Source organism: Neovison vison, chromosome 11 (assembly GCF_020171115.1).
Source record: "Neovison vison isolate M4711 chromosome 11, ASM_NN_V1, whole genome shotgun sequence".
Lineage (NCBI taxonomy): Eukaryota > Metazoa > Chordata > Mammalia > Carnivora > Mustelidae > Neogale > Neogale vison.
The window spans coordinates 149,790,336-150,078,693 of record NC_058101.1 but is presented as its reverse complement, the minus strand read 5'-3'; the positions used below and the strand labels follow the sequence as shown (position 1 = coordinate 150,078,693).

Here is a 288,358-nt window from a genome sequence, read left to right as displayed (position 1 = left end):
AAAGAAAAGAAAAGAAAAAGAAATTATTCTAACTGGAATTTTAATGTCTGTGGGTGATTTGGAAATCACACCAACTTCTCTGTATACATCTATATTTCTTATATTGTAGAGGTTAGCTCATCTGTGACTAAAGCACTAGTAATGCATGTAATTCTGGAAAGTGATGATGATGTTGAAAACAGATTACTTTGCAATAGGATTTCTGTGCAAGGAAGATCTGTCCACTAATGGGACAACTTCCTTCTTTAATTGGACAAAGGATATGACAATCACAACTAATGGGAAGATGGTGTGTTTTTTTTCTCCCTACTATTTTCTGGCATGTTCCTACAGATCTTTTTTATTCAATATTCAAAAGAAGACTAATGTGGTAATGATGCAGTAGCTGGGTGTAACAAAAAGTACCCAATTTTCTCTGGCATTACTAAACTAGCATGGTTCATTATCTTTATTTTAGAGCTACTCATATTTTTATGGAGTACCACTTATCACATAAAAATTATATGATGAACAAAGATTTCCTAACAAGACCCTCAGTATTGATAAATTCAAAGCACTTTCTAATTTTGAAAACCCTTTGATCTTGTAGAAAGATAATTGTACTTAGAATTGAAATGCATAAGCATTATATAATGAAGGAAAATTTTGTGAGCTTTCCTGGCTGATGGAACAAGTTTCAATCTGTCCAAGTCAGCTTGAATTGCATTGTTTGAATTCAAAATAATGGTAGATATCACATCTCTTAGTACCCACAGAATTAAAATTGTTTATTAGGGACACTTCTATTGTAAGCACACTCCAAGCATATAGCATTGAAAGATAGTGTTAAACAGAAAGCTAAAGGACAAACCCAAATACAAAGATGAACTGCTTATGCCTCTGAGGAGGGTCTAGTCAAGGAGGAATCTGTGGGACTCAGAGTCTTTGAGTCCCAGAATAATCAGAAGCAGCTCAGAATTCCTCTTAAAATGCCCAGATCAAAAAAGCACTTCACAAGAGGCAGGGATGCAAAAACAGCCCCTCATTGAAACCAGGGCTTCAAGTGGCTCCTGCACTCAAGAAATGTGGTTACAATGGTGGCAGCCTACCTCTTCTGGTGCCTAGAATGTAGTGGGGCAGCATGTCCCAGGAGACAGGAGGACACAGGCAGAGCTCCAGATCAGGACAGGCTGTGACTGGTGACAAGATCTACAGCTCCTATCATACTGCTGTGGGGAGGGGTTCCAGACCACTACCCAATTTAAGATCTGGTATTTTGGATGGGGTTCCTGTGGGGTTGGATGGAGGTAAACACATGGAGAGAGAAAGAAAAAAAGAGACATAGTGAGGGAGAGATATAGAATTTTATTCAAAATGAGCTTTGCAAACTAAAAGTAATAAATACAAAAATAAGAAAAATTACCAATAAAATTTAAAATGCAGAATATTAAATCATTTCAGATAAATATAAATGATATAACTGAAGAATGGCTTGAAATAAATCCATTTAATTTCTAAAAACAAAAACATAAGAGTAACATTCATGAGAAAGAATAAGACAATATAAAAAAGAGGCAGAATGAAATAGAAATCAATGGATATGAAACAGAACCAATTACAAATCTTGAAATTAAAACATTGTCATTAAATTTTAAAAATCAGTGAGTGGGGTAAACCTTATGTTGGGTAAAATCAAAGATAGAATACAAAAATTGGAACATATTATTGAAAAATTCACCCAGAAAGCAGAACAGAGAAGCAGAAATTTAAAAAGTGACATAATAGATAAAAGATTTGGAAGACAAATTTTGAGATTCCAACATATGTCTGATGGATGAATCAGAAGAGAAAAATTGGAGAAAAGCAGCATGAAAGTAATTATATGAAGAGATAAGAACTAATGATTTTGCTAAATTGAAAGAATAGTGTCAAAGCAAAGGAGTATTATAAATATTAAGAAGGATTCTTAAAAATTGATTCATACCAGACAATGGGTAGTGAAATTGAAGAGTATCAAGGATAAGGAGAAAATTCTAGAAATTACCAGAGAGAAAAGGCTGATTTTGCAAGAGATGAAAATAAGCCTGATTGTAAGTTCAGCAATAATAAATGCCTGAATAGAATGGACTACTATAGAAAAATAGTCTTAAACGTATTGAGGAAAAATACATGTCAACCTGGAAATAATCATTTTAACAAATTTTATCATTTGGGTGTCATTAAAACTAAAGATATTTGTACAGGCACAGGTACATGACATGTGAATAGAAAACTGAGGAAAAGAATTATACATTTATAAGCATTTTGTGTACCTGAGAGATAGAATTATAAATCAGTGAGGAAAAAATGAATTTTACTCAATACTCTGTGCTTGGACTTTGTTATCCCATGTGGAAAAGAATGGGACTAAACCTCACCTTATATCATGCCCACAAATGGACTCCAAGTAGCTTAAATACCTAAAATTCTAAAGCAAAACCTTAAAACTCTTAGAAGAAAACCTCTATTTTCTTTTTTTTTTAAGATTTTATTTTTTTATTTGAGAGAGAATGAGATAGAGCAGGAGAAGGGGGAGGGTTAGAGAGAGAGAGAAGCAAATTCCCCACTGAGCACAGAGCCCAATGCGGAGCTTGATCCCAGGATTCTGGGATCATGACCTGAGCCAAAGGCAGTCACTTAACCAACTGAGCCATCCAGGGCCCTGAAAACTTCTACTTTTTTTGTGATCTCAAAGTATGAAAGGATTTCTTAATCAAGGCATTAAAAGCAAATTATAGGAGAAAAGATTAATAGAGTTGATTACATTAAAATTAAAACCTGCTATACAAAAACACTATGAACACAATGAATAAGATTTTGTTTGCTTCCAATTTTTTCTCCATTACACTGCTATAATGAACATCCTTATACATATTTTTATGCAAATATTTTATCAAGTAAATTTTTTGAAGTGGAATTGCTGAATTGAAAAATAGGTACAACTTAATAGCTCTTGCTTTTCTAAATAGTTTATCAATTTATTTTTTCATTAACACTAATTGAGAAAATTTTTCTGACACCCTTTTCAACATTATGACTTTAATTTTATATTTATAATATTAATTTCGTTTCTGGTCTTTTATTATCTCCAGTAATGCAGCAATAAACATCCTTGTACATGAGGGGGTTTGCATTTGTAAATGTTCTATGCAAAATATAGAACTGTGTAAGGTTCTATATAAAATAGTTCTAGAAATGAATTTGCTGAATCAAAAATGTGTATGTTTTAATTGCTGTCAGAAGAGATAATAACCATGCCGCCACGAAGAGTTCATGTGAATGGGCATTCCCCATATTCTGGGCAGTATTACACTTCTCAAACTTTTCAGAGTTCTTCATTTTTACCAATGACAAGTGAAGAAAGGTATACCAATTTTAAAGTCTGCTTTCTTTGGTTATGAGTTTGATTGAACCACTTTTCATTTTCTAAAGCCATTTGGGTTTCCTTTAAAAAATTGCATGTTCATGTCCATTGCCTATATTTGGATTGTGTTTATCAGTTCACTCCACGGTCTTTAATGAGCACCTACTATGAGGTGTTCTGCTCTGAGCTCTGAGGCAACAGTAATGAAAATGGCAAATAAGGTCTTCTGGATTCTGGAACTTTCCATGTAGTTGGGGGAGTCAGGTAATAAATAAGCACATCAAGTGTACCTTCAGTATCATGAAGAAGATAAAACATGACATTGGGACACATAGGAACTGGTGGAGGGCAATGCTTTAAAATAGGCAAGCAGAGGAGGTGCCCTGTTGAATCTGCTCCTTCCAATTCCTCTTCACAGTATCTGAACATATGATCTGTTTCCGTGTTGTCAAGGTAGACAACATTCATGATCCTCCCTGCTGATTGTAATTACCACAGAAGTTTCTCTTTGATTACATGCCGAATGTATTAGATTCCATAACCATCCTTTCTTCCCATAGTCTTCACATATCTGGATTTGTAATTCTGACTCATTCATTGGTTTGTTTAGATTTTCTCTTAAAAGAATTGATGCATGCTCTATTCCTTAAATTCTGCATGCCTGAATAAGTCCAGTCTGTTGAGGGACAACTTAGCTCAGTATAAAATTCTTGAGCCATAGTTTCTCCCCTTCCTAATGTTTTAGTTTTTTAAAGATTTTAAAGTTTTTTAAAGGGCAGAGGGAGAGGGAGAGAGAGTACCAAGCAGACACCATACTGAGCACAGAACTCAATACAGGGCTGGATTCTAGGACCTGAATGGAAAGGCAGGAGTCAGTCCCTCAGCCAACTGAGCTACTCAGGAGCCTCCTAATGTTTTAGTTTCTGAAGTGTCTTCTTTGACTTTGTCTGAAGCCAATTTGATATTTCCAATTATTCAACATGACTTGTCCTTTACACTGGATTTTTAGCAGATTCTTCTTTCACCCTTGAGGTCCAGAAACAAGACTTGGATATAGGTCAGATCTGTCTTGCTCTGCTTGCATTTTTCCTAGGACATCATGCTTCCCTTCAGTATTGAGATTTAGGTAAATTTTAGTTTAGACGATCTAATCTATTCAATCTTACTGTTGTTTGAACTTCACATTCTTATTCTAATATCACTTCTTAAAATGTGGTTTTAATTTACACGAGTTATTTTGATTTTCTTCCTGAACTCTGCCAGCTCACTTTTTTATTGCCTTTTGTAGGTTTGTCATCTCGCTCGCTCTCTCCTTCTCTTATTTCAAAGAAGCTATGTTTCTTTAATTCTTCTCAAGTCATGGATGCTTTAAAAAAAATGTTCTCCTATTTTGAGGTCAAATTTGTCTTGTACTTTGTGTTACTTATTTTCTTCTGATTCTCCTTCATGTTTTCTTTTTAAATAATAGTTTATATGCATAGAACCTGCCGTAGACTGTATGTTTGTGTTCCCCCTAAATTTTGTTAAAACCTAATGCTTAAGGTGATGGTATTAGGAAGTGGAGTCTTTGGGAGATGATAAGGTCCTGCAGGCAGAGGCTTCACAAATGGGATTAGCGCCATCAGAAAAGAAGCCCCTGAGGACTTCCTTGCCCTTCTGCCATACAAGGACACGGTGAAAAAACAGCTGTCTGTGAACGAGGGTGCGGGGTCACCATGTATGGAATATGCCAGTGCTTTGATCTTGGACTTCTCAGACCTCAGAACTGTTAAAAATAAGTTTCTGCTGTTGATTAGCCACCTAGTGTGGTGTTTTTAAAATTACAACAGGGTGAACAGATGAAGACAAAACTCATCACCATTTCTCCTTTTCCCTCATAACTTCTCATTTTAATTCACTTTCATTTCAATATGTTAACTTAGAACCCATTCTCATGAATTGCTTATCCTTAGGGAAACAAGTTTTCTTTCCCCATTTTTAGTGAATTTTTAATTGAACTATATTTGATATCTAACACTGTATAAACTTAAGGCGTACAACACAACATAATTTGATACATTTATTTTTTTTTAAGATTTTATTTATTTATTTGACAGGCAGAGATCACAAGTAGGCAGAGAGATAGGCACAGAGAAATGGGGAAGCAGGCTCCCCGCTGAGAAGAGAGCACGATGTGGTCATCGATCCCAGGACCTTGGGATCATGTCCTGAGCCGAAGGCAGAGGCTTTAACCCACTGAGCCACCCAGGTGCCCAATTTGATACATTTATATAATTGTAATATGATTGCCATGGTAATGGTAATGATAATTAGCACCTCTATCACATCATATGATATTATTTCTTTCTAGTGGCTTGAGTGGTCTTGATCTAGTCTCTTAGCAAGTTTGATGATTGTAATTGAGGTGAACAGAGAGCCCTGTGCCTCACAGAGAAGGACATGTGTTTTCTATGTGGTTAATTAGACCAGTATTTCACAGGTAGTGATGTGCAGACAAGGACCTGACATGTCCTACAGAAATACACTCTTGGATTCATTGAGTTTTGTTGAGACTGGAGATTGCATTTCTAACATGCTCCAGGTGTGGGGTTTTTTTTTAATTTTTTTTAATTTTTAATTTTTAAAAATTTTTTATAAACATATAATGTATTTTTATCCCCAGGGGTACAGGTCTGTGAATCGCCAGGTTTACACACTTCACAGCACTCACCACAGCACATACCCTCCCTGATGTCCATAACCCTACTCCCCTCTCCCAAACCCCTCCCCCCAGCAACCCTCAGTTTCTTTTGTGAGATTAAGAATCACTTATGGTTTGTCTCCCTCCCAATCCCATCTTGTTTCATTTATTCTTCTCCTACCCCCTTAGCCCCCCCATGGTGCATCTCCACTTCCTCATATCAGGGAGATCATATGATAGTTGTCTTTCTCCAATTGATTTATTTCGCTAAGCATGATACCCTCTAGTTCCATCCACATCATTGTAAATGGCAAGATTTCATTTCTTTTGATGGCTGCATAGTATTCCATTGTGGATATATACCACATCTTCTTGATCCATTCATCTGTTGATGGACATCTAGGTTTTTTCCATAGTTTGGTTATTGTAGACATTGCTGCTATAAACATTCGGGTGCACGTGCCCCTGTGGATCACTACGTTTGTATCTTTAGGGTAAATACCCAGTAGTGCAATTGCTGGGTCATAGGGCAGTTCTATTTTCACATTTTGAGGAACCTCCATGCTGTTTTCCAGAGTGGTTGCACCAGCTTGCATTCCCACCAACAGTGTAGGAGGGTTCCCCTTTCTCCGCATCCTTGCCAGCATCTGTCATTTCCTGACTTGTTAATTTTAACCATTCTGACTGGTGTGAGGTGATATCTCATTGTGGTTTTGATTTGTATTTCCCTGGTGCCAAGTGATGTGGAGCCCTTTTTCATATGTCTGTTGGCCATCTGGATGTCTTCTTTGCAGAAATGACTGTTCATGTCCTCTGCCCATTTCTTGATTGGATTATTTGTTCTTTGGGTGTTGAGTTTGCTAAGTTATTTATAGATTTTGGATACTAACCCTTTATCTGATATGTCATTTGCAAATATCTTCTCCCATTCTGTCAGTTGTCTTTGATTCTGTTAACTGCTTCCTTTGCTGTGCAAAAGCTTTTGATTTTGATAAAATCCCAATAGTTCATTTTTGCCCTTGCTTCCCTTGCCTTTGGCGATGTTCCTAGGAAGATGCTGCTGCGGCGGAGGTCGAAGAGGTTGCTGCCTATGTTCTCCTCAAGGATTTTGATGGATTCCTTTCTCACATTGAGGTCCTTTATCCATTTTTAGTCTATTTTTGTGTGTGGTGTAAGGAAATGGTCCAATTTCATTTTTCTGCATGTGGCTGTCCAATTTTCCCAACACCATTTATTGAAGAGGCTGTCCTTTTTCCATTGGACATTCTTTCCTGCTTTGTCAAAGATTAGTTGACCATAGAGTTGAGGGTCTATTTCTGGGCTATCTATTCTGTTCCATTGACCTATGTGTCTGTTTTTGTGCCAGTACCATGCTGTCTTGATGATGACAGCTTTGTAATAGAGCTTGAAGTCTGGAATTGTGATGCCTCCAGGTGTGTTTAATTCTGCTAGACCATGAAGGCACTTTGAATTGCAAGGATTTAGGGTTTACTTCTGTTTTTCAGCTGACTTTGAGCAGATGGTCCCAAACAGATTGACCCACATTCCCCAGCCTGCCCGGCAGCTCTTCCTGCCTCTTCTGCTCTCCTGTCCAGGTGGGCTGCTGCTCAGGAGGACAGCTTTTGTGGTTTCTAGGTGTTTGTATTACTTAAGTTAACACTGGATTTTTTTTTTAAGATTTTATTTATATACTTGACACAGAGAGCAAGGGAGAGAGAGAGACAGAGAGCAAGCACAAGAAGGAAGAATGGCAAGGAGGGGAGAAGCAGGGTCCCCACTGAGCAAGGAGTCCGATGTGGGGTTCAATCCCAGGACTCTGGGATCATGACCTGAGCCGAAGGCAGCTGCTTAGCTGAATGAGCCACCCAGGCACGCCCTAACATTTGATTTTTAAGGTCTAATTTCTATTGCATTGTTTTAAGAAGTTGTTGATTATACAATTTCTATTTTGGAAAATTTATTAAAATATTTTGTTACATCTGAAGCAAATAATACATTATATATTAATAAAAAATGAAAAAATATCCCTAAAACAAATAATACATTATATGTTAATAAAAAATATTTTTTGTGGCCTAAATTACAATATGTTTTGTATATATTACAGTAATACTGGAAAAGAGGTGCATTTTCTGCTTATAGAGGCCAAAGTCTCTATCTCTCTTTCTCTTTCTCTCTCTCTCTCTCTCACACACACACACACACACACACAGATATTTGACCTTATGCATTATATATATTTTTTATTCCTTTTTTCTTAAGATTTTATATATTTATTTGAGATAGAGAGCATGCGCAAGAGAGAGCACAAACAGTTGAAAGGGCGAAGCAGGCTGCCCAGGGAGCAGGGAGCCTGAGAGGTGGCCCTATCCCAGGACCCTGAAATCATAACCTGAGCTGAGGCACACAGTTAACCAATAGAGCGACACAGACACCCCTTTTTATTCCTTTTAGTATTAGCTTTTCCTCCCTTGTCTACTTGATTATATTTTTAATAAGATACTTCAATTTCTTTAATTATTTTTTAACAGTTACATTTTAACTTGTATCCGTCATTGTGTTCCATGAGTTTTAAAATATCTTCTCTTACTGTTTTCATTTTTATAAAATGAAATATGATGTCTTATTTTTGACTTCTTCAACATTTTGAAAATTATATCCTATTTTTATGTCCTTTGGTGATTAACTCTTTTTCAAAAGCATTCTCCCACCTATTTTTATCTAATTACCAGAGTAAAAAATATGTGCTTTGAATCCTGTAATTTGTGACAAGTAATTTCATACACTTTTAACACTGTATCTCAGAAACCCCTCCACAGTGATATTTCTTATTTATGCAGACTAGGGTATGTGCTCTATGATATTCCAGGCTCTCAGACTGCCTCAGCTAAATGGCAGACCAAAAGACCTGCCCTCATGGAGTTCACATTGTAACAGCAAAGACAGACAACAAGAAAAATCAGTATTACATACCACAAAATATGATTTCCAGAAATTATAGGCCTACATCATTTTTCTTATCTAATCATACTTTACTTTCGTAGTTTTCCCCTTGAAAATATTTTTGGCATTTGTATTGAGCTATCTAACCAGACTGATAGTAATATTTAGATTTATTCCTATTTTGACTGGTTTTAATGCTCATTATTCCACCTGATATAATACAGTTTTCCCATTGAGAGGTCTCAGTTTTACCTAATTGCTGGAAATACAGATAAAAATCTAAGAGTTTAAGCACTTGATTTAAAAAATCCAAGAGTTTGTTTAATGGCTCTGTTTTCTAAGCTCTTACATTGCTGAATATTATTTGTGAATTTCATTTTTAATTATTTTTTATTATTTGTGAATTTCATTTACGAAGAACTATAAAATTATTATATACTCTTTATTGAGGCACATTTGATTACTGATTCAATCTCCTTACTAGTAATAGACCTGTTTCAATTTTTCATTTTTTCATGATTCCTTCTTGGTAGGTTGTGTGTTTCTAGGTATTTATCTCTTTTTCTGGCAGGTTTCTTCACCTGCTAGGTTGTCCAGTTCATTGGCATATAATTGTTTGTAGTAGTCTTTTATGATCCTTTGTATTTCTGTTTTGTCAGTTGTAATGTCTGCTCTTTCATTTCTAATTTTATTTGAGTCCTCTCTCTTTTTTTCTTGGTAAGTCAAGCTAAAGGTTTGTTTATTTTGTTTGTCTTTTCAAAAAGCCAGCTCTTAATTTCATTCATCTTTTCTATTATCTTTTTGTCTCTATTTCATTCATTTTCACTCAGATCTGTTATTTCTTTCCTTTTTCTAACTTTGGGCTTAGTTTCTTTTTTTCTAGTTCTTTGCAATGTAAACTTTAGTTGTTATTTTGAGAGTTTCCATTTTTTCTTTTTAATGCGGGTGTTTATTGCTATAACGTTCCCTGTTAGAACTGCTTTTGCTGCATCCTATAAGTTTTGGTATATTGTATTTCCACTTTCCTTTATCTCAAGATATCTTTTTATCACTTTTTTGACCCTTTTGTTGTTCAGTAGCATGGTGTCTTATCTCCGTGTATTTGTAAATTTTCCAGTTTTCTTCTTGTAATTGATTTTTAGTTTCATATGATCTTGACTGGAAATGAAGCTTGATTTGACTTTAGTCTTCTTAAGCTTATGAAGATTTTTTTGTGGCCTAACATATGATCTATGCTGGAGAATGTTCATGTAAGCTTGAAAAGAATGTGTATTCTGCTGCCATTGGATGGAATGTTTTTAAAGTGTCAGTTACGTCTGTCCGGTCTAAGGTGTAGTTCAAGTCCAGTGTTTCCTTACTGATTTCAAAATGTAGTTTTAGAAGTAGCTACCATGAGGTGTCACTTCACTCCTACTCTGATAACTGGAGACCAAAAGGTGGATAATGACAAGTGTTGGCAAAGTTGTGGAGATTTTGGAACCCTCCTGCATTGCTGGTAGGATCATAAAATGGTGCAGCTACTATGGAAACAGTTCTACAGTTCCTCTGAAAGCTAAACATGGAGTTTCTATATGACTAAGCTTTCTATTCCTACAAAGAGAATTGTAAACAGATGTCCACAGAAAACCACATACACACATGTTCATAGCTTTCTTATTCACAACATCCAGAAGATAGAAGGTATTCACAACATCCACTGAATGTCCGTCAGTAGGTGAATGAATAAATAAAATGAAAAATTACTCAGTCAAAAAAAGAAATGAAGTATTGATACATGCTATAACATGGATCGGCCATGAAGACATTATGTGAAGTGAAAGAAAGCAGACAGAAGTGGTCTTGTAGTGTATGACTCCATTTTGAAATGTTCAGAATAAGCAAATCCACAGAGACAGAAGGTAGATTAGTGTTTTCCAAAGCTGAGGGAAGGGAACACTGCGGAGCGACTGAGACCCAGCACAGGCTTTCTTTTGGGGGTGAGGAAAATGTACAGGAATTAGTAATGATGGTTTCACGACTTCATGAATACACTAACAGCCACTGAATTGTACACTTGAAAGGAGGGAATTTTGTGGTATGTGAATTATGTATCAACAAAAAGTAAGTAACTTTAAAAATAGAGGATGGATTCAGGATGGAGAATGTGTAATCAGATGTTTTAAATCAGCACTTTCAACAAATTATGACACCTTCAGGGGATCCTCTCACAATCTAATGGTAAGAGATATGGATGATTTCAGCTCCTCTGGAGTGTAAAGCACAAACTACCATAAAAAGAACCATTCAAAGTCTTTCCCATTTTGTTTTGTTAATTAGTGCCACCTTCCCATACAGCCTGAGTAATTTCATATTTGCAAGTTTTAAATGTGATTGATGATAAACATTAATACACAAAAAGATTCCAAATACTGCTGAATTAAGTGGTATTGAACACCTGGAAGATATTTTAGGTCAATCACAATCTGCTGAACTACAAAATCAGCATGCTGTTCATGATTTCTCAAATACCAAAGTATAATTTAAAAATTTCTTTTGAAAACAGTAAAAGTACATATTATATGTAAATAGCTTACCTAAAAAGGGGGACAAATTTCGGCAGTCAAGAGGTCTTATATTCAAAGAACAATAAAGGAACTGCAAGCAACTTGATGTGTAACACTATTGACTTTTAAAATTATAGTAGTCTTATTTTTAAAAACTCCACAAATACAGAAAGCTCTTCCAAAACAAATATGTTGCCCAGAGTTTTTATTAGGCCTTTTTGTAGCTCCCACCCAGGTGAAGACATGTGGCCTGATTCAATTACAATCCACTCTTCCCCAAAACAACCACTACACTGACTTTTGTAGAGATGACATAAATGTCCATTCTTAGAAATTATAGGTTTTTAAAAAATTTATTTCTTTAGAGTGTAACAGAATTCATTGTTTATGCACCACATCCAGTGCTCCATGCCATATGTGTCCTCCTTAATATCCACCACCTGGCTCCCCCAACCTCCCACCCCCTCCACCCCACCCCTGCTTCAAAACCCTCAGATTGTTTTTCAGAGTCCATAGTCTCTCATGGTTCATCTCCCCTTCCAATTTCCCTCAACTCCCTTCTCCTATCTCCCCATGTCCTCTATGTTATTTGTTATGCTCCACAAATAAGTGAAACCATATGATAATTGACTCTCTCTGCTTGACTGATTTCACTCAGCATAATCTCTTCCAGTCCCGCCCATGTTGATACAAAAGTTGGGTATTCATCCTTTCTGATGGAGGCATAATACTCCATAGCGTATATGGACCACATCTTCCTTATCCATTCATCCGTTGAAGAGCATCTTGGTTCTTTCCACAGTTTGGTGACCGTGGCCATTGCTGCTATAAATATTGCGGTACAGATGGCCCTTCTTTTCACTACATCTGTATCTTTCGGATAAATACCCAGTAGTAAAATTGCAGAGTCATAAAGAAGCTCTATTTTTAATTTCTTAACTGACTGAGTGACCCAGGTGCCTCCTCTATTTTTAATTTCTTAAGGAATCTCCACACTGTTCTCCAAAGTGGCTGCACCAACTTGTATTCCCACCAACAGTGAAAGAGGGTTCCCCTTTCTCCACATCCTCTCCAACACACATTGTTTCCTGTCTTGCTAATTTTGGCCATTCTAACTGGTGTAAGTGGTATCTCAATGTGGTTTTAATTTGACTCTCCCTGATGGCTAGTGATGATAAACATTTTTTCATGTGTCTGATAGCCATTTGTATGTCTTCATTGGAGAAGTGTCTGTTCATGTCTTCTGCCCATTTTTTGACATGATTTTCTGTTTTGAGTGTGTTGAGTTTGAGAAGTTCTTTATGGATCCTGGATATCAACCTTTTGTCTGTACTGTCATTTGCAAATGACAGCAAAGATATTTGCAAATATCTTCTCCCATTCCGTGGGTTGCCTCTTTGTTTTGTTGACTGTTTCCTTTGCTGTGCAGAAGCTTTTGATCTTGATGAAGTCCCAAAAGTTCATTTTCACTTTTGTTTCCTTTGCCTTTGGAGACATATCTTGAAAGAATTTGCTGTGGCTGATATCGAAGAGGATACTGTCTATGTTCTTCTTTAGGATTCTGATGGATTCCTGTTTCACGTTGAGATCTTTTATCCATTTTGAGTTTATCTTTGTGTATGGTGTAAGAGAATGGTTGAGTTTCATTCTTCTACATATAGCTGTCCAACTTTCCCAACACCATTTATTGAAGAGACTGTCTTTTCTCCACTGTATCTTTTTTTCTGCTTTGTTGAAGATTATTTGTCCATAGAGTTGAGGGTCCATATCTGGGCTCTCTACTCTGTTCCACTAATCTACTTTTTTTTTTTTTAAGATTTTAATTATTTATTTGACAGACGAAGATCACAGGTAGGCAGAGAGGCAGGCAGAGAGAGAGAGAGGAGGAAGCCGGCTGCCTGTGGAGGAGAGAGCCCAATGCAGGGCCCAATCCCAGGACCCTGGGATCATGACCTGAGCCGAAGGCAGAGGCTTTAACCCACTGAGCCACCCAGGCGCCCCTAGAAATTATAGTTTAATCTTTTTAAAAAGTGTTAGTATGTTATGTCAATTTCACCCCATAGATTTGCCCTCCATCTCTTCTTTTTTCTCATAACTTATCTATTTAGGAATCCAGGGCCTTTGCCTGACAGAATATTCCACACTCTGAATTCTATTTATTGTGGACTCATAGTGCAGTTCCTCTGTCTTCTTGAAAATTGGCAGCTGAACCCCAGACTCAATGAGACTCTGGCATAACTCCTTTGGTAAAACTACATGGTATGGTATACTCCTACCAGGAGAGCCTGTCTGCTTGTCTTTGTGGTCTCAGCAGCTGTTGATACTCGGTGCCTAGATTCCTCTACTCATTAGTGGTTGCAAAATGGTGATCTTTCAATTCCATCATTTTTTCTTTCATTTATTAGATAAAATGCTTTTACAAAGAGATGCTTTCCCTCTTCTGCTATTTGGTTATCCAGTTATGCAATTTGTTCTAGAAAAGCCATGTTAAATGCTTGATTCTTCCCTCTAAATATTTGTTTGGCTTTTGCATTGTGGGGGTAAAGAGAAATTATGTACTATTTTTTTAAGGTTTTCAAAAATATTCAAGAATATTCAAGAATAAAAATTCAAGAATAAAATTCTTGAATATTCAAGAATAAAAACATGATCCCACACTTTTATAAAAACAAAAAGGCACAGAGATTTAATAGTTTCATTTATTTTTAACTTTTTATTGAAATAAAATACATTTCATAAGGTTGTAGATCAATGATTTTTCACAAACTGACCACACTATGTAATCAGCAACTAAATAAAAAACCAGAACATACCAGTATCTTAGAACAGCCCCTTCCAGTCACAGTCATCTCTAAGGAAAACTGCCCCACCCGACACCCAAAAACTGTTTCTGTTTTGATACTTAGGTGAGTGGGATCGCACAGTATATACTCTTTTGTGTCGAGGTTCTTGTGTTCATGTTTAGGTCTGCAGTAGCCATTTGATTGCTTGTCCATTATTCTGCTGATAGGTTTCAGGTTGTTTCCAGCTGGCAGCTGTATTGTTATGGACTTTTCAGTGCATGCCTGTTGGGGAACACAGATGTGCATTTCCTAGGGTATGTATTGCCTTCATTTTTTTTTTTTAAAGATTTTATTTATTTATTTTGACAGACAGAGATCACAAGCAGGCAGAGAGGCAGGCGGAGAGAGAGGAAGGGAAGCAGGCTCCTCGTTGAGCAGAGAGCCCGATGCGGGGCTCCATCCCAGAACCCTGGGATCATGACCTGAGCCGAAGGCAGAGGCTTTAACCCACTGAGCCACCCAGGTGCCCCTATTGCCTTCATTTTTAAACATGGTATTAGAATCTGATAGTTCCTTGGGAGAACTACTGAAATATGTAAATTTCTTTTATAGAAAAAAATGAGTTCTTTTTAATAAATAGCACCATACCGCATTTAGTTTCAAAATTGTTAGCTGCTGCTGCCGCCAACATCAGGCACAGGTCCATAAGAAATCTCAGAGAAAGTGGCCCCTGCACATGGTCACTGTCACTGACTTGCCTATGCTTGTCACAAAGAAGAGAAATTGACAGCTCAGCACTGGAGCAGAATTTTATCTTGTTGTTTTCAGTGTCTTCTCAAAGCCTGTCTATGCCTTCAGAGCAGTTCCAGTTTACAACAGGAGTTACTTGAGAAGCTCTGCTTAGAAACCTGAATTATGCAGCACCTGGGTGGTGCAGTTGGTTGGGTGTTGGCTTTCAGCGCAAGTCATGGTCCTGGGGTCCTGGGATAGAGTCCCCGCCTGCTTCTCCCTCTGCTGCTTCTCCCACTGCTTGTGCTCTCTCTCTCTTTCTCTCTGACAAATAAATAAATAAAACCTTAGAAAGAAAAAAACAAAGAAAAAAGAAAAACTAAATTACTTGGAAACTCTTTTTTTTCATTTACTTTTATAGGTTTTTGTCACCTGTGATAGCTTGAATTATCACCCTCCACCCCAGATTCATATACTGAAGTCCTAACCCCTAGTACCTCCAAATGTTACTTTACTTGGAAAGGAGTTCATTGCCAAGTGTAATTAGTTAAGATGAGGTCATCAGGGTGGGCCCTAATCCAGTATGACTGGTGTCCATAAAAAAAGGGAAAATCTGGACCCAGACATGCCTAAAAGGAGAACGCCCTGTGAAGAGGAAGGCAGAGATGAAGGGGATGTGTCTATAAGCTCAGGAATGCCAAAGATTGGCCACAAGTCACCAGAAGGTAGGACAGAGACAGGGAATGGATCAACCTGTCACATCTCACAGAAGAAATCAACCACGAGAACACCTTGATTTCAGACTTCTAGCCTCATGAATGTGAGACAATGCATTTCTCTTGTGTAAGCCTCCCAATGTATGGTATGTTGTGACTGCAAACTAACATATCACCCTTAATAACGTGGTACCCTGGGTCATTGTCTAATTTGGCTTTTAACTTGGACCTGAGGTCTGACAGACAGCTGTGTAATCTTGGGTAAAGGATTCAGCTTCTGCAAGCATTCATGTCCTCTTATGTGTAATTAGGATACTAGTCATACCCGCATCACAAGATTATTATGAGAATTCAATAAAACCTGCACTTAAAGAAATTCTTATAGTATCTCTAAATAGTAAATTTTTGTAAATATTAACTTCTATTATATACTAAGTCACAGCCACAATAAACTCCAAAAAGCAGAGCTCATATAAGCAACATTTCTCTGTAACACAGGAACATGCCCCAAATATATAATGAAAAATAAATTATCCTTAATAAGAAGCCCCAAAGGTAAATAAAAATTGTACTTATAGACTAGTTGAGGATAAGGCAATAGGAACATCAAATCTTATGGATATCACCACAAAATTAAATGAAAATGGATACAAAGGTGTAGCTCTAAATGCTTTTCATCAAGAGAAATTTTTAAAGATAAAATAAAACAAGTAGCACAGGGAACTAGAAAAAGTGACAGTATTTCTAAGAAAGCAGGATGAAAAAAGCAGAAAAAAAATATTGACACAACCAAGATGTTGTTCTGGGAACCAACATTTGTAAAGCATTTCATACATGCCCAGCTCTGTGTTAAGGGCTTTTCTCATGCTGTCACTGAATTGTTGGTACAATCTTCCGAGGGAGGTAGTATGATGATTCTCATTTTACAGGTAAGGACACTGAGGTTATGAGAGGTGAGGTAATCTGCCCAAGGCAGGATTGTGTCCCAGGAAGTATGACTACAGATCCCAAGTTCTTAACCACTATACACTCCATACACTCCATGGTTTTCTTCAGCCAGGGTACAACTGGTCAGATTCTAGAAAACACCTACCTACTTACTGCTTCTCATATACTGTTTCTATGGCATATCCTGTGCAGTTGAATTTAATAGTTTCTCTTTTTTCCTTTCTTTTTAAGATTCTATATATTTGAGAGAGAGAGTAAGATAGACCATGAGTCGGGGTGGGGGGAACGGCAGGCAGAAGGAGAAGCAGACTCCCCACTGAGCAGGGAGCCTGATGTGGCACTTGATCCGAGGACCCTGAGACCATGACCTGAGTAGAAGACAGAAAGCTGAACTGACTGAGGCACCCAGACACCCCCACGCACAAATGATCGAAAGTCAAATTGAGAACAGATTTTTTTCCTTCACTTAAAATCCACAAATAAGAACACTTCAACAGACAGGAAAAAAAAAATTAAGATTTGTAGATCTCTAGTTCCTTTCAGTTCAATAGGTAGTAATTATTAAAAAAAAAAATTAAATCTCCACTTTCATATCAGGCTCTCAAAAAAACAAATGAAATGCACCTAACTGAGATATACCTTTATTCAGCTATTGTATTTTTTCAGATGTGACAAAGGAAACCTTTTTTTAAGAAGGCTCTTTATGTAACATGAGGAATCAGCTGGTGTATCCTAGGACAAACCCCACAAGTAGAACAAAGGTAAATTGCAATTCGTTGTTCTATAAGCATTATTTTTGGAAAGCCCAGTGTTTATTCCAGCTTTGCACGTACTGTATAATGATATAGTCTATCTGAAACTGTACACGTTTAGAGCCCATAATTATAGCCATGCTGCACTTCACTCCCTCGTTTGCTAAGCTGAGTTGAAACTGATGTGAAGCAGAGTCAGTCTACCAGCTTACTCCACAAATGTACCCCAGTTAGAAAATAAATAACAATTACAATAACATAATGCTTTTTCAAAGAAATGAAATTGCTGTAGTCTTCATACCTTTAGAATTCATTGCCCATTAAGGTAAGAAAGCAGAGAAATGGGGCTTTTCATTGGATTTGTATTGCCATTCAAGGAAGCCACTTGGGTTAAGTCTTTGGATTTCTAATAATGTTACTCTGTTACAATCAGGGATGGATGGGCCTCAGTTTGGCTGCCTCTTTGCATTTCATAACCTCCATAAAATGTTTTGGCCTCAGAGAAATTCAGAATGTACTTTGTCCTAAACACTCTTTCTTTTCATTTTTAAGTGACCGTAAACATTTATCTCAGCTTCAGATTCATTGGCACTTAGCTCATCAAAACTTTTCACAGCATAACTCTGCATGTACTAAAATAAAACCAAACACCCTTACTTATAAAAGACACTGGGTTCCAGAATCACTCTACAGAGTCTACCAGGCACTTTCATCTTAGGAGCACAAAGTCATGTTTTGCCAAATATAATTGGATTAAAATATCCACTAAGTTTTCATTCCTTCAGAGCTTCCCTGTCCCATCTGAGCCCTGGGGAGCTGCTGGGCCCTTGCCTTCCCAGCCTGCATGGCTCTTGGTCCCACTGATGAAGTTCTAGAACATAGGTGAGGTTCGGTGGGGTGAGGTCTGGAGGTGATGACCAAGAAGGAATTCTTGAAACATCTTTGGTGCAAAATGGTGGTTTATTAAAGCATGGGGACAGGACCTGTGGGCAGGAATAGCTGCTCCCCCGGGAATGTGAGGAGTGGTCTATTATATACTTGTAAGTTGGGTAGGGGATTAGGGATGATGTAAGGCTCTAAGGAATTTTGGAAGCAAGGTTTCTAGGACCATGAGGGGCTAGCTATTATCTGGGGAAAAGGTTATTCATTACCAGTAATAAAACCTTCTTGTGAAACCCTTTAGATATCTGTGGGCCAAATGTTTGGGAATGATTGTCCACACTATCTCAGAGGTTTAGACATAAAGTTTCCTAAAGGAATTGTTAAAGTAGACTTACCGGATCCTGGTTGGGGGAAGGGGTGGTCAGGCTAGGATGGTTCTTTGCCCTTAGCAAAGCCTTAAGGTGGGGGTAGTTGAGTCCCTAGAGAACAGTCACTCTGCCTGTTTTAAGACCTTGTCAGTAGGTAAGTAAATTTAATAATTATTCTTCTGCCTCTGTTTCCCACATCACCATGATTCCATGGTTAAAGCCCAGTGGATTCAAAACTCATTATCTCTCCTCCCAAATCTGTTTTCCCTTCTGAGCTCATTCTCAGGAAACAGCACCACCTTCTCCCCCTGCCCCACCCAGAACCCCAAACCAAGAGAAGTCATCCTTTACCTCCCACTATCCTGCCAAACCCTGTTCATTCATCTCCTGGCCTGCTTTCCCTTTCACTGCCCAGGTCCACACATTATTTCTGGTCCATATTTGTGCAGTTGATGTAGTTTTGGAAATGTTAAGTGAAGTCTGGAGCCGATGACCAGGAAAGAATTCTTAAGAGTCTTTGGTGCAAAAAGTGCTTTTATTAAAGCAAGGGGACAGAAACCTTGGGCAGAAAGAGCTGCAATGGAGTCCTGGGGTGGGGATTATATGTCTTTAGATTGGGGGGTGGGGAGGTGTTGGGGATAGCATAAGCCTTCCAGGTATTTTGGAAACAAAGTTTCCAGGACTCTGAGGGGGCTAGCTATTGTTGGGAAAGTCATTTACTATTGTGTAGTAAACCCTCAGTCAGAATTCCCTTCAGATGTATGTCAATGGGCCATATGGTTGGAGGATGATTATTAAAGTGTGACTATGGGGGAGGCAGGACACTGGGGAGAAAAAGGGAGCTTCCAAAGGAATGTCTGTATGTTTATAAGAGACTCACAGGATCCTGGAGGGTTGGGGCTAAGATTGCCTTTTGCCTTTAGCAAAGTATTAACATTGAGGCAGCTGAGCTGTGGGAGGAAAATCACTCTGCCAGTTTCAAGGACTTGTCAATGAGCTATAAGTAGTAAGGAAATTTAATAGTTTTTCTTCTGCCTTTGTTTTCCACATCACAGTGACTTCCTAAAGCTCCTTGGTCTGCCTCTAGACTCATTCCCCAGTCCCTTGCTCACTCAAAATCAGAGTGATTATTTCCAAAGGGAAAAATGTGATCACCTGAATTCCCCTCTCAAAACCTTTCCATGGTCTTGATGAGGGAGCAGGAGGCTGGCTGAGGAGGGAGCAGGGGCTGGTGCCTTGCACCCCCTCTCCACCCACTCCCCTTAGTAATATGTATGACATTCCTCAGGCACCCCTGACTGCCCTAAAAGAAGAACAAATTGTTATGAAAAGGGTTTTCTCCCTCCCTTTCCCCCTCCTTCCCCCTTCTCTTTGCTTAGCCAACACCCCCTTCTCCCACTCCCTTAAACAATCCTCCCATGTTGTAAAAAGTGATAAGATACTACAAGGAATGTTGAAAGGTCAGTCTACATGCTAATAAGGGATTGTAGTCTGGCCAATGCCGATGGTCAGTCTACATGCTAATAAGGGATTGTAGTCTGGCCAATGCTGATGGTCAGTCTACATGCTAATGAAGGATTGAAATCTAGCCAATACTGTCTGTTTCCCTTTTGTTAACGACCAATGAAAGTAACTTCCCACTATGTAAATGAAGGATGCTGAGCGAACCAATCAGGGGTATTCCCGCGCACCAAGTATGCCTTTACATTCAAACCAGCCAATGAAAACTTTGTAACCATGCTTCTGCTTCTGTACGTATGCTTTCGCTTCCCCAAACCCCATAAAAAGGCCCTGAACAAAGGGCTGGCACGCGAGTCCTCCTAAGACTTGACCGCCCGCAGGTACCTGTGTCTACTCAATAAACCTCGTGCTGTTTGCATCTGACCAGTGGACTCGGCTCGGTTTTTGGGTCCGGGGGTCTCCTCCTGAGAAGGGGTCCATTCCGGGGTGCTTGGAGCCCCGGGGGGATCTTTCATTTGGGGGCTCGTCCGGAATTCGAGACCCCCACCCAGGGACCACCGACCCACTGTCAGGAGGTAAGCTGGCCAGCGCTATATTCGTTGTGTTTGTCGTTTGTGGTTGTAGTCGGTTACTTGTAATTTTGCGTGGTGTCTAAGGTTGTGTCTGGATCTGTTATTTGTGATTTGGCGCACGCGTTTGGTTTGGGGTTCGATCGGATCCATTTGTATTTGGCAGGGGCCAGAAGGAGCTGACGGGCTCGGACTTCTCCCTCGCAGCCCTGGAAGACGTTCCAGAGGCATTTGTAGTCCCACCAGGTGGGACATTTGAGTCCTTCGGGACATCTATGCCCCGGGGCAGCGGGGCATTTGGAGCTCAGCCTGTATCAGAGAGATACGTGGCCTTGGTTGGAGAGGGGGAATCCGGACCCCCGGGATCTCCTCTTGAGTTTTTGCTTTCGGTTTTGTACCGAAATCGCGCAGCGTCCTTCTTGTTAACTGTTTTGTGTGTCTTACTTATTGTCCTTGGTGTTTTCTTTGACTCTAAAATGGGGCAAACACTTACCACCCCCTTAAGTCTCACTTTAGGTCACTGGAGAGATTCTGAGTTTCTCCATAGATGTGGGGGTTTCTCCCTCACTCACTTCCCATGTTAATGGCTATAACTGGAACCAACTGGGGTTGGTCTAACTCGAGACAGAGACCATAAGGAATATTCCCAAGCAGCTGCCGAAACTCTCTTTGTTTCGGGGAAGTTTCCCTGTGTTCTCTGGCCCGACTTGGACTGCTTAACCCCTCCCCCCTTGCTGGTGGGAAAGCATGGCATCTGCTCCTCTGTTGGGGCTTATGAGCTCCAAAACCGGGAATCCTTTCTCTGCCTCCTGGCAGCACTTTGTTTTCCTCTGTTTCCCCCTTATCGTGTTTCTGCACCAACGTGCGTGCAGCCTGCATGACTAGCCTCTAGATCATGCACCATGGCTCCTCTCTCCACTGTCAAGGAGCAAGAAGAGCACCCCCTGGACTTAACAACCCCCACTCCAGATCTTCCCACGCATGTCTCAGGTAAACATTCAAAGTGGAGTGGGCCCAGGTGGAACGTAAATCACTATTGGAACTAAGTTAAGTTTGTTGGTTTAATTAAGATAAGACCTGTCTTTTAAGTTAACAGTAGTAAATGTGAAACTTGGAAGTTTACTGAAGGTCAAATAAGCTTGTGTTACTTGTTAAAATTTGTTAGCAAAGAAATGACTACTGATGGTCAATTGTCTGTCTCAAAGTTCTAATGGGTAATTGCTGAAGTAGCTTTCAAAGTCTTTGGTAACCTGAAAGTTTTAAAGTTTTGCTTGGATGACAAATGGAATTGAATTGTGGACATCTATATCTTAACCAAACAGGATAAAATGCTAAGTCGTTAATTACTGGATGTAGGATTGGGTTTTTGACCTCTTAACTGCAAAGAAACTAAGAGTATTTAAATCTGCTGGTAAACTTGTTTTCCACTTAACTGATTCATAAATTTGCCACCTGAAGAATTCTGTTGTAACAGTTCACAAATGGCTAATAACTAAAGGTGTTTCTAACAATACAAAGTTCTGCTTAGTGTAACTAAGACTGATAGAAATAAGGGAAACTCTGTATGTAGGAAAGTAGGAGATATGTAAGAAAGATTTAAGGAATGGGAATACATTTTGTTGAAGGTAAGGGAAGGTAATTTTGTCCTAAATGAGATGGTTGTTTGGAAGGAAATGGCTTGGGACAAAACCTGAATGCAAAGGAAAGTTGTAGAAGGTTTGTCAAGGGAAATCTTCAGAAAAGGAATTTTAGCTATGGTCAAGAATGGACTAAGATTGGGACGCCTGGGTGGCGCAGTTGGTTGGACGACTGCCTTCGGCTCAGGGCGTGATCCTGGAGTCCCGGGATCGAGTCCCACATCGGGCTCCCAGCTCCATGGGGAGTCTGCTTCGCTCTCTGACCTTCTCCTCGCTCATGCTCTCTCTCACTGTCTCTCTCTCTCAAATAAATAAATAAAATCTTAAAAAAAAAAATAGTCACTAAAAAAAAAAAAAAAAGAATGGACTAAGATTGAAGTGAATGGGTTTAAAAGTTACATTGGTACAAGACTGAAATTGTCTCTGTTCAAAAGGATAGTGTTTTCTTAGATTAATTGATCTGCTGTTACAAGAATGTAAATGGTTTTCTCTTTTCCTGCCCAGAAAATTCAGTTCCTATATTTTGTTTTATCAGGTGTTTAACATCCCTAATTATACTTAGGCATGTGTTTTTTTTTTGTTTTTTTGTTTTTTGTTTTTTTTTTTTTTCCCAATTTATTTATTTTCAGAAAAACAGTATTCATTATTTTTTCACCACACCCAGTGCTCCATGCAAGCTGTGCCCTCTATAATACCCACCACCTGGTACCCCAACCTCCCACCCCCCCGCCACTTCAAACCCCTCAGACTGTTTTTCAGAGTCCATAGTCTCTCATGGTTCACCTCCCCTTCCAATTTACCCAAATTCCCTACTCCTCTCTAACGCCCCTTGTCCTCCATGCTATTGGTTATGCTCCACAAATGAGTGAAACCATATGATAATTGACTCTCTCTGCTTGACTGATTTCACTCAGCATAATCTCTTCCAGTCCCGTCCATGTTGCTACAAAAGTTGGATATTCGTCCTTTCTGATGGAGGCATAATACTCCATAGTGTATATGGACCACATCTTCCTTATCCATTCATCCGTTGAAGGGCATCTTGGTTCTTTCCATAGTTTGGCGACTGTGGCCATTGCTGCTATAAACATTGGGGTACAGATGGCCCTTCTTTTCACGACATCTGTATCTTTGGGGTAAATACCCAGGAGTGCAATTGCAGGGTCGTAGGGAAGTTCTCTTTTTAATTTCTTGAGGAATCTCCACACTGTTCTCCAAAGAGGCTGCACCAACTTGCATTCCCACCAACAGTGTAAGAGGGTTCCCCTTTCTCCACATCCTCTCCAACACATGTTGTTTCCTGTTTTGTTAATTTTGGCCATTCTAACTGGTGTAAGGTGATATCTCAATGTGGTTTTAATTTGAATCTCCCTGAGGGCTAATGATGATGAGCATTTTTTCATGTGTCTGATAGCCATTTGTATTTCTTGATTGGAGAAGTGTCTGTTCATATCTTCTGCCCATTTTTTGATGTGTTTGTCTGTTTCGTGTGTGTTGAGTTTGATATCCAGGATCTATAATGAACTCCTCAAACTTAGGCATGTGTTTTAAAACTTTATAATATTTTAGCAAATGTTGACAAGATTTAAATTGTAGATCTCTTTAACTCGGGCTTTTCCTTGGTATGTGAAGTTGCTCATGAAGTACTACTGAACCAATGATAAACCTTGGGTTACATTTGGGAAAATACTATAACTATTCTAGAGATTCTACGCACTTCCTAAAGTCTTAACGTTTTGAGAGATCACTGCTTGATACTGTAATTATGGAAATGTTATGTGTCACAGAAGTAACCTGATTTCCTTGCAGCTAAATTGTAAACTCCCGTCTCTTCAGCTCTAACCATATGCATTCCGAGTTTTTGTCATTTATAATTGTTTTAATTATCTTATTTTTAATGAGTTTTATCTTCAAGGAGATTCATATAAAGGACTTCCAGGACAAATACAGGTATTTGATATACTTGAAAATCCTAAAACTGAAATGGGTAAGAATTCCCAAAACTAACTAAAGGTGCATTCACCAGAATTAGTAACATGGAACTAAATGAACTAAAAGATTATAGTGTTGTGTCTCTTAATGTTTTGTCTTACTTTAAACATTGCTGGTTCTCTCTAATGTTTGCTCTTCCAGACTAGGGATACTTCCTCCTAGTTATCAGTAACTCATAGAGATGTAAAAGTGCTCCTTTGTAAACGAGTCAAAGCATTCAACTTTTCTCTCTATCTGAACCCTCTGAAACCAAAAGGTCTCAGTTAAGTATTCTTTCTTCCATGGCAATCAGTCATTTGCATAAGTTCAATAAGAATCTGTTCTCCTTGTAACAGGACACTATTGGAAACTGGTTATTTTACCAAGGCTTTGACTGGGATGTCATATTTGAAAAGACTCAGATATAACCAGACAGTTTAAAGGAACTAAGGTTGACTTTATGAAACCTGGAGCCATAAAGCCGCTTGGGACTGTTGGCCTGATACCTTGCTTACAGAGTTCCCAGCAGCCTCACCAGGTGAGTAAAGAATGTCACTCCTTGGTAGGTGCAGTCTCAGAAGAGGAATTCGCCCAAATCGACAGGTATTGCAGGCACACCTGATGGCAAGTACAGGGCTTGGCTTCTGGCCCGGAGAGGCTACTAAAAGTTCAACCTAGAGATTCCTTATAAGAAGTTCCAGCAAAGCAGATTCTAAAAGATCTATTGATCATACTCACTGTTCTTGCTGAGCTTATGTAAATAATTAGGCCAAGTCTGTTAAAACTGGACTTGTTTCACAAGTGAATTAGGCCTGATTTGGCTATCTCTGTAAATGAGGGTTATTTTAGAGAGAAAAATTATGTTTTAGTAAAACACCTTTATGGATGTTAAATTCTAGATTTGATTGTCTTTAAATGTTTGTTTACCTAAGCTAAACAATTTGAGGTAAGCTTGAGAAAAGTTGCACAATAGCTTCTTTAGTCCATCTTATTATTTTGTGGGGATATTAGCAGAACCCCGTGGCACATGATTAAACAACTGGAAAATGGGATTGATTCCCCTACAATTGTATAACTTAACTAACACCTTGTGTGTGGCTAGAATAATGAAATTGCCTAAAAGCCAGCCTATCGCACTCCATAGGATTAACTATGGACTTGTGGAGGCAATGGATGACCCTACTTTTTTTATGAGTGGATTGAATGATGCATGGGGGCCTCCCCTTATCTCTTGACAAGTTTTCTCACTTGCCAGTGATCCTCTGTAATCAGGATATTGTTAAGGCTGGACCACTCAAAGGTCTTCTTATTGGTTTCATCCCTTAGTCATATTTATCCTAGAGGCCACCTCTGTTGAGGTGCAATTGCAAACAGATGCTTTAGCGAAACCTAAAACAGCCTTCCTATAAAAAGAGCCTCAGAGCTCACTATGGAACAGCCCCTAACTAATGAGTTCACATCAGGTCCAGATTTTTCTTAGAATTCAAAGGCCACCAAAGAATGATGAAGGCCGACTAATTAAATACTGGGCTATACTTACAGATATGCCGGATGAATGACAGTTTACTGATGACAATAGTTTTCATAGAAAAAAAAAAATAAGAAAAGCTAGGTATACTGTAGTGTTCACTAGCACTTTGCAATTGCCAAAGCCTAAGAATAAACATTAACATTGACTCCAAATATGCCTTCCTGGTACTACATGCCCATGGAGCAATTTGGAAGGAAAGGGGATTGCTATCAAGCCATAACTCCCCAATCAAATATGAGCCTAAGTTACAAACCCTCCTTATCGCTATACTAAAGACGGCATATATCAGATCTGTGATGCATATCTGTGGCTTACACCCACGATTGGACGGCTCAGTCAGAAGGCAGTACTTTAGGATTTGCCTGGATTCATGGGCACATTAGTAAAACTATCACCACTCCAGCTAATCTCCCCAACTTGAAACAAAGATGGACACGATCTGTTTTTAAATGGTATGATCACTTAGCATCCATTTTTGTTCCATCTTTGGGACTAGAGGATGTCATGTGGCATATGTGCAATTATCAAGACAGAATGTTGTGTGTACATCCCAGACTATCACAAAAATGTCACAGGATTAATAAAGGATATAAATGCCCAGATTAAGGCTCTACAAGATCCTTCTCTCTCTCTCAGTAATTGGTTAGCTTACTGATTTGGAGGGGGACTGCGGCCAAATCTCCTTTTTGGGCTTCTCATTCTTATTGCCTTATTAGCCTTAATATGTTGCTTTGTTCACTGTTTCTCTACTTGGTGCCGAGACTCCATCGCTGCAATGACTTCACCACGACAGATGATCCTTACCACGCGCAAAGATACTTCTTCACTGTCAGCACTGGATTCAGCTGCCTCCACCTTTCGTAACTCCCCTATACATTCCTCCACTGATCAATGTTGACCTGAGTAGGTAGGGACAGCTCTACGCCCCTATTCAGCAGGAAGAAGTTACAGAAGATAAGACCTTCCACCTTCAACCACCTTAAAGATTTAAGGGTCAAAATTGTTCAGGAGGCTGGCTGAAGAGGGAGCAGGGGCTGGCGCCTTGCACCCCCTCTCCACCCACTCCCCTTGGTAATATGTATGACATTTCACAGGTACCCCTGACTGCCCTAAAAGAAGAACAAATGTTTATATTGCAGAGATCACAGTCTTGTAAGGCAGGAGTCTCCCTTTGTTTGCAAATGTCCTTGAGATTTACAACAAAGAAGTTACCTTATCAATAGCCCAATTTCCAAGGACACATAACTCAGTTCCTCAAGCCCATCTGCAAGCCCTGCAGCTAGTACAACAAGAGGTCTAAAAACCCCTGGCACCTGGTGGCCTGACCTACACCCTAACATCTGCAAGCTAGCAATGGGAACTCCAGATAGGCACCCCGCCTCTTCATGTTAAAAAAAACACTCTGTAATTCGACCCATAAAATATGGGCTAGCTCCTATTATTTGATCCCACCCAATGGAACCTATTGGGCATGTAACACAGGCTTAACCCCTTGTGTATCTGCTGCTGCCTTAAACCAGACTACTAACTATTGTGTGTTAGTTCAACTATGGCCTCGAATAACCTACCACTCAGATGAATTGGTTCTTAGCTACCATGAATGGAGTGATCTCAGCCGAGTAAGGCGTGAACCTGTCACTCTAGTCACCCTAGCTATGTTATTGGGGGCAGGAGGCATTGCCGCCGGAATCGGTACCGGGGCAACTGCCCTGGTCCGAACAGACCAATACCTACTTCTACATCATGCTATGAATGAAGACCTTAGGGCCTTAGAACAGTCAGTTTGGGCCCTCAAGGAATCCCTAACCTCCCTGTCAGAAGTGGTGCTACAAAACAGAAGAGGCTTAGACCTACTGTTCCTAAAAGAGGGTGGCCTTTGTGCTGCTCTCAGAGAAGAATGCTGTTTTTTTGCCTACCAGACTGGAGTAGTAACAGAAACTCTAGACAAATTGAAGGAAAGGCTAGATAAGCGTAAAAGAGACTTTGAATCTCAACAGTCTTGGTATGAAGGAGTTTGGAATCGTTCACCCTGGTTTACTTCCCTAATAACCTCCTTAATAGGACCTTTAATGCTCTTAATGTTAATTCTAACATTTGCGCCATGCATCATTAACAGGTTAACCCAATTTATAAAAGATAGATTGTCGCTTGTCCAAACCATGGTATTAACCCAACAATATCATGCAATAGGGCAGCGGGAGATTAGCCCCTAGTAAAGTAAAAGATTTTACTCGGGCCAAAAAGAAAATGGGGGAATGAAAAGGGTTTTCTCCCTCCCTTTCCCCCTCCTTCCCCCTTCTCTTTGCTTAGCCAACACCCCCTTCTCCCACTCCCTTAAACAATCCTCCCATGTTGTAAAAAGTGATAAGATACTACAAGGAATGTTGAAAGGTCAGTCTACATGCTAATAAGGGATTGTAGTCTGGCCAATGCCGATGGTCAGTCTACATGCTAATAAGGGATTGTAGTCTGGCCAATGCTGATGGTCAGTCTACATGCTAATGAAGGATCGAAATCTAGCCAATACTGTCTGTTTCCCTTTTGTTAACGACCAATGAAAGTAACTTCCCACTATGTAAATGAAGGATGCTGAGCGAACCAATCAGGGGTATTCCCGCGCGCCAAGTATGCCTTTACATTCAAACCAGCCAATGAAAACTTTGTAACCATGCTTCTGCTTCTGTACGTATGCTTTCGCTTCCCCAAACCCCATAAAAAGGCCCTGAACAAAGGGTTGGCGCGCGAGTCCTCCTAAGACTTGACCGCCCGCAGGTACCTGTGTCTACTCAATAAACCTCGTGCTGTTTGCATCTGACCAGTGGACTCGGCTCGGTTTTTGGGTCCGGGGGTCTCCTCCTGAGAAGGGGTCCATTCCGGGGTGCTTGGAGCCCCGGGGGGATCTTTCAGTTATATTGCAGAGATCACAGTCCTGTAAGGCAGGAGTCTCCCTTGGTTTGCAAATGTCCTTGAGATTTACAAACAAAGAAGTTACCTTATCAATAGCCCAATTTCCAAGGACACATAACTCAGTTCCTCAAGCCCTAATGCCACCCTCCCCTCCATAAGAAACCAAGGAGGCGGAGGTAAAAAGAAAAGTAAATAAAGTTAAATTTCTTCTAAACCTAAATCTCACTAACAAGGACGCTTGATAGCAGGAATGTAACATTCCACCAGGAAACTCCCAATTGTCTTTATGTTAATGCCTCATTAGAGGGGAAATGCCTTGACTTGATAGTAACCAGGCCTTCAATATCCTGATAGTATTCTTTGCCCCAATAGCTCTTCTGAACACCCCTTTGTCCTCACCTACCCAACTCCTGTGTATATAACCAGACACTCCTCACAGGCCCTGGGCAGCCGCATCTCTGCTTGCCCACGGGTCCTGTCCCCGTGCTCTAATAAACCACCATTTTGCACCAGAGACGTCTTAAGAATTCTTTCTTTAGCCATCGGCTCCGAACCTCACCCCACCGAACCCGACCTATGTTCTGGGACTTCATCAGTCTCCCATCACTTACGGAAATTTCTGAGTAGATTTTACCAGGCCCTTCTTAACCTGCTATCTTCCCCTTCACTCATTTGCTCCTCCCTGGCTGGCTCTCAAAAAGGCAAGGCAATTGCCCTCAGTTCCTCAGGCCTGAGCTGGTATTTCTTTCCTCCAGGCCTTCTAGTTGTTTAGCATGATAATAGCTATGATCTAAGGACTATTTTATCCGGAACCCGACACTGTTCTAAATACAGTCAGTTCTGCTGTAACATGATACAAATTGCAAAAAATCATCACACTGTGCAAAGTCATGCAATGGAAATCCTTATGGAAATAATGGAGTTGGGGGTGTACCATTCTAAAAAAAAAATCAGTGGCACATTAAAAAAGGCTAGAGAATGAATAAAAATGGTAGCACACTTTGACATATATAAAATGGCTAAGAAAAACATAAATACGAATATATATCTATTTTTGGTCTTCCTCACTGATTCCTAGCAGTAAGGTTTTAGAGCTCCTAAAACCCTTGGAATTTCCTGAGAGATAGGGATGAGAGGAGTGTCTTTTGTTATTCATAAGCCCTTGTCAGGGATTTATGCTAATGAGGTCAGTCTTGAGGATAGAGGCTGGTTATCAGAGGACACAACTACGTGATTAGAGGAGTAGAATTTTTAGCTCCCTGCTCCCGACCTTTGACTGGACCTTTGAGGAGGATTAGGGCTGCAGACTGGGTCAATAATCAAAGGCCAATGGTTTTGCTCTCAAGTGATTTGAATGTGCAGCTAGGGTGGGGGATCCCCTTGGAGCTGCTGTGGGAGACAGCCAACATTTGGATGGGCTGGCCTTGGGCTCTCTGGACCTCAGTGAACCGGTGATCAATAAGACCACACAGAGGAGAGAGCAATTTGAAGCCCACATCATTAGACTAGATTTGAAGTAGTTTTATAATCTCCTCAAACCAGATTTTATATTCTGAGTTGACTTAGGTACTGCGACCCAAATATATTTTTGTGAATTCCAAAATATTATTGTCTCAGAACAAGAAAATCGGCCTTAGACAAACTTTAAGGTAGGTGAAGAAGTGTCAGATGCATGGAAAGATTTTAAAAGAACTGTGACAGGTGTACCATTGGGAGATGAGTGTAAAATAGAGAAATCAGTCGGAACAGCATTACTTGCCATGATGGTTTAAAAGTTTAAGAATCCAGGTAAGCTTATGACTCCAGGTTAATGGGGCACCAGCCATAGATGGATCATAAATTACAACATTTTCTATTCAGCAAGAGAACAGTGTTTTCCAATGTATATTTCATGAAATACTCATTTCTTCAAATTTTATAGGAAGTGTTAGGTGACATAAACTGAGACAGGTTTCTGGAATTGCTTTCAGTCTCTATTACAAAGATGTATATGGTGAGTCTGTAAGAAGGAGATGACATAAACTAAGTTTTCAAAATTTCTCTTTTGTTCTTTTTCTCTCTTTCTCTCTCTATAGATTTGTACTTCAAAGCATCTTTTAGAAATCCTAGCAGGGAGGACCTGGGGGAAATGAGAACCAGTCAATTCCTGAAGCTACTTCTACCTATTTCAAACACCTGAGTATACTCCATACCTTCGGTCATTTTCCCTGCTGCTGAGTTGTGGACTTCACTGAGGGCATCTACAAGGCCAAGTTGGCAGCACCAAAGTGTGCAAGCCAAAAAAAGACAGAGGGAGCAGGAGAAAGTGAGTGCCCTAAGCCCACAGATGCTCATTTCAGACCCAAGTCTGAAACACAAAGGTATCTCTGGGGAAGGACTTGGGTAATAAGGGGAAGAAGGAGCCTTGGCCAGCCTTTGAGACTCCATCCCATCTGTGCCTCCCCCTCAGCAGCCACCTGGAGGGGAGGATGAGGATGACCAGAATCCTAGGGACTCAGCCGCTCCTTCCCCCTACCAAAACTGAGACTTAGGATGCAAATGAAAGGGTGTTTTTTTTGTTTTTTTGTTTTTTCTTCTTGCCTTTTACTTCTTTATTGATTCATGCATTGGTTCATCTCAAAGTTTCTTTAGGAAAGAAGAGAGCTTGTTGGCGAACAGGATGGGTAGAGTACCTGCAAAGGTCACTGCCCACACATAAAACCACGGGGATGGGCTCCTGGGCTTGCCAGGTCTCCCAACCAGTGCTGCCCTTGGAGGGATGGGATTTGTGGAGGACTGTCCAAGTGGTGCCTGAACCTCCTTTAAGGAGCAAGGAGGCTGGCTTCTGAGGCCAAATGGCTGGTTGAGCAGGAACTTGCCCTTTGCAGGGGACAATTCATGAATCAATAAAGAAGTAAAAGGCAAGAACTGAAAAAACAAAAAACAAAAAAACACCCTTTGATTTGCATCTCAAATTAACACACTACTATATATGCTGACATGAATGAATAAGCTATTTATCCATGTGCAAAAGAATAATCTCTCTGCCTACTGATGAAAATAACCCAAGATCCAATTCTACAATAACCATGGGCATCTGGTCCTTGGACTTGGCTGTATCTGGGCTCATGATGGCTCTCTGATGGGTGATTTTTAGGGTTGTCATTGTTTTTGTGATTTATGGTCCTTCCCATCTCGAATATATAGCCCCTGTGCTTCCTCTCACCTTTTGAATAGGTGCTATGCAATTTAAAAATCACCCTGAATAGTGAAATGGACAAATGATGTGAGAATGAAAGACAAATTGGTAAATGGACTAGCCTAGTCTAGGAGCCAGAAAAATTCAATGAATTTTCTAGCTTCAAATACAACTAATGCTATTTCACAGTGAGTTATTCTTCTTGGTTCCATTTCAGTACTATGAATCCTGAATTTAAAATTAGCATGAAAAAGCACTTTCTTGTAGATAGATTCCTACTTCAGGCTGCTTTAAAGCTGCAAAAGCTGTGGTTCAGTGAGTGCCAACCACATAAAAGTACCACCCTTGGGGGCAAAGAATGTTCCTTTCTTCGTGACAATCTTTGGACGCTGGGTCCCCCCAAGACTGTCAGGGAAAAGAAATCTTTTCTCTTCTTTCCAGGGAAAAGGAAATTCTATTCTATTCTATTATATATAATATAATAAGAACAAAATAAATATTATATAATATGTAAATATTATATAATATTATATATTAAAAATTAAATTATATTAAATATAATATATTATATATAAATATATATTTATATATAAATTATATATAAAATAATAATATATATTTAAATATATATAATATATCATATATATAATATATATATATATACAGCAATGAATGAAGAAGGAACCAGTCAAGATGATGGATAAGTCACAGGGCTCATTCTTTTAGAAGACCAACATGCAAACTATGAATCATGGAACACTACATCAAAAACTAATGAAGTACTTTGGAAAACAGTAAGGAAATTCCTTAAGAAATTAAAAATAGAGGGGCGCCTGGGTGGCTCAGTGGGTTGAGCCACTGCCTTCAGCTCAGGTCATGATCTCAGGGTCCTGGGATCGAGTCCCACATCGGGCTCTCTGCTCAGTGGGGAGCCTGCTTCCTCCTCTCTCTCTGCCTGCCCCTCTGCCTACTTGTGATCTCTCTCTGTCAAATAAATAAATAAAATCTTAAAAAAAAAAAAAAAGAAAGAAATTAAAAATAGAGCTACCCTATGGCCCTGCAATTAATTGCATTACTGGGTATTTACCCCAAAGATACAGATGTAGTGAAAAGAGGGTCATCTGTACCCCAACGTTCATAGCAGCAATAGATATGGTCTCCAAACTGTGGAAAGAACCAAGATGCCCTTCAGTGGATGAATGGATAAAGAAGACATGGTCCATATATACAATGGAGTATTATGTCTCCATCAGAAAGGATGAATACTCAACCTTTGTATCAACATGGACAGGACTGGAGGAGATTATGCTGAGTAAAATAAGTCAAGTAGAGAAAGTCAATTATCATACGGTTTCACTTACTTGTGGAGCATAAGGAATAGCACAGAGGACATTGGGAGATAGAGAGGAGAAGTGAGTTGGGGGAAATCAGAGGGGGAGACAAACCATGAGAAACTGTGGACTCTGAGAAACAAACTAAGGGTTTCGGAGGGGAGGGGTGGGGGGGTTAGGTGAGCCTGGTGGTAGGTATTAAGGAGGGCACGTATTGCATGGAGCACTGGGTGTGGTGCATAAACAATGAATCTTGGGACACTGAAAAAAAATTAAATTAAAAAATAAACAACTAATGGGGCGCCTGGGTGGCTCAGTGGGTTAAAGCCTCTGCCTTCAGCTCAGGTCATGATCCCAGGGTCCTGGGATCAAGCCCCACGTCGGGCTCTCTGCTCACCAGAAAGACTGCTTCCCTTCCTCTCTCTCTGCCTCTCTCTGCCTGCCTCTCTGCCTGCTTGTGATCTCTGTCTGTTGAATAAATAAATAAATAATATTAAAAAATAAATAAATAAACAACTAATGAAGTACTGTATATATGGTGACTAATACAATTTAAAAAAAGAAGACCAAAAAAACACAAATGCCATAAATATTCACAATCCTGATCAAATATTGCCTCCTCAGAAAAGCCTTCTTTGACTTCCTTAGAGTTATTCCTGATTCCACCTGTCTTCATCACTATCTTACTCCTTTGCCTTCCTGTTTTCTTCTGAGCACTCAGATTCCACTGTGTATCTACACATTTCCTTTGTTTTGCCCACCCCTCCTCTTCTGAAGTCAGTTCTCCATGCTGGAGAGGCCTTTCTCAGTTTTGCTCCCAAAGATACCCTCAGTACCTATTAATTACAGTGTATGGAATCTAGTAGGAGCTCAATGATTGTTGTTCACTAGAGGGATAATAAAGAAGGAAATGAAAACATTATATGCTCATAAAAAATATGAGAAAAAATGCATGTAATCTTGATATACACATATATATTTATATATATATACTCTATCTACAGCTACATTGAGATATGGAATATATAGAGAGAATTTATATATACACAATCTTGGGAAAATTAGCTAAAATTATATAAAAAAATAAATGTTTGTATATATTAGTTAGTTATACTTTACATTAGTAAGTTATACTTTATATCATGCTAGCTACATGTTAGTTACACTTTACAGCAGTCCCAGAAAAATTAAAGATGACAATGTTAGATAACATACAAGAATGAAATATATAACCATATAAACTTGGGTCCTGAGTGGGGAAACATCTTTATAAACATGATCCCATGCATGCATAATGGAAAAGCTGGTAGTTGTGAATTTCTTCAAACTACAATAACAAAAAAAAAAACCCAGTATTTAGAAACAAATGAACTAGAGGGGCACCTGCATGGCTCAGTGAGTTAAGTGACTGACTCTTGATTTCACCTCAGGTCATGATCTCAAGGTTGTGAAATCAAGCCCCACATGGGACCCTGCACTCAGCAAGGAGTCTACTTGAGATTCTCTCTCTCCCTCTCTTTCTGCCCCTTCCCTGCTATGTGTGGCACTCTCTCTCCCTAAAAAAAAAAAAAAAAAAAAAAAAAAAGAGAGAGAGAGAGAGAGAAAGAAGAAACAAATTAACTGGGAAAGTATTTGCAACATACACTCTAAACGAAGGATTCACACCTTAGTATAAAAGAGTCTTTAAAATTCAAGCAAAAGATGAGTGATAGTCTCTAGAATTATTGTGGGGATCATTTTGTAAAGTTTAAAAATATTGAGTCACTATGATATATACCTGAAACTAAGATATTGAATGTCAATTACACTTCAATTTAAAGAAAAAGGTACACCTTTTCAAAATAGGCACAAGGCAAGCAATTTATCCCCACCCTCCAAAAAAGTGTAGATGGCCAATAAACATACTCCAGTTAGCATAGAAATGCAAACTCCATGTAGCCTCATTCTCACCTGTTATAATGACCCAAAGGATAGCTAATAAAGTCTAATAATCTTGGAGAAGATGCCAAATACCAATGATGGCTTGGAAAACTGAGCCTTTCTGGAAGTCTCACAATGAGAAAGAGAGAGAGAGAGAGACCACCGTGTGTGCAAGAATGCATGAGCCGGGGGAGAGGCAGAGAGAGAGAGAGAGAGAGTCCTCAAGAAGACTCCCCATTGAGCCCGGAGTCCATTGGGGACCTTGATCCCAGGGCTCTGAGATATGTAAGAGAAATCAAGAGTTGGCTACTCAATCAACCGAGCCACCCAGGTGCCCCCCACAATTATATATATACATATGATATAAATCTTTAAAATGAGAGTAACAGTTACAACTGGTTCTGTCTCTCAGAATTTATTGTAAGAAAAATGTCAAGAAAATATGCCAAGAATTAGTCACAGAGACGATAATAACAATGCTGTTTATAGTCACCCTAAATTAGAAACAAACTAAATATCTATCAACTTCGAATTCATTAACGAAATCATGGTTTAGCCACATGATTTATACAATCCTTAAAAACAATTATGGACTAGGCATTAGTTGACATTGAAGGACTATTCTTAATATTATTAAGGGTGATATGGACTGTGGTTATGTTTTCTTTGAAAGTTCTCATCTGTTAGAGATACATTCTGAAATAGGTGAAATGATATCATGTCATCACTTGGATTGGTTTTAAAATACCCCACCCTTTCCCATTTAAAAAAGTAGGTAGGTGGGAGAGGAAAAAACTGAGAGACTCAGTACTGTGTGACTGGGCGAGTAACTTAACCTCTCTGTGTTTAACCTTCATGTGACATGGGCCAATAATAAAACTTCAATTGTTGTGGAAGTTGAATAAAACAATGCAGGTATCATGTTTCCCACAGTGACTGGCCCAGGGTCAGGTGCTTTTCCAGGATATGGAACATACCAGTTCATAGCAGGTGCTCAGAAGTGCTTGGAGAACTATAGAGGCCCTTAGTTCTGAAAGGTTAGCTTCTTTCTTCCAATTGTTGAATTTTTATGGTGCAGGGCTAGGGATGCTTGGGTAATGCCAGTGTGGAGAACCCCATGCTGCTGGGAGAGAACCAGATGCCAGCAAAGAAAACTACTTAATGTAGAAGAGTATATTTTCTAGAAGAGAAGAAAAAAATGCTTCTTCCAAAATTTTTCTGGAAATCTCCTCTGGTGCCTGTAATAACTCAAAAGGCAGAATTGAATGAGGAGGCCAGTCCAGAGACTGACTTCAGAACCTGTCCTCTGAGTCACTGGCTCCTTCCCTGGAAGCCCCCTTATTCATTCTTGATTTTCCTTCCTGAGCTCCATGTTCATTCACACAAGAACTTCCTGCCAAATGCAAAAGACTCAATAGTGTGGGGACTAACCAACATGGGCTCTTCAGGTTGGATGTACCCAGAAGGCAGTCTCAGTGCCTAGGTCTGTTCCAAGGCAGGAAAAGTTATCCTGCAGGGAAATTTATCCTGCAGTTATTTTCCAGCTGAGGCCAACATCTGGAGTCTCTGATCCCTCTCCCAGTCAGATCCTTAAGGGGGCCGTGGCTTAATCAATGAACAGAGTTATAGAGTGGGATAGGAAGGTCGATAAAGGGTAGAGAAGAGAATGTTCTTGGTCTGCTTCAAATTACACTTAATAAATCACAAAGTGCAGTAGATGAGCTGAGAATAGAAGGGGTCCAAATTAGTCTTTATTTATTTCTAAAATATACAAACTAATCTTTGAATCGCTGAGTAACCAGACAGACGGGTGGCTTCTAACGCAGGCTTTAAAATAAGACATGATGGAGGGAAAGATTTGATTCTTTTAGTTCTGTGTGGACATACTATATATGCTCAGCATAAAATCACTATTCCTTTCAAGAATGAATATTGCCATCTCAACCTAGTTGCCTGTCATAGAAGCAACACTCCACAGCTTTTCGCTTTTTAGTCATTCCCTTCTTTAGGCACAATTCTTTAAAGCAAAAGGAAAGTTTCCCTTTTACAAATACTCTGGGAATGTGATGTTCATGATTGTTATTCTATTTCCAGTTTTCCATCCATATCCCCCATTACTGCAGCCACATCCTTAATGTGTGGAGGATGAGTAGTAAGGACCCTGGGAATATCCAGTTGTAAGGAAATTGATGCAAAAAATTGTGATTATCCAGAAATACTGATGGTACTTTGACAATATAATCAAGGGTAGTGTGCTGGTTTGCTTCCGGTGCCATAACAAAGTACCACAAACTAGGTGGCTTAAACAAACAGAAGTTAATTTTCTCACAGCTCTTAGAGGCTAGAAGTCCAAGATCAAGGTGTCAGTAAGGGTGCTCCCTCCTAAGGCCTCTCTCCTTGGCTTATACATGGCTGTCTTCTTCTTCCAATACCTACACCAGCTTGGTCTTCCCACTGTGCATGTCTGTCTCCTAATCTTCTCTCCCTACAAAGACACCAGTCATGTTAGATTAAGGGCTCACCCATACAGCCTTATTTTACCTCCATTACTTCTTTAAAGGACTCGTCTCCAAATACAATCTGATTATGGGATATGTGGAGGTAGGGGTTAGCAATAACATAACAAAATTCAACCTAAGAATTACGGGAGGGCACAATTCAACCCATAATACTCAACCTTCTTGCCCACAAAATTCATGGCTTTTTCATATGCAAAATACATTCACCCCATTACAACAGCCCCCTAAATGACCCTATTCCAGAATAAGCTTAAAGTTCAAAATCTTAACAACATATCATCCAAATCAGATATGGGAGAGACTCAAGGTATGATCCATCCTGAGTCAAAATTCCCTCCAGGCTGTGAACCTATGAAATGGGAAGGCAAGTTATGTGCTTCCAAAATACAATGGTAGGACAAACATAAGATAGATATTCCCATTCTACAAGGGAGAAATAGAAAAGAAGGAAGAAGTCATGGATCCAAGTGAGTCTGAAAGATAGTAAGGAAAATTCCATTAGATCTTAAGCCTCAAACATAGTATTTGGCTCAGCAGCACCCTGTCCTCTAGGCCCACCATGGTGGTATCCCTACTTTTCTGGTCCACAAGGGCAGTAACTCTGATTGGACAGGGTATGTGGTTGGGGAGAGGAGCACTAGACTAAGGAGACACTAGATGTGGCTCTATTCAATAACCGGTTCTGTGACCTTGAACATGATATTCAATGTCTCAGCATCATGGTTTCCTCATTTGTAAAGTGAGATGGCTACCATTACCAGCGCTCTTTCTTATCTCTGAAATCATTTAGTTTGATAGGGAAGCTTAGCCTTCTTTTTTGACAATTTCTGTCCCCAAAAGAGGATAGATGGTCAACGGTTCCAAAATACAAATGTGCAATAAAATTTAAAGCATATTTATCCTGTCTATAGAGATCACTAACATGATTTTTACAAAATAGTAAAGAAGTGGCCATTTTCCAGGATTCCTAATTAAGCAGTAAATCAATAAAAGTTGAAACTAAATTTGAAGACATGCTTAATACAATAAAATGCAGACTTTTAGGTTTTGATCCAAGAAAATGAAGTTCAGGTGCCTATTTACAGACCTGGCAAGTATGACAGCCTAAATCACCACTGTTCAGAAGCACTCTGTGTAACCGAATCCCTTCCTGCAAATCTGGGGAAAATTATATTTCCAATGACACTTGGCACATCCTTCAACTACTAATTGCCTACTCATTCAGTATTTCTCCAATTCTCCAGTTAAAATCCCCAATCTGTTGTCTTGAAGATGCAGGCAGGAAGTGTTGCAGCAGGGAAATTAGAAAAAATGCGAAGGAGTTAGAATGAGAGCTGATTCATGCCATTAGAAAAATGCGAGCCAGTAGGAGGTAAAACTAAATCGTAAGAACCCTGAGGTTAGCAAGTCTCACAAGCTTGATGCGTCAGAGTGCAATCATCTCATTAGGTAGCAAATCATGCCAATGAATTAATTAACATTGTCAGCACTTACTAATATGAAAAGAGCCTCAAGAAAGCCCTTTCATCATCTGCAACAATCCAAATCTCTAAAAGTTTAGATATATCTTCATTCCCAGCATTCCTTCAAGTAGAATCCAAACCATAAGCTAATATTGGTCATTCATAATACTGAGCCATGGGACAGGGGTCATATGTATTCTCTTTTTGAGTGATGACTGTGCATGTTGTAGGAGACCTATAAGTGAGTGGGATTATTGAATATTAGAGGCAAGAAGAAATTTAGAAGCTGTCCAACTGAATATTGTCACTTATCAGATAGATCTCAAGTTCAGGAACATGAAATACCTTGCCTAGGCCAACTGTAACTGTGTTCAACATTCTCCCAACTGAACTGACTCTATGCCACAGAATACAAAGGATTTTGTTCTGTGGGATTTATTTGGTATTTCTTTTTAATTATGGAGAAGATATATCTGATAGTTCTTTATGTCTAAAGACCAGAAAGAGAGGTCAAGGTTTTTAGCCAAAGTATAGTTGAAGGAAAAAATTATATATAAAATTATATATATTTATACATTATATATATAAAATACATATATAATACATATTTATATATGCTCAGGCATATGTCATATATATATATATATTTATATATCCATATATTTGGACATCCAATATAAAAGGATCAGCCAGTTTTCAGGCCTGGGAAAAAAATAGCTTTCCTTTGCTGAAAAAAATTTTCAATATAAAAGGCAAGTAGGGAAGGGAGAAAGAGCTTGAATTTGCTTGTGTCCCGTTTTCAACACTGTGCTCTAGAACAGTATTAGAGTTGTTTTAGGGATTAAATGGCTGACATTCAAAGTGCCTACATAAGTGCCTGGCAACCTGGTAGGCAATTAACAATTCTCCACAAAACAAGTATTTATTGTGCTTCTGGGGAAGATTGTGGAGTCAGCACTGTCCTCCCTCCAAGTCCTCTTTGCCAGCAGTGTTGGACAAATGGTATGGAACGATTAGGAGGAATTGCCTGAGGGCTGGATCCTAGAGAAGGGGGTTACCTCCTCATCACAAGGTTGAAGAACTGGTTTTAGATTTCATGTCTATGGAGTTGATCAACTGCTTAGCAAATCTTCACACTGAGAGAATGGCTAGAAGTAGCAGAATGAAAGTGGATGCCAGCAGAACCCCTCTAATAGTTGCTAACATGAAGGAATAAGAAGTGGAGGCAAGGATTGACGGTTGTTACTGAGATGGCAACATAAGCCGTTCCTGAAGATGCTCCCAAGAAGAAGAAAAAGTAACAACTGTTGAAAAATGAGATGTCACTGAGAAACCCTAGAACACAGTGGTGAAACCAGAGCACGCCCTGTACCACACAGAGACCAAGACAGATTGCATTAGAAGGGTAAGAGAAGCCTCTCAATGTTGACCAGCACAGCACCACTCAGAGAGGTCTTCCTTGAGCCTACAGTTTTTCCAGCTGGAAAAAAAATGGGGGAAATCCAGCTTCTCTCAGCATTAGAGTCAATTTGCAGAAGCCCCTGCTCTGATCCTACACCATGGAGATAGCAGGGGAATCTGGGAGCTCAACTACTGGGAAGGAATCTCACTGTGACAGAGAAAGGGAAAGGGGCTTGCAATAACCAGCACAGGGACCTTGGGAGACCAAAGTTATACGTGCAGTGTTCAAGTAGTCATACCAAACAGCAGCTTTGCTCATCTATGGAACTGTGTTGGGATACAGTCTGACCAGGGAATCAGATGTGATGGAGATCTGCCCATTTGAATACTGACCAGAGAATCCAGGGAAACATAGGGCCTGCACTGCAGTCTCTCTTGGGTAAGGAACCAAGCCAGGAGTCCTACCCAATAGTTCTCAGCCACTGGTACACACTCCCATTCCTGCTCTCGGTCCTTGACCAGTTGCCTTGCCCCAAAATAGACTATAATAGCAGGCCCCACCTGCTCAAAGACATTACCAGCAAACACATCCAGAAACCCAATCTGAGTTGACTAGTGATGAATTGTCCCTGCAAAGAAAATGTATAAATACTAGAAGAGGAATCTTATTACTCAAGTGCACATATACCAATGTAAGGAATCAAAGATCACAAAAAAATCAGGCAAATATGACACCACTCAAGAAAACTAATAAAGCTCTAGTAACTTGTCTTAAAGAAATGGAGATCTATGATCTGTCAGACAAAGATTTTAGGATAATCCTCTTAAGGAAGTTTAGTGAACTATAGGAAAACAGAGGTAGCTAAACAACATTAGGAAAACAGAGATAGCTAAACAACATTAGAAAAACAGTACATGAACAAAAAGAAGTTTGACAAGGAAATAGCAACCATCAAAAACAAACAGAAAACCTTAGAGTTGAATATCCATAACTGAACTGAAGAATTAAATAGAGAGTTTCAAAAGTAGACTTGATCACACAAAAGAATCATTGACCCAGAGCATAGGATATTGGAAATTACCTAGTCAGTGGAGCAAAAAAGAAAAAAAAATTATAAAAAAGGATGAAGAAGCCCATAGGAATTATGGGACATGATGAAAAAAATCAGCATTTTCATTTTAGGAATTCAAAAGGTTAAGAGAAAAGGACAGAAAATATATTTAAAGCAAAAGTGGCTGAAAATTTCTCAAATCTGGTGAGAGAAATAGACCTCCAGATACATGGGGTCCAAAAGACCCCAAATAGGTTGAACCTGAATAGGGCTACCCTAGGACACATTATAATTAAGCTGTCAAAAATTAAACACAAAGAAAGAATTTTAAGAGCAGCAAGAGAAAAGAGAGAAGTTACAGGAAAGAGGATCCCTATAAGGTTGTTGATAGACTTCTCAACAAAAATATTTTAAGCCAGGAGAGAATGGGATGACATACTCAAAATATTGGAAGAAAATAACAGTCAACCAAGGATCTCATACTGGATGAAGCTATGCTTTAGAAACAGAGAGATAAAGACTTTCCCAAACAAACAAAAGCTGAGAGAGTTCATTACCACCAGACCTGCCTTAATTCTAAAGGTGGTTCTTTGAGTATAAGTAAAACAACACTAATTAGCATCATGAAAATATAAAAAGGCCATGTAAATCTCACTTGTAATGGTAAATATACAGTCATTGTTAGATTCTGCAATATGATAATAGTAGTGCATAATTCACTTACAATCCTATTTTTAAAGTTAAAAAAGAGAATGTAGCAAAAATAACCATAACTACAATAATCTGTTATTAGTTACACAATAAAAAAAAAATTTAAATGTTTTTTTAAAAGCAATAACCTAAAACATGAGCAGGAGGAGAAACAAAAGTATAAAGTTTATGAATCCTATTGAAGCTATTGAAGCTAAGTTGTTTTAAGTTTAAAATTTAAGATATTTTATGAAAGCTTCATGGTAACCACAAGGGAAAATTCTATAGTAATTACATGAAAGAACAGGATAAAGAAGTTAAAGCGTACTGATACTAAATGACATACACGAAATCAAAGACAGCAGGATAAGAAACAAGGCGCAACAGATCTATGAAACAACCAAAAAAATTAACAAAATGTCAATAATATTTTTGCCTGTCAATAATTACTTTAAACATGAAAAATAAATTCTCCAATTTAAAGATATTAAATGGCTAATTGAATAAAATAGAAAAGATCCAACAATATGCTGCTAACAAGAGACTAACTTTAGCCTTAAAGACACATATAGGCTGAGAGTGAAAGGATGGAAAGAGACATTTCAAAAAAATGGTAACCGAAAATAGCAGGGTCTAGCTATAAATATCAGACAAAATACACTTTAAACTAAAAATGGTAAAAAGAGACAAAGAAGATCATTATATAACGATAAAGGGGACATTACACAAAAAGACTGAGTGGTTTAAAATATTTATGTGTCCAACATGGAAGCATCTAAATATTTAAAGTCCGAATTAACAAAGCTAAAAGAGGAAATAAACAGTAATGCAATAATATTTGGGAATTTTAGTACCTCACCCTCAACAACAGATAGATCATCCGGACAGAGAATCAATAAGGAAATAATGTATCTGAATAACACTATGGTCCAAATGGTACTAACAAACATATCCAGAACATTCTATCCAACAATAGCAAAATACACATTCTTCTCAAGCATACCTGGCACAGTTTCTCGGGTAGACCATATATTAAGCCACAAAACAAGTCTTAACAAATTCAAGAAGATTGAAATTATATCAAGTATTTTCTCTGACCATGGTGATATGAAACTAAAAATCAATAGCAAGAGGAAAACTGGAAAAATCACAAACACATTGAAATTTAACAACATTCTCCTTAATAACCATGGACAAAGAAGATACTACAGGGGAAATAACAAAGTTTGCATTTGTAAATTTTCTTGAGACAAACAAAAATTGAAATACAACATATCAGAACTTACTGGATATGACAAAGATACCCCTTGAGGAAGGTTCATAGCAATAAACTCCTTCATTAAGGAGCAAGAAAGATCCCAAACAACCTAACTCTGCCTTGAGGAATTAGAAAAAGAACAAATTGAGCCCAAAGTTAGCAGAAAAAAAAGGAAGTAATAAGTATTAGAGCAAAAATAAATAAAATAAAGAACAGAAAAATAGAAAAGAGTAACCAAACTAAGAGTTGATTCTTTGAATATAAAAACAAAATTAACAAAATTTCAGTTAGACTAACCAAGACAAAAAGAGAAAGGACACATACCAACCAAAGAATACATGGAAGACATTATAACAGATACCACAAATATTCAAGGGATCATAAGATGTTACTATGAAGAGCTATATGCAAAGAACTAGACAACATGGAAAAAATGGAAAAAATTCTTAGAAACATACAACTTACCAAGACTGAATGAAGAAGAATAGAAAATCTGATATGGAGATTGAATCAGCAATCAAAAATCTCTCAATGAAGAAAAGCCCAGGACTGGATGGCTTCAATGGTGAATTTTAACAAACATTTATTTATTTATTTTACTATTTTATTTATTTATTTGATAAAGAGAGATCACAAGTAGGCAGAGAGGCAGGCAGTGAGAAAGGAGAGTAAGCAGGCTCCCTGCAGAGCAGAGAGCTCAATGCAGGGCTTGATTTCAGGCCCCTGAGATTATGACCTGAGCCGAAGGCAGAGACTTAACTCACTGAGCCACCCAGGTGCCCCTTAACAAACATTTAAATAGAATTAACAGCAATCCTCTTAAGCTCTTTCAAAAAACTGAAGAGCAAAGAACAGTCCCAAACTCATTTTACAAGACCAACATCAATTATCAACATCAACTTCAAGACCAACTAGAAAATAAAACTACAGACCAATATTCCTGATGAATATAAATGCAAAAATTCTCAATAAAATGTGAGCAAACTAAACGCAGCACTACATTAAAAAGATCACTTGCCACGATTAAGTGGGGTTTATCCTAGGAGGTAAGGATGATTCAGTATACACAAATCAATCAATGTGGTACATAATATTAATAGAATGAAAGAAAAGAATCTTTTAGTCATCTCACTATACAGAAAAAGCATTCAACAAAATTTAACATATATTCATGATAAAAACTTTAAAACAAATTAGACATATAAGGAACATATCTCAACATAATACAGGCTGTCTATGACAAGCTACCAGCTAACATCAGACTTAATAGTGTAAGTTTTTCTCTATAATCAGGAATAAGACAAGGGTGCCCACTCTTCTACTCCTGTTTAACATTGTACTAGGTATCTTAGAGCAGTCAGGCTAGAAAAAGAAATAAAAGTTATCAGAATTGGAAAGAAAAAAGTAAAATTTTCTTTATTTGTAGATGCATGATTTTATACATAGAAAATACTAAAGAGTGGATCAAAAAACAGAGCTAATCAATGAATTTAGTTAAACTTGCAGAATATAAAATTAATATACAAATATCAGTAATGTTTCTATACACTAACAATGAATTTTCTGAAAAAGAAATAATCCCATTTATAACAGTATCAAAACCAAGAAAATACTTAGGAATAATTTTTTTAAAGTTTTATTTATTTACTTATTTTGAGAGAAAGAGAGAGAAAGCAAAGGAATGGGGAGTGGGGCAGAGGCAGAGGAAGAGAGAGAATCTCAAGCAGACTCCATGTGAGTGTAGAGCCTGACAGGGGCTCAATCTCACCACCCTGATAACATGATCTGAGCCAAAATCAAGAGTCAGACACTGAACCAACTGAGCTATCCAGGTACCCCAGGAATAATTTTAACTAAAGAGATGAAAGGTCTCCACTCTGAAAACTACAACTGATGAAAGAAAGCTAAGACACAAATAAATGGAAAGATATTTCATGTTCACAGATTGGAAGAATTAATATTGCTAAAATGTCAATACTACCAAAAGTCAGCCATAAACATTCAATCCCTATCAAGATTCCAATGGCTTTTTTGAAAAGTGGGGGGAGGGAAGCCCTAAAATCTACATGGAACTACCAATGATCATAAATAGCCAAAGCAAATTTTGAAAAAGAGGAACAAAGCAGGAGGTATCAAACTTCCTGATTTTAAGTTATACTATAAAGTTATGTTTACCAAAACAGGAAGATACTGGCATAAAAACAGACAAATAGATGAATGGAACAGAATCAAGAGTCCAGAAATAAACCCAAGCATCAACAAGGAGTGCAAATAATCTCATACATGACTAGGGCCTTTAGCATAAAATTGTTAGCACCTTAAAATTGCCTACAAAGAGGAAAATAAATACCAAATTCCAACAAAGCTTGAGCTCTAACTGCTACTCCAAGCAACAAACCTTCCTCTTCCTGTTCACTCTCCAAGAAAGAAAAGACCCAACACTAAGTATTAAAATATCCATGTCAGCCTGAGACTTGGATATTCACAGCACCAGCTGCATGAATTGGTTTGAAAGTGAGATGAGGTGACAGCTTCAGAGAAGCTTTGTGTCAGGGGGAGAAGGAGATAAAGAAGCCCCTCACCCCCAGTAGGTGGGATAATGAAGGGAAAGAAAGAAGGAAGGAGGAATTTAAAGATACTGCAGAAATGAAAAGCATGACAACATTGCCCTTTCCCTTCCCAATATTATGTGTTAAAGGAAGTACATTTTACTATTCTGAATATAGGATGCCCAGAAATAGGAAATATCAGACCAACTTTACACAGTACTGAAAGAAGAAAAGAGAAAATGGAAATTATCCCCCCAAATCAGTGAAAAACAGAAGCAGAATTAACACAATATTCCAAACTGAGCTAAATGCCTTCAAACAGGTATCTAGAAATATTTTTAAGACAATCATGCAAATATTAATGTACAAAACACAGAAAGAAATGGAACAAGAGCTAATCAAAATCAGGAAAGAAATTAAAGAAAATGCAAAAAAATTAACTCAGAAATAAAGAGTATGTGCTGACTATAGTAATAATACTGTATACTTGTATACTTGAAACCTATATACCTGAAATAGAGTAGACTTAGGTGTTCACACCACAAACAATGTGGTGCATTGTACCATCATTGTATAATTGTACATCTTAAATATATAACTCTTATTTGACAATTCTGAGTAAATCTGGGGGGGATAAAAAATAAATTCCAAAGCCCTAGTGGACTAAAGTCAAATAAAAATTTAATAATGGATAATCAAGAAAGTCATGAATATAAGACTAAAAATGAGATAAAGGGGTAAAAAAAAGTGAAGAGAGGGCACCTGGGTGGCTCAGTGGGTTAAGCCGCTGCCTTCGGCTCAGGTCATGATCTCAGGGTCCTGGGATCGAGTCCCACATCGGGCTCTCTGCTCAGCAGGGAGCCTGCTTCCTCCTGTCTCTCTGCCTGCCTCTCTGCCTACTTGTGATCTCTCTCTGTCAAATAAATAAATAAAATCTTTAAAAAAAAATAAAAAAAAAGTGAAGAGAAAGTGGTTGAAAATAAGACTGAAAAAAAAGATTCAACATGTGTAAGTGGAGACCCTGAAAAAAAAAAAAAACCAGAACAAGAAAACAGAACTAATATTTAAAACCATAATTCAAGAAAACGTTTCAAACACCAAAGAAATCAAACATACGCACTTGAAAGGGCATGCCATATACCTAAGAAAATTGGTTCTGAACAATTGAATTTGAGACATATTCTAGAAAGACAATTAGATCTCAAAGGCAATGAAAAAGTCTTCCGGGCATCTAGACAAAAAGCTCAAACAACTTATAAGAAACTTAGGTTGGCGTGACACTTCTCAAGAAAAACATATAAAGCACAGAAATGGCGAAACAGCATTTTCAAGAAACTCAAAAAAATACAGTGAGAAGCCAAGGATTTTATATCCAGCTAAATGATTGTTGAAGTATCAGTGCTATGGGTAACTGTTTTTGTTTTTGTCTTTGTTTTTTTGGAGAGTGAGTGGATAGGGGCAGAGGGAGAGAGAGAATCTTAAGCAGATTCCACATCCAGTATGGAGCCTAACTTGGAGTTTAATCTCACAATCCTGAGAACATGACCTGAGCTGAAATCAAGAGTTGGATCTAAATTGATTGAGCTTCCCAGACTCCTCCTATGGATAACTGATTTAACCCTTAAGTCCTTAGAAAATGCTGTACTCATAAGCTCTTCTGGAAAAATCTACTGCGGGGGCAGGGGGAACTTCATCCTACCAAGAAATGACTGGGGAATCTTGGAGAAAAAAAATATATATGATGAGCATTTAATATATTTATTTGAATATCTAAAACTAAAAGAGGGGGTGAAGACATGGATAGAAGAATAATTTACAAATATTATATGTTCTGATAAAATGGAAATTGTATGACTAAAATAAAAGTGAGGAAAAGGAATTTAAAAAGTAAAATAAGAGCATTAATTGATGTTCAGGGAATCCATGAGGGTTAAAATGTACCCTTTAACACTTACCTCATGGGCAGAATAATGACCCCCCTACACACACACAAAGATACCCATGCCTGAATTCTAAGGTCTGTGACAATCTCAAGTTAAATGACAGAAGGAATATCACAGATGAAGTTAAGATTAAGGAAATTATCCTTGATGAATCTGGATGGCCCACTGTAATAGCATGGGCTCTTAAAAATGGGAGGGGAGGTCAGGAGAATCACACAGTCAGAGAAACATGTGGGAAGAAGAGACAGGAGAGATTCAGGATGGAGGAAGGAGGCTAGGAGCCAAGGAGTGTGGGTGGTGTCTGGAAGACAGAAATGGCTCTCAGTTGACAGCCAGCAAGGAAGAGGCTTCAGTTCCACCACCACAAGGAACTGAATTCTGCCCACAGTCTAAGTGAGCTGGGAAACAGATTCTTCCCTGGAGCCTCCAGACAGGACTGCTGCCTTGATGACACCTTAATCACAAAAAATAATAATAATACATTTTCTTTGTGATTAAACCACTGTTTGTGGTGCTCTATTATGGCAGCAAGGGAAAACCAATACAACTGAAAAACTAGAAAGTAAAGAATTAAGGAAAAACTGTAAAAAATACCAACATAAAAGTAGCCATTTGAATATAAATACAAATCATCATAAATAACAAAAGTAAAATCTAAAACAGAACAGAGAACACATCACATAAACAAACATAGTAAATACAGCACAATACATACAGGGATTATAATCGAAACCTAAAACATGTAACCTAAAAGCTGTAATCTAAAATAACACAGCTGAACCCAGGCACATCAATCAATAATGTCAATAGATGAGGTTAAAGAAAATATTTTCAAATGGCTCATAAACTAAAACCTAACTCCATCACCTACACAAAAGACATACCTACAGCTGAATAGTTTAAAAAGCCTAAATATAAAGGGTTGGAAAAAGCAGATAGAGACATTAAAAAAGCAAGGGTTGCAATCCTATTTCAAAGGTAATAAAGCTCCAAAGCATTTTTATTTACTGTTTGTCAATTTGACGTATCATGATTGAGTTCTGACTTCTTTTGTTATAAGTGTCTTATAGTACATTATTTTTACCTATTTCTCCTTTCTTGTCCTCTCATTTCTTCTTTATATAGTGGTTCTGTGTCATATGGTACATAGATACTCTGAAGTGTTATATCTTCATCACGGTAAAACTTTATACAGCATTGTAAAGTCTCCTCCTTTGTCTAGTTTTACATTTATTTCTAGGATCCATTTTGAATTACTTTTTGTATTTTTGTATGCAGGGTAAAATATGGATCACAGTTTATTATTTTACACATGGGAATCCAATGGTTCCAGTGCCTTTTACTGAGAAGACGATATTTTATACATGGAATTGCCTATGTGCCTTTGTAAAAAATAAGTTGTCTGTAAAGTTGTGGGTCTATTTCTGGACACTTTATTCAGCTTATTGATCTTTTTGTTTGCCTTTTTAACAATACCAAATGGTCCTGATTATTATAGTTTTAATATGTCTTAAAATAAGATAGCATTAGTCCTCCAGCCACAACTTAAGTTTTAAAAACTGCTTGAGCAATTCAAGACCTACTGTATCTCCATATGAATTTTAGAATTATCTTGTAAATTTCTTCAAAAACTGGTTTTTTTTTTTAATTGGGATTGGGTTGAATCAGCAGATCCTTCTGAGAAGGATTAAAATTATAACAACTTCAAGTCACAAATACACACAAATAAAGCAACAAAATACTAAACAGTTATACATGTCTCTAATTTCTCTCAGTAATGTTCTATAATTTTCTATGTACTGGTATTAAACATTTTTATAATATTTTCTCTAAATATTTCATATTTTTTCCAGTTTTTATTTTTTTAATTTTTAAAAATTTTTTATAAACATATATTTTTCCCCCAGGGATAAAGGTCTGTGAATCGCCAGGTTTACACATTTCACAGCACTCACCACAGCACATACCCTCCCCAATTTCCATAACACCACCCCCCTTCTCCCAACCCCCATCCTCCCAGTAATCCTCAGTTTCTTTTGTGAGATTAAGAGTCACTTATGGTTTGTCTCCCTCCCAATCCCATCTTGTTTCATTTATTCTTCTCCTACCCCCTTAGCCCCCCCATGGTGCATCTCCACTTCCTCATATCAGGGATATCATATGATAGTTGTCACTCTCCGATTGACTTATTTCGCTAAACATGATACCCTCTGGTTCCATCCACATCGTCACAAAAGGCATGATTTAATTTCTCTTGATGGCTGCATAGTATTCCATTGTGTATATATACCACCTCTTCTTGATCCATTCATCTGTTGATGGACATCTAGGTTCTTTCCATAGTTTGGCTATTGTAGACATTGCTGCTATAAACATTCGGGTGCACGTGCCCCTTCGGATCACTACGTTTGTATCTTTAGGGTAAATACCCAGTAGTGCAATTACTGGGTCTAAGGGCAGTTCTATTTTCAACATTTTGAGGAACCTCCATGCTGTTTTCCAGAGTGGTTTCACCAGCTTGCATTCCCACCAACAGTGTAGGAGGGTTCCCCTTTCTCCGCATCCTCGCCAGCATCTGTCATTTCCTGACTTGTTAATTTTAGCCATTCTGACTGGTGTGAGGTGATATCTCATTGCGGTTTTGATTTGCATTTCCCTGATGCCGAGTGATATGGAGCCCTTTTTCATGTGTCTGTTGGCCATCTGGATGTCTTCTTTGCAGAAATGTCTGTTCATGTCCTCTGCCCATTTCTTGATTGGATTATTTGTTCTTTGGGTGTTGAGTTTGCTAAGTTCTTTATAGATTTTGGACACTAACCCTTTATCTGATATGTCGTTTGCAAATATCTTCTCCCATTCTGTCAGGTGTCTTTTGGTTTTGTTAACTGTTTCCTTTGCTGTGCAAAAGCTTTTGATCTTGATAAAATCCCAATAGTTCATTTTTGCCCTTGTTTCCCTTGCCTTTGGCGATGTTCCTAGAAAGATGTTGCTGGGGCTGAGGTCGAAGAGGTTGCTGCCTCTGTTCTCCTCAAGGATTTTGATGGATTCCTTTCTCACATTGAGGTCCTTTATCCATTTTTAATCTATTTTTGTGTGTGGTGTAAGGAAATGGTACAATGTCATGTTTCTGCATGTGGCTGTCGAATTTTCCCAACACCATTTATTGAAGAGGCTGTCCTTTTTCCATTGGACATTCTTTCCTGCTTTGTCAAAGATTAGTTGACCATAGAGTTGAGGGTCTATTTCTGGGCTATCTATTCTGTTCCATTGACCTATGTGTCTGTTTTTGTGCCAATACCATGCTGTCTTGATGATGACAGCTTTGTAATAGAGCTTGACATCCGGAACTGTGATGCCACCAACTTTGGCTTCTTTTTTTTCAATATTTCTTTGGCTATTCAAGTTCTTTTCTGGTTCCATATAAATTTTAGGATTATTTGTTCCATTTCTTTGAAGAAAATGTATAGTACTTTGATAAGAATTGCATTAGATGTATAGATTGCTTTAGGTAGCATAGACATTTTCACAATATTTATTCTTCCAATCCAAGAGCATGGAACATTTTTCCATTTCTTTGTGTCTTCCTCAATTTCTTTCATGAGTACTTTATAGTTTTCTGAGTATAGATTCTTTGCCTCTTTGGCTAGGTTTATTCCTAGGTATCTTATGGTTTTGGATGCAATTGTAAATGGGATTGACTCCTTAATTTATCTTTCTTCTGTCTTGTTGGTGTAGAGAAATGCAACTGATTTCTGTGCATTGATTTTAAATCCTGACACTTTACTGAATTCCTGTACAAGTTCTAGCAGTTTTGGAGTGGAGTCTTTGGGTTTTCCACATATAGTATCATATCATCTGCGAAGAGTGATAGTTTGACTTCTTCTTTGCCGATTTGGATGCCTTTAATTTCCTTTTGTTGTCTGATTGCTGAGGCTAGGACTTCTAGTACTATGTTGAATAGCAGTGGTGATAATGGACATCCCTGCCGTGTTCCTGACCTTAGCGGAAAAGCTTTCAGTTTTTCTCCATTGAGAATGATATTTTCTGTGGGTTTTTCTTAGATGGCTTTGATGTTTTTGAGGTATGTGCCCTCTATCCCTGCACTTTGAAGAGTTTTGATTAGGAAGGGATGCTGTACTTTGTCAAATGCTTTTTCAGCATCTATTGAGAGTATCATATGGTTCTTGTACTTTCTTTTATTAATGTGTTGTATCACATTGATTGATTTGTGGGTGTTGAACCAACCTTGTAGCCCTGGAATAAATCCCACTTGGTCGTGGTGAATGATCCTTTTAATGTACGGTTGAATTCTATTGGCTAGTATTTTGGTGAGAATTTTTGCATCTGTGTTCATCAAGGATATTGGTCTGTAGTTCTCTTTTTTGATGGGATCCTTGTCTGGTTTTGGGATCAAGGTGTTGCTGACCTCATAAAATGAGTCTGGAAGTTTTCCTTCCATTTCTATTTTTTGGAGCAGTTTCAGGAGAATAGGAATTAGTTCTTCTTTAAATGTTTGGTAGAATTCCCTCTGGAAGACATCTGGCCCTGGGCTTTTGTATGTTTGGAGATTTGATGACTATTTCAATCTCCTTACTGGTTATGGGTCTGTTCAGGCCTTCTATTTCTTCCTGGTTCACTTGTGGTAGTTTACATGTCTCTAGGAATGCATCCATTTCTTCCAGATTGTCAAATTTGTTGGCATAGAGTTGCTCATAGTATGTTCTTATAATTGTCTGTATTTCTTTGGTGTTGTGATCTCTCCTCTTTCATTCATGATTTTATTTATTTGGGTCTGTGATGTCCATCTGGTCCAGTGTGTCATTTAAGACCTTTATTTCCTTGTTGATCTTTTGCTTGGATGATCTGTTCATTTCAGTGAGGGGAGTGTTAAAGTCCCCTACTATTATTGTATTATTGTTGATGTGTTTCTTTAATTTTGTTATTAATTGGCTTATATAGTTGGCTGCTCCCACATTTAAAATTGTTAGATCTTCTTGTTGGACAGATCCTTTGAGTATGATATAGTGTCCTTCCTCATCTCTTATTATAGTCTTTGGCTTAAAATCTAATTGATCTGATATAAGGATTGCCACTTCTGCTTTCTTCTGATGTCCATTAGCATGGTAAATTCTTTTCCACCCCCTCACTTTAAATCTGGAGGTGTCTTCGGGCTTAAAATGAATTTCTTGGAGGCAACATATAGATGGGTTTTGTTTTTTTATCCATTCTGATACCCTGTGTCTTTTGATTGGGGCATTTAGCCCATTAACATTCAGGGTAACTATTGAGAGATATGAATTTAGTGCCATTTTATTGCCTGTAAGGTAACTATTACTGGGGACGCCTGGGTGGCTCAGTTGGTTATGCAGCTGCCTTCGGCTCAGGTCATGATCCCAGCGTCCTGGGATTGAGTCCCACATCAGGCTCCTTGCTCCGCAGGGAATCTGCTTCTCCTTCTGACTTTGCCTGCCACTCTGTCTGCCTGTGCTTGTTCTCTCTCTCTCTCTGACAAATAAATAAATAAAATCTTTAAAAAGAATAGAAGGTGACTGTTCCTTTCTGATCTATTACTTTTAGGCTCTCTCTTTGCTTAGAGGACCCCTTTCAATATTTCCTGTAGAGCTGGTTTGGTGTTTGCAAATTCTTTCCATTTTGTTTGTCCTGGAAGCTTTTAATCTCTCCTTCTATTTTCAATGATAGCCTAGCTGGATATAGTATTCTTGGCTGCATGTTTTTCTCATTTAGTGCTCTGAATATATCATGCCAGCTCTTTCTGGCCTGCCAGGTCTCTGTGGATAAGTCTACTACCAATCTAATATTTTTACCATTGTATGTTACAGACTTCTTTTCCCGGGCTGCTTTTAGGATTTTCTCTTTGTCATTAAGACTTGTAAATTTTATTATTAGGTGACAGGGTGTGGACCTATTCTTATTGATTTTGAGGGGTTCTCTGCACCTCCTGGATTTTGATGCTTGTTCCCTTTGCCATATTGGGGAAATTCTCTCCAATATACCTTCTGCTCCCCTATTTCTTCTTCTTCTGGAATCCCAATTATTCTAATATTGTTTCATCTCATGGTGTCACTTATCTCTCGAATTCTCCCCTCATGGTTCAGTAGCTGTTTGTCCCTCTTTTGCTCAGCTTCTTTGTTCTCTGGCATTTGGTCTTCTATATTGCTAATTCTTTCTTCTGCCTCATTTATCCTAGCAGTGAGAGCCTCCATTTTTTATTGCACCTCATTTATAGCTTTTTTGATTTCAACTTGGTTAGATTTTAGTTCTTTTATTTCTCCAGAAAGGGCTTTTATATCTCCCGAGAGGGTTTCTCTAATATCTTCCATGCCTTTTTCGAGTCCGGCTAGAACCTTGAGAATTGTCATTCTGAACTCTAGATCTGACATATTACCAATGTCTGTATTGATTAGTTCTCTAGTCTTCAGTACTGCCTCTTGTTCTTTTTTTTTGTGGTGAATTTTCCCGCCTTATCATTTTGTCCAGATAAGAGTATATGAAAGAGCAAGTAAAATACTAAAAGGGTGGCAACAACCCCAGGAAAATATGCTTTAACCAAATCAGAAGAGATCCCAAATTGTGAGCAGGAAAAAAGGGGATAAAAAGACGTTCAGAAAGAAAAAAACAAAAACAAAAACAATTAAAAAAAGAAAACGAATAAAGAAAAAATACAAAAAAGAAGAATATATATATATATATATATATATAGTAAAATAGTTTAAAAAAACGTTAAAAAAGAAAAGGGTAAAAGTTAAAAAAAATTAGCAGAAGAAGAGATAAAGAAAAAAATTGAAAAAGAAAAAAAATTAAATTAACTGCAAGACTAAAGAATCATGGGGAGAAAGGCATGAGTTCCGTGCTTTGCTTTCTCCTCCTCTGGAATTCCGCTGCTCTCCTTGGTATTGAAACTGCACTCCTTGGTAGGTGAACTTGGTCCTGGCTGGATTTCTTGTTGATCTTCTAGGGGAGGGGCCTGTTGTAGTGATTCTCAAGTGTCTTTGCCCCAGGCAGAATTGCACTGCCCTTACCAGGGGCCGGGCTGAGTAATCTGCTTGGGTTCACTATCGGGAGCTTTTGTTCCCTGAGTGCTTTCCGTAGAGTTCCAGAGGAGAGGAATGAAAATGGCGGACTCCTGGTCTCCGGCCCAAAGGAGCTGAGAGCCCCACTCCTCAGTGTACCCTCAGAGAACAGCGCCCATTTACTCCGGTCTCTCTGGCCTCCAGCCGCACTCTGAACTCACCGAGCCTGCGACCAGTTCAAAGTAACCCCGAGCTGTGAGCTCACTCCTCGGCTCTGTCTCTGTAGCTGGCTTCCCTGTTCTAATACCTGCAAGCTCTGCGACACTCAGACACCCCTGATCCTTTTGTGACCCTGCGGGACCTTAGGCCATGCTGACCCCGTGTGGGCTTCACCCTGGTTTAGCCTCTGGAGCAATGTCCCTCAGCGGAACAGACTTTTAAAAGTCCTGATTTTGTGCTCTGTTGCTCCGCCGCTTGCCGGAAGAAGGCCCCTCCCCCCGCGGTCTATCTTCCTGTTGCTTTGGATTCACTTCTCTGCCAGTCCTACTTTTCAGAAAGTGGTTGATTTTCTGTTTCTAGAATTGCTGTTCTCTTCAATCTCCCGTTGTATTTGTAGGTGTTTGTAATCTTTAAATAAGCTATCTAACTGATCTCCTGCTACTTGAAGTAGTCTCAGCCTGCTACTTCTCCGCCATCTTGACTCCTCTAAATACTTCATATTTTTGATGCTACAATAAATATTATTGCTCTTTGCTTCAATTTCCGATCACTTACAGCTAATATAGAGAAATTAACCTGATACTTACGGCTGTTCTTAAAGTTTGCAACTTGGTTAAAGACATTATTTCTAGTACATTTTGTTGTGGATTCCTTATGATTTCCTACATACAGAATTCTGTCATCTGGGATAAAGACAGGTTTCTTGTTTCCAATCCACTAGTGATTGGAAAATGTTGTATGGAAAGGTTGACAGTGAATATCCTTATCTTCGTTCTGATTATGAAAGGAAGTCTTCTTTCTTTTACCTTTAAATATGAGGCTGTAAGTTTGTGTTGATGTTATTTGTCAAGTTAAGGATGTTGCCATCTATTTACCTGGCAATTTTTGTCAGAATGAATTTTTGACTGTATCAGATACATTTGTTGCATCTATTAATAGATGGGGGGTGTGGGGAGGTGGTGGTGGTAAATCACATTGACTTGTGAGTATTAAATGAGTCTTTCATTCCTGAGATAAACTCTATTTGGTCATAATATATTACCCTTTCTATATGATGTTAGATATAATTTGCCATGGATTTAGAATTTTGCATCTGGTTTCATGAGAGATACTGGCCTGTAGTTTTCTTTTATTATATCTTTGGTTTTAACATCAAGGTGAAATGCCTCACAGAATGAATTGGGAACTAGTCCCTTATCTTCGGTTTCCTGGATGAATTTTGGTAGATTCGGAGTTATTTCCTTTTGCTTGGGTGATATCACCAATGAAGGTGTTTTTTTGTTGTTGTTGTTGTTTTGTTTTGTTGTTGGTTTTTTTTGTGTGTGGATAGATATCTAAGTACAGAGTCAATTTCTTTAATAACTGTATCATTGTTTGCTTTATACACACATATACAAACACACACATAACCCTGTATATAACTGCTTCCTAAAAAGTGTAATTTACATACCATATAATTCATCCTTATAAAGTGTACAGCTCTATGGTTTTAAGTATATTCATAAAGTTGGGCAACTATCATCACAACTAATTTTAGAACATTTTTACAATTACATATGCCAATTACCACTTAGTATCCAATTTTCTCCACCTTCTCAACCCTAGGCAACCACTAATGTACTTTATTTATGCCATGGACGAAAATATTGTACTAAGTGAAAAAAAATCCATTCACAAAGACCATGTAATGCATGAATCCATTCACATGAAATTTTCTGAATAGGCAAATCTATATAGAGACTATATAGATTTTTTTGTGAATGGATTTCTTTTCACTTAGTACAATATTTTCATCCATGGCATAATAGGTATTAGTAATTCATTCTTTTTATTGCTGAAAAATGCTCCATTTTGTGGGTATATCACATTTATTTATCTTTTTATCAGTTGATAAACGTTTGGATTGTTTCCATATTCTTTATTGGCTATTAGAAGTAACACTGGTATGAACATCTATGTACAATTTTTTTGTGTAGAAATGTTTTCATTTCTTTTGAGTGTATATTTAGGAGTAAAATTACTGGATCATAATGATATCTCTATGTTTAACCATTTGACACTCCTACCAGCACTGTGAAAAGATTCTGATTTCTTCACATGCTTACCAATACTTGTTATTATCTGTTTTTTTAATTAGAGTCATACCTGTGGGTGTGGAGTAATATCTCATTGTGGTTTTGATTTGCCTTTTCTTGATGACTAATAATGTTGAGGATCTTTTCATGTGCTTATTGGCTACTTGCCTATCTTCTTTGGAGAAATATAAGTTCAGATCTTTGAACCATTTTTACATTGGTTTTATTTGTTTTTTATTGTTGAGTTTTAGGACAACTTTGTATGTTCTAGATATAAGGCACTTATTAAATGTATGATTTGTAAATGTTTTCTTTCAATCTGTGGATTGGCTTTTCACTTTCTTGATAGTTTCCTTTGGTGCACAAGAGGTTTTAATTTAGATGAAGTCTACTTGATTTATTTTTTCTCTTGTTACTTGTGCTTTTGGAGCCATACCTGAGTCCATTGCTTAATCTGAGGTTATGAAGATGTACCTCTATATTTTCTTCTAAGAGTTTTATAGCTGTAGCTCTTACATTTAGGTCTTTGACCCATTTTTAAATTAATTTTTGTATATGGTTTGAGGAAAGATTCCAACTTAATTCTTTTGCATTTGGTTATTTATCCAGTTGTCCCAATACCATTAATGAAAGAACTATTATTTCCACCATTGAATGGTCTTGGCATACCTGTCAAAAATCAGTGGATCACAGACACATGGTTTGGGTTTGGTTTGCTACAGTTTTTTGGAAGGTTTTTGCATCCCTATTTATAAGAGATATTGGTCTGCATTTTTATTTACTTTTAATGTTTTTATAAAACCAAAAACATTGGTTTTATAATATGAATGGGAAAGTGTTTCCTCCTTTCCATTTTTTGGAAGAATTTATGAAGTATTGGATTTGATTGATTATCCTTTAAATGCTTAGTAGAATGCAACAAATGAAGCAATATGGGTCTGAGTTTTTCTTTATGAGTAGTTTTAAAATTATTATTAATTTAATTTCTTCACTTGTTATTATTCTAGTTAAATTATCTATTTCTCCTTGAGTTTCTGTAGTTTATATCATTTTAGGAATTTGCCCATTTTATCAAATATTGCAACTTTTGGCATTCAACTGTTCATATTATTCCTTTATAATACTTTTTATTTCTGTAGGGTCCATAGTAGTGTCCCTTGTTTCATTTTTGATGCCCTTAATGTGAATCTTTTCTCTTTTTTTCCCTTGGTCAATCTAGCCAATGATTTTTCAATTTTTTTGGTCTTTCCACAGAATGAGCTTTTTGTTCCCTTTATTTTTTCTATTTTTTTCTATTTTGTATTTCACTAATTTCCACTCTAATCTTAATTACTTCCTTTATTCCACTTTCTTTAGGTTAAGTTTGCTGTTTTTCCCCCAATGTCTTCAAGTATAAGATCAGATTATTAATTTGAGTTCTTTCTTTTTTATTTAATATGGACATTTACTACTATAAATTGGCCTCTAAGTACTGATTTAACTGTATCCTCTAAGTTTTGGTATATTCTCTCTCATTCACTTGTCTCAAACTTTTTCATTTGCCATTTTTTTCAGAATTCTCTTTTGACCCATTGGTTATTTAAAAGTGTGTTGTTTCCCAAATTTCTTTTCATTATTAATTTCTAATTTATTCCATTGTGGTTAGAAAAGATACTTTGTATTACTTCTATCATTTTATATTTATTGAGGCTTATTTGATATCTTAGCATATCAGAGCATGCTCCTTGTGCACTTGAATGTGTATCCTGCTCTTATTGGAAGTGGAGTGTTCTATAGATATCTATTAAGTATGATTGGCTTATCATGGTGTTCTGGTGTTCTATTTCCTTGTTGATCCTCTGCCTAATTGTTCTCTCCATTATTGAAAATGAAGTAATAAAGTCTGCAACTATTATTGAAGAACTGTCTATTTATCTCTTCAGTTCTCTCAGATATTGAGGGCTCTGTTGTTAGATGCTATCTGTAATGATTTTTTCATTTTTTTTGTTAGCTATTCCTTTGGTGGTTGTTCTAGGGCCTATCATATACATATTAACTTGAAAAAAGCTACTTAAAGTTTATACTAATGTGGTTCCATTGGAATATAGAAATGTTACTCCTATGTAGGTCTATCCCTCCCCCCTTATCTGTGTGATTATTGTCATATATTGCAAATATATATGTTAGCAACATGTTACAAACATATGTAACATATGTTACAATACCTTGTTACAATTATTACTTTATATAGTTTTGTATCATTTAAATGTATTATGACTTTATATAGTTTTATGTCACTTAAAAAGAAGAAAGGAAAGCAGTGTATATTTAAAAAGTTTGTTATTTTAACTATTTTCTTTACATTTTTGAAATTCTACTTTTGCTTTGGTAGATTCAAGTTACTATCTGTTGTCATTTTCTTATTATAATACACTTTGCTCCCACACACCTCCTTTGGACTATTATTGTATAGTATATTTCTATATGTTATTCTATATTTATTCTATATATGTATTCTATATGTATAATTATATACATGTGGTTTCACACAATTGCTTCTGCTTTTTAAACCAGTTAAAAGAAGAAAACTTTAAAATATACATTTATTTTGTCTTTTATAGATACACATTACCTCCATTTAAATTTTCTTCATTCTGTGTTTCCTCTGTTCTTCAGATTGTATAATGTATATCAATCTGTCTTCAGGTTTGCTGATTCTTTCTTCTACCAGCTAGATCAAATCTACTGTTAAGCTCCTCTGGTGAAATTTATATTTCAGTTATTTAATCTTTAAATAAAATTCATTTGGTTCATTTTTGTATTTTCTCATTTTTATTAATATTCTCTATTTGATGAAATGTTGTCATTCACTTTACTTATTTAAATGGCTTCCTTTAGTTTTTTGAACATATATATAATGCTGCTTTGAGGTTTTTTTTTTTTTTTATATCTGAATGTTCTCACAAGCCGTTTTTCTTGCCTTCATTTTGCTTAGAATGGGTCACACTTTCTTGCCTTTTTTTTTTTTGCATGTCTCATAATTTTTGACTAAAAATTGTACATTTTCTATTGTATATTGCAGCAATTCTGGATGCTGAATTCCATCCCAATCTCCCCATTTCTCCAGGACTTATGGTTGTGTATTTGTTAATTACTTGACTAGACTCTTTTAGTTAAGTATATTTTCCCCACAGTGTGAAGCTTCTGATGTCCTTGCTCAGGGTGCAGTCTTGGGCAAGCACATAGTCATCCTGGAAGACAGTAATCTTAAAGGGTTGTCTTTGGCTGTTTATTTCCTTTTATTTCTTAAGTTTTCTGTCTCTGTTGGTATCACATTCAGCTGTTAGGTTCCACTAATTTCCAGTTGATTATTCTTTTTACAGGGCCATGAGACATAAATGCTCCAGTCTGATCCAATTAAATTTAGGCCCCTTTCCAGGAGTATTTTTTAAGTCCTTAAAAAAAGGCCTTTTAAGGTCTTTGAGAATTGTTCTGATTGCAGGAAGTCTCTTCTTGGCTCTCTTTTTTGGGGGTCTGTCTGGTAAACTAGAACTATAGTTAAACTTGTTACTCTCCTCTTGAGCTACCAGTTTCCTTTTAATTGTCTATTATCAAAATCTTTATTACTTCCAAAAGAATACTTAAACTTTAAATTCCATACACTCTGTTCCAAATTAAATCAATTCCCTTGGGGAGAGCTTTGGTGCACTCTGTTTTTATAGCTTGCCTAATCCACTGGACAAAATCTCTGAGCCACTGTTCTGGACTGGGAACAAGGATAGTGGCCCACTTCTTTTTGAGTGACATCATAGTTTATGAGTGAGGCACTGAGTGGGAGCAGTGGTTCTGGTCATGTCCGTTTGCCTATATCAATGTGGAAACTCTGTACCATGAGAAAGCTATGGTGAAGATGATTGGCCTCCCAGTAGTCTCAGCCTTCCATACCTGGGGTAAAGCCTCTATCTTATGACTGAAAAATGGGAGCCTTCAAACTCTTGGCTGCACACATCTGGAATCTTGCTTCTGTAACATGGAATGGGAGAAATGAAAAATGTTGCCAACCTGCTTCTTTAAGGGATACATCATAGCTCTTTACTTGGGGAAAATGGAGTTCCATCATATTGACCCCAACTGCATAGAATGAAACTAACATACTGAGGTGCAATGGACATGAGAAGGGAGATATGTCTCAAGCACCACCGACTCTTGCTGTTCTTACCAAGAGTTAGTAGATTTTCTTGAATAAATATTTCTTCACTTGCCATATGCCCTTAGGACAATCTCCAGAGGCTTAAAATCATTGAATGTCTGTTATAATTTTCTCTGGTTATGCTTGTTTTGCTGGTGAGTGGGTCCATGGAGCTCCTCATGACATAATTTCAAAAGTTGTCCTCTGTTTTTTTTTTAGAATGAGCTTTGGTGGTTGTGTCTTTCAATTAATAATCCAATTGATCTAAATTGATGAAGTTACTGACAAAAGATTGTTCATAATACTCCTTTATTATTCTTGAATATATGTAGATTTTGTAATGTTATCACCTTATTTGTAATATTGGTAATTTGTACATTCTTTTTTTTCCTAGTCTTTTTAAAGGATTATCAATTTTACTACATTTTTTTAAATACTTTTTGGTTTCAGTGATTTTACATAATATTACCTTATTACAATATTACAATATTACATTATTGATTTTTTTCCTCTGATCTTTATTATTACCTTTTTTCTTTTCACTTAGGGCTTTACTTTCTCTCCTTTTTCTAGTTTTTTTGAGTTTGGAGCAGAGATCACTGACTTGAGAACTTTGTTTTTTTCACAATATAGTTGGCTTATCCTATAGATTACACCTCAAATACTACTTCAGTGACATTCTACATATTTTGATATGCTATGTTTTCATTTTACTCAATTAAAAATACTTTGTAATTTTTCTTTTGATTTCTTTTCAATTATTGAATTATTTAGAAGTGTTATTTGTTTTCCCAATAATTCAATATTGTTAAAAGTATCTTCCTATTATTGATCTCAAATTTACTTCACCTGAATTGAAGGAATGTGTTTTTACTACTTTAATCCTTTTATTTTTTTATTAGAAACTCACAAATTCATGGAATTTTTTTTAAGATATTTATTTTAATTTCAGTATAGTTAACATACTGTGTTATATTAGTTTCAGGTATGCAATGCAGTGATGCAATAATTTTATACATCATTACTCAGTGCTCATCATGATAAGTGCACTTTTAATTACCTTCCTCTATTTCATCCATCCCCCCACGCTTTTCCCCTTTGATATGCTTTTTTTTAAACGAGTACCCTCATTAAAGTTACTATTTTTTTATCAAGAAGAACAATTTTTACCTGAAGCATACACAGTTCTAAAAGAAATATATAAGACATACCATCCAATAAAAATAGAATACACATTTTTTTCAAGCACACATAGAATAATTTCCTGGTTAAATTACATAAAAAGAGACATAACAAATAATACAGATTTAAGTAGTCTGAAATCATACCAAATATATTTTCCAACCACAATGGTACAAAACTAAAAATCCATAATGAAACAAAGCTGGAAATTCTAAATGTAAATATTAAATATTTAATATGTAAATATTAACACAGTAGCACAAGCAATGGGCCAAATAAGAAATCAAATGGCAAATCAACCTATGTCTCAAAAATGAAAGAAAACCACAATATTCCAACACCTATGGGATGCCACAAAAGCAGATGTTAGAGTGAAATTTATGCTATAAATTCTTGTGTAAAGAAAAAAATTTCAAATAAACTTAACATTATACCACAAGGAACTAGGAAAAGAAGACACTTACTTGAAATTTAATAGTAGAAGGAAATAACAAAGGAAAATCAGAAATAAACAAAATAGAGATAAGAATAAAGAATATCATAACATTGAAAGTAATGACCAGTTTTTTCAAAAAAAATAAATAAACAAAATTGGCAATGCTTTAATTATAGTAACTAAGAAAAAGGAGAGAGAAGACTCAAAAACCAAAATGATAAATGGAAGAGAAAACAATACAACAGATAACCACAGAAATACATAGTATGATAACAGATTACTATAAGCAATAATATACTAACAAATCTTATAACTTAGGAAAAACCAGATAATTCTTAAAAACACAAAAATTACCATGATTAAATCATGAATCTTGATTGATTGTCATTGTTTCTGGAAATTTTCTCTCATCCTTTCATGTCTGTCATTTTTGGTCTCTCTTTTGCACTCAGAGCCCCCTTTATTATTTCCTGCAAAGCTGGTCATGAACTCCTATAGTTTTTGTTTGTCTGGTAGACTCTTTATCTCTCCTCCTTACTGTACTAATGAAGGGATTTCCTAGAAAGGAGGTGGCATAATGCAAACTTTTAGAAAGCAATGGGATTCTTTACTTCATGCCATTTCTTTTTTTTCTTTCTTTTTTTTTTTAAAGATTTTATTTATTTGCCAGAGAGAGAGAGAGGGAGTGAGAGCGAGCACAGACAGACAGAATGGCAGGCAGAGACAGAGGGAGAAGCAGGCTCCCTGCCGAGCAAGGAGCCCGATGTGGGATTCGATCCCAGGACGCTGGGATCATGACCTGAGCCGAAGGCAGCTGCTTAACCAACTGAGCCACCCAGGCGTCCCACTTCATGCCATTTCACTTATAAAAGTTTTTATTAGGAACACTACCTTTGGAGAGTACAGAATTATATCTGTTCCCCTTCATTGCTTTGCATAGGTTTTTGTCAGGCTTTTAATGTGGTATAATTTTTTCCTGTACCTGAAAGGAATCATTTCTGGTAGTGTGGGTCTGCTGCTGATGAATTTTTTTTAATCTCTCTTATATCTGAAAAGTCTTTATTTTGCCTTCATTTCTTAAAGTTCTTTTTTTCCCCCAAGGGTAAAGAATTCTAGATTGATAGATTTTTTTTTCTCACTATTTTCAAGATGTTGCTTCATTGTCTTGCTTAAATTATTTCTAAGAAATCTTCCATCATCTTTGTTCCTGTGTACATAATGTACAGTTTTCTCTGCCTGCTTTTAAATACTCTTTATCATTGGTTTTGAGCAATTTGATTGTGACAGGCTTTCATGCAAATTTTCTTCATGGCCTTGTTTATATTCTTGGAGCTAAGGATTTATAACTTTGATCCTATTTGGAAAATATTCAGTCCCAATTTCTTTAACTTTTTCTGTTCTTCATCTCTCTTCACCTTCAAAAATTAATTACATATAACAGCTGTTTAATGATGCTACACACCTTATTAATGCTCTTTTCACTTCATTTTTCTTTGTGTGTTTAATTTTGGTAGTTTCTATTGCTTGTCTTCAAATTTAATAATCTTTTCTTCTGTAATATCTAATCTGCCATTAATCACACCCAACTCTTTTTCATTCCACATATTTTAGTTTTCATCTCTAGAGGCTTTATTTAGATTTTGAAACTCATTTCCATGTCTCTGTTTAAACATTTTGAACATACAGAATTCAATTATTATTGTTTCAGTGTCCTTTTCTGCTAATTCTGTGCACCTGTCTCAGTTTTGTTTGGCTTCAACTATCTTTCCTTTAACTATGGGTCACATTTCATTGCTTTTTTTTTGGTATATGTGCTAATGCCAGATATTGTGAATTTTGCTTTATTGTATACTGGATATTTTTGTATTCCTATGAAGATTTTTGAGCTTTGCTCTAGGATGCAATTAAGTATTTGGGAAATAATTTGAGCCTTTTGATTATGCTAATAAGAATTTCTAGACAGGATCAGAGCAGCATTTAATTTACTTATAATTATTTCCAACTCCTGAGTTAAGAAACTTCTCAATATTCTATCCAACTCTCCATTAACTATAAAGTTTCTTAGTCTAGCTGTTGGAAAGAGGCACTTTTTAAAAATTTTTTTATTTTTTATAAACATATAATATATTTTTATCTCCAGGGGTACAGGTGTGTGAATCGCCAGGTTTACACACTTCACAGCACTCACCACAGCACATACCTTCCCCAATGTCCATAACTCCACCCTCCCTCCCAAACCCCCTCCCCCCAGCAACCCTCAGTTTGTTTTGTGAGATTAAGAGTCACTTATGGTTTTCTCCCTCCCAATTCCATCTTGTTTCATTTATTCTTCTCCTACCCCCTTAACCCCCCATGTTACATCTCCATTTCCTCATATCAGGGAGATCATATGATAGTTGTCTTTCTCCACTTGACTTATTTCGCTAAGCATGATACGCTCTAGTTCCATCCACATCATCACAAATGGCAAGATTTCATTTCTTTTGATGGCTGCATAGTATTCCATTGTGGATATATACCACCTCTTCTTGCTCCATTCATCTGTTGATGTACATCTAGGCTCTTTCCATAGTTTGGCTATTGTAGACATTGCTGCTATAATTATTCGGGTGCACGTGCCCCTTCGGATCACTATGTTTGTATCTTTAGGGTAAATACCCAGTAGTACAATTGCTGGATTATAGGGTAGTTCTATTTTCAACATTTTGAGGAACCTCCATGCTGTTTTCCAGAGTGGTTGCACTAGCTTGCATTCCCACCAACGGTACTTATGTGCAGTTTCCCAGAAAGAGGCACTTTTAAAAGCCCACTATGAGCACCAGGTACTATTTCCTTTAATTCTTCTGAATTTTCTTCCCCCAAGGTCAAATATTTCTCTTTTCTTGTGGTGCTGTATACTCTGCTGACCACTCAAGGGGACCTGTGAAGATCTCCAACATTCTCTCTCAGTGCAGTTTTCTCTTCTCCAGTACTCAAGACCTACAAACTTCAGTTGTCTTTATTCTACTTGGACTTTCAGCTCTGTGTCTCAATTCAAGAAGCCTACCATGCTCAATCTGGTTTTTCCTTCTTGTTCTGAGGGTTAAATATTATCTCAAGGCAGTAAGGTTGGGCATTTATAGTGTTCATTTGATTTGTTTTCCATCTTTTTGAGATCACTGTCTCTCATTGTTGATGTCTAGTGTCTTAAAAACTATTGTCTCATATATAGTCTCTCTTGGCCTTTTGGTTGTTTCAAGCCAGAGAATAAATCTAGTCCCATTTACTTCATTTTGGTTAGAAATGGAAGTCTTAAAACTTACAGGAAATGGGATGAGATTTTAAATATCATCTGGTATCTTTCACAAAAAAGCTAAATAAAACAAAACTGTATGTAAAAATAGAGAAAGATGAGACTGAGATGATAAGAGAGCTGACAGTGTTTTAAAAAATGCAGAAAAAAATGCCATGGTAACTTTATAAAAATAAACACTGTTTTTAAGAACAATATTGGATTACAGAAAATTTGCAATTATAGTACAAGGAATTCCCATATACCCCACACTTAGTTTTTTTCCTATTATTAACACTCACCATTATATGGTATATTTGTCTTAAGTAATTATAACAGTATTGATATAGCATTTTCAACTAAAGCCCAGAGCATATTTGGATATTGTTAGGTTTAACAACTTGTCCAATTTATGTTCCAGGATCCCACTCAGGACACCATAATAGTTTTAGCTGTCATGTCTCCTTAGGGTCCTCTTGTCTGTGACAGATTCCACGATTTTTTGGGTTCTGATGACTTTGGCAGTTTTGAGGACTACTGTATGGTCAGGAATTTTATAAAATGTACCTCAGTTGGAATTTAGCTGATTTTTTTCCCCTCATGATTAGACCAAGGTTATATGTTTTGGAGACCAAGGCCACAGTGATAAAGTGCCGTTTTCAACCCATCACATCAAGAAAACCTACTAACATGATTTATGACTGCTGAACTGACTTCGTTCACTTGCCTGAGGTTGTGCTTATAGACTTCTCCACTGTAAAGTTCATCTTTCACCATTCATAGTTTTTTTACTGCCATCCTTCCTCTTTGGAAGAAAGTCACAATGTACAGTCCACACTCAAGAAGTAGGGATTTGTGTTCCACCTCCTTGAATGCAGAGTTTCTACATAAATTATTTGGAATTTTTCTGCATTAGTAATTTGTATGGTCTTCACATTTATTTACTTATTCAGTCATTTGTTTAAATCAGTATGGTGTCATAGATATTTCCTTTATACTTGGGTTTTAATCCATTATTACTTCACTTATTTTTTATTTTATTGCTCAAATGGTCTTCCTTTGGCCATTGGAACCTCTTTAAGTTGGCTCCTATGTCCCTTTGGCATACTCCCATCATTGCAGACTCTAGTATCTCCTTACTTTCTGGCACTACAAGTTGTTCCAGATTCATCTTATATGTTTCTCTTCCCAGCTCAAGAACTAAGTATTTCTTCTTGGAGCCCTGGTTTCCTTTATTGGATAAATATATTAGATACCGAGATCTGGGCACTAGGAATGTTTATTGACACTGGGATGTCATTTCTTCTAGAACCTCTTAGCTGTCAGTGCAAGAAAACAGGTTTGTGTACTGATCCAAATATATAGACATACCTATAAATATTTACACATGTACCTCTCTGTATCTGTATTAAGCTAAACATGAGTTTATATTGATGCCCCTAAATCTTAATCCATTACCACATAGATCATTCTAGCATCTTTTTTTCTAACAATAACGTCCATCAGTGACAAATTTGGCTTCCACCATGTACCATCGATTTACTTAATTGTTCAATACCAGTATACATGTATAGTGGTATCAGAAGTATTAACCCACACCCAGAGGGAAACAACTTTATCAGTTAGAATACAGTACTTACGTGCAGTTACTTTTAGTCTTACAGACTCTGATTATTTCCAGTGTGTAGGATGTACTTAGGTTATTGACTTTCCTCCCATCACCTTCACTGAGATTTTATATATTTGTGGTATGATTTGATTTAGTCACATTCTTCATTCCATCTTGGATCCCCTGATTTCCTGAATTATGACGTTTTAAATGAATTTAGATATAGAGAATAACAGAATCAACATTGCATCCAATAGAATAAATTATAAAAGCTTAGTATTCAGAGGAAAATGCCAAAACATGAAAATGATCAAAAAAGGAAAGCATTATCCAAAATAATTAAGCTCAAGTAAATCCACATAACCAAAATTTTTGGAAATAAAGTAATAGTAGAAAGTTTTTCCACAATACACTAAAACATATTTTTAAGGTTATAATAATTATAATAGTGTGGTAAAGATATACCATGAGACAAAAAGCCCAAGGGAATAAAAATGAGTCCAGAAACCTACCTAAAAATATATTGAAATTTAACATAGATATGAAGAGAGCATTTGAAATAAACCTCATCTGAGGTTTATTCTTTCAGAGTCTAATGTCCCATGCCAATCTTTAATGCACAATTGTATTGTTCAAATGCAATCATTGCTACATAACGACATAATGAGCACTGTTCTTCAGGGGCTTGGTCGTAGGATATGCTAGGCTTGGCTGTAGAAAATCTTAACTCCTCAGTGGAAGTAATCCTCAAAAGTTGTGACCAACCATCCAAAGAGGCTCAACAAACCTGTTTCAGGTTAGATCAACAGTAATAAGGAAGAGAAGTTGGTGAAAATGGCAGTTCAAACAATAGAAATTCACAAGCTTCCAGTGAGGAGAAGAATTTGAGGCAAACTTCAGCTAGAAAACCTGGCATGGGATAAGGATGAGATTGTCCCTTGTGAAAGACATCTAGTCTTGGTAAGCAGTGGCAAGGCTCTAGCACAACTTGCTGAAGTTCAGCTTACTGAACTTACTGAAGACTTATGAGGAGTTGGACCGCAGATGAAGAAACCAAGGCAGGCACCCAAGCATATAACTAAATCAACCCAGGCACTGAAAAGTGGGAGTAAGGAGGCAAAACTACTTTTGGTCTTTCAGATAGGTACAGAGTCAGGGGCTGACTGAGCTTTTCAGGACATTAAATTGCCATTGTTATCAAGGTTGGAGATTGCAGTTATTACACGTCACTACCTATGAAATGGGTTGAATAAAGAAAGGTTGATAAATGAAGGAAGGAGATATATGAAGAGAGAAAAAGCTGCCAAAGAGAGTGTATCTTCTAATTTCCTCAAGAAGTGTGTCCTTAACATATTTTTACAAGAATGGTAATAGATCTCACTCTAACCTGGGTATGGGTGAGATATTTTGATCAGTTGTAGTCTCCTGAGGAAAGTGAACATGTTTAGAAACTTTCTCTTAAGTCAGTGTTTCTCAAAGTAGGAACTCTGGACTCCAGGTTGATGTGTTCTGCGTCATTCCCTCATATCCTTGAAGCTAGTAATGATGTCCATGCCCAAGCTTTTCTTTTTTTGGTGACTATCTCTCCATTCTTTTCTTCCACCCCATTCTGGTAGTCAGAAAGATGCTGAAAGGAGGTTGCTTGCCAAAGTCAAACTTGAAAGATCCATAATTTAGCCTTTGGCCAGGACTGCTGTTTTCATGGGAGAGACAAGAATAAACCTAAATCAGACAAATGCTACTTTTTGAGCCAAGAAGTTTTAGAATCAGGACCAGACTATTGTTATAGAAAATATAAATTTTCTTCTGCTGTCATGTTTCTGTTGATGGTTCATGTTTCATATTCACATAGTGTGTGTGTGTGTGTATGTGTGCATGCGTGCATGTGTGTGTAGGTTTGTGCACATGTGAATGTGCAAGAATAGTACTATATGTAAGATTGAGACTAAATACCCAAACCTGTGTCCTACAGTTGTTGCCTCCTTGATTCTTTGACATGAGTTCCCAGACCAAGCCTTCTAGTTATGACTCCTTCTACACAGCCATCCCCCTCTAGCTCTTCACTTTCAAAGAAGGACCCCAAGGCTTACTTGTGATGTAATTAACTTTTAATCTTTAAAAGGACTAACATTTACAGAGCATCAACAGTGCATTATTCCATTTAACTCTAAAAATCAACAAGATAGATAATGTTAATTTTACAAATGAAGAAACTCGTAAGAAAATTAATTTTTTTATGATCTTACAACTATTAAATGACAGAAACAATATATGAAAATAAGGGAGTGTGTTCTCAATACCCCTGTTTTTCCTACAACTTCTTACATTAGTGATAAAATGCAGAATTATTTTTTAATTATGGAGGGGCGGATAAATTGTGCCTTACACATAATCCAGAAAATGCAGGGGTCAGTAAAACACAACCAATCCAATTTCAGGACAAATAACTTTCTCCAACACCACTTTGCTTATACATGGTAAGAAGAAAACAGAAAATTAATTAACTAATTAATTAATTAATTTAGGAATGCATTCAATCAGAAGTACCTTTAACAATGATGGCTCAGTCAGTTAAGCTTCTGGCTCTTGATTTTGTCTCAGGTCATGATCTTAGGGTTGTTAAATCAAGCCCCACTTTAGACTCTATGCTCAATGCAGAGTCTGCTTGAGATCTTCTTCCTCTACCTCTCACCCCACGTGCATGCTCTTTCTGTCTCTTTTTCTTTCTCTCAAGTAAATAGATAAAATAAATCTTAAAAAAATGTATTCATGTAAAATCAAATTCACCCTTATCCATTTTTAGAACTTGGTGAAGCCTGGAAGGAAAGGGGAGCTAATGTTTCAGGAATATGGAGTGCTCAGATAGTGGAAAACTAATTAAAATGTTGAGTTGTTATACCTATATTTTAGCAACCACAATTTCAAAAGCACATCAATAGAGAAATGTGATACTCGAGACATTAACTATCTTAGAAATAAAATCAAAGAATCAGAATTTTAAAGTTTATATATACCTTTAGAAATGATCAGAGCTAATAATTTTCAAACCTATGGAATCCTTAGGATTCTATGGAAATCGAAAACCTTGGGAGGGATGAGAGGGAAAAAGTAATATCAGAGGAAATCAGTAAAAATGAGTGGACTCCCCAAGGAGATTTCAAAAACAGTTTAGCTATAAAAGTCTTTTCTCATTAGTAACAGAATTCTAATCTTATTTGAGATGGCTAGGTACCCCGCTCAAAAGACTACATTTCCCAGTCTCCCTCACAAAGATGAGGATTTAGCCAATGAAATGCTAGCAGATGTATTACATGAGATTTCCAGAAGAGTCCTTGAAAGGTAAGGTCACCCTTTGTTCCCCTGTCCTCTGCTCTGGCCTGGAAAGTTCAGGTGATGGTTGGAATTCCAGCCCTCAGTTTGAACTCTGGGGAGATCTCAAAGATAGAAGCCATGCGTTGAGGATGAAGGAACTGAGAGCAAGGAGCTTCAGCGGGGAAGGATAGTATGAAGCCAACCATACAGTATCAGTCCCAGACTGCTTGTCTCCAGACCTATTTTAAGAGTGAAAAAAAAAAAAAAAATCCTGTTCTGCTCAAGCCAGTATTCATTTCTGTCATTTACAAACAAATGCAGTTCCCAGTGATAAACCACATGTAATATGTAAAGAATCAGATGTCCTAAAAATTGCCACTGAGGAGTGAGTTCTGAAGAAGTTAAACATTTATTCACTGTTCTTTTTGAAATCCCAATTTGAGTAACTTCCTAGCCATCTGGGCGTTCTTAATGAAGAAGCTGTGTATAAAACACGTGCTCATAATTCCAAGAGAACTTTAGAGCAAGAACAGGAAATTTTTATAAGCATTTTTGTGGAATTAAGTCAAGCAATATAAACTTATTCTCAGAAACAAGCAAAATAAGTGCACGATGAAAATAAAAAGCACACAAATTGAATAATTTAGAGATGGTAGTAAAAAATACTGTTACATTAAATCAATGTATTTTTATTTTTGGACAAAGCTCTACAAAATCTTTAAAAGAAGGAACAGGTATAAACTGCCTATTAAAATTAGCTATAAAGTTAAAAGGCAGTGGGAAAATATACAATGTTGTTAAAGTTAAAAAAGGGAGTACTCAAACAATATATTACTATCCATATGTCTTTCTACTAAGGATATTTAAAGAAGTTTTGAATTTGGTCTTGAAGTGGAGATGATGAAAAAGAGTCCATTAAGTATATCTGACTACATATCATGGTGAAACCTGTTATCTGGACTCCACAACCTATGTCTATAAATTCCCCTTTATTTGTGAAATATATGAGAATTGTATGTAAAATAGATGAGAAATAAAATCAAAGTTCCCCTTCTGTATATCCCCCCCGCAAAATAACCAAGCCTCAAGCCTTTCTGCTTTGTTTTGTTTTTGCTCGAAGAGATTGTTTGAAGGAATATTTATATCTCTACATCGAAATTTCTCAACCTCAGCACTGTTGACATTTAGACCAGATGATTTCTTATTGTGGATGCTATCCTGTGCTTTGCAGAATGTTTAGCAGCATCCTTGGCCTCTACCCACTGATGCCACTAGCAACATTCCCCCCACGATCATGATAATCAAAAGTGTTTCCAGACATTGTCAATGTCTCATGGGGGTGGAGTAATGGGGAGCCACTCTACTGAGGACAACTACTTAGGCTGTGTTCTACTTCCATAGAAGGTTACAGAATGCCTGCTGCTAAGCAAGATGGAAGCCAGAAAAGAATGAGAAAAGATTCCAAGCACTCCTCCAACGAATTTTGTAAAACCTCTTTTAGAGGACAGGAACAGCAGAGATGACAGAGAGGACCTCCAGCTAGACGTTCTTCGCATGCAAAAATGTGTTTCTATGCTCAGGTTCTGACAGTTTAGCACTACTGACTGAGGACCAAGCTGTCCTGGGCAAGGTTAGAGCAAGGGAAACCTTCTTTCTGCTGGTAACTGGTCTCTTTTTCCTTTTCCTTTGGCCTTGAGGGCACTTTCTTGCAGGGAAAGAAATAAGGCGTAGACATCCATTAGTGGAAACACTGCAGTCTTTCTATTGGCCAAGTTGGCTCTGGCTTTAATGAAATTACTTGGAATTAGAGCAAAAGGACCTCAACCTTCTCAAAGAGTCCATTGACTATGTTGGACAGTCAGTAGCTTCCCTTTCCAGTGCTGCTGCAGAATGAACATTTGCTAAAATTACACAGACTCTGATTCAAGATGGAAATTATGTACACTTACCTCTTCCTCTTGATTCCCAATTAAGAATGCAGTGTAAGCATAACTATATTGGAATTGTGAACTAGAGAAGTATGGCATCCAAGTGCCAGAAATGTTAACAGATATCTGCAAGAAACAAGAAGCTGGATTGAAGGAAGGGCCAATTCATGTTCAAGTCACCATATGAAGAGGAAAAAGCCCACCTGGAGAGTACATGGAAAGGGTCTTCTAGGTCTCCATGGGCAGTAGGTGGAGAAATTTTAAAATTTCTCGGTAATGCATCAGTCAATCAAGGATTACAGAGTGGAGATTTTGCTAAGAGGCTAGCTCTCACTTACATTTGACATCGAAGACTGTTAAGAGAAGTGGACACTGTTATTACCCATCAACCAATTCTCTCTCTCTTTCCCTATCTCCCTGCCCCCATCTTTTCCTTCCTTCTCTCCTTGCTACCTCACATCGTTTCATTTTTCCTTCCCTCCCTTCTTCCCCCCTCCTTTTTTTTTTTTTTAATATCAGCAGATAGTCATTGAAAGCTTCTTGTTTCCAGGCATTGTTATGAGCATTGGAGATTAACAGCACACAAGATAGCCTATTGTCTCACTTCCAAAAGCTTATAACCAGTTTTCCTAAATAGAGAACAGAACTATCATCTGAATGAATTTTAGTTGTAGAGAAGGGATAGGATAGAAAACAGAATGGCTGCAAGTCTTCTTCATTTGGGTTGCATCAGATCATAGTGAAACCAGGAGGAGTATTGGAGAAGCAGGGCAGAGAGAAAGGTTTCCTCTTCAATGCCCACACCACTCAGACTAGGAAAGATGCTTCAATGTCAGGGAAAAGAGTAAGGGAGAAGCACAAGAGGGAGAGATCCTTGAGTTCCAGAGCAAGGGGTCCTTCATTCCTGTGAGATCCCAAGAAAAAGCCAGACGTAGAGAGGTAGAGTCTGTGGAGTGTATCATAGACAGATGGGGCATCCCTGGCAAGAGATTATAAGAGCATAGAGGATAGCGGGGTCAACTCACCTAAAATTTAGATACTGCCTTGAGGAAAGGAAAAATGTTCTGAATTAACTGAGCTTAAATTTCTACCAGTCTGGGGCGCCTGGGTGGCTCGCCGCTGCCTTCGGCTCAGGACATGATCTCAGGGTCCTGGGATCGAGGCCCGCATCGGGCTCTCTGCTCAGCAGGAAGCCTGCTTCTCTCTCTCTCTGCCTGCCTCTCCATCTACTTGTGATTTCTCTCTGTCAAATAAATAAATAAAATCTTAAAAAAAAAAAAAATTTAAAAAAAAAAATTTCTACCAGTCTGGTGACGTAAGACATTATGTCTTATGTTCAGTTTAAGAAAAATTCAGAAGTTATACATCCTTCACACTAAATTTGTAAACTCAGACTCATACCACTATATTCATAAGTCTCTCCTATCTAAAGTAAATTAATAAGCCACAAAAAAACCCTTCCTTTAATCCTCTGTCTCTCTACTCTCATTCATTCACTTTTCCTGTTTACAGAAAAACTTGTTAAACATGTTCTGTACTGTTTCAATTTCGTTCCTCCCTACTCACTCACCCCTTAACCAACTCCAGTGTGGTTTCTATTATCATTATTCTACCAACAAAGCATTTACTAAAGTTCTTAGTGACTTTTAGGCTCCTAAATGCACTGGGTATTTTCCAGCTTATTTCATTTCATTTTATTTGATCTTTAAACAGCACTTGGCACTGTTTTTGGCTCTCCTTTTTAAAACACTTGCTTTCTTTGCTTCCATGACATCACTCTCTGGGCTTTCCTATTGGCTCAATCTTCTGAGTTACATCCCCTCCTTGACCATTAAATATACAAACACACACACACACACATATGCACATAAATATGTATTTGTATATTATATATACAATCTCAATGACTCTTAATTTATGTCTCTTGATCAGTCCTATCCTCTACACATTGGATCCTTATACCCAACCGTTAATTTGGACTTCTCTAGACTATCTCAAACTTAACACGTCGAAGATCAAATTCTTGATCTTCCATCCTGTCCAAACCTACTCATCTCCTATGGTCTCTTTATCATTGAATGGCGCCTATTTCTCCACCTCATCTGATCAACATTCTTACTCCTTGGCTTTGGGTCTTCTGGCCTCTTTGTCTTAAAATGGACCAGTACTCAACTCCAAAAGGGTATGCTGTTCTCTCTGTCTGGAATTTTGATGCCTTCCCCTCAATGTGGGCTCATCTATCTATCTTTCTTTTCCTTCCTTCCTTCGTTTTTTCCTTCCTTCCTTCCCTCTTCCTTTCTTTTTAAGGGTTTTTATTTATTTGACAGAGAGATACAGAGAGAGCACAAGCAGAGAGAGCAGCAGGCAGTGCGAGAGGGAGAAGCAGATTCCCTGCCAAGCAGGGACCCCGACGTAGGGCTTAATCCCAGGACCCTGGGATCATGACCTGAGCTGAAGGCAGACACTGAACCAACTGAGCCCCCAGGCCTCCTGGACTCATCTTTCTGAATTCCACTAAAATGTTCCTCTGCAGGAAGTCATTCCTGTCGCTTCATTTGATGTCAGGCCTTTTTAGGCACATCCGCAACCTACTCTCATAGAACCCTGCCCCTTTTGTTTCTTGTGGTTGCACATTCATCAGTCAGGATCTGCCTCCTTCTCTGGGTTATAAACTTCATGAAGGCGGGGTTCTCAAATCTCCATGTGACCCTGGTGCCAATATTTTTGGAATGAATAAATGAATTATCAATAAAAAGAGAGAATTGCTTTCCCAAACTGAGTTGTTTGCCTTTCCTTTTTATTTGTAGTGTTTTCATATGCAGACTTTTTAAACTTTATTTTTATGCAATCTAATGTATCCATCTTTCCTACTTTAAGGCCATTTTTAGAATGGCCTTTGCCACCCCAAGATGACATAAATATTCACCAAAATTTTCTTCCAGTACTTTTATGGTTTCATTTGCAAGATTTAATTCTTAAATCCATCTGGAATTTATTTCTGAAAGAAATGAAACAGTGCCAGCTATTTTGTTTCAGAGCCAGTTCCTCCTAAATTGAAAACTTCAGCTATATCCAGTAGTGTGATGTCATTAAAGATAATAGGATTTGGAATCAGAAGGCCTGGATTTAAGTTCAGTTCCACCACTTGCTCACTGTGCAAATTTCAGCGAGCCCTTTAATCTCTCTGTGACTTATCAGAAACGTTTATAGCAAGAAGACTCAGTGAAGAGACAGTGCAGGAATCCTCATGAGCAAAATGGCCATCGAAGAGGCAAGAGAGAGTGGAAGAGTAGCATATTGGTTAAGAGTGTGGGCTTGAGTCAGACTATCTGAGTGTCAACCATTTTATCATCTACAAAATGGCATAAAAGCTATAACTGTCTTTATGGCTTATGGTGGAGCTTAAATAAATTTGTGAATGTAAAGCACGTACACTCGTGTCTGGATTGTGGACAATAAGCAATAAGCAGTGGTTCTTGTAGAAAAGGATGTCAATGATTCAGTAAGAATAATGGAGACGGGGTGCTCTCTTGAAGGGATGAGGAAAGCATGTCGTTAAGGCATACCCAACAATGAACTAGATAGGAACATAAAGAAAAGGAAGTAGACACATAGGTTTCCTGGCAATATGACCAAAGTGATTCTCTCCCACCTCTGATTTCCTTTGCTTCTGACAGATCTGTTGTCTAGGGCCCTGTCTTAGCATGTGCAGAGTATCCCTCATGTTTTGCCGTTTTAAGGAAGTAAGCTTATTAAATTCAGTAAATTACTCCTTCAAAGTTTGTTTAAAAAACCATTCCTTCAATATTGACAGGCTTTAATAATATAACTGGATATTAATATCTCTCAAAAAGAAGTAATAAATGTGTCATATAGTATAAAAAAGCAAGTAGTGTGGAGAAGAGATACCTCGAATGCCCATTGATAATGAATCTCTTCATTATCATTTTGATCCCCACCAAATGCAGAAGAACTGGGGAGGTAGTATGTTTGGACTACAGAATATCACAGAATAACGAACACTGAGTCTTCATCATCACCTGCCTTTTCTTGTCCGAGTATTTCTCTGGGTTGCACACCTTGACATGGCCTAGTCTCATATCATGACAGGCAGGGCCAGCCCAAGATCCACGGTGTCCACAGACTGATTGAAATGATTAATGGAAGTGTATATTTCCTTCACTGAGTTCAACCTAAGGGATTTATTACTTGCACTGAATTTAACACTATAACTTATTTGGAATTGTTTATCATTTTATGGTTTGTCACATAACTAGATAGCGTCAGTCAGTCAACCATGGATAAAATAAATCCATTTTATTGGTTTCGTTTGAGGTTTTTGTTTTGTTTGTTTTTGCTTTCATGCTGGAAAAAATGTGTTTTTTAAAATTTTATGACAGGTTCACTTTTATAACAGAAAACATCTTCAACTGACAAATTCCCACAGAGGATTCAGATGCCTTTTTGACATCGATGATCATAGATACAGTTTGGTAATTTTAAGTTTATTAACTACAAGACAAGTTTATGAACAGAATTTCCATTAGCAATTCTCTATTATGTCTTGAATCTGGGAAGCAGCACTTGTTGGAAACTTGAAAATAAAATGACTTTTCCCCCACATCTTCCTCTCCCTCTCCTCCATCACTGGTTCAGTTAGTGAAATCAGAGGTGGGAGGGGGAGGCACGCATGAGCTGGGTATATTCCCTACCACCCTGTTAAAAACAAAACAAAACAAAAACCCAGGTTCCATCTTCTCTAGCTCCTCTCATGTTCATACCCACAGATCTCCTGGGATATGCAGACCTGGTTCCCCCCTCACAGACTGCCCTAGCCAGCCAGGTGTCTCATCCTTCTGTTCCAGCCTCTAGACAGATAATTCAACTCAGCACTCTGCTTTTTGGTGGGGACCAATTACGTTAAATTCAGAAGCAGGAGTAAAATGGCACATTTGCTCTCAAGTTCAAGCTATATCTTTCAGTCTAGAATTGGCAATAGCAAAACTGATGCTTTGATATCCCCCCCCAACCCCTACAAACACCAAACCATTTACCATGCTGTGTTACTTCTGTTCATATCACCAGCCATACAAAGAAAGTCATCATTACCTGGGACTCATGCTCTCATGACCAGAATACGATCAGAATTTTCTCCATCCCAGGCACCAGGCAGAATCCTTGCTGTTAATGTCAGGGGCAGTCAAATGACAGTTCACTATATGAGCTGCCATTTTGCTGAAAAACAAACAAACAAACAAACAAACCAAAAACTAATGCAATCAATTTCAGTTATTGTATCTTGACGTTAATTATCTGAAACAGCAGAAAATAAAATATTATTCTAATTTCTACTCAAAATTGAAACAGGAATCAGATCCCACGCATGGAAGGTTTACCCAAAATAGGAGTAACAAGAGCATAATCACGGATTTACTTCCATGGGGTGGGGGGCGGGGACGACAACAACAAAACATTGCTTTTTCTTTAGCAATTGTTCTCTCTTGAGTCTTCTTTCTCAGTTTTCTGAAAAAAAAAAAGTTCTTAGATAGGATATTAGTGCTTTTTAATTTTAGATAAGAAAATGAGTCATTCCTTTTTGAAAAACAGCTCTAGACCATGGGCTATTCCATTTCAGAATTTTGGATGGCTCTGCTGCTATCTTCAGGGGACTCTCGACCCGCTGGTTAAGGATTAGTGCCTGGCCCTATGTCATGCCCTGTACGTTGCCATGTGCGTGTTGCAAGCACACTCAACACTGGCAAGATTTATTATTTACTTGAGGGCACTGTTCATTTCATTGGGAGCAGGAACTATTTACATTTTGTCTGTTCCATTAGTTTCCAAGGGCTGCCATAACAAATCACCGCAAATGTGGTGACTTAAAACAACCAAAATTTATTCTTTCACAGTTTGTGAGGCCAGACATCCAAAATCAGGGTGCCTGGAGGGCCATGCTCTGAAGGCTCTAGGGAAGAATCCTTCCCTGCATCATGCTGTTCCAGGGGTTCCAGGCATTCCTTGGTTTATGGCCCCCAAAGTCCAGTAACTCTGTCTTCACATGGTCTTCTCCTCTTGAGTGTTCTTTGTTTCCTTCCTTCCTTCCTTCTTCCCTCCTTTCTTTCTCCCTCCCTTCCTTCCTCTTTCTTCCTTCCTTTCTTCTTTTCTCTCTCTCTCTCTTTCTTCTTTCTTTCTCTCTTTCTTCTTTCTCTTGTTTTATAAAGTCATTTGTCATTGGATTTATGGTCCACTGTTAGCCATGTTGATGTCATCTTGAGATCCTTAATTACATCTGCAAATGCCCTCTTTCAAAACAACTTCCCATTTACAGTTTCCAGTGGGACATACCTTGGTAGGCCACCATTCAATACACCAGTGTCAGCTATATAAAGAGAGGATGTGGAAACATGAGTTAGTTGGTCCTCTCTTTCTGATGTATTTAATGATACAGAGCCCCTGAGAGACCACGCTGATCTTCTGAAGCTTCCCAGTTGGACCATTCCAAATGTGGCTCTTAACTAGGCGAATCTTGCACTGATCTAAGAAAGAGACACTTGAAGAAGAGGTCCTGCTAGTATTCTATACATTTCACCTCCAAACCCCACTGGCAAGTGTTCATTAAATGTCTCATGAAACTAAATTGACCAATATAACAACATCATCCTCCCCGTGCAAAACCACCCTGCTATTTAAACTCAACAGCTACCTTCCCATGCCCATTATACTGACTGACCTTGTACTGAATTCATGACTGCCAACAGTAAACTGACATAGAACACTGATCATCAATCTTACCTCATTTTCTTAGCAAGCATGCTTTCCACCCTCTAAGATGAGTATCACATACCATCTCCTCTGCCTGCAGAAATCCTTCTCCCAACACTCTTAATGGATGATCTTGCTTCTAACTTTATCAATAAAATTTGAACAGTCTTTTCATTCTCAAATTTATAATGAGCTGGCACGTTTGTCCATAATGTCTGTCTTCCCTCTTGTTACAAGTGTACACCTTTGGGACACCTGGGTGGCTCAGTCCAATAAGTGTCTGCCTTTGGCTCAGGTCATGATCCCAGGGTCCTGGGATTGAGCCCTGCATTGGGTTCCCTGCATCGGGAAGCCTACTTCTCCCTCTCCCTCTGCCTACTGCTCCCCCTGCTTGTGCACACACACTCTCTCTCTCTCTCTCTGATAAATAAATAAATAAATAAAATCTTAAAAAAAAAATGTACCACCTCTTATCTTACCAGATGCTACTCCTTTTAGATAGCTTCTATAACATCTTCTGAAGGACCCCACTCTGACAATTAGATCTTCTTTCAATCAGCTCTCCCTCCGTGGATACTTCCAACCTCCAGGAATCAATCCTACTAGTATCCAAGTATATTCTAGTTGCTGTAGTACCTTATGAATAAACTATCTCTTGGCCCCCAAACTCCCCACTATTTGCTCTTTTTCTCGCCTCCCTTCTTCAGAAAATCTTATTTATGAGCAATTTCCCTGTCTTTTGCAGGTTTCTGCACATTCATTAAAGGTTTCATTTTCTTTATGGTATCAGTAACTTGCCCTTCTTTGCTACATTTAGTTTATGCAGAGATAAAATCCTACAACCAGTGTGATCTACCTCAGTTTTCCACTTGGGGGACATGATGAAAGAAACTTCGTGGACTGCTAAATTATGCATATATTCATCTCACCAACAGCATGGAAATATTCCTCTGTAGTATAAAATCTACATATCATGCAGAACGATCACTGGCTTCTAAAACCTGTCAGGTGATGAATGATGATCTTAAAAGTTGGCAGGACCTTTGTTTCCTGCAGAAGTGATTGAAGCATGACCTTTTGTACAAATTAGATTGTTAAATTATTTCTTTGGAGTAAAGAGGGTCTAAATATATCTCTAATGGTGCACATTTATGTGGCCCTTTATGGTTTTCAAGGAAATTTCATATCCATTACTTTATTTGATCCTTACAATAGCCCTGTAAGATACTGGTATTTATCTAATTTTCACATACAGGAAAAATAAAGTTCCCAGGGTCTGTATGACTCACCCTCCACTAGTGCTCAACTTAAACCCATGGCCATTACCTCAGTGGCTCAACCTTGAGTGTACAGTAGAATCACCTGGGAGCTTTTGAAAATCTCAGCACCCAGGCTGCACTCAACACTAATCAAATCCAAATCTCTGGGGGTGAGGTCAAGGCATTATTATCTTTGAAGAAAACTCTGCAGGTAATTTTAGTGTGCAACTAAGTTTGAGGACCAGGACTTGAGCCCCTCATTTCTGCAGCACTACTCTCTCTCCAATTCATCTCCTTCTTACTGTCACCTTTAAGAAGGATTTTTTTTTTTTTAACTGCAGTTTGAAAGGGAGGTTGACTTTCTTGGGATCAGGTTTCTTGTAACACAGATATCAACATTTTATAAGGGGGAAAAAAATAAAGGAACAGCATCAGTCACTCAAGATATATAATTCTCTCCCGAGTCTCGGACGGAAGTGTCTACATCCAGATTGACTGGAAGATAAAAGATGTCAAAAAGGAGTATAGTGTGATTTGTGGGAAGAAACAGAACATTTGAACCTATCTGATAGGTCTGCACACATGATATGGATATTCAAGTTCAAATTTAAGGATATCATCATCTTCATACCATTTTTTTAAAGATTTTATTTATTTATTTATTTAGAGAGAGAGCACGCACATGAACGAGGGGGAGGGGCAGAGGGAGAAGCAGACTCCCTGCTGAGCAGGGAGCCTGACATGGGGCTCCATCCCAGGACCCCGAGATCATGACCTGAGCCAAAAGCAGATGCTTAACTAACAGAGCCACCCAGGTGCCCCTCTTCTTACCATTCCTAAAGGAATTATAAATGTGGCTCTGCTAATATGGCTTCTCTGTTTCCCTTTAATAGCTGGGGATAATCTGGGAATGAGCTTAAGCATCTTAACACTTGTCCTAGAAATGTACCCACCGTATGTAAGGTCTGAGAACTGTTGATTATAAAATTATTTTTACATCTCTCCCCTCTGAATTGGAAAGTGGCAATTATTATGCTGTGACAATGAAATGGCTCTGTTCCTAATCATGCACTGGGGAGAAACAATGTTGGTCAAATGGTAAGCAGCCACACACTGCAGTTTTCAATTATTCCAAAAGCATTTTCCTTGCAAAGTTAGGCTCTGCATAAAAGGGAAATAAAAGAGACAAATCCCCCAACTACAAGCCTATTTCTAGACTGATCACAATATTATTGAAAGGAGAATATGAAAACATAATTAAAAATGATGATTCCTACAACAGTTCTTAAGACTATCAGGTTACATGGTTACATGATATTCTGAAACCATCGCCTCAGTTTGCCATATGTAAAACTGGGAATACACTTCTGAAATTCATGTAAAGCCTGGAGAACTTGCTTCTTAATATTTTCGGCACACCAAGAGCAGAATGAAATCAATTTTTTGTTATTATTGAATAGTTTTTATTACTATACTTTAAGTGAAATACATTTAGTTATGATTGTTTAGGTGACTGGTTATAAGGAAGCCATTGGAGACTCATGTTTTGACCAGTTGTTTGTCTCTCAGTATTACACTAACCAAATGGACAACTTTTTCTGGAATGCCATTTTCACCAGATAAATGCCCAGCTTCTGCAAAATGTGGCTTCCTTTTGTTATTGCGTGAAGTCTAAATTCTTCAGTCGTGTTTCTAAGGTGCCATATCCCTGCAATTTGTGTCTTCCGGTTTTCCAGCATGGATTCTGTTCCCATCAGGCTGCTTTCTCTGTGTCACACCACCCACTTCCTCAGGCTAATCCCAGACCTGTGTCTTTGTTCATGCTGCTTTCTGAACTAGATAGCCTTCTCTCCTCACCACTTGAGGAAAAGCAGCCTTTTTCAAGACACTGCTCAATCTGTGTCACTTCTGTGAACTTGTCCAGCTGCTCTGGACCTCACCAGTTTTCTCAGCCTTCATTATCTACTCAAAGGACAACAGTGGCAGCATATTCTCCTTGCCCTTGTGAGTTAAGAATTTTCTAGTACAGGGGCTAGAAAATTTAGGGATATCATCTTCTTACCATTTCTTTCTTTTCTTTTTCTTTTTTTTTTTTGAGATGGGTGACTCAGTGGGTTAAAGCCTCTGCCCTTGGATCAGGTATGATCTCAGGGTCCTGGGATCCAGCCCTGCATCGGGCTCTCTGCTCAGCAGGGAGCCTGCTTCCCCCTCTTTCTCTGCCTGCCTCTCTGCCTACTTGTGATCTCTGTCTGTCAAATAAATAATAAAATCTAAAAAAAAAAAAAAAAAAAGAATTTTCTAGTACATATAGAAGAATGCATCCATATGTTCCACACTGAGAGGTCAAAGTCTGTAGAGCATACAACTGACACTGTGTTTTCTGTGGAGGGACAGGCTCCAGGGAAACAAGGGACCATATAGCTTGTGTCCAGGAAATGTTAGTTACCCTCTCAAAATGGACGGAGGGTTTTGATTTTTTTTTTTTCGTTTGTTTTTTGTTTTGTTTTGTTTAGAGATTTCCTTATTGTTTTTGGAAGGAGAGAGACCACAAGCTGGAGGAGCAGAAGGAGAGAGAGAGAGAATCCCAGACCGACTCAGCACTGACCATAGAGCCTGACTCGTAGCTCCATCTCATGACCCTGAGATCATGACCTGGGTTGAAACCAAGAGTCGGAGGCCCACCTAACTGCACCAGCCGGGTGCCCCTCAAAATAGAAGGAATCCTTTAAGCAGATTTTTAAATGTCGGTATTGTCAGCTGACCTTTTGGTGCCCTGTCTGGTCATTGGAGAATACGTTAGGTTTAACACTCCTTGAGGAATAATCATCCATCGTTAAAATTCTGTGACTGATTATCTTTTTACTCAACAGATGGACTTTTGTCCATTGATTTAGAGCCATGTTAACATTATTAAATTCAATTAAACAAACAGTTTGGTCCACAGTTCCCTTTTCGTCTCACTGTGCACTTCCCCATATATAAATGGCATGTCGATATCTCAACTGAGATGTGAATTATGGCCTATCGTGGACTAGTAGCAAACAGTCAGGCTATTCCTATCTTAATCCATACCCTTTATGTGATTCAGTAATTCACCAGTGAAGAACCATGGCTGCTTGGCCCTGATTTCTCCCCAGATCTGAGGGGACACTGAACAGATTGAACCTTGTCCTCCTGCCCATAATGGCAAGGTGTCAAAGCTACCCCGTTTCTGCAAGGGAGGAAGGATCACAGGCTCCACCTCCACTGGGAAATCCAATCAAGGAGAATCCGTGCCTAAATAGACCTGGTTTCTCAAGGGTACAGTTCTTAGATTCTTAAGCACTAAGTTTGTCCCTGTTTCCAGCCCACCCTGCCCTAAATCTCTGTCCTCCAGGAATGGGTTACAATAGATAGATTAAAGGTTCTCGATTCTAGTTCAATATTAGAATCACCTTGGAAGATTTTGGTTGTTTGGTTGTGTGTTTTGTAGCAGCTTTATTGAAATGTCATTTATATAGTATACAGTTCATTCATTTAAAGATTAGAATTCAGTGACCTTTAGTATATTCACAGAGCCACATAATCATCACCACAATTTTAGAAGGTTTTCATCATTTCAAAAGGAAACTCCATACCCTCAAGGCATCACCCCTCTGATCCCTGTGTCCCCATCCTCCTCAGCCCTAAACAGCCACGAATCCACTCATGTCTCTATATATTTGCCTCTTTTGGATATTTTATATAAATGGAAACCTGTATTACGTAGTCCTTTGTGACAGACTTCCTTCCATCAGGATGTTCTCAAGCTTCATCCATGTTACATGTTTTAGTACTTCGTTCCTCTTCATAACCAAATAACATTCCATTGCGTGGCTGCACCACATCATGTCTATCCATCCATTGGCTGATGGGCCTTTGGGTTGTTTCCACCTTCTAGCTATAACAGGTCATGCCACTATGAGCATTCATGTACAAGCTTTTAAGTGAAAATAAGTTTGTTAACTCTCTTGCCTATATATCTCAGAGTAGAATTTCTGGGCCAAATGGTCTATGTTTAACCTTTTGAGGAATTCCCAGCCTGTCTTCAGAGAGACTGAATAATCTTACATCTCTTCTAGCAATATATAAGAGCTCTGATTTCCCCACAACCTCACCAACATCTGTTGTCTGACTTTTTGAATCTAGCTGTCCTATTGGGTGTGAAGTTTCCCATTTTGATTTTGATTTGACGCTTGATGGCTAATGATGTTGAGCATCTTTTCATGTACTTGTTGACTGTTTGCTTATCTTCTTTGGATAAATGCCTATTCAGGTCCTTTGCCCAGTTTCAGCTGTGTTTGTTTGTTTGTTTTTAATTATATATATATATGATTTGCAAGTATTTTCTTCCATTCCATGAGTTGCAGAGTTTTTAAATAATATTAAAGCCTGGGCTTACTCCTGTACATGCAGACTTCTTTGATCTGCTGCCTACACTCACTCATATTTTTCAGTGTGCCAGGTGAAAAACTACTGACCGCATTAAGATCTCTGCCACCTTGGAGTACCAGAACCAATCACTTCCTCTTCCAGAGCAAAGACTAGCCCACTGGTTACCACTATTTCCAGGCACAAAGTAATCTTACTTTGGGCTTTTTTGCCCTTGGCTGCCCCAGAATGCTAATCATCAGAGTCACCAAAGTTTTCCCAGATGGATTTATCTAACTTTGAGCCTAACCAGAAGTTAGGAGAATCTCATTCCTTTTCCTCCCTCCTGGCACCTCGTGCAAAATCTTTGGTGACATCCCACTGCCACCCAGACTTCTGCATCTCAAGCAGTTTGAGGAAGGAGAGAATTTACCAAATCAGAGAGAAAGGCAAAAGCAGGGGATTTTTTTTATATATATAAAGATTTTATTTATTTATTTGAAGGGGTATCACAAGTAGGCAGAGAGGCAGGCGGGGGTGGGGAGCAGGTTCCCCACTGAGCAGAGCCAGATGTGGGGCTCGATCCCAGGACCCTGAGATCCTGACCCTAGCTAAAGGCAGAGGCTTAACCCACTGAGCCCCACAAACCCACCCAGGTGCCCCCAAAGCAGAGGATCTTATAACACCCTTCTTCAGATGGTAAAACATCTTTGCTTTGTATTTTGTAAACCTATGGAAGACAAATCTGTTGCTATTTACCATACTAACAACAGAATATGCCCCAGATGTACTGCCATCATTCCCCATAGATATATGGGTATTTGCAAAAATTTAATTAGTAGTGTCTGTGACTTAAAGGATTGATAGATGATAGATAGATAGATAGATAGATAGATGATAGACAAAGATCTATACTCTTTTACACAGGCTATGGTTTCCAGCACCACATCTCTGTTTTTCAAGAGAGTATTAATTGATACTTAGATAGTCAGTTCCTCATCTTTTACTTTCTAGTTGGGTCTAGCATCCTTCTTTCCTTACCCTTCATTTTAAACAACAATACCTCCCCTCCCCAGTCATTTTGGCAACTTAAAATGTTCCCATGCTGTTCCAAAGTATGTTTTTAAAACGGTGATTCCCAAATCCTCAAATACTATTTTTTTCACTGAGGACGAATGAATCCCCTAAAGCCCTGAACTAAATTTCTAACCACCTGTGCCACCAAACCAGTCCACAAATAAATCCCACAGGTAACTAGAACTCATCACGTACCCTCTTCCCCTCTGGTTTCCTTGTCCAAGACACGCTTCACTGTGCCTTCCACCACCTTAGGCCTTTAATCTCTCCTCCTGTTCTCCTCCAAATTAATCACCATATTCTGTTAACTCCACCTCCTAAAAAATTTCTTCACTTCATTCTTTCAAATCCCTAGTCAACTAACCTTTCTTTACCTGAGGGACTGTTCCAATAGCTCCCAATTGTTTTCCTGCTTCAGTGACTTCATTATCCAATCCAGAGTGAGTTTTCTAAAAGGAAAGTCTGATTAAGTGTATTTCTTGCTTAAATCTCTTCAGTGGCTTTTTTATCACTCTAGTGGCTCTGCCCAGCTGGTGGTTAGAGAGCACTTAGGGATTTAACGGAGAGGTTCCAAAAGGGTCATGTCACTCACAACAATGACACCCATTCCTCTCGAGTTTTATCAATCAGTTAATAGAATAGGAAAAATTTTTCAAAACTAATAAATAAATAAATTAAATGATTTTAAATAATTTTCCCTTTAAAAGGGAAACTTACCACTTTATTTTTAGAAATATTTTATTTATTTGACAGAGAAAGAGAGCACAAGCAGGGAGAGGAGCAGACAGAGGGAGAGGGAGAAGTAGGCTCCCCACTGAGTAAGGAGCCCAGTGTGGGGCTCAATTCCAGGACCCTGGGATAATAACCTGACTGAGCCACCCAGGCTCCCCAGCTTCTCACTTTAAACAGGTGGGCTGTGGCCAATGAACTTCAAAGTGAACAAATTCATGTCTCACCCACTTTGTCACTCGGCTGAATCCCACTAGCCATGATGGTTTGAATTGCTTTTAATTGTAGTCTTAGAGTTTTCCCTTTATATCCATAATGGACCATTTGTTGGAGAAAACACAAAAATATAACATCAATTTTCAAATTGTAAGAATAAAAATGATAATTATTCTGCAGTTTTATCTCAAATTGATCTTCAGATCTGTGCCTTGTATAAATTATAATTTGCAACAAATCAATATATATGAACTCCTTTTTTCTAAAAAGCAAAAAGAAGAAATACAGTAATGAACATATTTAAATTGACCATTTATCAGATAAGAATAATACACTATGTTATTTAAGAAAATAAGTCAGACACAGCAACCTAAAATCTTCTCTGGTCTCATCATGTAGAAACAAAAAATAAAACAGTTGTTTCTTTAATCCATGATCAAGAAGACAGTTTCTGTTGATTTCTAATGCAGTAATTACATTTTAATACATATGTTGATGTACAGCCCATTCCCAAACCAAACAACTTAGTCCTTTCTAATTTTTTCAACAGATTATACTTTCCTTACTCAATTAATATAAAGTAAATAAAATAGGGTTACCCAGGTGGCTCAGATGGTTAAGTGTCTGCCTTTGGCTCAGGTCACTATCTTGGGGTACTGAGTTTGAGTCCCACATAGGGCTCCCTGTTCAGTGGGGAGTTGCTTCTCCCTCTGTGTTTGTCTCCACCCTGCCCCACCCTCCTATCCACTTACATGCACTCTCTCTCTCAAATTAATAAAATCTTTTAAAACATATGTAAAGTAAATAAAATCATACAAACCACTGGTAATGGGAAGACAGATTTTTGTCTTCGACCTGGAACCCTGTCCCCCATACCTGCTTGGCTAGCTCACATTCTCCACATACCGGCACAAAGCTCTGTCCTCACCATCTTATAACAAATAACAGCCCTCCTACCTTCCACCTGGCTAGCACATCTGCTGCCTTACCCTGCTTTATTCTTCTCCATAACACCTATGACCATCTGAGATACCATATGTTTGTCTGTTGTCCTTTTATCAATGAATGTCTCCGAGGATACAAGCTTCATCAGAGCAGGGCCATCTCCAACACTTAAAAACAACAAACAAAACAGCTAAAAAAAAATGTAGACTGACTGAATAAAATGCTGAATATGAGGTATTCTGGAGGAAGACTGGGGGGATTTCATCTGATAGTCATATAGTGACAGAAAGTCTTTCTGGACATAGTGATATCCAAGGACAAAGGAATAATGGCTGTTGAGGGGAGGAAGCATACGTGATGATAAGCCAGTGACCCAACTTGACAGGCTGGAACAGGTCTGATGTTAGTATAAACCATAAAACCCTGGAGGGTCAAGCTTGTAATTTTCCCATCCAAGTCCCTCAGATGAGATCATTAAGACACAAAATGTTATATAACTTGCTAAATTCACATAACAACTAGGGAAAACAGGATTTTCTGAGTGCTGGTCCAAATCTCTCCACATGTACCCGTATCCCAAGCCTACCCATTAGGAACCCAATTGTGTTCCCCCCAAAATGCATATGTTGAAGCCCTCACCCCCAATGTGGTTGTATCTGGAGATAGGGCCTATAAGGAGGTAACTAAGGTTAAGTGAGGTCCTAAGTTGGGGGAAGGGCTGTTCTGATAGGATTTGTGCCCTTATAAGAAGAGACATCAGAGATCTTACTGTCATGCTCTCTTCCCATGCATACACCAAGGAAAGGCCCTGTGAGGATGGGCAAATCAACTGTCAGTAGCCAGGAAGAGAGTCTTCACCTAGCATTGAACTCTGTTAATTCCTTGATCTTGAATTTTCCAGCCTCCAGAATGGGGAAATTCATTTTTGTTCTTTAAGACACTCAGTCTAGAATATTTTGTCATGGCAGCTGAGTGGATGAAACCACTGCCCTCCCTCCTCTGCCCCTGACTCTTGGTAAAGCAGGAGTCAAACCACTCATCTATATGATCAAGTGATGGTGTCAGTCACTAAGGAGGGTAAGGAATGAAACTGAGAAGTGGGCTACAGAAGATATCCTTCCCATGCCCAGCCATCTTTAATCAACTCACCCTCTCAGACACAGCCTTCACAGGTGACTCACTCAACTAATTCAGTGGCTTGGTTTTGACGTTTATAACAGGTAGCAGAACTATATCCACTGAACATTTCAAGAGAGATTTAAACAGTGTTGTCCTGTTGTCTTGATCTCTGCATACAAGCTGAATATGAAGGTAGGAGCAGGAGCAGTCAGGAAAAAAAACAAGCTGCTGTTTTCATTTTCAGTCTATCGGCTTCCCTGGGTAATTCACCCAGTTCAAAAGCAACGAAGTAGAGAGGAGTAGGGAATTTGGGTAAATTGGAAGGGGAGGTGAACCATGAGAGACTATGGACTCTGAAAAACAATCTGAGGGGTTTGAAGTGGCGGGGGGGGGGGGGGAGGTTGGGGTACCAGGTGGTGGGTATTATAGAGGGCACGGCTTGCATGGAGCACTGGGTGTGGTGAAAAAATAATGAATACTGTTTTTCTGAAAATAAATTAAAAAAAAAAAGAATCAAAAAAAAAAAAAAGCAACGAAGCATGGATTTCACTTGCAATGACAGAGACCCAGGCATATTAATGCAATTATTTTATTAAATAACTTATTTATTTAGTAACTAACTAAAAGAAAATTTCTTTTATCTGGTGCTGTAATGTCACTTTTTAAATTCTGGACACCAAAAAAGAACACTAGAGGCTCCATTCTTATTTTTGGAAGAATCCTTGGCAGCAGAAATATTGATATTTAAAGCCTGGGTTTGGAGGTAGGGAAGTGGGGGAGATTGCATTAGAATTCAATCCAATTCATCCAGTGTTTATGAAATATAAATGATATGCAAAACACTGGTTACTCTGTGGAAAATGAAAGAAAACCTAAGCCTGGCTCTTTGCCTTCGAGTTAGAGATATGTATAAGGCAAGATGTTGTATACAAACATACTTTGTTCCTTCTCCTTTCCTACTGAAGGGTATAAATATTATGAGTAGATATCAGTGCCTCAGTTCAAGGAAAGATTATATATATGCCAGAAACAATGGAAGAAATCATGTAGATATAGCAAGATGGGACTGGGTGAAAAGAAACAACACATCTACTGCTGTGTTGTATGTCCAGAAAATGAGAGGAAGGAATAACAAAACTACATTAAAATCCTAGAAAGCAAAGGAAGGAAGATTGGTACTGATGTGCTGTGCGGGGAGACAGAGGTATATTACCTCCAACATTTGGTGTTAAGTGTAATATCGAGGAGCTTCGTGGAACTCTTCCACTCCTCCAGCATCCGTGGGACGTCCTCCAGGGCTGCAGCCGCACAGAAGGCATGGAACAGGGACAAGCTCCTGGGGATCCGGCATGGAAAGGCTCCATGCTGAGATGCCTTCCAGCCCTAGCTGAGGCTTCCAGGTGCTCCACAGTGACTGGCACTGAGCAGGGCTGAGAGTGTGACAGTAAGAAATTGCAGTGAAAAACAAACAAACAAACAAAAAACCCCAAATAGAGAAAAGCTCAGCTGTCCTGTCTCCTTTCCATTAAATCTGAAAGATTGAGAGTGAAAGAACTAGAACTCTTCATTCTGAAACAAAACCAAGAAATCCTAACTCTATAAGCCAATCTTGGGCAAACCCCAACCTCCCTCTTAAAGGGAGAATAAACAGAAGCCCTTGACACCATCATCGTTTATAACAAGAGGGATGAATGCCATCTTCTGAAATCCACAGTTATTATTAGAGACAGAGGTGTTTTAAAGAAATCATGTGATCTTTGTTCTCCATTTTAAAAGGCACTGTAAAAAGGAAGGAAATTATTTGAGATCAGGAAAGAGAAAGGTGATGAAAATTACAATTTCTGAATTCAGAGATTCAATGTAATACTGAGTAGCTGAGTAGCTACTCCAGAAGTCCAAATCAGTGAGGTAGAAGACAAGCTTGAGAAATTCTCTAACAACACAGAAAAAAAATGAGAGAAAATGAGTATCATGTAAAATACAAGACCTGAAAAACAAGGTTATAAAAAATATACTTAATAGTAGTCCAAAAGAAAAGAACAGAGTAGAAAGATAATAATTTAAAACAAAACAAAACAAAAACTACAAAGAAAATTTTCCTAACCAAAGTAGACCTGAGTCTTCAGGTGAAAAGAGCCTATGTCTATAAGGTCAAGATCAAGGACCTTCTAACAATTAAAAAAATAATAATAATAAAGTCAAATATTATCTCCAGGGGCACCTGGGTGGCTCAGTGGGTTAAAGTCTCTGCCTTCGGCTAGGTCATGATCCCAGGGTTCTGGGATCAAGCCCCATATCAGGCTCTCTGCCCGGCAGGGAGCCTGCTTCCTCCTCTCTCTCTGCCTGCCTCTTTGCCTACTTGTGATCTCTATCTGTCAAATAAATAAATAAAATCTTGGAAAAAAAATTTTGAGAAGTATAATGAAGAATACCAGAGGTAGTAATGACAAAAATAAAATATGAAGGTGTCTCATCTCATAGTGTATGGGAGTCAACTAATACTATTTCAAGTTTTCTTTGATTTTAGGGAAAATAGATTTAAATACGATTATTTTCAAAAATGTAAAGGTAAAAAAAAAATTTTAAAAAAAGTAAAGGTAACCAATGGTAGAGTAAGATATTATACATATATATAAATTCTTAATCATTACAGAAAAAATTAAAAAAATAACTCATATAAATAAACATGATATGATAGGTAAAAGACAAAAAGAATGTCTATAAAATATCATAAAAAATGAAAAATACTCAAAACCTTTGATACTGGTAAGTGTAAACTAAGACGGCAATCATAAGCCCAAACATATGAGAAATGATAACAAGTGTAAATAGGTACATTTTTCTACCAAGTGACAAAAACATAAAATTATGTCATAAAATAAAGGCCAATTATATACTGCTTATTAGAGAAAAATACAAAAGAGATACAAAAAGTCAAAAAATTTAAAATGGCAAATACATATCAAACAAATACAAACAATGGAAATTTCAATATAGAATGGAAGGAAACCATAATTGTAAGACTATATAGGAAAAAATTATCTTACAATGACAAAATATTTAATCCATAATTTAAATAAAGCTATCACAAACTTTTCTTTGCCACATAATATTGTACCAAAATACATAAGGCAAAAACTATAAGAACTAACAAATGAACTGGTGATGGGGTAACTTCAAACATACATCCTCAGTCAGTGACTGATCAATATGCAAAACAGAGAGAATTTGAGTAACATCCTTAATAAGACTGATTAAGTAGATATTATAATACTTTATGACTTAAACATAAAAATACTTTCTTTTTCAAGCATGCAAAAAAGTCTTTTATAGGATCATAACAAAAACCAAAATAAAAATAGAGGACAAGAAATTGTACAGACTGTAATCTGTGACTATAATGCAATAAAATTAAATTTAATAACAACAAAAAAAATCACACAAATGGAAATATTCTCAAACTCCTGGACATCAAAAGGCAATTTTTTAAATAACTCTGAAGTCAATAAAAGAGTTTAGTACCACCATTAGAGAATATTTAGATTGTAATGGTAATGAAAATACTTCATATATCAACATTTATAAATGTTGCTTATACTCCAATGTGTTCTTCCAAAATTTCAAAGAAATTTTGTGATATAAACAGTTTAGAACACAACAAGGGATGGAAAGCTTCCCAATTTGTTATATGCAACTAACATACTCTGATTTTCAATTCTGAACATAATAGCACTGGAAAGAAAACTATAGTAAATGTAAGCAAATAAAATTTAGCAATTATTCCAAAGAGTAAACAGACCATACTCAAGGAAGACTTGACTAAAGAAAGCAAGGCTAACTTAATGTTAGGAAATCTGTTGATATAAATCATACCAAGAAAGCAAAAAAAAAAAAAAATTCAGGAGTATCTAGGTGGCTCAGTCAGTTAAGCATCTGACTCTTGGTTTTGGCTCAGGTCATGATGTCGGGGTTAAGGAAGAGAGCCCCACCTGAGGCTCCATGCTCAGCAGAGTCTGCTTGAGATCCACTCACTTCCTCTCTATCTGCCCCCTCACCAACTCCCTCTTGTTCTCACTCTCTCTCTCAAATTAAAAAAAAATAAAGAAAAAGAAAAAGAAAGAAAATCCATATGGTGGTCTTGTTAGAGGCCAAAAAAAAACCAAAAAAAACCAATATGCTGAAAAAAATCTAATATGCCACATTTATCCTTAATACAAACTTTAAATAAAGAAGCATAGAAATATTTTATATTAACATAACAAAAATATGTAACTCAAGCTAACAGCCAGTATCATACTGACATAAATTTATCGGAAATCGCCTAGATTTTTTAAAAAAGAAAGAAAATAACATAAATAGTGCAGTTTATAGTACCATAAAGATACAGATGTAGTGAAAAGAAGGGCCATCTGTACCCCAGTATTTATAGCAGCAATCGCCATGGTCGCCAAACTGTGGAAAGAACCAAGATGCCCTTCAACGGACTAATGGATAAGGAAGATGTGGTCCATATACACTATGGAGTATTATGCCTCCATCAGAAAGGACAAATACCCAATGTCCATAACCTGGCGATTCACAGACCTGTACCCCTGGGGATAAAAATATATGTTTATAAAAAATAAAAAATTATAAAAAAAAAAAAAAGTAATTCAACAACAACAGCAACCAAAAAAAAAAAAAGAAAGGACAAATACCCAACTTTTGTAGCAACATGAACGGGACTGGAAGAGATTATGCTGAGTGAAATCAGTCAAGCAGAGAGAGTCAATTATCATATGGTTTCACTTATTTGTGGAGCATAACAAATAGCATGGAGGACATGGGGAGATAGAAAGGAGAAGAGAGTTGGGGGAAATTGGAAGGGGAGGTGAACCATGAGAGACTATGGATTCTGAAAAACAATCTGAGGGTTTTGAGGTGTCGAGGGGGTGGGAGGTCAGGGTACCAGGTGGTGGGTATTATAGAGGGCACGGATTGCATGGGGCACTGGGTGTGGTGCAAAAATAATGAATACTGTTATGCTGAAAATAAAAAATAAATTTAAAAAATTACATTTATGTATTTTTACACATTATGTATCAATGCACACACTATGTGTTACTATATGTTTGATTTAAAAGTCACATACTATGCAAACATTTTATGGGTACTTCAAGAAATTCTCAAGGCTTAATTTTGCTTAGTTTTCATTTGTGTCTTTTATGTCCAACTTTAGCACCTAATGCCCCACCCCCATCCTGGCTGATTCCTCTTGAATTTGTGCTTCGTTCTGTAATCCATGTGTTCATCTTTCACTGATTTCCCAGGAACCTTTCCATAGTGGCTCAGCTCTTGGTAGAAGTAGTAACTGTATTCACATCAAAACAATAGAAACCACTAACTGAAACATTTCATCAAAGAACCTCCTGGCCTTCTCTCATTCTATCTCAAAGATGTAGAAGACAGAGGACTCCCTTTCAACAACGATTATGAATAGAATCGATCCCGTTCTTGACAGCTTACTGTTTGCATTCTGAAAAGCAGTTAAATACTCTTGTTAGCAATGAACTTAACACACTGAAATGGATGATGATAATGTATGTGAGACTCTGCACTAATCTGCTGAAGATCCATACTCTCCCTTTTGGTTAGCATCATGTCTGAAATCAAACGACAGAACAGAGTACTGAACTACCAAACCAAGTTGGAGACTCAAATTCACTGGAATCCCCAAGTCAGCAGACCACCTTCAGAACCATTTTTTAGTAAGCCAGTAATCCCTTAGACAGTCAGCAAGTGGTGACTGATAAAAGTAATTGTATATCCATTCCCTGGGTGGAACCAGCTGAGAGATGTGGCAGGTGGGCACCCAGTCCATCTGCAGAACATGAAAGATGAGAATTGGCCAGGAGCTACTCCAGGAAGAAAAAAGAATTTGGTGGGGTCAGTAGGCAACAAGGGTGTGATTGGTAATAAACAATGGACACATAAGTCTATGTGCTATATGATTTCAACTTTAATGTTTTGGAAAGGGCAAACCTATGGAGACAGTAAAAGGATCAGTGGTTGTAAGGGGTTTTAGTGGAGGGAGGAATAGATGGGAAACAGGAGATTCTTAAGGCAGTGAAACTATTGGTGGACACCTGTCATTATACACTTGTCAAAATCCATAGAATGCACAACACCGAGGGTGAACACTAATGTAAACTGTGGACTATGGACATTAGTTAATAATAACATGCCTACCTCAATGTTCATAGCAATGTCCACAATAGCCAAACTGTGGAAAGAGCCAAGATACCCTTCAACAGACAAATGGATAAAGAAGATGTGGTCCATAGGTACAATGGAATACTATGCAGCCATCAAAAAGTATGAATATCCAACTTTTGCATCAACATGGACGGGACTGGAGATTACACTGAGTGAAGTAAGTCAAGCAGAGAACGTCAATTATCATATGGTTTCAAATACTTGTGGAACATAAGGAATAGCATGGAGGACATTAGAAGAAGAAGAGGGGGAGAAATTGGAGGAGGAGATGAACCACGAGAGACTGTGGTCTCCCACAAACAAACTTAGGGTTTTAGAGGGAAGGAGTGTGGAGGGATGGGTTGGCCCAGTGATGAGTATTAAGGAGGACACATATTACATGGAATACCTGGTGTTATACACAAACAATGAATCATGGAACACTACATCAAAAACAACTGATGTACTGTATGGTAACTAACATAACGGAATAAAAAAAATAAATAAAAGGAAAAAACACATATAAATATAAACAATAATAATAATAATGTGCCCATGTTGGTTCTTCAGTCATAACAAATGCACTAATGCAAGATCTTAATAATAGAGGGAACTGGGGAGTGGGTACTGAGGGGGTATATGGGAACACTGTGCTCAATTTTTTTGTAAACCTAAAACTGTTCTAAAAAGTGAAATCTCTCTTCTTAAAAAAAAAAAAAAAATGGATGCGTATAGGGAAGTTTCCATAAGGATAGTGGGAGAAACTGAAATAAGAATGGAGCAGGCTAGTGGGTGAGGTGAGCTCGGACACAGGTGGTAGGTTTAGGAATGTCGAGCAGCGAATGAAGAATGAAAGAGGTGGGAGTTGAAGAGCCTGATCTTCCCAGAAAGGCAAATTGAGCCTCCCCCAGAGCACAAAGAGGCTCCTTGTACCAGCAGCATCCTTCTACTTAAGCTTCTTCATTATACAGAAGCTGAAATAGCCAGCCAGCCATGTAATCGGTTTAGATGCTTGTGTAATTCACTTAAATATATTTGAAAAGTTAACTTTATTTAGTTGCAGTATAAATGTAAAACCTGTGTGTCACCCTAGTTTTTTAAAAAACACGAAGGATTTTGCTCCTCTGACAGAGCCATATAAAGATCCTCACTGACAAATAGTGACCCCAGTTTTGATTTCACTGGCCAAGGAACTGATACAAGTGTAGTTTTTAAAGTTTTAAAATCTTGGGTGCCTGGGTGGCTCATTAATTCAGAGTCTGCCTTCAGCTCAAGTCACGATCCCAGAATCCTGGGATCAAGGCCCACGTCAGGCTCCATGCTCAGCAGGAAGCCTGCTTCTGCCTCTCCCACTCCCCCTGCTTGTGTTCCCTCTCTCTCTGTCAAATAAATAAAATCTCAAAAAAAAAAAAAAAAAGGTCTAAAATCTTAGAAGTTGAAAAAAAAAAAGGAGGGGGTTTTCTATTCAAACCTGGGAAAAACTGGAATTTAATGAAATACACTGAAAATGGTAAGAATTAGTAAAACATTTTTCATACCTATGCGTGTGTGTTACTGAATGTGTGCTGTCTTGTTTGGATTACATTTTAAAATAGTGTTTATTAGCCCATTGTTCTTTTTAAGGACTTTTACTCTACCTTTGGAAAACTATGGGAAAAGTTACCTAAGAGTTTATAATGGGCTCTGTGCCCGTAACAGCCTTCTCCCAGCCCACGGGTGAAGCCATGAGTGATACCGCATGATGGTTTGGCATATACATTTTGGAACTGGCAAGCTTGGGATTCAAGTCCCAGATTCTTTTATTTATAATGTGACTTTGAGCAAGTTTCTCAACTTTTTGATTTGTGGTTCTTGTATTGATTGGAGTTCTCCAGAGGGAAAAAAAAAACCCGATATTATATAAAATAAAGAATTGGCTTACACAGTTGTGAAGGCTGAGAAGTCCCATGATCTTCTGTCTGCTGGCTGAAGACCAAAGAAAGCCAGTGGTGTAATTCTAGTCTGAGTCTGAAGACCTGAGAACCAGGGATGGTGTAAATCCTAGTTCCGGGGCAAGAGAAGACCAGTGTCCCAGCTCAGGTAGGGAAGCAAGAAATGGACCAATCCCCCTTTTCTCTTTTTGCTCTTTCCAGTCCCTCAATGGATTGGGTGATGTGCACCCATGCTGGAGAGGGCAATTTGCTTTCCTCAGTCCACTGATTCAAATGCCAATCTTATCCAGATACCCCGATAGACACACCTAGAAGTAATGTTTAACCTGAGCACACCATGCCAACTTAATCCACTCAAGGTGACACATAATATTAACTATCACAGTTTCTTATCTCTATAAAGTAGATGAGGACCTCTGTGGGGATAAATGAGTAATTCATGCATGGTTCCTAGTCCAAAGTCTGCTAGGGACTGAATGTTTGTGTCTCCCTAAATCCATATCTTAAAGCCTTTATCTCCAATGTGATGGTATTTGGAGTGAAGCCTTTCAGACATCGGTCAGGTTATATGAGGTCATGAGGGTGGGACTGTTATGACGAAATTCATGCTCTTATAAAAAGAGGAAGAGACACAAGACCTCGCTCTCTGCCATGTGAGGAAACCGCAAGACTGCCATCTGCAAATCAGGAAAAGGACCTCACCAGGCTCCAAATCTGCCAACACTTCCATCTTGGAATTCCCAGCCTCCAGAACTGTAAGAAATAAATGCCCAGTGTGTGCTATTTGTTACAGCAGCCTCAACTGACTAAGACACCTAACACACAGTAAGCACTAAGTAAATGCTAGCAGCTCTTCTGGTGTAATCCCCTGCCTCTATAGTCAGCAGCTTTCCAGAGAATGTTTCCAGAGTGCATTGCCTCTCTCCCGTGCCGGCTTGGTTTGTCCCACCAACTCCATGGTAGCTCTATTGCCACGGGTCTAGACTGACCACTTCTCAATGTTTTTATGGAATGAAGTTTGACTGGGCAGCCCATCTAATTCTCGAATCTTCTAGCTTCTGGCAGCAGCCTGCTCACTCCATGGCAGGAGGCTGTAAGACTAGCGCTATCCTCCTCTCACTTTGATCCCCAGCTCCTGAAATCTCATCCTTCTGCAGATCCTGCCTTCCAGGAAGTAGTTCAGGCAAAAGATTTTGTACAAACTATTTGTTATCACATGCATCTAATAACAAACAAGACATTCAAAAAATATCGATGTCCATCAATGTGGGGAATGCATAAACAGATCATGGAGCATCAGTATGGTCAAATATTATGCAGCCTATGCAAATATGTTTAAAGAGTTTTAAATAAAATGGAAAAAAATGTTTTTCTACAGTCAGGGTATGTTAAGAGTAGATTTGGTGGGGGGCAGTGGTTCTAAAGACCTAGGTGTGATTCTACCTCCACCACTCATTGTGTGAACTGTGTGATGTTCAGCAGGCTGCCAAACCTCTCTGAGTCTCTATCTAGTCTCATCTGCTGAATGGGAATGGTAGTGACTATGTCCTAGGGTCACTCTGATGATTAAATTAGCTGACATATGACAAAGCTTTAGCAGTTAGGATATTCTAGTAAAAAACAACCCCAAACTCCCATTGGCTTAAAATAGCAAAGGCCTATTTCTTTCTCACATTTTGAGTTCAACAAGGGTTGCATGATCTCATCCCTGGTTGGGCAGTCAGGCTGATAGAACTGTCCGGATCATCCCTGCCACATGGGATGGCAGAGGGTAGGAACTTAGCAAGACATGAATCTGATTGAAGTTTTTGTCTAAAATGGCTCATGTCTAGACCTGACTTAAAGGGACAGAGAACTGCAATTCTACCCCGTGTGAAAGGAGAAAACCCAGAAATGTAGGCAAATGGTGCAAAGGGAGAGAAACATTACAAGTACCTATTACAGTGCCAGCACCTAGAAGTTTTCAATAATAAAGGTATGTATAGAACACTATACACTTTTCTGTGCATATATTTGAAATGCACAAAAATGAGAACAAATATTACCATTGTAACAGGAACAACTTCTGATGATCAGATTATCTATGGTTCTTTTCTGCTTCTGTACTTGTTCAATAATAATCATTTTTACAAGATGTGTTTATAGTACTTTTTTAATGAGGATAGATGGACAAGACTCATGTTTATGGCCATTTACACTTAGCTATTTGCATCAAATTTTTAAAAATACAATTGAATTTAAATATCATTAATCACAACTCTGGGAGGTCAGCTGTTTGGAGGACAAAATTATAACCCAAATACCACTAGTAAAAAAAAAAAAAAAAGAACAAGGAAAGGCAAATTGTTGTTAGAAAGTCCAAAGAACAAAAAAGAATGTAAGCAGACTATATATAGCGAGCATTAAAGATTCAAATGTTCAATTGATAGCTAATGCTAACTATGGGACTTACAAACTGTTCTGCAAGTAAATACCACTAATGCAATTCTTGTATAATGAGCAGCCTTGTTCCAAATTTTTTGATCAAGTGCAAAGTCCCCCCCAAATCAGCTGTGTTCAGTAAAATTAAAAACCTTATAGTTTTTGGTTAAAATATTCTTAAGAAATATTTTTAAAATTATAGCTTCTGTAATGGAAAAAGGTAGTTGAATGTTTTTAAGAATTCCCCTAGGACTGAAGAAACTCTAGGCTTGAATCTAATAAAATAGAAAGTCTCATATATATTGCAGATTTAATGTCCTCCATTAAATTTATCCCCATTCAGCAAGGAAAACATTTTCTTTCTGTCTCCTTTTGCAGTTATCAGCCACTGACCTTACACCCCAGTCTGACTCCCTGAAGAATTGTGACCCAGAGTCTGGGGACAAGAGCTGGTTGATTTGAGTCACAGCTGTCTGAGCCAAAGATGTCAGTTTTGTTCTGTTTTGTTTCTTACTGAGAGCAGGGTTATTGGAGAGAGGACTTAGAGTTAAATGGTGCTTATAAACCCAAACCAAGACAGCAAAACATTGCACCACTATTAACAAAGAGGATGCAGGCTAATAGCTTATTTGCCATCAAAATTTTTATTTTCTTTGACAAGATAATGTCATGAAAAAAGCCGGTGGAGATTGGTTTGTATTTAAAAAAAAAAGAATTTTAAAGCATAACAACCCAATGAAAGGTGTGGACCTTAATTGGTTCAAGTAAACCAAAGGAATAAAATATCTTGGGAACAAAAAGGGAAATTTTATTGGACACTGGTTTGTAGGCAATGTCAAAGAATTGTTATTGATTTTATTGATTTTTATTAAAATTGTTATTTATTTTAGGGGCACCTGTGTGGCTCAGTGGGCTAAAGTCTCTGCCTTCGGCTCAGGTCATGATCTCAGGGTCCTGGGATTGAACCCTGCATTGGGCGCTCTGCTTAGTGGGGAGCCTACTTCCCCCTCTCTTTCTCCACCCGATTCTCTGCCTATTTGTGAACCCTGTCTTTCAAATAAATAAATAAATAAAATCTTTAAAAAATAAAATTGTTATTGATTTTATTAGTTGTGATGATGGTTTAGTTATATTAGTTTACTAGTTATGGCAATATCTCTATTATTTAGAGATGAATAGCAAGGCATCCATAATTTAAACATTTTTTTAAAGATTTTATTTATTTATTTAACAGAGAGAGAGATCACAAGTAGGCAGAGAAGCAAACAGAGAGAGGTGGGGAAGTAGGCTCCCAGCTGAGCAGAGAGCCTGATGCAGGGCTCGATCCCAGAACCCTGAGATCATGATCTGAGCGGAAGGCAGAGGCTTAACCTGCTGAGCCACCCAGGTGCCCCAAGACATCCATTATTTTTTTAAAAATTAAGCACAAATAAAGAAAACAAATGCAGCAAAATGTTAATAGTTATTGAATGTTGGTGAAGAGTATTTAGAGAAATATTATAACTTTTTTTCTACATTTCACTCTGCTTAAAATGTCTTTCATTATAAAAATTTAAGATTTCCTGGAGGAAGAAACAATATAAGGCATGCGAACACATTGATGATATAAGAAAACTTTAGAGCTGGGAAAAAGTATTAGAGAACATTTATTCCAACACCCTCAATTCAAAGATGTGGACATTGGTGCCTTGAGTGATTGACAAGTTCCCCAAAGCTACATAATTGGTGGGTGGTAGACCAGAGAAGAAACCAGGTCTTTTCACTCCTGAGCATCATTCTGCAAGTACATTCTGATTCCTGGAGTCTGTCCTGCCCATACATGGCTCATAACTAAGCCAACATGGCTGCCATTCCAGAGCCACTGACTCCATTTCTTTCAGGCCATCTGCTTTGGCCTTGGGCACAATCACTATAGCTGTCCCTGATGCTGCTATAGGATTGTAGATGCTTCAGTAATTAACACCATCCCTGTGCCCAACCCCACCTCAGATGCTGCCCGCCACCAACAATTCAACAATGACAATCTCTTCTTTCCAACACTCAAAGGTTCTGCTCTACCACTCACTGCTTAGGTTTTTCCAGAGTGAAGAGAACACTCATGTCCTTGTCAGTAGAGCAGATTTTCTCTAAAAATTGCTTTACTCTCAGGTGATGCACTAACTAAGCTATATTTGCATTTCTGTAATATAATGATTCTGTTTTGTTTTTTTTTTTTAAGATACTAATCTTTGAAATATGTTAGCAATGAATAGAAGTTACGTGAACTAAATGTGTTGTTTCCTTAGCAGGAAGGCCCTGCAAGCATTTAGGTCAGTTATAAAATTATAAAATGCTTAAAATTATAACTGGAAAGTTGATTACAAAGTTCATATCCATAGAGTTTAAAATTATAAATTTAATTCTAATTTCTCATTCCAGATTTGCAATATTTTCTTCTTTCCTTTTTTAATGCATTTATTTTTATAGCGAGAGTTACATAAGGCAAAATAGTTGAAAAATTACCCAAAATGTAGTCCTTAGAAAGAATAATACTAAAATGCTACTTCTATTATGATTTTTCTTTACCACAAAACTTAATCAGCCTATTGATATTGTTTGGCAAGAAATTTTAGCTTCCTTTTCTCAATTAGGGATGATTTTCAGCTGTGCGATTTTTTTCTACTTTCTAGTTTCATTTAGTGCCTGTCTCCAGACCTATGACACCCTACAGAAAGCATATAATATAAAGAGTAAATCACCCTTAGGTTCAAAGTTCATCAGTAATCCTCAGGAGTTCTGTTCTAGATGGCTTTCTGAGATGATGGATCTGAGCCCCATTTTCCTGCTTTTGCTGGCCTCTTGTGACTTCCTTTCTCAAATGTCAGAACTTTCACCAGCTTCCAAACTCCATTCCATCTTCAGAAATTTTTCTGAACTGAAAACCTCCTGAACAGCTCTATTCCAATGCTCTTTAGAGTCAAACACAGCAAAAACCCTTCATGGTTGACAAGAGATTTTCAAAATCTGTTACAAAATTCTAGAACTGAAACATATACTCAAACTTAAGAATTTAATTAATCTGGAATTTATATACTGCTCTACTATTATTTTAATGGTTACCTTAGAAATTCACTAATTTAAATAGATATATAATTCAGATTACACACAATTGAAGAGTAAATAGCATATAGGTCAGAACACTCTATCAACCGAAAGGATAGAGTGGCCAAAGGATGAAATCAAAGAGTGCATATGGGAAATTCAGTAACAAGATCTAAGATAGAGTTGATTGAAGTCCCAGAAGGAGAGAAAGAAAACAATGGAGGCACAATTAAAAAGATGATGACTGAGAATTTTTCAAAACCAATGAAACAAATCAATCTATGGATTTAAGAAGTCCAGAAGCTCCGAGTAGGATAAATAAAAAGAAACCCAAATGAAGGTGTATTACAGTAAAATTGAGAAAACCAAAGATAAAGAGAAAATCTTAAAAGCAGTTAGAGATAAAAGACGAGCTACCCTCAAAGGAAAGATGGAATATAGTCCACCTCTTGGTAGCAGTGTCAGAAACCAGAACACTTTCAAAATACTGAAGGAAAATAATTGCCAACCTAGAATTCTATGTTGACTGGAAATTTCTTCAAGGATAAAGTTGCTCAGAAGAAGTCAAACTATCACTCTTCGCAGATGATATGATACTATATGTGGAAAATCCAAAAGACTCCACTCCAAAACTGCTAGAACTTGTACAGGAATTCAGTAAAGTGTCAGGATATAAAATCAATGCACAGTAATCAGTTGCATTTCTCTATACCAACAAGACAGAAGAAAGAGAAATTAAGGAGTCAATCCCATTTACAATTGCATCCAAAACCATAAGATGCCTAGGAATAAACCTAACCAAAGAGGCAAAGAATCTACTCAGAAAACTATAAAGTACTCATGAAAGAAATTGAGGAAGACACAAAGAAATGGAAAAATGTTCCATGCTCCTGGATTGGAAGAATAAGCATTGTGAAAATATCTATGCTACCTAAAGCAATCTACACATTTAATGCAATTTCTATCAAAGTACCATCCATCTTTTTCAAAGAAATGGAACAAATAATCCTAAAATTTATATGGAACCAGAAAAGACCTTGAATAGCCAAAGGAATATTGAAAAAGAAAGCCAAAGTTGGTGGCATCACAATTCCGGACTTCAAGCTCCATGACAAAGCTGTCATCATCAAGACAGTATGGTACTGGCACAAAAACAGGCACATAGATCAATGGAACAGAATAGAGAGCCCAGAAATAGACCCTCAACTCTATGGTCAACTAATCTTTGACAAAGCAGTAAAGAATGTCCAATGGAAAAAAGACAGCCTCTTCAATAAATGGTGTTGGGAAAATTGGACAGCCACATGCAGAAAAATGAAATTGGACCATTTCCTTACGCCACACATGAAAATAGACTCAAAATGGATGAAGGATCTCAATGTGAGAAAGGAATCCATCAAAATCCTTGAGAAGAACACAGGCAGCAACCTCTTCGACCTCAGCCGCAGCAGCATCTTCCTAGGAACATCGCCAAAGGCAAGGGAAGCAAGGGCAAAAATGAACTATTGGGATTTTATCAAGATCAAAAGCTTTTGCACAGCAAAGGAAACAGTTAACAAAACCAAAAGACAACTGACAGAATGGGAGAAGATATTTGCAAATGACATATCAGATAAAGGACTAGTGTCCAAAATCTATAAAGAGCTTAGCAAACTCAACACCCAAAGAACAAATAATCCAATCAAGAAATGGGCAGAGGACATGAACAGACATTTCTGCAAAGAAGACATCCAGATGGCCAACAGACACATGAAAAAGTGCTCCATATCACTCCGCATCAGGGAAACACAAATCAAAACCACGATGAGATATCACCTCACACCAGTCAGAATGGCTAAAATTAACAAGTCAGGAAATGACAGATGCTGGCGAGGATGCGGAGAAAGGGGAACCCTCCTACACTGTTGGTGGGAATGCAAGCTGGTGCAACCACTCTGGAAAACAGCATGGAGGTTCCTCAAAATGTTGAAAATAGAACTGCCCTATGACCCAGCAATTGCACTACTGGGTATTTACCCTAAAGATACAAACATAGTGATCGGAAGGGGCACGTGCACCCGAATGTTTATAGCAGCAATGTTCACAATAGCCAAGCTATGGAAAGAACCTAGATGTCCATCAATAGATGAATGGATAAAGAAGGGGTGGTATATATCCACAATGGAATACTATGCAGCCATCAAAAGAAATGAAATCTTGCCATTTGCGATGACATGGATGGAACTAGAGTGTATCATGCTTAGCGAAATAAGTCAAGCGGAGAAAGACAACTATCATATGATCTCCCTGATATGAGGAAGTGGTGATGCAACATGGGGGGTTAAGGGGGTAGGAGAAGAATAAATGAAACAAGATGGGTTTGGGAGGGAGACAAACCATAAGTGACTCTTAATCTCACAAAACAAACTGAGGGTTTCTGGGGGGAGGGGGGTTAGGAGAAGTGGGGTGGGGTTATGGAAATTGGGGAGGGTATGTGCTATGGTGAGTGCTGTGAAGTGTGTAAACCTGGAGATTCACAGACCTGTACCCTGGGGGATAAAAATATATCATATGATTATAAAAAATAAAAAATTTTAAAAAAAAGGATAAAGTTGCTCTACAGACATTTTCAGATACACAAAAAATTGAGAGTATTTGCCCCCAGGAAATTACACTAAAAGAAGTCCTAAAGGATATTCTCCAGGCAGATATAAAGCAATCTCAAACAGAAGGTTGGAGATGCAGAAAGAAAAAAAGAACAACAAAAGCAATAAACATAAGGGTAAGCTTAAATGAGCATTGATGGGACAAAACAACAATAAAGTCTTATTTGGATATCATATATATGTATATTTGAAATAAATGGGAACAATAACATAAAACTCAAGAGAGGATTAAAAGAAAGCAAAGTGTTCTTTTTATTGTTTTAGAGGTGGGTAGATGATTAATTAATATTAGACTTTGATAGGTCAAGTATAGATGCCAAATTTCTAGGATAACCACTAGGTAATTCTAAGGTAACCATTAGCAAAACAGGACAAATTCCAAACTAACAGAGTAAATAAAAGAAATAGTAAAATAAATCCAAAAGAAAATTTTTAAAAATGTGGGAGCAGTATCATAAACTAAAGCATACACTGAGATCTTTTGAAGGATTACCAACCCAAAATGCTCTTCTAAGCTCTGGAATTTCAATGTTAGAAAACTTATTAATGCCTGATTTTGAGTTGCCATTCCCTGAAAGGACTTGTAGGAGGGAAAGAACCAAAACCATCCAGACTTTTCAGGATTTGAACTGAGGCAATCCTTTGTGTTAGACCCAGGTGGCCTCAACCAGATCCCAGTGACAGGGAAAGATAGCAAAAAATACAATGTGAGGTAACTGGGTGGCTCAGTTGGTTAAGCAACTGCCTTCGGTTCAGGTCATGATCCCAGAGTCCTGGGATCAAGCCCTGCATCAGATTCCCTGCTTAGTGAGGAGCCTGCTTCTCCCTCTCCCTCTGCTGCTACCCCTGCTTATGCTCTCTCACTCTCTCTCTGTCAAATAAATTTTAAAAATCTTAAAATATATATATATAGTGTGACTGAGAAAAGTGGGAGTCCAAGCTGAAGAGGAGAATTCGAGATAAGGACCTAAGTTTCCATAAAAAAGATTGATTTTTTCCGTGAGGCAGATGCGGGGAGCACCTCTAAACCAAAGCCAAAACCAAAGCTAAACCAAAGACACAGATGTCGTGAAAAGAAGGGCCATCTGTACCCCAATGTTTATAGCAGCAATGGCCACGGTCGTCAAACTGTGGAAAGAACCAAGATGCCCTTCAGCGGACGAATAGATAAGGAAGATGCAGTCCATATACACTATGGAGTATTATGCCTCCATCAGAAAGGATGAATCCCCAACTTTTGTAGCAACATGGACGGAACTGGAAGAGATTATGCTGAGTGAAATCAGTCAAGCAGAGAGAGTCAATTATCATATGGTTTTACTTATTTGTGGAGCATAACAAATAGCATGGAGGACATGGGGAGTTAGAGAGGAGAAGGGAGTTGGGGGAAATTGGAAGGGGAGGTGAACCATGAGAGACTATGGACTCTGAAAAACAATTTGAGGGTTTTGAAGGGGCGGGGGGTGGGAGGTTGGGGGAACCAGGTGGTGGGTATTAGAGAGGGCACGGATTGCATGGAGCACTGGGTGTGGTGCAAAAATAATGAATACTGTTATGCTGAAAATAAATAAAAAATAAATTTTAAAAAAACTTGTTATGAACTGAATGTGTGTTCCCCAAAATTCATATGTTGAAGCCTTGATTTCCAATGAGATGGTATTAGAAAGCGGGGCTTTGGGGAGTAATTAGATTTAGACAAGATCAGGAAGGAGGAGTCCCCATGATAGGACTAGTAAGTATCCTTATAAAAAGAGTAAGTGACCAGCTATCTCACTCCACCATGTGAGGACCCAGCAAGTTAGAGGCTGTCTGCAAGCCAAGAAGGGCATTCTTACCAGACACCAGATCTCCCAGCACCTTGATCTTGGATTTGCCAGCCTCTAGACCTGTGAGATCGAAATGTCCGTGGTATTTTGTTATAATACCCCAGGAAGACAAATACACGTATATTAACTCATTTAAGCTTCACAATGATCCCATGAATATGTGTTATTATTATCTGTATTTCACCATTGAGGAAAACAAGCACAGAGAGGTTAAATAACTTGTCCAAGGTCATATAGCTGGCGAATGGCAAAGTAGGCTCTAAACCCCGGAAGTCTGGTCATAGATGCCATGCTTTCATCCACTGAATGGACATCAGTATGAACAGACTGAATGGGGGCCAATGTCCTTCCTTGAGGCTGTGTAATGCCTTGTGGTTCTAGGAAATTTGGAGCGGGAAAGGAGACAAAGTTAACTGGTTTTCTTCTAATATAGCAGGTGGGGACTTAAGTAAGAGTTAACCAGGAAAATAGAGATATAACTGCATCTGTGCTAGTAAAGAGCTTTGAAGTTATTTGCTCATGTTCACAGGCTGACTTTAGGGATATCTGTGTTCTTTGGGCTGACTTCAGATTCCTCTGCTACCGGGTAACTGTGGTAAACCTCGGCAAGCAAAATGGCCAAAAATCCCAGGAAAGGCATTCATGGTTCTGGCAAAGGATGAGCCTGAAGAAAGTCTTCAGAAGAGAGACCACTTTCCTCAGTGGCTTTGGTGGCCAGCTCTTCCCTTTCCCATACTCCTTCTGAAAGTATGGAATAGAGATGCCTTGCCTTACATTCACAGCCTGCAAGAAAAATCGGTTGGAACAAACTGAGCTGAGTCAGCTATAATCTGAAAGCAAAGGAAATTTTTCACCTAGCACCACTGAACTTCTCCCTCTTCAAAGAACATTCTGTTCCAGGTGCCCCACACCTGAGGTCATGACTGTCTGTTGGCAACGACCACTGTATCTCCCCACGCCATTTTTGCGGCATAGTTTGCTGACAAACAGGGATTAGAAACTTTTTGCTCTTCTTCCTACAATATCAAAATTCCAGAATATCTTAGGTTCGTTTTGCCTTTGCCTTTGAAAGAGAGTCCACTTGCTTTTCCAGCTTCCTTAGTTTGATGTCCCTTGCAGAGAAGGAGATTATCGGTGCATGTTGCATCCAGGATATACCCCCAGGAAACAATTGATATGGCCAAGGAAGAGTCTTCCACTGAATGCTTCACATAAGCTTACGTTTTCATAGGCCCAAGAGCAGAATGACTCTTTCCGTTTGAACTTGGCCTGGCATCAGCACTTTCTGCTTCTCTGATTTTGATACCCCGGCTCCCCCTGCCAGTTTCTCACAATTCATCAGGAAGCCTGGGACAACTCAGAGTGCCCTGGGAGCCAAAGAAAACTCCAGAGTGTGACCGAGTGAGCACCCATCGGCAATATCCAGGGGCTTGAGGCCAGTTCAGATGGAAGTAGATGCTCCCTCTGGAACCTCTGAGTAGAGCGGGAAATAAATTGCAGTGAGTAGATTTGTTTCTGGTGTCAATGACTATTTTACTCCAGTGTAAAATAGAAGCAGTGACATCTGAAAGTGAGTAGGCAAATCTGGCAAGTGAAAAAGCAGAGCCCGTCTGTGATAACAGCAGATAAAGGTTACATTTGCATGTGATTCAGAACACTAAGGACAGAGCCACCCCAAGGAGCTGTCACGTAACAGATGCATCCGTGTGCCCGTGCCCCAGCCACTTTCCCCTGCCAGACACTCCCATCTCTCAAACGTTACTTTGGTTGCTACATGTGGATTATTAGAATCCTTCTTAGAACTTTCTCAGGCTGACACAGCACACATTTGATTGTGGCCAGTGCCTGAGCTGCCCTTAAGCAATGGTGGGATTCCTGCCTCAACACTTAATTGGAGGCTTAAGTGGAGAAATTTCTTAGGTGGGAGTGAAAAGTCCTGCCTGTTATAGACTATGTTCCTAGTAAATACTGATAGAATTTTCTGGACCTGCACTGGCCAGCCATTGAGAAAGGGCTATCTCTAAAATGCATTTTAGCAATAAAAGTCTATAGATGTTGCCAAGATCCAGGAATACTCTATGCCAAAAACATATTTATGTTTTTCCATTAAATTTCTCTTTAATACCTAGTGTAGTGTGTTAGTGCAATTATTTACATGACTACTTCCTTCACCAGTCCGTGAATTCTGGAGGGCAAGTGTAGTGTGCTGTTGATCTCTGCATTCCTAGCTTTTGATACAGTGTCTTTCACATAGTAAATATTCAGTATAAGTACGTGATGGAAAAGCCATCTTTAGCAACTGCATCTTTCGATTATGAGTCCCATATAAATCTTTTAAATGATGGATAAGTAAATATTTTAAATAGAAGGAAATCCACTCAAGTCCTTGATCCCCTGTGCATTCCCTCACACAACCGCTCTGAATGAGAATATGAGAAAGGGAAAGCCAGCCTGTTTTTATAGTCATTACTGAAAAGTACTCCATAAGCGACCATACTGATACAGGTTCTAAGCCCGACATTCCAGAACATTACTGGGGAAGTCTAAAGTGCAGAATGTTTCCAAAATTGCTCCCCTCCATACAGCACAAGGCACTTGGTAGAGGCAGAAGCCTGGTGGATGTCAAGCCTGAATGAATTATCCTTTTCCACTGGAGTTCGGTTCACTAGCCCAGAAACCATATAGGTCAGTTACTAGGAACTTTCTGGAAGTTGTGGGCTAGAGGTACCTTGAAATTGCGAAGATGACCCGCCTGCAAATTCATCAGCTTGTGGGAGCATTCTGCCAGCAAAGCAGTTGCCTCCAGGTGTGCCTAGTATCAGCAATGCCATAAAACAGAGATCAGCAAAATTTGTCTCTAAAGGACAAAATTATAGGTATTTTAGGCTTTGCAGATCACATACATACCAGTTTTATATTCTTCATTGTGCTTTTTATTTTTTTTTTATTTTTTATAAACTTTAAGAACACAAGCAGCATTCTTAGCTGGAGGACATGGACAAAAATTTAGACAAGGATGACAGATATGACCTACGGAGTATGGTTTACCAACCCCTGCAAAAGGTCAGTTTGATGTAGAGACATGTGCACTGTTCTTTTTCTTTGACGATACCACCAACTCAACAGTAAGTTCATTTTATTTTGGACCTTTCCCCTTTATTGAAAAGAGTGAAGGATTTAAATTTAGAAACCTAGGTTCCTACCTCTAAGTCACTGTGAGATCAGGTCAGCTGGTTGCACTTCTTCAAGCTGCCTCATCTAAACATCTGGGTAAAAGGAGTGCCTGGTTGGTTCAGTCAGTTAAAGCATCTGCTTTGGGCTCAGGTCATGATCCCAGGGTCCTAGAATTGAATCCTGTATCAGGGCTCCTTGCTCAGAAGGGAGCCTGCTTCTCCCTCTGTCTGCATTACACCCTGCTAGTGCTCTCATGCTCTCTCTCTCTCTGACAAATAAATAAATAAAATCTTTTAAAAATAAATAAAAATATGGGTAATGAATGAGTTCAAAGACTCCGATGAGATAACACGTGTGAAAGTTCTTTGTAAATTATAAATACTAAGTGTTAGCTATTACCACTCTTAATGTTATTGAACTCATAGGAAAAAGAAATACTCTGATGACATTATGTTTTAGTTTGTATACATACAGTGGTAATAATAGAATGTGGGAAAATCCCAAAGAAATATTTGGCTCGAACCATAAATTATTAGAAAGCTTCGAACTTTTCTTAGAAGCTATTATTTTGCTTATGTAGGAAATTACTTGTATGGGGGAAGAGAAAACCCTTGTGGTTTCTTAATCCTCTGCATTTGAAAAAGAAAACCACAAAAGAAAAAAAAATATTTCTTAAATATTTGTGGAAATCCATTTTCAAATACCAAAGTTTCTGTCCTTCTGAAGTTAAAATGAGTAAAGACTCGTTTCTTTAGAAAAAAGGGATATTGAGATTTTGCTGGAAGTTAATATAACATACTTTGGTAAGGAGAAAAGGCACATTCAATTAAATGCTGTCGGCTGGTTGGGAGCCCAATGCTACCATGTCAAATACATCTAGGAATTGAACTGCAATTAAATGTCACCAAACTTTGGCAACAAACAAGACAAAAAGCGAAATCATATTCTTTCCATAAGACTTTTAAGGTATTTCTCCTCCCAAAATTTATCTAAAGGCATCAACAAATTGTGGTAAGTGGTGATAAACAAGTAGTGTGTGGCTTTACAAAATGTGTACAACAAATTATTTCTAATTTCCTCTTTTTTTTATTTTTTATTTTTATTTTTTTTCCAATTTATTTATTTTCAGAAAAACAGTATTCATTATTTTTTTCACCACACCCAGTGCTCCATGCAAGCTGTGTGACAGAGTCATGTTTTATCTTGTAAACTGTTCATATGTTAATGTAGATTACAGAGATTATTTTTTTTCCAATTTATTTATTTTCAGAAAAACATTATTCAGTGCTCCATGCAAGCCGTGCCCTCTATAATACCCACCACCTGGTACCCCAACCTCCCACCCCCCCCCCCCGCCACTTCAAACCGCTCAGACTGTTTTTCAGAGTCCATAGTCTCTCATGGTTCACCTCCCCTTCCAATTTACCCAAATTCCCTACTCCTCTCTAACGCCTCTTGTCCTCCATGCTATTTGTTATGCTCCACAAATAAGTGAAACCATATGATAATTGACTCTCTCTGCTTGACTTATTTCACTCAGCATAATCTCTTCCAGTCCCGTCCATGTTGCTACAAAAGTTGGGTATTCATTAATTTCCTCTTTTTAATCCTCAGTATTAGGGACATCTGGATGGCTCTGTCAGTTAAGTATCTGCTTTTGTCTCAGGTCATGATCTCAGGGTCCTGGGATGGAGCCCCACCCACACTGGGCTCCCAGCTCAGAGGGGAGCCTGCTTCTTCCTCTCCCTCCACCTGCTGCTTGTACTCTTCTCTCTCAATCTCTCTCCCTATCCAATAAATAAGATCTCAAAAAAAAATAATAATAATCCTTAACATTTGATATCAGACCACACTTTTTTTTCTTCATAGCCTGACATTTTTGACATTTAACCCTCCAGTCCTTTATCCTCTGGATCCTCTTCTTTATCCTGCTCTCAAAACATGAGAATTTCCAAATATTTTTAAAAATATTTTATTTATTTATTTGACAGAGAGAGATCACAAGAAGGCAGAGAGGCAGGCAGAAAGAGGAGAGGAGGAAGCAGGCTCCCGGCTGATCAGAAAGCCCAACGTGGGGCTCAATCGCAGGACCCTGAGATCAAGACCTGAGCCGAAGGCAGAGGCTTTAACCCACTGAACCACCCAGGCACCCCCCAAATATTTTTTGATTGACCCCCACTCTCTCCTCAGTTTCATCCTTCAGGCAACAAATCATACTTATAAGCAAGCAGTTGTCTTATGCAACCAATCCCATTATATTTTAAGCTCCATTAGAAGAGGGGCTTTACTTTGTTCCCTGCTAAATCCTTATGTAAGAAATATGGAACCTGGCTTCAGTTTCCCAGTGATGCCAGTGCTGCTTTAATTCCCCTACTTGTAATTCCCTGTGCTTTAATCAATGCTCTATATCCAACATTCTCTGTAAAATTCTGGATTCCACTACCTCAAACTCAACATAGCCAAGCCACACTTAACACTCTTATTAAACACTCCACAGATCCCCTGCTCCTGCCTACCTTCCATGAAAGAAAGAACCAAGATGCCCTTCAACGGATGAATGGATAAGGAAGATGTGGTCCATATACACTATGGAGTATTATGCCTCCATCAGAAAGGACGAATATCCAACTTTTGTAGCAACATGGACGGGATTGGAAGAGATTATGCTGAGTGAAATCAGTCAAGCAGAGAGAGTCAATTATCATATGGTTTCACTCATTTGTGGAGCATAACCAATAGCATGGAGGACAAGGGGCGTTAGAGAGGAGTAGGGAATTTGGGTAAATTGGAAGGGGAGGTGAACCATGAGAGACTATGGACTCTGAAAAACAGTCTGAGGGGTTTGAAGTGGCGGGGGGGTGGGAGGTTGGGGTACCAGGTGGTGGGTATTATAGAGGGCACAGCTTGCATGGAGCACTGGGTGTGGTGAAAAAATAATGAATACTGTTTTTCTGAAAATAAATAAATTGGGAGAAAAAAAAAAAGTTACAAACTATTTTCGCAATCATTTGGAAGTATCTCCCCTCATCAACCATCAATTCAATTGCTTGGTGGTGGTGGTGGTTGTTATTATTATTATTATTATTATTTTGAGCTTCAAATATGGGTAGGATGGCCAAATAAGATCACATATAAACCAGGACAGTGTTGAAAGTAGGAGGGCTAACTAGCTTGATCATCAGGACAGTAACCTAAACCTGGGCTAGAAATTATACATAGTGCAAAGTTATATATAATGTATAGTTCCTGTCTCACAGGATTTAAGCCTTATTACAAAAGAGAAAATAAACACAAATAACTATGAAATTAAGTAAAAAAATTATATTATAAACAAATAATATAGATAAAATTTGGAAATTTAAGAGAGAGATTCATTTTGGGTGAATATATTTGAGAAAATATCCTGAAAAATGTAACATTTGAATGAGTTTTGAAAAAACAGTTATGATTTGCACACGAAGACATGGAAGAAAATCAGGCTGAATGAATAGTGAGAACAAAGCTTTGTGAATAGCAAATAATTCAATAGAGCTGGCTTAAAAAGGAATGATAGTGAGAAACAGGTTTGGGAAAATATTTGGGGAATTTCTTGTCAGACTGGCACTGTATTTCAGCTTTTGTCTTACCTTGCTCTCTCCCACTCTTATAAATTATAACATATACAAAGCATTCAACCATTTTAAAAGTCTAAAAATATGAAGACATACTCTAGAATAAGATAAATATCTCTATGGATCTAAACAACAGGTACAGTCAAAGGAGTGGGTAAGCTTGAAACAGGTTTCTGGGCTTGGATTATAGAGATAGAAAAAGGCAAATCTTTTGCGACTCTGAAGAATGAGAAATAAAATTCACCAAAGCCAAGTTCACCACTTGATTTTTTTTTCAGAAATTAACCAGGGATTCTATAATATATATGTAGGAGTGAAGGAGCCAAAGATAGCTAACAAAATATTGAAGAACAAGATTGTAGGACTTTCACTAATGAATATTAAAGTTATCGGAAAGATAGCAGAATTAAATAGTTCGGTATTGGTGCAGTGACAGATAAGTAGATCAGCAGAACAGAATAAGGCCAGAAACCAACCCCATATACTCAATTTATTTAAGACCAAAATGACACTGCACAGTAGTGAGGGGAAAGATGATCTTTTAAATAAATAATTCTGGGTCCTTGAATAAAAAATAGTAATTTGGATCACATGAAAAATAATTCACATTGATCCCTACCTCACATGGCACACAAAACCCATTCTAACTAGGATTGAAGAACAATAACATAGGGTATTATCTTCATGGCCTTAGGGTATAAAACACATTAAGCATGCAGGAAGAGATGAATACATCTGTTACATGAAAACAGAAATTTCTGTACATCAAAGAACACCATTAAAAGAGTGAAAAGACAAGCCATGGTGATTAGGAGAAGAGAGCTGCAATACTTTTAATTGCCAAAGCACAAGTATTCAGAATATGTGAAGAACTCCTACAAATCAATAAGAAAAGAAATGAAGAACTCCTACAAATCTATTGGAAAAATGGATAAAATACTTCAAAAAGTAGAACATTGCAAACAACTAACAAACATTTTAAAAGATGTCCAATCTCATTTTCCACTGGTTAAATGCAAATTAAAATTGCTGTGAGATAAAACACCCATCTACTAGAATGGCTAAAATGAAAACGATGTTTGAAAAGATGGTGGAGCTGTAATTACAAATATATGGACATATAAAAATAAATTGGTATAATCTTTTTTTGAAAACCATTTGGCATTTATCTGTTAATGATTAATATACATGTATGCTAGGATTCAGCAATCCCATTCCTAGGTGTACATTCAACAAAATGTATACATACATATGCTAAGAGCCTTGCACATGGATGTTGATGACAGCTTTATTCATTAAACTAATTGTAACATCCATCTACAATAAATCTGATAGATAGTTTATGGCATATTCATACATGGATTATTCTAGAGGTGTGATGTCTAACACAGTAACCACTAGCCACATGTGGCTATTTAAATTTAAATCATTTGAGATTAAGTAAAAGAAAAATTTCTGTTACTCAGCCACACTAACCACATTTCAAGTTCTCAGTGGTCATATGTGGCTAGTGTCTACCATATCAGATAGTGCAGAATATAAAAAACTTCTATCATTACAGAGATAATGGAATGTGCTACTCTAGATTTATTGGAAAGTGCTACTCTAGATGTCAGGGTCCTGGGATTGAGCACTGCATTGGCTTCCCTGCTCAGCGGGAGGCCTGCTTCTCCCTCTCCCACTCCTCCTGCTTGTGTTCCCTCTCTCTTTCTGTCAAATAAATAAATAAAAACTCTAAAAAAATAAAATAAAATAAAAATTTTAAAAAGCAGTTAACCAAGGAAATGTTGAAAAAGAAAAACAAAACCAGGGGCATCATGTTGCCTGACTTTGAGCTATACTACAAAGCTGTGATCACCAAGATAGCATGGAACTGGCACAAAAACAGTCACATATAAAGACAATTTCTTCAATAAATGGTGCTGGGGAAATTGGACAGCTATATACAGAAGAAGGAAACTCAACCACTCTCTTACACCATACACAAAGATAAACTCTAAGGGATGAAAGACCTGAATGTGAGATAGGAATCCATCAAATCCTAAAAAACATAGGGAGTAACTCTTCAACACTGGCCACAGCAACTTCTTTCAAGACACATCTCCAAAGGCAAAGGAAACAAAGGCAAAAATGAACTTTGGGGACTTCATCAAGATTAAAAGCTTCTGCACAGCAAAGATAACAGTCAACAAAACAAAGAGGAAACCCACAGAATGGGAGAAGACGTTTGTAAATGACACTAAAGACAAAGGACTGATACCCAAGGTCTATAAAGAACTTTTCAAACTCTATACCCCCCCAAAAAAACAAATAATCACAGCAAAAAATTGGCAGTAGACATGAACAGACACTTCTCCAAAGAAGACATACAAATGGCTAACAGATACATGAAAAAAATATTCATCATCATTATGGGAGATTCAAATCAAAACATTGAGATACCACCTTACACTAGTTAGAATGGCCCAAACTGACAAGGCAAGAAACAACAAATGTTGGAGAGGTTGTGGAGAAAGGACAACCTTCTCCCATTAGTGGTGGGAATGCATGCAGGTATAACCACTTTTGAAAACAGTGTTGAGGTTCCTCAAAAAGTTGAAAATAGAGTTACCCTATGACCTAGCAATCACACTACTGGGTATTTACCCTAAAGATATAAATGTAGTGATGTGAAGGGGCACATGCACCTGAATGTTTATAGCGGCAGTGTCCACAATAGCCAAACTATGGAAACAACCTACATGTACATCAACAGATGAATGGATAAAGAAGATATGGTGTGTATATATACAGTGGAATAATATGCAGCCATCAAAGCCCCAAAATCTTGGCATTTGCAGTGACATGGATGGAACTAGAGAGTATTATGTTGAGCGAAATATGTCAATCAGAGAAAGACAATTATCATATGATCTCTCTGATATGAGGAATTTGAGAGGCAGGGCAGGGGATCATGGGTGGAAGGGAGGATAAAAATGAAACAAGATGGGACCCTGAGGGAGACAAATCATAAGAGTCTCTTAATCTCAGGAAACAAACTGAGTATTGTTGGGGGGTCAGGGGAGGGATAGGGTGGTTCGGTATGGACATTGGGGAGGGTATGTGCTATGGTGAGTGCTGTGAAGTGTGTAACGCTGATGTTTCATAGACATGTGCTCCTGAAGTAAATAATACATTCTATGTTAATTTTAAAAAATTGAGTTTTAGGTTTAAAAAAAGAGAGAAAGAAAGAAAAAGTCAATTACCACATGGATTCACTTATTTTTGGAACAGAAGGAATAGCATGGAGGATATAAGGAGAAGGAAGGGAAAAATGAAGCGGGAGGGGAATTGGAGGGGGAGAAAAACCATGAGAGACTATGGTCTTCAGGAAACAAACTGAGGGTTTTGGGGTGGGGGATATGCTAGCCCAGTGATGGGTATTAAGGAGGGCATGTGTTGCATGGAGAACTGGGTGTTATACACAAACAATGAATCATGAAATGCTACATCAGAAACTAATGATATACTGCATGGTGACCAACATAACATAACAAAAAATAAATAAATAAAATTTAAAAATAAAATGGGATATTTACTCTTTTTTAAAAAATTTATTTTTATTTTCAGCATAACTGTATTCATTATTTTTTCACCACACCCAGTGCTCCATGCAATCCGTGTCCTCTATAACACCCACCACCTGGTACCCCAACCTCCCACCCTCCCCTGCCAATTCAAACCCCTCAGATTGTTTTTTCAGAGTCCATAGTCTCTCATGATTCACCTCCCCTTCCAATTTACCCCAACTCCCTTCTCCTCTCTAACTCCCCATGTCCTCCATGCTATTTGTTATGCTCCACAAATAAGTGAAACCATATGATAATTGACTCTCTCTGCTTGACTGATTTCACTCAGCATAATCTCTTCCAGTCCTGCCCATGTTGCTACAAAAGTTGGGTATTCATCCTTTCTGATGGAGGCATAATACTCCATAGTGTATATGGACCACATTTTCCTTATCCATTCATCCATTGAAGGGCATCTTGGTTCTTTCCACAATTTGGCGACTGTGGCCATTGCTGCTATAAACATTGGGGTACAGATGGCCCTTCTTTTCACGACATCTGTATCTTTGGGGTAAATACCCAGGAGTGCAATTGCAGGGTCATAGGGAAGTTCTATTTTTAATTTCTTGAGGAATCTCCACACTATTCTCCAAAGAGGCTGCACCCACTTGCATTCCCACCAACAGTGGAAGAGGGTTCCCCTTTCTCCACATTCCCTCCAACACATGTTGTTTCCTGTCTTGCTAATTTTGGCCATTCTAACTGGTGTAAGGTGATATCTCAATGTGGTTTTAATTTGAATCTCCCTGAGGGCTAATGATGATGAACATTTTTTCATGTGTCTGATAGCTATTTGTATGTCTTGATTGGAGAAGTGTCTGTTCATATCTTCTGCCCATTTTTTGATATGATTGCCTGTTTTGTGTGTGTTGAGTTTGAGGAGTTCATTATAGATCCTGGATAGCAACCTTTTGTCTGTACTGTCATTTGCAAATATCTTCTCCCATTCCGTGGGTTGCCTCTTTGTTTTCTTGATTGTTTCCTTTGCTGTACAGAAGCTTTTGATTTTGATGAAGTCCCAAACGTTTATTTTTGCTTTCATTTCCTTTGCCTTTGGACATATCTTGAAAGGAGTTGCTGTGGCTGATATTGAAGAGATTACTGCCTATCTTCTCCTCTAGGATTCTGATGGATTCCTGTCTCATGTTGAGGTTTTTTATCATTTTGAGTTTATCTTTGTGTACGGTGTAAGAGAGTGGTCGAGTTTCATTCTCTTACATTGAAAAAAAAAGCAGTTAACCTATGGTCTTAGAAGTCATATAGTCATTATTTTTGAGGAGAAAGAAGATATTAATAATTGGAAGTGGGCATAAAAGTTCCTATAGGATTCTAGTAGGATTGTATTTCTTAATGGGGGAGTTTACTTTGTGAAAATCTAACTAGCTGTACATATACAATTCTACTGTTGGTGTTGTCATTGTTGTTGTTTTACACAGGTTACCCCTTCACAAAAAATTTATTTAAAAATAAAACTAAATAAGGAGGGGTACCTGGGTGGCTCAGTGGGTTAAGCCTCTGCCTTCAGCTCAGATCATGATCTCAGGGTCCTGTGATCTAGCCCCACATCAGGCTCTCTGCTCGGCGGGGAGCCTGCTTCCCCCACCCCCCTCTCTGCCTGCCTCTCTGCCTACCTGTGATCTCTGTCTGTCAAATAAATAAATAAAGTCTTTAAAAAAATAAAACTAAATAAGGAAAGAAATAGATATCTCAGTAGAAATTTCAGAAAGAAACCTGAGTGAAGGCTTCACACAAAAGACAGTTAAAAGACCAATAAACATATAAAAGCTGGCTCAACATCAATTACTAATCAGAAAATGCAAACTAAAATACAATAAACTAATTCTACACGCACATACACCAAGATAGCTAAAATTTAAAAAACTGACAATGGATACTCTTGTACCTTTGATGGAGTGTAATTAGTATGTGTCAATATTTACTGAAGTAGAGCATTTAGAATTTACAACTTGCCTTATGAACCAAGAAGTTTATTTCTGGGAAATATAACGAATTGAAATTCTGCATATGTACACTAGGAGCCCTTTACACAATGGATAGAGACATTATCTATAATAGCTAAACACTGGACAAAGAAGAGATAAATGAATATTAGCTTATTCAACCCTGAAATACTATAAAGCAATACCAATAAATGACCTACATAATTTGTATGGAACAGGATGATTGAATCTCACAAATATAATCTTGAACTCAAGAAGCCAGATATGATGGAATATTTATCATAGGGCTTATCTAAATTTCAAAAATAGACATAAGTAAATAATTATATATCAATTAGATAATATCAAAACCTAGGCAGTTGTGATAATCCAACAAACTATACATTTACAACTGGTACATTTTTCTGCATATGTGTTTTATTTAATTTTAAGAGTTTAAACAAAGAATAATAGATGAGAATTGTTAAGAAATAAAAACTTGCATGAATCTTCACTTGAAAGGACATAATCCCCAACAGAATGAAAACAAATTCACATTTAATGAAACTGCAGAACAAAAAGATAAAAATAAAAGCTACTGAGGAGATAAAAGATTACTTACAAATAAATGTCAATTAGAATGATAGCAACACTATCATCAGTAAAAATAAATACAATAGAAAATAGGAGTAATCTAAATAGGAAAGAGAAAGTAAATGTTAACTTGTTTTTTTTTTTAATAAAAACATTTTCATTAAGAAGGAATATTCCCAATAGAACAAAGATTATGTCAAGCTCCAACATGAACTATCTCATTATCTGGATAGGGACCCCTTTTATGACTCAAGAGTGAGAAACCATAAAGAAAATAATGTTAACTTTTATATACCAACGTTAATTGTATCACTGACAGAACTATCTTATAAGAGTAAAAATGAAATAAAGTGTTTTCAGATATACACAGATTTTAAAAGTTTTATATGACATACAAAATGTATATAAAAGAATTATTAAAGATTATGTTTTAACAAGAATTTAAAAATTCATAAAAGAAGAGCTTTTTGTCTCCTTTGCTCATCAACGTATTTCAACTCCTAAAACTGTGCCTAGCACAAGAGGAAGTTCTTAATAATTTATTGAATGAAGAAGGAAAGTGAAATCAGAGGGAAAGAATAGGTAGATACAAGTAAAATGAGGAAAAATTAGAAAATACTCCAGTTGGTTTAATTATAACTATTAATTGTAAAATTTTTGTTTTTAATCAGTGGATAATTAGCAGTAAGGAGAAAATTGGAAGTGTGTTTCAATGGGTAATTAGAGTCTGTTAAAATGATTAGTTTTAGGAGAGGAAAGAGAAACAGAAGGTTAAGTCATGTTTTTGTTTGAGAAACATATTTAAGTACAAATAACAAAAATTTTTTAGTTACTTCTTGCAGAATAGGAAGTAATTAATATACACCAATTTCCAAACAAAAATTAGGTGAAGAGAAGAATACAAAATAACTTGGTTGATACAGTAGAAAGGAGGGAAGTAAGAGGAGAAGCAGAGAAAAATGATGATTAAAAGAAAGCCATATATGATTAAAATAAATCCACTTTTGAAAACATACAAATAAACCCTAACAATGTGTAATCATAATGCATGAGGACAGATAAAACTGACCTATTAAAATACAGAACCATCAGATTATACTTAGAAAAAAGAAAGATGAAGTTTTGTAGTATCTATGCAGAACAGTCCTATTACAAAATGACCATAAAAGTTGAAAATAAAGGGCTAGAAAGTCATAAACCAAAATAAGCTGCCTAAAACAAAGCTGGTGTTGCAATATTAGTATTAGACTGAATATAATTTCAGGTAAAGAACCTTAATAGAAAAAATGAAGGGACATTACATTATGATGTGGCAGGGACCTTTTCTTGGTCTACTCCTCAACACTATGAATACTGTCTAATAAATAATCATACATTGGAATGAACTGGCTATAATATTAACAGATGTAGTACAATAACTGTCAGAATTATAAGGAGAAAATGTTATATCCATAGTGGCAGTATAAGACATTTAGTCACTTATATCAGAAACTAGTAGAGCAAACATCAGGCCTAATATTAGTAAGGAGAGGTAAAATTTTCATAATAAAATTGTATTTGATGTAATGAGTGTATAGGGACCCCTATGCCTATAAATAAAAAAATATGCATTTTCGTTTTGTTTTGTTTTTTAAGATTTTATTTATTTATTTGACAGAGACACAGCAAGAGAGGGAACACAAGCAGGGAGAGTGGGAGAGGGAGAAGCAGACTCCCCGCTGAGCAGGGAGCCCAATGCAGGACTCATCCCAGGGATCATGATCTGAGTCGAAGACAGATGCTTAATCACGGAGCTACCCAGGCACCTCAAGAATATGCATCTTTTCAAGTAGATATGAAACATTTAAAAAAAATGACCATATACTAAATTATAAAGTCTGAAGAATTCCAAAGAGTCAGTATTGTATAGATGATTTTCCTAGACTTCCAAGTAATCAAATTCATTTCAATATTAAAACAATACTTTAAAATTTTGATTCTAAAAAACTCACACTCCTAATTAATTAATGGATAAGGAAGAAAAACATTGGAATGTGCAAAATATTTGGATCTGCATGACTATGAAAGCACTACATAACAAATCAAAATTTTGGGGTATGTTTAGTGGAATTTGGAGGTAAATTATTACCATAATTGCCTTTGTTTTGAAAATAAATGAAAAAGATGTTCCATGTGTGTGTTTCTAACATGCCAGAGTAATAACATCAGGCTAAAACTGAATAAAGTAGAAAAAAAGGGAAAACTAAAGGAAAGATCAAAAGTTAATGGAAGAGAAAGCATAATAAAATGTGTCATGATCCCAAAACAATTTAACTTGAAATCAACAATAAAAACATGGATTTCGAAAAACAATCTGAGGGGTTTGAAGTGGCGGGGGGGTGGGAGGTTGGGGTACCAGGTGATAGGTATTATAGAGGGCACGGATTGCATGGGGCACTGGGTGTGGTGAAAAAATAATGAATACTGTTTTTCTGAAAATAAATAAATTGAAAAAAAACAAAAAAAAACATGAATTTCTTTAAAAAGACAAAACCAATATTAATAGAAACTAAAAAGCAGATATTGAAAAACTAATGAGTTGAAACTATGAAACTTAAGAGGAAAATAACTCTGAGGTAAGCAGAGTTCTTACACTTGATGCCGAAAGCACAATCCGTAATGGGAAAAATTGATAAATAGGATTTGACCAATGAGAAGAATTTTGCTCTTAATAAAGGCCCAAAAACAAAAGCTAAAAACTGGGAGAAATTAGAAAAGGATCAAAGACTTAAACATAAGACCTGAAACCATAAAACTCCTAGAAGAAACGTAGAGAATAGAATCTCCCTGACATTTGTCTTGGCAATGAGTTTTGGGGTATGAAACCAAAAGAGGCAACCACAACAAAATCAGTTAAGTGAGATTCCATCAAGCTGAATAGCTTTTGCACTGCAAAAGAGACAATGAACAGAGTGAAAAAGCAACCTATGGAGTAGGAGAAAATACTTGCAAACCAAAGAATTCATGCAACTCGATAACAAGAAAACCAAGCTGTCTGATTAAACAATGGGCAGATGAACTAAGTGAACATTTTTCCAAAAAACACAACCAAATAGCCAACAGTTACATTCAAAGGTGCTCAACAATACTACTCATCAAGGAAACGCAAATTAAAACCACAGATACCACTTTACGCCTCTGAGAATAGTTAACATGAAGAAGACAATAAGAGACAACAGGTGTTGGTAGGAGGATGTGGAGCCAAGGGTCCCTTGTGCCCTGCTCATGGGATTGTAAATGGGTTCAGCCACTATTGAAGAACAGTATGGAAATTCCTCAAAAAATTGTTATGAACTACCAGAGAATCTAGCAATCTCATTTCTGTGTATATATATACAATGGAAATAAAAACAGGTGATCAAAAATGTATCGGCACTCCCATGTTTATGGCAGCAGTATTCACAATAGCGAAGATATGAAGACAACCTAAGTATTTATCAGTGGATGAGGGTGTAAAGAAGATTTGGTATATATCTGAAATACTATCCAGCCATGAGAAAGAAGGAAATCCTGCCATTTGCAGCAACACAGATGACCTTGAGGACATTATGTTAAGTAAAATAAGATAGAGAAAGGCAAGTACTGTATGATATTGCTTATATGTGGAATCTAGGAAAAAAGAATTAGAAAATACAGAGTGGAATGTTTGGGGGGATGGGGAAATGGGAGAAATTTTTAAGATTCCAAACTTGAAACTGGTAGATAAATAAGTTCTGGAAGTCTAATACACAGTGCAGTGATTATAGGCCACAAAAGTGTATTATGAATATTAAACATGCTAAGAGGCTAGATCTTAGTTGTTCCCACAACTAGAAGAAATGATAATTATGTGATGTGACAGAGACATTAACTAATGCTACTAGGGTATCCATTTGCATTATAAATGTACCAAGTTTTTAAAAAAATGGGAAAAATCATTTACAAACCACACATCCAACAGAGAAATAGTATCTATATCTATCTACCTATCATCTATCTATCTTCATATCTCAAAACTCAATAGTAAGAAACAAAACAAAACAAAAAAAACCACAATCCAATCCAAATAGAAAATGGGCAAAAGAGAAGAAGAGATATTCAGTAAAATCATTAAAGAAGGTTTGCAGATGGCACATGAGCACACAAAAAGATGTTTAACAGCACTAACCTTAAGGAAATGCAAAATAAAACTATGATGAGGTATCACTACACAGGGCATCTGAAATAAAAAAAGAAGTGACAATATCAGAAGTGCTGGTTGAATATGGTGAAATATAGAGAAAATGGATCATTCATGTGTTAGCTGATGGTAATGTAAAATGGCACTGCCACTCTGGAAAATAGTTTGACAATTTTTTAAAATAAACTACAATATATACTAAAGGAGAACACATGCAGCAATCTCTTTGACCTTGGCCACAGCAAATGCTTGCTAGATACATCTCCAAAGGAAGGGATACAAAGGCAAAATGAACTATTGGGACTTCATCAAGATCAAAATTTCTGCACAGCAAAGGAAACAGTCCACAAAACCAAAAGACAACTGACAGAATGGGGAAGATATTTGCAAATGAAAAATCAAATAAATGGCTTGTATCCAAAATCTATAAAGAACTTATCAAACTCAACACCCAAAGAACAAATAATCCAATCAAGAAATGGGCATAAGACACAAACACACTTATCTCCAAAGAAGACATACAAATGGCCAACAGACACACACAAAAAGTATTCAACATCACCTGTCATCAGGGAAATATAAATCAAAAGCACAATGAGATACCACCTCACACCAGTCAGAATGGCTAAAATTAACAAGTCAGGAAATGACAGATGTTGACGAGGATGCAAAGAAAAGGAAACCCTCCTACACTGTTGGTGGGAATGCAAGCTGGTACAGCCACTCTGGAAAACAGCATGGATGTTCCTCAAAAAGTTGAAAACAGAGCTACCTGGGAACCTGGGTGGCTCAGTGGGTTGGGGCCTCTGCCTTTGGCTCAGGTCATGATCCTAGGGTCCTGGGATTGAGCCCCACATCAGGCTCTCTGCTCAGTGGGGAGCCTGCTTCCTTCTCACTCTATCTGCCTGCCTCTCTGCTTACTTGTGATCTCTGTCAAATAAATAAATAAAATCCTAAAAAAAAAAAAAGAAAGAAAAGAAAATAGAGCTACCTTACAAACCAGCAATTGCACTACTGGGTATTTACCCCAAAGATACAAATATAGTGACCCAAGGGATCATCTGTACCCCAATGTTTATAGCAGCAATGTCCACAACAGCCAAAGTATGGAAAGAGCCCAGATGTCCATCAACAGATGAATGGATAAAGAAGATGTGGTATGTATATACAATGGAATATTACTCAGCCATCACAAAAATGAAATCTTGCCATTGGCAACAATGTGGATGGAACTAGAGAGTATTATGTTAAGTGAAATAAGTCAGTTAGAGACTGACAATTATAAGATTTCGTTTATGTATGGAATTCAAGAAACAAAACAGAGGAGCATAGGGGAAGAGAAGGAAAAATAAAACAAGACAAAATCAGAGAGGGAGTCAAACCATAAGAGACTCTTAATCATAGGAAGCAAACTGAGTGTTGCTGGAGGGGAAGGGGGCAGGGAGGATAGGATAACTGGGTGATGGGCATTAAGGATGTAATGTGGTAGGTGTTACATAGGACTGATGAATCACTGAACTCTATTTCTCATACTAATAATACATTACATCTTAATTAATTGAATTTAAATAAATGAAAAAGAGAAAAACCTAAAAGTCTACTTACCATACAAATCAGCAATTGCACTCTTCAGCATTTATCTCAGAAATGGGCAAACCCACATTCACATAAAAACCTATAACAAATGGTTATAGCATCTTTATTTGTAATGGTCCCACACAAAAAACAACCTATATGTCCTTCAAAAGGTAAATGGTTAAACTAATTGCAGGACATCCATACCATGGAACACCTTTCAGCAATAAAGAGGACTGAATTCTTGTTACATGCAACCACTTCAATAAATACCTAAGGTATTATGTTGAGTCACAAAGTCAACCTAGAAAGGTCCATACTATATAAATCCTTTAATAATATTTTGAAGTAACAAATTTTTAGAAATGGAGAAGAGTGAGTTGTCAGGAGAATGTTGGGCTGGATAAGAGAATGTGAGTGGCTATAAGAGCATCATGAGGGATCCTTAGGAACATGTAACTTTCGGTATCTTGATTCTGTCAATATCAACATCCTAGCTGTAATATTGTACCGTGGTTTTGCAAAACATTATCAGTGTCTAAATTGGGTAAAGGATACATGGGATCTCTCCATACTATTTCTTACAACTGTATGTGATCTACAACTATTGAAACATAAAAAGGTTAATTAGAAAAACTAATTAAAGAAAAATCCTTATAAAATTAAAGTGTATCTACAACTGAATAAAAGACAGATATCAAACTTCTATAATATACCTAAAAGTGACACTTAGAAACCTATTTTAAAATATAAAGATTGAAATTATTCAACACCAGAAAGCTAAAATATTACTGGCAGGGTAAACACAAAGGTGGTAGAAAGAAAAAGGTAATAGCAGAAATTAATATAGTAGATACAAATAAGCAACAAACAAACAACCACAAAGAGGTAACAAACAAAATCACAACCAGTGATTTGGGGGGAATCAAATGTATCCCTCTTACAGGACTAATTAAGAAATAGGAGAGAAAGGGCATTTAAGTGATAGTAGGAATAAAATAAGACATGTAAATAGAGTATATATTTTAGAAGTCGTAAGACAGTATCAAGAAGGTGTATATGCCAATAACTATCAAAAGTTATATTAAAATACAATGAAAAATTAAAGCCAGAATAAACTATAACTATTAAAGAAATAGAACTGACAGACACACTTTCCCCTGTAAAGACATTTTATACTTTTACAACTTCTAAGTAAAAGAGGTTGCTATTTATTTATTTATCTATTTATTTTTAAGTTCCAATTTATTTAAACTGTTGTAGAGAACACAAAAACAGGTAGAACTAGATTTTTTTTCCATCTAGCTCAATTATAATTTCAAAGTAGAACAAAAGCAATATAAGAAAAGGAAACCACATTCCAATATTACTAGTAAAATCACTAGAAAAAATTCTAACTACAAGAAAAAGTGAAACAAAAAGTAAAAGAAAATATTATATTAAGACCGAGTCATATTTATATCAAGAGTATAGAGATTATTTAATATATGAAAATCGAACCATGTAATTCACCATATTAATGAATTAATGGTAAAATAAATGATACAATTATCTTAAGAGCTACAGGAATAAAGAAGACTTTCAGTAAAGTAGAAATAGATGGGAACCCATTTAAATGATAAAATTATTATCAAAATATATACAAACATCATGCCAAATATTAGAAGTCTAGAAGAATTTCCAGGGAAGTAAGGATTAAGGCAAGAATGCCTATAATTATCTCTAAAATTCAACAACATACTGGGGCTAATAAAATACAAAAAAGAACAAGAAATAAGAGGTGTAAGCATTTGAAAGAAAGATATAAAATTGTTGTTAAATGTAGATAAGTGTCTTTGTAAGAAATCAATGATAATTCAAAATTTAAAATCAATATATTAATTTTTTTAATATATTAATTTTTAAAGAAAATAATAGAAGCAATTCAGCAGATAAGATTAGTATACAAAATTAATACCATTCCTATATGTCAACAAAGGAAATTTTTAAAATTTAAGAAGGAAAAGACACTGATTATAATAGTAAAAAGAAATATAAGTATCTAAAATAACCAAACTCATGCAAGATGCTTATGGAAAATTATTTAAATATTATTGAAGAATATATTATAAGTTAAAGGAAAAATATATCATTGTAGGTGATAGGACTATCATAAAATGTTAATTCTCCACAGATTAATTCTTGTTTCAATTAAATATTGATTGGAATCCTACAAAGTCATTAAAATTTGAATGACATTTCTAGCTTCTGGAAATGGTAGAGCATATTTGTCATAGTAATCTTTCTGCATATAACAATTATAAATCCCTGATTACATGTGTGTGTGGATGTATGTATGTGTGATACAGACACCCATAGTTTTTTCTCAATTGTGGCAGTTATATTCTACAAAGTCACCACAAACACTGAATTACTGAGTACTGAACCATTGTTCCTATGGACAATACAGGGTTAGGTTCTCTGGTCACAGCATTTCCATCAACTGATTGATACATAATTTTGTTATATGTGTATTTCTGTTTATAGATGGCTTATTTTATTTATATATATATAAATATGTATAATAGATATTATATAATGTGTGTGTGTATGTGTGTGTGTATAATACTTGAGCAAAGCTAATCTAACATATGCTTCTGTCCATAAGGCACATCACAGCTTTATCATACTCAGGAACACTAGAGCATGTTGGCACTACATTTTAAACAATGTAATCACCACCAAAAGGCACAAAAATGTGGAAATGTGGCCCTAAGTGGAACCACAAAAGGAACACTTATTTATAGTATGGAGCTGAAACAAGATGGTAGGGCATCACCCAGTTTGAACTCAACTGGTGACTCAGATTTTTTTGCTGTTCTGTACAAGTCTGTGAATGACTGCAAAAACATAATGGTTACTAGTAAATTTAAGGGTTACTAATACATTTAATAAGTAATTGAATTTGTAAATGTGAAATTTGCAAGTAATGAAGATTGACTGTATGTCTACAGATTATATGAAGATACTCTATAGAAAGTGACCCCTTTAGGGCAGAAAATGGAGGAAAAATCCATGTTTTAAAGTAATTGCTCAGGAAAGATTGTTTATCTTTGCTGTTGTCTTTTTTTTTTTTTCTTTGCTGTTGTCTTAAGGCACTTGGTGAGGACAGTGATGGAAGTCTCCAGTTTTCCTTGCTTGATGTGTTAGAATACAGAATTCAAAGCTGGTGGAGCAGTTGAAAAATTAACAGAAGAAATCCCCAAAAGGAGGATGGTATGAAGGACATGAGCCACAAAATCTACATATAAAATCCCCTTAAATCTTTGCCTGAATGCTGACCTATTGCTGTATAGGGAAGACTCCATGGAACTCTATGAAAACTAAGATGAATCTAAAATAAATGAGATAGAATTTTAGCTGCTGCCTTCCACAAGGAAGACAGAGTTTAGAGTTGTAATCCTGGCAAATTAATTGCCTAATGAAACAAAAATCAACACTTTTTGGAATAACATAGCTAAATCCAGTCCCTAAAAGGTATTTACACAATGTCCAGTATAGACATTTGAAGAAATATGAAAATTTGATCTGTGTTCAGGGGAGGGAGACAGGAAATAAAAACTAATTTCATAATGACTCAAATGTTGAAATTAGCAAAAAAAGATTTATAAAAACTATTGTAAATATATTAAAGTGCTTAAAGGAAAATATAATTACAGTGAATGAACATGTGAAAAAAATATATATATATTTTTTAAGTAAGTTCCATACTGGAAGGGGCTCCAACCCGGGGTTCCAACCTGGGGCTTGGACTTACCATCCTGAGATCATGACTTGAGCTGAAATCAACAGTTAGTCACTTAATCGACTGAGCCACCCAGGTGCCCTAACCTATGAGGAATCTTAACAAAGAAATTAAGACTATAAAAAATATACAAATGGGAATTCTAAAAATGAAAAAAGTATACTAACAAATTTTAAATTGCTGGATGGCCTAACAGTATATTGGAGATGGCAGAAAAGAAGAGTCGGTTAACTTGAATATAGATCAATAGAAAATTTCCAATCTGAAAAACAGGGAGAAAAACATTGAGGAAAATAAACATAACCTTGGGGACTAGTGAGACAACACCATGGTCTGACCTACATGTGATGGAAATCCTAGAAAAGAAGAAAGAGAAAATGAGGCAGAAAAATATCTTTGAAGAAGTTTTCTGAAGGGTAGGGAAAAACCTAAATTTATAGATCCAAAGAAAGAGAATCTCAAGAAGACTCCACACTGAGGAAAGAGCTTGAGCTGGGGCTTGATCTCACAACCCCGAGATCATGCATTACCTGAGCCAAAACCAAATCAGACGCTCAACAAACTGTATCACACAGGTCCCCTCATTTTACTTTTTCTGACATAGACTATTGGTCATTACATGATTTCTATTTATGGGAACTGAGAAATTCCAATCTAGTTGGAAGGAATGGCTGGGGTTTTGCCTTGAAGTTGAGTTTATATAGCAAGTGCATTTTTTAATTTAGATTTTTTTTTTCAGGGAGCCATGAAGAGAAGGCTAAGGAACACCAAATTCTCTACACCATTCTAAATTGATATTTAGTTTGCTTCATTTAAAAATTTACTTTCTCATATTTGGAAACTCACTTGTCACTGGAAACATCAAATAGATGCTCAGGATCCTTGGCTTGCTAGGTACTTTTTTTCCCCCCTAAATTTCCCCCAATCTTAACCAGAGTTCGGGTTGTCCAGTTGCCCCTCCTCAGGGCTCTACTCTGGAATCTGTTGGGAACTTAGCTCTTCTTTCCAAGAATTTCCCATTTATAGCTGGCATTTCTGATAACATTAAATTGGCCTGACTTCTGACTTTTTTTTCCTTGTGGCTTGTTTTAGCTTTCTTAACTGGGTTCATTTGATTACTATAAGGAAGTAAACAGAAATGATGATAGTGGTTTCAGAAAGTGAAGAAAAGAACAGTAAAACTTGTTTTGTTTTGCTTTTTCTGATGCTGAACAGAGGAATATGACCATGTTGTCAATTTATGTGGCATGACTTTTAGAAGGCAAAAACAAAACAAAAAACAAAAACAAATCTTCATTAAAGCAGTTTAATTTAAAAGACTAGATAAAAAGCCTCTAATTACTTATCCATAACTTAATCTTATCCTTCCATAAGAGAGAAGAGACACTCCTTTTCAGATGAGAATTATCATGTATTTTCTGTTCAAGTTCAGCCAAAGGAAATTAAGGACACTCTCCTCCTCAATGCCTATCACATACAAAATTTTCATTTTAGAATAATTTTTAAAATTAATGCAAACTCACATATGCTTCATATGGGTTATATTCAGTCTTATCAGAAGTCCTAAGTATGGAAGGAAAATTCCTTGAGTCGATAGGAATAAGGAAGCTCCTTTATGTCCTTTCATGAGGTCAACCACTCTGACCATGAAGAAAAATCATTGATCATTAAACTCCCATAAAATATGTACAAAATACTGGGCAGATTACATTCATAGGTTGCCAACATATAAATATGTCACTTTCTGTTGATTATGAGAAAACTTACATGGACAGCCTCTCTCTTTATAGAAATTTATAAAGTCTTTTACCTTAAATATATGTGACAGGAAGAAATGACAACAAATATCCCAAGGACTGAAATCTTTAATGTGTATTTTAGGTCCTTCAAAAAACAGAGGCCAGGGGCACCTGGTTGGCTCAGTGGCTTAAAGACTCTGCCTTTGGCTCAGGTCATGATCTCAGGGTCCTGGGATCGAGTCCCTCATCGGGCTCTCTGCTTGGCGGGGAGCCTGCTTCCTCCTCTCTCTGACTGCCTCTCTGCCTACTTGTAATCTCTGTCTGTCAAATAAATAAACAAAATTTTTAAAAACAAACAAAACAAAACAAAACAGAGGCCACTATTAATTATACAAAAGATTTATTGGAGGAAAGTCCTGTGAAGGAAAAAGGAGGAGTTGAAGAAGGATATCCTTCAGAATACAATCCAGTCGGAATCCTGTAAAGCAGAGGGGAGGAGAGGAGGATGGGGAAAGAAAAGTGTTAGACTGTTGCCCAGTTATAAGGAAGTTGTGGCTGACTGATGGAAAGTCCCTGAGACAGCCTCCCATTTGACAAATCGCGTGTCTAGTGATAATGGGCCTGTGTTAGAACCCTTGCCATGCCAAATCATTGGTTGGGAGCAGCTGGTAGAGAAGCATGGCATGAGCACAGGGGTGGATCCAGAAGGACAAAATCTGAGAATGTCATTCAGTTATGCCCAGTTATGCAGCAGGAGATCTGAGGATATATTATTACAGTCACCATGATATATAGAGTTTTTACAAACCTGTAAGATAAAAGGGGAAAATACCAATACAATAATGGGCAATGGACCTTATACTGAATTGTCCACTCAGACCCGTTTCTCCATTCTGTGCTCTTCTCTGAATTTCAGTGGCTGGAAGCATCTCTGTCAGGAGGATTCTGGTTACAATCCACCAAAGAGAGGAATGCCTACCAGGTTTTCAAAGTAAAAGTGAAGCAGAAGCCACTGTTTGTCCCGTGACAGTGTTGTCTGGGAAGGAAGGTTTCAGCCAACAGCTTCTGGGAGGTTTTGCCAGGAGCTTCTGGGTATCCGGCACGTTCTTGATGCTTCAGGCAGCTGAGCTCATCATTGTGGTTTCCTGATACTCCTGTCCTTCCAGATTTCCTGAAAGCAAATATCAGTTTTCCCTGGTGTGCTTCTTAATCTTTTCCAACTGTCTTATAAGCCTCTAATTCCTTGTGTTAAATCACTGCCTGCATGAAATATCTGCATCCGTTTCTGACTAACTCCTGACCGATAGAAACATGGACAAGCAGATCACAAAATAAATGGAAATGTCAAATAAATGTATGAACATATGCTCACAATTAAAGAATAAGAACTTTTAATATTTTTTTAAGATTTTATTTATCTATTTGACAGGAGGAGATCACAAGTAGGCAGAGAGGCAGGTAGAGAGAGAGAAGGAAGCAGGCTCCCCTCCGAGCAGAGAGCCTGTTGTGGGGCTCAATCCCAGGACCCCGGGACTATGACCTGAGCCAAAGGCAGAGTCTTTAAGCCACTGAACCACCCAGGCACCCCAAGAATAAGAACTTTTATTTATTTATTTATTTTTTAAAGATTTTATTTATTTATTTATTTGAGAGAGAGAGACAGTGAGAGAGAGCATGAGAGGGGAGAAGGTCAGAGAGCGAAGCAGACTCCCCATGGAGCTGGGAGCCTGATGTGGGACTCGATCCCGGGACTCCAAGATCATGCCCTGAGCCGAAGGCAGTCGTCCAACCAACTGAGCCACCCAGGCGTCCCAAGAATAAGAACTTTTAAATGAGATATTTCTTACTTGTCCAATTGGCTAAGGCTTATTTCATTTATATATTTATGTACTTGTCTATTTTATTATAAATACTCAAGATTGGAGAGAAGTAAAAAGAAAAAAACAAAAAACAGAAAACACTTTCTGTCACACACTACTGCAATGAGTTTACATTTTGTATTTACATCTGTAAAACTTTCTGGAAGGTGATAGATTATAATCTCTTAAATGTTCATAAATTTTGATCTTCTAATTTCACTTTTGAGAGTTAATCTGAAGAAAAATTAGAGTAAAACATGATATAGGAGTACTTATCAGAGAACAAGTTTAAATCAGACATCTTTGGGAAACCTAAATATCCAAATAGTTAACTTTAACATGACATATATACTAATGGAATTGCTATGCAGTTACTATAAATCATATTCTTGCAAAAATTTAATAATATGAGTTTGTGTTTATAAAATAACATTAAATGAAAAAGCAGATATATAATGGTAGATACAACATGATCACAGTTTTGTATATAATGCAAATATATACACATTATATATAATCATAATTATATGTATATAATCAATTTTGTATATGTATTATATTATACACACACATGGAAAAATGGGAAAATATAAAATATTGAACATATGATAATTGACTCTCTCTGCTTGACTGATTTCACTCAGCATAATCTCTTCCAGTCCCGTCCATGTTGCTACAAAAGTTGGATATTCGTCCTTTCTGATGGAGGCATAATACTCCATAGTGTATATGGACCACATCTTCCTTATCCATTCATCTGTTGAAGGGCATCTTGGTTCTTTCCATAGTTTGGCGACTGTGGCCATTGCTGCTATAAACATTGGGGTACAGATGGCCCTTCTTTTCACGACATCTGTATCTTTGGGGTAAATACCCAGGAGTGCAATTGCAGGGTCGTAGGGAAGTTCTCTTTTTAATTTCTTGAGGAATCTCCACACTGTTCTCCAAAGAGGCTGCACCAACTTGCATTCCCACCAACAGTGTAAGAGGGTTCCCCTTTCTCCACATCCTCTCCAACACATGTTGTTTCCTGTTTTGTTAATTTTGGCCATTCTAACTGGTGTAAGGTGATATCTCAATGTGGTTTTAATTTGAATCTCCCTGAGGGCTAATGATGATGAGCATTTTTTCATGTGTCTGATAGCCATTTGTATGTCTTGATTGGAGAAGTGTCTGTTCATATCTTCTGCCCATTTTTTGATGTGTTTGTCTGTTTCGTGTGGGTTGAGTTTGAGGAGTTCATTATAGATCCTGGATAGCAACCTTTTGTCTGTACTGTCATTTGCAAATATCTTCTCCCATTCCGTGGGTTGCCTCTTTGTTTTTTTGACTGTTTCCTTTGCTGTGCAGAAGCTTTTGATTTTGATGAAGTCCCAGAAGTTTATTTTCGCTTTTGTTTCCTTTGCCTTTGGAGACGTATCTTTAAAGAAGTTGCTGTGGCTGATATCAAAGAGATTACTGCCTATGTTCTCCTCTAAGATTCTGATAGATTCCTGTCTCACGTTGAGGTCTTTTATCCATTTTGAGTTGATCTTTGTGTACGGTGTAAGAGAATGGTCGAGTTTCATTCTTCTACATATAGCTGTCCAGTTTTCCCAGCACCATTTATTGAAGAGACTGTCTTTTTTCCACTGTATATTTTTTCCTGTTTTGTCAAAGATTAATTGACCATAGAGTTGAGGGTCCATATCAGGGCTCTCTACTCTGTTCCACTGGTCTATGTGTCTGTTTTTATGCCAGTACCATGCTGTCTTGGTGATCACAGCTTTGTAATAAAGCTTGAAATCAGGTAAGGTGATGCCGCCAGCTTTATTTTTGTTTTTCAACATTTCCTTAGCGATTCGGGGTCTCTTCTGATTCCATACAAATTTTAGGATTATTTGCTCCAGCTCTTTGAAGAATGCCGGTGGAATTTTGATCGGAATGGCATTAAAAGTATAGATTGCTCTAGGCAGTATAGACATTTTAACAATGTTTATTCTTCCGATCCAAGAGCATGGAATGGTCTTCCATCTTTTTGTGTCTTCTTCAATTTCTTTCATGAGTGTTCTATAGTTCCTCAAGTATAGATCCTTTACCTCTTTAGTTAGGTTTATTCCCAGGTATCTTATGGTTCTTGTTGCTATAGTAAGTGGAATCGATTCTCTAATTTCCCTTTCTGTATTTTCATTGTTAGTGTATAAGAAAGCCACTGATTTCTGCACATTGACTTTGTATCCTGCCACGCTGCTGAATTGCTGTATGAGTTCTAGTAGTTTGGGGGTGGAGTCTTTTGGGTTTTCCATAGAACTACAGATAAGTCTTATTTTAATCATTTACAAAATGTGTTCTTATCAGATGTATTTTATAATGAAATACAGGTCAGTAAGCATGTTAATGTGCCTACAGAAGTTCACCAGAGGGTAGAGAAATGAGATGAAGCATTTCCACATTTGGTACATATATTGATTTTGGTGTTTCACCTCCCTTTTAGAGGATATTTGACAAATTTGATTGATGACTCACATTTCGCTCTGCAAGAGCAAAGATTTATCATTTTAAAGAAATAATTTACCCAGACCAGCTACAGACTGACTTGACCTCCTCTTCCCCTGTAATCTACCATTAAGGATGGGATCCACGACTCGTATGAGACTTGGAACAAGTCTTTTCCCAGGGACAACAGTGAGCAGGATGATGACAAGGGCAGAATTATGATCCCATCCAAGGCTTCCCCCTGTAGTGTCTGTGCCCTGTGTAGTTTTCTCAGTTCAATAAAGGATTAGAACACAGTGCTTGTTTAGAGAATTGTGACTTGATACTTCATCAATATCATTCTGAGCAATGTTTTTCATTTTCCTCCCACTCTAACTTTTTAAGCCTTAAGAGAATTAGTTGAAAAGCCAGGTCTTTTAGGTAGATATTAACATTAATCCCTCTACTTTGTCACTTGGAATCATAAGCCTGGAAAGCCAGTTCATAATTCCATGGTGCCTTGTCTTCTAAGATAATGATTGACAGATTTTTTTTCTTCTTCTTAAAGTCTGCTATACTTGCTGAATTTCTCACGAGTCACTAACAGAGTTCTGCCAACCAAAGGTATGGGGTGTATATTGATTGCAAGCTCTTCTTCTCCAGTTAGACGCCAGTGTCTCTGCATGCACACACACAAGCACACACATGCACAAGTGAGCACACCTACACACACACACATGCACACGCAGTCTGTTGTACAGCTGTTGTTGACTTGCCTTCCTCAGTGCCTACCAATCTGACTCCTGCTTATCTTGCAAGCCCTACATCAAGCCGTATCCTCCCATGAGCCTTCCCGAATCTCCCCTGCAATGAATTTCTCAGCTTCCACTATACCCGAAGTCTAGAGAGTAGCACCCTTAGGTTAAGGCAAGAGGACCCCTAACTTGAGTTTGGGGCTTTAGAGATCCCAGAATCCATAAGACTACAGGACGAAGGTTAATATCTCTGAATGGAGCCCACACACTTCTTTCTAGATTATGCTCTGGGACCCAGAATCTTCTGCTCCAAATAGCCATAAAACCACTTTCAGGGCCTTAGGCCTTTTCTCCTGGACCCATTTTCTCAAAGGCAGGTCATGGGACAGACCATGGCCAAAGGTCAAGGGACAGCTGTAGTATTTGCACACATTTTCATGGCCCTTCAAGATGTGGGACAAGGTGGAGTGGGAAGAAAGGGGGAGAAGCCCTGGAGGCCCCTTGTTGGGCCACTTTGCTTATAGCAGTTGGCTTGAGCATAATTCTCAGGTCATGGCTCAAGTTTCTCCAGCTGAGTGAATCATGCTCACGTTAAATGTGAGATTGGGACCACTCTGGTTTAGAAGTATGTTTCAGTGTAGAGTAGCACACAAAATGAACAGAAAAGGTAAGGGTTAATGAGATTACTAACAAGAGGGTGGATAAACTCCGTGAGATATAATTTCACGGAGTTTCAGTCGGTCCTCATAACAACCTTGGGGGGTCTGATTGTGCCCCGTTAAAAATTAATAAGTCTAGGTTCCGAAAAGCTGGGTTTTGCCCCTGGTCTTATAGGAGTGCAGGGAAGCCTCTTTATGACTCTAGAGCCTACTCTATCTTCACCCTACATCCCCATGTGTCTAACTCAACACCTTCTGGGACATGCACCTCAACTAGTTTTTAAAGAGTAACCCACAGGGGCACCTGGGTGGCTCAATTGGTTAAGCCACTGCCTTTAGCTCAGGTCCTGAGCCCAGCTCCGCAGGGAGTCTGGTTCTCCCTAAGACCTTCTCCCCTCTCATTCTCTCTCTCTCTCTCTCAAATAAGTAAATAAATAAAATCTTAAAAAAAAAATAACCCATAGATGGATAGTTCCCTTCTTGTGGGTCTATGGTTAGCCAGGATGAATTGGTTCCAGAGAGTTAGTGTCACAAACACTGATGTCACTGGCTGACAGGCAGATTTGAAAGACTTACCAGGCAATGTGTAAGGACCAAGCTACCCAGAAAAGAAAGAAAGAAAGAAAGAAAGAAAGAAAGAAAGAAAGAAAGAAAGGCAGCTTTCCTTAGCCTTGGCTCCAGCTGGTGGGGGAAAGGAGGGTTTGCATGCTTGTTTATAGGGGGCTGGAGGACTGGGAGTTCCAAAGACTTTGTTACATTCTAACCTTGCAGAGTTGAGCGATTTGGGGTTGCTTTTCTTGCTGATAACACTACTTCCCTTATCTACCGTGGAACAGATCTTAATAGAAAGTTCCCCCTCAATGGTATAAGGTTAATGAATATGAAATCAAACAATAACAATCTCTCTCTGGTGGATGGGATTCCTAAGGAACATACATTATATACATCTTTGAGGATGAGATACAAGGGTTACAGGGAATTATAGTCCAGTGCTCCCTACCTGAGGGGACTGAGTCCCAAAGAGACTTAGTTACTTAATTAGAGTGAAGCCAGATTTCCTGTATCCTTATCCACTATTCTTCTACAACCTTAAATTCAGTTTATGGATGAGCAAGCCATTTTTGTATATGTTTTTAAAATAATATTAGAGTCCAATCAAATGATATTAAAGTCTAATCAAATGTGATAGGTATACATACTAGCCCTAGAGATGGTTTAGATATACATACTTCCCCTAGAGATGGGGAAGGTGGGTGTCATTTTGTGTAAGAGAAAAGGAAGTCTAAATATTGGCTTTTTAATGAGGTAGTGCTCCCTGATCTTTCCATGGGCATTCCTCCAAGGCTTTAGAGGTATTTTGCTATAAAAGAGCCTCCCAAACACCCCCTTGGAAAAAACAATATCAATTAACTTTTGTTCAAGGGAGAGAATTCCAATGCATACCACGGGTCAAAGTTCTCTGTTACTAGTTTTAGGGGTACCTGTAAATATTCTAAGAACAGTGTATTTTGTCTAAATCAATAAAGATGAAAGCAGATGATGTAGGAGGTGGGAATCAGAGTACAGAAAATTTTAGTATTTTCCCAATATTCCAAAAACACATATGGCTTTATCCAGTTGCAAGGTAAGCAGAACATGGAATTTACCAGAAAAAAAGGCAAATAAAATTGGTGATGTCAGCTTGTCATATGCCAACTATTTAATGAATCAACAAGAATTAAAAGAGAAGTAACAGAATTAACATTCCTTTAAAAAATACATTTTCTTCTAAGAACTGCAAAAGAATTTGTGGCACTTTACCAACACCAAACCATGTTTGGAAACTACACCCGTACTACAATGCTTTTTAAATTCATTTGTTTAAAGAAATAAGAGATGGATCATATTTAATAAAGTTTAGATATGTTCACCTTATCTTCTCGGAATCACAATTTTATTACAATCAGATTTATTAAGTGTTATCTGATTTTACTCTCATCTTAAAACATCTGCAAATAATATAATTTACCTGCGTATTTGGCATAACAACATGCTTTTCTTGATTTTAACTGAAACTAGTCCAAGTGTTAATTGAATAAAGCTGTTCAAATGTAACTTTTGGGTCATTCCTTTGAACACACCATACATGCAATAACATCTGTGCGGCAAGTGTCAATTTTTTTTTTATTTAAAAAATCCCATCATTTAAAGAAGTTACTTACTATAAATGAAAGTCACACCCACACTCACACCACCACAGCCACCCACCCACACAAACCTTTTTAAAGTAAAGCGAAAACTTAATACACTCAGGACAGGCGGGAGGGGAAAAAAATACGGCTGTGCGCATTCTGCCTGTTGCCGCAGAGTAATACGGTAAACAGCCGATTACGGTACTCGCCGGGGCTACTGCCTGTGTGACGTCAGCAAGATCTAGCTGCAAAGTTGCTTGCCATTCTTTGCTGATGTCGGGGAGCTGAATATTTAAAGGGTAAATGTGGAGTTATTGCTTGGCTATTTTTTTTCTATTTTCACTCTTTATTTTAAATTCTGCAGGTAAAGCGATAGTGAGCTGGGAGCTTAAAGACCTCTGTGGTGGAGGGGTGAGTCAGCGGGTGCAGAAGAACTAAGAATTGGTTCCTTGGTGAGACGGTCGCCTCTTCCCCCAGAGAGGCAGGGCTGCTCGTGGGACCGAACCCCCGGTCCACACCCCGTTCCAGGTGAGTGCGCGGCGGAGCAGGACGCGGGCGTCCAGGAGGGCGGGGTGGGTGAGGGCCCAGCAGCCTAGTTTCCCGGTGAGCCCGAACCCGCACTTTACCTAAGCGCCCCCATCCCCCTTTTTTCACCCGCTGTGACACCACCATTCCCACCCCACCCTGATTCCCTTATATATTTTAGAAAGTTACCTCCTAGTTAACAAGTGTGTTTTTCATCCCGTATTATCGCCCCGAGGTAGAGGCAAGAGGCTTTCTGCAGTTGCTTGCTTTTAGTACCACCTGTGAGCTCCTGAACTTGTGATTTTTTCCTCAATAGCCTTTGCCCCTGGGGTCCCGCCTCAGGGCCTGCCCCCAGCCAGAGTCCTTCGAAGGCAAGATGGGTCCCCCCCACCCCGACCCCTCGCATTTCTGCCTGAGTCCCTGGGGTCGGCTCGCAGTCGTGGAAACCTAAGTTTCTCACACAGACCGTGGCCCCAGCCCAGAAAACCGCGAAGCGCCCACTTTTCCTCCTGATTTTGAAGCCTACCCAGTCCGCAGTGACCGCCACTTGCAAAGCCCCTTCTGCAGAGGGGCGCCTGCCCGCCCCACCACTTCGCCTGCACCCGCGCGGCCGGTCCGGGTGTGGCTCGAGTCCTCCCGCCCGGCCGATCCTGCGGCTTGAAAAGGGCTCCTGGACCGACCCGGGTCGCGTTCAGCCCTCGGGCCCAACAGGCTGTGCTCGGGACCCGGCTCTCGAGCCGGCGGGGCTGCTCCACAGACCCGCGCGCACAGCACACCCAAGTGCGAATAACTCGGGCGTGAACGTGCGCGCGGCTCTGGCTGGCCTGCGGTGCCCGGGCCGCTGCGGTTCCCTCTCCCAGGCCGCCCCCTCCAGGTGGCTGCGAAGCAACCTTTTTAAACGGCAACCGCCAGTTTTCACCGACTCGGCTCCACGCTACACACAGTCGCGTACACACACACACACTCCAGCCGCAGTCCCGCCTCGCGAGCTTCGCGGGGTTTTAATTTCGCAGTGCGACCGCTCATCATTGGCCGCGGAGGCTTGGGGTTGGTTTGCTTCGGATCTCGGAGGCCTCGGGCCGCGCGCCAGGGCAGGTTCCCAGCGGCGGGGGCACAGCGCGCGGTCCTCTTGCGCGCCGCCTGTGCTGCGGCAGGGCACGCCGCTCCCGGACCGCAGAGCCGGCGGGGCTCCCAGCCGCCGCCCACGGTCCGTCGAGCCCGGGTTTGGCCTCGCTTCCCGGGGCGCCTGGTACACACGCCGCCCTTCTCTTTGCGCTCTTTCAGGAGAACGAGAGCAAACAACGCCCGCAGTCGCCTCGCTCTTGGCCAGCATCTCAAATCCACTTTCCCCGGCCTGCGCGCGGAGAAGCTGCATCTGTAGCCCGAGTTCACCGCGGTCCAGTCACCCTGTGGGTAACTGCGGGCCGGCAGAAGCGCCCAGATGCTGGCGATCCCCGCCTTTGAGAGTCGACGGCAAACCCGTTCTTGATTGTGGTTTGCGGGGAGACTGGCGCTGGACTATTGAATTCTAAATAACGTGCAAAATGCTGAATCTTCTAACCAGGACGGATCAGACAACACGCAAAAGCGGGCCCCTGTAATTCGGCGACTGCACTTTGCAACGTGCCTCCTCGAGCTTCGCGCCAAGCCTCGGGTAGGAAGGGAGCTGGGGCCGGAGGCCAGCGCTCCGGGAGGACAGGGTCTGCGGGTAGCCCCGCGCGCCCCCGGCCATGTCGCCTTTAACGTCCTGCCCCTTTGCGTGGCCTTCTGAGGGTTTGCGCGGCAGGCCGGGGTTGCTTCTCACCCGCGCGCTCTCTCTCACCCCCAGCTAACCCCAGCGGGTAGGGCTCCCCTGAGCCGAGACCTTTTGACTCTGCTCCCCCGCTTCCGCCTCCGCCCTCGCCCGGGGGTGGCTCTTGAGAGCCGGACCTCGCCGGCTCCGGCTGGGACCATGGTGTTTCTCTCTGGAAATGCCTCCGACAGTTCCAACTGCACCCACCCGTCGGCACCGGTGAACATATCCAAGGCCATTCTGCTCGGAGTGATCTTGGGGGGCCTCATCATTTTCGGTGTGCTGGGCAACATCCTCGTGATCCTCTCCGTGGCCTGCCACCGGCATCTGCACTCGGTCACTCACTACTACATCGTCAACCTGGCGGTGGCCGACCTCCTGCTCACCTCCACCGTGCTGCCCTTCTCAGCTATCTTCGAGATCCTGGGCTACTGGGCCTTTGGCAGGGTTTTCTGCAATATCTGGGCTGCGGTGGACGTCCTGTGCTGCACCGCGTCCATCATGGGACTCTGCATCATCTCCATCGACCGCTACATAGGTGTGAGCTACCCGCTGCGCTACCCCACCATCGTCACCCAGAAGAGGGGTCTAATGGCTCTGCTCTGTGTCTGGGCGCTCTCCCTCGTCATCTCCATCGGGCCGCTCTTCGGCTGGAGGCAGCCTGCCCCGGAGGACGAGACCATCTGCCAGATCACCGAGGAGCCCGGCTACGTGCTCTTCTCGGCGCTGGGCTCTTTCTACGTGCCTCTGACCATCATCCTGGTCATGTATTGTCGGGTGTACGTGGTGGCCAAGAGGGAAAGCAGGGGCCTCAAGTCTGGCCTCAAGACCGACAAGTCGGACTCAGAGCAGGTGACGCTCCGCATCCATCGGAAAAATGTCCCAGTAGGAGGCACCGGGGTGTCCAGCGCCAAGAGCAAGACGCACTTCTCAGTGAGGCTCCTCAAGTTTTCCCGGGAGAAGAAAGCGGCCAAAACACTGGGCATCGTGGTGGGCTGCTTCGTCCTCTGCTGGCTGCCTTTTTTCCTGGTGATGCCCATTGGTAAGTCTTTAAACACCCTGTTAAATTGCTCCCCTCTGTTTCCCCAGACTCACAGTCAAGGGCGGGGGTGGGGGAGCCAGGGGAAAGAAAAAGAATCTGCATTTCAAACAGCAAAGCCCGAGGTGGGGGTGGGGGGCAGTTTGGAAAATGCTCCCCTGCAGAAAAGTGAATTTTAGTTCCCTTTCTTCTCGCAGTCTCATTTATATGATCATGTCCTAGAGCACTTTTTCAACTAGTGTAAAGTGGCTTCCAGCAGATTAATTGGTCTCCTTAACAAGAACGTCAACTTTTCTTAATGCCTTTAAGCATTGGTTTAATTTAAATAGATCCCTCTTCTTTGGAGTCTCAGTCTCGGGCACACACTTAGGCAGGGGCTGTGGAATGCCACTTTCACCTCTGCTGCTTGGACTGCAAATTCTCTTGGCCTAAAAATAAGCACCATACTTATTCTGAACAAATGTGTAATTTTATTATTAGATTAGATTGCTCCTAAGGGTTAGTCATAATGGTCTGCTTATGTTCTATATCTGTGTTAATTTTATTTTCTGGACTCAGTATGGAAGAAAGTGTGGCCAGCCACTGGCAAGGGGAAAAAAAAGATGATTTTGTGTCCACACGAATTTAAGCTTTAAAGAATTCAACATAATGTTTCCAATAAGTGAATACTTACCCCTTTATTTTCGTAGTATTAAAACGAACAGTAGTCTTGTCCAAGATCATTCTGAAAGTTGCAGATGACACTGTTTGAAAATAATACAGTAATGTTACAAATCCAATTTTTGCAAATGCCATATTAGCTATTGTCAAAACTAATTAGCACATTGTAAGTATCAGCAAGCTGATCCACTTGGACTAGTCATCTATATCTGAGAGACCTTCATGAGATCCCAAAATGGTTGTTTGCTATTTTTAGTTTGTGAGCTCAAATATAGACCCACGCATTGCTTGTCCACTAACTCTAGCAAAAAAAAAAAGAAAGAAAAAAAGATAAAAATTAGTAAAAGTTCATTTCTGGCACTCTAGAGGCAAATTTAAGTGGCATGCATTCAAAGTACTTTAACTTGCAACTCTGTGTTGTAATAGCAGCTATTTGTTTCTGAGGCCAACTCAAAACTTCATTTGTCCAGGATCTTTATTTCATTCTCCTTCTCCGATTATTATTCTGAAATCCCAAGTGGGGGGAAGCGATTCTTCAAGTTCTAGAGCTTTGCTAATACCATAGCCACCAGCTGCATGTGGCTGTTTAATACGAATTAAAATTAGAGATAATTAATATTCAGTCCCTCATTCTCACTAGCCAAAGTTCAAGTGCTCAATAGCCACACATGGCCAGTGGCTCCTGTTGGGGACAGCAGAGATATTGAACATTTTGATGGTTGCAGAAATTTCTCTCTAGAGGGGCTGCTTAAGAGGCCCTCCTGAGTCCACTCGCTGGCTCTCCATGGTGCCTGCCTATCACGATTGCTGACTCTGTTCCTGGAAGTACATCACAGCTTTGAGTTTATTTAAATAACACCCTGCCTGAGCCACGGTTTCCCTCCTTTCTGCCTCCCACCTCTTCTCCCTAAAGTTTATTTGTGTATCTGTGTACTCATATGGCATTTGTTACATTGAGCACTGGTTCTCGATGGTAGTTTGAACAAGGCGACAAATTCCTTGGCAGTAAAATGTTTGCATTCTCTTAAGGGAGGTAGACAAACAAACGAATGCACCTTAAGAAGTCAAGGATTACTAAGCAGTATAAAAAAAAAAAAAGCAGGATAAGAGCATAAAGATTTGTAGGGCAATGGGGTGGGTCATCAGAGGAGTCCTCTCGGAAGAACGATATGGAGGAGCAAACCTTGCCAAGTCCAGAAGGCCCTGTTGGGCAGAGGGACGTCAGGTCCAGAGATGGGAAGTAGCCTGACCTATTCGAGGGAGATCAGAGAGGCCAGAGTGGCTGAACGACAGAGAACATGTGGGCAGACAAGTTCAAAAACGCGTTGTGGAGACGAGGTCAGAGCGCCGTGGATCTTTTAGGCCCCAGTGGAATTTGCCTATTATTCCAATTGCGTTGGGATGCCATCCCCTCAGACAGGTTTTAGCAGGGGGGTGGCTGGTTTTATATTTTCAAAGGATCATTCGGGTTGTTGGGTCGAGAGTGGGCTGTTTGGGGGCCAACTGTGGAAGCAGGGAGACTAGGTGGGAGGCTGTTAGAGCGACCAAGGGTGGAGAAGTCGTGATGCCTAGCGCTTGGGGGAGAACAGGTGAGGTGTGAGATGTGATCACGTTCAGGACTTATTTCACAGGTGGAGCTGACAAGTTTGGAAATAGGGTATAAGAAAAAAGAGAGGAATTAAAGATAACTTCTGGTTCTGGGGCTTAAGCACCAGGGTAAACAATAGTGCATCTGGCTGAAAACTAGAGAATGGTGGAGTTGTTAGGGGCTGGCAGGAATGGGAAACACAAGTGTTTATTCTGCTGAGAAGTGTCTGTTCACCATCTAAGTAGAGATGCCAAGTGGCAGGCAGTTGGATGCATGAGCTCCAAGCTGAGAGGGGCAGCTGGGGCACCCTGTAAACTGGGGACACAGCAACATACTTAAAGCCACAGAAGTGGACGGGTCTACAAGGGAGGACATATGGAGAGAAAGAAGAGATAAGAACAGAACCCATGGCATTCTGGTATTTGAGAACCTGGAAGAGGAAGAGAACCAACTAGCAGAAGAAGTTGAGAAAGAGTGGGCAGGGAGGTAGGAGGAAAACCAGGAGACTGCATTGTTCCCAAAGCCAAATGGAAATGTTTCAAGAAGGCAAAAGTATTGAGCTGTGTCACAGGCAGCTGCTCGGCCAAGTCAGAGGAGGGCTGGGAATCAGCATTGGACTTGGCCATGTGGAGGAGGTCCTTGGAGATATGAGGACATCCTTTGAGGATAACAGTCTCAGTAGAGTGAGGGAGATAAAAGCCTGACTTTGTGCTTCCCGGAGAGAATGAAAGATGAAGTGAGAGCAGTGAAAAGAGACAACTCTTGGGAAAGTCTTTTCTAGACAGTGGAGCAGGGAAATAGAGGAGAGCCGGAAGGATCTAGAGAGAATTTCAAAAGGTGGGGGATAGGATACCATGTGTATATTCTGACAGAACAATGGAATAGAGTTGCTGATGGTGTAGTTGAGGGAGGAGGTGGGATTCAGTGCCCAAGTGGAGTGTTGAGAAGCGAGGGAGAAGCCGGGGTCTGTAAGCACAGAGAGGAGCAGAGCAGACGCGTAGGAGAAGCGTAATCAGCTCTTCAGAGTGTATTCATGCCCTTGACCTAAACAAAAGCAAGATCATCAGCTACAGGTGAAGAAGGCATAGAACGTGACGTTGGTTTAAGGAGCAAGAAGATGTGAAATATTAATCTTTGAGGCGAGGGCGCAAATAGATGATGGAAATTTTGTAGCATCCCCAGAAAGTCCTATGGACGTATTTGAGATTTATAGTCATAAATTGAAAGAAAGACTAGTCAAGAAGGCTGGTGTCCCTCCCCAATAGCTAAGAGGCAGAGGGTCAGGAACCACAGTAAGGGCATGAACTGGAACAGATTAGGAGTCACACAGATTCAGAGAGTGAACCAGAGAGAACTCTAGTCTAACCATGGCCTCCCTCTTGGATCTGCTCTCCTGGGGAATTAGGGACTTTGAGGTGAGGGGTTACAGGGACAGGAAGCCATGGTAAGACAGCAGCACCCAGAATCACTGGGCCTCCTTTAAATCCCAGTAATGCAGCGTGGCAGGAAGGAAATTGAAAACGTATGGTTGGCAGTCTGACCAGGCTGTTCAGTTGGAAGGAGGTCCCTGAACCTACCAGGATCTGTGGCCCAGAGTTTCTCCATGCCACTGTCTGAGCGAGAGACTATTTCTTCCAGGATGGATTGACTGTATAGTAAGTACCAGGCACTGAGTTAGAGCAAAAAGATGAATAAAGCACATTCCCAACCCTCAAGGGAGGCACAGTCTAGTTAAGGAAACAAATTAGGAACAATTACCACAAGCCTATGAAGTGGTATTCGAAGTGCAAAAGAATATCACCGTGAACTGTGTCTGGAGGTCACTGTGGAGACTTCTAGAAGTGCCACTGTCAACTGAGCAGGGACTTGAAGCCTACACTACTTCTGCTGGACCATCAGTGAGATGTTATTTGTTTTTAGTAACTGTTTTAAGGACATTTTTCATGCAAAATGTGAACCGAAGAATAAATATGCCATGAGATTTTCAGACACAATGGACACAGTTCTTAAGTATGACAAGTGCTCCTTGGGAAGCAGAGATTATCAGTCCGAGCTAGGCTGTCAGAGGACAGTGGGGTCCGAAACGAAGGCAGGCAGGGACACACGTGGTGTACGAAGCCAAGGAGCAAAGCGCCCACAGGTGCGGGAAGCGGCCCAGGATCGTGAGTGAGCACTCTTCCGTGGCCGAAGGCCTCTCCTCTACCCTGTGAGAGGGCTCCCCAGCACCTCCACACTTCCCTTCTCCCCAGCTCCAACCATCAAGGACGGGCTAGTTGTTGGACTGGACTGAGTAGCGTGATTGCCGGTAGAGATTGACTTGCCCACCCTCAAGTCTTGTTTTCTTTTTGCCGCCTCAGTGTTTGGTGAAAATGTTGAGTCAGAACCCCTTGTAAGGAGGGACGTCACCTCTGAGGCGGTTATCAGTGACTGTGTGGAAAAGCCAGGTTTTGGTCATGGAGCTGAATAGGAGAAGAGGAAGGCGAAAGAAGGAAGGGTGAAAAATACATCTTCTGGGGAGCTCCAGCTTTCCTAGAGCGGGTATCGTCTTTGCTTGTTTCATCTCTTGGTCTAGAGCCTGCCAGTTCCAGAGTCATTGGGCCGGGTGGGAAAAGTCGAAAAGAAAGGGAAGATGGGGACATTTACTGAACATATTGGTGTGTCGGGACTCTGGTTCTCTGATTTCAGGACAAAGTGGGCATTATTGCTGGACCTATTCATTGCTGTGACCTCTGAGTCAAAGGAGGCAGTGTTGCGCTAAGCTGTGGCTCCTGTGGACGTAGACTATTTGATATTTATGTTAAAATTTAAAAAGTTAGTGGACCATGTGACAGTAAGGAGGAAGAATGTGTTTTAAAATGGGGTGTTTGAGGGGAGGCAGAGCTGGCAAGGGGCTTACTGGGTGGAAGCAGTGAGGCAAAGAAGGATTCATTTGTTCAGCAAAATTTCATGGAGCATCCACTATGGGTCAGGCAGCTAGAGAATCGCTGCAGAAAAAGACAAGAACAAAATCCCTACTCTAGTGAAGCTGAACATCTGCACAATGAAATGCATCACTAAGTTCCAGATGGTGATGTGTGAGAAGGGCAAGGAAGAAGGGCGAGTGTAGATAATGACAGATAAATGACATATAACGACTCTTGTGGATGCCCCAAATAACCAGACATCGGGTTGCTTTGCTATAGACGGGAAGAGGTCAGGCCCTGATTCTTCATGGGGAAGGTTGACTCTTAGAGATAATGGTGTGAAGATAATCTAAGAGTTGCTACGATTTTGAGATAGGAGGCCAGTTTCTCAGCTACTCTGGCTCTACCACAAACCATCCCAAAACATAGTAGCCTAAAGCAACAAATGTTTTATAGCTCACAATTCTGTGGGACAGGGATGAGTCAAAGCCCAATACATCTATCTGACCATTGGACCTGCCTCTCAGAATTGGCAGCCCTCTCTTCCTCCAGTGGTTATACACCCAAGTTTCTTCCTCCCTCCCTTCTTTCCTTCCTTCCTTTCCCATCCTTCCTTCCCTTGTCTTCCCTTCCCTTCCCTTTTTCTTTCCCCTTTTCCTTTCTTCCTTTCAAGACTTAGTATTTATTTTAGAGGGAGAGAGAGAAAGCGAGAGCATGAAGATGAGTGAGAGGAGTAGAGGGAGACAGAAAGGGAGAGAGAATCTCCAACACACTCCCTGCAGAGCACAGAGCCTGACACAGCGCTTGATCCCACGACCCTGAGATCAGGACCTGAGCCAAAACCAAGAGTGAGACACTTAAGTGACTGAGCCACCAAGGCACACTTTGACCATCTTTCTTCCTTTCTTTTCCTTCCTTCCTTCCTTCCTTCCTTCCTTCCTTCCTTCCTTCCTTCCTTCCTTCCTTCCTTTCTTTCTTTCTTCATTAACATATAATGTATTATTTTCTTCAGGGGTACAGGTCTGTGAATCATCAGGCTTACACAGTTCACAGCACTCACCATAGCACGTACTCTCCATGATGTCCTTAACCCAGCCACCCCATCTCTCCTCTCTAGCAATCCTCATTTTTTCCCCTGAGATTAAGAGTCTCTTATGGCTTGTCTCCCTCCCCGGTCCCATCTTGTTTCATTTTTCCCTCCCTTCTGCCCACGACCCCTTGCCCTGCCTTTCAGTTTCCTCATATCAGGGAGATCATATGATCATTGTCTTTCTCTGATTGACTTCTTTTGATCAGCATAATACCCTCTGGTTCTATCCACATCATTGCAAATGGCAAGATTTCATTTCTTTTGATGGCTACATAGTATTCCTGTGTGTGTGTCTGTGTGTGTGTGTGTGTACACCACACCTTCTTTATTCATCTGTCAATGGACATCTAGGTTCTTTCCACAGTTTGGCTATTGTGGACATTGCTGCTATAAACATTCGGGTGCACATGCCCCTTCAGATCACTACATTTGTATCTTTAGGGTAAATACCCAGTAGTGCAATTGCTGGGTCGTAGGGTAGCTCTATTTTCAACTTTTGAGGATCCGCCATGCTGTTTTCCAGAGTGGCTGCACCAGCTTGCACTCCATACAGTGTAGGCATCCTTTCCTACACCTGTCGTTTCCTGACTTGTTGATTTTAGCCATTCTGACTGGTGTGAGGTAGTATCTTATTGTGGTTTCGATTTGTATTTCCCTGATTCCGAGTGATTCCAAGTGATGTAGAGCACGTTTTCATGTGTCTGTTGGCCATTTGGATTAGACCAGCTTTCTTATAGCCTGGTAATTCTTTCCAAGAGAGCCAGGACAGACACTGCCAGGCATTTGAAGAGCCAGAACTGGCCCAGTGTCACTGCTGTCTCATTCTGCAGTGAAAGCAAGTTATAAGGCCCACACAGTTACAAGGGGGAAGGACATAGCTTGATGTCCTGATGAGCGACTGGCCAATGCACAGAGGGAGGGAGGGTTATTTTGACCACCTTGCAGCACATCTCTCTCACAAGCATACCAAATAACATTTCTCTTTTACCTGCTAGTTTTTTATTGAGAATTTCCGATATGCTGGGCTTTATGCCATGCGCCAGGTAAGAAGAGTCTGGGTCCTCGCCTTCCCGCAGGCTTCTAATCTCTTTGGATCAGATAATGTCTGATTAAAAAACCCAAACTGTGTTCAGTGAAGAGAATGTAGGTGGTACCATGAAAACATATACTGTGGATAAGAATGACCCTGAGCAGGGAGGGCAGAAAAGACTTGCTGCAAAGAAGGGCTTGACCTTTGAGCCAAGATGTGCAGCATGGGGAGATGCTCGGTGGCTGCAAGGGTGATGGGGTGGATTGGGGGGGTACAGAATGGGTCAGGATTCCAACAAGGTTAGCTGTCTGGAAAATCCTCATGGACATTCCCCTATCTGCTGTGTGTTAATTCTTTCTGCCCATGGTTTCGTGATGCCTTTTCTAGAAAACTTATCATTTTTGTTGTGTGTTGAGCATGGGGGCCACGTAGATCTTATTCTTCAAGACACAGAATGGAAAGGTTCTCAATAGACTGGTGAGATCTGTAGCATGGGTTTACTTTCCACTGATGGTTTCTTTCCCCTAATTTCAGAACAAATTGTTAAGAATATTTGAGACTCCTCTCTTCTTCCCAAACTTGATGCTGAAAAATCTCAAACACACAGAAAAATTGCAAGAAAGTACGATGGCCACTTGTCTGTCCTTCACTAGATTCACCACTTCACATTTGCTCACACTTGCATTTTCTCTCTCAGTCAGCCTCTGCTCTATCTTGTGGGTGTATGACCCACAAATGTTCTCCCGAGCTCTGAGGCTGTGGGGGAAAGGGGTTGCATTCAGTGAACAAGTCCAAAATCCTTTATCCCTCCTTTGCCACTGGATAGACACAGCCTGTCCCCTTCATGTACTGAAAAAACAAACAAACACACAAAAGATAAGACTGTTGGCTGGTGTGGCCAGAACAAAGGTGTGTGAGATAGCTGGTAACGAATGAAGCTGGAGAGAAAGAAACTAGACCAGATACACTCTTCGAGCCATTTTATGAGGTTTTGACCAGGAACAAGGGTGACATGACCAAGCCTATATTTCAGACTGTCAAAGGCTTCGTGGAAAGAGGACTGTGGAAAGGCCAGTGTGAGACCTTTACACGGGACAGGTGAGCCATGTCCTACCAGGCACCATCCTTCCCACCTGTGGCGACAAATAGTTATTTTCGTGAGCTGCTACAGAGTTCTGGAATTCCTCTTTGTCATTGCCTCTGGCACAGATTTATGAGAAAGCCTTTCTCTGATCACAAATAGTATAAGCATACTTGGCTTTAAATTAATTCTGGCTCTTTCCACGAGACGAAACTGTCAATGAAGATTTACCGTCATATTCAGAAGAATGTGCTGCAGGCTCAGAAAACATCTAGAATGAGTTCCAACAATGTTTTGAACAATAGCCGACTCTTTCATATTAGGCTACAGACAGGCAAGTCATTACTTTGAAGGAGACAGCATTTAAGGATGAAGGCTTTGCTGTGTTTTCTTGCCTCGTGGTTTCAGGTTCGGATGGGAGGACCCACCTTCCTTGTCCAGCAGGTTCCCTGTATTTTAGTGCCCTTTGGTTTTCTAGGTGGAGGCTTGCATCACGGCTTCTCATTTTTAAGTTGTATATTTCTTTGCTATTTGAAAAATTTCCCCCCTGTATTCTTATAGTCATTTTTATTTTGACTTTTGTAATGCAAAATTGCTTCTCTGCGTTTTTGCTGCTTTTTATAAAGCCATTTATTTTTATTTCTTTTCTATTTGTAAGCTCATTTTATACATTGAAGATATTAATCACTTATTTATAGTATATACTGGGTTGCCAGTTTTTTTTTTCATGCTATAACCAAATATTGCTGAGAAAATGTATCTTCTTTATTTTCCACGAAGTGATGTGATCTTTTTCATGAACTCCATGGAAATACACACACACACACACACACACACACACACGCTTTTAGTCAAATCCAATAAGCTCAGCCTGATCCCTTCATTTAAGCAGCATCTTTATATCCTTAGTCTCTTTGAAGTAACACAAGCCATACAGATTTGCCCACTAAGTTGTTGACCAGGTCGAGGGGCTTGCACGATCTCCTGGGTATGTGGAGAAGAAATTAGGACACAAGGCTGACACTTAAGTGTGATTTTTTGTGTCCTGCTTTGGGGAGGATGGTGTAGTATAGTGACTAAGCACTAGTTGTCCTCTGATGAGTCTGAGGCTGTTCGTTATGGTCCATTGTCCCACTTGATGACCCAGGGAATCACTTTGTCCCTAGAGCCCCCCGTGATCATCTCTTGCTCCTGAGCTAAAGTCCTCCACAATGTTTCACCCCTGATCCCTTGAGAGACATGGAGATCCCCGTGAGTTCCTTCCACACCACACACACTACATGACACCACACCACACACACAACACCCCACACGCCATACACACCACAGCACACCACACTACACACACCACATGTACCACACCACACACGTCACACACACCATACCACACCATACCACACTGTACCACACAACACCACACACCATACCACATCACACCACACACACTATACCATACCATACAACACCACACAAACCACACCCCACACCACACACATACCACATACACCACACCGTACCGTACCACACCATACCGCATGTACCATACCCACCATAGATACCACACATAACATACCATGCCACACATAGCACACACACTGCACCACACCACACTAGCATGTTGACCAGGTTTGCTCTCTGCCCAGCTGTGCCGGCTATAACTTTCACGGTGCAGTAGCTGTCATGTGGCATCTCTCCCAGATACCCAGAATGGAGGGTGGGAAAAAATCACCTTGACTCCCACCTTTGTCTTAAGGTCAAAGACCTCGAGGTCCTGGTTGAGAGGGGAGCTCAGAACACCCAGCTGCCTCTTTTCATTACCTTCTTCCCTTTTTCCCCCCACAGTCCACCTGTAGAAGGTAGATGGGGAAGACATTCCCTTCCTTTTTCTGGTTAAATAGGACATTCCTCTGAACCATGTCTTCTGCCTTCCCAGGGTGGCATCTACCTTCTGTGGAATGGCAAATAGATTTCAGACAGAGAGACAGAGAGGTTTACTAAAAAGGGAATAAAGATGAGGAGTACTTAATAATATAATTCTTGCACATATTTAGCAACTATGCTTTCCATTGGGTTTTTTTTCCCACATTTTATTGTTTTTGTGGTTTTTGCAAATATATGGACATTTAACATTTTTTATGTGGTCACATATTTTAATCTAATTCTTTATGAATTGTGCCTTCCTGAGGATGCTTGGAGAGATGTTCCCCAGTGCCAGTTAGATAACCTCTGTTTTCCCCCGTTCTTTTAGGGCATCATTTGTCATCCAACTGGAATTTATTTTTGTACTTTGGTCAGTGATGTCTAACTGTATTGATTTTGATGGTTAGCAAGATATTCTTTTATTTTTTAAGCCTGATGTTCTTTTTTTTGTTTTTGTGCTTTCTTTTTTAAAGATTTTATTTATTTATTTGACAGAGAGATAGAGAGAGAACACAAGTAAGCAGAGCGGCAGGCAGAGGGAGAGAGAGAAGCAGGCTTTCTGCTGAGCAAGGATCCCGATGCGGGGCTCGATCCCAAGACCCTTGGAACATGACCTGAGCTGAAGGCAGACGCTTAACCAGCTGAGCCACCCAGGTGCCCCTAAGCCAGATGTTCTTAAAAGATTTAGTGAATAATCTATCCTTTTCTGTCTTACTTGGAAAACCACCTTTGTTATATTAAAAAGAATCTTGGGACTCCCACTTCTGTTCCATAATTTACATTTCTCTGCTCTAGTATTGGAGCCACACTATTTTTTTTTCATTTAAAAATTTTTACTCTTTTTTTATTGTATATGGTTCACATATAACATATAATATTTGTATTTATGACATAAATATACTTATCATATAGTATATCTATATTTTATGTATAATATAGAACATAATTTAATATATTTTAGATTATAGTAAATATTATGTATATTTCAGATGTACATCACAGTAATTTGACAGTTCTATACACTATTTTAGTTATTATGGTTTCATAATACATTTTAACATTTTTTGGTTTAAGGCCCCGGATGAAAATTCTTTTTCAAAATTATCTTGTCCATCCTTGCGCATTCCTTTTTCCAGAAAAACCCCTTCCCCCACCAGCCCACACCACACACAAATCCTGTCACATGTTAATCATAAATTTTTAGGACTTATAGATTAATTTGAAAAGTGACATTTTTATCATGTTGAGTCCTCCTGTTAAGACTTATGACATGTCACCCCATTCATTTCCCTGGCTACTTTTTGAACTATTGTTTACACTTTACTTTTCATCACACTTACTAACATGTCCTAGAAAACTACGATAGTAGATTTGGGAAATACTGCTTTGGTGGTTCAACATTAGATTTGGCACTCGTTGTTGGTTTTAGATCAACACACGTCATCATATCAAGGCAGTATCTTTCTAAAGTTTATAGAAACATCTTACCAAAACTAAATTTTAATTTTATCAAATGCTTCTTTTTTGCTACCCATCACTACCCCCTTTTTTCTTTGACACTGTTCTGATAAATTTTATTTCATAATATTAACCTATCTGTGTATTCTTGGATTAAATTCTATCTTGATCCGTGGCATTTTCCTTTTTTATTCTGCTGTATTATACTAAATGTCTTATTTCTGGATTGCATCTGTATTTCTATGTGAAGCGAATGTATTGTTTTATTTTATTGTGGTGTGTTTGTCACATTTCGGTATCAAGTTTATGTTAACATCATAAAGTCAACTGTGACACTTCCCATTTTTTTGTACAATCCATAACAGTTTAAATAGCATAAGAATTATGTGTTCTTTGAAGGTTTGAAAGAACTTGCCCATAAAACATTTGGGCACAGCTCCTTTTATGGATGCAATTCTTGGAGACTTGTTTCTATTTCTTCCATGGATAGTGGTCTATTCTGATTGTCAGATTTGATAATCTTTGTTTTCTTATTTTCCGTTTTCCTTCTTATTGAGGCTTAACATTTTCACATAGAATTCTACAGGAAATTCTTTAATTTTTCATTTCTATCTTTCTCATTTCCCACATCATGTGCTTATGTTTTCTTCTTTCTGTCTTCATTAAGATATCTCAGAAGATTGTCTGTCTTACTAGTTTTTTTCAAGAAACCCATGTCCTGGACATATTGAACCTTTTAATCTGTGTTCAAGTGCAATAATTTAATCTTTAGACATTTCTTTTACTTTTTCTGGTTATATTTGGCCCTTTTTTAATTCCCTTGCACAGATTGTCTGCTTCATGTATTTTCATTCTTTTTCGTCTAAGATTCAAAACAATCAAAGCTGTACGTTTTCCTTCATGCAGGCTTGAGCTCTTTGCCCTCTGTGTTGCCAAGCAATGCTCTCATTTAGTGGCTCCAATTTCCCCTTTCAGTGTTCCCTTTGTCCTATGTAGACGTAAGAGGATTCGTTGCAGTGTTCTTGCTGTTAGTTACTTTGAAAATAATTGGTGTTTTAAAATGCCCCACTTCTAAAATTCAGTTTCAGATTTACTATATTGTGGTCAGAAAACGTGAACTAAATAATTTCTAGCTTATGGAATTCATTGAGGTTTTCTTTGTGCCTTAACATATGATCAATAATCAGCATATTTAATAGATTCCTGTTTAATAGGTACTTGTTAACTAAACTTTAATAGTGACATTTTTAAGATCTTCCTAATTTACTGTTCTTTATCTTTATCCATCATCTGTTTTCTTTGTCAAATATTGAGGGAGGTATGGTTAAATCTTCCCACAGCTCCTGGGAATAACTCTCCAATTATTCTCATATTTTTAACAGGTTTGCTTTATATATGTTGATGCAGTTGCTTGATACTTAAAAGACTGAGTCACTAATATCTTCATTAAAGACAAAATTTTAACCTATTTATTTTTCCTTGATGTGCACATTTAAAAAAATTAATACTGTAATCTTTAATTTGGTTTTGTTTGCATTTGCCCGCATAGCGTTGCCTGTCTTTTTCTGTACCAGCTTGTGTATTTTGCATCACATAGATTTTTTTATAGTGTACACATTTGATCTGGGTATTTGTCTCTCAGTAAGGATTTAACTAATTTCCAGCAATTTCAGCAGATATATTTGGTTTAATGTTTGTCTTCTTGCTTTATGCTTTCTGGCTTTATATTTGTTTCCTTTTCTTTGTTTTCTGTCTCTTGCAAATTGTACTATTTATTTTCTTTGTTTTTTAATTCTGCAGTGTTTTGGAAAGGTTGTCTCCCAGTTTTATTTCTACAACAAGTTATCCTAGAGCTTTTCTTTTTTTTCAAAACCATTTTTTAAACCTTCAGTTATTTCTTACTGCAACTTCTATCAGTCACCTTTGCCCATGTAAGGGAAGCCAAGTTTAGCATGCCTGGATTTTCTTTTCTTCCTGAAACACATCTTTGGGTTAATGAAATTTTACATTTACATTGGGATTATTGCTATTAAATGATTGTATTATCTACCCTGATTTTGTGTCTTCCTATAATTTAATTAAGTAATACCAATTGCCCTCCTCTTATATACTGTGATTTACTTACTCATGAGCTCAGGATTTTGCTCTGTCTGCCATGTGGAACTCTGACCCGTTTTGTAAATAAAGTTTTATTGGAACACATCCATGCCCATTGGCTTACAAATTGTTCACACCTGCTTCTAGGCTACAGTGGTGACAAACTTGAGGAGTTGCTACAGAGCCTACATGGTTCACAAGGTTTAAAATATTTACTATTATCCTAAAGCAGAGTATAACACCAAATAAAATTTTACCAATGAAGACATATGCAAAACACATTTTCTAAGCCCTTACATGCCAGAGCCTGAACACACGAACAGCAACTTCCCTGAGTAGAGAACTTGAATTATATACATATATTTCTTAATTTCAAAATACTGTAAGTACTCCTTTGTTTCTTGGTATTTAACACTTTATAAATGACGTGAGGTCAACTTGAGTTGTGAATAGAATTTTTTTCTCAGTCAAATTTTAAAAAATGTCTCCTGGAAATTTCTGGTTTGGGGGTAATATTCATTACCTGGAACCCACTGCACATTTTTTTGTTCTGAATTTAAAGATCGCTTCTTCAGTGCTCATTTCCTCTGCTTCGCTTTTCCCCTTGGAATTCATTGTGGCTCCTGTGTCATCCTCCTTTTCCTTTTGCTTTCCCCTCTCATGTTAGTCACCTTTTCAGCTGTCTTTCTCTGGCTTCCATTCAAGTTTCTCACGTTTGTGTTCCATTTTACTGAATTAGTCTCAGGAATGTCCAGTCTCCTCCACATTCTCTCTGCTCCACTTGACTTGTTTGGCACATTGTTGTCTTGTCATTCTTGCCTACACTGACTTTATAATCCAAAAAGCTCCTTATGTCCCATTGCAGTACAACTGAGAGATTTTCTTCCATATCACTCTCTGAAAGGTGGGCTTTTGCTCGGACTTCTCAGAGGCACCTCATACGCTGAACAGCTGAATCTATCATGTGAGCAGTAATCCTTCTCTTTTTGTTAAACTTCATTAAGGATGACCTGAAAATAAAATAAGAAGTGGGCTCTGGGGGCGCCTGGGTGGCTCAGTGGGTTAAGCCACTGCCTTCAGCTCGGGTCATGATCTCAGGGTCCTGGGATCAAGCCCCACGTCGGGCTCTCTGCTCAGCGGGGAGCCTGCTTCCTCCTCTCTCTCTCTCTGCCTGCCTCTCTGCCTACTTGTGATCTCTCTCTGTCAAGTGAATAAATAAAGAAAATCTTAAAAAAAAAAAAAGAAGTGGGCTCTGGTTGGAACTGGATGGGTCCCTGTGCCCAACTCTCAGACCCAGATTAAGAGGAGAAGGAAAAGTATGGTCTTTGTTGTAGTTTAAGTTTACCAGGGTACAGACCTCTCTATCCACAGGGAGCCAAGAAGGAGATAGAAGGAAAAGGTTTCAGTTTTATTTAGTAGTTTGTTCGTCCTGTTTCCTTGGCCCAGAGAGTTTGGTGGTGTCTTCTCCTTGTGGCATGACAAAGAAATCTGGGATCTTTTTGGGATCCACATCCCTGAAAGCCTCCCTTTACTTGTCTGTGGAGCTTGCTTCAGAGAAGCAAGGGGCTTCCCACCCTGTGGGAACCTCAGCATTGTATTCTTCTCAGAAGCTTGAGTACAGTTGAGATTTGTCTTTGAAAAGCTACCCCTGAGTCTGCCTGTGTCTCCAGAGTCATTATTCAAAGCCCCTGGGGGTGTCACTAGGCAACGACTGGGAAACATCTTACCTTTACCCTCTTTTCTTGAGATAAACTGAGGACTTAACAGTCCTTCATTCAGGCTGCCTTGTGACCAATCTGTAGTTCCAGAAATTTCTCAGAGGTTCTGGCTTAGATGTTGCCTTTCCCTCATGTCTTTCAGCAGTGGTGTAAAATGTCATCTATGCTCTATTCTTTTAGCTTTACCCAGAACTTAGAGGGTGAGGAAGTTCAGCTTGACCTTGACTGACGTCACCTCCTTGGCTCAGGTACCTCTCACGTTGATATCAGAATGGAAAGCAGAAATGAGAATAACCCAATGTGTGACCATTTCCTTTGGTGCCGTGGAAACTTGTGGTTCCAGGCAAGGCAGGAGGAGGAAGATACCCATGGGGCTGGACAGTGGCAAAGCCCCTAGATAATCCCTTAAGCTGAACCTTCTCTTGTGGCTCCGACCATATGAGGTTTAGATGGACTCAAGTGAAGAGTTAACAATCCTCTTCCTAGAGAAAGAGATGAAGTAGTTTCTGTAGCTGACGTGGTAGGTAGTTCCCTTAGTCACTCCAGGCTGCTGTAACAGGATACCCCAGACTGGGTGTCTTAAAAAACAGACAGATATTCTTTACAGTTTTTGAAGCTGGGAAGTTCAAGATCATGGTGTAGCATGGTCAGGGGCTTGGCCTCCTCCTGGTTCACTGATGGCCAGTGTCTCACTGTGTCCTCACGTGACAGACCAAGGTCAAGCTCTGGTCCCTTCGGCCCCTAACAAGGGCACCAATCTCCTCATGGGGACCCCACCTTCACGGTCTCATCTAACCCAAATCATCTCCCAAAGGTCCCACCTCTAGAGACTTTCACACTGGGGTTAGGACTTTAACATATGAGTTCACAGCAGTGGTGCTGACATGCCATTGATTACCTCAGTTTAATTCCCAGAACAAGCCCATATGGTAGAAGTTGTGTGCTCATGTAGGGATGCAGAAAGTCAGGCACAGAAGACATTTACTGATGTCTTGCAGGAGATCCTTGGCTGCCTTCCCCAGAAGTGGGGAAAGTGATCTGGCCATGAGTTAAAAGTCTGGGTTTCAGTTCCTCATCGGCAGGAAAGGGGACTCGTGTAGGGCCAGTGGCGTTCAGACTTCTCAGCTTCAGAACTCTTCGTTCACGTGAAATCAGATGAAACTCCAGCTTCATAAAGTGGTACTGGCGGGTGGAATGAAGCAGCGAGGGGACTGGGGTCTTGGACCTCCTGCCTCGCCTCCCTGAGAGTGGCCATTGTGTGGGGGGGGAATCTAGACCGCAGGTTGCTCTTTGTGCTAACAGTGTCTGATTCCAGACTCAGTAGAGGGTGTCCGAGGAGGTTCTGGAAGGAGTTAGGTCTGCATTTTCAAAGGAGAAAGAGGGAAAGTTGACAAAGGGCACATCAGCTGTCATTATTCTGGAATGCTGGCAGAGCCGTAGTCTTTGCCCAAAAAGGGTTTGAAAAGGGAACGTTGCACACTAACTTTCTTTCTTTCTTTTTTTTTTTATGTGCTGTCCACATTTAGCTTATTGCCAGGCCATGTAGTTGCCAGTGAGAAACCTGCTGTTTACAAATTGATCACGTAGTTGATCCCTTATAACGAGAGAGGTTTCTGGAAGCTTCCTTACAATCGACAACCGTGTTGTTTTATTATTATTATTTTTTTAATGATTTCACCGTCATTAAGAGATAACTTTAAGGACAGGCTCAGAAGTGGATTCTTTTAAAGGAGACTCTGGGAGAAAGTAAAATCCCAGAAGAACAAACTGTCCCGCAGAAGTTAGTTCTCAGCCCGGGGTAACTTTGCTCCCTAGGGACATGTGGCACCGTATGGAGGCGTTTTCGGTTGTCACAGTATCCCAGTCAGGCTGGGGAGCGCTGTTGGCATCTAGTGGGCTGCTAAACCTGTCACAGCACCCAGGACAGCCCCACCACATGGCAGTACCCAGCCCAAAATGACAACAGTGACAGGCCTGAGGAACTCTGCTTTTTATTCCAGGAATTCCTAGAATCTGTCCACATCTTTAGAAAAGCACAGCACCAATTTCAGTTATCACTCAGAGTCTTTTCAGTGTGTTTCCTACATTCTGGCTAGTCATTCCAAAAAAACCGCTAAGGTTTCCATATAGCTAAGGTTTCTCAGGAGCTAATAATTGTCTAACCACTGTTTCTGAGGTAAAATTCACCATTTTAATCATTTTACAGCATATGATTCAGTAACATTTAGTACATTGACAATAATGTGCAACTGTCCCACTATCTGCTTCCAAAACATTTTCACCCTAAAACAAAACTCTGTACCTATTAGCAGTCACTTCTCATCTCCCCCCATCACAAGCCTCTGGCAACTGCCCATCTGCTTTCCCCTGTCTGGATTTGCCAAATCTCAGTAGTGCAAATAAATGGAAACACGTACTATATGGCCTTTTTGCCCGGCTTCTTTTACCTCGCATGTTTTCAGGCTTCCTCCATGTTGTAGCACAGACCAGTTTTTCTCTCCTTTTCATGACTGAATAATATTTCATCATGTGGATGCCATATTCTATTTATCCCTTCCTCAGTCAAGGGACATTTGAGTCGTTTCTGCCTTTTGGCTCTTGTGAATAGTGCTGCTCTGAATATTCATGCCAACGTTTTTGTTTGAACACCTTTCAGTTCTTCCCAGTATATATGTAAGAGTAGGATCTCTGGGTCATATGGTACTTCTATATTTAACTTATTGAAGAATAAAAAAAACCTGTTTTCCACAGCTTCTGCCCCATTTTTTGTACCTCTCAGCAATGAATGAGGGCTCCAGTTTCCTCACATGCTGACCAATACTTTTTTTCCTTTCTTGCCTTTTAATTATAACCATCCCAGTGGATGTAAAGTCTTATCTCCTTGTGGTTTTATTTTGCATTTCCTTCACAATTATTGAGGTTAAACATCTTTTCATGTACCTATTGGCCATTTGCTTATATTCTTAACCCACTGAGCCACCCAGGCGTCCCTAGCCATTTTGCATATATTCTTTAAAGCAATTTCTGTTTTGTTCAAGTCCTTTGCCCATTTCTAAATTAAGTTGTCTTTTTATTGTTGAGTTGTAGGAGTTATTTATATATTCGAGATACTAGACCCTTATCACATTAATATGATTTGTATATATTTTCTTACATTCTCTCTGTGGGTTGCCCTTTCACTTTCTTGAGAGTGTCCTTTGATGCACAGATGTCTTTCATTTTTATGAAGTGCAGTCTATCTGCTTTTTCTATTGTTGTTTATATTTTTGGTGTCATAGCTGAGAAAACATTTCCTAACTCCAGGTCACAGAGACTTATCACTCTGCTTTCTTCTAAGAACACCATAACCTACGAGTTTCTGCTTTCTTCTAAGAGCACCTAACATAAGAATTTCAGCTCTTACGTTAGGATTTGGACCCATTTTGAGTTAATTTTTATATTTAGTGTGAGTTAAGGTTCCAGTCATTCTCATGTATGTGGAAATCCAGCTGCCCAAGAATCACTTGTTGAAGAGACTTGTCTTTTTCCCCTTGCACCCTTGTCAACATTCAATTAATAATTGATACTTGACTCCTTTCTGGGCACTTAATTCTCTTCCATACTCTCTACATGTCTGTTATCCTAATACCAGTACCACACTGTGTCAATTGCTGTAGCTTTGTACTAAGTTTTGAAGTGGCTATCTACTATTTTTTACATTTCCTGAAGTTTAATGAACTCTTTCAAAAAGACTACCTCTTTTTAAAAGAACTACACAGATTAGTAGAGGTACACAATTCCTTTGGAATACCAAAGTTCAAAAACTCTGAAGATGCAAACGTTCTACATAACCAAATTTGGGGCCCCAAACCTAACTTGATCAGAACTCATCTGGCAGAGAATGCAATCTGCACTCAGTGTGAATCTATAGATTTTATGAGACCTATGAAAATCTAGATTTCAGAATATAGAACATAGTATACAGATTTTTTATAGATTTTTATATTCACACATTAAGTTGTAGAAAGATTATGTGTTTGATGTGGACAATCTTATCCACAAAGTAGATATCCAAAAAGTGGATTCTTTTTGATACGGACCCACACCCTTCTGGTGGTAGTGTCTGGCACACAATAACAGACCATAGACTCTTTATAAAATCTGAAAAATCCTGAATTCCAAAACTCACGTACTCCAAAGGTTTTGGAAAAGACCTTTCTCCTTCTGAACATCTCATGATGCTCAGAACTCTGATGACATTCTGTCTTTGTTTAGAAAAACAGGAGGAGAAACAAAGAAGCACGTGTTTTATGTGAATAATATTCATGGCACAACCGATCTGTATTAGTCAGTGTGTTAGGCATTTTATCTACTCTGTCTCATTTACAGTTTTGCAAAACATAGGTCCTGTGGGGAAAAATAACAAAGCGACCCTTGGCCGTGAAAAGTAGGGAGTGGTTTTTCTGAGCCTCTGTCTATTAACAGGAGGAAGTGAAAAGAGAGGCTTTGTCCGGAATTCAAGGTCCTGCTTAGCTCCTGTTGGTGGGAAACCAAAGAGTGGTTTCCTCCTGTGGTTGGGTGGCCTCTGTCTGCTCTGGCCTCTGTATGAGGACGGCTTTTTTCCCTTTTACAGTTTCATTCTGCCTCATCATTCCAGAGAGAAAGCAGACTTGCCCTGATTCCTTCTCACCTCTGTGTGGCTCTGTGCAGCCATCATGGGCTGTTTGTGACTTCCAGATGATTGTTTTCCTTCAGATTAGTTAACACAGTCTGGAATTTTGCCCTTTTAGGAGTTCTTCTGGTTTAAATATTGACCTTCAAGATCATTCTCTAAAATGAAATGGTTAGGTCATCCATGACATACATGCATTCTGTGTCTGGTACATCAAACCCTACATCCTTAGCCCATTGTTCAAGTGGTATTTTATTTAACTTTGTAGTTCCCTTGTAAAGTTACAATGCGGTGTTTTTATCCTTATTTTACTTTCCCAGGAAATGAGGCTTACAAAGGTTAAATCATCTATCCAGTGACACCAATCTAGTAAGTAACAGAGATCTGTCATGATTTTACCTCTGTATTCTATAGCATAACTTCCCCAATAGAAGCACATTAATTGGGGCACCTGGGTGGCTTAGTCGGTTAAGTGTCTGCCTTCAGCTCAGGTCATGGTCCCAGGGTCCTGGGATCGAGCCCACATCAGGCTCCTTGTTCAGTGGGGAGTCTATTTCTCCCTCTCCCTCTTTGTTCTATCTCACTTTCTCTCTCTGTGTGTGTCTCGCTCTTTCTCAAGTAAATAAATAGAATCTTTAAAAAAAATCATGTTGATTATGTGGCATAAGAAACATTAACTGTGGCCACCATCTACAGGAGACAACAGAGAATCTTACACTCTGTACCCTGACCTGTCATGATTAGCTCATATGATAAGAAGGGAAGAAGTAGGCAAATGAGAGAATTGAAGCTGGAAAAGGTGACGACAAATGGAGGAGAGGAGGAGGAAGGGGAGCACAAAGTAAATTATTAACAAAATGGGTTTAATGTTCACTGAGTTCTTGGGTAGTTTCATGTCCAGTTCTTACCCTGAATTTGCTGATGAGTCCAGAAGTGTTTATGAAGTGCAAAGCATCTACCGCATGCTCGGTCATGAGCTAAGTCTGATGGAGGTTACTGAAAAAGACGACTCACTACCTTGAGGTCTAATTGGGGAGAAAAGGATAGAACCCCGAAACAATAGTTATCAGGACAAGATAACATTCTTATAAATGCCCTACCAGGTCAGGGACAAAGTGTGTGAGGCAGGGCTTGGGAATCTCTGGCCTTCCAGAGAAATGGAAAGTAGAGGAAGGAAGTCTTCAGCTGGATCATGAAAGGTAGGATTTGAAAAGCCAAGCATCAAGACAGGAGTAAGCATGCCATGTTCATGCGCTAGGGAACTGGCCCACCTGGAAAGGGTGGTTGAGTGTGTGGGTGTGTGTGCACGTGTGCATGCTTGCTCACGTGCATACAGAGAGAACCATGGATGACAGCATGACCAGGCTTGATGGCACTGTGTTCTCCTGGGTGGTTTTCAGACAAGGATTTGGGTCTTGGAGCAAGAGAATGTGAGGAGGTCCTGTGGGTCTGGTAAGACAGGGAAGCGACATGGTAGAGTAGTGTTAGTGATGGCAAGATGTGTTGAGGTGAGAGACCCAGCTAACTGTGTAGGTTGGAATGAGAGCTGAACGGGGCATGGCCATGAGACACAGGGGTGATCCAGGGGTTGTGCAGAGAGCAGGGATACTTCTAGGTAGAGTCAGTGGGAACCAAAGGCTGCTTTTGAGGAATTGGGACCAACAAAATGTAGCATATGAGTTTTTTGGTTTTTTTTAACGATTTATTTATTTATTTTAGAGAGATTGTGCCCCCAGGCTGGAAGGGGCTAGGGAGCAGAGGTAGAGAGAGAGAGAGAATCCCAAGGAGACTCCTCACTCAGCACGGAGCCTGATGCAGGGCTTGGTCTCAGGACCCTAAGTCGAAACCAAGAGTCAGATGTTTAGCGGACTGAGCCACCCAGCATGCGTGGAGCATTTGGGTGTGGACAGAGATGCTAGGAGGAAGAACATGTCCTGGAAAGCCTTCGGTTGTGACCAGATTCTGCCTGAAATCATGATGCTTAAGTGAAAGCTTCTAGAACTGTGATATTCACTATGGTAGATGCAAGCCACATGTGGTGAATTAAATGTGAGTTAAATTCATGGAACTAACACAGAATTATAAATCCAGTTTCTCATTCAGACTAACAACATTTTAGATGCTCATTAGCTACGTATGATGCATGGCCACCCTTCTGGACAGGGTGCGCATGGAACTATTTCCATCATCTCAGAATGTCCAGTTGTACAGGGCCGATGCAGAGGTCAGTGGTGAATATCTGTCTTTGGGTGCGTGGGCTGCTCCAGAGACGGGAGCAGGGAACAGGTGACACTAAGTCAGGAGGTCATCTGGCAAGGAGGAGGGCCTGGGGCTGGATTCTAGGACATGTATGAAGTCGGGAGAAAGAGACAGAAGGAGAACAAACAAACATTGCCTGGGGTTTCAGAAAAGCAGAAGACTCAGCATAGCATAAAATCCTGGCAACCGAAAGGGAGAAAATGTCAGTGAGGAGGGAGTGGTGCCAATGTCAGTTGCTGCAGAAAAGTCAAGGAGAAAGAGAACCAGGGGGAAAAGAATTGCGTTTGGTAATCTGAGGTCATCGGTGACCTATGAAACTTGAGGGACAGTGAGGCAGAGATGTCCTCAAATAGGAATGCCACCGGCTTCCTATAAGACTGCAGCTGGCATCTGGGGCCTGGAAACGGTCTTGGTCTCGTTGTCGGTGGAGGGGTAGGGACAAGAGCTTGTTAAGGGAGGAGTACGGCGAAGAACATAGAGTGGGGAGCAGAAGGGAGAGGAGTGAAGGAGACCGAGGGGTCATCACCAAGGGCTTCATGGTCAATCATTGCTTTTTTCTCCAAGAAAAGGAAGATGGTGACAAAAGAAGAGGGAATCGTCCAGAACTGGTCAAGAGGATTAGAACAGGGTATCCTTGAGAACCAGATGCCCTTAGGATGGCATAAGAAAGGGGTTATAAAGAGAGGGGTTCAGTTTGGGGGGGGGGGCTCGGGGATGGTCATCAGGGGAGCTATGGGCAGGCTTGTGGCCACTTTGCCCTGAGATGGAACAGTCGCTAGAAGCCAGAGAATGCATCAACTTGGCCTATTCCCTTTTCCTCTCCCGTCTTCCTCACCACCCTTCTACTGGATTCTTCCTTTTGGTTGACTTGATTTTGTTTTTTTCGTTTTTTTTTCCTAATGCATCAGACCTTCATATTTATGTATAGTGTTACTACCTAGCTTTCTAGATTTCTCTAAGACTGTTGCAGCTATACATAGCGTGTATTTTTTGCCCATGACTGCGTCATCTCTTTAGGATTATATGGACAAGGGCAGGCTCTTTTTTCCTTGTGCTGTACAAGGCTCATGATATTACTGTGAACATATGGGTAGCGAATTCAGTACTGCTTCATTATAAAGACCAGTAATTATATTTATATTTGAAGAGCTGCTTTTAAACATAGATGTATACAGTTGAATGTACAGTTTCTGTGAGTGCCTGTGTGCACGGGCCGCACCACTGACCCAAGATAATCCGTCCTCCTGGGTTTAATTTTTAGTTCACAGTGTGCTGATACAAAATGCTTTGCGTGCATCATCTTATTTAATCCCTGCAAACCAGAGAGGTGGGTGTTCTGATTGTTATTTCTGAGATGAGGCAATCATGGCAGAGGCTGGTTAAGTCAGTCACCCGGGGTCATGTGGCAAGTGTGAGTGGAAAAGTAGAAATGGCAACCTGGCTCTCTCCGGCACCCAATCTCTTGTCCTTAATGTCCTCCATTTTCGGACCAGTACTCTAAAGTGACTGCCTGTTCCTGCTGCAGTGACCGGCTTGGCCACAACTGTGAGCATGCCCACATAAGGGCGTGTTTGCACTCTGGAGCCGTAATTCTCCTCTTGTTCTGGAGAGGTGGAAAACGATCATGGGGAAGTAACAAATAACACCTCTTGGTGTCAGCCCAGCCTTCACGGGGGACAAGATGCTTTAGCAACTCTTTCAAAGTATCCAAGACAAAACTTGACCTTTAAGCAGTTTCTCCATTTAGAGTTAAATTTATCTTCAACAAATATGGTTTGAATAAATCAAGACCTCCTGTTTTAGCTATTTAACTGGGAAGGTAAAATTTCCAATCTGATTTAAAATTTTTTCTTTTGCCAAATTCCACAGGGGGGAAAAAAGGAATGCTAAAGTTCAGGATAAAAAGAAACTTCCCAGGAAGCACACTGGTATAAACCATAGCTGTGGTCATCATAAATATCACTTTTACTTTCCAAACTAAAGTCTGGGTTTCCATGGTAACTGTTTTTAACAAACCCAGCTGGTTTGCACTGTGGGGTGTGTGTGTGTGTGTGTGTGTGTGTGTGTGTGTGTGTGGAGAAGCCAGTGGAGCAGGACCTGGCTATGTTCCAGAGTTCAGGTATCAATATCAGATGGATCTCCTGGGACCATTTAGAAACCAGATAGAAAAAACTCCATGCAACATCTCTCCCACCCAACCGCTACCTTCCAAACCTTTGCACTTCGTTACTGTCCTGATCACATGCCCAGAGCTTCCCAAAGCCTGCCATTCTCGCAGAGGCAAACCATAGGCTGCATCCAACTGTGACTTTGATGTCTAACTGTGTGCACTGGAAGGGAATTAGAACTGCAGGCTTTTGATTTACTAATGTTGTATCCATCAGAATGTTCTTGGGTAATAGTGTTTCATAAGGGTCAGAATGCAGACTTGACAGTCCCGGCCAAATGCAAACTGGAGAAATTGCATCTTGCCTTCCGGTGACTCACCCAGGCTTCCAGATGGAAGTGATTTCCCAAGGTCACGGCAAAGCTCAGTGCAACGGTGTCTCTCGTGTGGCGAACATATGGTGTGACGGTGTAGGTCAGGACTTCTTTTCCTGTTCTCACCCTTGACTTTGGCAGGGTCAGCCTGCCCCTGAGAACTTCTCTCCAATCATGGGAGACTCTCAGGAGCAGTGTGTGCCTCTACTCTCCCCCATGTCCTTCTCACTATACCCCCCCCACCCCCCGCCAAAGACTTGCTCCTGTGTTCTAGGCATAGTGAAGGGAACTAAGGAAGAAATGCGGCTCCTTCCACTAACTCATTTCCATTTCTTAAAATAAATCCCAGCTTTCCTCTTTTGGGAAGCCACCCCAGAGTGGACTGGGATCTCAAAATATCGTTTATTTACTTTATGCAAGAAACTTATTGAAGCCTCCTGGGTGGCATACACAGTGGACCCTGATTTCGAGGTGGAGACCAACAGATCACGGAGCCCAATACAGGGTCACGATAAATACACAGGCACAGTGGGAAGATGTTGGTTTTCCATTCTGGGGGGCAGGATGTCAAAAGGCTTCCTGAAAGGAGCAACTTGAAAACATGAACTATAGGCTGCTCACACTATTAACACATACATTCCATAATGCTAGCATGGGCTTTATTGAATGTGTGTGTGTGTGCAAGTCTGTCTTGATACCTCCCTAGATTATCAAAATCTCGAGTGCAAACACCTGATCTTTATTAGACAAGGTTCTGTGTCTGACTTACATAGAATAGAGCTGAGAACATAGGAAGGGGCATCGTGGCCTTGACTCTGCCTTCAGAAACAAAGAACAGATTGGAGGTGGCTTATGTGAGTGGGTGGCCTTGTGCAGACAGCTGGGTGCTGCATTCAGGTGGAGCAATGGATTGACAGTGACATCCAAAAGTGATGCGATCTTGTTTGATCTCAGAAGCTAAGCAGGGTCAGGCCTGGTTAGTACTTGGATGGGAGACCAAAAGTGGCACAATAACGAATTGACACACAAGACTTGTATCTTCAGCCATCTGTCTTATTTTCCACCATTTCTTTTTTTTTTTAATTTTTTTATGTTATGTTAGACACCATACAGTACAGCATTAGTTTTTGATGCAGTGTTCCATGATTCATTGTTTGTGTGTAGCAGCCAGTGCTTCATGCAATACATGCCCTCCTTAATACTCATCACTGGGATAATCCATTCCTCCCCACCCCTAAAACCGTCAGTTTGTTTCTCGGAGTCCATAGTCTCTCATGGTTCGTGTCCCCCCAGATTTCTCACCTTCATTTTTCCCTTCCTTCTCCTAATGTCCTCCATGCTATTCCTTACGTTCCACAAGTAAATAAAACCATATGATAATTGTCTTTCTCTGCTTGACTTATTTCACTCGACTTAATCTCCTCCAGTTCCATTTGTGTTGATGCAAAAACTGGTAGTCATCCTTTCTGATGTCTGAGTAATGTTCCATTTCTTTGATAGTAATGGCACCTGCATCGTAGCTATATGATTTTAGACTTTGGAGTTACCCTGGTTTAGAAGGATGGCTTTTGAGGGTTCACACTTGCTTACTGTGTGAGTCTTCTTTCCAGGCCTCAAATCTTCATCAGCAGAATGGTAGGTTTGGCTTAGATGATTGTCTCTAAGACTTTGAGTTGTATTCTACAGGCCTAATCTGAGTCAGTCTTAATCATCCTTGAATCCTCAGGTCCTTGGTACTGAATAAATATCCGCTGAATTAAAGAGGATGTAGAACTTTCTTCTACATCAAAATCCAGTTCTACATGTGAAGTGAAGAAACTGCTGTCAATGTAGAGCCCAAAGAACCTGATCAAATTTGTATGAATGGCAGAACCAAGGGTTTGGGTTTTCTCCCTGCCACAGACCCCCAGAAGGAGGATGGCATCAAGTGACTCGCTTGGCTCTTCAAGCTGAGCCTGCTTTGCTTCCTCAGAGGTACCTTCAGGCAAAAACTGGCCTGGGCCTCATGTTGTTAAATATTTAAATAGAAAAGGGAAAAAATTCAGTTATCCAAAGTACTAAAATATGGTCTTGTAAACTTAAGAAAGTCTCCAAGGGTCTTTTGGTGCCAGAGAAGAAAACATGGCATGGAACATCTGTATGATTGAACGCCTGTCCTGGTTTGTACTTGGTTGCTTGGCTTAACTTTACACAGTCCTGAGAAACAGGAGTCTTGTGATCGGTATGGACAGCCAACTGGGACAACTCAAGCCAAAAAAAAAAAAGAAAAAAAACTGAATTGTCCTAATTGTATGTGGTAATGTTTCAAGTGAATTAAAGATGATTCTTTTTTTTTTTTAAGATTTTTATTCATTTATTTGAAAGAGAGAGAGAACACAAGTGGGGGGGTTGGGCAGAAGTGGAGGGAGAAGCAGATTCTGCGCTGAAGGGGGAGCCCAGTGTGGGCCTCAATCCTAGGACCCTGGGGTCATGACCCCAGCCAAAGGCAGATACTTAATCAACTGAGCCACCCAGGCACCTCTTAGAGATGATTCTTCTTCCCTGTCTCTGAGTTGCCAAAAGTATTATGTTAGGACAGGGATCAAAGCCAGCAAAGGTAGGAGCACACTGAGCCATGATTTATCTTCTCCACACACATGAGCTTCTTGAAGTGGGCGTCAGTTGCCCTCGCAAATTTGTTTCATAAAGCAAAGATTTTTAATCCTGTCCTATCAAACATCTGCATCGTGGACACTAGTCAGCCCTGAGGCTACCTAGCTGAGCACCCAATAGCTAGTGTAGACCTTAGCGTGACTCCTACTACTCTTTTTCACCGTGGTTTTTCATGTGGATTCTGCACCCCCCCTGAAGTGGGGTCAGTGCAGAGGAAAAATAAATCAAAAGTCAAAAACCTTCTCAGAGGGGCTTTTGGAAAAGATGTAGGCAGATGCCTGGTAGAGGAAAGTGAACTCTGTATGCTTTCATCCTGTTTACAAAGACAAGATTTTTCCAGCACATGTGTGTTAAGCCACTTTACATATACCTTGTTCCTTAGCCACAGTTCTGTTAGCATACCGAAGTCAAGGCCCATTACCAATTTAGGGAGTGGCCAGACTGGGATAGGAGGAAGGCCTCTCTGATTCTGGAACCCAAGCCTTTCCCCTGCACCATGCTGCCTTCCTGGATTGGCCCTTTGCATCCCCGAAGCTCTTTTGAACTGCCTTTAACCTGGGGATCCTCTGAGCACTTCTCCGTGCCTTCACCCACCCTGAACCTGCTGCTTGCCCGTCCTGCAGAAGACGGGGGGAAAACGTCCCCTTCGGAGTAATAAGCAGAGATTTTTGTTTGAAGGTCACCCAAATCTTCATACTCTGATGTGCAGCCTTGGCATGTGAGAGGCTACCTGCTTGCTCTTACGTGGTATATTGTACCTACATTTGGAGAAGCATGTGGGAGGTGACCGATGTCACCTTGGTTGTGGTCAGGTAACCTCAGTAATTTGCTACACTTCTTCAGGACTTTACTGAGAGTTTTTAGTGACCTAGCAGCAGTTGGAGATTTGCTATTGCTTTTCAGAACTCTTGATCACTAGAAATTTTTTTCCTAACATGGTGATGCAGTCTAAGAACAGTGTCATTAGCCCAGGAGCTCTGGACAGTTTGCAGGGGCGGGCGGTGCTTTCTTGTCAAGGATATGGGGTAAAGAAAGGCAGAAAGGGATGAAAGGGATGTTTGCAGGATTAGCACTTCAAAGGCTTTGGGTAAGCCAGGGTCCTGCGATGAGACTCATGGAGTCCATCAGTTTGCAGTTGGTCAGTCCATATGGGGGTCCACCAAGGGGTAGAAAGAACCCAGGATTGTGAGTCAGAGCACTTCAGGTGAGTTCCAGCCTTATCACTCAGGACAGCCAACACATCCCTGAATGTCCCTGTGAGGAACTGCATTACTGGTCTGACAAATGGGCTTTTTTTGAAAGGTGCCCCAGTTACCTCAGGATAATATTGCAGCATCATCTGAGGGAGAAGATTTGAGTGCTATAAAAGCAAAGTATTGGAAGGAGGTAAGATTGTCTTGTTACACAGTCCACGGGGTGTGAAGACTCCCTTGCTGAAGTGATAGCCAGTCTGTTGATGATGAGGTAAGGACTGTGTAGTCAGCAGGCAGGAGGTCTGGTGCCTATGGTTTGTCATCAGTCCACGAAAAGTGCTCAGAGACATTTGTAGCAATATGACAAAGTAACTTTAGGTCTGTTGAATATCATAATAAAAATTGGGGCTTGTATTTGCTTGACTTTTTTTTTCCTTTCTTTTTCTTTTTTGTAATTTCTTTTTCTTACATTTAAAAAAAATACTGGTACATGCTGGATTTGGAAATAAACTAGCCCTTCACTCAGATGACTTGAGACACTCTGGTATGTGAGGCATCAAAAGTCCAGGAGACAAGTGAAAAATTAAGAGTCTGTATATTTTATTCATCCCGTGAAAGGCCGACAGGAAGCAGAAAACATAAGGGTTGGTTCCAAGTGGATGGGTCACTTCTCTCCCAGATGTTTGGTGTCCTTGAGGGACAATCAGAGGACATGTCCTGACCTTGGAGACTGACTCAGCATCACCAAAAGGAACAAAGGTCCACAGCGTCGACCTTTTCTTAAGATGGTACTGAGGACCATGGGGGCTGATGGCTCCCTTCCTGGGCCACTGGGACATGGGGGAAGGTGGCCACAAAGCTAAATAACATTCACAAGAGTCCATGGTCAACTGAGGGAAGAGAGAATGCTAGTTTCCACGCCCAGGCCCATCAGAAGTGGCTGAATGACCAGCAGACAGCCTTTCCATTTTTGGTATCCATATTTTATAAATTAATCTAATGTAATCAGAGTCCAATAGGATGGTCCCTGTTTCATGTTGGTTTTTCATTCACGTTTATTCCTCGAGTGAAGTTTAGAATCGCCTAGTCCTAAACAGACTGCTGGTTGGAATTCTGTTAACTTGTCTATCAAAACGAACAGAACTGAAATCTTCGCAATATAAAAACTTCCCACCCAGGAATGGATCACTTTGTTGAAGGCGGTTAGTTTTTGTAGCTTTATCTTTGTTTATTCTGTACATTCCCTGCTAAATGTATACCTAAGTACTTTATATTTTTATTGTTACTGTGATGGAATCTTGTCTCCCCATCATATTCTAACAATTCTAATTATTTCTAGTATATAAGAAAACTATAGATTTCTACTATGTTTAATGTTTAATCAGCCCACCTACCTGCTTTCTTATTATAGTACTAGTAAATCTTTGTCCAGCTAATTCTTTTGGGTTATCCAAAGATACAAAAATCCAGATATACAAAAATACATTCACTAATTCTCATCCTCCTTTTCAATATGTATAACTCACCTTTTTCTTGGCTGATTACCTTAGCTGTTATTTCCAGAACAGTGGACATGGTTGGAACTTGAAAGGCTGCTAGACCATTCTTTCCATATCAGTAGAAACACGGAACTTAGAAGCTCTGTATTAGCTTTCTCTTCCTCACCTTTGTTCCTCAAACGCTTGCTGATAGGGGTGACATCTTTGAGATGACTGTGGAAGGTAATCTTGGGAGAAATATGCAGGGTGAAAGCGGCATGTCCACTTTGCTTTAGTAATATGGTGCAAGAAGAGAAAATGGGATTGAGGGAGTGATTATATGTCTAGTTATGAGGGTCCTGACTTTTTCATAGCATCTTAATTGGTCTCAAGGGGTGCCTAACTGAGGCACCACTGGGCTTCCTAGTTAGGGCTCCATCAGAGCAATTGCTTCAAATTCACAGCACACTATGTAGCTATCCCTTCCTGTCCTTCTGAGGTCTTTGTATTTTATGGTTGATTTCAGTTTGGACCCATATTCAAGGTACCCACCCCTGACAAGCAAAAGGAAGACAAAATTTATCCCTTGGTGCTATTTCCAACCCATTCAAAAATAGAAGGCAGTCAGAGTTCTCAGGAGCAGACCTTAGTTCGGCTGGGAGCTTGGCGCCTGGTTTCCATTGTGACGTGGTCAGGGGAAATCATCAGGCAGTATTGCCACCAGAATTGCCTTGGCTGGGAGTCTCGTCTGGTTCCCCTTGGTACGGATGCTGGCTAGGCTTCAGAAGTGGCAGTGTTGGAAATAAATTTAAAATCCAAGAATCAAAGAGGCCGCTCCTCTCTTCACTCATTTCCTTTGTGCAGCAGCATGCACACTCTACCTATAATTTCACAAACACACAAATGTGACCACACCCCCTGGTTCCAGAGGACTGACACCTCACAGCTCCCAGGGGCCTCCCCTCCTGTTGCCACCCTCTTCTGACCTCCTTCCAGGGAGCAGCCCGAGTCCAGTGACTGGTCTTCATCCTGATTCAGGATAACTGTCCAGTGCTACCAGCTCCACTGGGATTGTAGAGGCCCAACTTACTTCTGTTCCCAACAGATGCGATCCTGAGAACATGTCCCATAAACCTCAATCTACTTCTCTGACTATACCACCTGCTTGAATTTTTTGTGTCATCCTTTTTCTTTTTCTTTCTTCCTTTTTTTTTTGTGGGAGGGGCAGTTCCTCCCCATCTCTTTTCCTAAACACTAACATCAGCCCCACCAAATACTCCCAAGAAATCACATGCTCACATATGTTTTTGTATTTCCCTGTGTGTTTTTTAAATTATTATTATGAGAGAGAGAGAGAGAGAAAGCACAAGCAAGGGGAGGGGCAGAGGAAGAGGAAGAAGAGCCCTCCCCACTGAGCAGGGAGCCCCATGTGGGGCTGGATCTCAGGACCCTAGATCGTGACCCGAGCTGAAGGCAGCTGCTTAACCATCTGAGCCGCCCAGGCCCATGTATTTGCCTCTGTTTTTCGTCTGTTTGTTTAGTTCTGTATGAAAGCCATCTGTGGTCTATCACATTCATTTGCTCCTCTATCAATTGATGCTCACCCAGTTTCCAGACTTTTGCCTCCAAATAGCACACAGAGTTTACAGAAGTGCGTATGTATGTGGGAAGCTTTTGCTTCCATGAGATAGATTCCTGAGAAGATGGTTGCTGATTTAAAGGGTGTACATGCTTTCAGTTTTATAATATGTTGCAGATAACCTCTTCAGACTCCATTAATACCACCTGACATCACCAGCAGTATCAGTTTCCCGCTGCTTATATTCCCACCTTGAGCATCCCCCTGAAGGTCATCTTTGATCATCTTTGATCAGGCCTTTGTTTGGGTCTGTCATTTCTCATTGTAGACTGAAACTGGCCCCTTTCCCTTTGTCTTTTTTTTTTTTTTAAGGTTTATTTATTTGAGGCAGAGAGTAGGGAAGGGAGAAGCAGAGAGAGAGAGAGTCTCAAGCAGACTTCTCCTGAGCATCGAGCCGGCCTCGGAGCTCCGTCCCATGACCCATGAGATCACAACCTGAGCCAAAACCAGGAGTTGGTGCTCAACCTAAAGAGCCACCCAGATGCCCCGCCCATTTCCCTTTTGAAAGGAAAGAGAGTTTGGTGAGAGAAAGACAAGGCCAACTCTTGGGAAAGTTCCTTGGCCTCCAGGTGGCTGCTTCCTCTAATTGGATGAGAAAGACAGAGTAGAGACCAGCAGGGCTCTTCTCCTGCCCCAGCCTACAAGCCTGGAGCTTCTGGCTGCATAGGGCAGGGGAACCTAGGCTCAGGGCGGCCACAGCTGCCGGCTGCCAGCTTAGGGATGTAGAGGGGAGCGGTGCAGGGCAAAGGAGAGGCAGGGAGGGGCATGGGAAAGGGCTGCATGCAGTGTGCTCCCCATCCTTCTGGGCCCAAAGGGGTCCTTAGCTAGCTCTCTTTGAGTGGAATTAGGTTCTTCTTGTCCCTGAAAATGAACAGGAAGAGAACCAGCATGTCAGTGATGTGCCCAAGCTACAAAGTGGAAGACTGGTGTGACGCTTCTTAAATTGAGGAAAATCTATTTAGGATATTGGGGCACACAGATAATCCTCCTCCAATATCTGACACATCGGGTGTGAACGGACATCTCTGTGACCTCTGCACCCCTCCCAGACTGACCATGATCAGGGATGAGGATGTTGCAGTGGGCGGGCAGGGGGTGCCTGTGGCCAGGCGGGGCTGTCTCTGCTTGCCAGGTTCGGCACTGACCACCAAACATTGCAGTTTCAATCTCCTTCTGCCTCAGTATCGTCCGCATCGTCTCTCTTCTTCTTGGTGTGTGAAATTAAGCCGACCCAATATGCTGTTATTATGACACAGACCATTATCCTATAATAAGCGTTTCATAACTCAGTCTATTTTTGCCAATTGTTTTAAATCGTTCTTATTAGCTATGTTAGGCATGCTAGTATCTTAATCTTCTTAACGTCCATGTGAGAGTTTGACAAGTCAGCAGGGATCTTGCCTTAGCTGCCAAGGGTCCATGATCAGGGACCCATGCTCCAGAGCCCCACTGACTCTGAGCAGCCTATTTCTTTTTTATTTATCAAAGGTTTTATTTATTTATTTATTTATTTATTTATTTATTTCGAGGTTGGGAGGGGCAGAGGGAGAGAGAGAATCTCAAGCAGACTCCTCACAGAGTGCAAAGCCCAAGCCGGGGCTCGATCCCACGACCCTGAGATCATGAGCTGAGCCAAAACCAAGAGTCGGATGCTCACCTGACTCAGCCTCCCAGGAGCTCCTGAGCCTATTTCTTTTGAGAAGACCTCAGTCTCCTGAAGTTTTAGGAAGTTCCTGCAAAAGTGAGACCAATATAAAGACCAATGTCTTGGGCTTTCATCAAAATTCCTTAACCTTGTGAAAAGAAGTAGATAAAAAGGAGAAAAATGGGTATGTGTGTGTATGAGAGAGAAAGAGGCAGAAAGAGAGAGAATAGCAGAGAGAGAGAAAGAAAGAAAGAAAGAGAGAGACCCCAGCTGACCCCATCTGGGAGGCTACTGCAGTAACCCAGGTCAGTTCAAGAGGCTGAAGAATCACAGTTTAATGTTGTGAAAGAGTTAGCACAAAGTTGAGAGGGAGTAGTTGACACTGGTAGAACTTGGACTGTTCCTTTCCTAGGATCATTTCAGGCTAAGAAATAATTGGGATTTTGGCAGCTAAGATGATGTGGGCAGAATAGCTTATTTTTCAGTTAATTCCTTAAGTAAACCATCATCTCTGTAAACTCTTGCCATAGCCACACTGATAAGAAGGTTTAATTCTGCCATCCCACCAGACAAACCATCTCTGGCTTTACCTTCTGTCAAGTCTTCCCCTTTTGGTGTTAAAAAAAATATCCTCTGGCTCTGCAGCCTCATCCTTTCATGGTCATTTCCCTGTAGTTCCAGACAGCTATCATCCTCATGCTCAAGAACAGGAAGTCCTGATGATTAAGTTTGCTTTTCGGGAGATAGCAGAAGAATGTCAAGCTTAGCACCCAGTTGATGAGAATGAGATTATAGAGACATCATAATCTCACAGCCAAGTTTCTCCATGTCCTCCCCTGTCTTTGAAGGACAAGGGTGCATGACTGCTGCCAAGCTTCAAGGGTGGGTGCAGATGGAGGAAGTCATGAAGCCTCTTCTGTAAGAGTGGTGTTGGTTGTTAACCTAGTCTCCCATTTCCCTATGGGGGACCAATGAGCCCTGCCCAAGGACAGCCTGTGGGTGTGTGGCAGGGACATCTCTGTGTGGGATGTGCTAAAGTGGTGGTTCTTAAACTTTGGTGAGCCTAAGAATGATCTAGAAAGCTTTGCAATTTATGGATTCCTAGGCCTTTCCCCCTAAATTCTGCCTCCTGTGGGCCGGGGTGGGTCCTTCTGGCTCGCATGCACATTGTTGAATTGAGTGGAGCAGTGGCTCCTTTGCACACACACCTGCTGTTGTCTCCCAGAGTTTGCGACACCCTAGTCCACCCTCCCTCCACACCCTTAGCAGACACTCTTTCCCTAATGGATCTGATGGCTCCTTGGCTCAAGATTTCCAGATCTGTAGAAACTTACCAGGTGCACATGGAGATGTCTCTCAGAGGGATGATGGGTTATGGAACTACTGATCTTTTTCAAAGTTTTAATTTTCTGTTAGGCTGTTCTTCAGAGTCCTGTGGCTGCCTCTTTGCCCATGTTCATAATGAGCTCCAGGTGCAAGCTCTGTGTGTTCAGAAGTGGAATCAAGGGTTATGTGACTTCTAGCCGTATTTCTTTGATATGTGATTAAGCATTTTATCATATTGTCTATTGTTCGTTTCTTGTTATTTTCTTTCTCCGTTTATTGAATCATCCATCTCTTCCTTGCCAGTTTTTCTTACTGGTGGAATTTAGAACACAATTTTAAGTGCCAAGGAAAATTCCACTCGGATTATTTTAGATTTATTAAAAATATAGGATGAACTGAAATATTTGCAGTAGTAGTCTTTGCTTTCAGGAGCCTGTATATATTTTCATTTTCACATTTTTTTGAATGCTCTTCGGGACCCATCTTATCTTCCTGTTGCCCCTTTCCCAGACAGCTCTGCTTTATGGATCCTTCTGGAAGCCATTTGAATTTACCTTGTTTTATTGTCATTTTTGCCCTCTCTTCATACGGTCTTAAATCCAGTAGTGTTTATCCAGATTCTGGCTTTGCCTGCAAGTAACGCAGACTCGCCACCAGTGGCTCTGTGGGTCTGTGCGAGTGATGGTTCTATCCCCGGCTCAGGTGACAGCTAGAAGACTGTCACCCATGTTCCTGGTGTGTTTCCTAGCTGCCAGCAGTCACTTCTGTAGTGTCCCTCTGCTGTACTGGGATGTGATGCTTTTGCAAAATTATTATGTGCCAGGCAGAGTAAACTTGACATGTACCACTTTATGCATACAATCCTACAAAGTGGGTACTTATTATTATTCACATTATAAGGAAAGAAACCAAGGAATCCTGAGACTAAATGATGCAGCTCATGGAGCTCGTGTGTGGCAAAGGCAGTAGTGGAATCAGTTCCTGGGTTCTCAACTAGGTCATCCTGTATGTGGTCATGACGTGTCCCTAGTGGATGGTCAACTCACCAAGCAGTAGGCAGGATTGCCATTTTAGGGTTGAGACGGTGGATCACAAAGACTTGAAGGAATTGTAATTCATATCCTAAGACTTCATTTAGTAGAGGAGAGGTGTACAGGGAGTGTAGTTACTCTAAAACCAAGAGGATTTCATCATACTCTGGCAATGCAGGAAAAAAAAAAGAAATATATATATATATATATATATGGGGTGTTGGGGTAGGGAAATCAGCTTTCCTGGGTTCTTAAATCCTCCCTCCTTGCCTCAGCTGATGGAACCTTCTTTTTGGAGACAAAAAGCACATTTAGGTAAAGTTGTTAATGACTGATGGAGGACTTCCCTGGTTCGATTCTCACAGGGCTAGGGACAGAGAAAAGAGCTAGCGTCCTTGAGCTTAACTACCAAACTTCCTGGCCTCCCTTAAAGGCTTTCGTAACCACAGACAAGTGGAGGTATTTGTTTAGACACTAATCTTCTTCCTCAACAAAAAAGGAAGGTGGCCTGGTGACAGGGAGATCCAGGATAATTTTTTCATGCTTGTGAGGGAGGTACCACTGTCATTTGATTTTACAGATGAGAAAAGAGACTCTCAGAGAGATCAAGTGTGTGTGATATGTCACTCAGCTGGTGAAAGGCAGAGCGGGATTTAAACCCTCATCTGTCTTGTTCTAGAACCTTTCTGTTGAACATCACGGTTTTACGTAAACAAGCTTCGACCGTGAGGAGACAAAAATCCGCAGGAATATTGTCATCCTGGGGCAGTTCTTTGAGCACCCAAATATTCTATAAATATGAGTTACTGTCATAGTCAATCATAATGATAAATAATGTTTTAAAAAAGTGTTAAATGTTAAAGAAATCATAATGATAAAAAAAGTTACCATTTATTTAGTGCTTATCGTGTTCCGAATGTTGTGTAAGCAGGAATCATTTCATTTCATCTGCACAGCAGGATCGTGAGGGGGATTCAGATCTTGCAGTCCATTTTGCAGATGAGAAAACTGAGGTTGAGTGAGCTAAGGAAATTGCCCAATCCAGGATAGCTGTGTCTAGGCAAAGCACTGTGCAGCGTGCAAGAGAGCTAGCAAAAGGCCCCAGATCCTTCTGTCCTACTGTCTCTCAGGTGGGGCTGAGGGGTGCGAATCAAGTGGATAAAGAAAGGCAGTATGAGCTGCGTGGCAAGAGCATGGGGCAGCTAGCACTACAGAGGTTTACACCAGGAAGATGGAAGCACAGACTAGCTGAGCACAGTACTTAGGGATCCACAAGACTTTTCAGGGCTCATGGAAATGTATTAATTTTTTTTAAATCAGAATTTTAAAAATCAACTTTTAGATCAAGGAAAATACAGTCATACATAATATTTTATACTGAGTCATACAATACAGTATGTACTCTTTTGTAGGAAAGAAGGAGCCCCTGAAGGCCAAAGTCTTTAGAGCCATGAAAGCCATAATGTAGCTCTGCCATTCCTCCTGGGTCCAAGTCACCCCCAGGTCTTGGGGCATTGCAGAGCCACCTGCGGAAGGAGCCTGGGTCTCCAAATATGGCACATAGACCCGCCTACCAATCAGAAACACTCAGTGGCTAAATGGAAGTAGATTCAAAAGATCATCCCCTCAATTCTTCTAACGTTCCTCATTTCATATTTTTAGGAAACACAGTCTTACAGTTACACAGTCTGAGGAAGCTCACAGAAGGAAATTTAACTTGAGATGAGCTTGACAGGCATGAAGTACTCGCTCAGCTAGAATGGACCCTGTTTTTATTGTCTCCATGATGAGAATAAGATCAGCTTGTAATTGGGTTGGTTATCTCTTTTTAAAGAAGAGGTATAAAGAAGAGGTAAAGACTGTTCTGGACAGAACATGTTTCTGGTATGGCCAGCAGCCAGCTCAGTACCTAGAAATTTGGAGGCATTCAAGAAATGTGTTCTATGCTGATTTGAACCATTATACCGTGGAAAGTTGTTTCTGTGGCTTACTGGTCTCATGCCCTCACGCAAACACCAGTGTGCTGAACTTGGAAGTAAGTTTTTCGTCTTAAGCAGGTATCAAATTGACAATGAATTCTGGACATCGCCTTCAACCAAGACACCTGTGGAAGGTAAGAGATTGAGGAGAGATTTGGTCACCTCCCTCAAGGATCATTAAATCAGTATGAGGAGTCTAAATTACATGCACAGTATAATTTGTATATAATTAGTATACTATAATGAACTAAACTTTGTTGTTTTTTTCGGAAGAAGTGATAGGAGTTGTATAAGGGCTGAAGTAGTTAAGGAAGACTTTTAGGGGAGGTGGCGCATGACTTGGGATTTAGGAAATAAGTAGCATTTAAGTAGGAGGGATTAGGACATTTTGGCAGGAATCGCCAACGGCTTGCAGGTGGTATATGCATGACCTTTTGGGCGAAGACAGACCCTGTGATAGCCAGTGAAAAGAGCTCATGGTCACTTTGTAGGTAAGGAAGTAGGACAGAATTAGGAAATGAAAGGCATCTATCTTCCTACTTGCCTTCCACCTTTTGTGAAATAAACCTGTGACTTTGGTGTCAGCTGGAAGAATGGTTGAAAGTAGGAAGGTAAAGAAGCTACAGGTGGAAACAGAAAACAAGCTTGGGGGTGGGCAGTGATGATTCACAGTAGCCCTTAGTGAAGAGATCCCATCAAACCCTCCTAAAGAAGGCGCTCTTCCCACCCCTGCTCAGCACAGTATGGGGAATGATGCCTTGGAAGGTCTAGAAGGTTAAGACCAGACACGTGTCACTGGTTTCTCTGCAGCATGCAGGCATTACTGATGCAGTGCTTGAATTTGGAAAAATCAAATGCTGACAGAACGGAGCTGGCCCACTGTTATGCTGGCAATTCAGTCCCAACCCAGTAAACCTGCCCACTCGCTTAAAAACAAGTATGAATGCGGTCAAAGTGCAATGTCCAATATCCTCTCTTTCTGTGGAAGATTAAGAAGCGAGCACACTCATGGATCAGAGAGCCTTGCTGCCTTTCCCCCCAGAAATAAAGATGGGCTCATTTAACATGATTTCTACCTGCTCTTCTGCAATTAGGGTTTAAGTGACTATCTCTGGTTATTAGTCACTCCGAGGAAATGAAATGATGCTATGGTAATTGGCCATGTGGGTTTCTTTCCTTCCCTGGGGATTTTACTTGGCTCAGAGAGCATTTTTTTACATAGGCCCTGTCTGCACTCTTTATTTAGCTAATTAGAGGGCTTAGGAGAATGAGCTGGCACTGGGTAGGAGGGAGGGAAGAGGTAGGGCAATATGTTATAACGGGAAGATCACTTGATTGAAACAGAATATCTGGTTCTAGTGAAAACTAATACATTTTCTCTTCTATTGCATTCTTATCTTGGACAGCTGTGCTACATACATTTTCTGACTTTCATACTACATACTTTCTGACTTTCTCACAGTAACCCTGTGGTTATCGCAACCCCCTTTACAACGATGAGAAAAATAAAGTTCAGAGAGGCTGCCCTGACCAAGTTTCCCCAGATGGAAAGCAGCAGAACAGAGATTGGAATTCCAGTGGGCCTTAACTTGCAGGCTCTGCTGTCCCCGTATCTGCTTTCTAAATAGACCTTGCTAAAGGGAACAAAGCCACATCACCTCTCCTTCTTCACTTTCTTTAACTGTTCATGATTCTGTGAAGGTGCTAGCTCTTCTAGAAACTCCCAAATGCCTTTCTATCTGGACAGATGGAAACTGTCTGTCTACATGTCTCTCACTCCTTTTTTTCTTGTTCTCCCTATCTCTCTTGTTCTGCTTTTCTTCTCTTTTCTATACATCCAAACTAGGGCTGGTGTTAATAGGTGTGAAGGTTAAGCGAGGAGAGGGCAGGGAAGAAGAGAGAAGCAGTTCTAGTCTTCATTTTCCAGCCCTGAGAAATGCTTTCTTCTAAATGAGATCAGAGCAACATGGTATGGGGCAAGGACCCAAGGGCTTGGAGTTTGATGATTTCATTTCCATTACTGCCACCATCTTATTTTGAGGCTTTGACCAATCATGGCCTTATCGCACCTCTGGTTCCTCAGATCTATGACTGTGCAGTAATATATATCAGGGGGTGGTTGTTTCTTTGAAGTCACAGAAACATACATATGTCTGGTATAAATAATGGAATTATGATCCTGGTGGGTGTCTTGGGCCATCAAGTTCTCAGCATCCATTTCACACAGGATGAAGCAGAGGGGAGTTTTCTGGTACCACATAGATCATTGGTGGCGAGCATAAGTAAATAACTCAAGTACCTAATACCCATCCTGGTGCTCTTGAAGCCAGTTCACTTGTCCTCGTTTCCACAATGGAATCCACAGCTGCCGGGATTGGTGGGTGGTACTGGGGTAGCTAGGGAGGGTTGGGGGAGGAGCAGTAAATAATTTGTCAACAAACCTCATCTACTTCCCTTAGATGACTTTTTATCCGAGGGGAATCTTTTTGAGGACAGGGGACCAGTTTTTCATAAGAGAGCACTTTCTTATTGGTGACTGGGCTCCGTATGAGGCAATGCTCTGTGAGGAAGCAGATGGAAGTTGCTACCCATGCTTAGCTCCCAGGACATAGCCATCATGTAGGATGGGGCTCAGCAGGTGACAGAGTATGGAAGGCAGATGCTGTGGTGTGCGGCTGAATGAGTATGTCACAGAAGGGAGTGCATGTTGGTGGAAGGCTAATCATACATTTCACTTCCTATTTCTGTCCTTCTCCATTTCATTCATTTCTGGATGGTATTTATCCTTCTCTTTAGGTCTATAACAAAAATGGTCAGTTCTCATTTGGAAGGGGAAAAATAACTTTCTGGTACCTACCCAAAACATATTTTAGTTATTATATTGACTAAAAATATTACTTTAGGTTGTATATTAGTGTCTTCAAAGCAGTTTTCCTTATTTTTCTTTACTCTGCATTAATACTGTGAGGCTTATTGCTGTCCTTATTTATAACACTGTAACTCTGCATTGTCTAATTTGGTAGCCACAAGCCACATGGGACTATTTAAATTTAAATGACTTAGAACTGAGTAATTAAAAGCTTTACTTCTTCAGTCCTACTGGCAATATTTCAAGTTTTCAATAGCTGTATGCTAAGCACTTGTACACATAATCTTTTTTAGCGCTCAAAGCAAGTTAGGAGATAAGTATGGCTTTACTGGTGAAGAATGTAAGTCTTGGACAAATTTGTTCCCCTTCCACGATCTTGTATGGCAAAAGAGTGGTGGATATTGACTGGTCTAACTCCAAAACTTCCTCCATAAACCACCGTAGTATACTGTACTCCTAATGGAGAAATAATAACAACAATAACAAAAGACTTACAAAATGTGACTAGTGACTTCTACATCTAGGAAGATAGAGTAGATACACCTTTACCTATTCCTCCCACTTAACTACAACTGAACTCCCCAGCATTATACATGAAATAAACATAAGAAGATTCTGAAAGACAGAGAGAAGGCAGACCCGGTAGAGTCCTTCAGACCCAAGGAACACCACAGAGATAAATTTCCTGGGTTTTCTTCTTTGCCACATATATCACACTTAGCAGAGTGAATTGAATGAAAAAAAAATGCTGTCTACAAGAAATTTACTTCAAATATAGTGATATATGAGAGTTGAAAGTAAAAAAAAAAAAAAACAGATCAGGCAAACAGTACTCAAAAGGAAAGCAAGATCAGACACGTGAAAAAGTGTTCATCATCATTAGCCCTCAGGGAGATTCAAATTAAAACCACATTGACATATCACCTTACACCAGTTAGAATGGCCAAAATTAGCAAGACAGGAAATAATGTTTGTTGGGGAGAATGTGGAGAAAGGGGAACCCTCTTACACTGTTGGTGGGAATGCAAGTTGGTGCAGCCACTTTGGAAAACAGTGTGGAGATTCCTCAAGAAATTAAAAATAGAACGTCCCTATGACCCTGCAATTGCACTCCTGGGTATTTACCCCAAAGATACAGATGTCGTGAAAAGAAGGGCCATCTGTACCCCAATGTTTATAGCAGCAATGGCCACGGTCGCCAAACTATGGAAAGAACCAAGATGCCCTTCAACGGACGAATGGATAAGGAAGATGTGGTCCATATACACCATGGAGTATTATGCCTCCATCAGAAAGGATGAATACCCAACTTTTGTAGCAACATGGATGGGACTGGAAGAGATTATGCTGAGTGAAATAAGTCAAGCAGAGAGGGTCAATTATCATATGGTTTCACTTATTTGTGGAGCATAACAAATATCATGGAGGACAAGGGGTGTTAGAGAGGAGAAGGGAGTTGGGGTAAATAGGAAGGGGAGCTGAATCATGAGAGACTATGGACCCTGAAAACAATCTGAGGGGTTTGAAGTGGTGGGGGTGTGGGAGGTTGGGGTACCAGGTGGTGGGTATTATAGAGGGCATGGATTGCATGGAGCACTGGGTGAGGTGAAAAAATAATGAATACTGTTTTTCTGAAAATAAATAAATTGAAAAAATTTTAAAAAAAAAAGGAAAGCAAGAATGGCTATCATAACACCAGATAAAGTAGTCTTCAGAGTATGCAAATCACTATAACTGCAAGGTCAATCCAACAAGAAGACCTAGCAGTCCAAAACGTATATGCACAAAACAACATAGCTGCAAAATGTGAAGTAAAAACTGATCTGACTGAAATGAGAAACAGACAAATCCACAGCTGTACTTGGGGATTTCTTTTCTTTTCTTTTTTTAAGATTTTGCTTATTTGTTTGAGAAAGAGAGAGCACAAACAGGGAGAGCAGCAGAGGGAGAGGGAGAAGCAGGGAGCCAGATGTGAGGCTTGATCCCAGGACACTAGGATCATGACCTGAGCCAAAAGCAGACACTTAACCTACTGAGCCACCCAGGCACCCCAACTTGGAAATTTCAACACCCTTCTCTTGGTAGTTAACAGAACAACCAGACAGAAAATAAGCAAGCAGGTAGAACTTAACACATTACCAATCAAGAAGGTCAAATTGATATTTATAGAATATGCCCACCCAACAACAGCAGAATTATACACACTTTTCAAGTACTTACAGAACACATACTATGACAGACCATTCTAGACCAAGGCATATTTTAACAAATGTAAAATCAAAATCATACATAAAATCATGCTTGTTTGGAATCAAACAAGAAAAATAACAAGGAAAACTCCAGACCCTTAGAAGCTAGACAACACATTTTTAAATAATTATGGGTCATAGAGGAAATCTCAACAGAACTTTAAAAAATACATTTAAATGAATGAAAATGAAAACAAAATATCAAAATGTATGGGACACAGCGAATGTAGTGCTAAGGTGGACATACTTATATTATAAACACATTATTAAAAAGGAAAAGTCTCAAATAATATAAATTCCTACTTTAAGAAACTAGAAAAATTAAAAGAAAAAAAACCTAAATAAACCCAAAGCAAGAAGAGGAAGGAAAAAGTAATAGCCATTTATGAAACTGAAAACAGAAATAACACCCCCCAAAAAAATCAGTAACACAAAGAGCTGGTTCTTTGAAAAGGTATAAAATTAACAAACATCTAGCAAAATTGACCCAGATAAAAAGTGAGAAGAAAAAAGTTACCAATAACAGAAATGAAGCAAGATATCGCTGTAGATCCTGTGGGTGTCAAAAGGAGAGAGGGATACTATGAACAACTCTATACACATCAGTTTGAAAACTTAGATGAAGTAGACTAATTTCATGAAAAGTACAAACTACTACAACTCCCCAGTATAAAATAGATCATTTAAATATCCCTACAACTATAAAGGGAACTGAATCCATTACTTTAAAACTGCCAGAAAAGAAATCTCCAGACCTAGACGGTTCCAGTGAAGAATTCTATCAAAAGAAAAATTGACACAAACCCTACACAATATTTTCTAGCAAATGTAAGAGGATGGAATACTCCCTCACTGATTTTGGAGCTAGTACCAAAATGAAAGACAGCAAATGAAAGAAAGGAAAGAAGGGAGGAGAAAAAGAACTACAGTCTACAGTCTAATATCTTTATCCTCCCAAAATGTCTTAACAAAATAATAGCAAGTAGAGTTCAGCAATATAGAAAGATTTCATATCATTATGAAGTGGAATTTATTCCAAGGATGCCAGGTTAGGTAGTATTAACAACTAAGGATGCCAGGTAACATTAAACACAATGGTGAAAGAGTAGATGTTTCCCCTCTACAGTCAGGAACAAGACAAGTATACCCACCCTCACCACGCTCATTCAACACATTGCTGGAAGGTCTAGCCCATACAATGAGGCAAGAAAAGATATACAGATTAGATATGAAGAAATAAAATAATCATGAATTATAGATGATATAAATACTTTTTTACATAAAGTATCTCTGTTGAGAATTACAAGGAATCAAAAAAATTCCAGAAGTAAAATATGAATTTATCAAAGTCTCAAGATACAAGATAAAAAGCAGTTGTTTATTTATATGCTAGTAATGACCACATTGACACCAAAACTAAAACTGCAATACCACCTACAATTGCTCATAAAAATGAAATATGTTTAAATCTAACAATGTATGTACAGTTTTTACAACAAAATGCTGATGAAAAAAATCAAAGCAGATCTGAAAAAATGGAGAGAAATATTGTATCACGGACTCAAATATTGTGTCATGGATACTAAGGTTATCAATTCTCCTCAGATTCATATCCACTTATCATGTAGTTGCTCCCAAAAGTTGCAAGACCTTTTGGGAGTTATATACAGCACAAGACTCTTCTAGAAAGCCAAAGAACTAGAATAGCCAGAAACATTTGGAAAGAAGTTTAAAGGAAGAAGAATCACTTTACTTGCTCTCAAAACTTATTTTTTTAGCAATAATAATCAAGACTGTGTAGATTGGCAGTCTACACAGGAGCAGACACACAAAGTGGAGACCCCCAAAATAGACCGACATAAATATATCCAACTGATTTTTGACAAAAATGCCAAAGCAATAGAGCAAGAGAGCCTGCTGCATAAATGATGCAAGAACAATTGAATATCCAAGGATAAAAATTAAACCTTGACCTAAACCTGATAGCTTATACAAAAATTAACTCAAAATGGATCATGGACTAAAACATGAAACTAAAACTTTTAGAAAAAAAAAAAAAAACAAAAGAAAAATCTAGCTTCTAGGTTTAGATAAGACGTGACACCAAGAGCACTATTCATCAATGGAAAAATTAATGCACTGGATTTTATAAAAATTAAAAAAAAACTTTTACTCTGTAAAAGACCCTGTTAAGAGAATGAAAGGATAAGTTATAGACTGGGAGAAGTTATTTGCAAGCCATATATCCAATGAAAGACTGGTTTCTAGACTATGTGAAGAACTCATTAAAAAACACCCAAGCAATCCAAGTAGAACATGGGCAAAAGACATGAACAGACGTTTCACTGAAGAGGGTATACAGATGGCAGACAAATACATGAAAAGATGTTCAGCATTATTATCCTTTAGGGAGATGCAAAGTTAAAACCACAATTAGATATCATTATACAATCATCAAGATGGCTAAAGTAAAAAAAAATAGTGACAATATCAGATGCTTGCAATGATGCAGAGAAACCAAACCACTCAAATTTTTGGTGGCAGTTGTAAAATGATACACTATGGAAAAGTTTGACAACTTCTTAAAAGTCTAAACATGTAACTACCATACAACCCAGTAATTGCATTCCTGGGCATTTTTCCCAGAGGAGGGATATTTATGCTCACACAAAAAGCTGTACAGGAATACTTATAACAGCTTTATTTGTAACAGCCCCAACCAGAAACAATCCAGATGTTCTTCAGCAAGGGAATGGTCAAACACACTGTGATAACACTCCTACTCAGCAGTAAAAGGAACTATTGACACCTGTGACATTCTCTGGATGAATTTACAGATAGTTATGCTGAGTGAAAAAGAAAAAAGCCAATCCCAAAATGATTACAGACATTATCACTTCATTTATGTAACATTCTTGAAATGACAAAATTATAGGAATGACAAAATTATACAAATGGAGAACGGATTTGTGGTGGCCAGAGATTAAGGAGGAGGGAAGGGGAGGAGTTGGGAGGGAAGTATGGGTGCCATCTCTGCAGTGATGGAAATGTCCTGTATCTTGACTCTATCAATGTCAGTATCCTGGACATAATATCATACTGTATTTGCAAGATGATACCACTGGAGGAAACCAAGTAATAAGAGATCCCCCTATTATTTCTTTTTTTTTATAAACATATAATATATTTTTATCCCCAGGGGTACAGGTCTGTGAATCCCCAGGTTTACACACTTCACAGCACTCACCATAGCACATACCCTCCCCAATGTCCATATCCCCACCCCCCCTTCTCCCAACCCCCCTCCCCCCAGCAACCCTCAGTTTGTTTTGTGAGATTAAGAGTCAATTATGGTTTGTCTCCCTCCCAATCCTATCTTGTTTCATTTATTCTTCCTCTACCCCCTTAACCCCCTCATAGTGCATCTCCACCTCCTCATATCAGGGAGATCATATGATAGTTGTCTTTCTCTGATTGACGTATTTTGCTAAGCATGATACCCTCTAGTTCCATCCATGTCGTCGCAAATGGCATGATTTCGTTTCTTTTGATGGCTGCATAGTATTCCATTGTGTATATATATACCACCTCTTCTTGATCCATTCCTCTGTTGATGGACATCTAGGTTCTTTCCATAGTTTGGCTATTGTAGACATTGCTGATATAAACATTTGGGTGCACGTGCCCCTGCGGATCACTACGTTTGTATCTTTAGGGTAAATATCCAGTAGTACAATTGCTGGGTCTAAGGGCAGTTCTATTTTCAACATTTTGAGGAACCTCCATGCTGTTTTCCAGAGTGGTTGCACCAGCTTGCATTCCCACCAACAGTGTAGGAGGGTTCCCCTTTCTCCGCATCCTCGCCAGCATCTGTCATTTCCTGACTTGTTAATTTTAGCCATTCTGACTGGTGTGAGGTGGTATCTCATCGTGGTTTTGATTTGTACTTCCCTGATGCCGAGTGATGTGGAGCCCTTTTTCATGTGTCTGTTGGCCATCTGGATGTCTTCTTTGCAGAAATATCTGTTCATGTCTTCTGCCCATTTCCTGATTGGATTATTTGTTCTTTGGGTGTTGCGTTTGCTAAGTTCTTTATAGATTTTGGACACTAGTCCTTTATCTGATATGTCATTTGCAAATATCTTCTCCCATTCTGTCAGTTGTCTTTTGTTTTTGTTAAGTGTTTCTTTTGCTGTGCAAAAGCTTTTGATCTTGATAAAATCCCAATAGTTCATTTTTGCCCTTGCTTCCCTTGCCTTTGGCGATGTTCCTAGGAAGATGTTGCTGGGGCTGAGGTCAAAGAGGTTGCTGCCTGTGTTTTCCTCAAGGATTTTGATGGATTTCTTTCTCACATTGAGGTCCTTCATCCATTTTGAGTCTATTTTCGTGCGTGGTGTAAGGAAAAGGTCCAATTTCATTTTTCTGCATGTGGCTGTCGAATTTTCCCAACACCATTTATTGAAGAGGCTGTCTTTTTTCCATTGGACATTCTTTCCTGCTTTGTCGAAGATTAGTTGACCATAGAGTTGAGGGTCCATTTCTGGGCTCTCTATCTGTTCCATTGATCTATGTGTCTGTTTTTGTGCCAGTACCATGCTGTCTTGATGATGACAGCTTTGTAATAGAGCTTGAAGTCCGGAATTGTGATGCCACCAACTTTGGCTTTCTTTTTCAATATTCCTTTGGCTATTTGAGGTCTTTTCTGGTTCCATATAAATTTTAGGATTATTTGTCCCATTTCTTTGAAAAAGATGGATGGTACTTTGATAGGAATTGCATTAAATGTGTAGATTGCTTTAGGTAGCATAGACATTTTCACAATATTTATTCTTCCAATCCAGGAGCATAGAACATTTTTCCATTTCTTTGTGTCTTCCTCGATTTCTTTCATGAGTACTTTATAGTTTTCTGAGTATAGATTCTTAGCCTCTTTGGTTAGGTTTATTCCTAGGTATCTTATAGTTTTGGGTGCAATTGTAAATGGGATTGACTCCTTAATTTCTCTTTCTTCTGTCTTGTTGTTGGTGTAGAGAAATGCAACTGATTCTGTGCATTGATTTTAAATCCTGACACTTCACTGAATTCCTGTTCAAGTTCTAGCAGTTTTGGAGTGGAGTCTTTTGGGTTTTCCACATATAGTATCATATCATCTGCGAAGAGTGATAGTTTGACTTCTTCTTTGCCGATTTGGATGCCTTTAATTTCCTTTTGTTGTCTGATTGCTGAGGCTAGGACTTCTAGTACTATGTTGAATGCAGTGGTGATAATGGACATCCCTGCCATGTTCCCCACCTTAACGGAAAAGCTTTCAGTTTTTCTCCATTGAGAATGATATTTGTGGTGGGTTTTTCATAGATCACTTTGATGATATTGAGGTATGTGCCCTCTATCCCTGCACTTTGAAGAGTTTTGATCAGGAAGGGATGCTGTACTTTGTCAAATGCTTTTTCAACATCTATTGAGAGTATCATATGGTTCTTGTTCTTTCTTTTATTAATGTGTTGTATCACATTGATTGATTTGTGGATGTTGAACCAACCTTGCAACCCTGGAATAAATCCCACTTGGTCGTGGTGAATAATCCTTTTAATGTACTGTTGAATCCTATTGGCTAGTATTTTGGTGAGAATTTTCGCATCTGTGTTCATTAAGGATATTGGTCTGTAGTTCTCTTTTTTGATGGGATCCTTGTCTGGTTTTGGGATCAAGGTGATGCTGACCTCATAAAATGAGTTTGGAAGTTTACCTTCCATTTCTATTTTTTGGAACAGTTTCAGGAGAATAGGAATTAGTTCTTCTTTAAATGTTTGGTAGAATTCTCCCAGGAAGCCATCTGGTTCTGGGCTTTTGTTTGTTTGGAGATTTTTGATGACTGTTTCAATCTCCTTACCAGTTATGGGTCTCTTCAGGCTCTCTATTTCTTCCTGGTTCAGTTGTGGTAGTTTATATGTCTCTAGGAATGCATCCATTTCATCCAGATTGTCAAATTTGTTGGCGTAGTGTTCCTCATAGTATGTTCTTATAATTGCTTGTATTTCTTTGGTGTTAGTTGTGATCTCTCCTCTTTCATTCATGATTTTATTTATTTGGGTCCTTTCTCTTCTTTTTGGTAAGTCTGGCCAGGGGGTTATCAATCTTATTAATTCTTTCAAAGAACCAGCTCCTGGTTTCGTTGATTTGTTCTATTGTTTTTTTGGTTTCTATTTCATTGATTTCTACTCTTATCTTTATGATTTCTCTTCTCCTGCTGGGTTTAGGGTTTCTTTCTTGTTCTTTCTCCAGATCCTTTAGGTGTTGGGTTAGGTTGTGTACCTGAGACCTTTCTTGTTTCTTGAGAAAGGCTTGTACCGCTATATATTTTCCTCTCAGGACTGCCTTTGTTGTGTCCCACAGATTTTGAACCATTGTGTTTTCATTATCATTTGTTTCCATGAATTTTTTCAATTCTTCTTTAATTTTCTGGCTGACCCCCTTCTATTATTTCTTAAAACTATATGTGAATCTGAAATTATCTCAAGTCTTAAGTTTTAAAGAATGTGACGATTTTTATTCACCCAATCTGTATAGAAGCAGCATCTTTTCAGAATCTCAGTGTAACAAAGCCAGTTATTTTTTGTAGCAGCATTCATGTATAGGGGTGTGCATATTCCCACGAAGACATGGCTTTGTAGGGTGGTTGGTAGTAAAGCAGGAGATTACTTGGTATATGCTTTAGGAAAGATAGCAAAAAGTCTAATAGAAAAATTAATGTTTACCCTGTCCAACTGAGTGGAAATGGAGTTATAGGTCAAAGGAGATTAAGAATGTTTAATCAAGAAATTGCTCCTTGAGAGGAGATTTAAAGAATTTTTTAAAAGAATTAAGCAACTTTACCAGAATAAAAGAAACTGATGAATGACTCTGTCTCTTCAGATCTTTTTCACTTAAATAATTATAGTATCTATTTCATAAGGTGATTGTGAAGAATTAAAGGACAGGATGCATGTAGAGACACTAACCCCAGTGCCTGCCACATAATAAGAGATTCATAAAATGGCTAATTAGTATATGTTCTTAATAGAATGTTCCCTGTGAGTTGTAATTTATATACAGCGAAATTCATTCTTTTTTGCTTCACACTTACATGTATTTAACACACATGTACAGTTGCATAACCATCAGCATGATTAAGGTATTTAAAAGTTCCATCATCCCGAAAACTTTCTTCCAACTCCTTTGTAGTTAGCCTCTCTCCCCACCCTTAGCCCTTAGCAACCACTGATCTACTTTCTTTCTCTGTAAGTTCTGCCCCTTCAAGATTGTCATATAAATGGAATTCTATGGTATGTTGCCATTTGAATCTGGCTTCTTTTACTTAGCATAACACATTTGAGATGCACTCATTTTATTGCATGAAATTGTAGTATATGTTTCACCTGGAAAGGATTTTTACATATGACATGAGATTGGAATTCAGTGTAACTTTTTTTCCCTACTTGGTTAACCAGCTTTACCATGGCCATTTATTGAACCATCTGACTTTCCCTCAATAATCTGCAATGCAACATCTGTCATATATTAAGATTCTATGTATATGGAACTATCATTGGGCTCTCCATTCTTTTCCTTGGTTTGTTTAGACCTAAATGGGCTCCTGAAGTAATACAGCTTATTTTCTTTTTTTTTCTTTATTTTATTTATTTGACAGACAGAGATCACAAGTAGACAGAGAGGCAGGCAGAGAGAGAAGGGGGGAAGCAGGCTCCCTGCTGAGCAGAGAACCTGATGTGGGGCTCGATCCCAGGACCCTGAGACCATGACTTCAGAGGCTTTAACCCACTGAGCCACCCAGGCGCCCCAGCTTATTTTTTAAAAGCTTTATGATATCTTGATATTTAGGAAATTGAGTTCCCCCACCTTCTTCTGTTGACTTCCCTAATAGGTTAATTTGGAGGAAAATGGTATCTTTACAATAATGAGTCTTCCCATGAAAGAACATGTTATCTCTGTGATGGTTAATTTTATGTGATTCCCAGAGAGCTGAGAAAACATCATTTCTGGCTGTGTCTGATGTCTCTGGAAGAGAAAAGCATTTGAGTCCATAAACTGAGGGAAGAATACTGACCTCACCGATGAGGATGGGCATCATCCAATCCGCTGTTAGCCCAAATGGAAGAAAATGGCAGAAGAACAGGGAATTCACTCCCTCCTCGTGAGCTGCTTTGTATATCTTCTCCTGTATCAGTGTCTCTCTGGTTCTCAGGCCTTAGGACTCCGACTGGGGCTTACACCGTTGGCTCCCTGGTTCTAAGGCCTTTGGGTTTGAACAGGAGCTATACCACCTGTTTTCCTGGTCCCCCACCTCAGAGACAGCAGATGGTGGGACTTCGCTTCTGTAATCGTTTGAGCCAGTCCTTTATAGTAAACCTCTTTCTCTGTATCTTTTCATATATCCTCTTACATCTGTTTCTCTGAAAAGCCCTGATTAGTACAATACCTCTTAATTTATTTAGGTTTTTCAATGTCTTTTAAAGTTCTATAATTTTCTCGAGAAAGATTTACTCTTCTATTGGTTGTCTTAGATGCCTTATACTTCCAGTGCTATTGTGCAGTGTATTTATTTAAATACATGCTTTCACCCGGTGGTTGGTATTGAGGAGGGCATGTAGTGCAATGAGCACTAGGTGTTATCAGCAAACAAAATGAATCATGGAACACTGCTTCAAAAAACTAATGATGTACTGTATGGTGACTAACATAACATAATTAAAAAATTAAATAAATAAAGCTTTTACTACTTTGTTGCTAAGGATGGGGATAAAATTTATTTTTGTATATTAGTCTGATGCCCAGAAAACCTGTTGAGTTTGTATTAATTCTAATGATTTGTCGGTGGATTCTCTTGGACTTTCTATGTAACATTCACATCATTGGTACATCTGGGTCACTTGTTTCTTCCTTCTCAATTTGTTGCTTTCTCTTCTACTGCACTGGCCAAGACCTCCAGGGTTGAAAACAAGTGTCCAGGAGCCATGACTTTCTTACCTGTGACTTTAAAGAGGATGCTTCTGACATTTCACCATTGAGCACATCGTGGCCATAGGTTTTTGGTGGGTACCCTACCTAAAAAGTAAGAATGTATCTTTTTCCTGTTTGTTAAGAGGTTTTGTCATTTATGGATATTGAATTTTATTAGTGCTTTTCCAGAATCTTTTGAGACAGGCATATGTTGTTTTTCCCTTTAATCTGCTAATGTGGTGAATTGTATTCATAGATCGTTCCAATATTTTCCAATAGAACAGTTCTCTAATATTAAATCATTGCTGGCTTAATTAGGATGACCCTTACTAGTAATATAATGATATGTATTTTTAAATGATATTCTATATTATTAGATGTATAATTATAATAATGATACATATTTTTTAAATGTAGGTCTGGATTCAGTTTTTGGTACTTTGATTAGGACTTTTCCCTCATATTTGCAAGTACATTTGGTTCATAATTTCCTTTTCTCATAGTCTTCTTGTCTGGTCTTGTACCAAGGAAATGCTAGTCACATAAAATGAGCTGGAGAAATTTCCCCCCCACCACCACTTTAAGACATTTAAACTACTAGTTCCTTGAATGTTTGGTAAAAGTCATCTGTAAGTAATTTTCTGAACCTGTTATTTGTGTATAGAAAGTGGCAAGTGTAGTTGTTTGTTTATTTTCTTTATGATTCCAGGAAATGTTCAAGACAAAAACATGTTAATAGTATCTTTGGATAGTGAGATATAAGGGGATTTTCTTTATTTAATATTTTTTTCCTTCTTTTAAATTAAACATTTAGTTTACTTACATAGAGTAAAAATCACCCTTTTTTGTGTGTAGTTCTGCAAGTTTTGACAATTGTCAGGGGTTTTTCATTTATTTGGTTTAAATTAAGCCATTCTAATCAGTGTGTAGTGGTATCTCATTGTTTTAATTTGCATTTCCCTAGAGACTAATGATGTTGAGCATCTTTTCATTTACTTATTTGTCATTAGTATATCTCTTTTGGTGAAGTGTCTGTTCAAGTCTTCCATTCATATTTTTATTGAGTTTTAAAGCCTTTAAAATACTGTGGGTATATGTCACTTACCAGATATGAGGTTTACAAGTATTTTCTCCTAGTGTGTGGCTTGCCCTTCACTCTGTTAGCAGTGTCTTTTCAAATAACATACTCTTCATTTCGGTGAAACCCAATTTTCAATTTTTTGTTTTATGGATCATGCTTTTGGAGTCATATCTAAGAAATCTTTTCCTGGCCACATAATCTTTGATTGACTCCAAGTTACGAACACTTTCTACTAAATGTTTTATAGCATTGGGTGTGGTGCAAAAACAATGAATACTGTTTTGCTGAAAATTAATTAATTAATTAATTAATTTTTAAAAAAAGAAAAACACGCAGAGAATAAGGCTATGTGAAGATCAAGGTAGAGACTCTGTGATGAAGCTATAAGACAAGAATTCTCAACGATTACTGGCAATGACAAGAGAATAAATTTCTGTTGCTCTAAAAAAAAAGAAAGAAAGAAAGAAAGAGAAACAGAAACACCAAAATGCCACAGAAACAATTTATTGCTTTAAATATATAGATAAAAATATCTTTGTAGATTGAAAAAAATGTTTTATAGATGTTCTATAACTTTAGAGTCTACATTTGAGTTAATTTTTTATGAAGGGTAAGAGGCAAAGATTGAGGTTCATGTTGTTGCAAATAAATATTCCGTTTTTTCAATACCATTTGTTGAAATGATTGTATTTTCTTTATTGAACTGCCTTTGAAACCTTTGTAAATAAATCTATTGGCCAAATATAAATGGAAGTATTTGCATATCCACTATTCTGGTGCATTGGCCTACATCTATTTTTGTTCAACATCACCCTTTTTTTTTTCTTTTTAAGATTTTATTTATTTATTTGACAGGTAGGGCCAGAGAGCACAAGCATGGGGAATGGCAGAGGGAGAGGGAGAAGTGGGTTTCCTGCTCCGCCCTGATGCAGGGCTGGATTCCAGGACCCTGGGATCATGCAAAGTCAAATGCTTGACCAACTGAGCCATCCAGGCACCCCAGTATGACACTGTCTTAATTACTGTAGCTTTATAGTAGATATGGAAATCAAATAATATAAGTTTTCTAACTTTATTCTTTTTTCTTTCCAAATTATTTTGGGTACCCTAATTTTTTGTCTTCCCAAATGAATTTTAAAATCAATATCTAAAAAATACCTTTCTGGTATTTTCACTGAAATTGTGTAGAATTTATGGATCAGTTCAGGAAAAATTGCTATCTTAACAATATTGAGTCTTCTAATCCATGAACATGGTATATTTTCCATTTATTTGGGTCATTTATCTTTATCTGTTATTTTCCCTTTTCTTTTTTCTTTTTTCATAATATAACATTATGTTAGTTTCATACCATATAATAATTTGATATCTACTATATTGTGAAATGATTACCACAATAAGTCTAGTTACCATCCATCAAAATACAGTTATAACTTTCTTCCTTGAAATAAGAACTTTGATGATCTACTCTCTTAGCAACTTCCAAATATACAATACAGTAGTATTAACTGTAGACAACATGCTGTACATTATATCCCTGGAAATTATTTATTTTATAAATGAAAGTTTAGGGTTTTTTGTTATGTTTTGACATTTTCAGGTATATATCTTACATGTTTTGTAAGATATTTACCTAAGTATTTCATGGCTTTTGGTAGTATTGTAAATGGTACATTTTAAAAATTTCAATTTCCAATATTCATACTAATACATAGAAGTACAATTAATTTTTATATTTTGCCCTTTGGTCCCATGGTTTTGTTAAACACACCTAGTAGTCTAGTAGTTTTTTGTAGATCGTTTGAAATTTTCTATGAATAGAGACAGTTTTAATTCTTTTATTTTTTTTTCTTACCTATGTGTCTTTTATTTCTTTCTCTCTCTTACTTCAGTGGTTAGGGCCTAGTATAATGATGAATGTGCATAGAGAAGGCATCCTTGCCTTGTTCCCGAAGGCATCCTTGCCTTGTTCCTGATAGTAGAGAGAATTATTTGATCTTTCACCATTAATTATGATGTTGATTTCAGGTTTTTTGCAGCTACCTTTTATCAAATTAAGGATGCTCTCATCTGTTCCTAACATCCTGTGAGATTTTATTATAAATAGATATTAAATATTTTCAAAATGTTTCTTGTGGTTATTGACATGATTGTATGTTTTTCTTCTTTAGTCTTTGCTATGGTAAATTATGTGGATTTATTTTCAGATATTAAGGCAGTCTTGCTTTTGTAAGATAAACCCCACTTGGTCATGCTATCTTTTATATATATATATATATATATATATATATATATATATATATTGCAAGGTTTAATTTTGTAATATTTTGGTTGAAGATTTTCTTTCATCTTTGTTCATGAGGTATATTTGTCTATAGTTAATCCTTTCTTATAATGTCTTATCTGGTGTCAGGGTAATGCTGACCTTCAAAAATGAGTTGGGAAGTGTTTTTCTTTTTTATCTTCTGTATTTTGTAAGTGTTGGTGTATAAGTAATACCATTTATTACTTAAAAGTTTGGTAGGATATTCCAGTGAAGCCACTTGAGCATGGATTTTTCCTTGTCGTAAGATTTTTCAACTGAAAATTGAATTTCTTCCTCAGATATAAGACTATTTGGGCTATTTACTTCTTCTTCAATATGTTGACCAGCTGTGTCTTTCAAGGAATTTGTTCATGTCATCTAACCTGTTGAATTTATGTTCATAGAATTATTCATAGAACTTTTTCACTGGTAATTTAATACCTGTATGGTCTCTAGTTCAAAGTACTGCTCTAACTAGCTTCAAATCATATTTTGTGATGTTATGTTTCCATTTGCATTCAAATAAGAGCCTCTAGATTCTCTGCAATTTCCTCTTTGATCCATGAGTTTTTTAAAAGTGAGTTGTTTACTTATTGTTTGTAGATTTTTCATTTATCTTTTCTGTCATTGGTTTTTATTTTAATTCTCTTATGATCTGAAAACATATGTAGAATAACTTCAGTTCTTCTAAAATTATTAAGGTTTGTTTAATGGCCAGAATATAGTCTATCCTTGGAAATGTTTCATCTTTGATTAAAAAAATACGTATTTTTTTAAAAAAGGTACTTTGCTCCTGTTGGGTGGAGAGTTCTGGAAGTTAGGTCAAGCTGTTTGAAGTGTTTTCCAGGCCTTTTATGTCCCTACCTTTTCTCTTTACTTAAGAGGAGTGTTGAAGTCTCCAACTATAATTATAGATGTTTCTATTTCTTTTATTTATTTATTTTTTTTTTTGGTCAGCTTTTTCTTATGTACTTTGAAGCTCTGTGATTAAGTACATACACCCTTAGGATTGTTATGTAGTGTCCCACTTTATCCTTGGTTGAAAACTACTTTTTTTGACATCAGTGTAACTCCTCTAGCATTGTTTTGATTTATATTTTGCTAGTATATCTTTTTCCATCATTTTACTTTTAACATATATGTCTTTATATTTAAAATTGGTTTCTTATAAACCTATGCCATATATATATATGCATATATACACATACGGCTAAGTCTTGCTTTATAACTAGTTTGATAATATATATATCTTTTAATTTGTCTTGTTTAGTCATTACATTTACGTACTTATTTCAATTATAACTTACTACCTTGCTAGCTATTTTTTACTTGTTCCATCTTTGGGCATTTTTCTTTCTATATTTGTGCCTTCTTTTGGATTTATTGTTACTTATTATTTCAATTTGTCTCTACTATTGACTTATTATTTGTGCTACTTTTAACCCAGGTGCCCCATATTTGTGCTTCTTTTAAAATTTTTAATGAATATTCTAACATTTAGAGTATACATCCTTAACTAATTATATTCTGCCCTCAAATAATATCATACTGGTTGTCTGTAATGTAAGGGCCTTACAATAGTGTACTCCCAATTCCTTCCTCCCATTGCATATGCTAATGTCATATATTTACTTTTGTAAATGTTATAAACACACAATACATTGCTACTGTATTTGCTTTAGTCAGTTAGATGTAGAAAAATTAAAATAAGGAGAAATGATTTTATATTTACTCTCAATTATTCTGTTTGCAGTGGTCTTAATTTGTGCCTTTGATGGGGATGTAGATTCAGATTTCTACCACAATAATTTCCTTTCACAGTCTTTATATTCAGGAGTGTTGGCAATAAAGTCTTTTAATTTTCGTTTGAGAAAATCTTTATTTCTCCTTTATTTTTGAAAGATACTTTCTCTATGTATCAAATTCTGGAGGGACATTTTTCTTGTCAACACTTCCGAGATGTTACATCTTTGTTTTTTGGTTTGCATTGTTTCTCATAAGAACTCTGCCATTATTCTTATTTTTGTTCCTCTGTTGGGAATGTGTGTTTTTCCCTCTCTGGCTGTATTTTAAATTTTCTCTTTGTCTTTGATTATGAGCAGTTTTTGTTGTGTTTTATTGTGGTTATCCTGCCAGGTTTTCTCCAGTGCTTTAAAAGAGACAAAGTTTCCCGTATCAGCTTAGGCTTTTGTTCCACAAAGGGTATGGAGTAGAAGGAGCCAGATGGAATTTTATGCCTTTCTTGCAAGGGCTGTTATTAGCCTCCCCTCGGCCTACACAAAATGGGACAGTTTTTCAAGATTTTATTTTCAGGTTCAGTTTCTCTAGATAGCCTGTCTGGAGGTGCAAAAAGGTGGCCAAATTGATAACACCTGTCAAGCAATCAGTTGAGTTGTATCATAGCTTATAATAAATCAGTGACCAGTGTTCTGACACATCACCTTTCATTGTGTTTCTACCTTTCCTTCCTCACTTGCTTTTTCTCATTCCTTCTGCCCTGAAAGTAGACCTTCTAAATAAAGCATTATGACTTAATCCTTACACCAGTCTCTATCTTACAGATAATAGAGATAGATACCTTGTTTATTAGTTTTCAAATTTCTTCTTTTCTAATGGGAAGTATTTACTATTGTAAATTTCCCTTTAAATACTGCTTTGGCTGCATTCTACAAATTTGGATCTATTTAATTTTTGTTACATTTCAGTAAAACAGAAACTTTTCTCTCCCACAGTAGGATCCAAGCTGAAACTGATAAGGTTCCTACTCATCTACCTTTTCACTGGAGGCCTAGACCTCTGAGGGTTTCAGGTTTCCTGCAAAGATCTCAGTGTATATTCCACCCAATCTTATACAGGCTCAAGGCTTCATCTTCTACCCTTGTGTGGTTCATAAAAGTCACATCTCTTGATAATCAAGAACAACAAATGCCTATAAGGAATGTTTAGGTCAGTGTTGTGTAAATAGTTTTCAACTACTGCTTGCTGCTGACTCTTAAAGACTTTTTTGCCATCTTGCCATTTAGCTATGTACTTAAAGGAGGAGCTTACTAAATTTATCTGTCATGTCTAGGTGTTCTGCTATAGGAGGTTTTTCAATATATCTTGCCTTACCTATTTCCAGAAATCGAAGTCTACCTGTGATCTTTAAGTCTCTTTAAGAATATTATTGGACTGTTTGGTGCCATAGAATTTAATTCAATATGTCTTGCTTGATGAGAAGTTGGTAGTGAAAATTTTTGACAATTTGGCCCATATGTCTAGATGATATTGAACAACAAAAGGAATGAAACATATGTCTTCCTTACTTCTTAAAATGAGTTAAATATTTAAGGACTGGTATTAAGAGGAAGCAACTTAAGAGAGAAATTCTGTTTGTTTTTATTTTTATTTTTTCCTATAATCTGAAAAATGGCATTCATTATTAATTTAGATTTTTCTGAACCACATTCATTAAAAGTTCAGTTCAAAAATAAAAGAAAAAAGATATATTTGAATTTTAGGGGAGTTGTTTTAATTGACAAGGACTAATGCTATGTAAAACTGATATGTGTTGAATACCAAAAATGACAGCAACTCAGAATAATACAGAAAAAAAGAAAGTTAAAATCCCATTATCCAGAAATAACCACAATTATCATTTCGACAGCACAGTCTAGATATCACTGCAGATGGAAAAATGGATGGGTGGATGGATGGATGGATGAACAAAAATTATAAAATTGTGTCAGATATCCTTTTTATTTGAAAATATTAAATTTAATTTATTTAGCAGAAATAAAGAATACACCAAAGCTAAACTGAAAGAACCAATAATTCCAGAAAACCAGTAGTTTGCCACATCATCTGCCACTGAAGATATTCTTTTAATATTAAGAAACAAGAGCCTGGGTGGTGGCTCAGCGGGTTAAGGCTCAGCGGGTTAAGCCTCTGCCTTCAGCACAGGTCATGATCCCAGCATCCTGGGATCAAGCCCCGCATCAGGCTCTCTGCTCAGCAGGGAGCCTGTTTGCTCCTTCTCTCTCTGCCTGCCTCTATTCCTACTTGTGATCTCTGTCAAATAAATAAATAAAATCTTAAAAAAAAAAAAAAGAAAGAAACAAGAGCATGAAAATCATTAAGCACTACCTTTCTGTCACGATAAGCTAGACTCAAGGTTTATGTGAACTTGTCTAATATTAAAACTTAGCAGCTGATTGGTTATTTTGGAAATATGTTGCTGACCAAACAATACATCTGTGGGCCCCGGGTTGCAAAATTTGACCAAATAAGAATTAGGACCTAGTCACTTGTAGAAAAATTATTCTCCTTCTTCAAATCTCACAGAAAAATTTCAGCTCTCAAAATTGCCTTCATTTGTCTAGGTTTTAGAGTACAGTCTTAAAAGATCTTTGTGTGTGAAATTGGGTTTTGTTTTTAAGGCCCTATTGCCCAGTGGTTGAAACAACTGTTAATAGCAATGGAGAATAAAATAATGAGAAGAATAAAAGAACACTAACTCATGAAAGCTGCTTGTTCACCTTGTAACTTTATCAGAATGAAGTGGCTGCTTGGCTTGTATGAGTCCCATATCACTGGAAAGAATTAAACATAGACTGAATGTCCAGTGTAGAGTACTGGTGTAGGATCCAAGCATTGGATTGATGGATGGATGGGTGAATGGATGGGTGGATAGGCAGATGGATGGGTGGGGTGAGTGGGTGGATGGGTGGATGAGTGTGTACATGGGTGGGTGGCTAAATGGATGGGTTGGTGGGTGACTGGGTTGGTGGGTGGGGGTGAGTGAATGGGTGAGAGGATGGATAGGTGAAGTGAGAGGATGCATGGTGGGTGGACGGTTGGATGGGTGAATGGATGGATGGATAGATGCATGGGTAGTTCAGATATTTCAGCCACAGATTCCATTCCTAGGATGAGTCTTCGTTAATTCACTTCTTTTTAAGGAGGAGGATCAATGGGGCCAAAAGTTTTGGAGGGTTAGGGTTGGGAAAAGAAAGACAAAAGGGTGCCAGGTATTTGTTTTGCCTTATTTCCAATCTTTCCTTAAAAATCCTCATCCTAGGGGCACCTGGGTGCCTCAGTCATTAAGCATCTGCCTTCAGCTCAGGTCATGATCCCAGGATCCTGGGATCAAGCCCCACATTAGGGTCCCTGCTCAGCAGGAAGCCTGCTTCTCCCTCTCCCACTCCTCCTTCTTGCATTCCCTTTCTTGCTGTGTCTCTCTGTCAAATAAATAAACAAAATCTTTAAAAAAAAAAAAAAGAGTCCTCATCCTAGTCTTGTTACTGAAAACCATTTTGCCTGCTCCTTTGGTGGCTTAGAATAAGTAGCCTACTCCAGATACAATGAGAAGAAGCAAATATTTACCAAGTTTGGTTTTTTAAGATTCTATTTTTTTGTCAGAGAGAGAGCTTGCACAAGCAGAAAGAGCAGCAGGCAGAGGGAGAAGCAGGCTTCCTGATGCAGAGAGTCCAATGCAGGGCCTGATCCCAAGACCCTAGGATCATGACTTGAGCTAAAGGCAGACATTTAATTGACTGAGCCACCCAGGCAACCCAATATTTACCGGTTTTTATTCCTTCAGAGCTGCTAGACAACTTTTACTACTCTGAAACTCTAACTGAAAAATCATCCTCTAGTGTGTTTTTACTATTTAAGAAGGATAATCTTTCATTACCTGTTTCAATACCTGGCTGGAAATTTATAAGAATATGGTTGTAATTAAATTTATAAGAATATGGTTGTAATTAAAACCTAAAAATTATAGACTGTGCTTCCTTTGTTTCCTATTAATAGGCATGCATCCTCAGGAAAGTAGTGTCATTATTATTTAAACTTAAGTATTAGTTCCTTGATTATACTTTTTTCTGAATAGATATAAGCTGAAAAAATATGGAGAAAGCCCCAGAGCAGAAGTGGTTGAGTAATAGTTGCCATTGGTAGGAGTAGAGGCAGAAGGGGAGGAAGAGTCAGGAGTGGGAGTTTCAAAGACAGAGAAGACAGAATTTTGCAGAGGATTCATCTCTAGATTCATCTGGCCAGAGTTCATTTTTTTCAGCTTCCCATGTCATCTTCTTCCAAAAAGAAAATATGTAAATAAATCCAGCTTATCAAATCAGACATTTATAAAGGCTGATGTCTGCCAAAATATAAGAATATCCATAGCTGTTTTATTTGTACAACTGAACAAGAAACAAACAAATGTCCATCAGTTGTTAAATAGGTTAGTAGGTTGTGTTACGTTAATACAGTAGAATTCTTTATAGCATTAAAAAAAAGAACTACTGATACTGATAACATTATGAAGGAATCCCACAGACATGATGTTGAGTGAGCAGAGTCAGACACAAAAGAGTACATAGTGCATGACTCCATTTATATGAAGTTCAAAAGCAGGTAAAACTAAGCTATCATGTTAGAGGTTAAAATAGTCATTGCCTTCGTGAGGAGCATTGACCGGAAGTGGGAATGAGGAAGCCTTATGAGGTGCTGGCAGTGTTCTGGATCTGAATCTGGGAACAATTTCCTGTGTGAGTACATTTGTGTAAAACCATTGAGCTGGACAGTAAAGATCTGGAAATTTTACATGTCTTAACTTATACCTCATTTTAAAAAATATGGAAGAAATATGAGAGGTGATCTCCATTTATGTGGTGCCATAGGTTGGTGAAGGGTTTTGAGTGGTCTCTGAGTGGACTGGGGTTTAGTGGGAATGGGTGCGGAGAGATTGGGGTAACAGTCAGTTAGTCTTTAGACAGCTAGATGGGGAGCCCCCATAGGCAGGATCCAGCCTTCTACCTTTTTTTCTCCCTCAAGGGTCATGCATGAAATGATGAACAAGCAAATGCACCCAGAGTGAATCTATGTTTGTTAGTGAACTTCGTGTTTGGCATAGAATGTCCCACTTGGGTTCATATCATTTCCTTTAAATCCATGATTTCATATTAGTTCATTCTAAAAAGTGGTGGAGTGCACAGAAGCACATTTAGAAGAAATGAGGAAAGAATAAAATGTCATGCCGGGTAAATCTTGATTTTTTTTTCAGATATTTTCCCAAATAATTGACTAATCCTATTTTAAATTAACGTAGCTTCTTTTTGTTTTACTTTCATATATATATATACATATATATATATATATGTATATAAAATTAGTATACTTTCTACTTGACTGGCCCCCAGACAGTGTAAAAGTAAAACAATTCATATATATATGTGAAACATTCATATATATATATATATACATATATGTATATATACATATATATACATACATATACATATATATGTATATATATATATATATATGAATGATTGCAGAACGGACCATCCAAAGAAGAAAGATGTGTTGGCCATGCATGATTCTATGGGAGTGAATCATGTTGGGTTTGGAGAATGGACCTGAAATATGGGTTCTTGTCTCCACCACACATTTTGCACCAAATCTCTAATAAATAAGCTGATTTTATGAAAGAAAGAACACTAGACATATTTTAGGCTGGAACATGACAGGTCTACTTTGGCAGTGTGACATGGGAGTAGGATGCTAATAAGGGCTTGACTTCTTATTTGAGATGTTTTACATCATTCCATAAATACCTAGTTAGCTTTAACTGAGTTTCTTGAAAGATTCCCTACCACTTCCTTCCTTAGCACACTGCTGGAAGATTCTAACAGATGGTTTCATTTAGAGTACACATGTAGTATGTCTCCCTAGTGAAGCAGAGCGGCTGTTTTAAGCTTGTTGCCTGTCACCAACTCTTAGGATGGAGAGAGGAAGAAAATCCACAATCATGACTACATTCGCTAGAAATTGCAGTGGGTGTTCATAAATGCATTGAGAAACTAACCCAAAGTAGAATTTGTCTGAATTACTAGAACTTGCATGAATACTCATTGGTAAAAATGGCTTTGGTACTTGGCCAAAAGTTGGTCAAGATCTTGGTTTTTATTGATTTGACCTCTGAGTTTAAAGCATTAATAGTTAATACGAAAGATATGTGCCAGCCATTGGAATTTAGTTAGGGGAAGAGCAGCCAGGTTTCACAGTAAGATCTCTTAGAACCAGAGTTCCACTGCGGTCATGAAAGTTGCAAGCAGAGACACAGAGCAGAGTGTAACAATCTAAGAAAGAAATTCTATTAACTGTCTAGGACCACATTGCTCGAGAGACTGTCAAAATTATACAACAAGTCATTCACAGAGGTAAGCCATGTCCAGAATTAGCACTCTTTTGTCTTTGTTTGAGTAGATGATGTCATTTTGCATTTTATGAGGCTAACTCAGTGGCCATGACTGTGTCTCAGCCCACTGAGGGAAGAGATCGTCCCTGCATTCCATGTATATACTACAGTGCTCAGTATATAGTGGAGATACAAGCTTAACTCATGTTTATTTAAGTGTGTAATGTATGTTACTGAAGCAGAAAGATTTTGTGTTTACAAATAATGACTGTGTATTATTCCATGGGATCCTCCCTATTCTTTAATAATAACAGTTGCAAGGTAAGTTTCAGTCTGGCTTTCTATGGCAGGATGACATGGTTTACTGGGAAATAGAAATGAGTAGTTCCTGATCATAGTCTCTACTGAAGCTGAAACACCAGGATTCTGGTTCAATATCCTTTAGTGAGTAAGTTGATTCCTTTGGGGATTCCATAAAACACTTCTCAGGGATGGTAGATTTTAGAGGCTAATGAGTTTTCAGTATGTGGCCAGCATGAAGAGAAAGGAACATTCCAGGTAGAGAGAATGGCATAATCCAAGTCATGAAATCCAAAGAAGTGTATCTTAATGGTAGGTCAGGTGGATTTGGTAAAAAGTTCATTTGAGTGATTAGTGATTAGTGAGAGATAAGATTGGTACGCCCACCGGATTTACAGTATAGATCAAAATCAGCAGCTTAGCATACCACATATAGTGTGGGAGATGCTGGGGTTAAGATGGTTTATGGGTAGGCAGGTCCTTATGTGTAGGGAGCTCACTGATACATGGACATCTAAATCTCTGATTACAAACAGTGATGTAAATTTTCTTCACTTGGGAGTGGGATAGACTGATGGCAGGAAATAATCCTATCAGAATTTTGGGGATTTCCCTCCCAAAGTTTTTGAGGTCGTTAGAGTAGGAAAAAAAAAAATTCTATGTTGTTTTTAAAAATGGACTAGGTATACATTATTAGCAATGACCTGAACTAGGTAGTAGCAATCAGAACAACAAACAAGAAGGATGTATGCCCAAAATCTTATACAAGAAGAAAAAATTGTGTTTGTTGTCCCCCTGGATGTTGAAGTCAAGTAAGGGAAGAAATCACAGGCAACAGAAGTTTCACATCTTAGTGAGTAGGGGAGTAAGCATGACATCTTGGTGTATACATTTTTTTTTAGGAAAATCTATAAGCAGAAGAGGTTCAGAAAAAGGAAATGAGGCCAGTTTTAGAGTCACAGTTGAGTTGTTTGTAAGATCACATCTAGTACTAACAGGCAGGTGGACAGAGGGGAAGACACGCACTGGCAAGAAGGCTTTATTGTCAGTGTGGAAATCATCTGTGGGGTCCTAACAATGACTGAGATCACCAGGGGACAAAAGGCAACAAGAAAAAAAAAAATTGAAAAACTCTTCAGAATCACTAGGTTATCCATTTCCACGGTGTGTATAGCTGGAAAAATAAGGACCAAGTCAAGTATTCAGCAATATGGGCCTAGTTGAATAAATTATGCAAAATACACACAATGGAATGTAATCTGTTGTTAAAAGGAAGAAAATGTCTTTGCACATTGATAGGGAAGTGAGTACCAAGACGTAGTAAGTGAAAAAAGCCAAGTGTAAGTGTTGAATCACTAAATTCTACACCTGAAACTAATATTACACTGTGTTCACTAACTGGAATTTAAATAAAAACTTAAAAAAAAAATAAGTCTGCATATTTTTAAAAAGCCAAGTGTAGAAGTATATAATAGTATGCTATCTTTTGTGTAGGAAACATAAGCAAATAGGATGTGTAGAAATACTTCTTTGTATTTGCATTAAATAAAACATTGGAAGAATAAGGAAGAAGCTAATAAAAATGGTTACCTAATAGAAATAATAAGGATTTAGGGGGGTAGGGCAGGCTGGGGAGATGGAGTCTAAGGGTATGATATTTCAATGCATACCTACTTAGATTGTTCTGACTTTTGAAACAATTAATGTATTGTTATTCAAAAGAAGAACTTTAAAAAGTAAGGAAGTTCAGAGAGCTCTATGTGTAGTGTAAAAGATTCAGGAACTAGTTCTTCCAGAAAGGAGCAGGAGATGCCAATGGAGACAATTAGCTATTTTGTGAGTCCTTGAAAAGGAAGGAGGGAATAGAATTTACAAGTGAGGAGCAAAAGCAGGTGGTTCTGGCCTCTGTGGAGGATCTCTTTCTTAGTCCGCCCCAATTCTGTTCCCTAGCCAGGCCACCCTCCCCCATCTTTTCTTTTCTTTTCTTTTCTTTTTTTTTTTTTTTTGCATATATATATATATGTATATATATATATATATTTTATTTTCAGCATAACAGTATTCATTATTTTTACACCACACTCAGTGCTCCATGCAATCCATGCCCTCTCTAATACCCACCACCTGGTCTCCCCCATCTTTTCTTGAATATTCTAAGTATGTTCTCACTTCTGTTGGTGCCACATTCCCACCAAAGAAAGTATTTTTCCCAGTGTTTCCCACCAACACAAATATTCATTCCTTTATTCCATAAATGTCCAATTTAATTGCTAAAAGAAGCCCGGTGAGCATTGCTGTGATCATACTTACTGTATCTAGAAAGAAGGGAGGTGTAGATAGGTCAGTGGCTCACTCAAGGCCAACAAGCAAATTCTTCTTAGGAAACAATGCTTAATGGGAAGGGGTTAAATAATTCTGTGAAAACTATGGTAAGGTTCTTTTCCCATATTGATTCCACCTCATTGTAAGACCTTGATGAGCCAAGGGTGACTAAAATGTCTCACTCATTCATTGGATACATTCATTTCGTAGCGTTTTCTACTATGTAAGTTTTACACTATGAGCAAAGCCAAAGTCAAGCTATGGGGGCCCTCAGTAAAGAAGCAGATAATCTTAAAGCAGGTAGTCAGACATACGAGTCTGTCCCTACCCCCTCCCATTCATTTTCTCTTGGTAGCCACAGATGTCACCTTTTCTCTGATGACTTGAGGTGGTGGGCTCTGCCTTCTTTCTCCATTTACTTCTCTTAAAAGGAGTCTAGAATGTCACTTAACCTTTGTGTGAATATATGAACAGTTCTTTTTCCTTTTCCGGAACTTCCCTTGGGCCATATCTAACCAGAGCCAACTGCACTTGCCCTGTCTCTGTCACCCTTCAAGGCATGTTTTATGTAATGACTGAACTCTCAATTAATCCAGAGCTGCAAGACTTAGGGAGCAACCCAGATGCTCTGGCAACATTAGCATTTCCACTCTAAACCCTGAGCCCTTTTCATTTACTGCCCCATGTGAGGCATGACATATTCCCACTAATTAATAGTGACCCTTCTCAGTGATGAGTTACTATCTGGATTCCCATGCACCATCTGGAGAAGAGCCTGGACACCGGAGAGCTTCTATTTTTATCAGGCTCTGGCATTGCACTTGCATTCCGTTAAAACTGAACCAGAAGTCACAGAAAACTTGAATTGTGCTCTTTTTTTTTTTCCCCACCTAGGGACACTATATTAACTTGATAAAGAGCTTTTTGCACCCTCTTATCTATTGCATTACAAGGGGAGAGCAAAACAGTAGCCTGCTTTCAATTTAAGAAGTAAACTCTTTAGCATAAACGTCTAGCTCTGGAGGCCAGTTTCACTGCCTCCAGAGAAGACTGTGGGGAAATTATTTTGATACAAACACAGGAGGCTGAATGAACTGCAACCCAGTTAAAAACAGAACAGTAATAATTCCCCACAGTGGGTCATGCTTGGGGTTGGGGGAGTGAGCAGAGGTGGAGTGGAAGTAGGGGCATGACAGACATTTTCTTCCTTCGTTCAGAGGAAGAAAATGGTTAGGTGAACATGCAACTCATTGAACAAAAAGGATGTGGCCACCTGTGGTAATGCCGTGGGTGTAGTATGGTCTCCAGAGCTGGGTTGCAAGAGTTCAAACCCACTTCTTCCATTTCCTTCTTCCATGGTATCAGGCAAGTTACTTACCCTCTCATGCCTGGTTCTTCATCTGTAAGAGTACTTTTATAAGATTTCTGGAAAATTAATGAGATAATAACAGAGGAGATACTGAACCAGCAGTAAGTGTAGGTCTTGGTTAACCGGAGTGCCGTTATGTCTACCTTGGAGGTCCTAACTAGTAAATACAAACTCTGGTAATTTGTCATCCAGCCCCAACACTTTAGAGAACAAAAGGAAATACTGTGAATAATCATACCAATACCTAGACTGCCCTGGGCAGACTAGAAAGGTGACATAAAGTAAGGAGATAGGTAGGTATATGTCACCCCATTTTCAGTGGTCTCAATGAGGTGCCACCTAACTGATCATGTAGGACTTGATTTTGGGCTAGTAATGAACATCTGAATCACCAGTGGCACAAAAAAGAATTTTAAGCTATGGCCCATATATCTGTGGAACCTGTGTGTGTGTGTATGTGTGTGTGCGTGTGTGTGTCTAGAACTGATTCTAATGCATACCATTGATGCTTACTGATGATGAACTGTGAAATCTCAATCTCATGCTTCTCTTTAACTGTTAATGACAAACAATAAGAATAAATTAAATTTTTATCAGACCTTATAAATGCTACATGTCACCTCATTTGATCTCTAATACAATCAACTCCCGACGCATCAAATATTCTTCAGATGGGACATGCAGAGGCTACTTGATTTGTCAGTGGTCATTCAGTAATTAGACCACAAACTTTAAGTTTAGCGATTTTTTGAGGCTGTCCGATCATTTGTTCATTATACTGTGATAAATATTAGAGTAATTCAGAGCACAGCTTGGGCCCTCACGAAGTCATGGACTTCTGCCCCAAGCAAACATTAGTCTGTTTTTGTCACTATATGTTAGCTTGGAACTCTAGAAGCTTGCATGAATGGAAGCACACAATATATACATTTTTCCCTCTTTTCTTTCATTCACTATGATTTTGAGGTGTGTCTACATTGTGCGTATCAGTAGTTTGTTCCTTTTTATTGCTAAGTAATATGTATATTATAATTTGTTTATACCTCTATCTATTGATGAACATATGGACTCTTTCCAGTTTGGGACTATTACAAATAAAGCTGCTTTGAACATTTGTATATAAGCTTTTGTGTGGACCTACATTTTCATTTCACACCAGGAAGTATTTAGGACAGAGATGACTGAGACATAGAATAGATGTATGTTTTAGCCTTGTAACTCCCAAAATATTCTTTTGCAAAGTGATTGGACCATTTTACATTCCCACCAACAGTGTATGAGATTTCCAGTTTTCTTCAGCAAAAAGTGCTGTCATCAGTTTTGTTTTTGTTTTTGTTTTTTTTAGGTTTATCCATTATACTCAGTAGGCAGTGGTATCTCATGATGATTTTACTTTGCATTTTCTTGATGACTAACAATGCATATTATATTTGCAGGTACTTATTGGCCATTTGCTCCTCTTTTGGCATAGTGCATCTTTAAATCATGTACACATCTTTTTTGTTGCAATACATATTGTCTTAGGATTGAGTTGTAGGAGTTCTTTTATATTCTGGACACATATATTTGGACACATATCCTTCGATATATACATTGCAAATATGTGCTGTTTTTTTGTATTTTGAATAGTGTCTTTCAAAAACAAGTTTTTAACTTTGTTAAAGTATCTGTGCTGTTTTTTTGTATTTTGAATAGTGTCTTTCAAAAACAAGTTTTTAACTTTGTTAAAGTATCAATTATTTTCATTGTATTTTATACTTTTGGGGTTCTATCTAAACAACCTTTGTCTACCCAAGGTCACAAGCATTTTCTCTTATGTTTTCCTCTAGAAATTTTATAGGCTTAGGCTTTACACTTGGGCCTATGATCCACTTCGAGTTAACTTTTGTGTATGGTATGAGAAAAGGATAATGTTCATTATTTTTCAATATGGATAATAAGATTATCTAAAAACATTGTTGAAAATAAGTGTTCTTTTACCATCAGGTATGTATTAGTTTCCTATTGCAGCTATAACCAATTACACAGACTATATGCCTTAAAACAGTACAAATTTGTGGTCTTCAAGTTCTGTAAGTCAGGAGTTTGAAATGGGTCTTGCAGAGCTAAAATTAAGGTATCAGCAGAGCTGTGTTCTCTATGAAGATTCTAGAGATGAAACAGTGTTTTCCCTTTCAGAGAGTTGTACAGACTGCTTGCAAGCCTTGCCTCGTTACCCCCTTCTATCTACAAAGTCAGCACTCTCATCACTGACTTCTCCTTCCATTATCACATCTCTCTCTCTGACTCTGACCCACCTGCCTCTCCCTTTCACTTATGAAGACTGTAATTTACATTGGGCCAACTTTGATAATCCAGTTGAATCTTCCCACCTCAATATCCTTGACTTAATCATGTCTGCATAGTTTCTTTTGCCATGTAAGTTATAACATACTCCACAGGTTTCTGGGATTAGGACATGGACATCTTTAGGGGTCTATTATTCTGCCTACCACATATTGCCTTGGCATTCTTGTCCAAAATCAAACAATGGTATACATTTAGGAGCTTTCTGGGCTATCTATTACACATCATTGACCTACATACCTGATTTTTTGCCAATACCAAACTGTCTTAGTTTCTCTAGCTTAATATAGTTTAGAAATCAGGTAAGATGAGTCTTCAAACTAAGATATTTGCAAATGACTTACCCAAAAAAGGACTAGTATCCAAAATATATAAAGAATTTATACAGTCAAACACCTAAAAACAAATAATCCAATTAAAATGGGCAGAAGACATGAATGGACATTTTTCCAAAGAAGGCATACAGATGGCCAACAGATACATGAAAAAATGCTCAATGTAACTCATCATCAGGGAAATGCAAATCAAAACCACAGTGAGATACCATCTCACACCTGTGAGCATGGCTAAAATAAAAAACTCAAGAAACAACAAGTGTTGGTAAGGATGTGAAGAAAAAGGAACCCTCATGAACTGTTGGTGGGGATGCAAACTGATGCAGCCACTGTGGAAGACAGTATGGAGATTCCTCAAAAATTTGAAACTAGTACTACTCTATAATCCAGTACTCATGCTACTGGGTATTCACACAAAGAATACAAAACCACTAATTCAAAAGGATATATGCACCTGTGTGTTTATTGCAACATGATTTACAATAACCAAACTATGGAATCAGCCCAAATGTCCATCAATAGATAAATGGATAAAGAAGATGTGGTGTATGTATACAATGTAATATTATTCACCCATAAAGATGGTGAATTCTTGCCATTTGCAACAATATGGGTGGTTCTAGAGTGTACAATGCTAAGTGAAATAAGCCAATCAGAGAAAGACAAACACCATATGATTTCACTCATACGTGGAATTTAAGAAACAAAAATGAACAAAAGGGGAAAAAGAGGGGAGGAATGAAAAACCAGACTCTCAACTGTAGAGAAAACAGATGGTTACCAGAAAGGGGTGGTTGGGGGAATGGGTGAAATAGGTGAAGGGACTTAAAAGTACACTTGTCTTGATGAGCATGGAGTAATATATGGAACTGCTGAATCACTATATTGTACACCTATAAAGTAATATAACACTATGTTAACTGTACTGGAATTAAAATTTTAAAAATTGCTCTCTCTATATGCTTTGTATTTCCACATAAATTTTAGAGTCAGCTTCTTGATTTCTACAAACAAAAACCTATTGGAATGAGTTTGGAAGTGTTTCTTCCTCTTCAGTTTTTTGGAAGACTTTTAGAAAGTTGGATACTAATGCTTCTTTAAATACTTGATAGAAAACATCAGTGAAGCCCTCAGGTCAAGGATTTTTATTTGTTGGGGGATTTTTGATTATCATGAAATCTCCTTACTTACTTTTGGTCTGTTCAGATTTCCTATTTCTTCATGGTTCAGTCTTAGTAGATTGTATGTTTCTAGGAACTTATCAACATCTTCTCAAGGCCAGCATTACCCTTATACCAAAGCCAGATGAAGGTAGCACAGGAAAAGAAAATTACAGATCAATATCCCTGGAGAACATAGATGAAAAAATCCTCAACAAAATACTAGAGAACTGAATTCAATAACATATTAAAAGGCTCATACACCATGATCAAGTGGGACTTACGTCTGGGATAGTAAGGTGTTTCAACATATGCAAATCAATAAATGTGATGCACCACATTAACAGAATGGAGAACAAAAACTGTGTCACCATCTCAATAGATGCAGAAAAGCATCTGACAAAATTCAGCACGCATTCATAATAAAATCATTCAATAAATTAGTCACGGAAAAAATATACCTTAACATGATAAGGTTATATATGAGAAGGCCAGAACTAATACCATACTCAACAATGAAATTTCAGCTGAAAACTTTCCCTCTAACATCAGGAAAAAGACAAGGATACCCACTCTCATTGCTTCTGTTCATTATAGTATTAGAAGGCATAGCCATAATAATTATGCAAGAAAAAGAAAGCATATCTAAATAAAAAAGGAAGAAGTAAAGTTTTCTGCTTGCAGATGACATCATCTTATGTACAGAAAACCCTAAAGACTACACCAGGGGTGCCTGGGTGGCTCTTATCATTTAAACATCTGCCTTCAGCTCAGGTCATGAGTCCAGGATCCTAGGATTGAGCCCTGCATCAAGCTCTCTGCTAGTCTGGAAGCCTGCTTCTCCCTCTCCCTCTGCCTGACCCTCCCCCTGCTTGTACTCTCTCTCTTTGTCAAATAAATAAATACATACATACATACATAAATACATAAATAAAATCTTTAAAAAAAACTGCACCAAAAAACTGTTAGAATTAATTAATTCACTCGAGTTTCAGGATCAACAAACAAAATTTGCTTTTTATACACCAAATGAATTAGATAAAAAAGACATTAAGAAAATAATCACATATACAATAACATCAAAGTCAGTAAAATACTTAGGAATAAAATATAACCAAGAAGGTAAAAAGCCGTACACTGAGAACCATAAAATATTTATGAAAGAAATTGCAGTAGACCAAATAAATGGAAACATATCCTGTGTTTATGGATTAGATGAATTAATATTATTAAAATGGCTATAGTATCCAAAATTATCTACAGATTCAATACAACCAATTTCAAAATTGCAATGTCACTTTTTTACAGAAATAGGAAAAAAAAAAACCTTATAATTTGTATGGAACCACAAAAGGCTCTGAAAAGGCAAAGCAGTCTTAAGCAAAAAGAGTAAAGATGGAGGCATCACACTACCTGATTCCAAAATACACTTTAAAACTATAGTAATCAAAACAATATGGTCTGATATAAAAAGCATACATAGACCAGGAGAACAGAATAGAGCGCAGACTTAAATCCATGTATTTATGGTCAACTGATCTTTCACAAAGGTGTCAAGAACATGGAATAGTGAAATCATAGTCTCTTCAATAAATGATGTTAATAAAACTGGCTTTCCACATTCAGAAGAATAAAAATTAGCCCCTTATTTCATTCTATATACAAAAGTCAACTCAAAAGGGTTAAAGACTTAATGTAACAGCTGACACCATGAAACCGCTAGAAGAAAATGTAGAGGAGAGCACCTTGACATTGGTTTGGGCAATAATTTTTTGGATATAACGCCAAAAGCACAGGCAACAAAAGCAAAGAAATAGACAAGTGGGATTGTATCAAACTAAAAACCTTCTGTACAGCAAAGGAAACAATCAGCACAGTGAAGAGACAACCGATGGGATGGAAGATAATATTTGCAAACTATCCATTAATGCAGAGTTAATATCCAAAACATGTCAGAAACCCAGCTCAATAGCAAGAAAATAAATAACCTGATTAACAAATGGACAAAGGATCTGTAGTTATTTCTCAGAAGACATCCAAATGGCCAAAGATATATGAAAAGGTACTCAACATCGCTAATCATGAGTGCTGATTCAAACTGCAAAGAGGTATCACCCCATGCCTGTTAGAATGGCTGTTACCAAAAAGAAAAAAGGTAACAAGTGTTGGCAAAGATGTGGAGAAAAGGGAAACTTTGTGCAGTGTTGGTGGAAATGTGAACTCATACAGCTTTTATGGAAAACAATTTGGAAATTCTTCCAAATAGAACTACCATATGATCCAGTAATCTCACTTCCAGCTATTTATGCAAAGGAATTGAAATCAAGATCATGAAGATTACACTGCACTCTGATGTTCATAGCAATGTTTTTTTCAGGAGCCATGCTAAGGAAATAAGCCAAGTCCATCAACAGATGAATGGATAAAGAAGGTGTGTTGTATACAAATATATGCAATATGTTATCTAATATTATTTACAATGTATATATGAAATATTATTTTCCACAAGAAAGAAGAAAATACTGCCTTTTTTGACTACATGGATGACCCTAACTGGAGGACATCCTGCTCAGTGAAACAAGCCAGATGTGAAAAGACAGATACAGTATGACCTCACTTATATGTGTAATCTACAAAAAGTCCAGCTCGTAGATGCAGAAGGTAATGAGGGAGGCTGGTGAGGGTGGGAAATGGAGAGAGGTTGGGCAAAGGGTACAAATTTGCAATTTTATAAGATGAGTCTAGAGATCTAATGTATAGACATCATTATTACCCTTAGTAATACTGTATCAAACACTGGAGACATACTGAGAGTGCCTGTAGGTGCCCTCATCACACACAAAAATGCAGAGAAGCCCTTGACAATTTTTAAAATGTATTCCTGGGTATTTTATGTTTTAAAATGGTACTGTAAATAAATTTTTAAACTTTAAATTTTACAAGTGTTTCCTGCCAGAATATAAGAGTACAATTGATTTTTCTATATTAGCCTTGTATCCTGTGACTTTGCTAAATGTATTCCTTAGTTCTGGTAGTTTTATAGAATCCCTGGAATTTTTTATACAGACAATCATCATCTGCAAACAAGGATGGTTTTCCTTTGCCTTTTCCACTTTTATGCCTTTTATTTTCTGGTGTCCTGAGCAGATATCAGGGGGAAACAATTCAGTATTTCACCATTAGCTGTAGGTTTTACATAGATGCCATTTCTCAATTTACCATTCCTAGTTTACTGAGAGTTTTTATCATGATTGAGTGTTTAGTTTTGTAAAATGATTTTTCTCTATCTGTTAAAATGATTATATGATTTTCCTTCTTCATTCTATTAATATGGTGAATTTTATCTTTATTTTTGTAAAGATGGAAACAATCTTGTATTATGGGGACAAACTCTAATTGGTCATAATGTATTATCCTTTCCATATATGGTTGGTAACATGTTGAATTCAACTAAGTTGTTAGATTTGTTGACCTAGAGTTACTCATAATATTCTCCTATTATCCATTTAATGTCTATAGAATATGTGGTGGTAACACCATTCTCATTCATGATATTGGTGATTCCTTTTCTCTCTGTCTCCCTACTTTCCTCTCCCCCCTGCCTCCCCTCCTTTTTCCCTCTTTCCCTACCTGCCTCCCCACCTCTTCTTCCTTCCCTAGCTTCCTCCCCCTCTCCAATCAGTCTAGCTAGAGATATGACAATTCTGTTGATCTTTTCAAAGAGCTAGCTTTTGACTCTTAATTTTCTCTGTCTTATGTCAGTTTCCTAATCTACTGATTTCTCCTTTTTATTATTTTCTTCATTCTACTTATTTTGAATTTACTATTCTTTTTTTTTCTAGCTTCTTAATGTGTAAATTTAGACCCTTCTTCTTCTTTTATGATATCATTTAAAGCTCTTAAGTTTCCCTCTAAGCTTTAGCTGCATCTTTGGGTGTTTTAGCTGTGTCCATTAAAATTTTGGTATGCTTTATTTTCTTTACTCATTGGCTCAAAATATTTTCTAATATCTCCCCAATTTCATCTTTAACCCATGAATTATTCAGAACTGTGAAACTATAATGTAATATGAATTATTGCATTTCTTACAGTTACTAATTTAGTGTGTGTTTGGATTTTGTATGATTTCAACATTTTTAAGTGAATTCACTTGTTTTATAAAGCAGCTTATGGAGTACATAAATGCGTGCACCATATGCACTGAAACAGAATAGGTATTCTGCACCCTCAGATGTAATGTTCTATATAAATGATGATAGATCAAGGGGCTTGATAACATTCAGAGTGTATATGACTTGCTGTTTTGTCTACTCATTCTTTGCTAAGAGGGGACTATTAAATCTGCTTTTGTTGTAGAATTGTCTCTTTCTCCCTTTATATTTGTCAATTTCTGGTTTATGGATGTTGAGGGTCTGTTATTTGGCACACATCTATAATTTGCATAACTTTCTGATGGATAGTTTTCTTCATTACTATAAAATGCCCTTCTTTCTCTCTTGTATTTGTCTTGAAATCTACTTGTTCTGTTTATGTTGCCACTCTAGTCTTATCCTTAGAGATTCCATGGTACCTTTTTCCATCTATTTGCTTTAAAATTTTCTGTATGTATTTTTAAAATATGTCTGTGTGTACATGTAAAGTGTCTCTCTGTGTATATAAAGTACCTGTGTTTTTGTCAGGTGTGACTCTTACAGATGGCATACAGTAGCACTTTCTTTTTTATCTACTCTGTCAATCTCTGCCTTTTCATTATTGGATGATTAGATTAGTTAAAATCTGAAGTGATTATTTATTTTAAAGATTTTCTTTATTTATTTGAGAGACAGATCACAAGTAGGCAGAGAGGCAGGCAGAGAGAGAGAGAGGGAAGCAGGCTCCCCTCTGAGCAGAGAGCCCCATGTGGGGCTCAATCCCGGGATCCTGAGATCATGACCTGAGTAGAGGATTAACCCACTGAGCCACCCAGGCACCCCCGAAGTGATTATTTATGTAGTTGGATTTAGCTGTACTATTTATTTATTCTTTTTTTTTTTTTTAAGTAAGCTCCACACCCAGCTTGGAGCCCAACATGGAGCTTGAACTCATAACCCTGAGATCAAAACCTGAGCTGAGATCAAGAGTCAGACACTTAACTGACTGAGCCACCAGGCGCCCCCAGATCTTCCACTTTATTATTTGCTTTTGTTTGTCCCTTGTGTTTTTTGTTTCTCTCTTCTCCTTTTCCTGTTTTCTGTTGGATTATTTACATATTTATTGTATTCTTTTCAATGTACCTATTGGATTTTTTTCTTTTTGTCCTTGCATTATCTTTCAAGTGGTTGTTCCAGAGATTATAATACACATATCTCTATACTTACACACATACATACATGCACTGTCTAGTTAGAGTTTATATTATAGAAAAAATGTAGAAATCTTGCAACCAGATAGGAGTCTTAAATCCTCAACCCTGAGCTTTGTGCTATAACTGTGAGATGTTTTGTATCTTCATAAAATTCCATGAGACATTATCATTTTTGTCTTCAACAATAACAAATATTGACTTTTGGCAATTCTTACAGAGTAAGTCCATGGGCTTACTCTGTAAGAATTGCCAAAGGAGGTTCCTTAGGGTGAAGGAAATTGATACCAGAGGGAAAAGTGAACCTGCAGAAATAAAGAAGGAACAGCAGACAGAAATGGTAACTATAAATGACTATTTTTTCACTCTCAAGTTAAGTCAATATTCTCACTTTTTCTTCATCTGGAAATGTCTTCATTTGCCTTTATTTTTGAAAGATACCTTTACTGTACATAAAATTCTCTGTTGCCTGCTCTTACCTTTAGACACTTCTCCAATCAAGACATACAAATGGCTATCAGACACATGAAAAAATGTTCATCATCACTAGACCTCAGGGAGATTCAAATTAAAACCACATTGAGATATCACCTTACACCAGTTAAAATGGCCAAAATTAACAAGACAGGAAACAACATGTTTTGGAGGGTATGTGGAGAAAGGGGAACCCTCTTCCACTGTTGGTGGGAATGCAAGTGGGTGCAGCCTCTTTGGAGAACCTTTAGAAATTTTAAAGATGGTATTTCACTGTCTTCTGATCCATGCTTTCTGATAGGAAATTTGCAAGCATTTGAATCTTTGTTCCCCTTAGTGTAATCTTTTTTCTCTAGCTCTTTTAAGATTTTTTGTCTTTATTTTTGGTTTTCATCAGTATGATTATGAGGTATTTGGCATGTGTTTCTTCAAGTTTGTTCTGGTTGAGGTCCATTAAGCTTCTTGGATTTGTAAATTTATCGCTTTTGCAAATGTGAGGTATTTTTTGGCCTTTTATTTCTTCAAACATTCTTTCCTCTTCCAATGTTTTTCTCCTCATTGTAGAATCGCAATGACGTGTGTTAGATTCTTTGATACTGGTCCTCAGGTCCCTGAGTCTCCCATTCATTTTTTTCAATGTTTTTTCTTTCTGTTGTTCAGATTGAATTTCTTTTGGGTTATCTTTAGTTTCTATTACCTCTGTTATGTTACTGAGCTAATCCAGTGACTTTTAAATTTCAGATGTCATCTTTTTCAATTCTAAATTTTCCATTTGGTTCTTCTTTATAGTTTCTCTTTCTCTGCTGGGAATTCATATTTTTTCATTCATTTCAAATGGTTCCCTTTGTCTTATAGAGAGTAGTTTAAATAAAAGTTTTAAAGCTATTCTTCTAACTCAAACATGGTGGTCACCTCGGGGTTGACATCTTTTGATTGTCTTTTCCTTTGACCATCTTCTTCGTTGCATCTTGGATAATTTTAGATTGTATCCTGGACACTGTGAAAGTTATTCTGTATAGATACTGGGTCATTTTAATGTTCTGGAAACTGTTGGAGTTTTTTTTTTTTTTTTTAAGGGTAGGGTGGTGTAGAGAGGGGAGAGAGAGAAAGAATCTTAATTAGGCTCCATACCCAATGAGAGCCCAGCTTGGGGCTTGATCTCATAACCCTGAGATCATGACCTGAGCTGAAATCAAGAAGTGGACACCTAAATGACTAGCCACCTGGGTGCCCTGATATTTCTGAGTATCAAGTTCTTTGAGACTGTAAATTGTGTCTTATTTTCTGTGCAAAGTGATTCAGTTCAGTTCCCCCAAGACCTTGCTGTATTTTGGGGGTGGATCCCACACGTGCACATTGCGTGGTGGCTCAGGTAAGTTCCTGAGCCTGCTCTATGTTCATATACATAATTAGAGAATGTACTTCTCCAGTCATCTCTTTTTGGGATTTCCTACATTCTGTGATCCACAAGGATTCCTTCTGATGGCCATGGCCAGAAAGCGGAAATTTTTATGGCAAATTTGGCCACCCGTGCAATGCCACCATTCAGCTCTGCAGCTGGGACCCACCCTCAAGGCAGAAGAGTGAGGAAGAAGAAAACAAAACAGATCAGAAACTTTCCCTACACTCTCCTTCCCCCCAAAATTGCTTCTTTAAATTTTGGCACCCACCCACAATCTAACATCTTTTACTTTTATGTTTTATTTACTTTTCTGAGTTTTCAGCTAAGTTTTTCCTTTTAATATTTATGTAGAAATTTTAGTTTTAATCAGCAAGAGGGATGAAGTATAAGGAATTTACACTGCCATGCCAGGACAGGAACTCTCTGTTTTTGTCCCAGCCTTTTATGGTGAAAACTTTTAGACATAGAGAAAAGTTGAAAGACCTACACCATGATTGCCCATATACCTACTCTGATCACAGATCTACCCATGCCACTATGCCACTATGTAGCTGTTAATCCACCTTATTTTCCAATGCATTTTATTTTTGTGTTGTTTCTCGTGCCGATTTTTTTATTGATTTTGATTCACATATTGTAAAATTCACATGCCTGTTTAAATGTAAAATTCAGTGGCACGAATTACATTTACAATATTGTATCACCATCACCTACCTCTGTCTATTTCCAAAACCTTTCATCACTCCAAACAGAAACTCTGTAACCGTTAAGCAATAGTTCCCTATTCCCTACTTCCCTAGATCCTGGTAACCTCTAACCTACTTTCTGTCTCTATGAATTTACTTATTCTAGAAATTTCATATAAATGGACTTATACAATAGATAACTTCCTGGGTCTGGCTTCCTTCAAAGTTTATCCATGGTATAATTATATCAGTATATTTATTCTCTGGCCAGATAATATTCCATGCATGGATATACCACATTTCATTTATCCATTCATCAGTTGTTTACACTTTTTGGCTATCATGAATAATGGTGTTCTTGAGCATTCTCACTCAAGTTTTTGTGTGTTCATGTTTCTCATTATCTTATTATACACACACACACACACACACACGTAGGAGTGAAATTGCAGAGTCACATGGTAACTGTTTAAATTTTTGATATACTACCAAATTCTTTTCCAAAATGGTTGTACCATTTTACAGTCCCACCAGCAATGTATGAGAGTTCCAGTTTCTCCACATCCTCACTGACACTTTCTATTTAGTCATCTTCTCCATTAAAGCTATCCTAGTGGGTGTGAAATGGTATATCATGGTTTCAGTTTGCATTAATCATTAATCATGATTAATCATTAATCATGCTGCATATCTTTGTTTTAAGTTTTTTAAAAGATTTTATTTATTTATTAGAGAGAGTGTCAGAGAAAGGATGTGTAGAGGGAGGGGCAGAGAGAGAGGGAGAAGCAGACTCCCCACTGAGCAGGAAGACACACGTGGGGCTCTATCCCAGAACCTGGGGATCATGACCTGCGCTGAAGGCAGACACTTAACTGACTGAGCCACCCAGGCGCCCTGAACATCATTTGATGTGCATACTGCTCATTTGTTCTTAGAGAGAATGTCTGTTTAGATCCTTTGTCCATCCTTAAATTTGATTGTCTATTCTTTCATTGTGGAGTACTGTATTTTTGAAGTATTATTTACATACAATAAAATACTCACATCTTAAGTCCACATTTTGATGAGTTTGGGCCCATGTATATACCCATATAAACTATACCCTACTGAAATAAAAACTAAATCATCACATCCTGCCCATGCTTAATAAATCTGTGCTCTTCTCAGTAAAACCATTGTATGGATTTTTCCCTGTTTAGATTAGGCTTACCTGTTCTCAAAATTCATGTAAATATAACCATGCACGTACTATATTGTGATTGGCTTATATCATTCAGCATATTTCTTGAAATCCATCCTTTGGATGCAAGTACCAATCATTGCTCCTTTTTACATCTTATTATTTTCCATTGTATGAATATGTCATAATTTATTTATCCATTCTCCTGTGGATGGATATTTATGTTGTTTTCAGTTTGGGGTCTATTGTGAATAAAACTGCATTGAGCATTCAGGTACTAAGCATTTTGTGTGTGTGTGTGTGGATATGTATTTTCATTTCTCTTAGGAAATACCTAGGAGTAGAATTGCTGTCATATGATAGATACAAATTTAATATTATAAAAAGCTGTCAGTTTTCCAGAATGTTCTTACATTTTCACCAGCAATGTGTGAGAACTCCAGTGGCTACCCCACAATGTGGTATTGTCTGTCTTCTTCATTATAGCCACTTTAGTGGTTCTGCAGTAATATCTCACTGTGCTTTTAAACTTACTGTTCCTGGGGGAGCGTGGGTGGCTCAGTTGGTTAAGCATCTGCCTTTGGCTCAGGTCATGATCCCAGGGTCCTGAGATCAAGCCCTGCATCAGGCTCAAGCTTGCTTCTCCCTCTGCCTGCCACTCCCCCTGCTTGTGCTCGCTCTCTCTCTCTCTCTCTCTGTCAAATAAAATCTTTAAAAAATAAGTAAACTGCAGGTTCCTGATGAATAATTATGCTGAGAATCTTTTCATGTACTTCCTGGCCATTATATACCTTCCTGTGTCTTTTTATTCAAGGCTTTTGTCTATTTCTTATTACCTTGTTTTTTATTATTGAGTTGTAGGATCTATTTCTATTCTGGATACAAGTGTTTTCTCAGGTATTTCTATTGCATATACTGCCCCCAGGCTATAGTTTTGTCTATTCATTTCTTGATGTTATCTTTTGATGAGCAGTTTTCATTTTGGTGAAGCTCATTTATCCACTTTGAAGCCTTGCTGTCTAAGCCTTTCCCTACTCTAAGATCACCAAGGTGTTTTTGTATGTTTTCCCCTCAAAACTTTATAGTTTGGGATTTATGTTTAAGCTCATAATCATTATCAAATTATTTTTTTGTGGCTCATGTAAGGCATCAGTCACAGTTCATCTTTTTTTTCCATACAGACAGACAACTGTTCCTGCAACATTTGTTGCAAAGACTTTTCCTTTCCCTTATTGAATTGCTTTTGTACCTTTGTTGAAAATCGATTGACTGTATGTATGGGGTCTATTTCTGGAGTCTCTGTTCTCTTCCATTCATTTGTATTCTTGCACTGATACAATTGTTTTCATTACTGTATTTGTGTCAAAAGTCACAAGGTTAGGTAACATAACTCCTCCAACTTTGTTCTTCTTTTCCAAATTGTATTAGAAGTTTTAGATCACTAATGTTTCCATATAAACAGATGTATGGAGATGTTCTATTTCTTTGTACATCAGGTTTTGAAAAATTAATATCAAGTAATTTATCTTTTTCCTCTAGGTTGTTGAATTCACTGACATGAAGTCCAAAATATTTACTTATTATTCCTAGGGGCTGTGAGTTCAGCAGAAGTCCCAGAGATCATACACATGTGGATACACTGAAGGTGAAACCAGCTACAATGGAGACCTTGTTCCATACTCTGGGCTTAGCTGAGACCCCAGGAAAGTATGCCTCAGAAGCAGGACTACTCTAACCCTAGAAAAAATAATAAAACCAAAAGCCAACTCTCAACAGAATCACGCTGATCTGCTTGACAGGTCTTCTAACAGATCCTATCCTATGCTTACACAGTGCAATACTTGGGGACCCGTTCAAGGGAACCCATCTTCAGATTGTGGGGGCTTGTTTACATGGCTTTCTCCTTTCTAGGACTCTGCCTTTCAGATTCCACCCATCTCCACATCCCTGAGCCACAATCTCTGTTTCCCTCCACCCAGAGAGATGTTCTCTGCCTGAGCATCACTTCCCTGTGCCTCAGTTTGGAAAATACCCCTAGGGAGACAGCCAGAGTGGATGTGGAGCACATCTCATGTATTTCCTTCTCTTGAGGATCCAAACCCTAAATGCCTAAAAACAGGTGCTTCATATATTGTGTCCAACTATTTTATTTTTTTTTTTTTTTTTTTTTAGGTGAGAGAGTGTGTCCATAGCCATTATTGTGCTGTGGCTGGAACCCCAGTGATAAAATATTGGAAAACTACATACCAGAAAAAATAATTAAGTGTGATGTTGCTAACTCTCGGGATTTTTTTAGCTTATTAAAATCAACGTCCATTACTAAAATTTGACACCATGTAAGGCATTGTCGAGAATCAAATATTAGTAAAGTAAAATACTTGCCCAGGGATCTCCCTGGGCAGGGAGGCAAAGCAGAAAGAAACATACAACAAACTGTCATTTATAAGAAGTTAATAAGACCTAAGATGAAAATCACAGTGTTCAGAGGAGTGCAATGAGAATGTTTAATTTTGACACAGGGATGGTGGTAGGTGAGTGGTGTTTTGGATAGGTTTCTTGAAGAAGTAACCTTTCACTTGGCTTTTGAAGGATGGTAATCTCCACAACCCCCCCACCCTCTTTTTGTAAACTTTAGAATATTTTATAAGCTGTGTGTCTTTTCTGCAGGCAGATACCATCCAACTGCTATTTTTCATTAGACTTTAAATAGTCAAATGAGTCGGCTTTCTCTACACACACATTAAATGACATGTCAAGACAACTGAATTATTACCTCTGTCTGGGGAAATAATTTGGGAATGAAAAATGTCCTTGGAGCAAAATTAAATGAGAAGAAGCAGAAGGCAGGTGAGAGGTGACAGTGTTTATGACCGTGTAAGCAGAGGGATAAGTGTATTAGGATCTGCTTAATATATCAGGACTCCTTTTTAGAACATGTCACTTCTACGTGGGTTAATAAAGCTGTGCTTTCCTGAGTGAGAGAGATCCAAAACTTTGCTCACTCATCTAAAAGAGCAGATAATTTGGAGCATCACTAGAAGCTATCCAGAGCTAACTTATTTGTCAGTGCAGATAAACAGTCACACAGACAATGAGCCTGACAATCTGAAGACACATTTTATCCCCCACCCCCCTGCTTCATTTCAGCTCTTTGGACATAGTGAGTGCTCAATTACCATTTACTTGAAGTAATCATCATGTCTTGACCACTCTTCCCTTGAAGTTCCCCTCAAATCTATTCTTTTTTCCATATTCTTAATAAACACTTGAATACAGTGGTGCTGAGACTTTCGGTCTCAGGCCTCCTTTACCTCCTTTTTCTTTTTTTAAATGTTGTGTTAGTCACCGTACAGTACATCATTAGTTTCTTTTTAGATTAAATTTATTTATTTTCAGCATAACAGTATTCATTATTTTTTCACCACACCCAGTGCTCCATGCAATCCGTGTCCTCTATAATACCCACCACCTGGTACCCCAACTTCCCACCCCCCCCGCCACTTCAAACCCCTCAGATTGTTTTTCAGACTCCATAGTCTCTCATGATTCAGCTCCCCTTCCATTTTCCCCCAACTCCCTTCTCCTCTCTAACTCCCCATGTCCTCCATGCTATTTGTTATGCTCCACAAATAAGTGAAACCATATAATAATTGACTCTTTCTGCTTGACTTATTTCACTCAGCATAATCTCTTCCAGTCCCGTCCATGTTGCTACAAAAGTTGGGTATTCATTCTTTCCACTGATTTCTGAAAATTGACTTTGTATCCTGCCATGTTGCTGAATTGCTGTATGAGTTCTAGTAGTTTGGGGGTGGAGTCTTTTGGGTTTTCCATATAAAGAATCATGTCATCTGCGAAGAGAGAGAGTTTGACTTCTTCATTGCCAATTTGGATGCCTTTTATTTCTCTTTGTTGTCTGATTGCTGTTGCTAGGACTTCTAATACTATGTTGAACAAGAATGGTGAAAGTGGGCATCCTTGTCTTGTTCCTGATCTCAAAGGGAAGGCTGTCAGCTTTTTCTCATTGAGGATGATATTTGCTGTGGGTCTTTCATAGATAGATTTGATGAAGTTCAGGAATGTTCCCTCTATCCCTATACTTTGAAGCGTTTTAATCAGGAACGGATGCTGGATTTTGTCAAATGCTTTTTCTGCATCAATTGAGAGGACCATGTGGTTCTTCTCTCTTCTCATATTAATTTGTTCTATCACATTGATTGGTTTGCAAATGTTGAACCATCCTTGTAGCCCAGGGATGAATCCCATCTGGTCATGGTGGATAATCTTTTTAATGTGCTGTTGGATCCTGTTGGCTAGGATCTTGTTGAGAATCTTAGCATCCATATTCATCAGTGATATTGGTCTGAAATTCTCCTTTTTAGTAGGGTCTTTGCCTGGTTTGGGGATCAGGGTAATGCTGGCTTCATAGAAAGAGTCTGGAAGTTTTCCTTCTGCTCAATTTTTTGAAACAGCTTCAGGAGAATAGGTGTTATTTCTTCTTTGAAAGTTTGGTAGAATTCCCCTAGAATTTCAATTCTTCTTTGAAAGTTTGGTAGAATTCTCCATTTGGTAGAATTCAGTAGAATTCCGTAAGGTCCTGGGCTCTTGTTTTTTGGGAGGTTTTTGATCACTGCTTCAATCTCGTTACTAGATATCGGTTTATTCAGGTTGTTGATTTCTTCCTGGTTCAATTTTGGGAGTTTATAGTTTTCCAGGAATGCATCCATTTCATCAAGGTTGCTAAGCTTATCGGCATATAACTGTTGATAATAACTTCTGATGATTGTTTCTACTTCCTTGATGTTAGTTGTGATCTCTCCCTTTTCATTCATAATTTTATGAATTTGGGCTTTCTCTCTTTTCTTCTGGATTAGTGTGGCCAGTGGCTTATCGATCTTATTGATTCTTTCAAAAAACCAACTTCTAGTTTCATTGATATGTTCTACTGTATCTTTGGTTTCTACCTCCTTGATCTCAGCTCTAATCTTGATGATTTCCCTTCTTATGTGTGGAGTTGGTTTGATTTGTTGTTGATTCTCCAGTTCTTTAAGGTGTAGAGACAGCTGCTGTGTTCTGGATTTTTCAATTTTTTTGAGGGAGGCTTGGATGGCTATGTATTTCCCCCTTAGGACCGCCTTTGCTGTATCCCATAGGTTTTGGACGGAAGTGTCTTCATTCTCATTGGTTTCTATGAATTGTTTAAGTTCTTCTTTGATCTCCTGGTTGATCCAAGCATTCTTAAGCAAGGTGGCCTTTAGCTTCCAGGTGTTTGAGTTCCTTCTGAACTTTTCCTTTGTGACTAAGCTCCAGTTTCAAAGCATACATCATTAGTTTTTGATGTAATGTTCCATGATTCATTGTTTGTGTATAACACCCAGGGCTCCATGCAGTACATGCCATCCTTAATACCTATCACCGGGCCAACCCATCACCAATCTCACCCCCTTCTAAAACCCTTAGTTGGTTAAAAATTATTGAAACCCTCAAACAGCTTTTGTTTATACAGTTCACATATGTTGATGTTGCCATATTAGAAATTTTTAAAATATTCATTCTTTTAAAATAACAGTAAGAAACCCATGAATGTTATTATCATTAATATTTTGTGCAAAGGAATTATATTTTCCAAAATAAAAAAAATTAAAAATAACATTGTTTTGTATTTTTACAAATCTCTTTCATATCTGGCTCTCAAAAACAGCTGGAACCTCATCCCCACTTCTGCATTCAGTCTGTCACAATTAACACGTCATGACTGCTCTAGAACATTCTGCTGTATTCTTGTGGCAGGATGATAACAAAAAAGCAAACAATGTCTTGGAATTATTAAAAAATCTGTTTCCCACTTTGCAGCCCCTTTGGAAGAGAGCTTTGAGAACTGATTGTTGCATATGACTCTCTTCATTTCATTGGATATGAATCCTATGCCTGTAAATATTGATTCAAATCCTTGATTCAAATCCTGTGCCTGTAAATATTTGATCAGTAAGTGAATAAACCTCTCCCATAGATCCTGAACACATCTACCATAGAACCTAGGCTGTATGTATGCCAGGATTCTCTGTGATCACACACTGGAGAGGCTGCTGGGTTATCACTGTGTGAATCTCAATGCCTTTGCTTAATTTCCGATAACTCCTTTCATCTTTGCCCACCCTCTTCATTTTAATCAAAAGGACTGTTTGTCTTGCCATCTTTCCTCCATGAGGGCTTCCCAACCTCATTGACCATCTCTGACATTTTTTATGGCATTGTATGTTAGGAAATACTGGTGGATCCTCTATGAGTCTGGGTTCAATATGGATCCAGGAGGTAAGGACCAAAGTCTCAACAGTGTTTCTCACAGACCTTTAAACAAAATGGGTCAAAGACCAAACTCACTTAAGAGAGTTTTAAGAAACTTAGAAATACAGATAGAAAGCACCAAAAAAATCAGGTAATAAGTAAACAGTTTTTATACTTAAATGCTTTTATTCTTTTTTAATTTTTAAAAATTTTATTATGGATATTATCAAATATACTCAAAGTAGAGAGAAGGGTGCAACGAAGTAGGTGTACCTATCACCCAATTTTAACATCTTTAAGAAGATACGTAGGCAGTTTTGTTTTATTGAATTCTGCACTCAGTACAGATCCTTCTGAAGCAAATTCTAGATAGCCCATCACTTAATCTGTAAATATTTTACTATGTACCTCTAAACATTACTCTTTTGAAAGGCATTCCCATAATACCATTATCATCTCTAAGACAGAAGCCAACAATAATTTCTTATTGTCAATATATCCAATTAGTGCTCACGTTTCTCTAATTTTCTAGAATCTTTTTCTTTAAATTGAGATCTACAAAGGTTCATATATTGTGGTTGGTTTTATGTTTAAGTCATTTTTACCCTATACGTCCCCCTTGATCTTGCTTTTTTTTTCCCTTTCCTTGAAATTCTTATTTTAATTTTATTTGAACAGATAGTTTTCCATAGTCTAGATTTTGCTGACTTCATCCCCATGGCATCACTTAATCTGTTCCTTTTCTCCTTATAGCTCGTGGAAATTGTCAGGCTTTGGATCTAGAAGCCTCTATCAGATGTTTGTTTATTTGTTTTAAAAATTAATTCTTAGGGAATGTATACTTCCATCAGGAAGTACATAATGTTTTATCGACTCTCTTAAGATCTCAGTAAGGAAGACCGTAGCCTAGATCCATCAATTCGCTTTATTTATTTAGGATTGTGAAATGAGGACATCCTAACTCTGTCGTCCTGTCTTCCCTTGTTATAGCTTGAAAACACATATAAAGAGCAACTCCCACTCATCAACTGTTTGATTCACTGAGGAATAGATGTTACAAGAAAATCAGGATAAATGCTCAATTGTTTACTTGATTACCAACTTTAAAAATAATGTGGTTATTTAACGTCCTTCAAAGGTAATCAGTGAGGATCCCTCCACTCCCAGCATCATTAAAACTTCTCGGTTGAAACACATTATTAATCCTTATTGGGACGGTTAATGTTTTTGAAATCCTTACTGAGCCTCATACAGTAACAACTTTGGCCAGTGGTAACTTTTTTAGGCTAGTATCTGAGTACTTTTGGCATGATCCTGTGATCTATCATGACAACTCTCTGTGTGTGTGTTTTTGTGTTTCTTGCCTAGACCTGGAATCAGCCATTTCTCCAATAGCCCTTCATTCTGTTTTTAGTGGAAAACAGTGTTTAGAGGATACAAATTAGTGGAGTACTAATTAAAACTGTATTAATCATTTTTCCTAGGTCTTTTTATTAGTCAAAACTAGGAAATATGATTTTTTAAAAAAGATAAAAGTACACCATATGTTTTCCAGGTAACAAATCATTAGTTCACAGTATTCAAATAATAATAAATGGTCTTTTCCATTATTTGTAGCTCCTGTTTCTTTTCTTCTGTCATGGCATTGATGCAGTCTTCTAGAACATTGTTCATTAATTCTAATTTTAGGCATCTGCATTTTGTTCATCATAAACATTTTTAATAGTCAAGGGACAGAACAAATACTTACGCTATCAGACAATTTTTTTTTTTGCTTTCGTTGTGAGCAAACTACTGCCCATGGCCTCAATCCAGCCTGCCTTTTTTTTTTTTATAGGCCTGTGAATTAAGAATGATTTTTACATTTTTAAATGATTTTAAAAAATCAAAACAAGATGGAGTGCCTGGGTGTCTCAGTCATTAGGTGTCTTCCTTCAGCTCAGGTCATGATCCCAGGGTCCTGGGATCGAGCTCTGCATCAGGCTCCATGCTCGGCGGGAAGTCCACTTCCCCCTATTGCACTCCCCCAGCTGTGTGCCCCCTCTCTCTGTCTCTCTCTGTCAAATAAATGTATAAATCTTAAAAAAATAAAAATAAATAAAAATAAAAACAAGAATGTATATGGTGACACATGAAAAGTACATGAAATTCAAGTTTCCTGTCATTGCAGTTTTGATTTCTACTGAGAAAATACCAATATTTTGCTGTGTCTCTATTTTAGTCATCCTGCTCTTAGTATAGCTTCATCAGTTTTGTCAAAGAGCTTTTAAAATGTACATACATATACAAATATACATGTGCATTCAATATTATTTCATAGATAAAATTTAACAAATATAGCTGTATTGGGAAGTATGCATTTAATCAACATAAAATAAGCCTCTTTATACCAAGAAATATCTTATGGCTGGAATTCTTTATTTGGTATTAATATTGCTTTCCCAGATTCTTTTTGCTGGGCTTCTTTGTATGTAGTTCCAAACCAAACTATATTATCCATTTAGTCATGGAATGGTATTTTGTTTTTTATTTCATTTGTATTTTGGTTCCTTCATAAATCATACATACTTATTTTTATAACCCTGAAAGTCTTTGTCCTTTTTTTAATAAAAATTTTTATTTTTTATTCAGTTTTTGGTTCTCAGCAAAATAAGAGGAAAATACAGAGATTTTCCATGTACCCCCTGTCCTCACACATGCACAGTCTCCCCATTAACAACCCCCATAAGTGGTACATTTTTTTGTAATTGATGAACTGACACTGACACATCAGAATCACCAAAAGCCCATAGTCTACAGTAGGGTTCAGTCTTGGTTTCGTACATCCTGTAGGGTTTGGACAAATTATGACATGCATCCACCATTACAGTGTCATACAGAAAAGTTTCACTGCCCTAAAACCCTCTATGTTCCACCTGTTTATCCTTCCCTTCCCCCTAACCCATGGCAACCACGGATCTTTCTACTATCTCCACAGTTTTACCTTTCCCAGAATGTCATATGGCTGGAATCATACAGCATGTAGCCTTCTCAGATGGGCTTCTTTCACTTAGCAATATGCATTTAAGGTTCCTCCATGTCGTTTCATGGCTTGATGGTTCATTTCTTTTTAGCAATGAATAATGTTCTGTGCTGGGTACACAATTTATCCATTTACCCACTGAAGGACCTCTTGGTTGCAGATTTCTTCTACCATTCTGTAGGTTACCTTTTCATTTTGTTAACTGTTTCCTTTGCTGTGCAGAAGCTTTTTATCTTGAGGAGGTCCCAATAGTTCATTTTTGCTTTTGTTTCCCTTGCCTCCAAAGACATGTCTAGCAAGAAGTTGGCTGCGGCTGAGGTCAAAGAGGTTCCTGCCTGTGTTCTCCTCTAGGATTTCGAAGGATTTCTGTCTCACATTGAGGTCTTTCATGCATTTTGAGTCTATTTTTGTGTATGGTATAAGAAAATAGTCTAGTTTCAGTCTTCTGTGTGTGGCTGTCCAATTTTCCCAACACCGTTTGTTGAAGAGATTTTTTTTTTCCCATTGGATATTCTTTCCTGCTTGTCGAAAATTAGTTGATCACAGTTGAGGCTCCATTTGTGGGTTCTCTGTTCTGTTCCATTCATCTATGTGTCTGCTTTTGTGCCAGTACCATACTGTCTTGATGACAACAGCTTTGTAATTCAGCTTGAAGTCTGGAATTGTGATGCCTCCAGCTTTGGTTTTCAACATTCCTTTCTATTTGGGGTCATTTCTGGTTCATACAAATTTGAGGGTTGTTTGTTCCAGCTCTGAAAAATGTTGATGGTATTTTGATAGGGATTGTACTAAATGTGTAGACTGTTTTGGGCAGCATAGACATTTTAACGGTATTTGTTCTTCCAATCCATGAGCATGGAATGTTTTTCCATTTCTTTGTGTCTTCCTCAATTTCTTTCATAAATATTCCATAGTTTTCAGAGTACAGATCCTTCGCCTCTCTTCATTAGGTTTATTCCTTTTTAAACCAAAAACCTAGGTTTATGGGTTTTGGCTCAATTGTAAATGGGATCAATTCCTTGGTTTCTCTTTCTTCTGCCTCATTGTTAGTGTATATATTTGCGACTGACTTCTGTGCATTCATTTTATATCCTGTGACTTTGCTGAATTCCTGTATCAGTTCTAGCAATCTTTTGGAGGAAACTTTTGGGTTTTCTTTCTATATTTTCTGAAAATTTTTTTTTGCCTTGGAACAACAGATATTTATTATTTTACAGTTCTGGAGGTCAGAAGTCCAAAGCGCAGGGCACCTGGGTGGCTCAGTTGTTAAGCGTCTGCCTTCAGCTCAGATCATGATCCCAGGGTCCCAGGATGGAGCCCCACATCAAGTTCCCTGCTCAGCTAGAAGCCTGCTTCTCCCTTTCCCACTACCCCCTGCTTGTATTCCATCTCTGGTTATCTCTCTCTCTGTCAAATAAACAACTAAAATCTTCAAAAAAATAAAAAGAAAGTCCAAAGCGGACACCCCAGTTTTATCAAGATAGAACTGACATATAATAATATAATATCGTTAATATCGTATAAATGTAAGGTGTACAACACCATCTGCTGTATGCATATATTGCAAAATGATTGCCATGTTAAGATTAACTAACATCTATCACCTCACATAGTTACATTTTTTATGATTAGAACTTTTTTTGTTTGTCTTTATTGTTTGTTTTTTAATCCTGAAGACAATTTTTAATTTCTTTTTTTATTATGCTATGTTAGTTACCATACAGTACATCATTAGTTTTTGATAGAGTATTCCATGATTCATTATCTGCATATAACACCTTTTACACTCTTTACAGCATGTGCCCTCCTTAATACCTATCGCCGGGCTCACCCATACCCTCACCCACCTCCCCTCCAAAGCCCTCATATTGTTTTCCAGAGTCCATAGTCTCACATGGTTCGTTCTTCCCGATCCCCCCCTTCCCCAAATGTTCTCCATGCTATTCCTTGTGTTTCACATATGAGTGAAACCATATTATAATTGTCTTTCTCTGCTTTGACTTATTTCACTCAGCATAATCCCCTCCAGTTCCATCTATGTGGATGCAAATGGTGGGTATTCATTCTTTCTGATGGCTGAGTCATATTCCACTGTGTATATGGACTACATCTTCTTCTGTTGAAGGACATCTCGGGTCCTTCCACAGTTTGGCTATGGTGGCTATTGCTGCTATGAACATTGGGGTGCATGTGGCCCTTCTTTTTCACTACATCTGTATCTTTGGGGTAAATACCCAGTAGTGTAAATTTTTGGGTCATAGAGTAGCTCTGTTTTTGACTTTCTGAGGAACCTCCATATTGTTTTCCAGAGTGACTGCACCTAACTTGCATTCCCACCAACAGTGTAAGAGGGCTCCCCTTTTTCCACATCCTCTCCAACACTTGTTGTTTTCTGTCTTGCTGATTTTTACTATTCTAACTGGTGTAAAGTGGTATCTCAATATGGTTTTGATTTGAATTTCCGTGATAGCTAAAGATGATGAACATTTTTTCAGGTCTTTTAGCCATTTGTATGCCTTCTTTGGAAAAGTGTCTGTTCATGTCCTCTGCCCATTTTTTGATTTGATTATTTGTTCTTTGGGTGTTGAGTTTGAGTTATCGATCTTGGATACCAGCCCTTTATCTGTAATGTCATTTGCAAATTATCTTCTACCATACTGTGGATTGCCACTTAGTTTTGTTGATTGTTTCCTTTGCTATGCGGAAGCTTTTTATCTTGATGAAATTCCAAAAGTTCATTTTTGGTTTTGTTTCCTCGTGTTTGGAGACACGTCTTGTAAGAAGTTGCTGTGGCTGATGTCGAAGAGGTTACTGCCTATGTTCTCTAGGATTTTGATGGATTCCTGTCTCACTTTGAGGTCTTTCATCCATTTAGAGTTTATATTTATGTATGGTGTAAGAGAATGGTAAAATTTCATTCTTCTTTATATAGTTGTCCAATTTTCCCAGTACCATTTATTGAAAAGACTCTTTTTTCCATTGGATATTTTTTCCTGATTTGTCAAAGATTAGTTGACCATAGAGTTGAGGGTCCATTTCTGGGCTCTCTACATAGAGAATCACATAATCTGTGAAGAATGAGAGTTTGAATTCTTCTCTGCTGATATGGATGCCTTTTATTTCTATGTGTGGGCTGATTGCTGAGGCCAGAACTTCCAGCACAGTGAACATCCCTGTCATGTTCCTGACCTTAGAGGAAAAGCTCTCAGTTTTTTCCTCATTAAGGATAATATTTGCTGTGGGTTTTTCATATATGGCTTTTATGATATTGAAGTATGTTCCTTCTATTCCTACACTGCAGAGTTTTAATCAAGAAAGGATGCTGTATTTTGTCAAATGCTTTTTCTGCCTCCAATGAGAGGACCATATGGTTCTTTTCCTTCTTTTTATTAATGTATTGTATCACATCGATTGATTTGCAGATGTTGAACCAAACTTGCAGCCCAGGAATAAATCCCACTTGGTCGTGGTGAACAATCCTTTTAATGTCATGTTGGATCCTATTAGCTAGAATTTTGGTGAGAACTTTTGTATCCATGTTCATCAGGAATATTGGTCTGTAATTCTTCTTTTTGGTGGGGTCTTTGGTTTTGGGATCAAGGTAATACAGGCCTCATAGAATGAATTTGGAAGTTTTCCTTCCACCTCTGTTTTTTGAAACAGCTTCAGGAGAGTAGATACTAATTCTTCTTCAAAATTTTGGTAAACTTCCACTGGGAGGCCACCAGTCCTTTTCATAGTGTGCCTTGCATTCAGGGTGATTACATTTCATTGGTGGAAGACAATTTTAAAATGTCTTAGAAAATGACAAAATGACAGTAGTTCATAGGGAATAAATAGGAATGAAATGAGGTAAAATGACAGGAATGCTGAGGAGGGAGGTTGGGGAGTTCGGTAAAGAAGTAATCTTTAAATGCAGACAAGGCATCGCAGAGGAGGTAGCCTTGGAACTGAGAAAGAGAAAGATCTTGAAATGTGACCCCAAGGGAAGAGCATACCAAGAAGAGAAACCCAAGCATGAAGACTTTGAGTTTGGGAAATCTTGGCAGTTTGAGAAGTAAAAAGAGGTTTGGCATAGCTATGAAATGTTTTCTTACCAAATGGCAGAGGACAGGTCTGATAGCCCCCTTGTTGTCCTTTGCAGGGATGTATTTCTTGACTCTTATGAGGAAAAGTCATGTTTTGTATGAGACAGGCTTCCCGGCACGCACCCTCATTGAGTACCTGCATGGAAAGAGCTAGCACAATGTTTAGCACATAGCGGGCACTCATCATAATTCACAGTCACCGTCAGCTCCATATTGTCATTATGTTCCCAGTAGTGGTGCAAGAGCAAATAGACATATCTTCTCCAGAGAGAACTAAATGGATCAAAAACAAAAGCAACAAAAAAAAAACAAACAAACAAAAAAAACTTACAGAACTTTCAACCATATAACCCAGATTCCTTTTTCTAGAAATTTATCTGGAGAAAATTCTCCATAATGTGCTTGCAAATCTATCCCCATGAAAATTTCTTCTGTAGCTATCTCTAATAGAAAAAGTGTGGAAAGACCCAACTTTGAAATTAACAAGAGTAGATAAATGAATCGTTTTATATTCACGTGGTGAAATACTTTAGGATGCCATGAAAAATAGTGCTCTGGAGTAAAAATAAAGTAGAAGAATGTTCATGATATACTGAGTGAAGAAAGCCTGGTCACAAAAGCTTGTGCTATACTACTGGGTATTTACCCTAAAGATACAAAGGTAGAGATCTGAAGGGGCACATGCACCTGAATGTTTACAGCAGCAATGTCCACAATCGCCAAACTACAAAAAAAGCCTAGATGTCCATCAACAGATGAATGGATAAAGAAGATGTGAGATATATACACACACACACACACACACACAATGGAATACTATGCAGCCATCAAAAGAAATGAAATCCTGCCATTTGCAATGATGTGGATGGAACTAGAGGGTATTATGCTTAATGAAATAAGTCAATCAGAGAAAGACAATTATCATATGATCTCCCTGATATGAGGAATTTGAGAGGCAATGTGGTGGGTTTGCGGGGTAGGAAAAGAATAAATGAAACAAGATGGGATCAGGAGGGAGACAAACCATAATAGACTCTAAATCTCATGGAATAAACTGAGGGTTGTGGGGGTAGGGATTATGGAGAGGGTGGTTGGGTTATGGACTTTGGGGAGGGTATGTGCTATGGTGAGTGCTGTGAAATATAGAAGCCTGATGATTCACAGACCTGTATCCCTGAGGTTAATAAAACATTATATGTTAATAAAAAATAAAAAGCTTGTGTTATAAATACAATCCCAGTTATTTAAAATGTGTCCTTATTTATAAACCATAGCATCACACTTGACTTCTATTTCATGTGTGTGTGTGCACAGGCGTGTATATGGCACCAGGGTCATGGCTGATACAGACTATCCACATTTCACAGGGATTCATTTTATAATTGAGAAAAACACAATCTTTCCTTAACTTACTTGCTGTGATCTTTTTCAAACTGTTTTGGTTACAAAACACAAAGAAACGCTTTCCAAAAAGAAAGTGACTATACATGTTTATGTTAAGAAGTTTCTTGGAACTTCTTAACCCATTCAGTACTGCTTTCTATTTGGGGTCTAAATCAGGATCCTACTTTGCCTGTGGACATTTAGCGGTAAACACCCGGCACTGCAGGAGAGAAACCAGACTGCAGGGAATGCCCATTCTCAGCAAATTCAGTACCAGGGGGAGCCGAGCAGGATCCGGAGCCAGACAGAGGTGGGTAGGAATCCAGTTGCCCTCCTACTGGCTGACTCTTCTTTGGCAAGTTATGAAACTCCGTAAGTACCGTTTTCATCATCTGTAAAACGGGGAGAAATAGTAGATACCTCACAGGTGTGATAAGGCAGTAAGGTAATGTACATATGAAGCCAGAAACTTGAAAATGCTCAATGGTTTACATCTGACCCCTAGAACCACCACTGTCATCCTAATGGAATTCTGAAGAATTCTTGTAGGTATTACGAGCTCACAAAACCTTAAAAACTTTAAAACCTGCAGAACAAAACAAAATCGTGTCTAACTGCTAGGGGCCTTCTCATATGCAACAGACAAAAACAAGAAACAAAGTGCCTGGTGTGGTAGAAAGGCCAGGTGTGCCTTCAAGAAGCAGGAGTTCCGGAGAGAAACACAGGGTAATAATTACACGGCCCCAGCTTCAGTCTGGGCACAGCACCATGTGGACAAGCATCTGTCATTTGCCTAATTGAATTCAACCAAGTCCAAGAGAATCTTCAAGTGGACAAAACTATACCATTTCATTTTGTAGCTAAAATTTTAGTTTTAGTAATATTGGGCCACAGGCTATCCAAGAAATGTGAACATAGGTCCGTTGGTAGACATACTTTTTCCCCAGTACACTGAATAACAGAATTCTGTCAGGGTACGTGAGGACTCTCAGAGCAGCTGCTCGGGGAAAATGACTGGCTGGCCCTTGTTGAAGGAGATGATTGAGGTTATCAGGAGGCCTCACAGGTGGCCAGAGCCTTAGAGCCAGAACAAGAATTCCAGATGCATCTCGATACGAAGAGAGACTCCGATAGTCCGAACATTTGGTTTCTGGCCTTCGAAAGTATCCCTGATGGTTAAAAGAGATGAGACGAACACTAATGAATGAGCGGGAGACCCTGAAGGAAATGGAACTCAAACATATGGAAGAAGGCATAGTTCAAATGGAATGAATGCTTACAACCGGCCACTGTGCCCATAGGGGTGTGGGATCTGAGGCCCAGACCAGGGATGAAACTTGCTCTCATCAACAGACTTGGAAGTGAGCCGTCAGGTTTTCCTTCCCAGGGAACACAGAGCAACTAAAAGCCTGTGGCAGGAATCGGTATTTCCACACAGCACGACAGACGATAATGATTTCCATTTGTTCTCCTTCACGCTTCCCTTACTCCCATGTTCAGGAGCTGCGGATCTCAGTTCTCCTTTTAGGTCTGGACTTTGTCTAGTGTTTTTAAGTGATCAGTCATACCTTCTGACGTAGGCTTACCTGATTGTTTCTTAGGCATATTTTATTAATGGAGTTTTGTCAAAAGGTTCTTTGACAGAGTATAAGGTTTGTGGGTTTTTTCACAACCAATCACAACTATCCTGAGCAAACAAAATTTGAATGCTCAAGAATTTGTTTCTGTTTTAATGATTTGAATCATATATTTCTCTGCTTTCTGAAAAATAGTACGTGGAATGTGTGATTAGGTTTCATAGCCCCTCGGATGATTGGTTTTGTACTGAACTTTGAGTACTCTAACACGGTGCACTATTTTCACCAGTAAAGCACAGACTGACTGTTAGATAACATAATCAGCATGACCTTTGGCAACAAACAAGTCTGGATTTGAATCTGAGCTCAGACATTTCCCTTAGTTGTGAATTAAACTCCCTAAGCCTCCATTTCTTCATCTGTAAAATGAGGTTGATAATATATTCACGTAGGGCTGTACAGGGGAATTAAATGGAATAATGTTTGTGAAATAATTTGCATGATGTCTGGCATGTAATAAGTGCTCAATGAATGTGTATTCATGAATAGATGTATTTATTAAACACCTACAATGCATCAGGTACAATGCCTATCCTGATGAAATTTTATGCATAGGGAGAGTTACTAAGCAAATTATCGCACATGTAAACTTACAAAAACAACCATGACAGGTGCAGTGAGTGAAAAGCCTAGGATGCTTTGGTAGCATTTAACAAGAGAATCTGTCCTAGCCTGTCATCTGGGGTCAGTGGATGGATAGAAGGGGGTCACAGATAGTTTTCCTTGAAGAAGTGGAATTTAGGTAAAAATGTAATGGATGGATTCCTGTCTCACATTGAGGTCTTTTATCCATTTTGAGTTGATCTTTGTGAACGGTGTAAGAGAATGGTTGAGTTTCATTCTTCTACATATAGCTGTCCAATTTTCCCAGCACCATTTATTGAAGAGACTGTCTTTTTTCCACTGTATATTTTTTCCTGTTTTGTCGAAGATTAATTGACCATAGAGTTGAGGGTCCATATCAGGGCTCTCTACTCTGTTCCACTGGTCTATGTGTCTGTTTTTATGCCAGTACCATGTTGTCTTGGTGATCACAGCTTTGTAATAAAGCTTGAAATCAGGTAAGGTGATGCCGCCAACTTTATTTTTGTTTTTCAGCATTTCCTTAGCGATTCGGGGTCTCTTCTGATTCCATACAAATTTTAGGATTATTTGCTCCAACTCTTTGAAGAATGCCGTTGGAATTTTGATCGGAATGGCATTAAAAGTATAGATTGCTCTAGGCAGTATAGACATTTTAACAATGTTTATTCTTCCGAACCAAGAGCATGGAATGGTCTTCCATCTTTTTGTGTCTTCTTCAATTTCTTTCATGAGTGTTCTATAGTTCCTCAAGTACAGATCCTTTACCTCTTTAGTTAGGTTTATTCCAAGGTATCTTATGGTTCTTGGTGCTATAGTAAGTGGAATCGATTCTCTAATTTCCCTTTCTGTATTTTCATTGTTAGTGTATAAGAAAGCCACTGATTTCTGCACATTGACTTTGTATCCTGCCACGTTGCTGAATTGCTGTATGAGTTCTAGTAGTTTGGGGGTGGAGTCTTTTGGGTTTTCCATATAAAGAATCATGTCATCTGTGAAGAGAGAGAGTTCAGAATCTTAGAGGAGAACATAGGCAGTAATCTCTTTGATATCAGCCACAGCAACTTCTTTAAAGATACGTCTCCAAAGGCAAAGGAAACAAAAGCGAAAATAAACTTCTGGGACTTAATCAAAATCAAAAGCTTCTGCACAGCAAAGGAAACAGTCAAAAATACAAAGAGGCAACCCACGGAATGGGAGAAGATATTTGCAAATGACAGTACAGACAAAAGGTTGATATCAAGGATCTATAATGAACTCCTCAAACTCAACACACACAAAACAGACAAACACATCAAAAAATGGGCAGAAGATATGAACAGACACTTCTCCAATCAAGACATACAAATGACTATCAGACGCATGAAAAAATGCTCATCATCATTAGCCCTCAGGGAGATTCAAATTAAAACCACATTGAGATATCACCTTACACCAGTTAGAATGGCCAAAATTAGCAAGACAGGAAATAATGTTTGTTGGGGAGAATGTGGAGAAAGGGGAACCCTCTTACACTGTTGGTGGGAATGCAAGTTGGTGCAGCCTCTTTGGAGAACAGTGTGGAGATTCCTCAAAAAATTAAAAATAGAGCTTCCCTATGACCCTGCAATTGCACTTCTGGGTATTTACCCCAAAGATACAGATGTCGTGAAAAGAAGGGCCATCTGTACCCCAATGTTTATAGCAGCAATGGCCACAGTCGCCAAACTATGGAAAGAACCAAGATGCCCTTCAACGGATGAATGGATAAGGAAGATGTGGTCCATATACACTATGGAGTATTATGCCTCCATCAGAAAGGATGAATACCCAACTTTTGTAGCAACATGGACGGGACTGGAAGAGATTATGCTGAGTGAAATAAGTCAAGCAGAGAGAGTCAATTATCATATGGTTTCACTTATTTGTGGAGCATAACAAATAGCATGGAGGACAAGGGGCGTTAGAGAGGAGTAGGGAATTTGGGTAAATTGGAAGGGGAGGTGAACCATGAGAGACTATGGACTTTCTGAGGGGTTTGAAGTGGCGGGGGGGTGGGAGGTTGGGGTACCAGGTGGTGGGTATTATAGAGGGCACGGCTTGCATGGAGCACTGGGTGTTGTGAAAAAATAATGAATACTGTTTTTCTGAAAATAAATAAATTGGAAAAAAAAAACGTAATGGATGCAGAGGAATTAGCACCACAATGGGGATGGAGATGGAGACAACATTCCATGCAAAGGGAACAGCAGGTGCAAAGGCTCTGGGGCACAGAAGCAGTGCATGAATCAAGAGAAGATCAGAGTGATCAGAGGAGGGAGTCAAGGAAGGTATGCAAGGCAGGACAGAAGAGGGAGGGAGGACCAGATCATTTGGCCTGATGAGCCATGTTAGTGATTGTGGATTTCATCCAAGAGCATGGAAAGCATTTGACACAGAGATGTCACTGAACTGGAGTTGCATTTCATAGAGATCATCCTAGAGAAAAGGGAAGACTATGCATGCATGCAGGAAACCAAGGAGAAGGACCTTAGAGGTGACAGATGGTGGCAGCTTGAATTAGCCCATGACAGTGGATCTAGAGAGATGTGGAAAGGCTTAGGCAATTATATCATCTACTGGAAATATAAGAAAGAAAGTATTGGGATTGACTGCCAGGTTTTTGTCATAAACAAGTGAGTGAATGTTAATAATCATTTATAGAGACAGGGAACATGAGAAGACAAGCAGATTAGGGTATGTCATTTTCACACATTAATATCAAAATTCCTATAGTTAATCTAAGTAGAAATGTATATATGGCTCATGAGCTCAAAAACCAAGCAAGGACTCAAATTATACACTTGATGTCTAAATGCTAGCTTCAGATATTAATCTTGGAAGTATACCTATTTAAGAGTTGGTTCTCTGAAAGGTCCTAGATAACTGGGTCTCCTCTTGCAGTTGAAAAATTTAATGGATTAATATGGCAAGATTTTTGAACGGAAGGCTAAAGTTATTCATCTCTTCCTCCTGCTCACCAGCTCTGTAACCCTGAGCAAGTGTCATACCCTTTCTGTGTTTTTACATCTTTATCCATTTAGTCCAGATGTCAGCTTGGTTTTTGGTGCCTGGAGGGTTTATAGGAGGGTGGTTGTAAATGATTCCAATGACAATTTGGATCAAAATGTGTCTGTTGGATCCTGTGTTTTTAATGAATAAAATTGAGGTATTGTTGAGCTATACGTAGACTAGTCCCACTCACAGAAAAAGGTAAGTCATGCTAAGCATATCATTTGTCAGGTTCAGTACCATGTCCATATCTTTATATGTGTATTCCTCTTAAAAATACTTCCATCGCACCATTTCTTTATTGCCATATTAAAAAGGAAGCAAGGCATTCAGAAGACCCAACTTTTCTTTCCCGGTAGAGTTTGGTCACTTAGGAAGATCTAAAACTTCAGGGTTTGAATGCACCTCCAAGAATATCATAGTAGGATGCTTTATGATGCTTGAGTCCCCAGTAAGATACCTCAGAAACTGGTTATCCATCCAATTATCCAACTGAGATTTCTCCATATCGCATTTATGTGGAAAGATGGAAGCAAGGTCAGCTCTGTTTTCAAAGATGTCAATAATTAAAACAGTGCTATACTCTATTGCCTTTTAAAACTCAGGAGAAATTTTTTCTAGTCCTCTCTGCATTTGAAATTTGGTTTTCCCAGCTGTATTTAGAAGCCGTGTTCAAGCTTCCAAAAAGACAATTTTTATTTTGAAAACAAGCTATTAAGATGCCTTCCCATGCATGTTTTGTCAGTTGAACAACACCTGTTTTTGATGGAGTTGAGTGAGGCACTCAGCTGGTCTGGTCCTGTTTGAGCCTAGGACTGGGGTGAGGTGAGCAGAAGTCCACAGATGCCCTCTGTCCCTGGCTTAACCTGGGCAGGGGAGGGGGTATGCCAGAGCTGGGAGTGGAGATCAAAGTACTACTCCTATTCTACTTCAAACAGAACTAGAGAATATTCCTGGAGGGTGGCCATTATATGAGGGAACAGGTCTCTGGGTGACCTGGTGAGAGGGCCTGGTGTGTCATTTCCAAGTAGAGAATTATCCAGAGAACTCAGATTTGGTATCTCTATGGTCAGTGCAGAACCAGAAGTCCATCTGCCCGCTCGCCTGTTTACCTATTACCACATAAGGGCCGGCCGACTCACCCATGTCCTTGCTGGCAAGACCCTGAAATGAAACCTGCCTTAACCTTTAAGCATACAGCAAAGGGACGTCCTTCTGAGAAAGTCCCTCACTGCCTCCCTGGGTGACCAGTTTTGATTGTTTGTGTCACTGCTCCGGATTTGTGGCATTTGCCCTTGGATTCCCATCCCACAAAGAGGAGAGGCTGCTGAAGATGATCTCATCTTTTTTTTTTTTTTTAAGATTTTTACTTATTTGACAAAGAGAGCATAAGTAGGGAGAGGGAGAGGAAGAGAGGGAGAAGCAGGCTCTCCGCCGAGGAGGGAACCCGATGTGGGGCTCAATCCCAGGACCCTGGGATCATGACCTGAGCCAAAGGCAGAGGCTTAACCAACTGAGCCACCCACGTGCCTAAGATGATCTCATCTTAATTACAGGCTTCAGCCTTTCCTGTAAGACCCTATAAAATGCTTTTATAAGCACTGGAGTAATAATTTCAGGTAGTACCTGTGACTCAGCTGTACAAAATTATTTACAGAATGGTTTTGTTTTTATGTAAATACGAGAGTCTCATAGGTCAGGAAGATAAAGTGTTGGAATGTGAGGTAAGACAGCATCTCTTTCCCCATTTATGAGTATGTTTCCAGCTCTAAGTACTTGAAGTGGGAATTTTATTCAAAATGCTATTTTCTTCCATCAACAAATAGCATCCACTGATTCAGTACTGCGAATCATGCTCCTCACTGAGGAACAAGTGAGGGCTGAGAAGTGCTGTTTGTCCTTGGAGAGGCTAGAACCGTACGGATGGACTGTGTCATTCATTCAGAAGTGTTTATCGTGGCTCACCATATGCCATACGCTGTCATATGTGTTGAGGATACAGCAGTAAAATGGAAACTCCTGCCCCTCAGGGAGTTTATATTCAAGAAAAAGGGAGGTGATGAGTACTACAGAGAAAAATGCTAAGGTCCAGTGCTTAGGGGGAATGGAGAGAAAGTGAGATAGACCGCCAGGCAGGAGGGGTTCCTGGGTGAGCTGGATTTTGAACACAGCTTTGAAGATCAACAACCAGAATGGACTCCAGTTAGAATGGGTACAAGGGAGAGGCTCAGTCACTGAGAAGGGAGCAGGGGAGCGAGGGAGAGAAGCCCATGAGCTGAGGCCATGGTCACCTTGGTGGATTGACAGAGTTACGACGAACAGTCTATCACGGAAGAAAGACAGAATTGGTGTTGCATATCCACAGTTCCATTTCACGGGCACTTACTGGAAATACTCACAAAACGTGAACTCCAAGAACAGGAACATACTCATTTTCCTGACCATTCTACGTCCAGTATCTATAACAGCGCCTACCTCGCCGAAGATCCTCAGGGCATCATTTTGTTAAATATATGAGTAATGAGAGAGGAGGTTGTGTAAGGCTGGGGAAGCCAAATGATGAAGTGCCTGGACTGACAGGTGATAAGCTTGAATTTTATCTTATGGGTAGCACAAAGACAACTCACAACGCACATCATGACAGATCTCACCATGATGAGGTTCCCCTCCCTGTATTACTGAGCCCCTTGAAATGTCTCCCTCCCTTCTAGTTATTTCTGAAAATGTTGTCTCATGCCTTCTAGCACTTTCTTCTCTTTCTGTGCCATCCCCATGGAGATGACCAGGTGACCAAAGTCTGAGCCTCTCAGGCTCTAGATGTGCATGTATGAAGCCCCCATATTACCAAGGGGCATGGGAGCCCTGATTCTGCCAGAAGCCTGAGTGTGTCATGCCCCATGAGGAAGAGCAAACACTGTCCCTGCTCAGCATGACTCATGTCAGTGGGCCTAGGGGGTTGGATGCGCCCCTGCGCGGGAGTGGCTCATGACCACAGCCTTGGGTGTCTCCTCTCCTTTCCTCTTCCCCTCCAGTTTAGACACGAATCTTCAGGAAGGACATTAGAATGTCCTTCTCAAAACCTTACCCCAAATCTTGGGTGCCCTTCCTTCCAGTCTGCCCTCTTCCCTTTTGGCCATCCCCCCGCCCCCCCACCCCAGGCTCCTTAACCATCCCACCTGACATATGCCTGATGTTCACTTTGGACTGTTTCAGTTTTCCTAGAGGTGAAAGCTTTTATAGGGAGCAAGGGGTGGTAACCATGACCTGGTGCAAACCTTTCATTTCACAGATGTGGAGACTGAGGCTCAGGAGGGGCAGTTCACTCACACAGCTTGAAAGGACGATCCATGCCTTCTTGCTCCTCCATACTGAACTCCCTTGATTTCTGAGGGGGAATGGGGCACCATCCTGACAAGGCTGCAGGGTGATGAGTCGGGCACTCTTGGCTCAGCACTGAGTGAGGCTGGAAGTGAAGAGAGACCCTCCATGTTCTGCCACAATGCAGGGGTGCAGGGTTGGCTCTGGGGGAGGTGGGGGAAGGCAAGGCTTAAAAAGGTATTTTGAAGGAAAACACCAGTGAGGCTTAGTGACTGGTTGGAATTTAAGACAAAGAGGAGGAGGAGTCAAATATGCACACTCCTTTCCAGAACTGAGCCAACCCCTGGGCTTGCCCTACAGTGAGAATGACAGTCTGCCCCTTCCCCCCTCCCACTTCTCTCCCCCCCCAAGCCCCATAGAGCTTTATTGCACGCTCTAGAGGATGAGGTGATGAAAGAAAACAGGGTAAATGAGAAAACTTGAGGGGGGGTGGCAGGTAGATGAAATGAGCAAAGGAATCAAAAGGTACACACTTAGAGTTCTAAAACAGATAAGCCACAGGATACAATGTATAGTATGGGAACTAGAGCTAACACTGTGTTGCATACTTGAAAGATGCTAAGAGAGTAAATCTGCAAAGTTCTCATCACAAAAACTTGCAGAACGTGATATGTAGCACAAAGGAAAGAAGCCACACTCACTTGAGGACTGCTCTTCTTTAGACCAGGTGGCTGGAGACAGTTCTTGCATGGAGATGATAAAATGTTTCAAATGGGAGACTCATGGAAGGGTGATGACCTTGATGAAAGTGGCAATGTTTGGAAAATGGGCCGGTTTATGAAAGGAGAGCATTTTTAAGGAAACAACCTGTAAAAGAACATGATGGCTTAATTGCTGGCATTTTCCCAAATCAAGTTGGGATTTTCCCAAATCAAGTAAAGCAGGGGCGGGGTTGGGGGGGGTGTTGCGGCAAGGTAGGGGGGTAGAAGGGGAGGAGGAATCTTGCTGTCTTTTGAAAGCATTTGAATTACTAATTCATTTCAAAAGGAAACACACCACACAGGGTTCGCTTGAGTGAAACGTGCCGGGGTTCTAGCCCAGCTGGGCAGGAGTTCTTTTCCCTCCGGCTTATGGAGAACACTGGGGCTGCACACTCATGTTCTGGGAAACCCTCTGAAAGGAGGAATTCAGCTGGGGCTTTGATACAAAGGGTGAGAAAAACCCTTTGTAGAGCTTCACTTTGAGCAGCCTGGACTCTTCTGGAATAAAATCCCTAATTTCTTCAGAGCCATTTCGGCTAGCCAGAAGGGTCCCATTAAAGAGTGTGTCCCGCTTGCAGAACTGTGAGATATGAGAGAATGTTCCCTCCATGTGACCTCTTTCTTGCCTGGGTCAGAGGAAGCAGTGGTTCTTAACACTGGAAACCATAGGCCTGTAACCCCAGTCCCTCGAAAAAGGGAAAAGGGTCAGCACTCTCATCCACACTGGGCAGTCCCAGTTTTGTTCTGGTTTGTCCCAGGTTTGTTCTGTTTGGTGCTGTGTAACTAGCACACAGCCTGCACCTTCCCACCTACTCACTGCACCCTCGAACACCTCCAGGCTTCCTCCCCTTGACCACTAGCCCAGCTCCCTGCCAGAAAGTTCAGAAAAGACTCAACCTGTTAACTCTCTGAAAGGAGCAACCTCATTACTTCCCTAACAGGCACAAAACCAGAATTACACCATTTCAAGCCTCAGTTAAAAAAATAGAATTAAAGAGCAGGTCCTTCTAAAGACATGTGGAAATAACAGCCCCTTGCTCCTTCTGTAAGCTTGATGCTGTCAAGATAGATGCACTCAGTGAAGTGTGCCAGCCAGGGGAACAGCTTCTTCTTAGGATCGGGGAGCCAGGCTTAGCCAACTGCTATGCCCCCAAGATCACAGTGGGAAGCCGATGGAAGCTGGAGTCTTCTTCTCAGGAAAATGAATCTCTGTGGGTACACAGACTTGTATTTCATTTCATGGGAAGTCTTTCCACGAGTGTTCAGTTGAGAGCCTAGTGTTCTAGCTCATGGTTAGTCTGGCCAGAATTCTTCAATATTCCTGCCCGTGATTTCAGGTGGAGAACCCGAAGACACTTGTCTGGCTGAGAACCCCCCAAGGGTGGCCCCTGGATGAACCTCAGGAGGGCTCGGGGATGTCACTCAGACATGGCCAAACTGGGAGCCCAGAAACTTGGTCCCGCACTTATCTTTCAATTCCAGCAGCTCTTCTTGGGGAAAGTTGTGTTCAGTGGGCCAGAGTTTTCTTCTTGGCAATAAGATGCCCACTGATCTGGCCTGAATGTTGCTTGGCACTGGAACTCCTTGGCCTGGGGCGCTGGCCACCTCTTTGTTCAACAGCTTGTGTCTCTCCTCTGTTCACTGGATGCATAACAGTCACATTAGACCTGGTACCACACACAGAGAGAGACCACAGGGTGGACGGGGAGAAACAATGCAGGGTCATTTGCTCCCATTGTCACATAACATTAGCTTCTCCTTTGGAGTCCGCATTCTCTTAATTGGAGTCATTTAAACTCCAGTTTTCAGAATGTGATACCCTGCAGGGGGCGCTGTTCCAGGATCTTTTTCCAGGGTCTGAACACTACATTACAACTTTTTAAGTGCTGTCGTTATCGCTCTCCTCCCCTTTGATTCTCATGATCTCTGAAAACCCTGTCATCATCCTATGATAGCAGCTGCACAGAACGGCCATGAATGCTTCCTGGGCCACAGCGGGGGGTGGCTAAATGGCACATGAGATCAGGAGCGGAAATAGGTGAAGCCATGCGGAGCCCGGGTTAAAGGCCTGTCTGGACCACAAATGAACTGGCTGATTTTGTGGAAACTGTTCCCCTCCTGGGTCTCACTGTCTTCATTTATAAGGAGGGACAGCAGGGCTGCCTAGGCACTAACTTTCTGCCACTCTCCACCGTTCCAGCATTCTGTGACTCTGGCTAATTCAGGTTTATCATAACCTGGTGTCTCTCGAAGTTGTCATTAAGATGTGAAGGTTGCAGGGGGGTGAAATGAAGCAGTAGAGGCTGGAAAGCTAGAGCCAAGAACGTGGACTCCTAGCCTTCTGCTTCCATAGCAAGGCATCCTGATTCTGAGAGAGCTGGACTGAAGAAGAACTTTCTCATGACCAGTGCTGGGTTAGAATTTGAGACCTCCATTAGGATCCTCCCTGCCTTTTAGAGTGAACTGAAACCCTGGGGGAGAAAACTCACTTAGGAGACCAACATGGGCAGAAAAACTGGGTTCTCTTGTGTTGGGGGCATTGAGAGAACATACTGCAGTCACTTGGTGGCTAAAATGTGACTGTAGGTGGCCAAGCTTTTACTTGAGTAGCTCCTGGTGTGCCCCCATCATAAACATACAGATGAGCCCTGGGTCAGAAATGAAAGGTCACATGTTTCCAATGGAGAGGACATGGAGTGATTAGACATAAGTAGGGCATCATTTGAAACCATCAGTTTCAGTTTCCCCTCAAAATCTAGAGGCCTCGACAGTGGAGGTGAGGGTTCTGAACCCTCAAGGGTAAAGGCGTGGATGGCCTTCAAGGATAGACTTGTGTTGTTCCTGCCATGTCTGGCCAAGTTTTAGTTCACCAAGATGTTTCGGAGAGTTCCCCCACAACACCAAAAAAAAAAAAAAAAAGAGCCACAAATTCTGCAGCAGAACACGTGGTGGAAGGAAACTCAGTGAAGAGATGAGTCCCTAGGGGCTTGGGATTTTCCAAAGCCCAAGAATTTAACCAGACAGATTCACAGGCAAGGGATGACATGACCTGCAGGCTAAGGGGTTCAGAGAATTAAGCTGGGGGCTGTTTGCTCCTTTTGAAGCAGAGTCTGGGTGGGGAGCCAGAGGTGTGGGAGAGCACAGCTGGCCTATGGTGACAAAAGAAATAGGAGCCTCTATGCTCCTGCGGTTCATTCAGAAGTGTGGCTCTCCCTATGAGCATGATGAGAACAACGATTGACGTTTGATACCAGATAATGCAGCGAGGAAGAAAAGATAGTGAAGCACCATCACAGAGAAACCAGAGGACTGAACAGAAACTGGGCAGAGAAAGGGAAAGGGAAACACACACAGACACACACACACACAGAGAGAGAGAGAGAGAAAGAAGGAAGGCACTAGCAGGCAGAGAAATGAGGGCTATAGCTGTCAGGCAGAAAAGAAAGCCAGGCCACATCTTCGGGAAGCAGAGTCAGGGGTAGGCCACTCACTCAGCAGTAACTGGGAGGGGCCTCTGAGATGCCGACATGGTGCTGGGTTCTAGAGCTCTGCCAGCGAGCAACACGGATGCCCTGCAGGCTCAGAGGGGGTTTACTGCCCAGTGACCGGCTCAGAGTCGCCATCCTGGAACAGGTGGGTTCCACCCTGGCACTCCATGCCGGGGTTCGTAGAAAGCAGGAGGAAGCATGATTTAGTAGCCCTCCCATCCTAAAAAGCATCATCGTCGTCAAGTAGAAAGGGATCTGAGAAGAAATTGAGGCCGGGATAGAAATAGTGGGGAAGGTCGAGAAGACAGTGCCTGAGGGGGAAGGTTTGGACAGAGAAGGAGATGGAGGGACAAGGGAACCCTGCTGGGGACCAGACAGCAGCAACTCTTTCCCAAGCCAGATTCCACTCCATCTCTCTCCGACCTGAGGGAGGAAAATGAAAGACAAAAAAGACATCGAAGGATATGAATAAGGAGGGAAATGGCCCATGCTGGCTTTTCTCACCTTTTTGGAAAGTTTCTGAAAGACACACCATTGTGACTGCCTCTCTTGTATCTGCCAGCAGCTGCTGAATGGGACCCCCCTCCCCCCAGGGAGGATGAACATGCCAGAAGGAAAAATGGATCCCACGACCTGCCCCTAGGGATGGTCAGACTGGAAATGGGCAGATTATGCTAGGTTTTGACACATGTAGGTGCTGTGGGATAAATGGGATAATTAAATGGGATAAATTAAAAGGGAGTCATTTTATGCAAAGGCCTGTGGTCCAGAAGTATCTCTCGATTAGTCTGAAAAGTCAACATCTAGAGATTTGCTTGGATTACCTGAGACAATATCCCTGGAACATTAAAGCTGGAGACCGTCTGACATTTCAATCTTGGTGTAAATTCATTTTAACCATCTCCCTGTCTCCCCCTATACCCTAGCTGCAGGGAGGAGACGGTGTTTTGAGCACACAGACTGGGAAACCGGTATTCACCTCTTAAACTGTGGACACAGCAGGAAGGCCAGTATAGAGAAACCCTAGAGCCCGACTCTGCGTCAGCCAGACCTGAAATTTGAGGGGAGGGAAGCGATTTCTTGAGATTCATGAATGCAAAACTGGGCTCTGTGAGAACATTGAAATGTCCTTGAAAACATTGTGGGAAATTCCAGGGTTCCCAAACCACTTTCTTAGCACTCGCATTTAGAATTCATACTCATATATATTTTTTTCTTTTTTATCACAATTCTTCAAATAAGAGAAATACACTCCCTTGCCTACCTGATTTACAGATCGGTGACATCCACAGGTGAGGTGTGCCTGGCTCATATATCCTTGCTAAGCCCAGGCCAAGGCATGCCTTCGTGAAGCAGGGTCCCTTCATTGTGTCACTGTCGCTATTAGAAAGAAATAGTGGACAATATATAAGCGTCATAATGTAAGATAATTTTTTTTTCTAGAACTGACTATATTCACACGAAGCTACCAGTCACATTGGCATTGGCCACTTTCTCCACCTCTCAAGCAAAGTTTGAGAAAACATCTTTCCATTTTCACTTTTGCCAACTGTGTACTTCATCACTCCCCATACACCACCTTCCTTCTCAAGAGATTTGTTATTCCGGTATAGTTTGGTACTTCTTGAGGAAACATAGATCCTGAAGTCATGCTGGCCGGTTTCACAACCCAGCTATACCAGTTATTATCTGCCTGAGTGACCTGACCTGAGTAATTCAACCCCGTGAAGTCACAGTTTCTTCCTTCCTAAAATAGGGATATAGAGAAGAACCCCAAAATTCTCAATGTTACTAATGGTGATTAAATTGTATTCAAAACATTTACCACAAACCAGGCACTCAATACAAAGTCAATTCCATTAAAATTACAGGAAAACATTTAATGGTTTGGAGTTAAAAGAATTTCACTTTCTCACATAACAGCAATCATCTATATGTGTGTCCATATTTTAGAGGCAATAAATGCTCCCAGCCACCACTGTACCATTTTGTCTTATTTGCTTCTGTAATAATTAAGTTCAGTCTCACTTGTATTTGGAGATCCCCTGCTGGGTTTCAGGGCAGTGTTCTCGAGAGTGGATCTTAAGCACCCCTCAACAGCTTGTCATGACTCTGATGGGTCTGTCGAGCAGAGAGAAAAAGATGTGAACTCAAGACCTTAGGGTGATGCAAAAGAAAAGAGGGGTCCAGAGACTAAGGAACACTGTGAGTTCTGTATGCCCTTACCCATCACTATGACAGTAATTATCTCTCACTGTAACAGTCAAGTTTGTGACAGCTTTTTCAGTCATTGTTTTTTCAGTTTGAAACCTCAGTAATGATAATTCCTAAAATTGCTCATGCTTTAAGTTTCCATTGTTTTGTCAGTTTAATCCTTTCTTTGATCATTTAATCTATGTTATATGTACATTATTATACATTTAACACAACTGTGACTTTCCTCTGCTTATCTGTTTGTTGACTGTAAGCACTGAGAATGCTCTAGAATAATTTTTTAAATTTTATTTTAATTACTTTTAGTACACATTCTAGGTATTCATTGTAAACACTGTAATCTTCATGCACTGTAAGTGAGATGCATATTTTTTTTAATTAACTTATTTATTTGAGAGAGAGAGTTGGTGAAGGGGGAAGGGCAGAGGAAGGGGAGAGAATCCTCAAGCCGACTCCCCACTGAGCATGGAGCTCAACTTGAAGCTCAGTCCCAGGACCCTGAGATCATGACCTGAACAGAAACCAAGAGTCGGCCACTTAATCAACTGAGCCACCCAGGTGCTCCCACTTCTTCTTTTTTTTTTTTTTAAAGTAAGCTTTTCACCCAAACTGGGTCTTGAGTTCATAACCCTGAGATCGAGAGTCATATGCTCTATCTGCTGAGGCAGCTGGGCACCCCATGAATCATTTATTCTTGAAATGTCAGTCTCTTGCATAGATAATTGAGGATGCTGATATAAAAACACATGTTTGGGAGGGTGAAATACAATTACATTCTATATTGGTGGTACATATTTTTGAATTGAATATTGAAAAGCATTTTTGGGGGCACCTGGGTGGCTCAGTGGGTTAAAGCCTCTGCCTTCAGTTCAGGTCATGATCCCAGGGCCTGGGATCAAGCCCCGAATCGGGCTCTCTGCTCAGCAGGGAGCCTGCTTCCCCCTGTCTCTCTGCCTGCCTCTCTGCCTGCTTGTGATCTCTCTCTCTCTCTCTGTCAAGTAAATAATAAAATCTTTAAAAAATAAAAATAAAAAAGTTACAATTTTCATGTGCGGGAGGGAAGAGATTCATAATAACTTAGGCTGTGTCTATGTAACCCCACATCAAAGGACAACGAATTTTTAGGTAACCCCATTTTAATGTCGCTTATTTAATGGATTCCAATGGTTTCTATTTTTTTATTTTTTTAAGATTTTATTTTTATTTATTTATTTTAGAGAGAGACAGACAAAGATAGCAACAGAGAGCATGAGTGAGAAGAGTGAGCACGAGCAGGGAGGAGAGGAAGAAACAGGCTCCCCACCGAGCAGGGAGCCCGATGTGGGGCTCTATCCCAAGACCCTGGGATCATGACCTGAGCCGAAGACAAATGCTTAACTGACTGAGCCACCCATGCAACCCCCCTAACTTGTTTTTAAATGCAGTCAAAACAACTCACATATGCACACTCAGATTTCATTTTTTTTATTATTTAAAGCTTCATCGTAGCAATCAAGCGATGTCGATGAGAACTGGTACAAACCTATCCAGTGGGTCTGGCTCCCATTTTAGATATTGCACGTGTGAACCAGGTGAGAAGGGCCTCGGAGGACAGTCCACACGGGCTATCCAGTAGATGTGAGAAACACAGATGCACTCAGAATCACATGAGACATCTGAGAGATGTAAAAATATGTGTGTCAGTTTGTTTGCTTGTTTTCCTAGCCATTTGGCCTGTTGGCTCCCAAATAATATGTCCAACTCTGTGTTTTCTTCCAGGGTCTTTCTTCCCTGATTTCAAGCCCTCGGAAACCGTTTTTAAAATAGCATTTTGGCTCGGATACCTAAACAGCTGCATCAACCCCATTATATACCCGTGCTCCAGTCAGGAGTTTAAAAAGGCCTTCCAGAATGTCTTGAGAATCCAATGTCTCCGCCGAAAGCAGTCTTCGAAACACACCCTGGGCTATACCCTGCACCCGCCCAGCCACGCCCTCGAGGGGCAACACAAGGACCTGGTTCGCATCCCAGTGGGATCTGGAGAGACCTTCTATAAGATCTCCAAGACGGATGGGGTCTGTGAATGGAAATTTTTCTCTTCGATGCCCCGTGAATCTGCCAGGATTACAGTGTCCAAAGACCAGTCAGCCTGCACCACAGCCCGGGTGAGAAGCAAAAGCTTTCTGCAGGTGTGCTGCTGTGCGGGGCCCTCCACCCATAGCGGTGGAGAGACCCACCAAGTTCCAACCATTAAGATCCACACCATCTCCCTCAGTGAAAATGGGGAGGAAGTCTAGAGGACAGGAAAGGTCAGAAAAGAGGAAGGGGTTGCGGGGGAAGGGAAGATGATCTCAGGCACACACCCCACTTCCTACTTGGAAGTCCAGTTCACTCTTCTTGGATGAGGAGACAGGACCAGGAAACGGGGGACCAGCTGGGAATGGGGTGGGGTAAGAGACCGGACTCTGGGGCAGGGGATAGGGCTCAGGGAAAGAGGAGGATGTCACACGACCATCCAGCTCCAAGTGAAGATAAGCAGCATTTCCTTGAGGCTAGTGCTCTCGCGGTCATCCTCTGAGGCCACTTTCCACGTCTGGCCCTCGCAACGAAAAACACCATGGGAAACAGAATGTCATACACAATCCAAAAGACTATAAATATAAGGTTATGATTTCATCATGAATATTTTGAGCACACACTCTAAGTTTGGAGCTATTTCTTGATGGAGTGAGGGGATTTTATTTTCAGGCTAAACTTAATGACAGCCATGGTGGATATTTATGAGGAGAGGGCCTGGAGAGGAAGAGCCTTAAGACGGTGGCCACTATCCAGGCACGTTATTTTTAGAGCACGTTTTAAACTCCACCATTTCTGACCATATCCAGTTTCTTCACTTGGGTGCAATTCGACAGTGAGATCTACCTTTTGCTGCAATTTCACTGGCTCCTGCTCCCGAGTCCCTAAAGAGGAGGGTGAAGGGTGCTCGTGAAGCCTCGGGACTAGCGGAGGCACATTGGTTATGCTTAGGTCTAGACGGTTGGGGAAAAAGATGGCTTTTCCTGATGGGAGATGCTAGAGGTGAAGGTCAGTGTTTTCAACTTTACTTCTACAGAAAAAAAAAAAAAAAAAAAAAAATTCCTGTAAGCGGCTCCAAGATCAAATCGAGGAAGGCTTCTTGTGAAACATATTTAAAGATCAAGGGTATGAGGCGGGTGTTAATTTCATGCTAAGAGGTTGCAGACTTCGGGCACAGCCGCTTCAATGTGGCCTACAAAGGCTTTTCTTGGCAAATCGCTTACCTTTTCTAGAACACCGTTATGAAAATCCAGAGCTTATCATGTTTTGGAAGGCGCATCTAGACTTCCATTTTTCCTCCACGGCTTCGCTACTGCATGAGGAATGAGGTTCAAGGTCCCGAATGCACAGGTAGCCAATGGCGGAACGAGCCTTAGGATCCAGGTGTATCCTTCCTGAACTCGGAAAGATACACCAGCTTAGCTTGGGAGGATACCGACTGGTCACCAGAAAACCATCTAAAGCCGGAATTTGCGAATAGTTTTCAACAGAAACCCATGTATTCTGGTGAAAGATCCAGGACCCCGATCACTTCATCTGTTCCCACTTTCTGTGGGAACTTGGGGAACGTGCTACTTTTGATTTCTGTATACCAAATTCTGGTCAACCTTAAAATATAATTCCATATATGACTAAAGAGGAGGAGGATTATCTGTAAAAAATTAAAATATTTTTCATATTCTGCAATAAGAATTTAAAATAAGATTTGTGGTTTGGGCATAATTCCTGGCCAGAATCACTGGTGTAAACCTACTGACTGACCATTTCTCTAGCCTCTTCCCCCTGTTTGAGTAATTTCCTGTAAGAATTTCAAAGTAGATCGCAGCCCCTATTTAGCCTTCACAGCCAAGGTTGGGGCCCATTATCTTGTCTTCTTCCCATGCAGCAAAATGAAAATTTCTTCAAGTGCTTCTTGAAGGCTTATATCTTTGCACACTGCTTTGGGGGTGGGAAGGGGGGTTGTTTGCATGTGAATGGGGCTGTTGTTGGTCCTGCTTGGCCATTGAATATTTTCCTTTTTCAGCCCTTTCTGGAGAATGTCTTCTCGCTGACCAGACAGGCGCTGTGACTTGTGCTTATAACTTTGATTCTGGCATTAGATATTGGCTGGGTTTTTGGACTCTTCTACTCTGTCTGCATGTCCCATAACAGCTCTACGAGATGTGGGTCTCCTATTATGGACGTAAGCATCAGGGAAGGACTCTCTTGTCTTCTGCCTTGAGAGGAGAGATACGTTTCATTGTGGAGAAGAGTTTCTTTCAGGATCTGAATTTTAATAACCCCTTTTGTCAGGCTTCCCTTTACAGGAAGGGCATGCCCGTGAAAAGAATAGTAATAGTTTTGCTTCCATAGAATATGGCTCCCTTGAAACACTTTCCCAGACAAATTTAAATTTTAGATTTTAGAAAGTTAAGGATTACCAAAGAGCTAGGATTGATGCCACTTCTAATCAAAACAAACAACTGAAAATCTTTTGGTCATCAGATAAAAGCCATGACAATTTTATTCATGTAAGACTGTCCGTAAATAATTATCTGCTATATTATTCACCAACCCCACTCCCTCCAGGGAGGCAAACTTTAACATTTATTTCCTTTCCCATAATGTGATATTAGGTACAAACACGCCAATTTTTACAAGAAATTGATAATATCACCCAAGACTTCGTCAAAGTGGGATAAACAATACTTGAGCTATTTTTTACTCATCCACAAAAATCTCTGTACCTTTGAGCATGCCAAAAACTCTCTAAAATTGTCACAGTTAAACAAATGATTGTCATATTTATACTCACATGTTTACTGCTTCTATTTGGAGTTTGAAGAATTTACCCAGAGCAACAGTGGTCCAAATGTTTTCTCTAATGTGTTATAAAAAGCAGTTGCTTTGAGACTGTCGAAACATTGCAAAAAAAAAAAAAAAATCAACTTGACGTTGTGGGGTAAGCAAAACTTGAGTTTCTTCTGCAGTTCAAATCGCACGCATTCAGAGAGACCTTGAAGCACTCTACTTAAACATTGCCCCAAGCTACTGCCAGGATTTCAGGAAAGTGTTTTGCTTGTCGCTTCTATTTCACTTGACTTTACTCCTGTCTTGTCCAAAACTGTTCTGCCTGTCACCACTTGGTGTACGCCAACACTCTCTAAAACATGAAGGCTTCAGACTCTCACTGCTTACTTGGGTTTGTCCAGCCATGGTGGACAAGTGATATTTGGTTAAATAAATCCATTCGGAAGGCTTTTGGTTGGGTTCTTCTGTGTGCATCGGCAGGGTGTTTTATACCCCATTAACTCTAAGCCTCATAGCAATTACACATTTCTCTCTCAAAGGTAAAAATCTAATGGTTGAAGGACTCGCCCTAGGCCAGTGAAGAATCATGATTCATTCCTGGCTTTGCCTAATACTAAAGTCTACACATCTTTCCCAGTTCCTCTGTTCCCTAAATAGTTGGGGGATGGGGAGGGGAGGATGTTCCCCAGTTTGAATTGGAGATGCTGAGGACAGGAAACCATACAACATTTTAACATTTTGTTTCTTGGGGATTTGCCATCCAGTCAACCTCCGTACATAAACGCTGCCTAACTCCAGCCCAACCAAATCCCCAAAACAGATGATGATCAGAAGGGTTTGGTGCCTGCACTTCTACGTTTCAGACTGCACCATTTTGTAGAGGTTAATGACATGGAAAGTTATTCAGGCCTTACAAGAAAGACAAATTCTATCAAACTGGGAGCAGATGGGTATACAAGAGAATGCAGAAGAGGCTGCATTGGACTAGAAATGCAAAATCCAGTTGTGGGTATGAAACACGTTGCATAGGATGTTGGGGTTACTGACTAACCAATTAATAGGTGCACTTTCAGGAAGTATATCCCTTTTTAAAACAAAGAAGAATACAACATCACTCTCCCCTGTACTCCAACACTATTTTTTTTTTTAATTTGAGTTAGAGAGAGAGAGAGAAAGAAAGAATTATAGACATTTCACCAGGAATTACACCGAGCCTAGAGAGCATGTCAGACATGTGAATTTCATGTGCGTTCCTATAGAGGATTGGCTCACAAAATTGATCCCCGGGTAGCCAGAGATGTAGGCAATCTGTGGAAATGAAGAACCAGTTGGCAACTGTGACTGTAGATTAGCTAGTGTCCTCTTGTTCTTGGATTTCTTTTTTGCAAATGAGAGCTTTATGCCTGAGTATCTCAGATTGCCTCAGCCCCTCAAAGTCATACAGAACTTCTGGCTCCGTGGGTCCCATGGTCAAGGCCTGGGAGAGAGAAGGTTTTAGGAACTCATTGCTCAGGCAGGTAATATTTCATTCTTTAATCACAGCTACTCAATCAGGGCTTGACAAACATTCTCATTTGCTTCTGGGGTTGGTTCTGCACAGGTCCTCTTGCCAAAAGGGATGCTGCCTCTGCGTATGAGTACTTGTTGACTTAATTAAGGAAAGAGCTCTGCTGGTCAGCAAAGGGAGAAGGGAGCCCAAGGCCGTGGAAGGTAAAATCCGCAAGCAAAAATAGGGTGACCAAAAAGAAGGCAATGGTGGCCAGTAGGAAGGCATCAGAGGTGTGCTCACTGTTACTCTGATTTCTTTTTATACTACTAGGACTTTTAACCCTGAAACCACCTGCACACGGCTCCGGTCCAGCCTGGTTGGAACACTGTTGGCACCTGCTCCTTGTCTACACACTATGCCGAGGAGCAGGGCTGAACCCAGGCTGCTGTGGGGTCCACCGTCTTCAAAAAGCAATGACAGCGTGGCCTCCCGGGCCTCCAAAGTCCCCACAGGATGAGTGAGTGGAGATGACTTTGGGGGCAGGGCTGACAAAATCAGACTAGGATCTGGACAGAGGACTCCAGGCCCCTTGCCACTGTTCCCATCAGCATGGCCTCCCTCATGCCCCTCACCCTAGACCCAGATGACGGAGGAGCTCACCTGCTCTGTGCAAGAAAATATCATTTCTTCCGTGCTACCCCAACATGGATTCCTGAGTCTCCCACCTAAAAGGAAGGTTATGGCAGTTTATGGCAGTGGGCAGGGGGCAGGGGGCGGTGTTGAGGAGGAAGGGGAAAGCTTAACCCTGGACAGCGCTCAAAGCGGGATACGTAGTTTCCTAACACTGGGCTGCCACTGATAAGCAACTGCCTGAAGCCACTCGCTTCTTCATTTCCAAACACAAAATGATTGTCTTTCCTTTTCGTGGGGCCCAGGAGTCATTACAGCACTGTCCTCTATATTACAGGCAACAGAGCACCTTAGAAGCTGGAAATGATTAGAACTAAACTATGAAAAATACAGACTTAATTAGGGGAGAAAAAAATTCTAAGAGCAAATTCTTACTGTATTTGTAGGATAAAAATAAGGCACCAACCTATTAAGAAGCCCGAGTACAGAAAGTACATTCAGATGCAGTAGAAAGGAAGCTAAGACAGGATGTCCCAACATGAGCTTAGCACATCCTCCCATTTATAGAACACTTTGTACTTGCCCAAGTAACTTCGCCTAACTCAAGCCGTCCCTGTGAGGGATAAAGCTAAGGAAGGGTGTGCCATCGATTCTTAACATCTTGAAGAAACAAGGGGATGTAGAGACTTAAGGAGGATGCTTCAGATAGCCCCAAATCCAGCCTCTGACTCTGTTTTACGTGACGCCCACGGTACCCCCAAGGTCCACTGTTTCTTAAGACCATGAATTTCATATGTCACTTGTTCATCTCTGATCCCTATTTTCAGCTCCATTGGCACCTTCTCTCCTATTTTATCCCTGCCCGCGTCTGGGCAATGTAAGATTATTCGGAGTGCATATTTGCCTGTGCTTTTCTCATTGGCTAAAGGACTAACAGATGTCATTCTGTTCTTTCTCCCTAGTTAGGCAGCACCAGAGCTAAAGAAGTAAGCAGGGCCGCAGGCGCTTGGCTTGGTCAACAGGGTGGCAGGACAGGCAAAGCCAGAAGTGGTAAACCCCTTAAAGACCTTGGGATTGCAAAGGTTGCAAAGGGAGTTTGGGAGGTTCCTCTTCCAGTGAACCCCTTCATCATTGTCAGCAAGCTGCTCGCTTCCTCTCCTTCACCAGGCACTGCATTCGGCACAAAAAAATGCTGAGAGGCACAGACAGTCCCCAGCTTAGGAGCTGGGTGGGTTCCAAGTCAAGAACGCATTTTTCCAAGAAGCATTGTTACAGAAAGGGGAGGGGAAGGGTGCTCCCAAAACAAGTAAAAAAGATAAATAAATAAAGATCTATTTAATGTACACCTGGGGTTGGCAGACTTTTTTGTAAATGGCTAGAGAGTAAATATTTGAGGCATTGTGGGCCATACGCTCTCTGTCACACATTCTTTTTTGTTGGTTTTATTTTTTGCAATTTTTGGACAACCCTCTAAAAATGTAGAGTCCATTCTTAGTTCACAGGCCATAGCAAAAAACAGAAACAAAAAAAAAAAACAAAACAAACAGCCCTTGGGCCCTAATTCGCCATCCTTGATCTAGGCCATCTCAAACTTACAGTATAAGAGTAATAACTGCTAAGCAGTGGATTTTGGTGTTCAACTTAAAAGCATCTTTTTAAAAATATGCCATTGGCACATCTCTACTTGACCACATTAATATTTCCAAGCTGTTTGATTTGTTAGATGAAGAGACAAGTTCGTACCTGGGGCGGGGTTGGGGGGCTGCTCCATATAACTCACTCACCCAAAAGACATACTCTAGTACCTCAGGCATTGGCACAAAAGGGGAGCACTCACCACCCCTTACCACTGCTAGGTTCTGTAGAACAGGCAGGCTGCAGAAGCCCACCGGTGGTGTGGGGGTGGGATCTTTCATCTTTTCACCCCACTAAAAATCTCCCAGCACAATCCAGCTGACTCCATGAGTCGCAACAACCGGTGGGTGACATTTGACCACAGCTGATCTGACATCCCTGCCAGAGCACTGGATCCTGTTAAAATGGGGGTCCCCAGAGGCTTTGGGGGGGTCACACTTGGCTCCTTGGGAAGGCCTTCTGACCACACCACCCTGCACCAGGACCTCTGAGGGTCTGCCCTGGGGATCACCAAGAAGCGGGGTACAGAAAAGGGTACTGGAGGGGAGGGACATCTTCCAAAGACATATAATAGCTTCTAGCAGGACTTCTCTTCCCTCTCTTCTTCATCCTTTCCCTTCTTTCCCTGGTTTTCATTTTTAAGTCTGAAATCACCTACCTAGACTCTAAATGGTGCTCCCGTAGGGAAACATTCAATCCTCCCCTGCAACAATGAAGCCATGTTTCTCGAAGCTAGCACGTTATTGGAAGGACTTCCTTCCCTGTCCCCATCCCCTATCCAGTCCTGATGGGCAGTGAGGGGGAGGCACACGCTGTCAGTTGGCAACAAGGGGTGCAGTTCTGGTGACCTAGGCCAACGTCCACAGTGTTGAGAGATGAGACTCTACAGCAGGGCCAGGGATGAGGGAATGGGAATGGAGGCAGAACTGATGAGGAAGGACCCACAACTATAGATAATAATATCAGGAATATATTTAGTAATGGAATAATATCAAAAATATCAGTACTAACAGCAATACCTATGTTGGGCACAGAAAGGAAGGCCTGGGATGACTCTGTGTGGCAGCTTCCCTTCCCCGTCCCCTTCCATCTTGACCTTATTCTTCTCTCCTTTCCAGTTTTCTTTTCTTATCCCAGCCTCCCTCTCCATGAATCTACCCTCTATTTTTTTCAAACTGACAAACAATGAATGATGGGGTAGTTACCCTGGCCCCAGGGGGTGCCAGTTCCCATGGGATACAGTGCTCTGTGCGTCACCCAGGTGACAAGGAGGGCTTCCCTCAGCATCTCTGTCCCCTTCTCAGGTCAGGCCTGACACTGCAAGTTGGAGTCCCTGAGGCCTCGGGGAGCCACAGGCAGGAGAGACCCCTCCACAAGGACTGGTACCTGGGCCCCTATGGCTGTCTTTCTGTGCTTCTACTACTACTAGTTCTACGTGAAGGGAACAAACACAGTGTGGTGATGGTCAGGCGTGATTTCCGGTTATTTCTATCCCCACCCACAGGTGAGCACCTCTTTGACCAGCACCTCCCTCTCACTTGGACATGTCAGAAGTCTCTCGCCCTGCAATGTCACCTTCTCTTTCTCCCCCACGTAATTGGTCTTTTGCCTCCGTGTGCCTTCACCTTTCACTCTCCCACTTAGCCCTTAGGGCCTTTAAGGGCCTCAGGGCCTTAGCCCTTAGGGCCATGGTGAATCCCAAAGCAAACTTGGTTTCCTGTTAGCTTACAAGATAAGCAATTAAGCAACAGTCGCTCCCTCAGAAGGCACACTGAACAAAAGTCAACAGATCCCAACAGGGTGAAAAGTGCTCCTTACAGGGTGTTCCCAATGCCTGTCTCCATCCCCCCCAGCTCTTCTGCCCTAGGAACTTATTCACGGACTCTCTCTATCCTCTCAACGTAACTTTGTGCCAGGAACCTCTCTCCCCTTTGCAGAAGGTCCTCTCCTACCCAGCGTGCTCCCACTTTTGCGGACACAGCTCCTCCTGGGGTAGTCTGTCCCAGCGGTCACAGCAGAAAACCCCAGTCTAGGGGCTTCGGTATAGACATTTACTCTTTTGCAGTTTTTGAAGCTGGATGTCTGAGATCAAGGTTCTCCAGGTTGGTTTCCTCAGAGACTTCTTTCTCTCCGTGGCCTGTGGCTGGCTGCCTCCCCCCAGTGTCTGCCCATCAGTGTGTCTGTGTCCTCATCTCCTCTTCTCTAAGGACACAGCCTGATTGGATCGGGGCCCATCCCAAAGACCTCATTTAACCTTAACCTCCTCTTTGAAGAATGTTTCTCTAAACACAGTCTCATTCTGAAGTCCTGGGGGTTAGGACTTCAACATATGAAATCGGGGGTGGGTGGCAGGGTGGGGGACAATTTAACCCTTACAATTTTCTCCCCACTCTCTCCCTTCTGCCTGCAAAATCTTATCCACAATTCTTTCCCCAAATCAAATGTTCAAATTCAGCCCTTTCCGACCATCCTCTCTGAGTTCCTACAGCAAATGTCTCTAAATTATGTTTGACAATTAATTGTGCACTGTTTTTCATCTGTCCCTGCTTTTTAAAAAATCTATAGTTTTTTCACCTTAAAACATACTTTACACTTTGCCTCTATAGGTTCTATCTTTCAACCAGATTAAAACTCTGTCACGTCACTTTGTATGCCCAGAGCAGTACTCATCCCCTGGGGGATCCTATCTAAAAAGCAGGGCCCCCCCTGAGCAAGCAGGGAAGGGACAAAGAGGGACAAGGGACCAGAGCCAAGAACTAGTGCTCAGGCAGAGACTGAGAGACCAGGTCAACAGGGCCTTGGAAATACCAGATGACCCACCAGAAAGGCTTGGGTGATAGGGCTTCTGAACAGTGACAATGAGATTCTAACCAGGGGCGCAGAGCACAGCAGTAGGGAATCCTGAGTTAGCTGCCACCTTAAATCAGGGCAGACACCGAATCCCCAGGAGACCTGTGCACCCAGAAAAACAGATCACCATCTGTGAATGGGCCAGACCCTAGACCCTGCGAGCAAGGTGAGACACAGTAAGGTGGGGTGAAGAACCAACAACAGAACCCAGTCCCAGGAAATGGTTCACTGAGGAGCACACTGTAGGCTGTGATCACCACTGGGCCCCAATCCTGGCAATGGGGGAGTTAACGCTGTTTCAGGGATGTCCACCTCACATCAGGAGCAGCATGGGAAATGGGTGCCAACGAGCCTTCAGGGAGCCTTCCCTTCACCCTATCTCATAGCTCAGGAAGAATAGACGAAAGAAAGTGACACTGACTTGCTTGGATATGAGGATATACACAGCCATTCCCTGATAAAAGGCGTTCTAATTCTGACCTTCGGAAGACTGCTATTTCTGCCCCAGCCCTCAGGGACTCTAGTGTCTGGTCTTAGCTCCCCCTGCTCCTGCCTCTCGGTGGCTACTGCCCATTCTCTGTGATTTTAGAGTGTCTTGGCCTGGTCACCTTGCTTCTCTTGAGAAATTCAGCCCCATTTCTGTTTCATCAACCCCACCTAAGCCTTTTACTGTAGACAAATTGATTGCTGGCAGGGTACTGCCGTGACGGTCATGGAGTGATGTCTTCTGCCTGGTTCCTGCTGAGAAGCAAAGAGCATTTATCCTCATTTGGAAGGATCGGGACTGCTCTAACTGCATAGCCTCGGCTGTCGTGCTTTCTGGGCAAGGCACGGTGCCACTTTGGTTTCCCATGCCTCCCTGGGGCACTGCTCAAATTGGAAGTGTTTCTTGCCGCACAATCTCCATCACAATGGAACGGGCTTGTTGGCTAAGAGTTTGTACTTCACCAGCTTCCATCCTGTCTAGAAATCACAGGAGGAAAAATCACATGAAAAGCCAGCGCCTACCAAAGTAGTGAGTGTATTTAAGCAAAAACCATCCAAAACCAGGTTTGACTGAGGACAGCAATGGCTTATTGATGTATTCACTGGAAAAAAAAACAAAAAAACAAAAAAACTTGTCTGGTCCCCCCTTCCTTTTGCTAAACCCAGCCTTATCTTCATAATGAAAAGGTTTCAGCTCTGCAGCTTGGCTAATTGAAGTCTCAAGGGTTGGAAAGCCTTTGGCTCATTAATCAAAAGACAAGGGAGCATCAGGATGAATGCTCTCTGTCCAGGGCTCCTCCCCCCCACCAGCCCCTGTCTCCTGGCAGAGGTGACAGTTCTCCTAAAGGGCAGGGGAAGAGGGAGCATTGATGAATCGGTAGGCGAATGAGCAGCTTTAATCAAAAATAAGGATGCCCACATGCCATCTGACAAGAAGGCTATTAAAAAAAAGTAAGGGGATGAAATCTTTTTAAGAGTAAAACAAGCATTGCAAATGTTGAAATAACAATTAGTTGTAGTGTTCTACGTATTTTCTTAAGGGAGTTAAACATTGACTAGGAACTAATTAGATTAAAAAAATGGGGTCCCAGGTGTGCTTACGACCCAATCTCCAGAAGCTCACCTCACCCTCTGCCTTCCTACTCCAGAACTTCATGCAAGACCCTAATACCTAAACTTCAGCACATGGTCACCGACATTCTGCAACAGAAATTTTACTTCAGCTTTTAAAGCCTGAATCCAAACACATGCTTTCTTCATCAGATGTGGAGAGAAAAAAATAGCTCCTTTTGTCTCTGGGGTATAACAAGTCACAGGCAGCCCACTTTCCAGTAATACCATACCTACTTAACCCGCTACTGCAGACAATGAAATGAGCACTGCGATCAGGAGCACAGAGATAAAGTTTCAGTAGGAGAAATTACATTTAGAGCATTTACTATGTGCCAAGTCCTTTGCACATTTGGATATGGTAAAATGTAAGATTATTTTTAATGAATTGAGAGAGAGAGAGAGAGAGAGCACGACCAGGGGAGGGACAGAAGAACAGGGACTCCACGCTGATTCGGGGCTTGATCTCACGACCCCAAGATTGTGACCTGAGCCGAAACCCAGAATTGGATGTCTAACCAGCTGAGCCAACCAGGTGCCCCTAACATGTAAGACTCTACAGTCACATTATGAAAGAAACGTTTTCACAGAGAACACTTACAGTGATATGGGTGTGAGAATAGAGTCAAGTCTGTAGGAAGTGAGGAAAGAGACAATGACTGGAAGGAATTGAGTCTTCCAGTACCTCTCCCTGTGCTGACCACCCACCTGGCCTAACTTACCACTTACCTTACCACGTCTAACTTTCCACGTCTATCCAGAACCAGTCATCAGAGGAGAACTACAGGGATCTTGTCAGTAGGGTTAGGGGAAGAGCCATGGCTTGGAAGCCAGAAGACCAGGGCTTAAATTCAGGCCCCTTCTCCTTACCTAACTAAGTGATCCTGGACAAGTCATTTGACCTCTCTTGACATTTTCCTCACCTGTGAAATGGGATAAGCAAATGCAGTGGTGCAATAAAAATGCCTCATGAGGGCTGATACAATGTGTGGGAACAGAGGAGGCCCCCAATAAATGCTAGCACTCTTTCCCTGTCTTCATTTCCCCTCCCAAATGCTATATAAATTCAACTTTATTATAAATTACATCATCTTTAAAGTATCTTAAAGTGCCGAGAACTCTACATGCTGGAAAAGATGGAATGTCCTTCACTTTCCTTTCCTTTCCATCCCAGTTGATCTGTTTCCAGAAATTGGTTGTCACCAGTTCAAGACACTAATAATGCTTTCATGATAAAATGGCAAAAGCTGTGGTACCATTGCTTCTATCAATTCTAAAAGTGCAGGCACCGAATTCCAAGTTTCCATTATCCACACCCCAATCCCTTGCCACCTACCACAACTATGTTATTTTGGAGGAGGGGGGTTGGAAATACCTTCACCAGAGCATTTTGCTTTAATTCTTAAAAATCGACTCAATGAACTACTTTGGAGCTATTCACCAAGTTCTCAGATTATAGACAGCCCAGAATAAGAATACCCCACCAGGTGCTGGTGGTTGCAATCTCTCTCAAATTAACAACTTACTTGGCAATAGGGAGTATTTTTTAATGACAGTTGTTCTATGAAAGACACTCTATAGCATGCAATCATTTTATAAAAGATGTGTGTGTATTTATGTAAATGATGCTATGAGAAGGAGAAGTAATTTTGGCCACTGGAAGACGGTATAATGTTTGAAGCAAAGTTTGAGTTTTAAACTGTCTAAACAAATAGGCCACCACCCGGCCTGGGTGACTCTCAGAAGTGTTTACCAGACAAAACAGCAAATTCCCAGTCATGACCCACAGGCAGTCGTGTCAGAATTGAAATCCACACCGTGGAAATGCCAACTCAGTGTCCACTCTAATTTCAAGTGGCCAGTGAGAGCCTTGGAGTTTCTGTAGACCCCCTTGAATGATTTTCTGGGCTAGTTGCATCACAGGAAAATCCATCCTGCAAGCTCTGCTCACCGTGACTCAGTCTGTGGAAGAGAGGCAGTCATGTTGAGAGGCTGTGTTTCACAGGGACCTGCCACCTCTCCCTGCCAAATGGTCTCCTGTGACTTGGAATCTCAAACTCGTTTTAAACGGAGGGGGCAGTCACTTTCAGGGATGAAGTTCTTGGCCTAAGTCTACTTTGTGTAAACACCGTCTATGGCTATTTCCATCTTCTGGGTTTTTGAGAAGCTGAGTTTTGTCAACCTGGTAGTGTTGGCCCAAAATTAAAAAGAAGAGTTTTTTTCATTCTTTTCCTGCTAGGGGAAGGAACACTGAGAACATCACCTCATAGGGAGCAGAATGGGACTAGTTTGGCCAACAGGGAAATAAACATGAGCCTCAGTGTACAAAGAACCAGGTCAACCAAAGTATGAACTTGTGAAAATGCATGCATTGGGTTTGTAGTAAGAATTCTTACTCTACAGAAGGGCACAATTTTAGTCATGTTGACACATGATGCTTAGTATATTAAAAAGTATTAATGTAATCCATTAAAAGTGAATGTGCTTTTTTTTTTTTCTCGAGGCGACATACACTCATTACATGAAACCAGCTTCATGTCCGTGATGCTGTCCTCATGGCCCAGTGAAGTGGGTGTCCAGTCCAGGCCCCTTTCCTGCTACCCATTGTGTTTTGAATCCACCTCAGAAACCTGTAAGTCTTAGCTGCCACATAGATTTACCTCTTTGTCAAATATTCATCTAAGATACAAGTCTAACATATCACTCTTATCAAGCCTGAGAAAATAGTGATTTAAGGAGTGGCTGTGGATGTAAAAACAAGACAGAAAAACAGGTTTGGCGGACAAAGAGTACAATTTTTTGAGAATCAGCGTAGTATAACTTCCCCTATTGCATTCTTAAACATTAAACACTAAAGTTCCCTTCGTGTTCCTTGAATTCTAGCACCTCCTTAAAAGTAGATGAAGCCATGCTTCAAAACCAAATCTCCTTTTTCCAAGGGAAGCTGTCATTGAGCACAGTGGTTCTTTTCCTCATCCATTCGTTCTGTAATATTCAGTGAGGGCTCCAGGTTCAGCTCCAAACAGTATTGGAAACAAAGGTGGACACATGGTCCTCACCTTCAAGGTGCCTGTGGACCATGGGAAGGATAGGAAAGTCAATGATTATAACAGAACACAGTAAATTTCCGTGGCACAAGAATTCACACAGGGCCAAGGGAGTTTAGCCCAAGGCACCCAAGCCACCCCTGGAGCTGGGCTTTTCAAAAAGGGTGACCTCTAGTTTGGATCCTGGAGGACAAAATGGACTGGGAAACAGAGGAATTTCTTCCAAGCAAGTAAGGAATAAACCAGTGCAGGCCCAGAGTGAGACTCAGGCATGTCTGACAGGAGACATGGAAAGCAGCCTCCCATTTCATGGTGCCCAGCTGGCTCTTCAAACCCCATCCCTCAAGTCCCATGCAGGAAAACCATGCATGATTTTCTTCCTACTTTGTTTAAGCCAAGCATGAACCAAGGAAGAGCCAGGAAATAATGAACGTGGGGCTTTCCTGGTAGAGCTCCCATGTTTGGCTTGGCTGAATATTGAAAGGCTTTGGTTTCTCAGTTGTCTGATTCTCTTTTTCTTCAAGGCTTAACACACAGCATTGCAGTGGGATGGCTAAACAGGAAAAAAAATATCTATCACTCATTGTGCAAATAAACATTTGTTGACCATGAAGTGGCTAATCTTTACAAATAACTAAATGCTTTGAAAGTCTTTGAGAGCAAGTCTTACATGATGCAATTCAGTGTTTTGAAAAATTGAGAGAGTGTTTTTAGCACAAAAATGTCACATAATATTAAAAGAAAGAGTTTTCCCTAACCCTCAAAAAATGCAGAAAATAAATGGATCGCTACAGCCCCACGAGGCTGGCTTTCACATCACCCGTCATTGGAGGGTCGGCATCAGGACACCGCTATATAGTAGCAAAGGGTACCCAGTAGATTTTTCTGTGATGGATCCACAATGCAGGGGAGGTGGTGGGAACAACCGAAACAAAATGAAGACCTTGAAGCTGCACTTCTCCAATCAGCTACCAATTGGAAGGACTTGACTTGCTGGGTGGGGCTAAGGAAAATAATTCTGGAAGTTCATTTTGCCTGTGAAATTAAAACTGTATTTTAGCAAATAAAGCTGATGCCATTTAAATATGAACCCTGTGACATTTCCTGGCTTACTGCAGCTTTGCTGCTTGTCTACTCATTAGATCTGTTCAAATACAAATATGGCATTTCCACTTTGCCAGACTGGCTGATTTTAGCTGCTGTGATTTTCCTGTGACCCTTACAATTCTCCCAGTGAATAAGGTCCCCGCAGGGACATTTTCTAACTCTGCGGTGTTTGCAGACCACACCACCTTCTCCAGGTTTTTAGTATTTGGTTGATTGAGTTGCTGTCACGACCTTGCCCTTCATGTAACAAACAAAATCCGTCTGAACATTGCTGAGAGTTTGGTATTTGTCCTATGCTGTAAGAGAGAGACTTCTCTCCTAAGTCAGATAAAGATGTTCATGCTTGTGAGTCGTTATTCCAGAACGTGCTGCAGCATTTTGTACTGATGCATATATATGACACCCAGGCTGATTGCAGTGGCTTCTGACACATCTAATTCCTTTTAAATGGATTCAGTATCTTTGGAATGCGCTGTTTAAGTGTTTCTGAATGTTCTACATGCCATTTTTACAGGTCCATTTGTTTTATGATGTGGTATGGTGAACGATCACATTGGTTTTTTTTGTTTTGTTTTGTTTTTTTTTTTGAAGAAAACAGATGTACATATTCCTAAGCAGATGAGTAAATAAAGTGAAAAAATATACTTTATGGATCATACAGCCCACCATTCAAAAGGAATTTATTTTATTTGTTCATAAAGTGACTGTTCAGGTTATAAGCATTTATATTATCCTTCTAAATATGGATGCCATAATATTTAAGTGTTATTGAATATTGATGTATGTTCCCTAATAAAATATTTTAAACCTCTTTCTTTAGACACACCGCGTCCTGGTTCTTCAATCATAGTGGATCATTACCATGTCGGTGAGAAGTGGAGAGGGTAGCTCAGAGAGGGAGAGCTGGGTTTTGACCAGCTAAGGAGCGTAGATGTAAAATATGCTGGTTGGCAGCATTCAAGGCACCAGTAAGAGCCAAAATACACCCACATCATCTGGTTTAGAGGGAGGGAAATGTGGTAGTGGCAGTAAGACCCGGGAGAATATTGAATGTCTTTAAGGCTGGGGTGTTAAGTGACCAGAAGCCAAGGCAATAAGATAGGGGACTAGTGGTCAGAGAAAGTCATGGGCTACATGATTCGAGGGGAGTTCTTCCATGGAAATTCTTGTTTGACCACATTCTCAGAACCTGCAAGCCCCAGGACTACCCTCTTAGCCCTCAAAGTAGCATGTCAGCATCTCTGGGGACAAGAACCCTGGGGGCAGATTGTCACAGGCTTCCGATTCCTTCAGCCCCATGGTACCTACATGATCTCAAACCAGTTAGTCAACCTCTCTGTACCTTAGTTTTCTCCTCTCAAAGACAGGAATGACTACGATATATAACTCAGATAATAGAACACTGTAAAATGTTTCGGAAAAATGCCTGATATCCAGTTGGCACCCACCAGTTCCCGTTGAGGCTGTCCACAAAGATAACCTTTGCCTTCCTGGAGTTGAGGGGGAGCCCTTGGCATCTAAGTCAAACGACAGTACCACAGCTCCTAGGCTGACGTGGGTTTTGCCAAATGCTGTCATGTCCTGCAGATGTTCCGCTGGCCACATTCCAGGCTCAGCTGTCATGACTGAGTCATGCAGGTTGGGAGAGCACCCTAAGGTGCATGAAGGTTTGCAGTTGCTCAGGCTTTCTTTTCACAGAGCTTGGAAGTGGCATAGCTAGTTTGTAGACTAGTGTCCCTGGGTTATCCTGGCGACTTCTTTTTTTTTTTAACTGATTTATTTTTTGCCCCCCAGACCTAGACGACAGAAGAGAGAGAAAATGGAGACCTGGTCAGCTCTGCCACTAATTACAGTGTATTACCAATAATTTGGCAGGAAGACATTCATCTTTTCAAGCTGCCTGGATATGACCTCTATCCAGCGATGTGTCAGTAAACATTGAGCAACCACATCTCAGAAGGAAATCCATTTTAAAAACACACACCATGGGCAGTATTTGCCAATTCCGTGGTGTAAATTCTCCCACATTGGCAGATGTCAAGTGGCCAACATGACGTCATGGAACATAATTTGGGGGATAGATTGGACCCAGTTGCCTCTTTAGAGCCTGTACAAATCCCCCCCCCGCCCCGCACACCATGGAATCCCCCCTCTGCCCCTTAGCAATGTGCGGCCTAAGCCTATCTGTGTGTATAATGATAATACTTCCCTCATTGCACTACACGTGTAAAGAATTTCTGTGCTTAGTGCATAGTACTGCTTCATCCAGGCACAAAGCAAAGACCATCTCCAAAGAGCAAGTGTTCGTTCTTACTCAGCTCCTAGTGCAGCAGCTCCTCAGGGGCAGTATTGTAATCCTTTTTCGGACATTATATTGAACTGACTCCATACCCCCAAAACCCATCCCCACTGATTTGTTAGTCTCTGTTCCAGACTGCAAAGTGTCTCACTGAAATTCTGCTCTTTTTCATTTTAACCATTTAATGATCCTGTGAACTGGTTTTCTCCAAGAGCCTCTTAATGCCAGATCATTCTGCCAGCCAATTATTATTATCTCTCCACTTTATAAATGCAAATTGCCTCCAACAGAATTTGTGAAAAATAATTGTTCTGTTGTAGGTGGACAGAAAAACCTCTCTCTCTGTGCCCACTCTTCATTCTGTTACTATGTAATGATCCATACCCTATTTTCAAAAATAATATATGCACATATCAAAAGTAATTAAATCACTGCAGCATCAAGGAATTGGGTTGAGTTTGGGAAACAACGCAGAGAATGACAAGAACCAAAGCAGAAATTATTAATCACCTACAGCTCTGTTTCCACCTAAGTTTTCTTAAACCAACTTTCTTGAATCTAAAATGTCCAGGGCACCTGGGTGACTAAGTCAGTGAAACTTTTGACTCTTGATCTCTGCTCAGGCCTTGATCTCAGGGTCATGAGTTTAAGTCTCACATGGGGCTCCACATTGAGCATGAAGCCAACTTTTCTTTTTTAAGATCTTATTTATGTTTATTCCAGAGAGAAAGAGAGAGAGAGAGAGAGAGAATGAGATGGAGTAGGGTCAGAGGGAGAAGCGGACTCTCTGCTGAGCAGAGAACCTGATATGGAACTTGATCCCAGGACCCTGGGATCATGTCCCAAGCCAAAGGTAGAGGCTTAATTGACTGAGCCACCCAGGTGCCCTGGAACTTATTTTTAAAGGAGGAGAAGGAGGAGGAAGAAGAGAAGGAGGAGGGGGAGGGGAGGAAGAAGAGGAAGAGTGGGAGGAGGAGGAAGAGAAGGGAGGGGAAGAAAGAGGAGGAGGAGAAGAAGGAGGAGGAGGAAAAGGAGAAGGGAAAGAAGGAGAAGAAGGGGAAGGAGAAGAAGGGGAAGAGGAAGAGAAGGAGGAGGAGAGAGGAGGGGAGGGAGAATGGGGAAGGGGGAGGAGGGGGAAAGGGAGGAAGGTTGAGAAAGGGGGAGGGGGAGGAGGAGGAAAAGAAGAAGGGGAAGAGGAAGAGCAAGAGGAAGAGGAGGAGGAAATGTCCAGATCTGAAGAACAAACTCCAATGTCCACTTCCATTCAGCCCCATGAGCTAGGCTCTGGTAGGAAAACTGAAGTTGAAAGTATAATTACAGCCACACCTGCTTCTTCTTCTACTTCTCCAGGTGAAACCCAGATCACTATGCAACGGGGATGGGAATTGGAGGAAGAAGAATAAAATCTTGCCCACTAAGGATGTAAGGTCCAAGAACAACAAGCCAGAGTATACATTTCTCCTCTGTTTGGCAATGTGGGGGCCATCAGGGCAAAGGACAGCAGTGATAACAAATCCATAGTTTCTTCCTTTCTATGAATAAAAGTACAAGAGAAGTTATCATTCTTCCCACACTCCCTACAGATATAGCACACCTGGGTAAAAGTTGAAAAGTCATACTCTGGCTCCAGTCCTACTCCCCCAAACTAACCACCATTACCATTTTCTTGTGAATGTGTCCATTCAACCTGTATCTGTTGAACATGTGTTATACTCCAGGTACCATCTCAGGAAACATTAATAAGCAAAGCCAGGGGGGAAAAAGGCTTGCCTCTGAAACTCTCATTTCAGAGCATTTATCTTCAGAAATGTTCTATGTAGAGGCAAACATATGGAACTTTTAAATATCTTTGTAAAATCAGAATAAGCAAGATATTCCGATCAGTTATGGTAGATGCATTTTTATAGTTTGATGATGAAACAATTGGTCAATCCGTGATTATCTTAGATTTCCAAAGTTTTGCCTTAACAAACACCTCACAAAGTTTATTAAGCAAAATCCAGTCTCTTGCTCTTTGGAAAGTTACAGTTTGATATCATGCGTCCTACAAAAAACTTTGAGAGCTTATTTTAGAGCTTCTAGCATATTTAGGGGCCCATAAACTTATTTCAACAGTGTTGTCACTGCTTAAAATATTTTTGGAGCTCTTCAGAGATTGCCTTTAGGGTCAATTTATGTATGGTACCTCCCCTAAAAAATCCTGCGTATTACCACAAATAATACTAGACCAGACCACAAAAGGTCTTGCTCCAACACAGAAGGTGAGCCTTTCAGCTGAGGGGACAACTTCAGAGGTCGGCGCTGTTTGACTCTGTGGTGACTGCTGCCAGTGCCTTGGCCAGACTCTTCTGTCATCATGTTGGCCAAACATAAGCTGGAAGAGTCAAACCACTATAAAAAGCCATTCTGCATAAATTCAGTGGAAAAAATTAGGTCAATGGTTTTCAAACTATTAAAAAAAGACAACAGTGCAATCTGTTCTTTGGATGGAATCTCACACAGACGCCCAATATACAGAACAAAGAAGAGCAGAACAGTTCTGGAATGATATGGGGAGTAGGGTAAAACCCCACCACACACCCTCTCCCTGGTGACTGCTACAGGACCCTAGGACCCCCTGGGGCAGGACTTAAGCATGACTGAACTACACATTCTTCTGGGGCAAAGGGTATCTTACCTTCCCATAGCCCTGGCACATGGCATTCAGTCAATAAAGTTTTCCCAAGAGCCAGAGGGACCAGGTAGCCAAAGGCTATGCAGGAGATGAGAGAGATATCTCCTTAAAGAGTTCAGGTTCTAGAAAGGCCTGCTAAAGATCAATAAAGGGCCAATAACCAAAGAGAACTACCACACAGAGGTTCATATCTGCCAGAATGAGCTCCTGAAGATGGGAATCCAGGGCAAGCAGAAAGTGGTGATGTCTGCCAAAAGAAATAGGGGTGCTCTAACTCTCTCTGACTTACTAATGTGATGAGTACCCATTACTCTTACTAATGTGATGAGTACCCATTACTCCTGTAGGGACAGGCCTACAGGCCTACACAGGTGGAGTGAATGGTGTAATGACAACTAACGACAGAGGACAAGACAAATACTTGATTTCCATTTTGTTCCCTTCTTCCACAGCAGAGATAATAGTCTATGTAAAAATAAGAAAAGAAAAAATAAATGAAGATAAAAACGAGACAAGTGATGCATATGCATTTGAGCAGAAATTTGTGGGAATCACAGCCACCAAGGGGTGGTCAGGAGACACCCTGGGTCAGAAGCAGGGGCAGTGGTGGAGGAGACCCATGGAGGAGGAGGAGGAACTGGGCCTCTGAGAGACCCAGGATCCACCATCCACCTTCCCTCAGCAAGTTCTGAATAAATTAAGGAAGAAAATTTGACCAGGGAGTGGCAATTAGTTAACACTTGCCTACTACTTACTAACAGTGGTGTTATTCTAAATGTGTTGTATATACTAATTCATCAAATGCTCCCAACAAACCTATGAAGCAGGTTCCATTATTTTCCCCCTTTCACATAAGAGAAACTAAGGCCCTGTGAATGTACACACCAGATAGTGGCCAAACTAGAATATGAATCCCATTTCTCTGACTCCAGAGGCTAGTCTCTTAATTACTATGCCATGATGGCTTTGGAAATTGGACTGCGGGGGGCTTTTTGCTAGTAAAACTCCAAGTTGGAGGATAGAGCTTCTGTCAGTGGGCACATCTATCAGGCACATGAGCTTTGCATGGGGCTGCCCTGCGGGCAGGCAGGCCCTAGGGGCATGGGGGGGTGCCTCCCAGGAAGGGCACAGCCTGGAGGGGCAGAAGGACTCAACTGCTCCCAGAGGCCAGCTCACCACAGAGTCTGAGCTGAGCCTGTCCTGTTTGTTTCTTCCAACTTCTTCAATCAGATTAAGTTCCTCCATGGGATGAATGAAAATGAAGTAAAAACCCTCCCTCTAACCCCAAGCACACAGGATGCTACACCAGATCAGGGAAGCAGTGCACCCCAAGTCCAGTAAGAAACAAAACACAGGGTGGTAAAAAACCCTGTGATAAAGTAAAGTGGATGGGCTGACTGCTTGCAAAGGGTCTAAAACCTGGGGATATCCTGGGATGAAAGAAACTGCCAAAAATGAAACTTGGGGCTGGGCAAAGAGTCAGCACCTATGCTATTCATTACATGGCTCCAAACACGTTCATGGGACAAGCACACTACACGTGTTCCCTGATCTGCTCTGTACAGCTCTCTTTGAAAGCACGTACTGTGGGGGCGCCTGGGTGGCTCAGTGGGTTAAAGCCTCTGCCTTCGGCTCCGGTCGTGGTCCCGGGATCCTGGGATCGAGCCCCGCATCGGGCTCTCTGCTCTGCAGGAAGCCTGCTTCCTCCCCTCTCTCTCTGCCTGCCTCTCTGCCTACTTGTGATCTCTCTTTAAAAAAAAAAAAAAAAGAAAGCACGTACTGTGCTCCTTTGACAGATGACCAAACTGAGGTCTGGAGAGACTTAGGTACCCACCCAGGTTCCCAGCTATGGAATGCCAGGGCCATTCGAATGGCTCTGCCTCTAGTAAACATCACTTTCTGGCAGAGAAAGAAGAGGAACTTGTGGCCGGGCACACATATTCAAATGCTACCCTGAATTATAGAACTGCTTCTAGAACTCTCCATTTCCTAGAGTAAAGCTTTTAATGAAATGTTTAATTGTGGCTTCTCTGTGAAAGTATACTCAGTTCCTACAGTTGTCGATATTTTCTCTTCCCCAATGTAGGATGTGCAGTTTTTGAAACAAGGCAGGATCTTTAGTTGTGGGGCCTCCCTGGACACGCAGTTGCTTGAGGACACTGGTCCCAGCTAACAAAGCAAGCACTGTCAGTTTAACACCATCCTGGGCTCAGCTGCAGTAAGGAGCCCCCAGACTAATTTCATGGTCCCAAGAGTGAGCTGATACAACTGATTTCTTGACTTTCTAGAGAGAAACCATGGAGAAACCTAGCACCAATGAAATGTGAACACCAGAATCGAGGCCCTGAAAATGATTCTTTTTGCAGCAACTTCCAGCCTTGCAGCGGAAGCCTCCTTTAGAACTTGAAATTCTTGAAATTCTCCAGATGTTACCCCCATAAAAAGCTCCTCCTAGAATTCATCTCAGAAACACTCTTTCTCATCACTTGCAAAAATGGCATCCAAGTTCATACCCTTGCCCCCCAGTTAGCTGGTAATCGGAGAGTTGATGGTTTGATCACTGTTGGGTGCCCCCTAAAGGACAGGACAAGTCTTGTCACATTATGGTAAATATTTAGTGAGGCAAAAAAGAGACCCTCCTCTCCAGGCCCAGGCCCCTACGGCCACTTAGGAATATTGAGGTGTGAGAAGAATTTGAAGCCACATTTGGAAGAGACATCTTCAAGTTGTGGCAGCAGCTATAAACCTAAAGAAGAAAATGCTGGAACAAAGCAGGACAGACAAGATTCTTATGCCCCAGACACTAGGTCCCTGTGCACTGTTTGGACTGCAGCCACCTGAGAAACAATCAAGAGAAAATGAGAAAATCACACTGACTGGCAAACAACGCTTTTCCATGGGCTTGGGGTCAAAGCTGTCCAGACAGGCAATAGAGCCATCAAATTTGACCTTCCGAGACCTCACTTTGGATATGGCAAGAAATCCATGATCCCTTCAAACTTCTAGACCATAGTCCAGTACCCTAGGCCCTGAATGCCCTGCCCAGGCAGCCCAGAGATTGCTTCCCAAACTCTCCCTGGCCTCTCCCCACATCTGCCCACTTCAGCATAGGGAGTGGCCAAGGGGATAGTTTCCAGGGTTGTGGGCAGAGGCTGGACCTGTGGCCTCCAAAGTCAAGCTCGGGGGTGGAGAGAAGATGGGAGCCAAAAGCCGGGGCCAACTCTCCAGCACTGGTTCTGCCATCTGAAGCTGCCTTCCAGAACATTCTGGCCTGGAATATATACATGCCACAGGAGGAGGAAAAACACAGAGTCATATCTCCTAATTCACAGTGGTTATGTTCTCTAAAGGCACCACAAACACTGGTTTGGAGAATACTGAACCATTGCTTCTAGGGAAATACTGGGTGATAGTCCCATGGGCCTCTGAATACAACTTTTTGTCAACTCATCAATACATAACCTCATGGCCAACAGCATTCAAACACATGCCTGAAAGAAGCTTCTCTAACATGTTTTCTCTGTAAGCCACATCACAGCCTTTTCACATGTAGGAACACCAGACAGCACTCCAGCACTACTCTTGGAGGTAATTTTAAACAGCAAAATCCCCAACAAAAGCACAAAAATGCAAAAAGTGACACTATCAAAGCACAAAGGACATGTGTTTAGTCTGAGAGCTGAAACAGGAAGGCCATTTTCTCTGCCGGGAACCCACCGATGATCACAAAAATGTCACAAGTATTGATCCGGGAGTTATAAATAAATCTTAGCAAGTAGACAAATTTGCAAATACGGAATCTGGAAAGAATGAGGAGGACTGTATTTGATTTAAGATGGCAGCATTTGGGCCTTGGTTAGAAATGTCAAGAGCAGGCCTGTCGACAAGAAATAAATTCCTCCATCAATCTGCTCAGGCAACTTGAAAATGGTGTGTCTGCAAAGAAAATTGACATGACAGATGGTGCAAGTTTCAGACATTCATCAATGAAAGAGCAGAGTCCTGGGGCCAAGCAGAGCTACTGGCCAGTGAACGGCAGCCAATGAGTGGACAAGCCCAATCTTGACCTAAGTGAATTGAAGTCCATGTGGAAGACCACGGGTGTGCTTGGACATACCAAAAGAATCACCCCCATCTTTCTTGATAGCTCCATGTTCTCAGTCTTCTGTTTCATTTCTCACCATGGCTGGACCCTGGGACTTTGGGAGCCCTCAGCAGCCTAGTTCAGTCATCCTTTCCCTGAAGAGCCCCGCAAAACCAACCGTGTGTTTCAGAAACAATCATGGCTACTGCTTACAACATGATCCCCATGCACCAGGCAATACACAAGCCCCTTCGCATATCCTATCATTTATTGCTCACGGCACTATTACAGATGGTAATTACTCACACACATTTTATACATTAGAGAACAGAGGTCGAGAGAGGTGAAGTAAATCGCCCAGGGCTGAGCAGCTAGAGAGTCAGCCCTGTAGAGCAATGCCGATGGATCCTTGAATTCCAATTACATTCAGGCTCTCAACACACTTGTCCCTGATCACCATCACTCCCATCCGCTGCTCTTCCAAACCTGGGGTCTCTTTGGGTCCCAAACCAACCCCTTCCCTACTTCCCACACAGAAGTCCTCACTCGTATTTCAACAGCACAGGTGAGAAGGCAGGTATTGATTTTATTGCACCTTCGGCCCCACAAATGTATCTAAGCCACACCAAGAATAAAATAACACCAACTGTCATGTAACCATTCCCAGGAACTTTGCAAGTCATGCTTTATTATCTTTACAAAAAATCCTGCCAGGGAATTCATAGTATGTTTTAGGACTTGCTAGGACAATTCCCCACATCGTTTATCCCTTTTCCAAAAGCTTTTGTTTAGACTTAACCGTTTCATCTACAGGAAAATCTCAGGACCATAGAATTAGTTCACCATGTTCCAAGAAAAAAAAAATATCACTGGATTTTTATTAAAATGGCATTAAATTCATAAATTAATTGAGAGGAATTCTTATCTTTGCTATGAGCCTTTCCTCCTGAGCAGGGATATCCTTAAGCCCAGCTCGGGCCAGGGGTGGAAAGCATGATTGGGCAACGCTGCATACATCTCCTTCAGTAGGAGCATGTCAGTAGGACGTGAGGGGTGGACACATCCTTCCAAGAGCTCAAGCACACCAGACCCACAGAGGAAGAGAGGAGCAGCACACAGTCCCTGAGACTGGGCCCGGGACAGGGGAGCCCTCGATCCTGCTGGGCTCTATTTAGTTCTTTTGTAGCTAGAGTTTTCTGTTATACATTAGATGAGTGAGCTCCTTAACCCATGATCACCGTCGGACACTGAGGCTATTTCTGATTTTTGCCTATTCTAAAACACTTCTATAAACAACCTTATGGCTAAGTCTCTGCACATGCCCACTATTAGCTCCTGGATACGATAAATAGAAGTGAAACTTCTGGTTGAAAGCACATGTCTATTTTTAAGTCTCTGATACAGATGGCCACATTGCCATCTGAAAAGGGTCAATTTACCTTTCTGCCAGCAGCGTTCCCAAGCACAGATGTCCCCATGCTCTCACACCACTCGTTTCACTGTTATCGTCCCATTTTCTTCTTTTTCAGTGTGGTAGACCAAAATGGCCGCTTGCTATGTAAGTGTGGTCTGAGTACTGGGAAGGTGAAACATTGCTTCATCAACTCACGGACACGCTGACAATCTGTATGTCTCCATTTCTTCGTACAACCTGTGTCTCCTTTTCCACCATAATGTTTGCCTTTTCTTATTAAGCTGTAAGGACTCTACATACCAAGAAATTCAACTTGTATTACCGATGTTGCAAATGCTTTCTGAGTGTTTGGCTTGAGTTTCGTTTACGCTGTGTTTTTATGGACAGGCTTTATTTTGCTTCACCTTTTGAAAAATTTTAGCCAGTCAGATCTGTCCCCCTTTTCCTATGATTTCTGATTTTTGGTTACATGAGAGGGACTTCGGCCACAACGTGATTTTCAACTGCATTTTCTTCTCATTCTTTTAAGTACTTACAAGGTATATTTACCTCATTTAATTTGGAATTTATTTTGATTTGTGATTTAAGGCCAGGCTCTAAATTTATTTTTTTGTAAATAGTTGTCTAATTATTCCAACAAAGTCCAACGGCTGACCTTCAGGTCTCATCAGTGCTTCTATAAACTGACGTGGAATAAAGAAGGTTGGCATTCAGTCCCTCAGAACTTTGGTAGATGTATCTTTTCCCTTATGTCCAGAAATCTTTGAATTTGTTCATTCTGCCATCACAATAAACACTAAATCAAGAAGCCACTTCATTGGGGTGCCTGGCCAGCTCAGTTGGTAGGGCATGCAACTCTTGAAATGATTTTTATAGATTTTTTATTTATTTATTTGACAGAGAGAGATCACAAGTAGGCAGAGAGGCAGGCAGAGAGAGAGAAGGGGGAAGCAGGCTCCCTGCTGAGCAGAGAGCCCGACGCGGGGCTCGATCCCAGGACCCTGATATCATGACCCAAGCTGAAGGCAGAGGCTTAAACCACTGAGCCACCCAGGCACCCCAGGGTATGCAACTCTTGATCTCAGGTTTGTGAGTGCAAGTCCTACATTGGGTGTAGAGATTACTTAAAAATAAAATCACGTAGGGAAAAAAAAAAAAGAAGCCACTTCATTTATTTTCCACTTCCAAGTATACTTAATTGTCCCATCCACCCAAACTCAACAGATAAGACAATTCAATGTGTTCCAGATATTCAAATTATCTCATTGGTTTTATCACCATATAAAAATTTTACATTTTGAACTTACTCTTCTATCAATTCAATGCCCTATACCCGAAGAGAAATCTCATTGGCCCTACATAATGAATCTTCCTATATGCCTCCAATATAAGTTATAAAATAGGACTCAGTGGAACCCCCAATCCCATCTCCTGGCATGACCCCCACAGAGGGTGTCTTCAGGGGCCTAGGTCTTGAGTCTGCTCCTCAGCAGGCACAGCCAGGTGATCAGGCCCATTGGTACCACCACAATCGGAGTAGACCAATCCTAGGTGCCCATCAGTTTGAAAGACTCTGTATTTCCTTCCAGTCTCAGAATTTGGAAAACAGAAGCAGCTTCAGAACTAGATAGGACTCCTTGCAGCAGCTTCCAAAAGAGGCATCATCCTTTTATGTGGCTGGGTATCCTGCAGGTAGGTGGGGTTCAAGATAACACACTTCTAGCACTGGCCATGGAGCATGGTTGGCACTCCACGTTTCTCAAAGGCGTAAGTAGACAGAAATGGAGGAAGAGGAAAATAATTCATGGCTTCTCTTTTCCCCAGCCAGTGGCAAGTCAAAAAGACTATTTCTCTGAACTAAAAGTCATTTGGGAGATTTTGCCCCATAGAGAGTTAATTTGTACAGTTTTCTTTGGTGGGGGAGGGCATCCACAACTAGAGAAACTAGCCTCTCTCTCGTAAAGTAGTATTTGAAATAACTGTGAATACTTGAAATTTTTAGGTCTGTGGACTGCGGCCCTTCTGGTTCCCAAGCTATTTCTGAAGATCCCTTATTCCTTTCAGTGTCTCCCAATTAAATTCCGTTTTCAAAATTTCAGAGATTCCCTTTATCTTCTTCTGGATCCTTGAGTTCCTGGTACCTCAAAGCCAAATTCAATGCATGCCTATCTAATGACATAGCCTCCACTCTAGATTACAGATGGGGTGCTATGATCTGAATGTTAGAGTTCCCCCCCAAATTCCTATGTTGAAAACCTAACGCCCAAGGTGACGGTGTTAGAAGGTGGGGCCTTGGGAAACCTTAGGTCATGAGGGTGGTACCCTCATAAGAGAGATCAGTGTCCTTATGAAAGAGACCCCAGGGGGATCCCTCTCCCCTCCCACCATGTCAGGACAGAGCGAGAAGTCAATGTCCTCTAAAAGGTGGCCCTCTCCAGAACCCAACCATGCTGGCACCCTGAACTTGGACTTCCTAGCCTCCACAACTGTGAGAAATAAATTTCTCCTTTTATAAGCCACCCAATCTGTGGTATTTTGCTATAGCAGTCTGGGCAGACTATGACATAAAGCATCTGCCCTTTATAAGAAGCACTTTGCAAATGGCTGGGCACAAGCCCAGTCGGTCCCCTGTTCTTCATTCTACAGAAGAATCTAGTAGAGTGCTTGACCTCATGGCTTTTGGTACCAAACTGCCTAGATTCCAATCCTCGCTCTGCCTCTTTTTTTTTTTTTTTAAGATTTTTATTTATTTATTTATTTGAGAGAGAGAGAGACAGTGAGAGAGAACATGAGTGAGGAGAAGGTCAGAGAGAGAAGCAGACTCCCGGTGGAGTTGGGAGCCCTATGTGGGACTTGATCCCGGGACTCCAGGATCATGACCTGAGCCGAAGGCAGTCATCCAACCAACTGAGCCACCCAAGCGTCCCCCTAGCTCTGCCTCTTACTCGCAGTGAAAAATCCACTCTGTGCCTTCGTTTCCCCATTTGTAAAATGAGGGTGGTAATAAGCATCTACTTAGCAGATCTATGGTAGGAATTACATGAGCTCATACACATTTACAGCTTAGACTTTTGCTGCCCTGACACATAAGAGGTACTACCTGAGTGTTAGCTGTCTTTCCAGTTATGTCTCTAAGTAGATAACAAATGTCCAGATTGTCTAAGATACATGCTGCTTCTGTCCCAAATGCTACCAAGTCTGTGCCTCAGGATCTATCGTCTAGACCATGCCTCTCTAGAAATAGAGATGTGATGGGGATGTGATGTCCTAGAATAAACATCATGAGCACGTGGGAAATAAAAGTTTCTTTTTCAACATTTCTGGACTACAGTAGTAGTACCCACCTAAAGCCTTCCCTCTGCAGTGCCAGGTTAAGGAACTGCCAGCCAGGTTAAGGGGAAGGATAAAGAGGAACAAAGAGATGAAAGTGATAAATGCCAAGCCATCTCCTACCTTAAAAGCCTCTGCCCTGGAGGTCATTTCGAGCTGAGTCCACTGTGGCCTTTGAATTGAATCTTTTTCTTCAGGGTCAGAGCTCACCTGCTGCAGTGTGGAAATAGACTGCAGGAGGCCAGGCTGACCCTAGAACTGATGGTTCATCGCCTACTACAGAACTTCATCCTTGGGGAACTTCTCCTTCCACAAGTGCCTACTCTCTTCCAAAGGGAATTCAACACGGACTACATCATCTGATCCCACACTGGCAGGATCTGAAAGAACAAGGCAAGGCCCCAGAGAGATGCCCTGGCCACCCGGCAGAAGAAGGTTAGGAATCTGAGGAGGGGAGTCAGGATCTAGAGACCTGGCATCCTATTTTCACCGCTAGCTATTCCTGCTGGGTTTCCAAGCCATTTAGGCAAGAAGAGCGGGGCCAGGCAAGTGACAATTAATCATTACTAACGAGGATTTGGCTCAAATCCCTTTCTGGTCTCCTGCCAAATCAATCTTGTCACTCTCTTCTTCAAACCCTCCAACGACTTCTCATGGCTCTCAGGAAAAAATCCAGAATCCTTAACGAATCCCTGGCTGAACAGGCCTCTCTTTCACTTCTTCTCTGTTTTCCACTCAGTTTGCCTTCCAGCTCCTGGACTTCCCTGCTGCCCACACCTGGGTCTGAAAAGTTCCTCCTTCTCCACTCAGTCTCTTTCTCCTCATCCTTTGAATCTCATCTTCAACACCACTAGACCCAAGACTAAGTCAGATCCTCTTTGTAGTGTCTTACAGCATCCCTTAAGTACTTCTTGATAGTACTTATTAAATTATAATTACAGAACTAATATGTAATTATTTGACCCATATCTCTCTCTTTTACTAGACTGTGAGCTCCATGTGGGTGGGAACCACATCTGACAGAATTCCTGTGGCCTCCATGTGTCCTGTACAGTGTCTGGCCCATAGGAATAACTTAAAAATATCTGTTGACCAGGTGAGTAAATGAAGTGGGGTTGCAGTTTTAATGCTAACCAAATAATTTCTAATTTCTTTTTCATTCTGGCTTTAAAGTTTTCTACTCTTCTTGCAAATGACAGTCTCAGTTCCCTTGAAGGACATTCCCTTAAGCCCTCTCTTACCAAGATCACATAAACAAGCAGTGAAATACCTTCCTAGCCAAGCCATGTTATTTTATTCCTCTTTGTCATTCTAAACCACATTTTCTGTTCCAATCCCTATAAATCAATCTGTCCTGCTCTTCTTCCCACAGAGCATCAGCCTTGACCTTTACATTACTGCTATTTTTTTCCTAGAAAACTCTTTGCTTATAAAGGAAAACTGAATGCCATCAAATCCTCTCCACGCCATACCATCTTTTCCTTTGCACAATTAAAGTACTACAGAAAATGTCTTCATTGGTAAGCCCTGGATTGTGGTCCCAGATCAGATAAAACCACACACTAAGGCCTTGGTATGTAAGCAAACCTCACCCCTAAATTAGATGGTCTCTGACAGCACTTCCAGCATTAATGCTCTGCAATTCCATGATTATATGATTACTCACAGGGGAGATTGGTTAGGATTTAAATAAGCCCTTGGAATTAACAAACTTAGATTTGAGTTCTGGTGTCACTTACCAGTTCTGTGACCTTGACCGGTTCCTTAATCTCTCAAAGCCTGGGTGGCTTCTTATGTGGTAAGAGGGAAGTCACTGAGGGAATGAAATAAACTGATGCCTATGAATGTTCAGAACATTTCATAGTCCTTAAAACCACAGTTGTTGTGGATGTCACCAGTATCATCATTTTCCTGAGCAATCTTCATTTATAGAATTGAACCCCCTCATTCTAACCCATAGAAGTTCCGGCCTAATTCATCCTAATTCGGAAGATGTCTCCAGAATAACCATGGGGGTGGGTTTCACTAAAAAGGAGGAGGGGTAGGATAAGTCCATTTGTGGGAGTGTGTCCTTAAGGATTCATCCATTTATAGAAATTGTCTTACTAAATTTATTTACACAACCATATTATTTGGTGGTATCATTCAAAGGCCTAAGAACCAGAGAACCCTGGATTGTGTAGCCAGCCTGGATATGAAGGTCTGAGAACCAGGGGAGAAGAGACAGAAGAAGGTCAATGTCCCAGCTCAAGCAGTCAGGCAGAGAGAGTGAATTCAACCTTCCTCTGCCTTTTGGTGCAGGCCCTCAACAGATTGGACGATACCCACCTGCACTGGTAAGGAAAATCTGCTAATCTCAAAACATCCCCACAGACACTCCCTGACACAATGTTTAACCACATATCTGGGCATCCCATGGCCCATTCAAATGGACACATAAAATTAACCATCACAACAACAAACATTGGGTTACTTTTTTTTTTAATTTTTAAAATTTCATTATTTTTTTCATTATGTTCAATTAGCCAATTAGCTAACATCATTAGTTTTTGATGTAGTGTTCAATAATTCATTAGTTGCCTATAACACCCAGTGCTCATGTTTTTTGAATTTCCTGTTAAGATTTGGAGGTCACGATACCTAAAATTTTTCCATCCACTTAGTATTCACTTCATGTAGGCAGAGTTTATGAGAAATGAACACAGGTACACTGTGTTGATAAAGTAGAGTTCATAGAAATAACTTGGGTTGTCGAAATATACTACTACTAGCTAGCTGTTCCATCTCTAGACTCATTGCCCTTTATAAACTACCTACGCATCTTCATGACACTAGTTTTCTAGGGCTGCTATAACAAATAACCACAAACTTGGAGACTTACAATAACAGGAACTTATGCTGTCACAGTTCTGGAGGTCAGGAGTCCAAAATTAAGGTGTGGGCAAGGCTGGTTCCTTCTGGAGACTCTGAGGAAGAAACTATTTCATGTTTCTTTTGCTAGGTTCTGGTAATTGCTGGAAGCTTTTGGTATTTCTTGGCTTATAATATCATCAATATTATAATATTGATATTATATTATTGTGTATCTCTCCATGATGGTTAATTTTATGTGTCAGTTTGACTGGACCATAGGGTGCACAGTATTATAATATTGATAATAATATAATATTATAATATCATATAATATAATATTATAATATCACTCTGCATCCATCTTCACATGGCCTTCTCCTCTGTATCAGTGTCTCCTTCTTTCCTATCTCTTATAAGGACTCTTGCCATTGCATTTATATTCCAAACTAATCTAGGATGATCTCACCTCAAGATCTTTAACCTAATAACATCTGCAAAGATCTTTATTCTAAATAAGATATGGTCATACCCTGGAGCTCTGGGTGGATGTATCCTTTGGGTGAGGGAGATACCATTAAACCTACTACACCCACTAAACTAATTTTTCTCAAGTATGATTTGTTAGTCTTCATTAGCAATGCATAGCCTATAAAATTAATCACAGACTCTTTAGCCTGGTTTTCAGTGCCCTCCACAATCTTTCCCCAGCCTGCATTTCAGTCCCCTTTTCCCCTACATCAAGCAACACTTCCATTGGAAATGTTCTACTCAGTAC

General features: G+C 39.6%; 1 protein-coding gene across 6 annotated transcripts; it reads left to right on the top strand.

Annotated features, from left to right (window-relative positions):
- The first annotated feature begins 139,877 nt into the window (after nt 1-139,877).
- ADRA1A (adrenoceptor alpha 1A) lies at nt 139,878-262,039 on the top strand. Of its 6 annotated transcripts, XR_006380952.1 has the most exons (5): nt 139,878-140,620; nt 141,902-143,451; nt 255,489-255,874; nt 260,176-260,285; nt 260,395-262,039. XR_006380952.1 is itself a non-coding variant. In XM_044224974.1 (4 exons), the coding sequence occupies exons 2-4, from the start codon at nt 142,569-142,571 to the stop codon at nt 260,401-260,403; spliced, it is 1,278 nt and encodes a 425-aa protein (XP_044080909.1). In that variant the 5' UTR covers nt 139,878-140,620; nt 141,902-142,568; the 3' UTR covers nt 260,404-262,039. The 6 variants fall into 6 exon arrangements, 5 of the variants coding, with proteins under 5 accessions (XP_044080909.1, XP_044080908.1, XP_044080907.1 ...); XM_044224974.1 differs by lacking the exon at nt 260,176-260,285; XM_044224973.1 differs by having other exon boundaries at nt 260,176-262,039.
- The last annotated feature ends 26,319 nt before the right edge of the window (nt 262,040-288,358 follow it).

Excerpts from the sequence above, each read along its gene's own strand:
- ADRA1A (XM_044224972.1), top strand. The coding sequence starts at position 142,569 with ATGGTGTTTCTCTCTGGAAATGCCTCCGACAGTTCCAACTGCACCCAC. Across the intron at positions 143,452-255,488 it reads TTTCCTGGTGATGCCCATTG|GGTCTTTCTTCCCTGATTTC; the intron begins GTAAGTCTTTAA and ends GTTTTCTTCCAG.